General features: G+C 42.3%; 9 protein-coding genes and 2 non-coding genes across 23 annotated transcripts; 7 read left to right on the top strand and 4 right to left on the bottom strand.

The window, feature by feature from the left end:
• Positions 1-16,399: 16,399 nt before the first annotated feature.
• On the bottom strand, positions 16,400-18,743 carry snai1b (snail family zinc finger 1b). The gene is made up of 3 exons (XM_033628335.2): positions 18,482-18,743; positions 17,643-18,182; positions 16,400-17,298 (listed from the first exon to the last, which is right to left on the bottom strand). The coding sequence occupies exons 1-3, from the start codon at positions 18,561-18,563 to the stop codon at positions 17,117-17,119; spliced, it is 804 nt and encodes a 267-aa protein (XP_033484226.1). The 5' UTR covers positions 18,564-18,743; the 3' UTR covers positions 16,400-17,116.
• A 15,508-nt stretch (positions 18,744-34,251) lies between these two features.
• Positions 34,252-34,323, bottom strand: trnaa-ugc (transfer RNA alanine (anticodon UGC)). Its single transcript has one exon. It is a non-coding gene; the product is annotated as a tRNA-Ala (tRNA).
• An 8,253-nt stretch (positions 34,324-42,576) lies between these two features.
• On the top strand, positions 42,577-52,469 carry tp53inp2b (tumor protein p53 inducible nuclear protein 2b). Of its 5 annotated transcripts, none has more exons than XM_033628687.2 (4): positions 42,577-42,871; positions 48,892-49,271; positions 50,025-50,595; positions 50,700-52,469. In XM_033628687.2, exons 2-4 carry the CDS (start codon positions 49,148-49,150, stop codon positions 50,965-50,967), a joined length of 963 nt encoding a protein of 320 aa, XP_033484578.2. In that variant the 5' UTR covers positions 42,577-42,871; positions 48,892-49,147; the 3' UTR covers positions 50,968-52,469. The 5 variants fall into 5 exon arrangements, with proteins under 5 accessions (XP_033484578.2, XP_033484576.2, XP_078026096.1 ...); XM_033628685.2 differs by having other exon boundaries at positions 50,022-50,595; XM_078169970.1 differs by having other exon boundaries at positions 42,579-42,867; positions 50,439-50,595.
• An 8,042-nt stretch (positions 52,470-60,511) lies between these two features.
• Positions 60,512-74,419, top strand: ggt7 (gamma-glutamyltransferase 7). The gene is made up of 16 exons (XM_033629887.2): positions 60,512-60,648; positions 61,051-61,632; positions 62,180-62,406; positions 62,597-62,748; positions 62,847-62,964; positions 63,064-63,131; positions 64,991-65,064; positions 65,220-65,413; positions 68,652-68,739; positions 69,924-70,051; positions 70,149-70,237; positions 70,376-70,528; positions 70,642-70,756; positions 70,871-71,008; positions 71,134-71,233; positions 72,643-74,419. Exons 2-16 carry the CDS (start codon positions 61,413-61,415, stop codon positions 72,813-72,815), a joined length of 2,037 nt encoding a protein of 678 aa, XP_033485778.1. The 5' UTR covers positions 60,512-60,648; positions 61,051-61,412; the 3' UTR covers positions 72,816-74,419.
• Positions 74,420-74,986: 567 nt separating this feature from the next.
• ncoa6 (nuclear receptor coactivator 6) lies at positions 74,987-89,489 on the top strand. Of its 7 annotated transcripts, none has more exons than XM_078169966.1 (18): positions 74,987-75,111; positions 75,965-76,302; positions 76,710-76,865; positions 77,035-77,142; positions 77,384-77,506; positions 77,616-78,443; positions 78,583-78,714; positions 79,631-80,975; positions 81,088-81,206; positions 81,325-81,428; positions 82,026-82,379; positions 82,477-82,713; positions 82,840-85,900; positions 86,748-86,804; positions 86,921-86,951; positions 87,420-87,461; positions 87,707-87,840; positions 89,102-89,489. In XM_078169966.1, exons 2-18 carry the CDS (start codon positions 76,005-76,007, stop codon positions 89,146-89,148), a joined length of 7,176 nt encoding a protein of 2,391 aa, XP_078026092.1. In that variant the 5' UTR covers positions 74,987-75,111; positions 75,965-76,004; the 3' UTR covers positions 89,149-89,489. The 7 variants fall into 7 exon arrangements, with proteins under 7 accessions (XP_078026092.1, XP_078026091.1, XP_078026090.1 ...); XM_078169965.1 differs by having other exon boundaries at positions 77,384-77,512; XM_078169964.1 differs by having other exon boundaries at positions 77,035-77,157.
• A 1,133-nt stretch (positions 89,490-90,622) lies between these two features.
• On the top strand, positions 90,623-115,716 carry top1b (DNA topoisomerase Ib). The gene is made up of 21 exons (XM_033627933.2): positions 90,623-90,863; positions 91,172-91,196; positions 95,978-96,074; positions 96,705-96,843; positions 98,024-98,079; positions 98,196-98,300; positions 98,420-98,510; positions 98,617-98,702; positions 98,852-98,967; positions 99,045-99,166; positions 99,273-99,395; positions 99,484-99,671; positions 101,965-102,109; positions 102,237-102,380; positions 104,463-104,648; positions 106,375-106,443; positions 106,591-106,705; positions 110,013-110,140; positions 110,308-110,402; positions 110,658-110,807; positions 114,526-115,716. Exons 1-21 carry the CDS (start codon positions 90,831-90,833, stop codon positions 114,626-114,628), a joined length of 2,316 nt encoding a protein of 771 aa, XP_033483824.1. The 5' UTR covers positions 90,623-90,830; the 3' UTR covers positions 114,629-115,716.
• A 6,187-nt stretch (positions 115,717-121,903) lies between these two features.
• On the top strand, positions 121,904-160,439 carry plcg1 (phospholipase C, gamma 1). The gene is made up of 33 exons (XM_033629993.2): positions 121,904-122,166; positions 123,466-123,753; positions 134,733-134,885; positions 136,219-136,312; positions 136,401-136,448; positions 136,986-137,070; positions 137,222-137,305; positions 137,655-137,677; positions 137,767-137,836; positions 137,930-138,028; positions 140,037-140,155; positions 140,729-140,814; positions 141,243-141,363; positions 141,621-141,789; positions 143,333-143,455; positions 143,835-143,936; positions 144,237-144,424; positions 146,186-146,386; positions 146,506-146,625; positions 147,359-147,539; positions 147,694-147,771; positions 148,216-148,319; positions 148,512-148,572; positions 148,717-148,786; positions 150,402-150,565; positions 150,916-151,012; positions 151,137-151,361; positions 152,801-152,949; positions 154,076-154,190; positions 155,602-155,763; positions 155,854-155,942; positions 156,544-156,818; positions 156,917-160,439. Exons 2-33 carry the CDS (start codon positions 123,537-123,539, stop codon positions 156,957-156,959), a joined length of 3,915 nt encoding a protein of 1,304 aa, XP_033485884.1. The 5' UTR covers positions 121,904-122,166; positions 123,466-123,536; the 3' UTR covers positions 156,960-160,439.
• Positions 160,440-162,724: 2,285 nt separating this feature from the next.
• On the bottom strand, positions 162,725-180,949 carry zhx3b (zinc fingers and homeoboxes 3b). 3 transcript variants are annotated; one of them, XM_033629187.2, is made up of 7 exons: positions 180,481-180,949; positions 173,412-174,321; positions 173,188-173,292; positions 170,901-172,418; positions 167,839-168,570; positions 165,923-166,202; positions 162,725-163,921 (listed from the first exon to the last, which is right to left on the bottom strand). In XM_033629187.2, the coding sequence occupies exons 2-7, from the start codon at positions 174,153-174,155 to the stop codon at positions 163,911-163,913; spliced, it is 3,390 nt and encodes a 1,129-aa protein (XP_033485078.1). In that variant the 5' UTR covers positions 174,156-174,321; positions 180,481-180,949; the 3' UTR covers positions 162,725-163,910. The 3 variants fall into 3 exon arrangements, with proteins under 3 accessions (XP_033485078.1, XP_078026086.1, XP_033485079.1); XM_078169960.1 differs by lacking the exon at positions 180,481-180,949 and adding an exon at positions 175,192-175,212; XM_033629188.2 differs by lacking the exon at positions 180,481-180,949 and adding an exon at positions 174,467-174,675.
• Positions 180,950-186,069: 5,120 nt separating this feature from the next.
• rab5if (RAB5 interacting factor) lies at positions 186,070-192,413 on the top strand. Its single transcript, XM_033630242.2, has 4 exons — positions 186,070-186,368; positions 188,447-188,550; positions 188,638-188,767; positions 190,705-192,413. The coding sequence occupies exons 1-4, from the start codon at positions 186,261-186,263 to the stop codon at positions 190,744-190,746; spliced, it is 384 nt and encodes a 127-aa protein (XP_033486133.1). The 5' UTR covers positions 186,070-186,260; the 3' UTR covers positions 190,747-192,413.
• Positions 192,414-194,107: 1,694 nt separating this feature from the next.
• dhx35 (DEAH-box helicase 35) lies at positions 194,108-206,657 on the top strand. The gene is made up of 21 exons (XM_033627974.2): positions 194,108-194,179; positions 194,569-194,696; positions 194,794-194,886; positions 195,263-195,340; positions 195,483-195,587; positions 195,668-195,729; positions 197,422-197,491; positions 197,617-197,676; positions 198,150-198,262; positions 198,341-198,437; positions 198,555-198,713; positions 200,387-200,597; positions 200,799-200,923; positions 201,973-202,027; positions 202,174-202,364; positions 202,463-202,540; positions 202,685-202,814; positions 202,941-203,022; positions 203,154-203,225; positions 204,697-204,808; positions 204,937-206,657. The coding sequence occupies exons 1-21, from the start codon at positions 194,140-194,142 to the stop codon at positions 204,973-204,975; spliced, it is 2,100 nt and encodes a 699-aa protein (XP_033483865.1). The 5' UTR covers positions 194,108-194,139; the 3' UTR covers positions 204,976-206,657.
• A 24,494-nt stretch (positions 206,658-231,151) lies between these two features.
• trnae-uuc (transfer RNA glutamic acid (anticodon UUC)) lies at positions 231,152-231,223 on the bottom strand. The gene has a single exon. It is a non-coding gene; the product is annotated as a tRNA-Glu (tRNA).
• Between the last annotated feature and the right edge of the window lie 13,329 nt (positions 231,224-244,552).

Below are 244,552 nucleotides of genomic sequence, written 5' to 3'. Positions count from 1 at the left end.
ACCGGAGCTAATCACAGCCATTTTAGACAACTCTACACGTGGCACAGCTGCGTTCAGTTGAAATGGACAGTTCCTTTACCGTCAAGATGGCAGATAAAATAACAAAACGGCACTTAACCCAAAGATTTTCAGTGGCCCCATCTGACCACCCCTATAAAAAAATTCTGGAGGTGCCACTGCTGAAAAAATGCAAATGTAGCAAACAAGAGTGAGTCTAGGGTTGGCTTTTATTTTCATTTTCACCGGCAATACTCTTTACAAACAGTAACCAACAATTCCTGCATAGCATACCTTAAAGTAACATCCAACCACTAGAAGTCAGTTCTTACGTAGTGTAGTGACATAAGAATAAAAAATGTGAAAACTCTTTGCCGATTAGACCCCACAGAGATGGTATGAGTCATCTATATTCACATAATATTCCATTTTTTCCGCTTATGCCAAAAAATGACAACATTCCTCCTGAGCAGATTAAATGGCTGATGAAAATGAATATTCCCCAAATCCAAATAACGCATGATAACATGTCTTTACATCAAAATATGGAAAAGCATAACGGCTGCTTGTGCTTTTTTTTCAAACAAACAAAAGTCAAAGTCTCCTCTGGTGACAGTGTTTTTAAACCGTGTGAACGCAGTCTCCCTCTTTCAATCCTTCAACCACCTCGAAAAGGTAGGATATTTCTGTATATCCAAAAACCTCTTGATTTCCAAGGCGTTCATAATGTTTAAAAGTAGGTGTTTCTTTCTCCTGTCCAGAAATGTGGGCTTTTCCTTCTGCTGTGCATCTCTCTACCTTAGTCTTGCAAACTGTTGGCGAGTTGGTTCGTGTTCAAGCCGTCCACGACAATGCGCAGAGCTGACAGGTAAGAGGCTGTGTGTGGTAAACTGCAGTGAAAATCCCAACTGAGATGCTCATCCTGAATTTGCTGTATACATGTCCAAAGAATGTTCCTAAAACCCAAATAATACCGACACACCTAACATGTCTTAGTCAGAAAAATGGTTACTTTGGAAAAAGGCCTAATTCAGCATATCATAAACAGGACATGCTGTTTTCGTGACCTGTATCTGATTGATAATGTCGTCATATTCGGAAAAATAGCAGTATATTAGCGCGCATGTGAACATAGTCGATGTGCTATAATGTGAAATACAGTGCCCTCCAAAAGTATTGGAACAGTGAGTCCAATTCGTTTACTTTTGTTGTAGACTGAAAACATTTGGGTTTGACATCAAAAGATGAATATGAGACAAGAGATCAACATTTCAGCTTTTATTTCCAGGTATTTACATTTGGATCTGATACACAACTTAGAAGATAGCATTATTTGTAATGGAACACAAAATTTTTAGGTGAGCAAAAGTATTGGAACATATAAACTTAAAATAGATTAAAGTGAATGAGACTTAATATTTAGTTGCAAATCCTTTGCTTTCAATAACTGCATCAAGCCTGTGACCCATTGACATCACCAAACTTTTGCATTCTTCTTTTGTGATGCTGTTCCAGGCTTTCACCGCAGCCTCTTTCAGTTGTTGTTTGTTTTGGGGGGTTACTCCCTTCAGTCTCCTCTTCAGCAGGTAAAATGCATGCTCTATTGGGTTTAAGTCTGGAGACTGACTTGGCCAGTCTAAAACCTTCCACTTCTTGCCCCTGATGAACTCCTTTGTTGTTTTGGCAGTGTGTTTTGGGTCGTTATCTTGCTGCATGATGAAGGATCTCCCAATCAGTTTGGTTGCATCTTTCTTTAAATTAGCAGACAAAATGTTTCTGTAGACTTCTGAGTTCATTTTGCTGCTGCCATCATGTGTTACATCATCAATGAGGATGAAAGAGCCCGTCCCAGAAGAAGCCATGCAAGCCCAAGCCATGACATTACCTCCACCGTGTTTCACAGATGAGCTTGAATGTTTGGGATCATGAGCAGATCCTTTCTTTCTCCAAACTTTTGCCTTTCCTTCACTTTGGAAAAAGTTAATCTTTGTCTCATCAGTCCATAAAACTTTTTCCCAGAATTTTTGAGGCTCATCTCTGTACCTTTTGGCAAATTCCAGCCTGGCCTTCCTATTCTTCTTGCTAATGAGTGGTTTGCATCTTCTGGTGTAGCCTCTGTACTTTTGTTCATGAAGTCTTCTGCAAACAGTAGATTGTGATACCTTCACTCCTGCCCTCTGGAGGTTGTTGCTGATGTCACTAACAGTTGTTTTAGGGTCTTTCTTTACAGCTCTCACAATGTTTCTGTCATCAACTGCTGATGTTTTCCTTGGTCTACCTGTTCGACGTCTGTTGCTTAGTACACCAGTGGTTTCTTTCTTCTTCAGGACATTCCAAATGGTTGTACTGGCTATGGCCAATGTTTGTGCAATGGCTCTGATTGATTGTCCATCTTCTCTCAGATTCACAATTGCTTCTTTTTCACCCATAGACAGCTCTCTGGTTTTCATGTTGGTTCCACCTCTAAATGCAGTCTGCACAGGCAAAACCTATCGTACCCAATCTGAAACTGAGCTCAGACATTCAGTGCTATTTATTGTTTGAATAATCAGTGTAATTGGGAGACACCTGGGCAACAAAACACACCTGTCAGTCACATGTTCCAATACTTTTGCTCTCATGAAAAATGGGTGGGTTCAAACAAAAGGTGCGATCTTCTAAGCTGTGTATCAGATCCAGATGTAAATACCTGGAAATAAAAGCTGAAATGTTGATCTCTTGTCCCATATTCATCTTTTGATGTCAAACCCAAATATTTTCAGTCTACAACAAAAATAAAGGAATTGGCCTCACTGTTCCAATACTTTTGGAGGGCACTGTAGTTTGGTATGACACTGACTGTGTGATGTGCCTCTGCATGGTCACGTTTTACACTACGGCAGCACTAGTTTGCTTATTCTCCAAATTAGAATTAGATCAGCTGCAGCAGCTTTATTTATTTTTACTGATTAAGTGTGATCACATCTAACAGTGAATCTCGTTCCAGTGAAACTGATTTGGGAACATCTGGAAAGGCTTTAAGGTAAGATTCTAGTTTCAAATGCTGTGCTGTGTGTGTGTGTGTGCGTGTGTGTGTGTTTGGGTGGCTGTCATGTGGGAATCCTCGCAGTGTCCTCCATAGGGGGTTGTTTTCTTTGGGTTTCAAAAAAAAATACAAGCACTCAGGTAATGACTTCAGTGTGTTGGTGTGTTTTTATTTCCTTAGTGTGACACACCAGGTGCTTACATGAATGCTCTGAAGCATCCACAGCATACTGCCGTGCTTTTTAAAGATAGTTGCATGTCTGTAATGTTGGTGTATGTTTGTGTTTGTGCTTGTTTGGGCACATGTGCGTGCATGCATGCCACCCTGTTCTCCTCTCATCTGGCCGGGCCCTCTAGCTGGTAATCTGAGCATAGAGATTAGAAAGAAAAACAGCAGAGAAGAATGTCTTTGGTTGAGCCAGCGAGGAATTTACAATGGCCTTCAGGCTGCTTTGACCTCTCCCTCCCTTTCTCTCTCCCACTCTTTCTCTCTTACACACACACACACACACACACACACACACAGACACACCAGTTTACCAGTTATGATAACATTTTATTCACCGACTTCAGTTCGGATCTGAGGACGCAGTGACATCACTAGAAAGGAGCCCAACAGGCCGAGCAGCACAATCAGTCATATGATCACACAGGTTATCAACAAAGCCTCAGTGAAGACATATTACCTGATGATCCAACCCACTAATAAACAGTTTTCCTAATATTTTAGAGAACTGGCAAAGTAATGATGCAGGCCTGTAGTTGCTAAAATGTTGGTTGTTCTCAAGTTTATATAATAGAATAACTTTTCATTTTTTGTGGAAATGTACCAGTTGAGAATGATAATTATTTGACACTTGATAAGGCTAATTAGGAGCCTAGGAACTTTGCAAAATTTTGGATTATGATACCAATTCTTTTTGTTACAGTTTTAACAACACCAATACTGATCATTTCTTATGTGATTTTTCCAACACATTTGTACTCCCAACATGTCAAATTCAGATGTAGTACAAATACAGATTGTACTTAAAAAGATAGGACACCAAATCCCTTGAAAAGTGTAACTAACTATTAGTCTTGAGTTATATTTACTTTATGGCATATAGTTAAGTTTACTTAAGATTTAATTGTAAAATTTAATTTAACAAAGCAGGACTTGCAGACATGCCAACTCCACCACATGCAAAGTCATCTTTGACATAATACAGAATACAACACCGTTCCGTTAAAGCCTAGTTCGCATTACACGATTTTGAGGCCTCAGAGGATCTTGAGAGCCACCTTGGGTCGGAGGTGAGTCGGCAGATAGTCTGCCTCATGTGTGAACAAGCCTACGAGCAAGTCGCCCCCTCGTCTGCGACTGGGACTGGATATCTGGCATGCTAGAAAACTGGAGAAGTGTGACATGACTGACAAAGAGCATCAACCAATGAGAGGCGAGATACGTCCCACGTCAGCACGCCGGAGGACGGAAGAAATGTGAGGACTACAAGCCGCAGGGTTGCCACTTGCCAGGTCCGCTTATTAGCCTCGACTTTGGGGTTGTTTCTAAAGTGGAGTTGCTTATTTGGGCGATTTTGGGTGAAAATCGTGTAAAGTGAACAAGGCTTAAGTAAGACTAACTTAATTTACTTAAGTTTTGAGCACTTCAAAAGAACAAGTGAACCTCACTTGTCATTTTTTTAGTTGGGACAACTTCACAAAATTAAGTAAATGTAACTAAATTTTAAGTTAATTTAACGATTAGATATAAATAAACAGAACGTCAGAATAATAGTTGTAATGACTTATCTTTTTCAGGCCGATTGGCTTCCTTGATTATTTTTCAAGTAACACCAACTTGTCCTATTTTACAGGGTAGGTATCCCTCCTGTGTCAGTTTTGGAAGCTCAGGGTAGGTGTGTCAATTTTCGCTCCTTTCATGCAGTATGTCAAAATAAACTTCCATTTTCACAGGAAATGAACAGTTTCTGTTCATTAAACGTATACAGTCCCTTTTCAGAATAAACTTGCAGCTTTGGCTAAAGAAAAAACTTAATTTTCAGCTTTACTTCCTCAGGTTTAGGTTACAAAAGCAAGTGGTCAGATTTTTAAAAAACACCTCATGGTTCCTACGTTTGTTACTTACATAATGTAATGTCACATGGCATATGTCATATATGTCATTAAACGACATTAAAAAATGCTGTAAAGGATGCCTTGGTACATCAGAATCTGATGCTGAGGGCTGATCAAGCATCAGTATTTAATGAGTTGGGTGTAACTGTATTTTTAAAAACTAATTTTTAGAAACCAAAAAAAAAAGCCATTACACTTAAAGGAAAATCACATGACACATACTGGTCATTAATAACAAATTTCTTCCAAATGTTTTATGGGCGTCTTCTTATTTTTGATGAGCCAATAAAATAAAAAACTGTTGTCGTTGTTGGACATAGAGAGAAGATATGTTCAGATACATCCCCATCTGTTGCCACAGGGATGTAACAGTCTGAAGCGGCTGTCCAACAGCTTGCAGCAATGTCACTGCGTAGGCAGAGATGACACCATGATGTAGGACAGACAGGAAGTTTGAAGCAGACACTTCGATGGAGTTCTTGTTTCAGAGAGACAGCTGTGTGGATACTCAAGACAAACTGGCCACCAGACCACCTGATCTGATCCCCCTCGCTTCGTCACAGCCCAGCAACCTGCCTTCCTCCCAGCCCAGACAAACCTTAGCCAGTGTGTGTGTGTGTGTGTGTGTGTGTGAGCGAGGGAGAGGAGGGGTATAAAGGTCTTTGCACAGACGAAAGGGACAGGTGTTAGGGACAGGAGGTGCCGTGTGGCCTGGGGGTGTGGTCAGGTGGTGACACACCTGTCCCTACTTGCACAAGAGAGTCTAGTTACACACACACACACACACACACACACGTAAGCATGCACATCAGCCTGACCATGTGTTCTGACATGCAACGTTAAACCAACTATCCTCTCATGCGATGTGAATCTGCTCTCCATGACAAACCGCGATTCTTGTTATGCCAAAGAAAACATGGCAAGCTCAGCTCTGTAGCAAAGTAATGTGATCATTATGTGAGAGATGAGGGGACATTGAGCTGCAGACATGCAATACAGGGCTCTATGTGGAGATTTGGTTACCATGAAAAAGTGTGTGTGACAGAGAGAAAAGGGCAGCGAGTCTCTGGATGTGATTAATTATTGTTTTCCATGCACGGTGGCTTAAGTGTCTCCATGCTCTGTGGATCATGTGGCTTGTTGTTTTGTAGAAAAAGGCAGCAAATAGTTCGACAGCAAGTCAACTGTGAGCTGACATTGCTGACTAAGTTAGAGACAATTTGTCAAAGGACTGTACAAAACTACAAAGGAAACAGCTGCAACTCACGGTTGTTCCTAGAAACTCCTCATTTCAGCATCACATTAAGAATACTCCACCGATTAAGCACTCCTTAGACACTGTTGGACTCACAATGGATGGTTTGAAATTAATGCAGCAAATCCAGTGATGCTGTCTTTTGTATTCCATGCACTCTTCTTCCACCACACCCCCAGATATTTTTCATTTTCAGACTTGTAGTTCTCAGCCCCAAACATTTATTAGGTATCAAGCAGCTCTCTCTGGAGCCACAAAAAGCTTTTTACAACCTTTTTTTTGAATATGCAGTAGTGCTCCTCAAGACCTGTTATCAGCCTTCCTTTAAAAGGTTCTGTGTGTAACTTTCAGGAAATGCTTGTTTTTAATGGGACTAGTGGCTGTTAAGATGCAGTCAGCATCCTGTCGCTCGCACTCACACTCCATAATCACGAGTGACATGACAAACACATTATTGGCCATCATCATGTTGATAGAATGCGAGAAAATAAATTACAAACATATTAAAAATAGCATCGTCATGATACTAACTATCCTGCTATTTGGAAATAAAATATCAGCTACCGATACAACGACACATTCTCACTCCGACCTTGTTACATATTGACGTTTTGGTCATAGACTTTCCACGTCCACGTACGACGTGCAAGGTATCCTGGGTGCTTTGGTTGTTGACGTTCTGGGACACCGAGTCAAGTTCTCTTCTTTCAAGATAAGTTTCTGTTCTCACAGAAAATGTAACGTTTACATACAGTCTCTTTCAAAATAAGTGTACTACGTCAGTACAACACCGCAAATTTAAACACACATGGTTGGGTTTCGGCAACAGAAAGCACGTGGTTAGGTTTAGGACAAAAGACCAGGATTTGGCTTTAGAATCTTCTGGGACATGAACACCGCTCTCGGGTGAAAGTCGGTGTTTGTTAGACCCATCCACCACCCCTCCCACCTGCCCCACTTCGACTTTCGCCGCCTTAACTGTAACAACAACTGGCTGCGTATCATGCTAACGTTAAAGGGCACCTTTTTTTGTTGGTGTGTGATGCTGCAAGTCACTGCCTAAGTGCCGGATTTCAACTACTTCGGAGTGAGACCATGCTCGATACAAAGCAACCGACAGCAGATCCATGCAGCGCAGCTTTACAGCTAGCTGCTTAACCTTAGGTTAATTTATGATTAGTTCATTTGCCGCCCCTGCCTCGCATCACTCTTGGCTAGTAGAAAGCAATCGTATACCTTTGCTTTGTACTGGTACATCACAGAACACCTTAGCCAGGAGCAACTTGCTATATGTCCTGTAGCAGCGGTGGGTCTGTCCTGTGTAATGGCAGCAACAGAAAGTTTTATGCACAAGTCTAATTCTGTCACATTTTGTAAAGTATAATCGGCACAGACAACTGTTTAAATCACACAAACATCCCCCTGTATATGTGTTTTATACTTCTAAATGTGAGGGGATCTTCAAACTTCCCCTCACTCGCTACGATGTGCTGGGAAATAAAATCAGAGAATCAGTAAATACAAACACTGTTGGAGCCTCTTGGGCAGAGACGCTGAATGCAGGTTGCAGTCAGTATAAATTGAAAAATACTATCTCCATGGCGACGATAGTAACACCACCAATCATAAGTCTTATACGACTTTATGAAATTCTCCCGCTGTAGCGCAACACTTCTTTGTGGTGGAAATACTACTCATTAAAGTGTCAAGTACCCAATTATTAATGAGGCTTTATATTCGTCTGTTCACTAATTGGCAAGAAGAAAACAATTAATCTATGTAAGAGGCTACATACAGAACCTTTAAGGTAAATGACACCTGTTTGAAAATTTAATCTGCTCCAAATCTGCATTTATCCGAATGACTAGAGAAGAGGAATTGTCTCAGTTGATTATAAATTCAAATTTCTGAGCTTGACGTCCCTCTCCTTTTAAAAAGAGTGTAAGTCGACACCAGTGTGTGTGGCACATGCAGTGTTTCTGTAAAACCTCAGAGATGGGGGGAGATAGGCGTCTGGCCCTGGGGTGTGGATTTCAGGCAGGTGCACTCGCCTGCCCTGCGGCTCCTCAAGGGACAGGACAGGACGGGCCAAGACGAGAGGAGGAGAAGAGGGGAGGCAATCTGTGCACTCTGCAGTCACACACACAAACTCTAGATCCCCAAATCAAATCTCCACCCGTCTTGGCCCCCTATACTCAACACCCCTCCCTCGCTCCCTACCATATCCTTCATTGACTGGAATGCGTTAGGACAATAGAACTGTCCCGGTCCTTTAGCTGGCGCCCCCCTGGGCCCACACAGGCCCTGACAGGAGGACAAAAGTGCACCTTGCACCTCTCAGCACCACCAGCAGCACCCTGGGGGCAAATACCTGAATACCTGTGGTAAATAAGAGGTGGGGGGGAGAAAGAATGACACATCATGAGACAAGAGAGAGAAGAGAGGGATGAATGAAAGAAAAGAAGAAAAACAAGTGATTTTCTGCTCTCAGCTGCCAAGTGCAACACAGACTCATCCAGAGGTCCAAGCAAAACAGCAGTCTTCCTATTCTGATACCGACTCCCCCCCATATAATTATAATTCACCGTGTCATTCATTCTTTTATATCTATTCAGACACCTGCTTTCTCAGCAACAACCCCCCTCTTCCCAGTATGTACTCTGCACATACTCTCTGCCAGTACTCTCTTACTCTCTCATGTCTTGACTTGCTGGCCACTGCCTAGCTCACTGTGTGTGTGGTTTGTGCACATTTGGCCCTGACACTTCTTTTCTTGCACCGCATTTAAGCCCAGTTGGCTCACAGTTGAAATTCATTGCAGTAGATGCCACTGATCATGGGTGGATTATGAGACAATGGGCCCCTTGGCGCAGATATACAAAAGGCCCCACCACCTCTCCTACACAGGAGTAAGAAAGCAGACTTTGCAGTGGGTTGCCTCCTTTTTTTGTTGTTGTTTTGTGTCTGTTTGTAATAATTTGGAGTCTCTTCCTGGTCAGTGTGTGGTAATTGAGCGCAGTCTCACTCCAAAGTTGTCGAAATCCAGTGCTTAGGCAGTGACTTGCGGCATCAGAAACAAATGAAAAAAGGTGTCCTTTAATGTTGGAATGGTACGCAGCCAGTTGCTGTTATAGTGTAATGGTGCACGGCGGCATCAGGGGGAAACGCAGTGGGACAAGGACGGACGTTAAGGCTGCAAAAGTCCAAGCAGGGAGGGCAGGAGGGGTGGTGGATCGGTCCAACAAACACTGATTTTCACCCGAAAGAGTGGTGCTCATGTCCCATAATGTTCTAAAGCCAAACCCTGTTCTTTTTCCTACACCTAACCATGTGCTTTTGTCACCTAAACCCAACCATGTGCGTTTGTTGTTGAAGGAAAAAAACTTAAATTTGTGGTGTTGTACCGACGTAGTGCTCTTATTTTGAAAGGGACTGTAGGTTAACGGAAAATTTCCTGTGAAAACTGAAGTGTATTTTGAAAGAAGACAATGCATGGAACAGGCAGAACTTGACACAGTGTCCCAGAATGTCAACAACCAACGCACCCAGGGTACCTTGCACGTCGTATGTGGACGTAGAAAGTCAATGACCAAACGTCAATATGTGACGAGGTTGGAGTGAGAATGCGTTGGTTATTTTCTAAGACATTTTGCAGGTGAAGGCCAAGGGGGCCCCTGACACTTCTTGGGTCCCTGGGTCTGTGCCCAGTAGGCTTGTTCAGTAATCCATCTATGCCACTGAAATTTCTGAATGTGCAGGATACCACTTACTGACTTCACTGATTCTTCAACCTTCAGTAAGTCAGAGCCCAGAGTTTGTCCTTCCAAGCAATCCCTGTATTTTCACTACCTCCCCCCCTTCTCTGTCTCTCTGGGCGAAGGTGTGCTAATCAGTGAAATGAAGTGTGTTAAGCCACGGTCACATTACCACTGATGCAACCACAATCACTTCGCTCTGCGCAACAAATGTGGATGTAGCGAGGCTGTGAGGTCACGCTGCTGAAACAAGGTCTCTGGAAAGTAGAACAACTTCTAACCTCCCACTGCTGAAACAACATAAGAAACTAGTATTGTGTGATGTGTTCCGCTGCACAGTAAACCATGCTGTCTCCTTTTTTCAGTCACATTACACGACATTAATCAGATAAAGTGTAACTGTGCCAGATGGCAGCAGCCTGCAGGATCAGACTCAGAGATGTGTGATATTCAACCCCGAGGTCACTGAGACATGGAGTCCTTCTATTTGTCATCCTCGTGTATGGTGAAGTGAACACATATTTTTCCTCTTACTTGTAGTGCTATTTTTCAGTCTAGATTGTTTTGGTGTGAGTTGCCAAGTGTTGGAGATACCAGCCGTAGAGATGTCTGCCTTCACTTGAATACGAAAGCACTTGATGGCACTCCGATTGTGGTGCTCAAAGTGCCTAAAAACACATTTCAAAAACTCAACAGCAATGTCTCTTTCCAAAAATCATGACCTGGTTACTCAAGATAATCCACAGACCTTGTTGTGAGCAGTTTCATGTAGGAACTATTTTCTTTCTACCGAGCTACACCTGCCAACTCTATCACTATGCAGAAGGAAGTGTGCATCTACACATTAACATAAAAGACAAGCTGTTTTACCTACTTTGTGCATGTATATTAAAAAAGACTATATGGATCTAACAAGACGCAGGAGGATACGTGTATGTGTCATGTTTATACATAAAAGTCCACTGACAAAGATGAGGCAAGAACGTGTTAAAACAGCTCACAACAGCGTCTGTGGATTATCTTGAGTAACCGAGTCGAGATTTCTGAAAAGAGACGTTGCTGTTGAGTGTTTTCAAATTGAGCACCACAAGCTGAGTGCCATCTAGTTCCATTATATTGGAGGGAAGGCAGACATCTCTACAGCTGATATCTTTAACACTTGGCAACTCACACTAAAACAATCTACACTGATAAATAGCACCACAGGTAAGAGGAAAAATATGTGTTTCAATTTTCGGATGATCTGTTCCATTGACTATTTGGGTGTAATGGAACTGTGTGTGTACGCAGCTCTGGATGGCACAAGCTTGGAAACCTGTTGCACACAACACGTCTCATGTGTTTACTCTCCTGTCCCTTTATGACTCATCCTCTACCCTCTGACCCTGTGGGACAGAGAGGGCCTGTGTTTAGGAGGAAACACAGCACCAGCCACATAACACACACACACACACCATTGAAGAGGGACAGCAGGAGTGCGGAGGTGGGCAGGAAATGGCGTGTACCCCCTCCTAGAGACCACATCCTGTCCTTGGTTAAAACTGGTTCATTTGGCCAGAGATTTGAGCTCTTTGTGTGCAGAAGCATCCATGTTAAGACTTTACGAAGTCCTGAAATCATCCAGAAATGTACAAAACCCTCACAAGAAAAGCATCCACAGTGAGCGTATCTCTCAGCCCTCACAGCACATGTCATTGATCAAGTCTACATTGCAACATGTGGCATTCCTCAGCAAATTCTCCTCCCTACTGATTTGATAAACGGCCCACGAACAGAAACATTCATTCTTCACCAGACCCCCCCCCCAATGTCCAATCTCTTCTCCCTCATTGCTTCGTCTTTCCTTATCCCATTATCATCCTCTTATCCCCAGTTCACCCTCTCCTTCAAGCCTCATGCTATTTGTTTCCCCATCCTGAATGCTTCTTGTTATTTCATACATTTTTAAAATATCTTTTAAAGGATAAAGGTAGATGAGAGAGTCCAGACCCAGCAGACGAGGTTGACAGTGACATTGTGTAAGAGCGTTGCAGCTTGTACGAGGGTTTGAAACTTTAACCCAGTGACTTAACCTTCTTGGCACGAATTTGGTCCTCCAGTGATTCAGCTCTGCAACCCCCGCCAGCTCTGATTTCAACAATATACTGTACCCTCTCTCCTCTGCGATGTGGAGCACCGTGAATCCCTGGAAGAGATCCACAAACACTCTCATACATCAGTGTACACACAAACAGCTGTAGCCGCGCCCAGATGCTTTATATCAGCACTTTTTGGAAGGGCTGTGTTTAAACAAGACTGACAGGCCACTTCCTGTGTCCCAAACATTACCACAAACACATACATACACTCAGAGCAGAGCAGTAGAGGGGGTAAATGCAGTTTCAGCTTTCAAAAATGTTAGTCCTACACGGCGGAAAGAGCGCTGCTTCCCATTGTTTAATTTAGGAGTGGAGAGAAATTGGTTCTGTTACACACATGTGAAGCCCCTCTTACGGCTCTTCACGGGATGACTGTTTAGAGAGAGGCGTGCATTTTCTGTTTCCAAGATGACGGCACTCTATAACCAAATAAAACTCATGCGGCTGCAAACTGTCAAACATCAGCTTTTGTGTACACAAAGCCAATTCATGAAGCAACATCCAGACTTCCAATTCACTGGGAGTATGTGCAAAAAGGAGCAATTACATTTTTATTGTTTTCATTTATTAGAGCGAAGCAAAAATGCTTAGACATTCTTTCCATGAGAATAACACATGTGAGAAATTAAAATGAATGGCAATCCCCTTTTCTGCGTAATTAGGTCAGCATAACATTATTTCCTGTTACAGGAAAATCAAATTATTACTTTGACTCAAGAGCAGAGTGCAAGGACAGCAGACAGAACAGCCCTCTTTTTCTGTTCGATGGCGGTATTGTGTGTCTGTCACTAATGGCTCAGGAATGTCACATTAGTCAGGGGCCGCATGCGTGACACTGCGAACATTAAAACACTTTGAGGAGACCAATATATGATATCACGCACACACACAAACACACACTGACAGGTCCAGTGATCTCATTGCCTCAAAGCTACGGGGTGATAGACTGCCTCCTACACACTGCAAACCAGAAAAATGTCCCCCCAGCAAGGTGTCAGAGTTGGATTTCAAAACGGCCGAAACATATCAGAAACGACAGGCTGTTTAGTGGCGTGTTTTGTGTAGATTTTCGGAGGTAGAGTTTAAATATCCTAAGGTGAAAACTGAATATCATCTAACTCGACAGCAGCTTTTGACACATTGTGTGTCTTCTCCATCTGTTCCAGTTTTTATTTTACAGTCGCTAACACCCTTTTGTATAGTCACGATGTATAGTCACATTTTCAAAACTCTCAACACAGTTAGAACATCCAATGGTTGTGGAATATACCATTAGCCAGAGGCAGGACAAAGTCTTTGTTTTCCAAGTCACAAGCCTTAAACTTTGAGTTTCAAGTCTCAAACAAGTCAAATTGCACTTGGTGCTTTTTAAAATTTGTATTTATTTGTTGAAACAAGTTTGTTAAAAAGTTACTTAGCTGTTACGCTAACGTTAGCTTAGCATTTGCTCACTAACTATGTTATATTAATTTTAATTTTATATACTTCATTAATCCCCGAGGGGAAATTCAATTTTTTCACTCTGTTGTCAATTACACACAGGTCCGAACACACACATGCACAAACAGGACCTATACATGCACTAAGTGGAGAGATGTCAGAGTGGGGCCCATGACAGGCGCTCTGAGCGGTTGGGGGGTTTGGTGCTTTGCTCAAGGGCACCTCGGCAGTGCCCAGGAGGTGAACTGGTACCTCTAGCTACCAGTCCACGCTCCATATTGACTTGAACAGGCAGACTTGAATAGGCGACCCTCCAGTTCCCAACCCAAGTCTCTATGGACTGAGCTACTAGCCTCAACTTACCGTTCTTTGTGCAGCTCAGAATGTTGTACAAAGTCGGTTGTTCCATCTCCATCTCCATTTCCAGTCTCAATTTTTGAGTAATTTTGCATACTGCAATTTCTTTTTTGTTTAAATGACATCATCTTTCATTTTTTCCAGCCGGCGCTCACTAATGTAATCTTAGTTCTTCATGGTCCTCTCCTGCAACTGTGTGATGTCAGATTGGTTCAAACAAAAATGAATCTGGAGAATGACGCATCGACTTGCTGGGATTGAACAGCGTTACCGTTAGTTGTTTTAGAAAATGGGGACAAATTATTTGATTCTTGGCACACTTTTTAAATATCATACTTTTTAATCTTTGGGTGTGGGAGGACGTAGTAAATTTAAGTCAAAAGGCTCAGGTTCAAGTGGAGTCACAAGTCATTAATGTTAAAGTCCAAGTGGATTTGCAAGTCTTCTTTGATTTTGTCTCGGCGGGTCTAAAGTCATCAAATTTTATTATTATTATTGCTATTATAATTATTATTATTATTATTATTATTATTATTATTATTATTATTTATTTATTTATTTATTTATTTATTTATTTATTTATTAATCTATTTATTTATTCATGGGGGTTTTTCTAACAATTTCAATACAGTAAGGGTATTTGTTGTCATTGCTGTAATTAATGCCATTAGTGGTTTTATTTGTTTGTTTTGAGTATTGTTGTGTAGTTTCAAGTTTTCTTGTTGTATTTTGTTACTTTTTGCCTTGGATTTTTTATTATATATTTGTTTTACACTACGGTGGATGCATTGTTGCATGTTTTACCATCATTTTGGCTAGCGTCATTTTTCAGTTCAGGTCTGCGTGTGAAATTGTTCTGAAAAGGAAACATCTGAATGGACCAATGGGTTCAAGCAAATGAGAAAAACTTTAACTGTTTTGTAAAAAAAAAAAAGTGTGAAAATGTACGAAACCAATAAAAGTGCAAACACCTTTACAAGAGACGACTTCTGCTCTGCGGAGTATGATGAAGATCAGGTGGAGCCCAGTTTCACTGAGTGTGACAAACTGTAACAAAGAAAATGTGGTATTGCGCATGAAATTAACTGTTTGGCTCACTGTGTGTTGCTCTGTTAAAAGTTTATAAAAGACTCTTAAGAAAAAATAAATGCTTGTTAGCAATTGTAAAAGAAAAACTGTAACTCAACCATCCCTGCCGCCCCCTTCTCTGTGCCCACCAAATCTGTCACTGTCTGCGGTTCAGGTGGAGGTCACTCCCCTGTGGCCTGCTTCTCTGCCTCTCTGACTCATTACCTGTGTAGGTGTGCAGCAGCTAAATGACTCTAACCTCTCGCTTCAAAACAGCCGATAGGCAGACGAACGAAAAATCCCCCTTGATCAAAGTAAAGCTTTTTATTCAATATGTCTGCGTGTGTGTGTGTGTGTGTGTGTGTGTGTGTGGCTGTCACGCAGTCTTTCGAGTGCTGTTTACATTGGGCAAGCTAAGTCATGCAATCTGATCCCAAGCTTTTTGAGAGCCTCTTCAACCCCCCCTTCACACAAACACACACGTGCATCCACCTCTCAACACTGAGAGCTATTGGAAGGAAACGCGTTGTTACCTCACCAAGACATGCTGGCGTCAGTGTGTGTATGGGTCAGGAGGGCAGGGGGGAATTGTAGACACATTGCTGCCATATGTGCACCCTGGATGTTCACCCTCAGCTGGGCTCATGAGCGCAAACTTCCTCCCAAAGTTCCTACAAGGTAACCAGAGTGTAGCCATTACTGAGCAGATGGCTGCACAGACTGGAGTGGATGTGTGTCAGTCCTGAGCTGTCCGGAGCCTGACTCTCTGGGTTGTGTATTTGTTGGTCTTGGGCCTAAGATTTCAGCTTCCATCTGTGGCCGCTCCTACAGCAGGAAGTGGGTCAGTGGGATTCCCACACTCAGCTAATTTCACACTGATTTTTATTCTGCAGAATTCGCTCCGCTCTGGCCCTCGGGAGGATCTTTTTTCTTGCTCAGCATCTTCCACATCTTCATGCCATTTTTTTTTTGTTGCTCACCTCTCCTTCTCCCACCTGTGTGCATCCCCCCTCACCTCTTTAGCATGTGTTCTCCGTGAGTGCTGACAGCCCGGCAGGTGTGTGCAGGTGTTCCCCCTATCACTCAACATCACACAAACCCGTCCCTGCACCTCCTGACACACACAGCTCTATCTTCCCATTCAGAAACTGTCATGTCTGTCCTGATGAACTCATTTGGAGCTGTGAGTTAATACAGCGACTGTTGAAATACTAATTAATGTTCACACAAACAGGTCCACAGCATTTATCATTTAAAAAACAAAGCTTTTATTTACATGTGGCAGCAAAAGGCACAGTATTCCCATGTGAAAGGCATGTTCAACAAAATAGGTCATAAAAACTGTAGGTCAAAACTTTCCCAAAAAGCTAAATAAATGTCACTTTAGACTGCTAAATGACAAGATTGGTCAAGTTTAAGTGGTCCTTTCATGTCCCATGACACACAATGAGTGTGTGGTGGAGTTTGTGGCATGAGGAGGGGCGAGCGGGGGGTCACCTGTCGTCGAGGTCACAGCTAACACGTCTCTCAGCGCCCTGCCTCCACAGTACACCATACACAGACAGCTGTCTCAACACATACACACACTTGCTCATACACACACATGCCATGTATGTATAGTATGGTGAGGAATGACATCCCCACATACACACACCCCAAGCAGCTGCAACATGGCCAGAGTCCCGGACCGGCCGGCACCGATGGAGTTTCCTGGGAATTAACTGCATGTCCAGCTGCCCTCAAATCACACTCTCATACACACGGCTGACAGGACGCAGCAGAGATGTGCTGCGGATACCGACATGACCTCAACTGACAGAGAGCACTTAAGAAGGCATTTTAGATCAGCAACTCCAGTTTTCTGTCCGGTCGTGGCTTTAGAGTCCACTGTCCTGGCTCCAATCGGTGGGAAACCCAACCAGCTTCTAATGGCTCGTGGGAACAGTTCAGGGAATGTGAGTCTATGAGGCAGGGCAGCATCCAGAGGCGGTGTGTTTGTGCAGCAGGGACATGCGACTGAAGGTCCGCGAGCAGGAGCCGCACTGGTACTTCTTCACTTCAGAGTGGGTCTGCAGGTGGGCACGCAGGTTGGATCGATCAGCAAAAGCCCGGTTGCAGTGTTGACAAGCGAAGGGGCGCTCACCTGGTTTTAAAAAGACAAAAACATTAGCATCAGGAATACACTTCTACACCAGGCCAAAGGTCTGTCCTCTGGCTATTGTTTTTCAAATGATCGACAGATAACTAACAAAAGAGCAGGAACACTGCCCTAACTTACTGAATGCAGATTTACCCTTTTTTATGCGTGGCTATTCTGAGTCTGAGATTAGATTGTGCCATGCTAAGCAATAACATTTGCTCACACGTCACAAGACATCAATGAATATCAATGAGCATGTGGTGCAACCAGCTGTTACATTTACAAGTCAACAGAGATTGGAAATCAGTGTGGCTTTTCACAGGTGAAGAGGTGCTTTTGGTGCATACCTGTGTGTGTGCGGATGTGTCCTCTGAGCAGCCATGGTCTGGAGAAGGCCTTGCCGCAGGTGGGGCACACACAGGGCAGAGTGTGTGAGCGAATGTGCATTTTCAGGGCCCCCAGGCTGGTGTACTCCTTTGGGCAGTGTTTGCAGTGGAAGGCTGGGCGTGCAGAGACCTCAGTGTGCAGAGAAGGCATCTGCTGCTGTGGCGCACAATGAGACATCTGATGGTGGGACAGTGCTGACAGGCTGGTGTAACTGTTGCTGCAGTGCAGGCAGTGGTAGATGTGCTGGATGATATCCGGGCTGGGGGGATCTGAAGTACGCCCGCCATCATCCTCTTCCTCGCTGCTGCTGCTGGAGGGAGAGCTGCTGAGGTCCAGAGGGCCAAGCGGTGAAGGGGAGAGGGACACAGGGGTGATCGGGGAGAGAGGGGCAGGCAGGGTGTCCATGCTGCTGAAGAATGGGTTGGTGGGGTAGCAGGTCAGGGCAGAGCTGTTGTTCTGCGTTGGGAGTTCAGCCCGGGGAAAGCTTTCTGGGACAAAAGCTGGCAACACAGAGAAAAGGAAGTCAGGTGGGTTGTAATGGACAGATAATCTAATCAAGCACTAAACTTGTTTTCATTCTTGGGTGTCTTGTTGCAGCCTGCTTTCAATATAATCCTCATCCATCTAGCTTTAGCACATTTTCCAGGTCACCAGAAACACTTGTTTTGCACCCACAAACAAACTTATTTTTTGTGCCACATGGGTCTGTGTTTTCCTTACTGACGGTGACTCACTCAGCATGTCAGATTTGACCACAGATGCATCAGATTCAGTCAATCAGTGAGACAAAAACACTTACCAGTTTGGCTCTCAAGTTGGCTCTCCCTGTAGCACGGCTTCTTGTTGGAAAAATACTTCTTGACAAGGAATGACCGAGGCATCTTGAGGTCTGGCTGCACCGATAGTTCAAAATAATAATAATTCCCACGGCGGAGTGCGCTCAGATCCAATGATCGCTCCCTCAGACAGCTGCAGACTTCAGTCGAGCGGAGGGATCAACAGGACAACAACCAGGGTTATCTGTATCTTGTTCAGGGATCGCAAAGTTGCCTCCTCATATAGTAACCAGAGGGGAGAAGCAGCGGGGTGGGTGGGCAGATCTCCGCCCAAAGACACACCCCGTGCGCCACCAGCTCCACTCAACACAGGTGCCTAATGTGCCCAAAACTGTTGCAAAGCGCAACTCCAACTGTGCATTTCACGGCTCTTATGTCCCACTCCTCATACATTTTGTCATTTCATGTGAATAGAAATTAATTTAAAGTAAAGTTAGGCCAAAATTTTCTTTTCAATGCATTTGAACGATGTTACATGTGCACAAGTATGCTTTTAAATGCGGGGAAAACAATAAATCAACAGATCATGTCTGATTCAATGAGGATTTTAGGGAAAAAATGGCTTTCTTGTACCTTAAAACATTTCTCCACTGTGTCCATTCCTTCACAACGTGCGTGATGGCAAACTGAAGCTGGAGCGTCCTCTGTCGGCTCATTAATGGTCTGTCTGTCTGTATGAGGCGGCAGGCTATATTGTACTGTATATTTCCACATACACACACATCTAGTATAATGGTGACATTTTAAAATAGTTTGAGAACACTCAGACCCATTCACTGTCATACACGATCCATTTGCCAGCGTGTTGCCTTTTTGTGGCGCTTTTTGTGTGCCTCTGCGACGAGGGTTTTAGGCAGCCCGGAGAGGTGGAGAGATTTCTTTTGAGAGGGTGCACAGGAGACAAACGCTCTGTTCTCTTTGCTCCCACAACATAAGGCACTCCTCAGCTGATCCTGGCCGCATCCCCCCTCTCTCTTTGCCTCTCTGCGGGGAATAAGTCCGTCCAGATAAAAGAGGCGCTGTTCTCCGACTTGCTCACAGCACGATCCGAAGTAAAAAATTAACCGAGCTGACAGGAACAATATGATGACGTGATTAAAACCCAGACAAGGCCTTGTTATATGTTGTGCCTTCGGGTGGCGTGACATGCAGCGACCCATGGGATATAACCCCGAGAGGAAACGGGGTTCACAGTGCGTAATTGTGCGTAAAGTGTGTGCGTAATTGAAAGCAGCTCCACGCTCGAAAATCAAACTTGTGCCCTTCTTATCTGTATAACTGACATGTGCAAGAATTACCAGAATTCATTATAAAGTAATAAAAGGGAAACAGTGAGAAAGAGTGATGCTGCTCCTCGTCATCACATCTTCTAAACATTGGTTCTCGTCCCCAATTATTTTATCGTTTAAGGCAGTGTCATTTCCGTATTTTATTTATATATTACACTACACATATCCTATTTTACCGTAAATGTCGCGATTATTTGCTTGTTTTATGATTCACTTTTACTTTGTTTTGCATATGTGCTTGAACTGTGCTTAAAAAAGAAGATTCTCATCATGGAAACCTGGTAATTCTTTTTATTTTCTTGTGTATCATATTTGTCACGTTGTTAAGATACGAGTCCTTCTCCTTAATTTTGGGGTTTATTGTTGTTGCACACATCCTGTGAGTCTGAATATCAGGTGCCAGCCATTAGACAGGAATGTCACAGCCTTCAGAGGTCCTCTTTAGCATTGCAAAGAGCCTGAAAGCTCCTCGGTGGCAGGGTGAGCGGTGGGTGGGTGGGTGGGTGGGTGGTTGGTGATGGGGGTGTATATGCACCTGTCTAAAAGGCGCCATTGTCACTGCATGCCCAAAAGTTCACACGTCGTTAGAGCGCTTGTTGACGCCGACGCCACGTAGACTGGAGGTCAGGAGGGCAGGGCAGCAGTAAAAACAAAAAGCAAATAGCAGAGACACACGTGAAAGTAATCTGAGGCGTGAGTCTGCTGCTGAGGATGAAAGTAAAAATGTGTTTAAGAGCTTAATAAAAAAAAAACATCTCTAACATGTACAAAAGTGGTACTTATTGTGTTAATATGATGATCTGTGTGTTTATCTCAGTCACAAAAAAACAGAAACATCATGACGAAATGAAACATCCACCTGACCTGACCCACACACACACTCACACAGTGTATGTTGAAAACAGCTGATCACACACTGTTGAATTTGCTCTTCTGAGGAGAGCAGTTGGTCTGTATGGCTGACAATTTGTGTTACAACAGGGTCGAGGTGACCTCATGACACTGAAAGGACGTGAAGACATGAGAAGTTTTGCAGAACAGATGTTCTCTCCTCTCCCGCCTCAGGGATGAACCAGCCGGCGGAGACGGCTGAAACTGTTCACTGAAATCTCTTAAAACTAAAATAAAATACTGTGGAAGACAAATCTTCATTCAGTCTTATCTTAGGGAGGTTTTACAAACTAATGCCGGAAGATATTCCAACAAGGTGGAAGCCTGCTAATCCCCCACCAAGAGAAATGTGGCTCTCTGAAATTAATAGTGAATGAAAATAGAAGGAAACTGTCTAAAAATATGATTAAAGCTTTTTGTACACAAATGTTGGCAACAGTTTATTGATTAAATGGACATGTATGAGCCTACCTCTGGCTTATCGTAATCTTGTTGAGTTTAGTTTTATCAAATGAAGTAAATGGAAACACTTTTAAAAAGACAAACACAAGGTTGGTCAGGAAGTTATGATACCCTCAGCTTGTGATAAGTTTTAACAAAAAAATTTATTATGTTAATTTGGGGTCATCCAGAACAGGTTACCCAGTCCTTCAAGCGTCTTCTAAATAAATGTCCATACTGTTAGGTTTAGAAAAAGATTTGGCCATGTCATGTTACATTACGTTAAGTATGTGACACGGTCTCACTTCGTTGAATCCAACACTTGGGTAGTGACTTGTGGCATCAGAAACAAACAAAAAAGGCATCATTTATCATCAGCCAACAAACACAGACTTTCTAAAAGATTCTAAAGCCAAACCCTGTTCTATTTTCTTAAACCTAACCACTTCCTGTTGTTGCCGAATGTGCCGTAATGTGTTTATTTTGAAAGACATAGTATGTAGACGTTAAATTTCCTGTAAAAACCGAAGTGTATTTTGAAAGCAGACAATGCATGTAACAGGCAGAACTTGACACAGTGTCCCAGACCGTCAACAACCAACGCACCCAGGGCACCTTGCACGTCGTATGTGGACGTGGAAAGTCCATGACCAAGCACATCAATATGTGACGAGGTTGGGGTGAGAATGTATTGAACGTCACGTAACCTGAAAAATGTCTTAGGAAATAACCAACACATTTTCATTCCAACCTTGTCCCATTTGGAAGCCCATGGTCAGGTTTAGGCAACAGACACGCATGGTTAGGTTTAGGCAATGAGACCTTCCCTGGTGGCCTAGTGGTTAGGATTCGGCGCTCTCACCGCCGCAGCCTGGGTTTGATTCCTGGTCAGGGAACTCTCTCTGGAATTTCTCAATTATGGGATCAGTAAAGGTGTATCTTATCTTATCTTATGAAAGCACATGGCTAGGTTTGAAAGCCCTTGGTCAGGTTTAGGCAACAGACACGCATGCCTAGGTTTAGGCAACACCGAAATGCAGCCTTCCAGGTAAATGTTCAGGGTTTGTTGGACCCATTGCACACAGATTCTGCATGTGCAGGTATCTGTTTATGGAGACTACATGATCACAGTCTCCTGGCTCACAATGACAGATTATATACCAATAATAGTGCATCAGTTTTCATAAGTGTAAGTATGAACAGTTAATGAGAATAGCCTGACCTATGGCCAGAAATGTGAGCGGAGTTTGTTTTATTTTACTGCTAAGTGTGAGCCTGAATCTCCAGTGACCCCTGAACCACCCCTGAAGCTGACAAAAGTCAGATTTAATCAATGTAAAAAAAAAGAATTTCAGAGAATCATCCTCATTTTCTGTCTTTTTCTTCCAGCTGACAAGAATCCAACATCATAATTTATCTGCCGTTTCTTTGTGCAAACTATTCTTATCCAAGATTAATTTCTTGTTTTTATTTCTCTGAGAGGATGAGGACGTGAGTGTAGATAACTTGAAGACGTATAATGTCACACATCTGCAAAGATAGTCTCCCTCTTTAGTGGCATTGATGATGAAGCTGTGATTAAAGGTGTTGGAGGGGTGGTGGCCACATTGTCCTCCAGTGTCCTTTCATGTGTTTGAAAAGAAGTGAGCTCCCAAACACCTATTGTGATTGTACAAATGTTTTTTTTGCTCCAGTGGCAAGTACACAAGTGCACCTGAAAGCCCTGTTTTACATTTTAAGAACCCTTGCTGATGGCCTTAGAACAATCTTGTGCATTGTCACCATTCAGTCCATTCAGACAACAGGTAGTGGTCACTTGAGTGCATTTACATTTGATGTTTATGCAGACTGACCCTGAAGCACAACAACAGATAAATCAGTTTTCTTTGTCTATGTGATTATACAAAGGATATGGCAGATCTCCCAACATGTTAGTCAATGGAGGGATGTAACAATACACTGATGTAGTTGAATCTGAAAGACAACGGATGAGTGTGTGATTATTGTCTGTGTCAGATGATTTCCAATGTGTCTGAGTTGCTTCACTCTCTTTTACCACCGCACCTCTGCTTGTTTGTTTATGCATGTGAACTGGAGTGTGTATGTGTGTGTGTGAGTGTTGCCCTACAGTTCGGAGGTCCATAAGCTCAGCAGGAGAGAGATAAGGTTATCCCCCTGGAATGCAGAGCTGCTCGTATGGACACACACTCCCACACACATGCTCTGTAGCCTGTGCTCACTCAGATGAACTTTCTGCGTTAGATGCAAATTACAACAGGGGTGGGCAGATGGAGACACTGAAGATATTGATTTGGCACACCAAAAGTCATAACTGAATTTCAGGGACTTGCTAGAGTGCCCCAGGAATGAGTCCTTAAACCCAAGGTTCCCCTGTCTCGAAGTCAGTGGGTTATTTTGAATGGGTTTTTGGTGAAATGTCTGACATAAGGTCTGTGGTTAGATATAGATGTAAGTAAAGAGAGCTCCCTCTGCACAGCCAGTCTCAAGGATCAGGTGCTGGTCGGCCGCAGGAACATCACAGATAAAATAAGAAACAGAAACCACCGCACACTGAACTGAATTACTGTAATTTTATTGAGAGCGAACAACGTGTTTCACCCGTCACCGTGGCTTCTTCAGGTTTGCTCAACAGAATCACATGAGCACTCATAGGTGCCCAGGGGTCACATGACTAATAATCACTTTTCTTTTTCAATATTTTTTCTTCCACATCCTTCAAAAGTGTCTTCCAAGCACATTTTTTTAAATATATAAATCCAATTTTATTATAAATTATGAATGTGGAAAATGTGCACACTGTTCAAATATATATGACACCAAAACATTCAATCCCCCCCATTCAGGAAAGAAATATGGCATCAAAGAATGAATTAATTGTCTTTCTACACGTCATTTACATTTTGAAATGTCCTTGTGGTTTAATGTGTGTGGGCCAAACAAAACATCATCTCAAACCAAGAACTGCTGAGTATAAGGCTGCCATTAGAAATGGGACCCTTAAATTTGTTAGTACAAAAAAAGTACAACCCAATCCAAGAGGGAGTCAACTAACTTTTAAGAAGGGAAGCATTTTGGATCCATGAATTGAGCACACTTGAGCCACAAGGACTTAATGAAATGCAGGATTTGAGTCCTTTCTGGGATAAATGTATTAACTTATATCTCCCTCCATGGTAACATTTCAGTCTTCGGGCTGTCTTTTAGATCAACAGTCACACTGACACACAGGCACACGGATCCGTTATATATGCCACATGATTAGATGATCATGATACACCATTTTCTATAAATAAGGACTGTGGTTCACAACAGCTTAAGAGACTGTCACATTTTGTTTCACTACATGAAATACATCAGTAAATACCCCAATTGTGACCTTTGAAGCTTCTATGTGTCTTAAAAAGGCAGTTGCAAACAAGTGGCCAAAATGAGACCACAGAATGTCATCATGCCAGGCTGTCCCAAACCGAACACGGCTTTGCAGTCTTGTTATGGTGGTAACGTTAGGTCATGCGACTGTAGTGTGGTTTGTTTATAGCTTAACGTTAGCTTTTTAGTGTTAGCAATTGCATATGGGCTTCAATGACTGTTAAAATGGTGTAAATTCTCAAAGATTATCTTGCAAAACAAAACCTTTAAGTATCATAAATGTTTGTTTGCCACACAATTTATTTTCAACAATGATCCAGTGGAAAAATCCCAGAGGCTTTTTGACGAGGGAACGAGTGCGATGCTAACTTCCATGTCAGCCTACAGAGAAACATCATCCCTGGAACAACATGGGACACAGACACTGCGTGGCACATCCACCGTAGCATGGCTGCAGTAGAGCTCATCCATTGTAAGTAACTGAACCTGCTACACTGACCACAAAAGTTACACAAAAGCACCGTGCTCCTTTTGTCTATTTTTTCCAATTAACTATTACTAGTCCATACCCATTGAGTACAGCATACCATACCATGACTTAGTCATACCAAAAATTAGGAAAACATAAAAATAAAAATTCGGCCACAGGGGGAGCCACAGCGATCGGTCGCATTTTAGTCATTTTTAAGCATTTTTCTGTTGTTATAGCGCCACCCAGTTGCCAATTAGAGTTAAATTTCTCCAGTCACCTTGAGCCATCCTGTTCTACATATCTACCAAGTTTAGTAAAAATCCATATGGGGGTTAGGCCTAGATAAGATATTAGCTCTCTAGCGCCCCCATTTTGTTTGATGGGGTCAATAATGGAGGGGTCCCCTCAGATTATGTGTGGTCATATGCCTACAAAGTTGTGTGGTGATGGGTGAAACCCTTGAGATGTTATACACCTTTATGTGATGAGCCACGCTCTCCACAATATTCATTGCCTTATAGAAGCTCAGTTTTAGTTTTCCAACTTTTGCCAAGAGGGAACTTTAGATATTGGTCCCTAGATTATGTTCACCGAGTTTCATGCAGATCGGTCAAACTTCCTAGGAAGACATCGATTTTAAGTGTTTTTCAAAAAATTCAAAATGGCGGAAAATCTATATAACCGGAAGTTATGGGTTCTTGAATTTGTTCCTCATGAGGAGAGGCATCTCTGTGCAAAGTTTCATGTCTCTACGACATACGGGGCATGAGATATGCCCATTCAAAGTTTGCAATTTCAATCGGTTGCTATAGCGCCCCCCTTTGGCCAATTGATGTAATATTGCTTCATTCGCATCCTCCCATGAGCCTCTACCACTGTGCCAAATTTCACATGGATTGACCAAGTCAGTGAGGAGAAAAACGTGGAACAGACACACACACACACCCACACCCACACACACACAGAGTATTCGTCATTATATAGTAAGATTGGATTATTCGCATCAGTTGATTATCCCTACTGTCTTTTTGTAACTCACCTCTCAAAAACACTGTTTCCAATATGTAGATTTTTTTTTATCAAGGCAGTTAGAAATAATCTGTCATCAAAAGTGAAAGAGTGACACAAACATGTATGGTAAATGGAGTTTGAGGAAAGATCCATTAGTTGGCTCCCCAGAGCTGCTGAAAGGGAAACCAGTGGCTCTGGATGAAGAGAAAGAACTCTGACCGGGCCCCTAAGTGAGCAGATGGCATCTAGGCAGTGTGCCGGGAACACCAAGGAAGGAGGACACCCACTTGATAACCCAAAGTTGCTCATTTGACAAGCAGTTGTGGCTTTGGCAGGGACCAGATTAGATCCTGATGGGCAGATTGGCACATTGTGGCAGCCTCTACCATCAGTGTGTAGGTGTTGGTGTGAATCATGTGTGGATTATAAGACAGTTGGCCCCTGGGCACAGATATGCAACAGGTCCCACCACCTCAAGTGCAAAGGACAAGAACATGCAGATTGTGTGGTGGTTTTCCATCATATTTGTCATTGTTTTGTGCTTTTGTGTGGTTATTTGTGTCTCTTTGCAGTGTCTGTTTGTCTCTTTGTGGTGTGAATGTGGTCATTAAGAGTCTCTTTCTGGCTACCATCTACTGAACGTCTGTCTGATGTCCTCTGGAAGGGTGTTCCAGAGATGAGGGCCTGAGACACTGAACGCAGCATCAAAATACTTTTTAGTTCTGCTCTGGGGGACATTTAGGGAAGATCTTAGGGATCTAGAGGGAATGCATTTGCCCAACATGTCAGATAGATAGTCAGGAGCCAGTCCAGTAAGAGATTTAAAAACTAAAAGCAGAATTTTAAAATGAACAGGAAGCCGATAAGAGACTGTAAAACCGGAGTAATGTGTTCTGGATGTTGGTGAGCAGACGTGCTGCTGCATTTTGGATCATCTGCAGTTTGTTTAAAGATTTCTTTGAGAGGTCTGAGAACAAGGTGTTCCAGTAGTCAAGCCTGCTGGAGATAAAAACATGAACAAGTTTTTCGGTGTCTCGCACACGGGCAATGTTTCTCACTTGGGGTTCAAAACACAGGTCACAATCAAAGCCTCTTTACTTCACGCTTTTTGTTCACAGCCAGCTTTTGTAAATGAGTACTAAATTGAAATTGCTTTTCTTTTGAACCAATGATTAGAACCTCAGTTTTGTCCCTGTTGAGGTGCAAAAAACCACTTTGGGATATCCACGTATTAATTTGGTCAATGCAGCATGACAGTTTTTCAATTGGACTTGTAGAAGAGAATGAGATATACAGCAGAGTATCATCAGCATAGGACTGGAAATCAATTTCATGCTCTCTGATGATATCTCCCAGAGGCAACATGTGCAGATTAAAATGAGTGGATCCAAGATGTTTGGATGTTAGCACTGATTTCTTTGAAAGAAGCCACTGAGGCCGTGATATTTATCATCCATTCTGTACTTGGGGACAAGACACGATCTGTTGTTCTTATTTAAACTCTTTGAGGAAAATGCAGTTTATATTTTCACCTCCTCTTCCTGCTTCTCTCCCATTCGGTGCTGTACTCCATATGAATTCGGTGCATGTGTACATAAGTGTGATAAACTGATGACCAAATGCACCTGTAGTCTCAATTCATCTGTCACCACCAGATAATCAATACCACATGATTATATTTAGTCGGAGCACCGCTGTTGCATGACGGCCTAAACAAACATTTGATGAGACAAACGACACAGTTGGTTACGAGCAAACACACTCTCATATTTCTCTCAGATGGAAACATTTTCTATTTTTAGATGAGGTAGTGAATGCTATTCAACTTGCACCCAAAACTTTCTACAGATGTTAACAGAGGTGGATGTGTGTGTGTGTGTGTGTCTGCTCTAACCTTATCTGGACAGCATTCAGACACCGCAGTGCAACCACAAACTACCCTTTGATGTAATATATGGCACCATTTAAGGTCATCTAATGGTCAGATGTTTACGTTCTGGGGAAAAGTGACCACACAAGTCAGAAAACTTTTAAAGATGTAGAGGAGGATGCTGTCTATCACTCAGTTCTTACATTTATTACTGATGACCCATATGGCACCGGTCATTGTGTCAGAAGGTGGGCTGGCCCTCTCTCTGAACTACTACTTTACTATGAAGGACTACTTCAAAAAATGACTTTTTGTCACACCTGTGTCAAAAACTCAGGTGTGGCTTACATTATATGTTCCTGCAGTGAATACTAACCTTGGAAAATCAGGCTTCAGATATTTTAGCTCATTTGCCAAGGATGTTTTAGAATACATTTATTTATCATTAGTAATGCTGTTGTCCACATGTATGCATACTATTTATTTATTTATTTATTTATTTATTATATTTTTATGTCATAACCATTGTCATTATTATCATTTATGAAATGGTTTAATTTTCACTCTGTACTTAGGTCTCATTTAATGTGACTGTCTATAAAATAAAATAAAATAAAATAAAATATTTTGTATAGCAGCAGTTAAAATTAGATACAAAATTAAAGTTAGGGACCTTTTTTGGACTTTAATTTAGACTGATGAGTGCCTGCTGTTTATATTTTAAGCACAGCCAACAATTTCCTTGATTTTTTTTTTTTTTTCATTATGGACTGGGCCCCTCATTTCTTTATGGTCATACCTTTTTTTTCCCTTTTTTCTTTTAAATCTAATTAACTTATTTTTTATTTCTTACACCATGTGTAGTCTTGTAATCTTGTATTAATATGAAAGTTTTCTTGCACCCATGTAGCAACTCTTTCTTTAAGAACGTAATAAAATCCTCAAAAAAATGGCAAGTTCTTAATGTGATCCTTTATTTACAAAATTAAGACAATAGAAAAGAAACAGCAAAATAGCAGAAAATCCCAGCAAATATCTTCCCAAATATAAGACAAGTTAAACCTTTATTGATCCCAAGAGGGGAAATTTGGTTGTTACAGCAGCACAAAGACGGCAATAGATATTGAAAATATAAGAATAAATAGAAATTAAAATACATATATACATACATACATACATACATATACATATACATATATATACACCTGTTCTTGTGTATATATATATATATATATATATATATATATATATATATATATGTATATATATACACAAGAACAGGTGGAGACAAAAGCTGTAAGGTGGTAAGGTAAAGTGAGAGATGTGGTAAATGGCAACAAAGTCAGTAAGTCTCTGTTAATGGTGTCATGGGCTGTGAGAAAGTGGGCCCCTGGGCACAGACGTGCAAAAGGCCCCACCACCTCTCCTACACAGGAGTCCTGGTGACTGATTTGTGTTTCTTTGTGACTGTTTCGTGTCTCTTTGAGGCCATTTTGTGTCTCTCTTGGGGAACATTTCTGTCTTTTTTGTTTCTTTTTGTGGTCGTTTTGTGTCTTTGTAGTTTCTTTGCATCACTTTGTAGTCATTTTGTGTCTCCTGGGGGTATATTAGTTGTGTCTCTTTTTGGTCATGTTGTGGTGCACAGTAAATGTGCTTTGGTCTTTCAACACTGGATTGTGTTGTTAATATACTAAATGGCTAACTAGCGTCAAGACGGTCTTCCTGTTTCCCCTTTTTGCAGGTGTGAAGAGTTATTTCCTCTCATGGAGGCACAGAACGTACATGTTGGTTGACCATCGGCTGTAGTCTTTGAGATCTGTTCAAGTGCAACTTCTCTGGGAGACATGGCAATGTCAGGCAACACAGCAGGGAGTTTCAGCGCCGCTAGTAAGTCAGTTTGGTGTGTCTTGGTCTTCAGGGGTATAACTGTGTCCTTTGTAGTTCCTTTGAATGTCTTTGTTGTCATGATGTGTCTCTTTAAAGGTCAATTTGTGCCTTTATTTGGCTCATGTCGTGCCTCTTTGTAGTCGTTTTGTGTCTCTTTGTTGCTCCTTTGCATCTGTTTGTGGTCATTATGAGTGTCTTAAGTTTGTGGTTGATGAGTTTTAATTTGAGTGACATTTCACAAGTGATGGCAAGGCCCCTCGACCTGAGCCCGGTAGGCCTGTTCAGTGAACTGTACATGGACAGTGTACACCAGGCCGATAGCACCTAATGTTTGTCTGTATTAATATAGAGATGTAACATAAATATAACAGACAATATGATGAAACAATTAGAAAAACAGGGTAATATAACACAATATTATATGAGAATTTATGATAGTATGGGATATGAAATATACTAACAGGTGAAAGATATGACTTCTCAGTATGTGAGAACGAGATCTGTTACTTTAAGTCTCCTGATTAATTTACTGTCGTCAGATCTCTGTCAGGATCACTTTGGGTCAAGGACGGGGTTTGACAATGAAGTGGCGCCACCCATTGGTCACATGGTGAACTGATCTACAGAGAGACTGCTCTGGGACCAACCACAAGGGGGCGGTCAAAGACCAATAATGATGATGTCATTTAGGTTTTCAGGTCAGTGGTCAAAATCAAGTCAAGTCAGACATATCATCATCTTGACCACACACAGCATGTTAGTGAGGGCTGCAAAGATCACATTCACTAGAGTCACTCTGCAGTTACACACCACAGATTGTTTAATCCTAAAACACAAACACAAACACAGACAGGTGTGAACTCTCAGACTGCCATGGGCTAAATTAAAGAGACTAGACACTGAGGAATGTGTGCGTGTGTGTGTGTGTGTATTCTGCCGAGCCCTGAAGCTGGAAAAGGTCAACAATGTTTTCTGTAATCCAGCACCATGTGACAGATCCACATCGACCTGTTGTGTTTGATGACTCAGCAATAAACCCTCAGGTTGGACAATACAATATTTACACTAACAATGGCGATGCACAGGGAAGAACCCCATTTGTCTCAGGACAAATACGCCGGACCTGTTTTCTTTCATTTGTTTGTCCTCTTTATACTTTTATGGCCTTTTTGGTAAACCTTACATGCAAATTAGGGAACCTTTTAATGCACATGAAACAGCTTTGACCTTTGACCTGTACAATGTGCATGTTTCTAATCCTCTGGTTAAACATCTTCACTGCTGAATTTGTGCTCTTTATGTGTCGTAAAAAGCAAACTGGGACACATTTTGCACAGACATGCATTGCGTGCTTTCTGCAACGTGACCTGCAGCTAAAGTGCAGCAGGCTGTTGGAGCGTCAGACAGGAGTGACTGATGGTTTCGCCTCCTATTCCGCCTCAGCTTGACACCTGAGGAACGAATATGTGACAATTATGTAAAGGTGGATCATTTAGGTCATAATGTGCAGACTTACAGTATCTGGGTTAAGCAATTACTTGCACCTGAAAGGTACAAGTGAGGGTTTTACCCTGAGAGCGCTCTTGCTTCATGGCAGATAGTGTGTTTTTTCTGTTAGGGGTCAATGTGAGTGTATGAGTGTGTGTGTGTGTGTGTGTGTGTGTGTGTGTGTGTGTGTGTGTGTGTGTGTGCTGCTCTTAATAACTTTCTACCCAACTCAAAAATGAGCATTGCCTCTGACAGTTTCTGACAGTCTTTTCATTTCTTCATCCAATAGCAGGCTGAGAAAGCGGAGTTTTACTCACATGTAGGCTGGGAAAATATATTTTACAAGATCAAAGTCTTGAGTGTTAAACCTTGTAATGGGCCAACCTCCCAGTGATTAAATTTTTTCTTGAATAGCATACATAATGGATATCAAAGGTAAGATCTGACAGACTTGATGTCTTACGGAGTTGACAAAACGTTACACATTTATTAATTTCAGTTGTAGCAGTTGTAGTGAGTAGCCATTTTGTTTGTCAAAGTTGACAGGAGTTCTGCTAATCAAAGTACTGATTTGTAATCCATTATTGATTTAGAAGGGCTACAGAGTTGACACGCTATGGTTGGGACACACCTGATAGCAATATTATTTAGCAAATTTATCAAAAAGTAGAAAGCTTACCAGTGCTTGAGCAGCAGTCCCGCCTTTTTGGAAATCAGGAAGTGAGACAGGAGTCCTCGTGATATAACTAACTCCTGATTAAATGATGTTTTTGCAGAAATCATTCAATTCATCATCAATCATTCATTCAATCAACATTTTCTCAAAAAATATTTCAAAACAAAGGTGATTATATATAAGTACATTAACAATATGATCAGTATGTACTGTTATTTTCAGATTTTGAAGGCTTTTAACAGATTTTTCTGTTTAAGTTGAGAGTTCTTGTCCGGGACAAGACTGTTTTCTGGCACGGGGCAAGATTAGGAGTTAAAAAAAATGAAAGCAGATTTAAATCATATTTATTTTTATATATGAATCCCTGTAAAATAATGTTTCACCCCAGAAACTGAATTATTTTGTTGATATGTTATAATTTTGAGGGTTTTTTGTTTGGTTTGGTTTTGTTTTTGTTTTTTTGCTTGTATTTATTTTTTCGGTTTTGTGTTTTTGTTTGTTGTTTTGATTGTTTTGGGGTTTTTTTTGGTTGGTTGTGTTTTGTTTGTTTGTTTGTTTTTTTGTTGTTTGGGGTTTTTCATTTGTTTGTTTTTTTTGTTTTTTGAGGGTTGTTGTTTGGTTTTGGTTGTTTTTTTGTTGTTTGGGGTTTTTTTGTTTGTGTGTTTGTTTGGGTTTTTTGTATGTTTTTGTTGTTGTTGTTTGGGGTTTTTTTGTTTTGTTTTGGGGTCATTTTTTGTTGTGTTTTTTTTGTTGGTTTTGTTTTTATTTTGTTTTTTTGTTGTTTTGAGGGGGGCTGTTTGGGTGTTGGGTGTTGTTTGTTTTGTTTTGGGGTTGTTTTTTGTTGTTTGGGGGGGGGGGTTTGGTTGTTTTTTTGTTTTGTTTTTTGTTGTTTTGATGGGGGATTGTTTGGGTTTTTCTGTAAGTTTGTGTGTTTTGTTTTGTTTTTTTGTTGTTGTTGTTTAGGGTTTTTGTTTGTTTGGGTTTTCCTTGTTTTGTTTTTTGTTTGTTCTTTGTTGTTTTGGGTTTTATGTTTGTGTGATTTGTTTTTGTTTTGAGTTTTTTTGTTTGTTTGTTTTGGGAAGGGGGTTGTTTTGTTTTGTTTTGTTTTGTTTTTTGGTGTTTTGATGGGGGGTTGTTTGGGTTTTTCTGTAAGTTTGTGTGTTTTGTTTTTGTCGTTTTTTGTTTGTTTGGGTTTTTCTTGTTTTGTTTTGTTTTTGTTTGTTCTTTGTTGTTTTGGGGTTTTTTTTTGTTTGTGTGATTGTTTTTTTTTTTGTTTTGTTTTGGGGTTTTTCATTTGTTTTTTGTTTTTTTGTTTTTTGAGGGTTGTTGTTTGGTTTTGGTTGTTTTTTTGTTGTTTGGGTTTTTTTTGTTTGTGTGTTTGTTTGGGTTTTTGTATGTTTTTGTTGTTGTTGTTTGGGTTTTTTTTGTTTTGTTTTGGGGTCATTTTTTGTTGTGTTTTTTTTGTTGGTTTTGTTTTTATTTTGTTTGTTTTTTGTTGTTTTGAGGGGGGCTGTTTGGGTGTTGTTTGTTTTGTTTTGGGGTTGTTTTTTGTTGTTTGGGGGGGGTTTGGTTGTTTTTTTGTTTTGTTTTTTGTTGTTTTGATGGGGGATTGTTTGGGTTTTTCTGTAAGTTTGTGTGTTTTGTTTTGTTTTTTTGTTGTTGTTGTTTAGGGTTTTTGTTTGTTTGGGTTTTCCTTGTTTTGTTTTTTGTTTGTTCTTTGTTGTTTTGGGTTTTATGTTTGTGTGATTTGTTTTTGTTTTGAGTTTTTTTGTTTGTTTGTTTTGGGAAGGGGGTTGTTTTGTTTTGTTTTGTTTTGTTTTTTTGGTGTTTTGATGGGGGGTTGTTTGGGTTTTTCTGTAAGTTTGTGTGTTTTGTTTTTGTCGTTTTTTGTTTGTTTGGGTTTTTCTTGTTTTGTTTTGTTTTTGTTTGTTCTTTGTTGTTTTGGGGTTTTTTTTTTGTTTGTGTGATTGTTTTTTTTTTTTTTGTTTTGGGTTTTTTTGTTTGTTTGTTTTGGGGCGGGGGGTTGTTTTGTTTTGTAGGACATGATTTGTCCCAATTACCAAGACTGGGTGAAATGTGAAATGTGAAAGACTGTTTTGTGCGTGACACATTCACATATTTCACATGCAGTATTGTATTTTGCAATAAATTAACCGACAATAGCGCAAAAAGATGTTTCCCTCTCTGAATTGGCAGTCTGCCCAGCCGTATTACCGGAAATGGAAAATGCGCAGCTAATTTATATAGTGTGATCGGATTTATCGCCACCATTCATTCCAATGTTCATAACTGAGACTATACTGAAAAGTTAAAAGGAGTGGAGATGCCGGGGATTGAACCCGGGGCCTCATACATGCAAAGCATGCGCTCTACCACTGAGCTACATCCCCTACTGGTTGCAGGGAGAATATATAGTGTATACAAAGGTGCAGTTGGCAGTGTCGCACATTTTAAACATGTAACAGGAGATGAAAGTTGAGAAGGATATTTTTATTCTGACTCAGGCCGACTTATGTAACTTCAGGTCGCAATGTATGTTAGCCTGGTTTCAACCCTTGACCCAGTTCTACGTAACTTTACTGTATTTCCCCTGCGTGTGTGTGTGTGTGTGTGTGTGTGTGTGTATGTGTGTGTGTACAGCACAGGACTCTTGGCTGTTTATAGTAGTAGTTGGTAAACACAAGAACTGAACTGATGTCTGGGATATTGAATGGAAAAGTTGTATAATTTGTAGCACAGTTTTCTCTGGTTTTATCATCGCTCTAGAGTCCATGCTATCTTTAGCCTGCAGGTCATGTTTTGGTTTCAGTTAGGAGACACATCTGAGCAAGTGGCTCCTCTTCTTCCCACGCTAACGTGGAAGCACAGGACAAACTGTTGGGGATGAGGATAAACGTCATGCAAGAGTGAACCTACAGCGAAGTGTTTCTGAGATGAACTCATTCAGACACAAGTGGCCAAAATTCAGTGCTTCCTCATCACCCAAGGTAGCTTAATCCTTCAGGGAATTTAAAGTAGCTCCCCTCGTTATGTTTCATAATATCCTCCAGGGGAGCATGAATGAGGGGCTGTCGTCCCCCTCTGGAGAGCACAGCCTGTCCTCACTCATGCTGTGTTTATCAGCAAACCTTTGCCAAGGACACCACTTCCAGGCCCTGTTTGCTTAAGCCTTGTAGGGACAGACCCATGGGATGCACGCATGGCAAACGGGCTATAGGAGGGCTGAGGAAGGGAATAAGAAGGAAGGGGAGGCAGGGTGATGGACTAACACCTTCCCAGCTTCTTTTCTTCTCAACCAGGGAGAAACACTGGTTGATATCAGATCTGTTGTTGTTGATTTGGGCTGGTGAAACCCACCTTGTTGAGCCTGTGCTGAGTAAGGAATAGTGGACAAGTGTTAAGTATTAGAAGGGGGGTTATCTTGGGACTATGGAGTGCTGGTGAGGTCAGGATGTACAGACAAGCTGTATGCAATATGAGATGCAGAAAGAAATTCTTTATAGGGGCAACAGACCTCCAGACGTTACAGTGGTCAGTGCCAAATGGGAATGGCAAGGGTAAAAATAAGCTAGTGAACTAAAGCATATGAGGCGTTTTATAATGCAGACACGAATATCATCAGCAAACGTACTCAAAGTATTCACCTAAAAGTACTCTTCATGCAGAAAAATACTCTCTGTGAGTGATAATTAGACATTCCATTATTAAATTGTTGACAAATTCTCAATCTAAAAGGTATGTAGTAACTGTACCGATCTAACTAGGAAAGTGCACTTAGTAGAGTGCAGGTCATGCCCACTTTTGGCAACTCTTGTAATTCCAGCAGACGCAGTGCCATGAACTGGGTTGCAGCCATGGTAGACGAGCGCCAAGGGAAAATGCCCCTCCCAGCTCCCTTACAATCAAGAAAGGGTGGGGAGCTCGGACATCTGGAGGGAGTTCAGAATAGAGCCGCTGCTCCATTGCATTGGAAGGGGTCAGTTGAAGTGGTTCAGGCATCTGATCAGGATGCCTCTGGGGTGCCTCCCACTGGAGGTGTTTCAGGCACGTCCCACTGGTAGGAAGCCCCGGGGCCTGGAGGGATTACAATTCTCATCTGGCCTGGGTACACCTTGGGGTCTCCCAGGAGGAGTTGGAAAGCGTTGCTGGGGAGAGGGACGTCTGGGGTGCTTTGCTCGGCCTGCTGCCCCCACGACCTGACTTTGGATAATTGTATGAAAATGGATGGGTGGATTACTGTTACTGCTAAAACGTGATATATTACATGTTACTTTTGTAACGTGTTAACCCCAACGCTGCTCTCACACACATTGCCTGCAGCATTAAAGGCTCGTCTTTGGCAACAGCTGCAAAATTTGACTATTGAACTTTTACAGATGGTATATTTTCCATATTCCCAGAGTCACCCACACAACAGTTATCAAAGTGCAGATTTGGGAGACGTTGACGTAAATGCAGATAGAGATCTCTTTACCATTGTTTTAAAGAAATAGTTTGAAATTTAAGAAAATTCTCTTATTCACTGTCTTGCTTAGAGTTAGATGATAGCATTGATAGCTTGCATTAACTGCATATTGAGCAAGAACCACAACTCTGTTAGCTTAGCTTAGCATAAAGACTAGAAACAGTAAGAAACAGCTATCTTGGCTCTCTGTAAAGTTCAAAAGTACACCTACCAATTTTTCTAAAACTTATTAGCATGTTATATCCTGCTTGTTTAACCAGCACACAGGCCAAAATATATGTATGTGTACATGTATGGAACTATTTTTTGGCAGGTCTGACCTATGCTATCTGCTGGGGCTGCTGTCTTATCATCTGCCAGCAGCCAGTGGAGCAGGGGCTCAGACAGGCCTGAGGAGAGAGGCACCAAAAATAAAGACTGCAGAGCACATGAAAAGGAGGTCAGAGAGGTCATTTAGAAAGTTATGTAAAAAAAAAATTAGTTTGGACACAATTTTGAAGTTTGATTTTACAGGATTTGTATATGATTCATTATACTTCTGCTCACCTGCTGCCTCCTCGCTGACATGAACAGGACACAGAACCCAGTCACCAGAATAAATATTAGCATTGCATGTTTCTGCAAACCACAATGTGTAACAGTTGCACGTTATAATGTAGCTGATATGTTGACACTTTACATTTCAGTATTGCTGTGGTAAACGTTTGGTTATGTACAAAATGATAATGGTTGGTCATGGTTAGGAAAAGAAGTATTTTACTGATGGAAATGTGATCTTTTCATAAATCTAGGCTGTCTGCGCTATAAAAAAAAGACTGGTAATTTATAAACAGAGAAAAGAGAGGAAAACGAAAGTGGCAAAATTTTGGCTCAAGAGGTATAAAACCTAGCACTACCAGAATGCACTGTGTCATACCGGACCAAAAAACGCTCCTGCTGGTGTGTGATGTGATGCGAGCTTGGCTGTTTTTCCTTTTGGTGGCTGTCTGGTAACCAACAATCTCAAATTACAGTTAAACAATAAGCTAAAATATGTTCCAGAAAACATTTTAGGTGAGAAATAGGCAATACAGGAACAGAATCTGAGTTTATATTTGATCGGCACTGTTTAGTTTCATATGTATGTGGTATAGGTATGTGGTATAAAAATGCCAAGAGACATAAAAAAATTGAGAAAATTTGAGTTAGGAGATGAGCAGGGAGCTCTGTCTAATGGTATGGAGGGAAGTTCACAGTTCACATACACAAACATCATTCTGATACTAAGCCGGTTGAAACTCATCAAAGTGTCCCTATCCCTTGGCTGTCAATTTTGGTGCCACAATCACCACTAGAAATGCAGCAATGTGTCACAGAAAAAGTCTTGATAGTCTTGAACTGTGGTCTGTAGCTTGACAGCACTCAACTGACAGCAGTCAGCTCATGAAGGCTACATATAATCAGAACTACCTGACTTTAGACACGTTGATGTGATACGTATGAAAGGTACGAATGTGACATAGCCGTGGTGTGCAGAAACATACAATGCCAACATTTTATTCTGCCGACTGGGCTGAGACACACCTTTACTATTTACTTTTCCATGTTTTCCCAGTTTCCCTTAATAAAATGCATTCCTTCAGAAAGTTATTCTTGTCTGACTTACATGTTGACACAGAAACTTCAGTCGGCATAATACTGAAAAAAAAAAAAACAAACTTAAGGAGCCTCTGTGAACTTTCAGTGTTTCGTACTGCCTTCACACACACAGTGTCCCCAGGGGCCACTGTGTGTGTGAAGGCAGTACACACACACAGTGTCCCCTGGGGATCTGTTTGTCCCAACTTGAAGAAGGGATGAGTTCCCAAATAAAATGAGTCCTCACAAACAAGTTACTCTACTGTCTGTTTCAAGCATCAACACACACACACACACGCACACCAAGCCGAACTTCTGAGTCAACTCGTCCATCGCCACACCCCGGTCTTTAACCACAAACAAAACAGCAGTGTTTACAACGCAAGGTTAAAATATGTTTGAAGCCCTCTGCACTTACGCACATGCCCTAGTCAGCTGTGCCAGCAGGGGCAAGGACAGGCATGCTGTTAAACAAGAGCTGCATGTCACATTCATGAACATCAACACACAGGGATAGAGAGGGAGAGGCATTGTTGTGACCTTTCACCTATTTCTCCAAGCAGCTTGGGAACCAGTGGGAATCCTGTGAAGCCAGGCAACTTCAGTGAAAGCTCTGGCAAGGATAAAGACAAAAAATAAAAAGGAAGACAATGGAAAATGATAACCTCCTCTCTTCTCTCTCTGTGTCCTTTAGCAGCGTATTCAAGCCTGGAGTATTTGTGAATGACGTGGTTGTGATCACATCCATTAAAGGCTAATTACTACACATATCTTGATTCACAGCTACTGACACGAACACAATACATGCTACAAGAACATGCCCAAACAAGTTCCCCCAGGCTTGTGACTTCTTCAGATTAGTTTGAGCGCACAAACATTAACACGGGCACAGATGCACAAACTGTTCTTGCTAAATGTTTGTGTTCACTGTGTTACTGGGGTTTGGATATCATCATCACTGCTGGGCGATTGTGTGTGCTTGTGTGTGTGTAGGTGTGTATGTCTGTGAGAGAGTTGCCTAGCACCTGGTAACTGTATAGGCTGAAACCTTATCATCCTGCCTCTGGAGAGCTCATGATGTGCTGGACTCTTGCTATCGTCTCTCACCGCTGTGATAGTAATGTGACAAAGTCCACAGCAGAAAAAGTTGCTTACTAAGGAGTCTGTGTGAGAAACATCTGGAGCTACAACCCTGTTAGGTGTGGTTCATTTGTTTTTAATTTGCGCTGATAACATGTAGTGACACAACCAGGCCTGATCACCCCCATGCACATTCATGTATTATAAAATATGACATACTGTAAACTCAGTACAATGCATAGTCCTGAAACAAAAGTAAAGTATGCTGCACAGCCAGAGTCTTTGTTGTCCCACTTACCCTTCTTTAAGGTTAGTGTACAGTAGACTTGTATTCTAAAATCGGCATACAGTAACAACCATGGATGGATTACTGAACGGACCTACCACAAAAATTGGCAAAAGAACCACAAAGAGATAGAAAATGACTACAAAGAGATACAGAAGAACCAAAAAATACACAACATAACCCCAAAGAAACACAAAGAGACACAAAATGACCTCAAAGAGAGAAAAAATGACCTCAAAAAGAGACAAAATGATTACAAGGAAACACAAAACCTCAAGGAGACACAAAATGACAATAAAGAGAAACAACATGACTAGAAAAGACACAAAATGACCCCAAAGAAACACAAAACAACCCAACAAAGACACAAAATGACTAAAAAAGGCACAAAATGACTTCAGAGAGGCACAGAATGACCATTAAATACACAAACTGACCCCAAAGACACACAAAATGACTTTGAAGAGACACAAATTGTTGACAAAGGGACACAAAACAGCCGAAAGAAGACACAAAATTACCTCAAGGAGACACAAAATGACTTTAAAGAGACATAAACTGTTGACAAAGAAACACAAAACAGCCACAAGGAGACACAAAATGACTACAAAAAAGGCACAAATTGACTTTTAAGAGATACAAACTGTTGACGGGCACAAACTGGAGTAGGACAAAAAAAATACACAACATACCTCCAAAGAGACACAAAATGACCACAGAGAGGCACAAAACAACCAAAAGAAGACACAAAATTACCTCAAGGAGACACAAAATGACTAAAAAAAGGCACAAAATGATTTTAGAGAGACACAGAACGACCAAAAAATACACAAACTGACCCCAAAGACACACAAAACAACCACAAGGAGATATAAAATGGCTACAATAGGCACAAAATGACCAAAAAAGACACAGAATGACTACAAAGAGAAACAAAATGACTACAAAATGACTTTAGAGAGACACAGAACGACCAAAAGAGACACAAACTGACCCCAAAGAGACACAAAATGATTACAAAGAGGCACAAACTGACTTCAAAGAGACACAAAATGTTTACAAAGAAACACAAAACAAGCACAAGGATATATAAAATGACTACAAAGAGGCACACAATTACTATAAAGAGACAAACTGTTGACAAAGAGACACAAAACAGCAAAGAAGACACAAAATAAGCCCAAGCATATGAAGAAAGACCAAAAAAGTCACAAAATGACCCCAAAGAGACACAAACTGATTACAAAAAAATACACAACAACCATGAGGGGATACAAAATGACTATAAAGAGGCACAAAACAACCAAAAGACAACACAAAATTACCTCAAAGAGACACAAAATATTACAGAGAAACAAAATGATGAAAAAAAAGGACACAAACTGATCCCAAAGAGACACAAAATATTACAAAGAGTCACAAAATGACTGTAAAGAGGCACAAAACAACCAAAAGACGACACAAAATTACCTCAGAGATACACAAAATGTTTACAAAGAGACACAAAATGATTACAGACAAACGCACAACAAGCTCAAGGAGACACAAAATGACTTTAGAGAGGCACAAAATGACTAAAAAAAGACACAAAATGACTTTAAAGAGACACAAACTGTTGACAAAGAGACACAAAACAGCCAAAAAATACACAAAATGACTTTAAAGAGACACAAAACAACCATGAGGGGATAAAAAATGTTTACAAAGAGTCACAAAATGACCTCAAAGAGACGCGAAACAATCAAAAAAAGACACATTTCTTCAAAGAGACACAAAATGACATCCAAAGTCTGTGTGTCTTGCTCCTGTTTTACTGTAAGAAGAGATGGTGGAGCCTTTTCCATATCTGTGCCCAGGGTTGCACTGTCTCATAATCCGCCCGTGGGCATGACAGTATCTTCTTAACAAGTATCTAACTGTTCCTTTGGGCAGGAGGAACAAACAGATTTTTCAGACTACAGTCATAAAGAGACACACATACAAATTCTGTCATTAACCAGGTCAAAGTATAGGATTACTCTCACACTTCACAGGGATCCAGTTGTAAAAATCAAATGAGATCAGATAAGTTTCAGCTGGCAGGGAGGACATCCAAAACCCTCGTACAGTAGCCTACAGAGCCTGCGTGACCTGTCCAGGTTTGTACAGACTTGTGTCGAGCCTCGGAGACCTTGAGTGTGCATAATACTCAATAAACTTTATAGGAAGACAACACAGGACGATCTCTCACCTGGAGACACACATACTTGCATAAACACACACACATAAAGTAATGTCAGCAGTCACCAGTTTGCACAATCTGCAATAATAAAAGCTAGTGGGTATTCTCAAAGACTTCACAGACTGCAGAGTGTAAAACTGACCACCAGGGGTTTCCTAAACCTCTCCACACCTCATTGGTTACTCAAATGCTGCATTCAGAAAAGGCACGTCTGATTGGCTGGTGTAGTTTGAGTGGCACGTGGAGGCCCTCCCCACCGAGGCGGAGTGGAAAGATGGATGTTGAGGGGGAGGGGAAAGGGCTCTATTTACAAATGAAAATTTAAAGTCACATCACCAGTGTCACTGGATAAGGAGAGCTGACATTGCTTGTGAAGTGGGACTATTTAATAATGTGGAAAATTAAAGGGCTGCATGAGCATTTTCTCTAAGTTAGAGATCAGCTTTATAACTCTGTCACAAGAGGAGAACATGCAAAGGAGGATTAGGTTAGTGTGATGCAGCTTAACATTTTTAAATATAAGCACACAGAGTAATATATTGAACACAAAGATAAATCTCCAGAGGTGATTAGTAGCAACAGTTTTATCACTAAATGTATTTAATTAAACACCAAGTTGACACTTTAACCACTTTTCCTGTCAACAGATCTTCATCTTTCCCTGTTTTAGAAGACTTGTATTTGCAGCTATGTGAGCACAGACCCAGGATCAGTTTACCATCCCCCAGCCCTCCATTGAAAGCAGCAGGGATTGGTGAGAGAAGCTGATCCGTGATCAGGTTTTAAGTGAAGTCACGGTTTCCATCTGGGTGCAGGTTGACAGCCCCTCTCGCCCAGCCCCCACCCTGTTACCTAGAGGCCCGGCTTGTGGCTTGTGTAATATTCTGATTGGCTGGTTTGGTCGGGGTGGGCGGGCTGAGGGGGCGTGGCCGAGTGTATTGTGATCTCACAATCAGCTGTTTTGTACGCTCTACATTCTGATCCGAGGATCAGCTGGAGGCAGCAATAAACAGAGGGAAAATCTGCAGCGGAAAAAAACAACACACACACAGAGGAGAGGCGGAAAAAGCTGCAGATGTTATGATCTGACAACATCAGTGTAACATTTTTACACGAAGCCCTTCTTCTGAGAAGAAAGCCTTTTATTTTTCTACAATGGTGTTTTAACTACCTCACTTAAAGACTATCTAAAGCTATGCTTTAAGAATTGTTGTCGTTTCTACTGTGTGTGAGATCTCGTTTACAACTTGAATAACATTGCAAAGGCAGGTAAGCCATTCTTCACTTTGCTTTGCATCTGAGACTTTTGTGTGTTTTGTGTCAGGCTCTGTGTGATCTCAGGAGGTATCAAACTACATTTGTCTCTGCCAGTGAGGCGGCTGCATTCTTTCCTGTGTTTATCTACAGAAAATATCCATCATGAAATCATAGAAGAGGTGGAATTACATAGCTGTGACTCATTAGGAGGCTATCTTTGACTGCTGTGCGTTATAATAGGTATGACCTATTATTAGGTCACGAATAGGTTTGAAAGCAGCATAGCGTAGCCAGCCCAAACTGAACCGCCTAATCAGGTCGATTCGACGACCTATATCTCAAAAAATGGCTGCATATGTGTGGCATATATATCACAGGACACCAGCGAGCCGTTGTCTGGTAAATTGCACCAAATGCTGATGTGGAGTCAAGTCGATGGCGGATGTTGATGTTTTTCTGGGAGGCGGACCTTGTAGGCTCAGGTTTTCTGCAAATATAACCACTCATTTTACGTGATGTGAAATGACAGTTAGATTGTGTTGTCGCCAGCCTGTGCAGTCGATGTCTTTCGTGCAGTGTCGCTGAGCCACAACTGTCATTGCTTTGACCCTTCAGCTGTAGAGCTTACACGGATAATTCATGTTTAACCTGGATACTCTGCAGAAAGACTTCTCTCGGCCCACCGGCAACCTGCTGCAATCTGGGGTCGATGTTTTATGTCGCCCCATTAATCTGAGGGTATTGTTGTGTATTTGAAATGTAAACATTGTTGCAGTAGGCAGCGTCTTTTTTTTTTTTTTCCTCATAACGTCAATGGGATGACCGTCGACAAAAGCAGCCATTCACACATCGGTCGTTTTTTTATCCCAGTGTGGCAGAATGCACATTAGGCATATAGGTCGCATAAATCATAGGAGCTTATGATTTCGCTATGTTTGCTATTCGGATGTCTTTTTTTTTCTTCTCTCCCTCCGGTCGTCAAAGAGGCTGGAGCCTCTCTGTCAGCGTCAGTGACGTCTGCATGACGTCACAGGCTTCTTGTTTTTATTTCACCAGTCCCCGCCCATCCTGCTCCGCTCCTCCTACCGTTAAAAAAAGATCAATGTCAAAAGGAAGATCCATAATTTAATATCCTTTTTAGGTGTCAGGATGTGCAGTCCTGCAGCTAAATTATAATTTATTGTGTTACATTTGAAAAAATAGGAATAAACAAGGCCTGTCAGTGCTTCTAATGACCACACCAGAATATGACAATAGCTCTGCTGTGCTGTGTATGCCATATCTTGCTGCCTAGGTGTAATCTGGTTGAGGTAATAGATTGCCAAGCTTTTACCTGTCACATTTTAATTTAGTTTTTAATTTAACAGTGAATGCTCGCATATCAACAGGGGAAAACAAGAACTGTAAACAAGAATTAGTCCAGAGGGCTCATTTTCACCTGTTGTGCCTGGACAGATGTTAAGAAAGGCAACCTAAAAATAGCATTATCAATTTATCTTCACAAAATAGTAAATATGCACAAGATAGCGTAGCACACACCCAACATTAATGAACACCACAGTGTAGATACTGCACTGTAGCTGCAACACATTATATAAGGACAACAAAAGAGGACTGTTCATTAATTTTCCGTAACCAATTATCCTGTTGGGGGTCATGTGGGGGGGCTGGAGCCTATCCCAGCTGACATTGGGCGAGAGGCGGGGTACACCCTGGACAAGTCACCAGACTGTCACAGGGCTGACACATAGAGACAGACAACCATTCACACTCACATTCACACCTACGAGTAATTTAGAGTCACCAATTAACCTGCATGTCTTTGGACTGTGGGAGGAAGCTGGAGTACCGTAGAAAAACCCACACTGACACGGGAGAACATGCAAACTCCACACAGATGGGTGTGTTCAAAGCAGGAACCCTCTTGCTGTGAGGCAACAATGCTGACCACTGCACCACCCTGCCACGTTAAAGGAACAGTGTGTAAGATTTAGGGGGATTTAATGGCATGTAGCGGTGATGAATGCAGATTGCGACTATCTGAAACTTCTCCTGGTTAGAATTCCTCTAGTGGTCATTGTTAAGGAGGTTTTTACCATGAGCCAAATTATCCACAGAGGTCTCCACTTCTCCAAAAAACAAACACACCAGGTGATTAAAACCAGTAAAAACTCAGAATAGCTCAGTTTCAAGTTACAAATCAGTGTTTCTCTGTCGTTGTTCGGCTCATCTGGTCACTAGACCTGCACCTGCGAATGTGTGCTCATCTTTTTTCTCTAAAAACAAGATCCAGACGTTCAGAAGGTTTTTACCAGGAGTAGAATTATCCGCAGAGGTCTCCTCCTCTCCAAAACAAAAGGACTCGGATGTTTAAACCAGTAAAAAATACTGAATGAAGCAGTTTTGTGTTGAAAGAGAATCAGTGTTTTTCCACTGTTGTTTGTCAGGGAGGGGCTGCCATCTATGGTGGCCGATGTGAGAACGAGAAAGACCCTTTCTAGAGCCAGTGTTCGGTTTGTCCATTCTGGGCTACTGTAGAAACATGGTGGTGCAAACATAGACTGTATCAAATAATGGAAATCGCTACCATGATGTCAACCATTGGTTTGTTAACTAGCATTTTGGAACCTCGAATTTGGCATTTCAGTCATCGCCATCTTGGTTTTCCAGAACAAGAAGTGACCATATCTGGATGAGACAGCCTGCCACTCAGGCGGCCCCACCCTTAAATATGCAAAACTTTAAGCCATGATAAGATGTAAACAGGGAAGCCTAAATAAAAATTCACCCCCATACAGTTGTCATGAATGTTGAAATTAGCAAAGACCAAAACCTTTTATGTACCAAGTTGTAAACATGTTAATTTCAGCTGTCCAGTAGCGACTGACTCGCTTCTGGAGTCAGCCTCAAGTGGCCATTCAAAGAACTGTAGTATACAGCACTTCCACATTAGCTTCATTTTTCAGCCTCAGAGGCTGCTGCTTGGATGCAACATGGTGGACTCCATGGACGAGGAATAAATAGCTAATTTTAAGGTAATTAAAACACAAGGATTCTAATCGTCAGCTGGTTACTCACCAAAGAAAACATATTAATTATATTCTATTCAATTTCTGCCATTATATCCCTCTAAATCCTACACACACACACACACACACACACAGACACACACACACACACACACAGATGCTTTGAAAGAAAAAACAGGACTGACAAAGACTTGAAGACAAAAAAAGGAAGCCAGACTTACATATGACTACACATAAAATGTGATATTACATATACACCTCACCTCCCCTGTCATAGATTTTATTTCAGAGGACATTTATCAGTGTCTACACAACCTATGACATATATCCAGTAACTGTCTGCTCCAGGATACAAGCATATCAGTGGTGGTTATTTATTCTCATTGGTGGTATCAATAGCTATATTTACACTAGTTAGATTAGCTGCTACAGCCACCAAACTGATAAAATTAATTTATCAGGATAATGCTGCAGGAAGTCAGCGTTGAGTGTGTGTGTGTGTGTGTGTGTGTGTTGTGGATGCCTACTGCGCCCTATGCAAAGCAACCCTCAGGCCTTGTCACCAAAATTTTGTTTATCTGGATTTGTCATGGTCTCATGACTTAAGTTTCTATTTGCTCGGGAATGCATTAAAGCAATCTCAGGGCAAAGGAGGGACTGCAGCGCCTCACTTCAGACTCAGTTCGTGGTATCTTTTTGGTTTTCCTTTGCAACAGGCCCAAAATATAACAACCACGGGCCGTTTTGTTTAATTGACTGGGTACGATTTTCAACACATGACCTAGAAAGTGAGTCAGAATGAACCCATACAACCCCGAGAATTTAAAAAAAAAAAAAAATACAGCTGAGAGCTTAGTTTTTTTGGTGGCAACAGGCTTCTCCCACTTTTGTCTCTCACTTGCTCTTGTTATTTCAAGCATACACCCATACACGCCGTCTCCTTGACAGTGTCTATATTTCCTGAAATAACTCTTGTGCATCTGACATAAGAAATCTCAGGAGCATGTACTTCATGGTTGCAAAGATGTGTCTTCCCTTGGTGTTTCTGGTGGTGTCCATGGTGATTCTCCAAATAAGGACAAAAAGTGTCAGCTTCCCAACAAGCATCCATGCATGTCTCCTTCTGTGTCTCTTTGCTCTGCATATTAATCTCTATCACACGCACTTTGTTTCACCTTATAATCTGCGTATTAATACCAACCTCTGCCGTGTCTTTATCCATTCATGTAGTAGGTGAAAGAGTTGAAAGCGAGGAACTCATATTTCCATAAGAAGTTAAAGACAGACAAACAGATTTAAACCTCTTTAACATTCAAATCAGTACAAGTAAAGCCTTATAAATAAAAGCATACGGGGAGGAAAGCAGTTTGATCTAAAATTCAGAGTGTGCGCAAGTATTGACAGAGGTTTGCTCTCTGTGATCTCCTTAGTCATTCTTTCCTCTGCGCTCACTCAGTTAAAGTAAATAAAACTCAGCCTTTGAGCATGTAGGGGTTTGTCTTAAGCTATGGTTGTTCAAACATCTGCTCAGCATTACATCATGGTGTTCACATTTAGGTCCTTTGCTTCCACACCTTCTGTCATAACATCTCTGTCTATCTTTGCATTTTAACATTGTGCACACTCACTTTGTTTGACTTTTGTGAGAGGGCCGAGTCTTTGTATCACCTCCTCCTCCCCCTCTTCTCCTCTGGCCTGTCCATCTGTCCTGAGACTGTGCTGATTGGTTATCTAAACTTCACGGGGGAGGGGAGTGTAGCCGTCGATCACCAGCTTCCTGCTTGCTGACTTTACTGATGTCATTCTGCCAAAGCAAGTCAGTGAAAGTGTCACAATCATTTTCTCATGGGTTAAAAAAACAGTCTTGAAGCCTTGAAGCTGCTATAATCAATACTTTAATATTAACAGCGGATCAAATGATTTAAGCCTGTGTGAAATGTGTCACTGGCAGTGACAAACCCACATATGATTATCACCAGACACTGTGGTTTCCCTCAGCTCTACAGAGTGCCTTTTAGGTCATTGCTTTGCTGTTTTGGTTCATTCTCACAGCTCTCATCGACATTGTTTGTGGGCAAAGCAGGCAGCTGTGTTCACAAGAGTATGAACCATCTTTTACGGTACCTGCTTAGCACAAAGGAGGTTAAAAAGAAGAGAAGTTACATGCCTGGTAATATGTGATCGGCACTTGCTGAAAGGCTCAATAGCTGGCGCACTGTCATAGAACATGGGGATGATTGATTTGCTTCACTGAGGTGTCCGCAGTCAGTCCTGGGTTGGAGTATATTTTAACAAAAAATAAAGATATGGGTGCTTTCAATATGTATGAAAACATTTTACTGTACACCAGCTGCCATCGCCACAACTTCTGTCAGGCAGAGTGCACCCAAAGAGCACCTGAGCTATTTTCCAACACTGTCTGCTGTAACCATGTGCCTGTGTCATACCCCATAGTTCCCATGTGGTCACAGAGCATGTCCTAGCCTTCCTTTAAAAGCCTTGCTCAGCACTAAACCGCAGACAGACAAAGTTATTGACCAGCTGGTGGACATAGTGGAGCATTTCACAGCTAGAGAGTCAGGTATTTCCCTGAGGAGCAGGTGGAGAACAGAAACTTGATCTTAAGATTCCCGCCTATTCAAATGTGCAATCTATCAGTGTTAGAGTGGAAACTTAACAGCTTCAGTGTTTTATAGCACATTGTTTGTATCAGCCTGTCATTACAATACAGGTCAAAGTGCTTTAAAGTTTGAGGGTTCCTGAGGAAGCATAAGTCCAGCTTCTTGTAATGTGTCTTTAAACAGCCCTGAGAATGCTCATACCATACATAGTGCTCATTGTGCTTATCTATTGTACCCACACTAAGCAGTGGGAAATGAACCAAATAAGTGACTTCTGTTTTTTAAGATGTCTTTTTATAGAACGTGTGTTAAGAAGCACCCATCTCCTGATTACCACTAACCACCCTTTACTTTCTATCTCTCTTGTTCTCTCTCTCTACAGGCCTTTGCTCCAAACCAAGTGAAACCTTACATTTGCACTACAGAAGCCTGTCCACTCCTGTTTGTCCAAACCGAGATCCAGCAAAGGGCTTCAAGTGAAAAAAAAAAAGAGAGTCAAAAATATCGGACAAAGAATTGCTTAAAACGGCAAAAAAGCGATAAACACAAATAAGAAATTCAATAAGGCAGCTACAGCTTTTTCTTTGTGGACGACAAAAAGCACCTGAGTCATCAACACTTGACAACACAAGCAAGTCATGTTTCAACGTCTGAGCAACCTGTTGTTTGGGGAGGTAGAGGAGGTGGAAGCTGAGCTGAAGGGACCCAACCCCTGCGTGACGGAGGCCGACGAGGAGGGATGGATGCTCGTCAACCTGCCTGGTGAGTCTCAGCAGAGGGAGTGCAGTGGAGGCTTGAATAGGTTGGCGTGGCATTTAAGAGCCACATAAAACTGGGGAAAATTCAATTTGTGTTTTATGTTCAAAGATTGAGATGGCTGAGAAACACTGCTGTTCCCTCTTGCATGTCTGTAATACTGACTAACATCTGAAGTGTAGAAGTAAACATGGGGATGAAGGGGTGAGGTGAAGAATCAGTCGGGGCGTGGCGCAGCTACACCGGTGCTCACCCATATGGCTGCCATACCAAAAGTGTTGTCCGTCAGTTGATGGAAACACATAATTCTCTGTGAACATACATCTCCTTCGTCTTTGTTTATGATCTCAATCATGACAAAGGAAATTACTTAGTATGAGAATTTGCTTTGGTGCCTGTTCAGAAGCCAACCAAACATCAAAAGCAACATAAAAGTTCCTCTCAGGAGAGTCAAGACAAACATTATGTCACTGACATAATCACAACCTTAGAGGGTCAACACAACTAATGATGTGACTCTTTTATGTTTTGTGTTTCCTTACCCCCTCTTCTCCCCCTCCTCTAATTTTTTTAAACACCCTTACATTCCCCACACTGGTATGTGTGCGCGTGCGTATGTGATCCCCTAAAAATGGCCCCCTTCAACCCGCATGGCTTTTTGAAAATCCATCATTTTTGCAACATCCCCCCTCCCACCTTAAACATCTGTCTTTATTGGCCGTCTCATCCCCGATCTCATCGCTGCCATGTGCTCAGAAGAATCTGACTGCATGATGCAGGCCGAGGATGAGACGGGAGCCCAGCTGATTGCACAATCATTCCCAGATAGTACCCAATCAAATCATCAAGTCACACATACAAGGACTGAATGCCCGGCCCCCATTCCCCACCCGCCTCACAAGCGCCGTAGGACACATAAAGGTCGGGCTCGAGGTGCAGTAGCACCATCAGTTCCCCTGTCTTGTCCAAGCGCTAGCCCGTCAGACTTGGGTGCCATTACACCCGTGACCCTTCCGAGACGGGCCAGACTGTCCACGCCCTCCTCCACATCGTCGTTGTCCCCCGGCTCTGGAAGTGAGTGTGGGAGCAGTGGGGGTAGCAGTAGGGCAGGCCCAGAGAGAGGCTGCATGGATGAGAGCTGGTTTGTCACCCCTCCCCCCTGTTTCACTGCAGAGGGAGCCACGGCGGAGGCCAGCCCGATGGAGGACCTGCTCATCGAGCACCCCAGCATGTCTGTGTACGTCTCCCCGAGCAACTTCTCTATGGTCTCCAACGCCAACCTGTCTATAGTGGGAGAGGAGAGCATTGTCAGCCTGGCGAGCAGCGTGAGGTGAGAAATAGCACTCTTTTATGCCGGCTACACTTGACCTCCACCTGCTTTTTAAGCATCAACAGCAATCACACCTTTGATTTATTTTTTCTCTCCCTTTGCAGCAGAATGGCAGAACCAGCTGCTGCCCCCGCCACCCGCAGCACTATGCCCACCAGGGTGAGCCGTGGAGCAGCTGCCCAGGCTGGAGCTCTGGCCAAGGTCACCCAGGTGGCCAGGGTCCAGCGTAGCAAAGCACGCATCGAGCGACGCCATCTGGGCCGCAACCGCATCCAACGCCAAAACCGCACTAGGGAGCAGGTCCCTCGCCACGCAGCCCACTCCAGAAACACCTTCCTTCACCAGCCCAGCAAGCGCAACTTCTGCCACTAACTCCCCGGCAACCTGGGGGCATCGTTTACTCTGAGGGCATTAGTAGTGCATAGTCACCTCCAAGACACACGAGATTAAATGTATTCCCCCCACTGCATATGTGCTTTCATTTCTGCACATTATATCATATTACACTCAGATACCAGTAGACCAGTAGCTCTTTTGTTGTGGTTTAGTCGCAAACTGACTCCACCTGGTAGTTTTATGCCCCATTGAACCAAGCCCTCTGAGTAGATCTGTGTAGACCTTTATTATACTTGTTGTCCATTGCAGTATCCAAACAACTAAAAAAAAAAAGTCTTCAAAAATATTTAAACAGGTTATACTTAGTAACAATAATGTCTGAAAAACAACAAAAAATCTATTTTTTTCTCCTATCTTAGTAAAATATTCTCTTTGCTTTCACTCTTCCTCAAGGCATGTTTTGTTTTTGATTAATTCAGCCATTAAATCCTTAAAATACTTTAAATGTGGAGATAACAACTTGAAATTTGAAAAAAACAAGTGTACTTTGAGGCTTCTCTGGTGGAAACCATGCAAGACAGAGACAAGTTCAGTCTTTGTATCTTTGCAGAGAAAACAACTCATCATGTCTTCGAAGCTTTAAATTATAGGTGATTATTTTTATTCAGGAAAAGTGGAAGGATATACCGCGGGTGACGGGTGTGAGAGGGAAATCACTTGACATTTGTTTCTCTCCAGTCTGGTCTTTCGACAAAGTAAAAAGACCAAGGCAAGGAGACACGGGGCAACCCATTTCATCATGGGAAACAAATGCCATGATGTTTCTCTCTTCTCACTTTGTGGAGGGTGAGAGCAAGTAGAAGATGGTGAGAGTGTGAGCAAAACAGACTAAAGAGTACAAGGAATGACGTGATGAATTAGAATTATTATTAAAAGGGATGTGGTAAATATGAAACAGTCAAAGGAAAGTGTTATGTAACCCTCTGAGCAGCCTGTGAGCGTTTAGAAAATGACCCTTGTTTTGAATATTTAATCAGTGTTGCTCTGGATATTGGATGAGGCACCTTCTTTCTGCGAGCATGAACATTAGTATGGGCGCCCATAATAAATATATAAATAGATTTACTGATAAGGAATAAGAGTTGTTTAGATGCCAATACTGGTATCGGAAATGCCCCTGATACTGCCTAAAATGCTGGATCGGGTTCCAGTGAGTACAGGAGTCTATGCACCTGTCTGATACCAGTTTATTTATATATAAACTATAAAGCAGTTTCACATAAATAAATATAATATAGTAAAACAAAGTTCTATGGCATGTGTGTATACTTAGCAGCGAAAACATTACAACCAATGACAGGTGAAGTGAGTAACACTGATCATCTTGGTGCCATGTTGTGAAACCTGGTGTTCATGTGGATGCCACTTGACACACCACCCACCCAAACACCATTGTGGACCAAGTACCCCCCCTCATGGCAATGGCACTCCCCGATAGCGGTGGCCGCCAAGTAGGACAATGCACCATGCCACACCCCCCCCCAAAAAAGCTCAGGAATGACCCGAGGAACATGACAAACAGCTCAAGGTGTCAACCTGATCTCCCAATTTCCCCAGATCCCAATCAGATTGAGTATTCGTGAGATGTGCCTCTACCCCAGAGGTACCCCCCATCCAAAAGGGGGGACCTTCTTGCATCAGTCTCTGACCTGTCGAGGCATGGACACGGGACCTCTGCGAGTGTCCTGTGGTGTCTGGCACCACGGTGTTGGCAGCGGATCTTTTGAGTCTTATGGGTTGCATAGATGCTCAGTCAGATTGGGATCCAGGGAATTTGGAGGCCAAGTTGACACCTTGAGCTGTTTGGCACATTCTTTGGGCCACTCTTGACACATTTTTGAGGTGTGGCATGGTGGCGATATGCAATGTCAGGTAGGAATTGGTATCATTAAGGAAAAATGTTATCAGAACATGAGGTGAAATGACACAGGGCTTGCCTCTGGGTTACAGGGTATGGCAGGTGATAGTAAGTGCAGAGCGGTATCGATGGCAGCTCTTTATTTTGTTTTGTGACATTGTTTTCTGCTCATTTTGTCTCGTGAATCGTAACATTTATTTTACAGTCTCTCTCTTCATAGTTCCACCAAAGAAAGAAATCCAAGTTTGTTCCTGTTAGACAAAGGAGAAAGTACACTGTTAATCGCTCCCTGTCAATCACACACAGCATGATGATCATTAAATGTGTGGTTCGCATACTTAAGTAATGTGCCCGGCACACATCGGCCATTTCCATCCACAATGTGTGCTGTGTTCTTTTGTTACTCATGTGAACACCAAAAAGAAAAGTACAACCTATTTATTTCAGTCCTTTTCAATGAGAAGTCACTGACTGCCCAGGAGGCACTTGTTAGGAGGAATGGGAAGAAACGTCTCTTTAAAGCCTAACAACATTGATCTATCTTCCCTCTTCAACACATTCAAAACTATCATCTCGCATATGGTCGTGCAACCCATCGCTCGCTAAGATCTACTCCATGACTGTCCTGTCCTTGTTAGCACATCCAGCTCTAGCAATTTCCACTTAAAGATCTAGCTTACTGATATGTATTCAACAACAATAGTAAACAATGGTGCTGAAGTGTATACTAATGTTTGTAAATTATTTGAGACATGGATGTAAGTTTGCACTGTCATACATTTTGTGAGTCAAAGTTTTAGCAGTGTGCTGTGTGCTTGTTGTTTTTTTTTCTTTTGTGATTTTTTTTTTCTTTTTGTTCTGATTCAAATTGTGTGTGAGAAGGTGTACTGACACGTTAAATGCTAGAAACTCTTAAAAAAAAACATGAATAATTGTCATTTATTTCTCTTGTAAATATTACAAAACAATTTATAACGCTCTGTTAGATGTCAAAGCCTCTCAGGACTTGAGTCCACAATGTTATGTCCGATGGGACTAATGAGAATCCTCTCTCTGCCTCACCTCTGTGCTCATTATCAAACCAAGAGGGCATTTCAGTGGCCAAAAGTGGTGTCTTTGCCCCAACTTCTGTCTCATCTCTTTGAGATGCACCATAGAAAAACAGTACGAGACTCAGAGTTGATGTGCCATAGGCAGACACTGCCCTCCAGAGGGTCCACTTAGCATAGCATTAGCTGTATGGATGCTGGTGAGGATACATTACGATGACATGTCAGATTGTTTGAAAAAAATGGAAATGTCTTGCCTGGTTTAGATCGCAAGTAAAAAAACATGATTTCCCTTGAACCACAAACCACAACTTTTTCATTTCTGCCAATAATCCTATAAATGATTGTTTTATTTAGACTCTGTTAATATCTGCTAATTTATGATAATTTAATTCTGTTTAAAGATAACTATTATGTTTCCTGTTGATTCCTCTGAATTGTGGAGTCCAACACACACACACACACACACACACACACACACACACACACACACACACACACACAGTGATCTCTATTTAAGGCTTCCTCACTCCCTAGAGGCTTACTCTTCTAACTGACTGTGTGTCCCCAAGGTTGAGGTGTGTTTGCCTGTTATAAAATAGGAGAGAAAATAGGGTAATAATGACAGATCATGGGTGAATGTGTGTGTGTGTGTTTGTGCGTACTAAATGTAAAGACCACCACAGACACCCCCTTTGTCACCACAAACCTGTCCTGTTTGCCTCAGTTTTACTTCTTTCTTTCTCACCTGTGTCACGTACAAAGGAAATGTGTTTTCAGTATGTCGTGTGTGATTATTGAAATGTGTGATTTTAGAGTGAAAGTCATCCAATAATGGGGAGAGGAAGTGGTCAACAGGTGTGTTAAGCCTATATGATGTGGACAGGGAAAGGATGAGGCAGGAGATAGTTTATATATTATAAAAAAAATTATAATAATTAAATGTATCATAAAACTACAATAGAATCTGCTTGTATTTTCCCATGTAGTTATTATAACAGCTGTTCACCAATAGGACATTTTAAATAAGAGGTGTTGAATGTCTGGGGAGTTTCATATGTTTTATGTTGTGCCCTGAAATGATGGCAGCTTAAAAACACTTGGGGCTCTCGCCCATGTTACATCTCAACTAGTACATCCATCCCCTCATAAAAATGAAATATATAGACATATAAAATTTGGTGTATCTGATATCTACAGTATGGTGATTGTGCCTTTCACTATTTCTGCATGGTTTTTGTGATATACTGATTTTTTCCATCCCCAAAGTGGACGGTCGTCCACTGACAGGCAAGACCTATGCAAAAATCCAAAATCAACGGATGGGTTTTCCAGCATCCATTCAGAAAACACAGGTACCCGCCAAAAAGAAAAAAAAAGAAAAAAAACCTACAACAACAATAAATACTCAGGTTAACACCTGAATCTTGTGTCTTTATTTTCATATGGGAGAGCAGGAGGGACTGGGATTTAAAGAAGTATTCAGATCATTGCCATGCCATGTTGTACTTAAGTAAAAGTATTATCAGGAAAATATGATTATGAAAATATTATTAAAATATTGATGATTGAAGTATTGACAGTTATGCAGCAAAATGGCCCCTGTCAGTGTTGTGTTTAAATGTATTATATTATTTGATAATTATTACTGCTAAAGTAAAGGGCCAGTGTGTAGGATTTAGGGGCATCTTTTGGCAGAAATGGTATATAACATTCATAATTATGTTTTTTATTAGTTTATAATCACCTGAAAATAAGAATCACTGTATTTTCATTACCCGGTATATTTACAGTGGCATGCATAAGTTTGGGCACCCCTGGTCAAGTAAGTAGAAGATGAACTGATCTCCAAAGGGCATGAAGTTAAAGATTAAACATGCTTTTCAGCATTTTAAGCAAGATCAGTGTTTTACTTTTGTATTGTACAATTTTGAAAAAAAAAAATGAAAGGAGCACCATACAAAAATTTGGGCACCCCAAAATTTGAGCTCTCAGACAGCTTTTAACAGGGTCTCAGACCTTATTTAACTTGTTAGGGCCTTGGCTTGTTCACAGTCATCGTTAGGAAAGGCCAGGAAATGCAAATTTCAAAGCTTTATATGTATTCTGACTCCTGAAACATTGTCCCAACAATCAGCAGCCATGGGCCTAGCACTCTGAAAAATAACTGATGCCCACAAAGCAGGAGAAGACTATAAGAAGATAGCAAACTGTTTTCAGGTAGCTGTTTCCTCAGTTTGTAATGTAATTGAGAAATGGTAGTTAACAGAAACTGTGGAGGTCAAGTTGAGGTCTGGAAGACCGAGAAAACTTTCTAAGAGAGCTGCTTGTAGGATTGCTAGAGAGGCAAATCAAAACCCCTGTTTGACTGCAAAACACCTGGTGGTGCACTGTTCTACTGTGCAGCAACACCTGTATGACCTTCATGAGTCTTAATGAGAGTCATCAGAGGGAAACCTTTCCTCCGTCCTCAACCCACAATTCAGCATCAGAGGTTTCCAAAGGAACATCTAAACAAGCCAAGTCCTGTGGACTGATGAAGCTGAAATCGAACTTTTTTTTTTTAAACTTTATTTTTTTAAAGTCACCATGTGTCTGTGTATTCATATGTACACTTGAGAAGAGAAACAAAAAAAAACAAACAAAAACAAAACACACAACAACATCAACAACAACCTAAACGTACACATGAAGCAACATGCACATGAAAGGGAAAAAAAAAAAAAAAAAAAATCACATACCAACAACAACATAAATAGCATAACAGCAACAACAGCAATAAATAAGTAAATAAATAAATGAAATAAAAAAAAGAAAGAAAGAAAATAAACAAAGGAAAACAAAACAATTACATATACACAAAGACTATAGAATATAAATATATTTCATACCCCTAAGGGACACACAAGCGAATGGCCAAACGAGAAAAAAACAGAACAAAAAATAAATAAAATAAAATAAATAAATAGATAAATAAAATAAAACCAAACAGACAAAAAGGTAATCACAGCTATAGCATTATGATTAAGTTAGTTGTAGTAGGTTGACCACTTGGCCCATCTTAACTCATGTAATTTGGGGTTCCCCCTCATTTTATATGTTATATACTCCATTTGGTGTACCTGCCGAATGGTGTGAAATCGAACTTTTTGGATGCAATGAGCAAAGGTATGTTTGGAGGGAAAAGGGTGCTGAATTTCACGAAAAGAACACCTGTCCAACTGTTAAACACGGTGTTGGGTTGATGTTTTGGGATTGTGTTGGAGCCAGTGGCTCGGGGAACATTTAACAGGTAGAGGGAAGACTGGATTCAATTCAATTCCAGCAAATTCTGGAAGCAAACATCACACCCTTTGTAAAAAAGCTGAAGATGAAGAGAGGGCGGCTTCTTGGCCAGGGCAAAGATCACACCTCAGAATCCACAATGGACTACCTCAAGAGGCGCAGGCTGAAGGTTTTGCCACGGCCCTCACAGTCCCCCTACCTAAACATCATTAAGAATCTGTGGATAGACCTCAAAGGAGCAGCACATGTAAGATGGCCCCATGTAAGGGGCTGCTTTGCACACTGGAGAAGTTTCAGTTCTGCAAACTCACCACTAGATGTCACTACAGGGCAATTTTGATCCTACACACTAGTTTACATACCATAAAACCCCTAGTCCCAATTAGACGCCCAGTCCCTTTTACTAGCCTGGTGTGGCTACATATTTTGACAAATAAAGGCCTGTCTCAATGAGACTCCTGGTCTGGTTGCCAAGCTGTTCATTTTTATAGAAGTTCTTTGGATGTATAAAACCTGGTTGCTGACTGCTCACTTGACCTTATGTTAGTCAGCTACTTAGATTAGATATAAATAAAAGTGTTTAAACTTTTGTCAGTATAGAGATGCTACATATTGTTAGCTCTGTTCATTTTAATAATTATTAATTATTAATTAATTTTTATACACAAGTAATATTCATACTGATTCAAATTAACAATTTGATCGTATTTCCCATCTTTGCTGAGGAACAGTTTTGTGTGAAAGGAATTAAATGCCTGTCCTATATCCCTCTGAGACCCTGTGTCCTCAGATGAGGGCATTACATTTTGGGTTTACTTGACATTATACTTCATTCTTATTACCTAAGGCCTGTCCTCATTCGTGGACTTTTTTTTGTGCCATCTAATGGTAGCAAGAGCACAATACACTAATCCAGGTAAAAACAAGATGGCAGCCATCTCTGCCAAGTCAGTCTACAGTCTACTATATTTTGACTTTATTATTGTCTCATTTCAGGACACTGGGACTTTATTATTGTCTCATTTGAGGACATTTTGACTTTATTATCGTCTCATTTCAGGACACGGGGACTTTATCATCATCTCATCTCATTTGAGGACACTGGGACTTTATTAGCGTTTCATTTGAGGACACTGGGACTTTATTATCGTCTCATTTGAGGACACTGGGACTTTATTATCGTCTCATTTGAGGACACTGGGACTTTATTATCGTCTCATTTGAGGACACTGGGACTTTATTATCGTCTCATTTGAGGACACTGGGACTTTATTATCATCTCATTTCAAGACATTGTGACTTTATTATTGTCTCATTTGAGGACACTGGGACTTTATTATCGTCTCATTTCAGGACACTGGGACTTTATCATCATCTCATCTCATTTGAGGACACTGGGACTTTATTATCGTCTCATTTGAGGACATTGTGACTTTATTATCGTCTCATTTGAAGACATTGTGACTTTATTATCGTCTCATTTCAGGACACTGGGACTTTATTATCGTCTCATTTGAAGACACTGTGACTTTATTATCGTCTCATTTGAGGACAATGGGACTTTATTATCGTCTCATTTGAGGACACTGGGACTTTATTATCGTCTCATTTCAAGACATTGTGACTTTATTATCGTCTCATTTCAGGACACTGGGACTTTATTATCGTCTCATTTGAGGACACTGGGACTTTATCATCAGCTCATCTCATTTGAGGACACTGTGACTTTATTATTGTCTCATTTGAGGACACTGGGAATTTATTATCGTCTCATTTCAGGACACTGGGACTTTATCATCATCTCATCTCATTTGAGGACACTGGGACTTTATTATCGTCTCATTTGAGGACATTGTGACTTTATTATCGTCTCATTTGAAGACATTGTGACTTTATTATCGTCTCATTTCAGGACACTGGGACTTTATTATCGTCTCATTTGAAGACACTGTGACTTTATTATCGTCTCATTTGAGGACAATGGGACTTTATTATCGTCTCATTTGAGGACACTGGGACTTTATTATCGTCTCATTTCAAGACATTGTGACTTTATTATCGTCTCATTTGAGGACACTGGGACTTTATTATCGTCTCATTTGAGGACACTGGGACTTTATCATCAGCTCATCTCATTTGAGGACACTGTGACTTTATTATTGTCTCATTTGAGGACACTGGGACTTTATTATCGTCTCATTTGAAGACATTGGGACTTTATCATCATTTCATTTGAGAATATTAGGACTTTATTATTGTCTCGTTGAGGACCTTGTGACTTTATTGTCGTCTCATTTGAGGACACTGGGTCTTTATTATTACTGACAATGTTTATTTTGATATACTTACTGGGTCCTGTTGATCCCAAATAGCCAGAAGAAATTAAAAATGCATACCAAACTAAAGTTCAAGTCTCGGGAGGATATAGACGCCTGTCCCAAATATAAGCCTGTTGAGTTCATCGATTGAGATTTTACGGTACATTTAGTTAAATTTTAAACAGGAAATGATAGTTTATAAACTGGCCAAAGTGCCTAAAGCTGTCAAATAGTGGGGTCAAAAATACAATATTAGGTCAAGTAAAATACAAAGTAAGCTGGAGTAAAGTAGAAGTTTCAGAAAATGGTAGCACTTAAGTAAAGTGCATGTATTGTGCTGTCCACCTTGCATATGAAGGTGTAAAAACAGCATTTGTTTACAGTAGGCCCATGCAAAAAAGAGAAGAGGTGTACAGAGGGGTGTGGTGATGGAAAGTAAACAGCAGCCCGTGTAGACTAAGCAAGGGCGGGGTGCTATCACACGCATATGTCAGTTGAGACTGTTAATAATATGCAGGTGAAATGAGGAGGAAAGAAAATACTTTGTGGGGGGGACAGGACGTTTATAACTGCAGCAGGTGTTCTACAGACTCGCTTTAAGCTGTCTATCCGTTTCTACAGTAATAAAAGACTCAGCAGAGAGCGCTGGAAGGCTTCTGGGATGGTGTTCTCATCATGTACTGTCATAATACTGTAAATGGGTTGAAGCACCTGTGCAGCAGAAGTCAGGTCATCAGCTGGGATGACATGCAGTGTGTGCACAACGCCTTCTATTGTGAAGTTAGTCTGATATTGGTGCAGCCAACAGCCAACATCTTCTTTGTAAATACGTGCAATTTAAGAATATTTCCAAGTGAGTTATGGATTTAAATTAACCCCAGCTGCTATTGTCCTCGGGCCACAGCAAAACTATGTGCTTAAACACCAGTTGGACAATCCCCCTGACGAGTCGTACCGGTTTTTCCAAGACCTGGTAACGTGAAACCAACTTCCATGCCGATTGGTGTCGTGATTCAGAAGCTCCAGTAGTCTTGGTGACGGGGAGCCGTACTCATCTCGCCCTCACCTGCCATCTTCAAATTAATAAGAAAGAAAATAACACCGCTAAGGATGCTTTTTATGTGACTACACCTATTTCCCGACAACGGTAAGTACCGCTGACGTCACTTTTAGCCGTTTGTAGCCGAGGCGGAATTAACGGGTACATGTTAGCTTGTGTCAGCGCGTGCTCGTGAGCAAACGGCAAACGCAGGTTAGCGCTTCGGGGTTGGTTGGCTTTGTGTTTGTGTTGTAAACCGTATCAATTCTGTCATTTTTAAAACGTAAAATGTGTTAACTGTATGCATTTTATGCGCCAAAGACAGACAGACAGACGTAGACATTCCGTCTCACGTTTGTGTTTGCGGTTGGCTGTGTTGACACGGTGCAGTGACCGTGCAAGTTTAACACCTGAAGGACGCAACCTCTCACACGGCTCAGACAAATATGCTTCTCGAAGGAAATTACCTGGCAAGAATTTGTTGACCTACATGTTTATTATCTTCTGCAGGTGGCAGCCTGCATGACTGGAAAAATGCATCATCATCGGAGCAACACACCCGTGTCTTGGCCTATCAGAAACATTTCCTAAGAAGTGGAAGTGTGTCTGTGTGTTCATATCATACCCTTCCTACAAATCCCCGTGCTGAGATTGTGATATACTGGGATATTAAAGATCCTATCAAGAAGATGAAGTAATTCTTCAGCACCACAGCAACACTAGTGGTCCATAAAGGCGTATTACAGGGATTTTTTCATCTAGATGACAGTAGCAGGTGTGCAAGGAACAAATGTGAAATATGAATATCCTGCCCTGACTCCTTCACACACCCTAGAGATAAAGGTAGGTTAACTGTAGGATCAACAGCAGCCATGCACAGCCCTGCTCCGGAAATTGTGGCAGGGTACCCAAGTGGGTGTGTGGTGGATAAAGATGTCAACCCGGAGACAACCCTGGGGAGTGCCTACTCTCCAGTGGACTACATGAGCATCACCAGCTTCCCCAGGCTGCCAGAGGACGACGCGCTGTCAGGGGAAAACACCCTGAAATCTCGCAAAGATGAGGACAACGTCCTGAGTGAGCAAGACACAGGTAAGTCAGCCAGGTCAGACACAGTTTTACTGCAAGATCTACCTTCCAGAGAGTTGAGTGTGTTTAGGTTTCCAGATGTGGATTCAGGAAGCGGCGTTGTCTTTTTAGTCACTGCTCATCATTCCTAAAGGTTTAATCTGAACAAGGACTTCAACTATTAATTATTTTTGATCAATTACTTGCCAGATTATTCCCTCGATAAATCGTTTAGTCTGTTAAATGTCAAGAAATAGCGAAAAATGTCAGCTTCCCAAGGCCCAAGGTCATATCCCTGAATGTCGTGTTTTGTTTAATATTAAATTTAAATTTAATATCGTATATGAAACATGAAGCTATTCCATCCTTTTTGTATACAAATTACTGAAATGTTTATATGTTTAAATAGTAGTTGCATGCATACAGAATCCAGACATGTTTTCTTATGTTTCCCAGTAAGCACGGCCACTTTAAACTGACTCAATTTACAATAGCGTTTGGTGTGAGGGAACAGAACATATTACTCCCTCCTGTTCAATCCAAGCCTTTTGGTTTGTGTTTTTTGTCCCAGACCCAGATCTGTTTTTGAAGTCGGCTCGCCTCCAGCGTCTCCCCTCCTCAGCTTCCGACCTGGCCAGCCACGATATGGCGTCCCTGCGGGAGACGACCAGAGACCCCTTTACCGAAGAATGTGCCTGTCAGCGAGACGGACTGACGGTCATCATCACAGCTTGTCTCACCTTCGCCACAGGAGTCACTGTAGCTCTCATCATGCAGATCTACTTTGGAGACCCACAGGTATGTGTGTGACCTGCAGTTGTACTTTTGTAGCCATGTTGGATTAGTGTTGCTTTGGTCATATAATTACAGGTGATTATGGGATCATGAGTTCATACTCCACCAGGTATCCTTCCACACAGACTCAAGTCAGTTCAAAGGCATATTGATGGATCGTATCTTCCCGCTTTGTTCTCGTGTTTCTTACAAGGTCTTTAACCAAGGGGCAGTGGTGACAGATGTGGCACAGTGTACATCTCTTGGCTTCGACGTTTTGGGGAAGCACGGGTCCAGTGTTGACGCTGCCATCACCGCTGCCCTCTGTTTGGGGATTGTTCACCCTCACACGTCTGGTATTGGAGGGTGAGTGGTAGAAACATATTAATCTCACTAACCTCTGACATCCTTGGACTCAGTTGAATGCAGAACCTTAAGATACTTTATGCTCTGTTGGTGTTCAGCGGTGGAGTTATGTTGGTGCACGACATTCGTAAAAACGAGACGAGGGTCATTGACTTCAGAGAGACGGCACCATCTGCCATCCATGAGGATATGCTGCAGCCGAATCTTGATCTAAATGTAAGCGAGATGTTGAGTATAAGAGCAGAACACAATCGTATTGCTATTGTTTTATAATGTGGTTAATGTGTGCACCCTGTTCTTGCTTTCGCACGTCAGCCCGGCCTGCTGGTGGCAGTACCAGGCATGCTCAGTGGCCTGCATCAGGCACACCAGCTCTACGGCAGGTACGGTACTCATCATGTATTGCTATTTATATTTCTTTAATTGTTCCACATGCCATGCCATGTAGTCACTGTCCTCATGCTGTTTTCTGGATTTTCTATATTCCTTCCTTTGATATTGTTTCATTTTATGGCACTCCCATGTTTCAAACGCCTACTATAAATTTAACCTCATCTATTATTTTCCTCCGTTTTGACAAGTTATTTCAAGACACGAATCGCAAAGGCTTATATTTACGTCAGCTCTGAGAGCTAAAGATGTAGGCTCTCCATAGTGAAAGCATCACCAGCTGTGTTAAAAGAAAAGACATTGTTTGGGGGTTGTGTTGGGCTGCTATTACTGTGATGCTGTGTAATTATCATGATACCGCAGCTGGTAGGAGGATGTTACAGAGCTGACTAACATGCCCTATCGTGTCAAGCGAAAATTCTGTGGATTATTACTATGGCACAATAATCTCCTTGAAAATGAGGTGTAATGAGTGTATACAGTTGTGTTCATAAATTTACATACCCCAGGGGCTCACTTACAATATGCCAAACAGCACCTAAACAAGCCTCAAAACTTCTGGAACAAAATCATTTGGAGGGATGAGACCAAAAATGAACCTTTTGTTCACGACCACAGATCCTGTGTAAGAGGAGACAACAAGGTCAATGAAGAAAAGTGCACCAACCCCACTGGGGGGTGGTAGTCAAACTTAATTCCAGAGTGAATGAAGCAGAAAAAAATGGGGAAGAATAGGCATTTATAAGTCTGGAAGCTGCACATGGGACGCACTTGGACCTTCCAAAATGACAATGATCACAACACAAGGCGAGGTATATCATATCGTATCGTATCGTAAGTCGACCTTTCAGTGGCTACAGCAGCAAAAAGTGAAGGTCTCCTGACCTCAGTCCCATTGAGCCACTTTGGGAAGATCTCAAACTTACAGTTCATTCAAGAATTCCCAATAGTTTATGAGACCTAGAGGCTTTTTGGCCAGAAGAATGGGCAGCTTTACCACCTGAGAAAAATACAGGGCCTTTTCTACAACTGTTACAAAAGACCGCGGGTAGGGATGTCCCGATCACAATTTTTTTGCATCCGTTCCGATACTGGGTCCTTTATTTTGACACCAAGTCCGATCCGATACTTTGCAAAGCATTAAGAAAGAAAAGAAAAGAATGCATCCAAGTTGTCCCATAAGGTTTGTTTTTTATTTAAATAGTATCCAAAAAGCTTATCGGTGGTTCAGCAGCACAAAATGTAAACAAATTCTGAATTGTAAAAAAGTTGTCCCTCCAGAGTTGCCGTAGGGCTGTGGTAGGCAAGGTTCTGCCGTAAGGTGTGGCTGTGTTGCTCGGAATAGAGAGAGAAGCGGTGGCCGCTGAACCTGTTGTCTTGACTCCTGTCCATTTATTGCTCATTAGCCGCACTCAGTTAGGCAAACCCAGGACACTCGGTTACAATACATCGGAAAGCGGAGGCAACAATGAACAACATAGATGACAAACCTGGCCATTTTTGTTGTTTTGATTCCTCCGATCTTTTATTACCGATTCTGATTTTGTAAAAATAACGTGAACGGTGCCGATACATCCCTAACCGCAAGCTGTCGTTGATGCTAAACCCGCAATACATACTATTAAGAACTAAGAATATGTAAACATTTGAACAGGGACCATCTCAGTATTTTCTTTAATGCTGTGTTTTGTTACTGTGCCATTTTGTGATGTCTTATACTTTAATTTGAATCCCATTAAGTGTAAAAGAAATTTGTTTCCCCTGATCACTCATCCTTTATGAGCAGAACTGTATATGAGTTTTAAACATCTCCAAACTAAGCCAATCTGTCATGACCATTAAATTCCCCCAGAATGCCATGGAAGGATGTGGTTACCATGGCAGCCGACGTGGCCAGAAACGGATTCAATGTGACTCATGACCTAGGTGCGTATAGCGTCACGTTGCGAAGTCACCGTCACTAGTGATGCTGCGATTAAAAGACGGCAGAATTCTCTCACAACATGAGGTGAAGTAATATGAACAGTGGTTGTGATTTCATCCACCGCCTTTCCTCTCTCTCTTCATATCTCTCTCCATAGCCGAAGCTCTGGCTAAAGTTAAGGACCAAAATGTGTCGGATGCATTTCGGGATTTGTTCCTCCCCAACGGCCAGGCTCCCCTCTCCGGGCTGTTCACCAGGCGTCTTGATTTAGCAGCCATCTTAGATGCTGTCGCAGTAAAGGGGATATCAGAGTTCTACAGTGGAAACCTGACGCAGGAAATGGCAGCAGCAGTAAGGAAGAATGTTTTTTTTTCCTCACCCTGTCTCTGATTATATAAGTAGTCATGAATTCTGCATAGATCCACGGGGAGCCTCTTTTAGTCCCTGTTATACAAAAATCGTTAAAATGAAGCCAGATTTGGTTTTATTTAATCATTAGTTCTTCGCATTGCTCTTATTATTTTAATGATTGTTCAAATATTTCAGATGTTCAGGTTTCAGATGGCAGAACTGTCTTTGTGTCTTTGTGTCTGTGATTCCAAAATATAGATTAAAAACATAGATTCCAAATATTTATCAGTCAGAATTAATGACTGCATTTTACTGTGTCATGTATTACATACTTAGTGGCCGCTTTATTAGGTACACCTGTACAGACGATTATATTGAGAGGTGTGTCTAATATTCTGCCCCCCTCATATATGTAAATAGGAAGGACCAAAGCTTCGAAACAACTCACAGTGTAATGTACTCCAGTACAACACCACCTTTAAACTTAGAATATGGATTTGTTTGCTGCTATGGGGTCTCTGAATCGAAAAGACAACAAAGATGGTGCAATGCCAGTCATTACCCCCCCATTAGGAGCGCTTCAGTGCTCAGGAGGTTTTTACCGGCAGCTGCATTATCTGCACAGGTGTCTTCCTCTCTGTAACAAACAAACCAGGTGACTTTAACTGGTAAAAACACATAATGAAACAGTTTGACGTAACAAATCAGTGTTTCTCCAGGTTGGCTGCTAGCCCAGATCCTGCCAATGTATGCCACCTCTTTTCTCTTACAACTAAACATCCAGATGCTCAGGATATTTTTACATGGAGCTGAATTATCTGCAGAGGTCCCCTCCTCTCCACAGCAAATGGACTCAGTGATTTGCTGGTAAAAGCCCTGAATAAAGCAGTTTCACATTAAAAATCAGTGTTTCTCCGACACTGTTCGACACGGCAGGAGCTGGAGCTGCATTGCTGCTAACATTTGCTCAGCTTGTTTCTCTAATAACTTCAGATTCAGACGTCTAATAACTAAAATACTTCATACAGTTAAAACGACCAAGATCTAAAAAGTGTATTGTAAAACATCTGGCTTATGACTGGATAAAAAGTCAATTTATGGCAGCTTCTGGTAAACAACGTTAAGGGGATATGACTCCACTGATAGGCAACGGTGACCACATGACAGGGACTGTGTCCTCGATTAAAAGTACACATTTCAGGGCGACCTCTAGCTCACCTTCTAGAGTGTGCGCCCCATTTAGACTTAAACTTTTGCAGCAGCCCAGATTTGATTTGGACTTGCTGCCCTTTGCTGCATGTCATCCCCTCTCTCTCTCTGTTTATCTACGCCTGTCCTGTCATTAAAGGCAAAATTCGCCTGAAAATAATCTTTAAAAAAGAAATATAGATTTCTCTGGGTATTGTCAAAAATGTACCCAACTCAACAAAACATATGAAATTAGTCTTTTTAGACATTTTAATGCAGAAAAGTAACATATTATATCTTTAAGTATGACCTCAGTAGTAAACATAAAAAATGAATTTCCACATTTCTGACCATGTCAACAAAATTGGAACATCAGAAACTTTATAAATGTAGAATTTATGGCAGAGCTGCTGTATTGAATTTCACTATATTGTACTGGTGTACCTAATGCAGAAGGTCACTGTGTGTATGTCGTTGTGTCTCCTCTTAGAGTGTTAATATTCTTACTACTGCTGAATATTAGTGCTTAGTAAAACAAGAATACGGTATAAAAATACAGCGAGTGTAATGTGTAAGAAAAGAGAGAAAGACATTACAACAGGTCACCTTGTGATGTCACGCAAATGGATTGTAATCTTCTTAATCTCTTAATATTCTGAGACATACTGTGGAGGATCTTTGTCTTTTATTTTGAGACTCAACAACCAAATGAATCATCCATACTTTCAGGACATACGGGGGCAGTATAATATACTGGCAAATTAATTTTTCTTCTATTTGCAGATCCCATGTACCTCATGTGCTTATGGAATCCCCTGGGGGCAAGAATAACCGTTGCATCAATTACATTGTTAGTACTGGAGTGTGGACACACAAGGTGTGGTCTTTGGCCTTTTTCCAATTTATGGGGAAAAAAATGTATCATTTAATTACATAGGTATTAGTTTGGTCAGAGTCTGGTCCAAATCATCAGATGATCCATTCTAATTTTGTTTTGAGAACTTACTGCACAGTTCACAAATTATTTCTGATGAAAACCCAGACAATCCCCAAATTGCATGCTCTGCCCTCAGGGAGTTTCTGGCACAGTTTTGCTTATTGTATGGGAATATCCAAAAGTTTTTAGATTTTGGGACGGTAGCTGTGTCTCAATTCAGGGGCTGCAGCCTTCGCAGTCTATGTCACCCTCGTCCTTTGAAGACCGCATCAGCCAACCCGAATGGTCTCCAAAAAAGGACGGTCTGGTCTGTGGAGGATTACCTGCTTGCATCACCAGTTGTTCTCGCCCTAACCCGTTGGCATTCCTATTACCTAGCAGGCAGTTGCGCTTGACAGAAGGAGTAAGCTAATAAGATAGTTAGCCCTAAATCGTGGACCCAGGAATTGTTATTATATATATATCTTTTTTTTTATTCAGTATTTGAGGAGATGATTCACCGCTGGAGACGCCGCCGTTTGATATATTTCAGGCTCATGGAGGATTCTTTTCAGGTAAACTTATTAAATTAAGGTTGTTTAAGCTGTGTGCTTTAGCTAATAGTAATGTTAACAACATTAACTTAATATATAATCGTCACCTGCACGCAAAGTATCTTGGGATAGGCTGGGCCACGAAGGATTCATCTGTTGCATCTGCCAAATTCTTGGAAAGACGGCTGCATTTCTTGGCCGCATTTGAAGGAAACTTCGGAATGGGACAGCCTCGGTCACACCGATGTGACGCAGTCGGTCTTCAGATGCAGCCTTAGAAGACTGCAGCCCCTGAATTGAGACACAGCTAGTGTCTCCTCATGCTTGTCAGAGATTATGGAATGCTCTGTACCATGCTCGCCATCGGACTTAGTGTTTAATGATTACAATTTACACCTCAGCATTGTTTGAATATGAATAAATTTGTGACCTAGAAGGTAAAGTCATAGAATATAATCAGGTATCCATCGAAGGTCAGATGACTGAAATATTTTTGACAATGAAATTACCCTGTGAGTGATGACAGAACACAGGACAAAAATTACCCACCACCTTTACACTAAAGATGCATTTTCAATAGGTGCAAGCAAGAGGCGGAGTGCTCACAGAGGACGACTTTGCAAACTACAGCACAGTCTTACAGCAACCAGCAGAGGTCACCTATCAAGGTCAGTCTTTGTTGTACTATTTACATCAGCGAAAAACGGACTAGGCTGAATTGTTGATAAAAAAGAAAATATTTTCAGGGGTATTTCCCTCATTCAAATGAATGGACTGCCTGTTCAGAGGTAGAGTGGATGAGGTCGCACTTGACTCTGCAGCTGCTCCTGAGTGTTCTAACAGCCAACAAGCGTCCTACTATCATGTCACATTGCATACGACGGAGCTGTATGTCCATGTGTTAAATATGCACTTCTCTTCATATAAACATATAAACAACCCTTGTGAGGCAGGCCTAAATATTAGCTGTGCGCTGGAGATCAGTCTGGGAGCTTAACCACTTAAAAGATAGGTGAGCAGCTTCCTGGCTATCTTCCTACATTGGTAAATTTACTTTTTAGACAGAAAACACATTATATATTGTTATACTTACTGGAAATGACACAAAGTATTGTCAGGAGCAAGTAGGATGTTTTTAGCAATGGTCATTTACCTCATAATAGAAGATTTTAGTTCCTTGACGATCTTCCTCCAGCCACCTGTCACCTTATATTGGTTTTTGTATTATTGGTTATTCCTCAGTTCAGCTTCACGAATCAGCCGTTCCTTACCCATTGTGGCGTTAAAAGCATGTGACAAATATAAATAGAAACACAATGTCCAACAAAGTTAAGCTCAAAACGCCAGCGCTGCATCTCTAGCAGTTATTTAGGACACTTCTGTCATCCACTTCAAATCCAAGTTGTTGTCATATTAGTTTTTGTGAGGGACCCACCCAACTCCTCATTTAAACCTTAACACCGTAACTCACTTCACCACCTTTTATTGCTTACACTTAATTTTGCCCTGTTTATCCCCTTTATCCAACACATTGCACCACTTCATCTGCTCCCTACAAAGATAAGTCAGCGATACAGGTCAGCTCCCAGCTCATATATGATACATGAATATGTCAGATATGTCCACTGTCACAGGCTGAAATGAGGGAATGGTATACACCTTCACATCTGAATACTTTGTATTTTACATAAGCATGGGCTGTTGTTGACCCAGGAGTACAAACATAGCAGACGTGACCCCCATCCTGTTTATGTGTATAATTGAATTTCCTTATTCCTCACATTGTTCCATTTATATAATGGATATACTATACCCATATTTTTAACCGTCTGATTTGTTGATGTTCCTGAAGGACACCAAGTGATGGCAGCCCCAGCGCCACATGCAGGTGTTGCCTTGATCACTGCTCTTAACATCCTGGAAGGCTACAACATTACCAGCCAGGTGCCCAGGAACAGCACCTACCACTGGATCGCAGAGGTAGTACATGCTAACTGCTTCACCGCCATACAGCGTAACAGTGTGCAAAGTGCAGTAGGAGTTTTACTTAAGTGTTAATTTTGCATTTCTCTCTCAGGCTGTAAAGATAGCTCTTGGCCTGGCTAGTGGGCTGGGAGACCCCATGTATGACACTTCTGTCACAGAGATTGTCGACAAGATGCAGAGGTAGACATCCCTGTATCGTCTTTAAACACTTAATGTATATATATATTAAAATGAATATATACACTTAATGTATATATTCATTTTAATACAATAAGGCATTTTTCCTTAACTCTGCCTTTTGTTGTTCCCATCTCCAAGTAAGCCACAGGCTTCTCTACTCCGCCAGATGATCAACGACTCTCAGGCCTTCCCTATCAGCCATTACACTCCATCATATACCCTGGAGAAGGGTACAGCAGCCGCCCAAGTCATGGTCATGGGCCCAGACGACCACATCGTGTCAGTCATGAGGCATGTCATGCTTTAATTGAGCTGCTATTGCACATTGTTTGAGCATATCGTGACAATTAAGAGTTGATTTACAACACTGGAAAACTAAAATTTTTTTTTTACTGCTGTTTTAGCTCTCTAAACAAACCATTTGGCAGTGGGATAGTGACTCCTTCAGGAATCCTCTTGAACAGCCAGATCCTGGACTTCTCCTGGCCTAATAAAACACAGGGTTCATCACATAACCTGGTAACTGTGCATACTTTCTTGTGTATAATTGATTGCGGTATTAATTGATGCCTTATTGAAAGAGTTCTTCTAGCTGCTCTCAGCCCTCATGGTTTTTGTTTTCTGTTGCTGTAGCATAACAGCCTCCAGCCTGGGAAGAGGCCCATGTCCTTCCTGATGCCTACAGCCGTCAGGCCTGCTGTGGGGTTATGTGGCACATATGTAGCTGTTGGATCTTCCAATGGAGAGAAAGCTCTCAGTGGCATCACACAGGTTATTTCATCATTGGAGGAATTTATTAAAAACAATGTTGATAATTCGATTTTATTCCAGCAATGTCAATTTTTTTTTCTTTCTGTATTATTCTATGTATCTTATTGTTTTCCAATCCTTCACAGGTGCTGATGAATGTTCTGTCTTCACGTAAAAACATGAGTGACAGCCTAGCCTACGGAAGACTCCACCCGCAGCTGCAGCCCAACACCCTCCTGGTTGACTGTGAGTTTTTCCTCCCTGGTCCATCTACTGTGTAGTTTGCTCCCAGATTGGTTTTTCACTTCATTTTCAATATGCAACAGGATTTGCATTGTTATCAAATCACATTTTTGTGTACACAGTGCAAAGTAGATGAGAAGCTGAGAGGGTAGCAAGTGCCTCTATTGTGGTCAGAGACAAAGGTGGCTGGTGTTGGGTTTCCATGGCACAGTGAAATACTCTCTTGACTTCCTGTGCAGTGGAAGGAACACTCTTCTGCAATATTAGTGGGAAGTAGCAAAAATCATGAGGATATGTTTGTAAATGCTGTGAACCCCATACTGCATAGGTCACAGTTCTTACTTGATTTTAAGTTTATTACTCAAAAACCTATTTGACTGTTAAGTTACTTATGTAGGTAACTTAAACCTGTTATACTTTCTTAACATTCATCAGTTGTTTTTACAAGCAATTTTAGAGTCATAATATTGATTGAAACACTAAATGTCAAATGTTTCGCTTGCCCCCACGTGCAGGAGTATTTGAAGAAGCATAAAGGAAGCATTTTATTAAACATAATTAGGCATCTACACCTGTGTACAAATCATAGACTGTGCAAATAATGGGCATAGCTACCATGACGTCACCCATCGGTTTGTGGACTCCCATTGTGAAGCCTGAAGTTTGACATTTTGGCCATCGCCATCTCATTTTTTTTTTGGACCCAAAAGTGACCATATTTGGGCAAGAGGCTGGCGCTGGGGAGGAGCGAGGGAACAGACAGCCTGTCACTCAATGCGACCTGCCCTTAATTATGCGTAATTTTAAGCTTCAATAAAATGTAAATGGTTGAGTTATATAGAAATTCACCCCCACACAGTTGTCATGAAGGAGGAAATTAGCTGTAGCGACCGAAACTGTTTTTTGTACCAGGCTAGGAACATGTTTATTTCTGCCGTCAAGTTGGGCATTTTAACGTGGGATTGACTCACTTCTGGAGCCAGCCTCAAGTGGCCATTAGAGGAACTGCAGTTTTTTGCACTTACCGTGATGGCTTTATTTTTCAGCCCCAGAGGTTGTCGCTTGGTATAAATATGCGTTCAAAGCCTTTCTCTTGTCAGCGGGTGCGTTAAATATCTCGTGGTGCAAATAAAACTCATGGACTTCAGCAGCGCTGCTGGAAAAAAATCCTTTGGGAAACACTGTACATATAATCTGATGTTCTTCTCTCTGATGTGGATGTGGGCTTGGTTTTAAACACAATATACTGTGAACTGCATGAATGAGAATCTCATAGACAGACTAGAGGAACACAACGTGATTGCTACACCGGCTGCGTGAACTCAATTTGAGTGTTATTTTCTTTTCCTGGATAAACATAACAACCACTCTTCTGGCTAACCTCAGATCATCCCCCTCTTTCTCTCCTACAGCTGAGTTTCTGGATGAAGATGTGGAGCTGCTGCAGGCTAAAGGTCACAAGGTAGAGAGAAGAGACGTTCTCTCGTTGGTGGAGGGCACCCGAAGAACCAATGACCTCATCATAGGGGTGAAAGACCCCCGTAGTGCTGATGCCTCCGCCCTCACTATGTCCAACATGCCGTAGTGCACCCCCTTGCCCCATACTAACACTGTATGATTGATGGATAGTGAGGAAGTAAGGAGGCTGCCTATCACCTAACACACTAAGCATAAGTTAATGGCAAAGTACAGGTGTTTGACAGAAAAAAACAGTCAACATAAAGACATGCAGCTTTGTCTGAGATGATTTTGTAGGAATCTGCTATAGATCCTTAGATAGATTTTCTTAGCTGACGTACAGAACCTACAAAGGATCACCATCTCACATACCAATGTTGGTATGCTCTCTCACAGAGCCTCTTGTTACGCTCAGTTGCGGTATAGATAGTGTTTGAAATGCATTTCCATCCCTTGATGGCATCAGTTAAAGTCTGTAGCCGCTATTACACAGAGCAGGACATAAAGATGTGAGGAGTATTCATAAATGCAGATCTGATGCATCCCAGGTAAAGAAAGCAATACAGTCAAGATATTTAGAGTGGATTTACTTAGTGGATGTTAGAAATAAATAGAAAAGTGTAATGGCTTTAAAGCTATTTTCACAATGTTGAATGAGAACCAGGTTTTGGCCTGTGAGGTACTGAGCGGGACATCAATGATGAACAATTTTACTCTTTGCAAGAATGGGCAGAACTGAAAAAGTAATGATGCCACACCATTAAGCTACCATTTGCACCACGTGCATGTTCCTCAGTGCACCAGACCCACCTTTCTGCTTTTGAACTCCTCCACTGCATTTGACACGGAATGGTGAAAGTCATAATATTTAAACCGGTGACTAAGCCTTGCATTGTCACACCTGAATTAGACTGTCCTGATCTGAACACTGAGGCTAAACTACTCACTACCCTGCTGTTTATATTGTGTTAAACTGTGATTAGATGTTGTTTCGTACAGCTGCTGAAGTTTTAACTGTCGCGAACAATCAATGGCTCCTTGGGACCATGTTAAGACTTCATTATTATTAACACAGAATACACCATTCCAAATTATTCATTGATTTCCTTAAATAAAGACTTACTTCAGTTTCAAAGGTGTTAAATATTGCTAATGATAGAATATGCATTTTTAAAGATATAATTTATGAAATTTCAGTTGTTGCATGATTTGTTCTTATTTAAGTTTGTGGCCAACATTTTTAATATAGAGCGGGATATTAGTTTGTAGAATGGGAATAATCTGATTCTTGATAGATGGATTGAATGTATCTGTCTAATTTTATAGGAACATTTGTTGGGCTGCACGCATTATTTCTGCTGCATTCATTCGTCTGTTTTTAGGAAAGGTTATGTTTACTTTTTGTGAACTTGTGTAATTATTTTAGGTAGTATATTTGAAGTAAGAACCAACAGGTTTTGTAAAGCATTGCGTTCTAAAAGTGGTTGAATTTAATTCCAGAATGGTCAATGCTGGCTAATCAAACTTGTCCTTAACCTTACTGTTTCTGTTGTCGGGCATTAGTGCAGTATGGCTGTTGATGCTTGTTTCCTGTACTGTAGAGTACCATGCCTTAAGGCACGCATTTGCACAACACCTGATGTTTGATTCCATGTGCATTTTTATCTGATTTTAATAAAAATCAGCACTGTCCAAACCCAAGAAATAAAATACGCACATCCTGATGCTGAAGAATGTTTGTCCTTTTGTTCCTCCGTACATGTACATTTGGTGCATCTGACCTACTGTAGAATAATTGTGATAATACTACTAATACAAGGCTGAGTTTTTAAGCCGAGCTGCTATATTTTACAAACTTCACACAGCCTATTTATTTTCTGTTATTAATAACAAATGTCAATGTCCAATGAATGTGTACACCAATTAAGATTTTGACGCATACATTTATATAGAGACTTTGCAGCAATACGCCTGTGTGTGTATTTTAGTTGCATCCATGGCTCCAAATAACAGGAAACTATAAACTTTGAATTCATCTCAGAAAAATGAAAACAAGTCTCTGGGTAGAACAAAAATGCTCATGATATGATTTAAGGACCCAAAAAAATTTGGATCTAAATGGAAATATTAATAACAGCTTTGATTTTGCAAAGGCGGCATTTTGATGACTGGATTTGTTTGTTAACTACTAAATGTTAATTTTTAATTTTTCAATTTTATAATTTTTACCACAGTATTTCGTTTTACGCCAAAGGAAGTGACGTAACGTTGCGTCTTCCAAGGATTTTATTTGACAGGCAAAACCGGAAACAGTATTTTGTCCTTCCGCTAGCTTGACGTCTTTTTTTGTGGTTCATGTTTTGTTAGCTAATCTGGCTAGCAGATGTCGACTGGTCAAACTTATTTTCAGATGAATATATGCGGTAAGGTTTTTGCTTTTCTCACGCGGAATTTATTGCCGGTGATATTCAACACGTTAAAGCTAACGAACCGGAAAGCTAATAAGTTGTGTTTCGATTAATTTATGAGGAATTAACCGCAATGCTACCCAGCTAACCTAGCTAACGTTTGCTAACTGGAACTGTCGGAGAAGCCAGCAGGAGCCGCCTTGACATTAACATTTATCCTCTTTTATGCTGTTGTGACTGCTTGAAACGTATAAATTTGAATGGTATGTGATGTTCATATCGGCACTAAAATGCACAAAGACGTGGGATAAGGGGAATTTGTTTTCACCCTACTGAGTGTGATACATCGTTACGTTAGCTTACATTTGCGCTAAGGCCCGTGCTCCTGCTGCTGGGCCGATCATGTTAGCCAAGCTGCCCTCCGATTATGGCAATGGATTAATACAGTATAACATGATTTGGCATTAATGTAAATCGCACAGCGTTTCAGATATCCCAACTACTTGTAGTCCACTTTGTAGGTGTTTGACATGTGCGCTGATGTGAGTTTAGCATCACCGGTTGCAGTGATGTCGCTAACGTAGTGGTGTGTTAGCTTTAACGTTACTGTGATAACGTCATCTATTTACTTGACGTGTATTGACAAAAAAAAAAAAAACAACATGTTTTGTTTGACCTTTTCTTACCTGAAGCTATAACTGAAACCTTGCTACCCATCCACCCCAGCATCTAATACACTGTCCAAGTGTTAGTCGCTGCTCCACTGCTGTTTGTATACATTTTATTGTCATCTCTCGCGTGTCTTGTCTGTTACACTTGTGGTGTGGGATGGGTGAGTGATCCGTGTCTCTCTCGTGTGCAATTTCAGCATAAAACGGTTCAAACGCCACTCCTAGTAAGAGGAGAGGATGGCGCATCGACGTACCCCACCTCAGCTGTCCCAGAGGACAGAGTACCTGGAGCATGATAATGATTCCGACAGGGACTCTGGTGTTGGGGAGGATGCAGGGGAGGATGCTGACAGTTGCCATGGAGGCACCGTAACAGAAGAGGAGACAGTCAACAAGCAAGATGGCAGGGGAGAAAACAGCGGGGAGGGGGAAGATTTTACGGTTTTTGTTGCATTTCAAGGGAATATGGAAGATGAGGACTTCACTCACAAACTTGACACTATCCTCAGTGGGATACCAAACATGCTTGATATGGGTTAGTTTAATTTTTAACTTTTATTTATATTGGGGGAAAACAGTACAGGTGTTTTTTTAACTTCACTGTTTGTATGTCAGCATATAATCACAAACCGCCTGTATGTTTGGGAATATGTTAAAAGACTCCAGTCCCCTCTGCTTCATCTCTTGGGTGTAATTAGGTCAATGAGAAATTACACTGTAAAGTCAAAATGTGCACGTGTAGTCAAGAGCTGGATGCTTATTTTAGTTATTTAGTGTTTCATATTTGAAACATGCCACAATTTCTGTGTACTATTGTATATTACAACAGTAGTTTTATTTTTCCATCCTTTCCTTTTCTGTCTCTAACCAGTAGTCTCTAAAAAATTCCATTTTGTATACACTGTAGTTGCAACTTGTATCCATCCATTGTCCAACTTTTAGGCTCTGAGAGGCTACAGCCACAACATGTGGAGCCGTGGAACAGTGTGCGGGTTACCTTCAACATTCCTCGGGATGCTGCAGAGCGACTCAGACTGTTGGCCCAGAACAACCAGCAGCAGCTCAGAGACCTGGGGATCCTCTCTGTGCAGATCGAAGGTAACAGCCTATTCTTTTTACTCCTTCCCACTTCAAAACAGGATGCAAAAGACAGTGTTTTTTTCTTCTTCTTTTTCTTTTAACGTCTGTGGCACTTAAGAATAAATCATACAAACCAGACCACTTGTTGTAAATATTTGTTATAGATGTTCCCTCTCTTGATTTTTAGGGGAAGGGGCCATCAATGTGGCTGTGGGACCAAATAGAGGACAAGAAGTCCGAGTGAATGGACCAATTGGAGCACCTGGCCAGATGAGAATGGAGGTTGGCTTTCCAGGTCAGCCTGGTCCAGGTATTAGTCTAATGACGTGATTACACATGGTTTTTATATATCAACTAGACTGAAGCTTCGCTTGAATATTGGGCGGTAGGTGTTTAGTAGTAGTAGTAGTAGCAGCAGTATTTGTATTTTGTTTGCATTAGTTTGTGATTATTGATCTGTTATTTTTTTATTCGGTGTTTACTCACTTGATAAATATGTCATTAGTCTGTTATTTAATATGCACATATTTGATAAGGAGGAGTAAGGATGCCTAATCCGGCAATGGTTCCCCCGGGGCCTGGCATGGCAGGTCAGGCTATGGTACCAGGCAGCAGTGGACAGATGCACCCTCGTGTTCCAAGACCATCTTCACAGACAGGTTCAGGTCTTTACTTCTTGTACGTCAAATGATGCATGTTGTAATTTTGAGTATCTTTCAACTTGGACAATACAAAAATAAAAAAAACTGCAACATCCATTTCCCACAGATGTGATGGATCCAATGATGCCAGGTATGTCAGTTCAGCAGCAACAGCAACTTCAGCACCAACAGGCTGGTCCCCATGCCTCAGGCCCAATGCCTCCTCAGGCTGCCCATCACATGCAGGCTCTGCAGGGTGGGAGACCACTCAACCCTGCTGCTCTGCAGCAGCTACAACAACAACATCACCAACAGCAACAAGCCCAGCAGCAAGCTCAGCTCTCCCAGCTTGGACCTAGACCTCCATTCAACCCAACGAGCCAGATGGCTGTGCCTCCTGGCTGGAACCAGTTGCCCTCTGGGGTCCTCCAGCCACCAGCGGCACAAGGAGGCCCTGCCTGGAGAAAGCCCCCACCCCAAGCCCAAATGGTTCAACGTCCACCCTCCCTTGCAACAGTTCAGACTCCCAGCCACCCTCCGCCCCCTTACCCATTTGGCAGCCAGCAGGCTGGGCAGGTATTCAGTGCCATGGGTCAGGGACAATTACAGCAACAGCAGCAGACAGGAGTGGGTCAGTTTGCTGCCCCCCAGCCTAAAGGCCCTCAGGCTGGCCCTGGTGGTGTCGCAGGACCGCCCAGACCCCCTCCGCCCCTTCCACCAACTTCTGGTCCGCAGGGCAACCTCACTGCCAAGTCCCCTGGTTCGTCTTCGTCTCCTTTTCAGCAGGGTTCACCAGGGACTCCTCCCATGATGGCTCAGAGACCTACAACACCACAGGGTTTCCCCCAGGGCGTTGGATCACCAGGAAGAGCAGCCCTCAGCCAACAGGGTAACATGCAACAAGGATTCATGGGAATGCCCCAGCATGGACAGCCTGGGGCCCAAGTTCACCCTGGTGGGTTTCTGTCGCTAACCGTGTCTTGTTAGACTTAAAAGTGCACGTCAAAAAAATAGTTTTGCCCCTTGTAATACAGTATGTTATGTTTAAGTACTCTGATGTCGAAAATAACAAAATCAATGAATACTGATTACAGGCATGCCAAAGCGTCCCATGGGCTTTCCGAACCCAAACTTTGTCCAAGGTCAGGTGAGTGCCAGCGCTCCAGGAACCCCTGGTGGAGGAGCCGGTCAGCAGCTACAGAGCAGCCAAGCGATGACTCACACAGGTAAAAGATTAGCTGTTCACGCAATCATAAACATTTTTGGCAAAGATCCCCTTTTACATGTACCGGTGCAAGATATTTACATTTGAAAAATAAACTCTCTTGTTTCATGATATGCTCTTTAACTGATATATACATATATATATATATATATATGTATATACTACTGCATGTCCTCTATGATGTTAACAAACTACAAACTAGGAACTAGTAAAATACATAATTACTGTATTTAGGTTTTTCAAACAGAAAACAGTGTTAAATAACCATGCTTACAACTAATTTAAAAGTTATGGTGATACAGTAATGGCAAAATGAATAGTTGTAGGCCTGAAGTTTGAGATCAGCAAATATTGTCGTCAACAGCACAGAGGATTGGTGATGCTACAGCCAGTAGTTTATAATGGCTGGTCTAGTTAACATTAATGACCTTCATTGAGTTGTCTGTTTACTGGCCATATGAACGACCAAATTTCGGGCCCTTTATCGCAGCTTAATCTAGTATTTTAAAGATGAGCAATGTTTCATTTCACCATAGACTTGTTGAGATTAAGTATCTTAAGACAAACTTCACAGTGATCCTATCATATTGTAAATTATGTTGTCTTCATTTAGAATGTCACTATAATGTTTTAAAACACTACTCATGCTCTTGAGTATTAAAGGAAGTAATTGCACTGGGTAAGCCACCAAGTGCATCAGTTTATTACATATATAAAACTAGTAATATTTAATACTCATCTCATTAAGTTCCAGCTGTGCAGTCGGTTGGTTGTTGACATTTGGGCTTGATGAACTGCTTTGATGTGCCTAATTTGACAGGTCATGTCTCAACATAGTTAGCAGAAGGCATAAGAGCTTAGTGCATGTTGTGATTTCCCTTTTAGTGATTTTTTTTTTCCTCTCTGTTTTACATCAGGAGCTCCACCATCAGCCTCCACACCTAACTCAATGCAGGGTCCACCCCATGCCCAATCCAATGTTATGGGTGTACAAAGTAGCATGGCTGGTCTGCCACCTGGTACAACTGCTGGGCCTAGTATGGGCCAGCAACAACCTGGCCTCCAGACCCAGATGATGGGCCTCCAGCATCAGGCCCAGCCCGTGTCCTCCTCCCCCAGCCAGAAGGTTCAAGGCCAAGGTGGAGGTCAGACTGTCCTCTCAAGGCCCCTCAGTCAAGGGCAGAGAGGAGGGATGACCCCACCCAAGCAAATGATGCCTCAGCAAGGCCAGGGGGTGATGCATGGGCAGGGTCAGATGGTTGGAGGCCAAGGGCATCAGGCCATGCTCCTACAACAACAACAGCAACAGCAGCAACAACAGCAACAACAGAACTCCATGATGGAGCAAATGGTTGCCAACCAGATGCAAGGCAACAAGCAGGCATTTGGAGGCAAGATTCCAGCTGGGGTCATGCCTGGCCAGATGATGCGTGGCCCTGCTCCAAATGTTCAAGGTAACATGGCTCAATTCCAGGGCCAAGTTGGCCCTCAGCAGCTGACTCCACAACAGCAGCAGCAAATGGCTCAACTTCAACAACAGCAGTTACAACAGCAGCAACAGCACCAGCTGCAACAACAGCAGTTACAGCAGCAACAACAACAGCAACACCAGCAGATGAACCAGCAACAGCCCCAGCAGGTTCCAATCGCTGGCAATCCTAATCAAGCCATCGGCATGCATGGGCAACAAATGAGGCTCCCCGCTGGTCATCCTCTTATCCAACAACAGTTGCAACAGCAGCAGTTACAGCAGCAGAAACAACAGCAACAGGCCATGTTGCAGCAGCAGCAGCAACAACAACAACAACAACAACAACAGGCAGCTCAACAACAACAGGCAGCTCAACAACACCCACATCCTTTGGGGGATCCTAATAGTGGCACAGGGGACCTGGGGGTCCAACAGATGGTCCCTGATATGCAGGCACAGCAGCAAGGCATGATGGGAGGCCCTCAGCACATGCAGATGGGAAATGGCCACTTTGCAGGTCATGGCATGAACTTTAACTCACAGTTCCCAGGTCAGATGCAGATGGGGGGACCCTGTGTACAGCCAGGGGGCTTTCCCGTCAGCAAGGATGTAACACTGACTAGCCCACTGCTGGTCAACCTGCTGCAGAGTGATATCTCAGCCAGCCAGTTTGGGCCTGGAGGAAAACAGGGAGCAGGCGGGGCCAATCAAGCCAAACCCAAAAAGAAGAAACCTGCACGAAAGAAGAAGCCCAAAGAGGGAGATGGACAACAGCAAGTAGAGGGACTTGGGTAATAATTTGTCTTTCTTACAGGTTTGTTTTTGCCATGGTGGACAGTTGAATTAAGTTATATCACTGTTACAAAAATATATTGATACAGCCTCATCTATTTTTTTTCACAGTGGTCTTGATGTGACTGCTGGCATGGAGGATTCTGAACTGCCAAATCTGGGTGGTGAACAGAGTTTGGGCTTAGACAACTCAAGCCAGAAACTCCCAGATTTTGCCAACAGGCCTGCAGGTAAATTATTTAGAAAGAGCTAGTTCTTAAGTTCTGGCAACATTACAGTATGCTTAATTTTTCAACATTTATACTGTGCACTAATTTGTGCACGTATGCTTTTCTGCATTTTACCTAGGCTTTCCTGGCCAACCTGGAGACCAGAGAGTGTTGCAGCAGGTACCCATGCAGTTTATGCAGCAACAACAACAACAACAACAACAGCAGCAGCAGCAACAACAGGTGAGAATGAATAAGGGGGCGCTGCTCATCTGGTGACATGTCACTTGACATGCTGTTGTTTCGTGCTATGATCTATTTAAGTGCTGGAAGTTGTTATTTACATGATAATGCCTGAACGCAACACAGGCTCCGCTCCAACTGAGTGTGTGTACAGTGCCGTGCTGTGCGAGCAGCGTGTTTGTCTGTGCATAACAGCAGTCTTTTGATGGTCATTTACATACTGTCCATAACAGTAACTGTCAGGTAACAAACTCCGCTGGGCTTGGGTTGGGTTTGGTCAGGTGTGTGTGTGTGTGTGTGTGTGTGGGTGTGGGTGTGGGTGTAAAGAAGAAAAGCGACTAGAAGCAGTGCGTCTGATGATTGACAATCGAGCCCACTGTCTTGCTCTACTAGCACAAGGTTAATCTCTTTTGAGTATAGGATGAATGTTATGTAGGCGTCCATTGGCAGGTCTGTTGCATAATGTATCTTTTTGATGATTGCTGGAGGGTGGTCTTGTAGATGTGTTTAATGTTCTTCTGCCGATTGTTCAAAGCATGTTGATGCAAGACAAATTACCATGTGAGCAGACAATAACATTTTATCTCATCTCAACAGCAGCAGCAACAACAGCAACAACAAATGCAGCACATGCAACAGCAGCAGATACAACAACAACAACAACAACAACAACAACAAATGCAGCAGCAGCAGCAGATACAACAACAAATGCAACAGCAACAAATGCAACAGCAACAGCAGCAACAATTACAACAACAACAACAGCAGCAGCAGCAGCAACAGCAGATGCAGCAACAGCAGCAGATGCAACAGATGCAGATGCAGGGTCTCCAGAATGCTCCAGGGCAGCAGGGGATGACAGGGCCGCAAACACCAGGTCAAGGCCAGCCTCAGATGCACCCGCATCAGCTGCAGCAGCAGCAAACTCAACAGCCACACCTGCAACAGCAGGTATTGTTTTTATCAAGTACCTCAGTGTTTGGTATCAACACAGTGGTTAATGGTTTATGTATGCATAATTAATGGTGATGTCCACTTTGCATTTTAGCAACAACAGCAGATGATGATGATGCTGAAGATACAGCAGGAGCAGGCAAAGAATCGCATGTCCATACCTCCAGGAGGGCAGCTTCCTCCTCGGGGCATGGGCAATCCGCCCGAGGTGCAGAGGCTTCCAGTGTCACAACAAGGCAACGTGCCTGTAATGATCAGCCTTCAGGGGCATGGAGGGGTACCGCCGTCACCTGACAAAGCCAGAGGGATGCCCCTGATGGTGAACCCACAGGTAAGGGGCCATGTGCTGCAGCATGTGTAAACATGAAATTGACAGTTGTATCTCTTGATTTGAATTTTATTTGTGAGTGCACTTCTTTTTTTTCTGGGGAGTAAACTCTTCATGTTTATATTCTAGCTTGCAGGTGCTGCACGAAGAATGTCCCATCCTGATGTAGGGCAGGGCCCTCAAGGCACTGGATCTGAGGAGGCCTCTGCCGGGGCCCACTTGAAGCAGGACAGACCTGGTGGCCCAGAAACTGGGGTGCAGCCTGGTAATGGGACCCAACAGATGATGGCTAACCAGGGCACCAACACTCATATGATGAAGCAAGGTCCTGGTCCATCACCAATGCCCCAACACACCGGAGCCAGCCCCCAGCAACAGTTACCTAGTCAGCCTCAGCAAGGAGGCCCCATGTCTGGCCTTCATTTCCCCAATGTCCCCACAACCTCACAGAGCTCCAGGCCCAAAACCCCCAACAGAGCTAGCCCCAGGCCGTACCACCATCCCCTCACCCCAACTAATCGTCCACCCAGTACTGAGCCCTCCGAAATCAACCTCTCACCCGAGAGGCTAAATGCCTCCATTGCAGGGCTGTTTCCTCCTAAAATCAACATTCCTTTACCTCCCAGGCAGCCTAACCTAAACAGGGGATTTGATCAGCAAGGTCTTAACCCAACAACTCTGAAAGCCATTGGGCAGGCCCCTCCTAGCTTAACTTTACCAGGCAACAACAACAATGGCAGTGTGGGTGGAAGTAACACTAACAACAGTCAACAGCCTTTCCCTACAGGAGCAGGAGGAGCAGGCGCTAAACAAGACAAGCAGCCTGGAGGGCAGGGTAAGAGGGCAAGTCCTAGCAATAGTCGGAGGTCAAGTCCAGCCTCTAGCCGCAAGTCAGCCACCCCAAGTCCAGGGAGACAAAAAGGGACAAAGATGGCCATCAGCTGCCCTCCCCCCCAGCAGCAATTGGTCAACCCTCAAGGGCAAACCATGATGCTAAGCCCCACATCAGTACCGCCAAGTCCAGTATCTATTCCTTCACAAGTAAATGTGGGCATGGAGACACAGCAGACCCAGTGCCCCTTCCACGGGATGCAAGGTAACCCTGCTGAGGGAGTCAGGGAAAGTCAGGGAATAATGACAGCAGAGCAGCGACAGATGCCTCAGCCTCAACCCCAACCACAGCCATTGAGGGAGTTATCAGCTCCCAGAATGGCAAGTCCTCGTTTCCCTGTGCCTCAGCAGCCCAAACCTGAATTGGAATTGCAGGCCGGCACAGTTGATAGGCACCCAGCACACACAACAGCTATGCAGGACTCCGAGGCCTCGCCTTCTCTCAGGGCAGCTCCAACCTCCCTCAACCAGTTACTGGATAACTCGGGTATCCCTAACATGCCTCATCGGCCCATACAGAGTAATACTGGTAGGGATGTCATGGGAAAGGACAGCCCCAAGTCTGCTTTGGAGCCAGAGAGAGCACTCCACAGTAATCCCCAGAGTACAGACATGTCTGCTGCTGTTGCTACCACTGCCACTGTAAATGAATCGGAAGCTAAACCCAAACCTGCTGTCCTAATCCCTACCAGCAGTTCTAATTTGCAGCCTGTGTCAATTTCCAGCTCGCACCCTAGCACTAACTTGACCTCCAATATTATCCCCAACCTTAGCCAGAATCCTGTCGTCAGTCCTGACAAATCCCGTGTCAGTCCCAGTCCGAATGTAAACCCAACACCTTCCCTCTGCCCCACTCTCAGTACTAACACTAATGCCACCACAAGTGTAAGCCCCAACCAAGTCACTTCCAGTCAAAGCAGTCCTGTTTCAGTTGTTAGTACCAGTTCTAACTCCAGCTCTGCTCTAAACCCTGCCACCTCTTCCCTAAAACCAAGCCCCAGTCCTAAACCTGTGACAAGTGTTCACTCAGTTATACAGATCCCTGCCTCTTCTAGCACAATTTCCCCCAACCAGATCACTGTATTTGTCACCTCTAACCCCATCACCTCTGCCCCTACTCCTCAGGCACCCACATCTATGGTATCCACCATGGTGGCTGTCCCTAACAAGAACATTAGACCTCAGGACATCCGGCAGCAGGCCCCAGTCCCCCGACCTCCTCAGTTTCTCACCACCCCTGTATTTATCAACCCAATTTTCCAGGTCCCAGGTGCATCTGTGACTCCCAATACCACTATGGTATCACAGTCAGTCACCATGGTTGGGCCTATACAAGTGTCCACTACAAACATCCAACTTTCTCCTGCCCCAAGCTCCACCCAGTCCTCAGGGACTAACATGACCAGTGCTCAGCCTGTCAGAAGTGCTGTTGGACAGATCCAGCTTGCCACTAGCGTGTCCTCATCAGTCCCAGTTGGAACTCCCCCAGCTCCTCAGCAAATTAACCCAGGGGCTCCCAAAACAGAAAATCTAGGTGAGACCAGTTCTGCTCAGAAACCTAGTCCCCCAGTCCAGCAGCCATCTCCCCATCCAAGCCCTGCAACATCATCTCCCTTTCAGCCACCCCTAGCTTCACCTCCTCTCTGCTCTAGCCCTGGAGCCGCTAACACCATTCGAAAGAGTCCCATGTCTCCATCTCCCACTGCCCAAGTGAAAAGTAAATCCGCACAGCCTGCTGCAGTTGTTTCTGGTCCAACTGATTCCCAGCAGAGTCCTGCAGAAAGGCCTACGCAGGGGCCCACTGGGGCTGTGCCTCAACAGGTCTTTCATCCTCCTGCTAATCCTGCCATTCAGATTGACGCACTAGCTCCCCATACTACTACTGCTACTGCTGCTTCAAACAACATCACTTCACCTGCTGCCTCCTCTCCAATCCCAGTCCCTGGCCAAGTGGCTGTTCCTACTCAGATTGTTACTCAGGCTCCAGTGCCTGCACCAGTTGCAGTCTCTAGCCAGGCCCAGGCTGTAACCTCTCAATCTCCTGTTGTCACTGTAGTTGGTGCTACCACTGGTGTCTCCTCTGCTACTTTGCCCTCTACGGTTGCTCCTATACAAAGTCCTGTACCGTCCATTGTTTCAATTGTTGCTGGATCTGGATCTGCTCTGGAGGTTACCCCAACCACATCCTCTCCTGTTGCTAACCCCAACGGAGTTCCACAAGTTCAGTCGGACCCCCCGGCTACAGAGAACCCCATGCCACCAACTGCTGCATCTGCTGAAACCACTCAGACCACCCCAGGTAAACGCCTATCAAGCCTTATTGATTAACCTATCAAGTAAACAGAATAATGACCATATTAAAGCCATGATCCTTGGTCTGTTCAAGCAAGTATCAGGCAACGTGAAGTTTAAATCTTTCCTTGGTTTATATATTTACATAGAACATTTGGTATTCCTGATATTTCTTGTTTAAAAAGGAAAAAAAACATTGCTAACTGGTGGTGATAATAGAGGACTGACAGTTGCACAAGCCTTCTGCATCACACCTTATATACAATAATATAACCACCATCTGTGTGGTTTTAGTTTAGCAATCAGTGACTACGTTTACATGCACAAAATATTACATTCTTGTCCTTACTCCAAAAAAAGTCAATATTACTACTAAGCTGTTTACCATGGGAACACCACCTTCCTCTTTCATTCCTTCAACCACCACGTCTTGAAAAGGTCGGTTTTGCGGTAGTTGCGCACATCCAAAAACTTGTTGGGGTCCAAAAAAGTAGGCATGTCTCTCCTTCTGACCAGAAATGTGAGCTTTTCTTTTGAGAATGCATCTTTACCAGAGCCTTGCAAACTTATGGTTAGTTTGTTTTTGTACAAAACACAAGAGGCCGTGTGTCACAAACTGCAGTAAAAACCCCAGTTGAGATGCACCGTTCCAGTGCACTCTTCACATGTCCAAAGAACGCTCTTAAATCCACGTCTTTATCAGAAAATGCTTCATTCCAAAAAAAAAAAAAAGGCCTTATTCGGACTGTGCTGTGCATTTAAACGTAGTCAGTGATACATATTCCTAACTATAACTAAAATTTGTTGCACATATTCAAATGCGAGTGTTGAACTATATAATCCTTTGTCCCTAGCACCTATTCAACAAGAAGTCCCACAGTCCCAGGAACCTGCTGCCAGTGAGAAGACAGGTAAGTGTGGTCATTTTTGTTTTAAGAAGTTAAAAATACTTGTGTTTCAAAGAACAATTCCATATGCCACTTGGAACTAGGTGGCACAGAAATAACTTATTTCCTGTCCCGTTCAGGTGAAGAGGTCTCGACAGGTTCCGAGCAAGGGTAAGACTCCTTATAACATTTGTGTTCTTTCGACAGCTGTATTGTTGATTAGCTGGGTGATGCTTTGTGTGCTGGGGTCTCTTAAGGTGTCCCTTACTATTGATCTCTGAAAAGTTGGCCTAGTCTTAAGACCTGCACTCTGGAAGGAGAAATGCTTAGATATTTCTAACTCTACTGAAACTCAGGGAATTCATTTGGTTGGCCAAGGAGGTATATGGCGAAAACAATGAGCCACGTGGCCTCAGCACTTGGTATGTATGATTGGCATGCAACAATATAAATATACTAATGCATGTCAGAAGTTTAAACAAAGAAGAGCCTATCACCAAGCAAATTTGCACCACTCCACTGACCCTTATAGCCACATTTTTTTCTCTCCTGGGGTTTGTAATTATATGATGGGGAAGTGAAGCCATGTTTGTTCAGCACAGTTTATAGTTTACCGCTGTTTTTCCACTTCTATCACAGATGGGCAAAGAAAAGAAAGACGCCCATCAACTTAGTCCCAAGGTATGTATTTTAATGTTTGCACTGCAAAGACACAAGCAGTGATCATGTCGACGTAGTGGATGCTGTCGGGATGAAGACGGACAGTATCTGTGGTAGACGAGGAAAAACAGCAAGAGTCCAGCGTGGTATTATATCCTTCTCTGAGTAGAGCAGAGTTAACTCATGCCCTTGCGTCTTTAGTAACACATCTTTTGTGTCGTCCTTCCCTCCTTGCTGTTTGTTGTTTTTCTATCTGGTCCTCTCAGGGCGGCTGTGGAGAAGCCCAAGGGACCGAGCAGACGCAGCTCCCGGGCAGAGAAGGAGGTGGAGGAGGAGCCAGTAGCAGACAGCGGCATTAGGAAGAGATCAGCAAGGCCTGGAACCAGTGCTGCTGTGAAAGGTAACTTAAAAACATACGCAGCTTTAAAGGTCCAGTGTGTAAGATTTAATAGGATATCTTGGCAGAAATTGAACACAATATAATGTTTTTTAGTGTTAAATCAACTTACAATAAGATTTGAGCCATTTAAATCTACTTAGGGAGCAGGTCCTTTTCCACTGAGTCCACCGTATTATTCTGCCATGTTTCTACAGTAGCCCAGATCGGACAAACGGTACATTGACTGTAGATAGGGCCACTCACGTTTTCGTGTCAGCCACCGTATTTGGCAGCACCTCTGTGACAAAAGTGTTGTTGAAACATTAATTAGTGTTACACTGGTTTATATCACCAGTCCATTTGTTTTGGAGAGGTAGAGACCGCTACAGATAACTTGGCTCCCGATAAAAACCTACACGCCAAGTGCTGGAGACAGTGTGGGTTTCAGGAGGCCAGTCACTGGCATGTGTTCTGGGAGTGTCCAGTGATCAGACCTTTCTGGACAGAACTTCATAAAGCAATTACAAAGATACTCAACGCTGATCTTCCTTTGCAATTTTCTACATTATATTTAGGATGTATGGATTTTAAGGCAAAGCGTTCTGACATATGTTTGGTATTTAGATATCTGCTTGCAAAAAAGCCCTCACAAAGCGCTGGTTGCTTCCTGAACCCCCCACATTAGAGGAGTGGATAGATATATTTTAAATTATTTTTATGATATGGAAAAGATTACTTTTTCTTGTACGTAAGACCCTTACGACCTGATTTCGTGGAGGTACAAAAGACTATTGTAGTTTATTTTATGTTTTGCTTTGTAAACTACTGTCAAAAAACAACAACATCAGAACATCTGGATCTTAAGTTGTCAGAGCACAACAAAAGGTGAGCAAACATTAGTAGGCGCTGGGCTAATGGCCTGTCAGCAGCGTGCCAAACAGCATCGGAGAAACACTGATTTGTAATATGAAACTGCTTTATTCAGTGATTTTGCTGCCAAGTCCCCAGCTCTGTTTGTTTTTGAGAGAAAGAGACCAGTGCAGATAATTTGGCCCACTGTAAAAAACCTCAACAATTGACACTTAAGGAATCTTGAGCGGGAGTTTTCTTTATGCACACTGGAGAAGTTTCAGCTGGTTGCAGTCTGCAGTCTTCCTCACTAGATGCGACTTACTCCTATGAATCTTACACACTGCTTCTTTATAAGACAGAACATCAATCACTGTGCCTATCATGTCAATACTACCTTATTCCTCATACACTTCTACACTCCTTTTAACAGAAACTGGAGCCAGCCCCACCCAGGCCAAACGAAGGAAGTCTAAATAGGCACAGCTGCAGTTGTGGCAACCTGTGAACTGTACTGTAAATGTTTTTGTTTCCCGCTGTGAATCAATTGATACCGGTTTCTCTGTCCCAGACTATGACTTTTCAGTGGAGGAAGAAACCATGTACAGATTGTTTTAAAAAGAATCATGCTATTGTTTTGTCCATGCTATTATGTGAGATTGTAGTTAGAATGTGTGCAATACAGTATGTGTTTGTGTGAATGTGCTTTTTATATTAAATGCTGGATTAATCATGTGAAGACTGATAATGGAGCTTGTCACGATTGTATAATTATGTTGTAAAACTGAATTAAATTTTCTACTGCTTTTTGTTCTGTGAAACAGTGTAACATGATTCCAGTTTTGTCCCAAGGTTGTTGATCAGTCTCAGCTTGCTAGTTCAGATCTTTTGAAGTGGGGTTGTATGAGTAACTTATCCATCGTAAAACAGAAGTTAAATCGGTCAGCAACATAGCGTTTGTTAAGCCACCTAAAAAGAGTCACACTTAAAACAATCAAGTTTAAAGTGTACACTATATTGAGGGTATTTTCACTGCTTTACATTGCTATCGGAAAGTGATTTCCACAAGGTACTGAAGCTATTACATCACTCTCTTTATAACCACTTGAGGAAAAACTGATTTTACATCTCTGAACACAGGAGCTGTTGGTCTACCGCTGCCTCCATCTGTTATTTTGTTCTTGTCATTGTGCGACATTGGCTTTTAAAGGGGTTAGTTTGTATTTTCCAAAGTCACACAATAAAACTGACCCACCAGCTGATTGAGGCAGCAGTAGACCAGCAGCCCCCCGGTGTTCAGCGAGACAAAATTACTGTTGTTGTCAGTGGAGTCTGGTAGCTTCGATGAGAGCATAGATAGGGAACTGAAGCTGGCGTCCCCTGTTGGAACGGGTTGTCTGACGGAAAGCTAAAGCTAAAGACACCGATCAACCAAAACATTAAAACCACGAACATTTGTAACATTGATTATTTTGTTACAGTGCAATGTTCTTTCGAGGAATCTTGGCTCCTGCCGTTCATGCCGGTGCCACTTGACATGCTACACCCACCCAAACGACATGACAGACCAATACACCCCCCCCATGGCAGTGTGTAAAGGGGCTACCACATGAATGCCAGGACTAAAGGGTTCCCAGCAGAACATTGCGTTGTAATGAAATGATCAATGTTACTCACTTCACCTGTCAGTGGTTTTAATGTTTTGGCTGATTGGTGTATGTACTGTATGTAATTCAATGACTATAAGTACCCCATGCAACCCCACTTCAAAAAAATCTGAACTGTCCCTTTAAAGCACTGTATTATTGATAAGCACTTGTAGGAGGTGGAGTGTGATGTAAACAGTCAGGACTCCATTTAGGAGCAGAGGAGTCAAACACTGACAGAATATGATGCTCCAGGTCATGTCATAAAATAATAATGAGTGTAATTTGAAAGGTTAAAGCGTCCGCGTTGACGTAACCGACTTGACATTTTGATAGTGGCTCAGGTAGGGACCACGCAGAGTATTTTCTCGGCTCTCAGGTCGGTGTGCGCATGCGCAGTCGGCAAACACTGGGACTCCATTCCAGTGTGTCAGTGAGGGTTCCCTGAGCCTTGCATCCTGAACAGCTGCCTGCTGTGGCAACTTCACCTGCTTTATAAACACAAACAACTTGACCATGAGCGGAGATCATGGACATGGAGACTCACAGGTACCTCTTGGACAACATTCATGTTTTTTTTCGGGGGTCAGCTCGTGCAAATTATTAATAACTGACATAACTGACGAGTATTAATCATCATGATATGAAATAACGGTTAAGAAACCTAATAAGTTGCGCTGTTGTCTGCTTTCCCATTTTAGCGAGAACTTTGAAATCATGTGCAGTGTTTGCGTGTTATTGTAGCAACATACTTGTATTTCTAGGATGCATTTGTATGCAAATTGAAACTTGAATAACCGAGCTACCGGCATTTGCAAAATTGAAATATTGAAATCATATTTTTTCACATTTTCTAGGTCAACTCCGGATCTAAAGGAAGCGGTAGGTCCTCTGATGGGGATTTTTATTCATACTGACTCTGATTAACAGTCGGAATCGTGATCTGTCTACTGTTAGTTTTTAAAGGACAGAAATGGCGTCCCAGAGACTAAGTCCCTTCTCCTCCACTCTCTTGCGGCTATTGTTCAAAAAGAGGGTCTCTAATGAACACTTGCCACCCTTGTTTTTCTAGTCTGCTGGGGTATTCCGAGAGGGCCTGGCATCGTGTCTATTTTGCATGCTTCAGGTTGATAATACGGACGTGCAATTGCAGCGAATTTTGGAGCCGAAAGTGGCAGAATTGGGGCTGAGGACTTAGTCTCTGCGCCATTTTCTTTTTCTGTATGTAGCAGCCAGGGCGCCGATGATAGAGCCGACTGTCTGCCGTGATATGGAGGCGAGAGCTGGGAGCTTATCGCCTCCCCCCGCCCGTATCTCTCCACCAGCTGCACTCAGCCTCCATCTCTGTGCTGGAGACATTTATCTGCACTGCCAACAGGGAATGCTTGCACATGAAGTTTAAAACTTTAAGTCACAGAGAAGAAAGTTGTAATACATTATTAAAAGCATGTATGCCTTAAGCAATCTTTTTTTTTTTTTGCACAAATTATTAGTCTCCACACGCATCTTACTGCAAAGTTGCAAGCACTTTTCTTTTTTCTTGGAGGCTTTAATTTGCTGCCTGATGTGATGGAGAGCAAAGCAGTCTGTGGGAATTGCTACGGTTTATAATTGGGATGTGTGTTATTGTTTCATATGGCAGATAATACTCGTTATTAAACTGCCATGACAACAGGGCGCCACGAGGTGATGATCAAGCCAAACCAGGTCTACCTCGGGAGGGATTTCACTCGGCAGGAAACATTTTAATATGAAGACTCATGTAAAAATAATTGTTACAGCCTAATCATTAGACTAGCTGCACTGAGAGTATGAAAATCATCCTTCCTCTGAAGTCCAATTTCATATTTTCTATTTAAAGAACAATGTCAAAAGTTGCATAAAAGCCTGCTGATAAAACTGGAGGCCCTGAATGTGAAAATGATCTTATAGCAAATACTAACCTCCTGAGACCCCACCGATTAGTAGGACCTGACAAGTATAAAAAAAAAATCATTATCTTTGAACAGGAAGTAGTTTTTGAAAAAAAAAAGAACAATGGGTTTATTTTTAATAGCAAATGAGCGAACCCTGGTCCGTTGAAAACTGGGGTTCTCAGATCACTTGCAAGGGAACCCTGGTGCGGTATGCTTATAGTGGGAAATGCAAACGGACTATCCAGCGAACCAAAGAGAGGATGTGATGTAGAGCACAGTGCATTTTGGTGTTTTTGTGGTGACAAAGCCAGCTGAAGGGGATGGCTTTCCGTTTTCGGTCCTGGCCAATTGATGAGCTGGGTTTTCTTCTTCCTCGTGCTTTTCTTTCTTCCTGGTCAGTGGTCGTTTCTGGCAATACCTCCCCCAGACGAGCAGCTGTTGTAACTGCATGACTTTGTCCAGGCGGTTTGGTCCGCTCTAAAAAGTGCAGTGTGAAAGTGAACCGAACCAAATGAAGGTGCGAAATTTTCTGACATTCCCCGCCCAATCGAACCGAGTCCCCCAGACTATCCTGGTGTGAATGCGCCCTGTAACTGTTCATTTAATTGCCTGAACACAGGTGTGCAAAACAAATTGTTTTTTTTTTATAAAGTTTTTTTGGGGTATTTTGCCTTTAATGGACAGGACAGGTAAGTGTGAAAGGGGGAGAGAGAGAAGGGGGGATGACATGCAGCAAAGGGCCACAGGCCGGACTCGAACCCGGGCCGCTGCGGCAACAGCCCTGCACATGGGGCGCCCGTTCCACCATCAAGCCACTGACGCCCCTGGTGTGCAAAACAAAATTGCAAATAATTTTGTAGCTCTGAATGAATTTTTTCTTGCTCCACACTCCAAGCTCGGGATGGGGTTTTTTTTTTTTGACTGTAGGAACAGTCTGTCACACCAGATTGGCCGATATAAAATGCTGCGATAATACAGTAATAAATTCCAAATATCCTCAAACGAGTACATTTTAATTAACAGCGTCCTGGCTTTTTAGTATTGCTAAAATTGGTCAAATTTGTATGCACTATAAAACTAGAAATGTTATTAAGCACAACTAAACAAGATTTCAACCAGAAAATTTCATTGATTTTGTACCTTGTCCACTTTTGTGTCAGGATCGGCTGCAGACTGAGCATAAAAGTGTCCACAGACGAGGACAACAGGTCCAAGTTAAGCATATTAAAGTATAAGGTGCAGCAAACCCAAAATGTAATGTTCTCATACAGTCAGGTCCATAATTATTTGGACAATGATACAGTTGTTATCATTTTGGCTCTGTACACCACCACAATGGGTTTTAAATGAAACAATGAATACCTGCTTAAAGTGCAGACTCTCAGCTTTCATTTAAGGCTTTTTTCAAAAATGTAGCATGAACCGTGTAGGAATTACAACCATTTCTTCACACAGTCCCCCGACTTTAAGGGCTCATAAGTATTTGGACAAACTAACATAATCATCAATTAAACAGTCAGTTTTAATACTTGGTTGCAAATCCTTTACAGTCAATGACTGCCTGAAGTGTTGGACACATAGGCATCATCAGATGCTGGGTTTCTTCCCTGGTGATGCTCTGCCAGCCCTTTACTGTAGCCGTCTGCACTTCCTGCTTGTGTTTTGGGTGTTTTGCCCTCAGTTTTGGCTTCAGCAAGAGAAACGCATGCTCAATTGGATTCAGGTCAGATGATATGACTTAGCCATTGCAGAACATTCCACTTCTTTGCCTTAAAAATGTCTTTGGTTGCTTTTGCAATATGCTTCAGGTCAATGTCCATCTGCACTGTGAAGCATCGTCCAATGAGTTTTGAAGCATTTAATTGAATCTGAGCAGATAATGGTGCCCCAAACACTTCAGCTTTCATCCTGCTGCTCTTGTAAGCAAGACAAGACTTCACTAGAATAAATACAGAGGGTTTATCACAAGATGCAAACCATTGGTTAGCCTTAAAAATGGAAGGCCAGATTAGAGTTTGTCAAAAACCATCTAAAAAGCATGTACAGTTGTGGAACAGCATACTATGGCCAGATAAAACAAAGATCAACTACCAGAATGATGGGAAGACAAGAGAAGGAAGAAGGGAAGGAACTGCTCATGATCCAAAGCACATCACCTCATCAGTGAAGCATGGTGGAGGTACTGTTATGTCATGGCCATGTATGGCTGCCAGTGGAACTGGTTCTCTTGTATTTATTGATGATGTGACTGCTGACAAAAGCAGCAGGATGAAAGCTGAAGTGTTTGGGGCACCATTATCTGCTCAGATTCAACCAAATGCTTCAAAACTCATTGGACGATGCTTCACAGTGCAGATGGACATTGACCTGAAGCATACTGCAAAAGCAACCAAAGACATTTTTAAGGCAAAGAAGTGGAATGTTCTGCAATGGCCAAGTCATATCATCTGACCTGAATCCAATTGAGCATGCGTTTCTCTTGCTGAAGCCAAAACTGAGGGCAAAACACCCAAAACACAAGCAGGAAGTGCAGACGGCTACAGTAAAGGGCTGGCAGAGCATCACCAGGGAAGAAACCCAGCATCTGATGATGCCTATGTGTCCAACACTTCAGGCAGTCATTGACTGTAAAGGATTTGCAACCAAGTATTAAAACTGACTGTTTAATTGATGATTATGTTAGTTTGTCCAAATACTTATGAGCCCTTAAAGTCGGGGGACTGTGTGAAGAAATGGTTGTCATTCCTACATGGTTCATACTACATTTTTGAAAAAAGCCTTAAATGAAAGCTGAGAGTCTGCACTTTAAGCAGGTATTCATTGTTTCATTTAAAACCCATTGTGGTGGTGTACAGAGCCAAAATGATGACAACTGTATCATTGTCCAAATAATTATGGACCTGACTGTATGAGGACGTAGGGTCTCAGGAGGCTAAAATATGACAAGATCACATCCCTGTCAAGCCCCTTGTCTTTTGTGGGGGGGATAATATCTCCAACATCGCCATACAGGTGTAGCCTGGAGGATGAGCCTCAGGGGGATTATGGGTCAGCTACAGCAAGTGTGCGTTGGGTGTGATGCAGGTCACTGAGGGCTAATTCCATTGTGGATTTCAACAGGGTGCCTGCAGGTCCTTAAAATGTCTTTAATGTCATAAATTCAATTTTATAAATGGTGGTTCTTTAAAGTCTTTTTAGTCTTAAGTTAGAATTTGTGAGCTCTGAATTGCCACACATATTTTTATCTAATTGTATTCATTTTTGTCAAAATTAGTTAGCTCTTCTGTGTGACAGTCAAAATTCTTTAAACCTACCGTTGAACCTAATGCTTTCCTTTTACTTTATACTTGCAGTTACCTACTGCAATCTCCATGGCAAAATGTCAATTAACCTAACTCACTCTCACATATTAATACGTAAAACCTGCCTCTGCTTGAGACTACAGATATAACACTTACCTTTATACTTTTCTGCAAAGCCTGAATAAGAAAAAGAGGATTTGTCCAAAAACATGTCTTAAATTTGGTTTTAAAATATATCGAAAGGGTCTTTAAAAAGTTTTAAATTTAAGTGTCTGATGCCTGTAGACATAGAAATAGAAGAAGTAGAAATATTTTTTAAAAATAAACACAAAGGACATCTGAATTGATTCTCAGATACAGATATTCACATTTGGCAAAAATATTGTTTTATCCTGATTTAATTTTTAATGCTTCTAAACAAGTTGACCTCTGGTTTGTATCACAGACACCCACAAACATAAAGACAAGCACAAAGACAAGGAACACAGACACAAAGACCACAAGAAGGACAAGGAGCGAGAGAAATTCAAGCACGGCAACAGGTAGTATATCTGCGTATTCATCTCATTTCTTTGGTGAAATATGTTTTTGCTTATGAATTGTAGCTCTCTTCACCCCATCTTCCAGTGTTACCTTCACCTCCCAACATCATCCAGTATAAATTTGTGTTATAAATTGGTGGTTTTAGCTGTCACATCTTTAATGAGGGGGATGATGACAAAGTCCTTGCATTTAAATAAAGATTCTTTCAGTATGAAACATAAAAAAAGGCAGCTTTTATATAAGGACATGAAAGAATCGCCTGGGGTTCGGCTGATTTGATTGAAACTAATAGAACCCTGCCTTGTTAAATCAGCAAGCATACGTCACAAGGGCTCAATGAAATCCATTTTTATGAATGACATCTGCGGAGCATTTGTAATCTGAACCCTTGTGGGATAGCGGTTGTGTGTTCTCTTTGTCTGGTTGAAATACTAGAGGGCTGCAGGATGTTAGGGGAGTCACGACTTTGGCTGCTGTCACTGGCAGTTGTCCACGACACTGTCATTGTTGGTTAAAAACGGTGAAGTTTTTATTGCTTGTGGTCGGTGCTTTGTCGGTGACAACTTTTGTGTCTGCGCATCTGACCCTTTTGCACTTGAGCTCTGACCTCTGTGGCTTCTACGTTCCAGCGAACATAAGGACCACTCTGAGAAGAAACACAGAGACAAAGACAAAGAGAAGCCGAAGCACAGCGACGGCAGCTCAGACAAGCACAGGGAAAAACACAAAGACAAGGACAAAGACAAAGAGAGGAGGAGAGAAGAGAAGGTTTGTTAATGGGCAGTTGGTCTGTATGGGCCTTTAGTGTGAATACTACGCTCATCATTGACATTTTGTGGCATTAACCTTAAAAGCTTTGTTTTCTCACCACCACAAAACAACTAAATATTAAACTAATGTCAACACAGATGTCCCCTTTAACCTTCCATGAGCTCTGACTGTAAGTAAAGGTTTAGATGGAACATTGTTTAAAGGTCCAATGTGTAGGATCAAGAGGCATTTATTGGCAGAATTTTACATAATAATCATAGGGCTGCCTCCGACTAAGAATTTTCCTAGTCTACCAATAGTCGTCATTTAGGGCCATTAGTTGACTAGTCACTCGCATGTTTAAGATATTAGTTTAATTATTAAATGATATATTTTGGGCGGGGCAACACAATGGTTTGAGTTGAAGGTGTGAGAAAGAATAGTATCAGTAACATTGTTAACACTGTGCTACATTACAGAGAAATACAAAACCGTACTAATGGGCCTTCATTAATATAGGCCTATATTTTATCTACAAGTGCACGTCACACACTGAGCGAGCCGCCTGTTAATGACGCTGTGGGCAAAGCAGTAATGATTGTGCTAAGTGGCTAATGGGCATGTAGCTACTGACATGTTTCAGATGATACGTCATGTATATAGTCGACCAATGAAGATGAGTTTACATATCACCTTGGGTTCGTCCTTCACCTTCTCAAAATGATCCCACACTTTGGATTTCCTGCCTGACAGAGAGACTCTCACTGCAGGCTGTTTCATTTTGTTCTGAAAATGTTGGCGTGTAAGTCCGTTCTTTGGACGATAAACAAGGTGCAGACTTCCCTCTGTGTCACCAGTAATAAAGAAATACAGTGAGTGCTGGACGGAGCAGTGAGTGACAATAACTCCACCCACATTTAAGAGTACTCTTTGCAATAGAAACACTAGGGTCTAGGTACCATGTCTGAAGGATTACTTTTGGCTCCAAAGGCACCATACTGAAAGTGTTTGGTAGAAACGGGGCTTTAGATCCCCTACATGCTTGGCACACGGGAGAAGTTGAAGTTCTGCAACCTCACCACTAGATGCCCCTAAATCCTGCACACTGGACCTTTAAAACGGTGAAAGTGTTTAAAGTCCATTTTACTTATCAAATGACAGAAAGAGATAGGCTCATATATTTGTCTCTTTCTCACAGATCAAATCATCCCATGTAGACAAGCCTAAAAAGGAGAAAGAAAATGGATATGTAAGGTAAACATGTCAAATCTAATGTGAAGCAGCTCTGGCCATAAATCATTTTTAGCCATTGATACGTTGTGATGAATGGGATATTGCTTTACTAATATGCAGTTCAATATGTGACTTAGAGATACAAGTCCTGCTGCCATTAAGAGCGAGCCTGAGGAAGACAACGGCTTCTACCCCTCTCCCCAACACAACAAGACCTCCAAACGAGAGTATAATGATGAAGAGTAGGTATCATACAAATTAAGCCAGGTCTTTACTTTATGCTTCATGATCTGTCACCGTCTGTTCTGTAATCTGAGATACAATTAGATTATCAATACATTTATTTCTGTCTGTTTGCTAGATTTGAATACAAGCCCAAAAAAGTCAAGACAGAGCATGACAAAAAGGCCAAGAAGAGGAAACACGAGTATGAAGAGGACGAGGAGGATGAGGTTCATTACAGTTTGTTTTTTAATTCATTATTTTGTAGAATGTATTTCCATGTCTGTCTGTTGTTTGTGTTCACTGGAGTTGCTCTGCTGTCTTTGTTTGTTGTAGGATGTCAAGCCCAAAAAGAAGACAAAAGACAAAAAGGTAACGGAGGGAAAGAAATCCAAAAAAGAAGAAGAGGAGAGGTGGAAATGGTAAGATCATTTTGGGGACAAATTGTTCTTTTCGTCAGGAAGTTGCACAACCAGAGCAGTCAGCTGATGTAAACGGCTGCTGGGGAGCAGATACCATATTTGTCTTTTCTCCCATGGGCTGTGTTTTGTTGTTGTTTTGTGGTGATTAGGTGGGAGGAGGAAAGATCTACTGATGGCTCCAAATGGCGCTTCCTTGAGCACAAGGGTCCAGTGTTTGCACCTCCGTATGAACCCATGCCTGACAAAGTCAAATTTTACTATGATGGTTAGTTTGCAAAAGAGTTACATTTATTATTACGTATTTTTAGGCAAGACTACAATGTGGTATTCCTGTAATTGTAGGTAAGCCTATGAAACTTAATGCTGCTGCTGAGGAGGTCGCTACATTTTTTGCCAAGATGTTGGATCATGAGTACACCACTAAGGACATCTTCAGGAAGAACTTCTATAAGGACTGGAGGAAGGTGAGGACATCAGACGTATTCAAGTGTCTTCAGCCAGAGTCTGCAGATGGTGTGAAGTTCAAGTATTTAAGTCGGCATGCTTCAGATGTCCTCCCTTTTATTTTAGGAAATGACATCAGAGGAAAAGTCTAAGATCACCGACCTGAACAAGTGTGACTTCAGTGAGATGAGTGACTACTTCAAGGCCCAATCAGAGGCTAGGAAACAGATGTCAAAAGAGGAGAAACAGGTACGCCTGCATTCACGCAGACTCCCCGAATTTTGAAAACCTCACAAAACATCTCTGATGTATTTTCATGTTGTCGTACACACAACAGAAAATCAAAGAGGAGAATGAAAGACTCCTCCAGGAGTACGGCTTCTGCATCATGGACAACCACAAGGAGAGGATTGGAAACTTCCGCATCGAGCCGCCAGGTCTGTTCCGTGGACGAGGCGATCATCCGAAGATGGGCATGTTGAAACGACGCATCAGACCTGAAGACATCATTATTAACTGTAGCAAGTGGGTAATCTCGCCGCCACTGTTAATCACTGTCCTCACTGTCATGCATCTTTATGCCTCTGTGCCTGTAATAGCCGTGGACGTATTATGTTTTCAGATTGTCCGTCCATCCCATTCTCGTGAACATGATATCTGAAGAACGCCTTGAGTGAGGGCATTTTGTCAAATTTGGCACAGACGTCCATTTGGACTCAAAGGTGAACTGATTAGAAATTGCTGGTCAAAGATCAAGGTAACTGTGACCTCATCTGCCTTATTCTTGTGAATGCATACCTCAAGAAAGTCTTAAGGGAATTCCCTCAAATTTGGCACAAACATCCACTTGGACTCTGGGGTGAACTGATTAGAATTTGGTGAACTCATTCTTGTGAATGCAATACCTCAAGGAAGCCTTGAGGAAATTCCCTCAAATTTGGCACAAACGTTCACTTACTCTCAAGGATGAACTCATTAGAATTTGGTGGTCAAAGGTCAAGGCAACTGCGACCTCATCTGTCTCATTCTTGTGAATTCAATAACTCAAGAAAGCCTTGAAGAAATTCCCTCAAATTTGGCACAAAGGTCCTCTTGGACTCAAGGGTGAACTCATTAGAATTTGGTGGTCAAAGGTCAAGGTAACTGTGACCTCATCTGTCTTATTCTTTTGAATGCAATACCTTAAGAAAGCCTTGTGTGAGGGAATTCCCTCAAATTTGGCACAAAGGTCCTCTTGGACTCAAGGGTGAACTGATAAGAATTTGGTGGTCAAAGGTCAGGGTAACTGTGACCTCATCTGTCTTATTCTTGTGAATGCAATACATCACGAAAGCCTTAAAGAAGTTCAGTCACATTTGGCACAAACATCCACTTGGACTCAAGAGTGAACTGATTAGAATTTGGTGGTCAAGGTAACTGTGACCTCACTCGTCTCATCCCTGTGAATGCAATACCTCAAGAAAGCCTTGAGGAAATTCCCTCAAAATTGGCACAAACGTCCACTTTTACTCAAGGTTGAACTGATTAGAATTTGGTGGTCAAAAGTCAAAGGTAACTTTAACCTCACAAAGGGCCATAATTAAGAATTCATACAGCAATTCACACAAATATCTAAAAGAATAAACTGATGAAGTGATGACATTTTCTATCCAAAAGGTCAAAGGTCAACTTTACAGTGACATCATAACATTCTGCAAAAACACTTTTCTGGCCATTATTCAACGTCATAACTCAGCAACAGAAGGGGAGATATTTGATCGGCATTATGATAGATCTTTGGGTTGAAGATGTGTTTGAAGCATCCAGGTTTTAGAACATGTAGTGTCTTCGCAGCAGCGTCCATATTTGAAGCACTGTAAACTGTCATGGCTACATGTGATTCTGGACTGACATGGATGTAAACTGTAACTGCAACTTGACTTGTTAGCAGAGGCATATGACTGCAAGGCAGTAATTCTTGGATGCATAGGAAGAACACACTACACTGATGTTAATAGTGTGTCTAGTTCTGAATTTTTACCACAAGATGGCCCTGTCAAACCATAGTAGACGAGGTTATATGAAGGCACTTTGTGGGACTAATGCTTAAACTGTAAGAGAAAGGTGTGAGCATGTGTGCTTTGAAAACAGAATGTATTAAGTGGGTGCTTGCGGAAGCTACTGGTCTGTCAAAAAGACACATACAGGCACATACAGACATAAACCTCATCTTCTTTGTCCTGCTCTGAACTCTTCACTCCCGGTATCTATCTTCCTCCTCCTCCTCCTCCTCCTCCTCCTTCTCCTTCTAACTGCCATGTTGTGATTGCTGGATTTATTTATAGACAGTAGAAATCATTTTCTTTTTATGTCTGTCACCCCGTGCCTCAGGGGGAGTGTGTGCGTGTGTGTGGGAAGTGATAATTTGTAGCGTTTAGTTGCCATCAAAGAGACACAAGCAAAACAACGTACAAGCAGCATGCAGTATGTATGGCGTGGCAGATGTATCGCTGGCACTCCCTCGCACACATGCCGGCACTGTGTCAAAGGTAGTCTTCCTGTCAGAGTATGCTGTGAGTGTGCAAACAATAACACAACCCGGGGAGGACATGTTGACCCCCACATACTGGTCATACTGGGGTTTGTTTTATAGTCACATCTGTCTGTACGCTATTGTCTCAAAGCTGTAGTGTTCACAGTTTAAAGTTAATGTTATGATAAAAACAGTAAGCCCAAGCAGGTTAATTTCATGTGTGTAGTAAGTGCTGTTTATTGTTCCTATGAGGAAACACCTTAAACACACATGCCTGTTTATAGTAAACTTGCTTCTTTTCTGAAGGGACTCCAAGCACCCCAAACCTCCCGCAGGGTCAAAATGGAAGGAGGTTCGCCATGACAACAAAGTGACCTGGTTAGCATCTTGGACAGAGAACATCCAGGGCTCCATCAAGTACATCATGTTGAATCCTAGCTCTCGGATCAAGGTACCTGTGCTCTCACACTGTCAGCTTCAAGCCTAAAATTCGGACATAATTCTAAATGTAAATATTCCACCACTGATCCCTGATGACAAAAAATGATCCATCTGTTTCTGTGCTTGTGTGTGTCTAGGGGGAGAAAGACTGGCAGAAATATGAGACTGCTCGACGGTTGAAGAAGTGTGTGGATCGCATCCGTACCCAGTATAGAGACGATTGGAAGTCGAAAGAGATGAGGATTAGGCAGAGGGCCGTGGCACTGTATTTCATAGACAAGGTAAAGAAATGCAGTAAAACTGTAATGATAAAACACAACAAAAACAAATTTATTCCAAACACCATCATATCTTTGATTTTAATTAGTGATGCATATATAAAAAAAAAGCTTCCCCAAGAGTAAAGTTTCCTTCAGTGTTACTCTCACAATGAAACGCTGGAATTTACAGTTTTAATTTTACTCCAGACCCCATGGTATTATTTCTTTTTTTTTTTTTTTTTTTTTAATTTTTTATTTAGAAAGAGCACTTACAAGTGGCAATGTCATAATCAGGTAAAATAATCAGCATAAAACATATGTATACAATGACATTATCAAATAAGTAGTCACAGATCATCTGAGTATATCTCCATATAGCTCTTTCAGATGTTTTTGAGCCTTTATGTAAACATTAAGTGTGAATTATTTACAAGAACACGGGAGGCCTTCACATTGGAGAGGTATAGAAACAGAATATCAGTACATCCATATAACAAAATAAAAAGTTCAGGTTAAAGGTCACAAAAAATTACCTGGGTCAATACAACACTGTTTGCCTGACCTTTTCCAATAATTTAAGAAAAGTCTGGTCTTATAGGTTTAACATACTCAGTCCATTTGCTCCAAATTTTGTAAAATCTATCTTTCTGGACTTGAAGGGAATATGACAGCCGCTCCATTATGTAAATTTCATAAATAATGTCTATCCATTCATCTATAGTGGGTAAGTGGGGTTTGAGCCAATTTCTCGTAATAACTTTTTTGCTTCCAGCCAGGAGAATTAGAACCAACTTTTTATCGTTATTTCTCCATCCGTCAAATTGAATATCTCCCATATAAACTGTATCCATAATAAAAGGAATATTGACTCCAAATATATTGTTAATGTGTTTGTGGATTTCCTGCCAATAAGGAACAATGACTGGGCAGTTCCAGAAAACATGATAATGATTGGCGTCGTCCATCCCACATTGTCTCCAGCAGCTGGAACCCCCTCCCCCATGTCTCTTTTGTAAAGGTGTAATAAAAAACCTAGCAACGTTTTTCCAACAGAATTCACGCCAATTAGTGGAGCAAGTTGAAGTCCATTGTATGAGACATATTCTTTTCCAAGCATCCTCTGTTATAATCAAAATGCCTTCTTTTTCCCACTTTTCTTTTATATACCACGTATTTCCTGATTTGGGATGGAGTACATCTTTATATAGTTTAGAGATAATCTTAGTACACGGAGATTCTGATACTGACAAAAGAATTTTCAGAATTCCTGTTTCTACTTTACCTACATTTGGTCTCAGATTCTGGTTGAAATAGTTTCTAACTTGGAGATATCTATAGAAATCCTTTTGCTCAAGATTGTATCTCTTCTTTAAGAATTCAAAACTATGGAATGTCCCCTCCTTAGTAAATGAGTAATAGTTTGTTAGGCCTTTAGCAGCCCATTTTTTAAATCTGCCATCAGATCTGTTTGGAATAAAGTCAGTGTCATAAGCACACCATCGCAGTAGTTTAATTGAGTCATTTAAATTACAAGTTTTTACAATTTCCTGCCAGGTTTTCAATAATATATTTAACCAAGGGTTGCTTATGTTCAATTGTTTATTTAAAAGTTCATTATCTGCAATAGTAGCTTCAATAGGTATCCCTTCTAGTAAGGCATTTTCAACTTCTTTCCAACGTGCAGAATAATCTGGGGTACATAAGCAGATCAATGGCCTCAGCTGTGCTGCCAAGTAATATTCTCTTAAGGAGGGGAAACCCATACCCCCCCTCTCTTTACTCAGTTGTAAGGTCTCAAACCTGATCCTGGGTTTTTTCCCCTGCCATAAATACCTGGATATCATCATATCCCATTCTATGAATTGTTTGGTTGGTATTGGCACTGGAAGATTTTGGAAAAGATAGAGCAATCTTGGCAGAATGTTCATTTTAATGGACTCCACCCTGGAGCTTAAGCTCACCCATGGTATTATTTCTATTAACCACAAGGGCTCCCTTCGTCCCACTCAGAGAAATGCTGGTACACTGAAAGTAAACTAGGTTAAGAGAACGATCCTGAGAAAATGTTACCCTCTCAAGTCTTGATCATATTCTACTCTGTAGCTTGCACTGAGGGCGGGTAACGAAAAGGAGGAAGGCGAGACAGCAGACACGGTCGGCTGCTGCTCACTGCGGGTGGAGCACATCAAACTTTACCCCAAGTTGGACGAACAGGAATACGTGGTGGAGTTTGACTTCTTGGGAAAGGACTCCATCCGCTACTACAACAAGATCCCCGTGGAGAAGAGGGTAAGAATGGGATAAGGAATGTAGAGATGGAGATGGAGGGATTGAGGAGAAATGAAGGAAATCTTGTGGCAGATACACCGATCAGGCATAACGTTATGACCACTGACAGGTGAAGTTAGTAACACTGATTATCTCCTCATCATGGCACCTGTTAGTGGGTGGGATATATTAGGCAGCAAGTAAACATTTTGTCCTCAAAGTTGATGTGTTAGAAGCGGGAAAAATGAGCAAGCGTGATGGCCAAATTGTGATGGCTAGATGACTGGGTCAGAGCATCTCCAAACTGCAGTTCTTGTGTAGTGTTTCCGGTCTGCATTGGTCAGTATCTATCAAAAGTGGTCCAAGGAAGGAGCAGTGGTGAACCGTGACAGGGTCATGGGCGGCCAAGGCTCATTGATGTAAGTGGGGAGCGAAGGCTGGCCCATGTGGTCCGATCCAGCAGACCAGCTACGGTAGGTGAAATTGCTGAAGAAGTTAATGCTGGCTCTGATAGAAAGGTGTCAGAATACACAGTGCATTGCAGTTTTTTGCGTATGGGGCTGCATAGCCGCAGACCAGTCAGCGTGCCCGTGATGATCCCTGTCCACTGCCGAAAGCGCCAACAGTGGGCACGTGAGCATTAGAACTGGACCACAGAGCAATGGAAGATGGTGGCCTGGTCTGATGAATCACGTTTTCTTTTACATCACGTGGGGAACTTATGGCACCAGAATGCACTATGGGAAAAAGGCAAGCTTTGGGCAATGTTGGATGGATGCAAAAATGGATGTTACTTTGACAAGTACCACCTATCTAAGCATTATCGCAGACCGTGTAAACCCTTTCATGGAAACAGTATTCCCTGATGGCAGTGGCCTCTTTCAGCAGGATAATGCACCCTGCCACAAAGCAAAAATGGTTCAGGAACACAACGTGTTTGAGGTGTTGCCTTGGCGTCCAAATTCCCCAGATATCAATCCAATCGAGCATCTGTCGGACGTGCTGGACAAAAAAGTCCAATCCATGGAGGCCCCACCTCACAACTTATGGGACTTAAAGGATCTGCTGTTGACGTCTTGGTGCCAGATACCACAGCACACCTTCAGAGGTCTAGTGGAGTCCATGCCTCGACGGGACAGGGCTGTTTTGGGAGCAAAAAGGGGGTACCTACACAATATTAGGCCGGTGGTCATAATGTTATGCCTGATCAGTGTACATTAAAGCACCAAACTTTATGTGGCTTTATGAGGGTGGAGTTGGGTGTGTGTTGAATTAATAGAATAGAATAGAATAGAATAGAATATACTTTATTGTCCCCTATGAGATCAGAAGTTGCAATGCTGAGGAGGATGTTTGCACAGACAGGTGACCAGGCACTAAAAGCTTCCTGTTAGCTCTGCCTCAGAGGGTGGTCTGTTTCCTGCTATTGCCGGAGTGTACACATACACACACACACACACACACACACACACACATGTGCACACAGACACACGCTACACATGTTCTGTTTTCTGTCGCAAATTCTTCAACACGCCTGGGCACTGTCTACACTTCCTCTCTGCATCCCCACTTCCACATAAAAGGTACAAAGAGACGACAAATGAACCTGTAATAAACCACCTGCACTTGTCATCATAAACATGGAATAATATAGCACCCTCATGTGGCAGAAGTGGGATTGTGCATGCCTGAACACAGTCTGAAAGTGATTTTTTGGCTAAATAAATCTTTGCTGGTTTCTTATCAGGTCTTCAAAAACCTGCAGCTGTTCCTGGAGAACAAGCAGCCTGAGGATGACCTTTTTGACAGACTGAATGTAAGTGACACATGAATTTCTGCCTGCAGGGCTTCAGTCTAAGTGCACTGTTTAAATTTCCAGTTGTGACGCTTGTATCACTCTAATACCTCTTCCTCTCCTCACTGTACCCTCTGTCCCTTTTTTCACTCCTGGTGTCTCCTGCAGACTTCTATTCTAAATAAGCACTTACAGGAGCTGATGGACGGCCTGACAGCCAAGGTCTTTCGCACCTACAACGCCTCCATCACCCTGCAACAGCAGCTCAAGGAACTCGCCTGCCGTGAGTAACATCAGCTTCAGTCACACACAGCTCACTTGAATGACACCCACACAGCGAATACTCTTAATCGCTCCTTACAGTTTACCACCATGTTCCTGTAGTTCAACAAAAACTCAGCTAGACAGTTTGAAATTCTGCAGTGTCAAGTCAAGCAGGATTTATACTCATGCGGCAGACTCTAAGCCGCTGTGAGCATTTATACTTGTGCTGTGGTGTGTCAGTGTCACTCTGTGTTACACCTCCAAAACCACAAATACAACGGGAACTGCCCATTGGTTCGACATCCCATTGTTCTGACCATATTAAACTCATTGTTCCGCAGTCCGTTCTGAAATCATCATGATGCCCTGTGGTTAAGGTCTGGTTAGGTTTAGGCACAAAAACCACTTGGTTAGGGTCAGGAAAAGATCATGGTGTGGGTTAAAATGAAAAAGAAAGTGACAAACTCATAAGCCGTGAGCCTGCTCCGCCTCAAGCCGGTCGCGGCGCACCATACGCCCGCCGTGAGCCGTTCAGCGCCGCGGACAGTCGGACTAATGGGATGTCGAACCAATGGGCTGTCGAACCAATGACATGGACCCAAATACAACATGCTAATGTTATTAGCACAAGCCTATGGCATTTTACATTATATAAATTAGCCTAGCAGCTAGCATTCCTTTCCTCTTCTCATATAAAGCCAGGGAAAACAGCAACATTTAACAAAGGTAACATTACACAATTTGGCTCCATTACAACTCACAAGGTTCACCAACAAAACAACTGTCTCATTCTAAACATGTTTTTCAAACAAATACAACATGCTAACTTTATTAGCACAATCCTGTGGCATTTTACATTGGCCTCGCAGTGAGCGGAGATTTCCTCTGCTCATATGAAGCCAGGATAAATTACACACAAGACTTAAAATGCTATTTTTGTGGAGGCTTTATTGGCTTCATAATTTATCGTTTCTTATCTGTGAGATTAAAGTAAATAAAAGCTTTGTTTCCACTGAGGGAAATGGTGTCAGCTTACAAAAATGGACAGGAGGGCTGCATCGTCGCAACATGTAGTTACATTTCTGGGGAGGTGCACGTCAGGTTATGACGTAGGTTACGGCATAGGCTCCATGTTGACACAGAGCCTATGTAGCTACAGCGTCGATTCAACGCAGAAGTAGAAATTCTGCCTCAATCAAGTGAAAAATAATTGTTTTTGCACTTTTTAATGAAGTAAAAATGGTGATAAGATTTGACACAATTATTTTCCGTAAGCGCTTATTCTGTTGGGGGTCGCGGGTGTGCTAGAGCCTATCCCAGCTGACATAGGGCGAGAGGCAGGGTACACCCTGGACAGGTCGCCTATCACAGGGCTGACACATAGAGACAGACAACCATTCACACTCATGTTCACACCTACGGACAATTTAGAGTCACCATTTAACCTGCATGTTTTTGGACTGTCAGACTGCATGGTGTTTAAGTGTTTTATCATCGGTCTATAGAAGGCTGAAAGACAAATAAACAATCTGTAAATGCTTGAGAATTGCACAAAAAGGTCTGGAAAAATATAACAGGAAAAACCTATTTGGACCAGTCAGTACACATTGCTGTAAATTCAGGTCCTCAGAGTCCTCCTAATGGAACTTTGAGTAACATACACTGCCTGGCCAAAAAAAAAGTCGCCACCTGGATTTAACTAAGCAAATAGGTACGAGCCTCCTATTGGATAATTACTGCATGGGCGATTATCTTTCAGCTGGCAACAAGTTATTTAACCCCAACTGTGCAATGAGTTGCTTCTCATTTCCTAAACAACCATGTCGAAAGACACATCCCGTGGTCGTGGAAAAGATGTTAGTCTGTTTGAGAAGGGTCAAATCATTGGCATGCATAAAGCAGAGAAAACATCTAAGGAGATTGCAGAAACTACTAAAATTGGGTTAATAACTGTCCAACGCATTATTAAAAACTGGAAGGATAGTGGGGACCCATCGTCTTCGAGGAAGAAATGTGGCCGGAAAAAAATCCTCAATGATCGTGATCGGCGATCACTTAAACGTTTGGTGAGATCAAATCGAAGAAAAACAACAGTAGAACTCAGGGCTATGTTTAATAGTGAAAGTAAGAGCATTTCCACACGCACAATGCGAAGGGAACTCAAGGGATTGGGACTGAACAGCTGTGTAGCCTTAAGAAAACCACTAATCAGTGAGGCTAACTGGAAAAAAAGGCTTCAATTTGCTAGGGAGCATAAAGATTGGACTCTGGAGCAATGGAAGAAGGTCATGTGGTCTGGTCCAGATTTACCCTGTTCCAGAGTGATGGGCGCATCAGGGTAAGAAGAGAGGCAGATGAAGTGATGCACCCATCATGCCTAGTGCCTACTGTACAAGCCTGTGGGGGCAGTGTTATGATCTGGGGTTGCTGCAGTTGGTCAGGTCTAGGTTCAGCAACAGTATGTGCTCAAAGAATGAGGTCAGCTGACTACCTGAATATACTAAATGACCAGGTTATTCCATCAATGGATTTTTTCTTCCCTGATGGCACGGGCATATTCCAAGATGACAATGCCAGGATTCATCAGGCTCAAATTGTGAAAGACTGGTTCAGGGAGCATGAGACATCATTTTCACACATGGATTGGCCACCACAGAGTCCAGACCTTAACCCCATTGAGAATCTTTGGGATGTGCTGGAGAAGGCTTTGCACAGCGGTCAGACTCTACCATCATCAATGCAAGATCTTGGTGAAAAATTAATGCACCAAAAAAAATAATGAAATCCATTGTATTAGTAAATGTCTGTAAGGAATTTGAAAGTGAAAAGTTGAACAGACTCTGGTTCTTTCAATAATGAGTCTCTTCAACAATGCAGTATGAATGTGATCTCTTTGGAGTTTAGATAAACCACCACGTAAATAAAACCGCCTGCTCTAGCTTCTCTCCCACAGGGGAATAGTACACAGGGCTTTGTAATAAAATATTCAACATGGAACATAAACTCATGTGCTATAAAACATAACTGACAGGGACAAATAATAAATTAGAACCTACATGTAAATAAAACAGCCCAATCGTCTCCACAAATGAAATAGATAAATGTGAGCTTCAGGCTTTAATCTTGTAGCGATGAGCTTTTGCACACATACCAGCTTTGGAAGCCTTCTCAGTCAGGTAGATTATGTGTAATGACATTAACAACAGATACTGTACCTGGAATTTACTTTACAATATCTATTGTGCATTTAAATGAATTGGGTCAGGGATTCCAAATTGTCAGTCATTTAAACCTCCTAACTTGTTGTGTCGTTATTGTGTCTCCAGCTGATGACAGCCTCCCAGCTAAAATCCTGTCGTACAACCGAGCCAACCGGGCAGTGGCCATCCTCTGTAACCACCAGAGAGCTCCACCCAAAACATTTGAGAAATCCATGCAAAACCTTCAGACCAAGGTAAATCAGCGTTCCCCCTCTCTTCTGCTTTGTCGTCCCCAAACACGCAATGATGTCTGGGTTGCCTTGAAGAAAATTTACAATTTTTTTATCATAGTGAAAGATATTCCCCTCTCTATGTGGCGTAGGTAAATGCTTCACTCGCCATGTGTTTGTTGTGATTGCAGATCGACGAGAAACAAAACCAGCTGTCAGCAGCCAGGAAGCAGCTGAAGGCTGCCAAGGCTGATCACAAGGCTTCCCATGATGACAAGAGCAAAAAGTAAGAAAGCCTGGCCGCTGGTAACCAGTAAGACAGGCTGTTACAGCTTTATCTGTTACTTACTGACCCCTGTTGGGATGACAGTGAGTTTTATCTGTACAGACACCTAAACATCAAGTTCATGATGTTAAGGTGTCTGTTTTTCAGTCCATCCCTGTAATTCTTCCTCTCTCTGTGTCTCTGTCTCCCTCCCTCTGTCTTCCTCTGTATCTCTCTTTCTTCCTCCCTCTGTCTGCATGTTTGTGTCTCTCTCAGGGCTGTGGAGGTGAAGCGTAAAGCTGTCCAGAGGATAGAGGAGCAGCTGATGAAGCTTCAGGTTCAGGCCACAGACAGAGAGGAGAACAAGCAGATTGCTCTGGGCACCTCCAAGCTTAACTACCTGGATCCACGCATCTCTGTCGCATGGTATTTACGTGGCACAGCAGAAGCTGTTTACCCCTGTTTATGAGCCAATAACTTTTATTTGATTACAGGTGTTACTATAGTTTAAAAAAACACAGTGACATTAAATGAGTAAGCCGCCTACTGTTTAATAGGCCAGCTTTCTCTGGGCGGGTGGGTGGGTGTGCGGGGTGCATATCTACCTTGGTGACAGAAAGGCAGGAAATGCTTCTTGCATTGTAGGAAAAGGAGCAGCACGAGTAAAAAGCTAACGGCTGCAGAAGGAAAATAAGAGGAAGAAAAGCGTGTGAGCGTGAGGAACAATGGGGTTTGTTTCTGAAAGCCAGGGAGCGTCCCCAAACAGCACTCCTTCCTCCATGTGGGAAGTCAATGAGGAGCTGTCTGTGGCTGAATGGAGGGCCAGGCCACAGAGAAAGGGGAACAGTGGTCGGCCCTCCCTAACCCGTGCCCCACAGCTATTTATGGAGAGCCTCCTCCTCAAGCACAATGGATACAGGAATGCTCCGTGTTTTGCCTGATTGTAAGGCGTAAGGGATGGGGTCCCCCCTTGTAGGGTGGTGCATGGGAACCTACATCTACGCTGTAGTGTTATGTGTGAATATGTGTAGCAGAGATAACAACATTGAGTTGAATCGGGTTGATCATTCTGTCGTGCAGAGAGTGTGATGGGTTCAAACTGTTAAGAGATTCGCCAAAACAATCTGTTCTTGCTAGCTCAACTGTTGAGAAACCTCATGAAATTAGTTATGTAAATACTTCTGAATAACAGCTAATTAAACGGGGAATTGTTTTTCTGTTGAGTTCATGGATGTATAAAGAGACCTGGATACAGCACTGTAGGCAGGACCCATTCATCCCTATGAAAGTTGCTCAGTGGCGAAAAAAAAGTTCAACTGGCATGTTTAAAATTACTCAGAAGACTGACGCTCCCTCCACATTGTGTGGTCCATAGAGCAGGTGCACTAGAAACTCCCACTGGTCAAGCCAGCTACGTCCCTTTTAGTCCTCCGCTAACTTGAAAGGGGATAAAAGGATTCAGTCCTGCGGCTCTTCCAGACTTTACGATGTTATTGTACCAACAGGATCAAATTTTTAAAATGAAACGAGTCATTTTGCGGGAGTTTGTGACACTCCAAAAAAATTATCCACTGATTTACAGACAAAGAGTATTTTTGGGCTCCAGGGCATCGCGTTAAGGATGTAATTCCGCTGTCTGGCAACTGCAAAAATTCCGTCAGCTGCTAGCTAGCGACTTAAATTTGATATGTGTATCCTAAATATATTGAGTGTTACTTATTTCCATCATATGGCACTAATTCTGTGTCATCATGATGTGATGACGGTGCAGTAAAGGGAGATCTGTGGCAGATCCTTGCTTGGTCCTAATGAGATCCCCCTAACAATGTAACGAATGCGGGGCCAACTCAAAATGCCTCTAAGCAAAACCAGTTGCAACACTAGGCAGACACGTGATTAACGGCAGGCACGTGATTAACGAAGCTGAAGCTGTCTGTTGCGCCTGAAATCAGCTAAGAAATCAGCTGTTCTTGTCATATTTGTTGCGTACGAAGGAGGGTGCCTCTCACACAGAGCACACTCTTAATGATTATATCACATTGTTATCATATCCTGGTGATCAGGTCATGAAAATATTAGTGTGATAGTGTGAAAACAAATTCTACCAGATCTGGCAACCCTTTATAGGCCACTTTGAGAAAGATGCACTAAGTTCTTCCCAAAACTAGCCTAGTTAAAAAAGACACAAAATGTGGTCAATCTGATATCCTTCTGAATCCTCCCCTATTTTTGTTAAATTATTTTTAATTGTTTTAAATAGAACTACAAATAGAACGATGCATTTTATCCATAAATATCATATTTTGCTCACCCATTTTTGAGTTTTGACTTGTTGAATATTTTTTATATTTTTGTATCAGAATTCTGTTTTCACTTTGACACTACTGCCACTGTTTGTTTTAACTTTGAAAACCCCAATAAAAAGAGTTGGAAAAAAAGGTCTATCCCAAGACCCTTAAGTAAACCAGTGACCATTAGATTTCTGTTGACAACTGACTCACTGTCACTTCTCTGAGGAATTCCCTACATCAGGGGTGTCAGGGGCTACATACAGCTCGATTTGATCTCAAGTGGGCAGGACCAGTAAAACTACTTCAAAATAACCTAGAAATTACAACCCCATTAAATTTTCCTTTTGTTAATGTAAATAAAATCACTCTGAACACAGTCATCCATTCACAAAACAAATGATGAATGGCCTGTGATATCCTGAGAAAAATCATGTGCATATTTAACAGTGTGTCTCTGTTTTTCTACATTGAGTCAGTCTAATACTCACTTTCATTTTATGTACATTTTTTTTTATAATTGTCCACCAAAATGGAGGCTATTGAAGAAGCAGGTGAAGTCATCCCCTGCCTTATAAACCATTTACAATCTGAAGTTTGGTCAGAGCCTCAGCAGCAGGGGTCCACTAATATTGTTTTAAGACAGATGTCTGATCCAGATTCTTCTATACTGAAGCTGCTGGTTGACAATATTTTACACAGTGTTTAATGTCTTTAAATCTGACCACAGAAAGTATTCTGTGTTATTTCAGAGAGATGTAATCTGGTCAGGGTGGAAAAGCCTCTGCCATGCAACATTTATAGGTACCACCTTGTTCTTTATGGAGGGGTTCCTGTAGCGAATCAAAAAAGTCCAAAAAGGGACTCCATATCTTAAAAAAGGTTTGAGAGGACCCTTTGAGTTTGTATTTGATTTTTATTCACCCTTTGAAACGTGAGTGAATTGGCTTGATTTCTTACAAAAACATGAAAAGAAGGCAATGAGCAATGAAAGAAGAAATGACTGCAAAAATTTGCAAGAAATTAATAAATGAAATAACAAGAAAATTATTATTAAAAAAAAGAAAGAAAGAAAGAAAAAGAAAGTTAAAAACAAACAACAAGGAAGTGACCTTGAAGAAGAGTGCTTAAAAATGTGAATAATTCTGTACCATAATTTTAAGTACAATTATAAATATATATTTAATAAATAGCTTTTTTCTTTTTTCCCCCAATTTTTGAAGATAATTTTCTAAATCTATTATTTTTTGCAATTTGTGGGACATTTCTTACCAAGTTGCTCATTGCCTTTTTTTCTGATGTTTTTGAAAGAAATCGCACCAACCTTCTCAGGGCTCAAAGAATACTTGCGAAAGGCATTTGAAAGCAGCACAGGAGAAGTGATGTCACTCCAGGTTTCAAAGGGTTAACTTAAAAGAAATACATAACATCCCTGACCCAGTGAGAAAAGGATGGGGGGTATGTTGCTTCCAATTTAGAAGGATCAAACGTCTTGCCAGGAAAGAAGTGAAAGCTGAAACCGTGTGGGTTTTATTTGGTAAGGTAACACGGGATTGTTTCAAAGTTAGACTGAAAAGTGCACAGGCTGGGTTGGGGTCCAGTTGGGTTTCAAACATCTCGCTAAAGCCTTTTGGACATAACCAAAACATATGCATTATTACAAAAGGTTGGAGTATCCTGAAACCTGTCAGCCTTCACACGAGAATCAATATTAGGCGCGCAAAGTCATCCAGTGGGCCGGCGGTTCTGGCCCCCAGGCCGTGTGTTTGACACCCCTGCCCTACATAGTGAATACTAGTAAGCAGTGTTGCAGCCAGTGAGTTGAGTTCAGTCGTTCTATCTCACCTTCTCTCTAGGTGCAAGAAATGGTCGGTTCCCATCGAGAAGATCTACAACAAAACCCAGCGGGAGAAGTTCGCCTGGGCGATTGACATGGCCGAAGAGGACTACGAGTTTTAAACGCACTTAATGTTTCACCTTTTCTAAACATTGCCTTTGATTGTAGAGATGATTTGTAGTTGATGTCAAACGATTCCACTGTGTGGTTACGACAGGACTGTGAAGGAGGGAGCTTTGTGGGAGCTGTGACCACAGTTTAATAAATGTGCTGTATTTATACATATATATATATATATATATATATATATATATATATATATATATATATATGGATTGGTTGTGAATATAGGGAAATAATTCCTGAACCATTTGACCAAGCTGTCAAACGGCACGTCTCCTTAAATACTGACAGTAGTGTGTATGTAGCTGCAGCTATCTGCCCATGATCAAACACCTATGAACACATTAGTATTATCTTTTGTCAGACACGACTGTACTGAGATTTGTAAGCCATTGGACTTATCGAGACATTCTATATTCTCATAGAATAATGAATTAATAAATGTTTGTATGGGAGACTGTAAGGAGAGTTAATAGGATGAATTTGTGGCACTGTGTGAAAGATCAGTATAATAAAATGATGACAGTGTGATGAACAGAAACCCTAGCACTATGCTCATATAATTATTAGCACACAGAATGTCATCTTTTATTTCCTTTTAGTTTGATTTTGCTGTTTATTTCAGGGATGTATATATGTTTGTCATTTTTCAGTAACTATGATTCAGTGTTTTATAAAATCGTGTGCTGTATGCATTGTCAGCAAGAAGCTCTTTATCGCTCATATGCAACGTGTGTGTGTCTGTTCCCACAGTCTTACAATGACAACATTCCTCCTGGTTACAGCTGAAGCGCAGCATCATGTTTTGTGTGCCAGAGCTAAAAAGAGACTGTTCCTTCAGACGGAGACGTTTTCTAAGAGGGATGTGGATTTTGCCAAAAAAGATCACAGAAGTCTATCATCGTAGTGTGCTGTTTGTATTGCTGTGATAAAGCAGAAAGTGTCCTCCTTAATTTACAAATGTGAATGGATATTTTAACTTTTGTCACTAATATTTCTCGCTATTTGATCATTTATCACACAACTAGACTGGTTGAATGCTTATTGTTTTGAGCTTTGTAGTTTTCAGAATAAAACATCAACCTTGTCTTTTTTGTCCACACTTTGTCTGTCTGTGTTTGAAATAGTACTCAATCCTCCTGAGACCCTCACATGAGGACATCACATTCTGGGCTTGCTGCACCTTATGCTTCATTCTGCTTATCTTTGACCTGTTGTCCTTGTTCGTGGACACTTATGGCCTGTCCCAATACCCACACTTCCCCTAGAAATACCCACTTGCACTTGGTTGTGCGCGTTCACGTTTATGCTAGGTGCACAACCTAACGCATTGATGGACTGACGCTGACCGGAAGTCATTCATTTCAATGGAGGTGAAAATGACGGATAGTAACGGACTAGCGCGCAGCACGACAGCGGTTCTGTTGACCAATGGACCGTGGAGGCGTTGGATTTTTGCTACTCAGGCATTGACAACATGGGAGAAACAGAGCGTTACAGTGCCGGATGTAGGAAATAAATTGCAATCACAGTTGTAAACAAGCAATATCTCATTTATTTATGCAAAAGAAAAATAAGCATAAGCTTTTTTTCCCACTATTAAACATGATTGTTGACCATAGGTTGATTTCTATGCAGATGATAATTAATCTATATTTTCAAATTTTGCGCTCATTTCCATAGCCCATTTCGCACCTATATATCGTCTCTTTCAATAGTACACTACTCAACTCATCTCAGTTCAGTTGGTACAGTGACAGTCAGCATGAGAGATCTTCGCAGGAAGATATTGCTAGCTCTTCTGCTAGATGACTTTGCAATAACTTTGAAATGAGGTCAGCACGCTAGCTAGCCACCCACATCTAGCCAGGTCCCTCAATGATGGAACCTCGCAGCGTTGTTCTGGGGGTGGGGAATGCGTTAGGGAAACTTTCCGTTAAAACAGGAAAAATAGGTTGTGCACCAGGCGTTAGGCTAGTGGTGTCCCAAAACAGAACTGAGGTAGTGAAAGTCATTGCCAACACTTAAAACCCGCCCTAGATTCCAAGGAAGCCCTGACCCACACTTACAACGAAGTGGAAGATGAAACACCTTGCGAAGTCAGCAACGTCTGCAAGTTTTGGAAAACGATTTGTTACTGTACGATCGGAATGTAGGCTATACAAACAACAGATGGTTGGACTAGCGTAAACTCATCAGCAACTCGGTTGAACACAGCGTCAAAATATTTAAACAAATTGACTTACCCGAACAAAATCGATCAGAACTAGAAGACATCGTAGGCGCCTCCTGTTTCCAGCGTTTCTTCTCCGTTGATTCATCAGACAGAGAAGAATAAAGATAGCACATGCCACAACACAAGCACTGGAGCCGGCATTTTCATTGCATCGCTACTAGGTGTGATGTATGCCTGCACGTCGACCACACCGATTTGCATGACATGGTGTCTCATTTCTTAGGGAAAGATCTCTACCCTAATATTCCTCACTTCCCTCATCAAGGGTTATCTAGCAAACGAGGGCACTCAATACCAAGTGGAAGATTTAAGGGGCAGAAATGGCATTGAGCCTTATTGTCCCATCTAGTGGCAGCAATACGCTAATCCATGTAAAAACAAGATGGCAGCCACCTCTGCCAAGTCAGTCTGCAGCCGATCCTGACACAAAAGGAACAAGGTCCAGAATCTGATGATTAATAATGTTTGTGATTTGATATGTCATACACGTGTGACCAATTTCAGCAACAGTAACAAGATAAGGAAGTACCCATTTGGGGGCATTGGGTCTTTATTGCTGTCTCATTTGAGGACATTAGACCACAGACAAAGGGACATTCCTTGCTTGGAGTATGGAGCAACACGCAACAACGTTTATACATTAAAATAAACAGGTTCATACTTTATTACACACTGTGATTATTATAAATAAACCCAATGTCCTCATATGAGGACATCATTTTTTCTGAAAACTTCTTCCTGTTCAGAGACAATGTTTAGTTTTTATACTCATGAGGTCCCAAACAGCTCGGAGACACTGAAAACAGACAGAAGTTGAGGTCTCAGGATACAAAGAGACACATGATCCTTTTTAAGATGTAATCAGCATTGTCCAAGTCAGGGGTCATAGTCCAATTCCCAGTGATGTGTCTCAAAAACCTTCTTTTTTTCCAATATTATTCCCTATGTTCACTTTTATTTTGTCCTAATTATGATGAATTCTCAAAGACACATTACACAGAAGGATCAAAAAGTTACCTGGACACTTCACAAATGTTATATTGAGACAGCTAATTATGAGGTACGGTGTCAGAAGAAGGTCTGCTTCTTTAAGAGGCCGATAACAGGCGCTCCTACTGGAGGCATGAGCTGCGTCAAGCTTACGCGAGACACACGACGTTACCGGAAGTACCGTAATTGTGTCCAAATAAAGGCAGAAAGTTTTTGGATGTGGGATATCAGGGCACACACAGCAAAAGGAGTTAAACTTTGAAGTAGCGAAAATTAAAGGTGAAGATTAAATAAGTACCAAAACCTTTCTTTTTTTTGTTTTGAGAAGAACAAAATGCATAAATAATGTCGGCCTATTCATGGCAGGGTTTTTATTCATAAATGAGAATGCAAAAATTCCATAACTTCATGTGAGGAGCAAATTATCTCTCACCCTTTTACTGTGTAGATCAGTGCCTGTTATCTCATTAAGTCTAATGGTGGTGTTGACAAATTAATATCAAGGGATTTTTTTTTTTTTTTTTCAGTGAAATGATAGTCTAGTCCAGGTCTCAGCAACCTTCACTATCAAAAGAGCCATTCTTGGCCAAAAAAAATAAAAAATAATGCAACACAGCCTATTTAATCTAAATTAGCCTATAAACATTCTTAACAGGTCTAAATGAGCTTTCATTAATATGTTTCACAACAAAGTAGCTACTCTGCAGTAGGGGTGTAAATCACCAGCTTCATCAGGATACGATGTTATATCGATTTGTTTGGATGACGATACGATGTTTGCCGATATCACAAAGTCTGTCACGATACGATTTTGATTCGATTCGATTCAGGAGTCTGCGATCGATATGACGCAATATCATATGCCCACAATCACACAATCATTTACATCAACTCACAAAAACAACTAGAATATGATTTGACCATTTTATTTCTGAGCTCTGTTTGTTGTTTGAGTGGAGGCGCGCTTGCCCAGAAATGATGACACACAATTTCAAAATAAATGTGTATCCTTAAGATGACGATATGGATCGATGTTTCATTTTGCATCGATATAATCGGATCGTTAATCAATGAATTGATGTATCGATGTGGATCGATGTATCGTTACACCCCTACTCTGCAGTGGGCAAGTTCTGATTATTTGATACTTAAACTTTGCAGCGTTAGTAGTGACAGCAAACAAATCTGTCCACTCAGTACGAAATTCTCTATTTTCCTCCAAGACTTTTTCTTCTTTGGATTTGGAAGCAATAACTATCCTCACTAAGGAGATTCAAGAATAGCCAACTAGCCATCACTGTTGAGATTCAGCAAATTTTGTGCAAAGTCTGGTGCAGTGATCAAATGAGAGAGAATTACAAAATGAAAATGTTAACATAAAACTGCCCAAGAAAAAAGCAAAATTTCTAGTGACAGGTAAAATGTAATTAAAGTACAATTACTAAACAAAAGGCCCAAACAAAGGGATTACATCCAAGTCTATTTGTTTCTGTAAACAGTTTATATGTAGAAGTTACTGGACATTCTGCTGCTTTACATCTTTTCACTGTGCAGAAATGTCTCCTTATGGCATAGCCTATTTCCGAAAAAGCTTCAGCTTTATTGCCCAGTTGTTAGAAAAGTAATGATAAGGCATCAAACAAAATAACTTAGATTACTGTGATGAAGTAATTAAAATAGGTGCATTATTTATTTAATTTTGAACAGATTTACTATCTGTAACCTTTTACATTTCAAAAACTTCCATCATTTACGAGGATTTACCATTCCTTATAATTTATTATGAAAGTATTCTAAATAAAGGCTAATCACTTGTAGTGAAACAGTAAAGTCCAAACTGGTATAAACATCCACAGTGCGCTGTCATGCATCCATTTTCATCCGCTTATCCGGGGTCGTGGGGCCAACAGGCCGAGCAAAGCACCCTAGACTTCCCTCTTGTCAGAAACGCTTTCCAGCTCCTCCTGGGGGACCCCAAGGCATTCCCAGGCCAGATGACATATGTAATCCCTCCAGTGTCTTCTGGGTCTGCCCCCGGGCCTCCTACCAGTGGCACGTGCCCAAAACACCTTCAGTGGGAGGTGATCAGGAGGCATCCTGATCAGATGCCCGAACCACCTCAATTGACCCCTTTCAAGGCAAAGGAGCATGGCTCTACTCCGAGCTCCCTCAGGATGTCTGAGCTCCTCATCCTATCTCTAAGGCTGAGCCCAGCCACCCCACAGAGGGAACTCTGCCAAGTTTGCAAGTTTTCAGGTTTGCAAGTCTGCAGCCAATCCCGACACAAAAGGAACAAGGTCCAAGACCTGATCAGATGTTATGGCTGAAACTAGTGTGTCTATGATTAATAATATTTGTAATTTGATATGTCATACACGTGTGACCAGTTTTAGCAGCAGTAACAAGATAAGACGCTGTTAATTAGGAAGTACTAATTTGAGGACATTGGGGCTTCATTATGCTCAGACTGTCTCTACAGACAAAAGGATACTCCTTGCTTGGTGTATGGAGCAAAGAAAATTGATGTGGAGTTTCTAAATGAACAAATCACAGACTTTCAGATTAGTTTCATTATTTGTAATTTTTATTTTACAAGACATTCAGATATTGAAATAAACAGTTTCGTACTTTATTACACATTGTGACTATTAAAAATAAGCCCAACGTCCTCATATGAGGACATCATTTTTTTCGGAAAACTACTTCCTGTTCAAGGACAATGTTTCCTTATTACACTCATCAGGTCCGACTGATCCCAAACAGCTCGGAGACATTAACAACAGACAGAAGCTGAGGTCTCAGGAGAATATTGAGAACAACAAGCTGAGGCCGTCTGAAATCAGGCGGCAGGCCACAGTTGGTTCCCGGGCCACACTTTGGATATAGTACCAGCCATGTCAGCCCAGTCTCCAGACCACTGCCTCTCCTCCAAAACACAGTTCCACAAGTTCCTTGAAACAACTTTTATTGTGAATTTTATGAATGGAATTTTGCTCATGCCTTTTGGGATGATTTTCATTATTGATTGTATTTTCTCTAATCTAACAAAGGAAAAAGTTTTGTTTGGTTTACCTGTGAAAGATCTGTTACACAACCTGGCAAACAACTCAACTGTCATTCTTGGAAAGCTTTTTTTTTATACATCAAAACAGATTCATGAAACCTAAACCAAATTTCTCATAAACAAATGTGTCATTACTTTTCATCACTGAAACATATGGAGAAAAAGAATGCGATGAAACTTTACATGCTAGCAGAGGATCTTAACTCTTTGAAACCGGAGCAAATTGGCTTGGTTTCTTTAAAAAAAACCATATGAATAAGGCAATGAACAACAAAAGAAGAACCCTTTAACAGCAACATCTGATGTAATGCAGCACTGTCATGTCTGCTGCATAACACTGTTTAAATCATCACTGCTAAGATCCTGTGCAATATCCCATATTTATATTATACTGTGAATATATTGTAAATAGTTGTGTGTACAGCCATTCAATTTAGTGCCTTACTTTTTTTAGATATATTTTTTTTTATCTATATGTATGTTTATATATATACACCCAGGAGGGCACTTTGGCTGCCAAGAGGGCACTTTAGTGCGTGTTTTGGCTCCCAGGAGGGCATTTTGGCTGCCAAGAGGGCACTTTAGCACGCGTTTTGGCTCCCAGGAGGGCACTTTAGTGCGCATTTTGGCTCTCAAGAGGGCACTTTAGCGTGCGTTTTGGCTCCCAGGAGGGCACTTTAGTGCGCATTTTGGCTCTCAAGAGGGCACTTTAGCGCGCGTTTTGGCTCCCAAGAGGGCACTTTAGTGTGCGTTTTGGCTCCCAGGAGGGCACTTTAGTGTGCATTTTGGCTCTCAAGAGGGCACTTTAGCGCACGTTTTGGCTCCCAAGAGGACACTTTAGTGTGTTGTAAAATTGCTAATAAAGTCAAAAAAGACTTTTATTGTGAAAATCCGCAGCGGAAGTGTGGTTTTTGACGCCGGCCCGGTTGATAGGGCTGGTGGTCGGCTGGGGGGGAAGGGCCTGCACTAGCTGGATCTGAGAGCAGACAAACTTGCGTAGTCTTGCCACGGTCCTCGCTGTCTGCCTACCTCTCTCTATGGACGGCCGGAGGGTAGAAGAGGAAACGGGGATTGTTGTCGTCGGGACCGCAGCGCTTTTCCAGGGCCCAGCCATGATTTAATCACGGAAAACCGGGGTGTGGGGGGAAAAGGAGAAGGAGAAAACCGACGGGAGCGCCAGAGGAGAGGAGCAGAGACAGGAGCAGCCTCAGCCGTTGGAGATGTGCGGTCGGGCCGAGATTGCGGCGGTAGGTACAAGCACAGCACGGCAGTCCCTGCGACGTGTTGTTTTCCACTTGAATTTTCTCCGCACGGTGAGACGACAAGAAAGGGGAGAAAAGGGGGCATTGTATCTGCTGCTACCTGAGCTGTCCTCAGGAGTGAAACTAGCCGTGATTCTCCCTCTTGGCCCAGCCAAATGTTAGCACACACACCGGCCCCGTTTCCACGCTGTGAAAATAGCCAGACGTTTCTTGTTATCCCACTCTGCTGCCATTCGCCACCACTTGTATTCCTAATAATGTAATGCCTCCTGTTTCCAAAGGAAACTTTGTTTTCCTGTGGGACTGACTGCAGCAGGTTACAGGCCTGTTGGTGGTTTAAAGAGTCTCAATCAGGCTGAACCTCCCCGCTGCCACATTGGAGGTAAAGAGAAAGTTATTTTGCCTGATTAGCTTCATCAACACGTATTCTGCCTCCTTGCCAGGCTGCAGTTGTCATTTATTTACAACACTGTTAATTATAAATCATAATTCTGTGCCTGTTGGGATTTAACAGTGTCCTGTGTCACCTAATACAGAGAGTAACCTTACCCATACAGAAAAATCAATACTATCATGCATGATATAACATGTTGAAATTATATATTTTCTATACCAACATAAAATATGTCTGTTTTTTTTTTTTCATTTAAAAATAATTCAGGAGATCAATGCTACTTTATATATTATGTAAATGCTGTTTTACAACCACATTATTTACGTACTTAGTAGGTACCATCATGTAGAAAACGTGAAATCAGTTAAAATTTGTGTAAAAAAATTGCAAAACACACGTATTTTAGTTTCTGCATTGTATAGTTTTTTAATTGTGTCACAGATTACAGTATTTTATCCCTGGTAGGAAATGTGAAATGTGTCAAAAATATTGTTGTTGCTCACTTTTTTGTTGGAATTGAATCTGTAAGATGCCCAAACACAATGGGTTTTAGTTAAATATGATTTAATAAATGGGTATATTTCAGGCTTTTTGAAAATACTCCTACTACTTAAGTGTACAAATGTTTTTTAATGTAAAAAAATGTGTATTTAATCCAGAAAATGAGATTAATCAAAAGAGATTGTGGATGCTGAAAAAAAAATTGTTTTCTTCTGTGTATTTAAACATGTGCTGCGTATGTAAGGTAAACTTTCCAGCATGATTTAAAACGTGTGCTACCTGACAGCACCGACTCTTCACTGCTGCAAAATGTGCGTACAGTACAGACACACTAAAAGTCCTCTGTGAGTTGTTGTTTCATGGGCCCCCCCCCTCTTCTCCTGCCGTAGGTATCCCTGTCTAAGTCTGGACTGAGCAGATTGTTCTGAGAGGAAACGGACAACAAACGGGGGAAGTGAACATGGCTGGGACCTCGGGCTTCTTTTCCAATGGACCTGTTCCGTGGATGGACAACGACACGGAGATGAATAACCTGTACCGAGACCTGGAGCTGGGGACAGTACTGACACTGTTTTATTCCAAGAAGTCCCAGCGGCCGGAGAGACGGACATTTCAAGTCAAGCTGGAGACCAGGACTATTATCTGGACTCGTGGCACGGACAAAATAGAGGGAGAGAGTGAGTAGCTTGCAGACACAAACATACACACAAACAGGTAGTGATGCTCCTAAGTGCTGGTTGTAAATGTAAAGGTGTCATGTCAGAACTGGTTGGTTTGCATACACGCAGAAATATGAACACTGCAAAGTGTTGTGAGCTGCTTGAATGGCTCTTAAAAGACTCAGTAGGCACTAATGGCATGATGGTATTGTGGGTAACATCAGTTAGGACTGAAGACGTCACTTCCAGACTCCTAAAAAATGTAAGTCGTAGGGCTTGGTGAAACTAATTATCAAGATGTCATTGACCAAATGCATCAATATTGGATTTACATGCAAGGAAATCAGTAGAAAATAAAGTGAAACAGGTTGATTGTTCATTTTACACAGATAAACATAACAACATTTTTATTATCTGTGCCTCCAAGACCACAAGAGAAAACATGCAAGCTTTATTATAATGTTACGAAAAAGAAAATCCAAGTCGCATCTCTCAATATCAATATAACATTCATTAATTTCATCTCTGATCAGTTCCTGAAAGCTTGAGTTCTGTCTCTCCAGAATGGGTAGGATTTGGTTTGTTCTTATGTTTTTTGTTGTTCATAATTCGGAGACTTGATTTACCGAAAAGCCCTTTTTTTAAAATTTTGTAGCATCATGAAAAATTTTGACAAAGCAGTTGCGAGTCTCGGTGGATATTAAAGTAACAACTATTGTTGTCCGGCAATATATAAATCACATCTCAGGTACAAATCCATGGGTCAAGAACAAGAAGAAAGTTCCCCTTCCTGGAACATTTTTGTTGCCTTAATACGAATATACTGTAATTTAGCAGGAAGCTGACATTCAGGTTAATCTTCAACAAAACAGCATGTCTAACTGAGGACACGCAGGCCTTCAGTGAGTCGTAAAGTCGTCTGTCTCTCGGGTAGCAGGATGCCTTGTGCACAGCTGCACTCTGCTCCGGATGCAGCAAAAAAGAGCACAAAAAAAAGATGGTAGGCTTAGTTTTTTTTTTTTTTTAAACACAACAGTATCATCTTCTCTGCTCACACATGAGCTCATAGCTGCCACTTGATACTCCTAGAGAGGTGAAATTGGCCTAAGCGGCTCATTAATGTACAGGAATAGAATATGAGGGGTTTTACTGGAAGCGTGTGATCATTTGGGAACATTTTGACCCGCTGTATTTACCCCTTATCAATGGCAGTGAAAGAATGATGTCCATTAACAGTGGAAACAGCACTCTGGTTTGTTGCTAAATATAAAATGCTGAGAAGTGTACCTTTTTTGTCCGCTAATCGAAGTGTATTTGGCACGTTGTCTCTCCCAGATAGATTTTTGTTTTTGTGATCTTTTCTATGAAGGTGCTTGTTTTGTGCACGTGAACCAGATGTATATTATAATGTGATGCAATACGATATAGGTCTGCCTTGACAGAGCAGGATGTGGTCTTGCAAAAGAAATGGCGGTAACCTACTGCTTAGAAGTGTAAGCAGGGCACGTTATAAAAATAAGGTTTTGGAAACCTGAAGGCAATCACAGCCTTTTCAAGCAAAGAAACAACTCTATTTTAGGCTCACGAGTGTTTTGTAGTGTTGTCAAACATATCAATTTATCGATACATATCAGTTCTGAATATTTGAAATGGTTTCAGTACTCGTTTTCCGCAGTATTGATATGGCCATACGAGCCTCGCTTTCTTGCTCCTTTCTGACTGTTAATGTTAACTGCAGTCATTTAGCTGTTCTCTGCTACTAAGAAAAGACCAGTCATGTTTTAACCATGTTATATTTATCTTTTAATACACTTTTAATTGTATGCCCTTAATGTTGGTTCCCCCATGGCATTGAACACTGATATTATTCCAGTTATCGTGACAACACTGGTACAGAGTTTATTTTGATGCTGGAGACGCTATTGCGAAACATCACATATAGTTCACTCAGTAAACCTCTAGAGTATCACAAATGATCTTGCCAACTTTAGTATGTTACTGATAACAAGGCGACACTTGCATCATGTTTGACTGTGTCACATCAGTTTGCGACATTCAGTACGTTTACATGACACTTGAAAAAAACGAATTATTGCCTTAATCCGACTATAACTGGACACCTGAAGTGCATGTAAATGCGTTACTCCGACTAATATCGGAGTTCTCCAACTCCGATTAAGACACCCCGATAATACGATTGGAATTCGATTTTCTCCGGCAGGTATACCCCGTAATCGGAGTTAAACTAGACAATGCATGTGCGCATGCTCCACACCCCCGCGCTGGCATATGACCCCGGAACAGACAAGACATGCTATTGTTGTAGCCCTCCAACAGCATACACCATTCTTGTCTGCCTCTCGAAATCACCATGACCACGAGGGATAGCGTGCACCTTAGCTGAACAATCAGTAACGCGTACATTACGTACGAGATGAACAAAGCTGTACGATTATCCATCTTGCTGTTGTTCGAAAATGCCGGTCTGCCGCCTGACTCCAGTTGTTTATTATTAAGTGACGTAATAGGTCAACCGGAAAGGGGGCCGTATTAACCCGCTGAAACGACGCATATCGCCACCTAGTGTTGGGGAGGAGGAGGACACGTTCCCGTCAGTAATTTGATTTTCTCAGTTGCTTGTAAACTGGGACAAAGACAGAAGTCCGATTAGACGCCAAAATCGAATTTTGAGCATAGCTCGATTAAGCTGTGCATGTAAACCTACTGATTATTGTCATGTCAGAGGAAACAGAGTAACTGATGGGCTTTGATGCAAACTGTACTTAAAGAGCCTGTTCTAGGTTATTTTTTTTTAATGAATGAGCTTTCATTAAGGCCCAGACACACCAAACTGACATGAAAGTGCTAGTGGCAACAAAGGCGAACGAGTCGCACTTGAACACCTGACGACTACAGCCAACGGCCAACTAGCTGTACGTTTTGCTCCTGTGTTAAGAGGAAATAACTCTCAATAACAGCAGGCAGCAGTAGTCTTTATTTTCCATTCAAAATTGGAAACCAGAGGATGGACAGGATGGATTAGAGATGCTAGGTAGCTAGTTAGCGCATCAACAACACAACCCGATGTTGAAAGAACAAATGATATTTACTGTGCGCTAATGAACAATAACACAATTACGAACTGTTTCTGCTGAAGAGCTCACAATTTTTGTCGTTTGTTCGTGTTCCTCACGATTGTTTCCCGGGGCTCTGCCATCTCTGACGTCGATTCAACATGCATGGTGGAAAAAAGCCGACAAGGACAAGTGCAGGACATGCTGCAAAAGCTAGGGTGATCAAAAAGCTCACTGACAGCTCGATATTGACCGACAGCCGACATTCGGCTTGGTTTGTCAGGGCCCTTACACTTTCAAGCTATGATTTAACTTTGGTTAGTGAACCCTCCCATCTTGGTCCTTGGAGCCCAACCCAATGACAGATCCTCTCGTGTTTACAGTCTTAGCCTAGACTATAGCAGCTGATTTCACTGATGGACCTGACAGCACCGAGGTAGCTATCCCTTTATTATGGCTTGGTGTATTAGGCAATGATGCCAACCAATGAGCAGGACTTCTTCATGGTGGTTTGCACGAGAGTTGTACATCAGTTTCATTTCATTATTTGTTAATGCAGGAAAGGAATTGAAAGTAGCATGAGGTGTGTTACAGGTGAAACTGGCCTGACTTAGTGTAAGGATCATGTTAGTGCTGTTGCTAAATTGAATTTCCAGAAAACATACAATCACTAGAGCTAGACTGATAAATCAGCCAGGTCAGTATATCGACAAATAATAGATTCCTTCACCTATATATTGGTATTGGTACGGGTTGGGGGGTGGGGATCGATGCAGCATAGTATCGCGACATTTTTATGTGGCAGTATTGTATCGTCAAACGGTGCTAAGTATTGTTTTACATTATATAATATGACAAATACAAATACAACACTTTATCTTATTTGATAAAACAGATGTTGACAATGTTTTCCTTTGGGGGACATAATTTACAGTTTAAAAAAAGGTAATAAATCACAGTGTATTTTATCACAATATTAAGCATATCGCATCATATTTAAAATCGCAATACTATTGTTTCGTGACTTTAGTGTCGTGATAATTTTGTGTTGTAGATCCTCTGGGGATCCCCATCCCTAGTATTGGTGTATATATCGGTCGATTGAAAGACATTGCAGTCCAGAAATGCCAAATTAAGTTTGAGGTCATTTATAAACAATGTTGCCGTGACAGTTAGTCCATCCAAGAGCACTGACAAGTTAATTTTTCTTCTGTAAAATGCCCCACGCAGTAGGGCTGGTACCCAACACCTTAACGTATCAAGTGAAATAACAGAATGCCAAGTAGTATCCAAACTTTTCTCTAGTCAAAAAATACCTGTATTAAATCCTTTTTATATCCAAATCTAGAAAGATCTTGCACCCAATCATTGCAAGCATTTTTAAATTTAATCTGTGATTGGCCCATTACAGCAGCAGCTACAACCAATACAGTGTGTGGTGTGGTGATGTCGAGCGTGGAGTTAGTTCAGCGTGCCAGGATGCCACCAAAAAGTTCGAAAGTATGACTATAGTACACGTCTGTGGTGTCTGGTGGCATTTTTTGCAACTGAACGGTTCCATTCACATGACGGGCATCGAATGAAGTAGAAAAAGTTATCAAATGAAGTACTCTATTGGTACTGGTATCACTTTAAGATACCAGTACTACTCACTAATACTCACTTTCTGTATCCTCCCCAAATACCAATATCAGCCAAAAATTGGTCTGGCTACATACATCTATTGATAAATGACATTCACTGTGACCGAAAAGTTTATACAGCACGTCTTAAACCAGACATGGGAAACGTTTGGTGAGATCCGCAGAGCCTTAGATCATGTAGCACTGCACAAAATATTGCAGAAACATGGAACATCACTACTCTTGTTTTTATTTTATATAATAAGTCGTTGTTGTGTACTTTCACAGTGGTGTGACAAGCATGTGTAATGTGTTGAGCACCTAATGTAGCACACCTCTCTGCACACAGTACAATACACACGTCCGTGGTAAATAATGATTCACACATCATGAGTCTGAATGTGGCTCTGTGTTCATGTGTCCACAAGACCTCTCTGATAACCACTGAATCAGAGCTCAGTCCACATTTTCGGGTCACACTTGGCGCTCTGTCGGTCACGCTCACACTGAGCTTCCCCTGCAGGACCAAGTTAACCATTTAGTTAACAAACAACTGTGACACCTAACACTTGATTTCAGACAAAAGATTTTTTTCACACGGCTTTGATTGATGACGGCGTGCTGCGACTTCTGCAGAATAGATCTGCTCAAGTTGCAGTAGGACAGTGCACATACGTATCCTAACTCTTATTGGTGATAGCTCTGATGATTTATGGCATCATTGTTATTATTATAATCAGACAAGTAGTTGATTAATTGATTTGTTGATTGATGGCTCAGTCTTTGGGCTTTGGACTGTTCATTGCCCAAAACAAAACATGTGAAGCTGTCACCTTGAACTCTGGGAAGCTGGGGTTGAAATATTACCCCACTAGCTAACATTTTATAGACTTAATGATTCATTTAGACAAAAGTCGGCAGATTATTATATTAATTATATGTATCATAAATTATATTAATTTGAGCATAGTGCAAAGAACGGGGAATGAATATTCAAACTATTGTTTTTTTCTATGTATGCACTCATTTTGAGTGTGATGCCTGCAAAACGTTCCACAAAATTTGGGACAGGGGCACGTCTACCACTGTGTAACATCAGCGTTTATTTTAACGACACTCAGTATGCGTTGAGGAACTGAGGACACTAATCTTTGAAGAATTAAAAGTGAAATTTCTTTATCAAGATTCACAAGTGGGCCCCCCAAAATCTTCAGGATCTAAAGACTGTCTGTGTGGAAGAATGGGCCGAACATTTGAACGCTGCGAGACATTAGTTTCTTCATACGGGAAGCGTCTTGAAGCTGGTATTGCAAACAGAGGCTTCTACAAGTGTTGGATAGATTTCAGCTGGCGTTTTACTTTTTTCCTGTGGAATTCCACTTTATCTCCTGTCAATTTTACGTATTTAAATGTTACAGTTTCGATATTGGCTTAGTTTTTTTGTGTTAGTACCAATGTGTAGTTTAAATTTCACGTTAATAGCTGCATTGGAAATATGTTAAATTTTTAAAAAATGGCACGTTGAATACTTATTCAACCCATTGCATTCTGTTTTAAGGTATGTTTTACACAGCGTCCCAGCTTTTTTGGAATCAGGGTTGCATAAAATTTCAAAAAATGGACATAAATGTCGATCAGTGTTTCCTGAAGCACAAGATGGCATTCTTAATTGTCTTTTTTTGTCCGTAACCCAAAGATATTCAGTTAACTGTCATAGAGGAGTTAAGAAATGTAAAAATATTCACATTTAAGAAGCAGGATACAGGAGAAATCTTCAGGTCGTTTTTGCAGTCTTTTCAGTAACGTATATGTGGATGGAATTGTCACATCGGAGGTTGTCATCTCTCTGACCTGCTTTTTCCATACCTTCCACAAAAGACACGCACATGATTTTTCACCTCAAACGTCTGATGTCATTTCTAGCTCACACACTTGGCTGTCAGCCCAGTTTGTTCATGAGAAATACATCAACAAATTAGCGGGACTGTAGCCCGCAGGCAGCGACACGTCGCACAGTCAGAATCTGCTTTTTAGATTGTTGATGTCTGTGTGAAAACACTGTTGCAAAGATCAGGTTGTCACTGGAAAACAAGCGCAGCTCCACAGTTAACTTGCTCCATTGGCAGTGCGTCGGAAAGGGGAACAATGTCCATGTGTGACACTTATTTGTCAGGGGGAAAGTCCTCTGCTTAACTTTATCCGACATAATATCAGAGGAGCTGATATGGATCAGCTGACATGTGAGTGCACACTGAAACATTGTCACGCTCAGTCACAGTCACAGCATAGCGTCTTATATATTCTGTGGTCAAACATGAAATGTCATTACGGCTGCAGCTGTCTATTATTATCATTATTTATTAATCAGTTAATCTGTTTCCTTGAGTGCTGTGTTTTTAAAATGTCAAAAAGTAGTGACAGGTGCTAGGTATTTTTTTTTCAAAGACCAAGTATTCACAGTGCTTGTTTTGTCCAAATGAAGTAAATATTCAGTTTGCAAACAGATATGACAAAGAAAAGCAGCAAATTATCACATCTGAAATGCTTTAACCAGCAATTTTCTTGGACTTTTTGGCTTAAAAAGAATAAACATTTGATCGATTATCAAAATTTAGCAGCCATGTTTTTTAATTAAAGGCTTTTTAACTTAATTCAAATGCATTTGTTCCGAGTTACGAGTGCCTGAAGTTTATTTTTCCCATCACAATAGTTGATAAATTTTCTGTCTGTCGACTTGTCAGTTAATCGACTCACTGTTGCAGCGTTGAATGAAATTCATATCACAGTTGCAGTATCCAGCAAAATCATTGCCACTTTATTATTCGTCAACATTGTGCAGTCCTAGTTTTCCTTCCTCTACAACACACCACTAATGCACTTTGTTGTAGTGCATCTAACAACTGAAGAGGAAGAGGGCTTTTAGACTGGACTGAGTGACTTTCGAGTTGGGTTTTGATCAAACCTCTTTCTTGTCTGTATGTTGTACAAACTATAGGTGACTAAGTAAGTGCGTGCTAATCTTATTAACTTATTCTGTGATCAGACAGTTGCTACGTCAGTCAAAATTTGGCAAATTTTAGACTGTATTGGGCTATTATTTTTGATTATTCTGTGATTAATCAACCTATTTAGTCTATAGAATGACAGAAAATCATCATCATCACAGCACAAGGTGACATCAGTTGTTTTGTCTGACCAATAGTCTAAAGCCCAAAAGGTATCGGGGCTCAATGATAAGGATTGTCCAAATGCCTGGGGCGTAAATCTAGCAGCACACTTGCCCAATGTCATTTTTTCTGCAGCTGATGATGGAAGTAACTAGGGAGTGTGGCATTTCGTTCCTCTTTCATCTCAGTTGCACATGAACTGTCCCCTGGTGAGAATATAGTGACAGGTAAAGACAGAGTTTATGAGCTGAAGCGCAAGCGAGCTTTTCAAGTCATCCTTGAAACAGGAGTTTAGATAGGTGGCGTCAGAGGATGTTTACTGAGGCCTAAATAAAGATTCAACTTGACAATTAACTTTAGACAGCATTTTGTTGGGCAGAGTGCTTGTGTGGTGCTTGTGATTAGATGTTTAGTAACTGAAAAAAATAAAACAGTTTTGTAGAAAGAGTAAGGTGTAAAAAAGTATTGTCTTTGTTAATGAGAACTCAGGTATTGTACAGCCAGTAGTACTGAGATATTGTGAAGTGAAACCCAGCTCTGCTGAGCAGCGGTGGAAACAGTGTGGCAGGCAGGACGGGGCACTGGAGGAAGCGTGGGAGTGTGTTGCAGGATACCTCCTCTCATCTCCTTCGGTAAGGTTACACCTCTGGCTATCTCTTTATTTCCTGCATCTTTCTGAGGCAGGCTCCAAATATTTTGACTCAAATGACTAAAAGTGTCAACCAGATCGGCCTGTCAGAGCCGCCTCACTCTCAGCAGAAGACTTCTGGCCCGGGGTGAAGTAAACTGAAATATGATGTATGATTAGAGCACTCAGCTCTGCGAAATTCTGCGTGAGAAGACTCTTTCTTTTTTTAATGCTCGAGAAAGAAAATGCACATGCTCACCTATACGCAAGCACAGATGTGGTGTGTAGGCGACAAAAGCACAGGATGTGTGGTTCGGGGGCAGGAAGAGGAGCGGGAGCTGAAAGAAGTGTGTGTGTTTAGTAGGAGAGTCCCTGCTGTAGGTCTTAAACTGCTACTGATACAACGCTGATAGGAACCCGTTGAGCTGCTTTACAGCCTACACTCTCGTAAAGTTTCTGAGTGCCTATTAGCGGAGTCAAGACGGAATTGTACCTGGTCTTTTTCCAATAGCATCATTCCTAAAGATAAATGATGAAGCAGTTTTGTGTACAAACCCATGCAGCACTTTTTTTAATCAGTCCATTGCAGGGAAATTAGAAGATATTCAGTGTATAAAGGTTAGATGTGAGCTCAGTGTGCAGGGTTGTTTAGTGGCATGTCACTTGTATATTTTGTACTGTGAATGATTAAAACCATTACAAGCAGTCTGAGAGTCACACAAATTCAACTATTTCTGCGATGTGTTCAAAATCTCTATTGCACAGACCCAAGCAGTCCCACCACAAACTAGTTTGTGCGACTGGCTCGCTATCTCCCATTTTGACATTAGTAATTGGTGGTTTTGGTTGATTTCAGTGGTTAAATTCAAACGGGTTAATTTTGGGCAGTAACTTTGTCATCGTCTTCATTTGAAATTCATCTCTAAGTAGATCTGTCCACAGTGTGTCTTCACTTGAAGTGCTATACCTGTATGTGGTTTAGGTCGTGGCCTCAGTTTCACTGTTTTATGTGGTCGGGGGGACTTAAAATATCAATACGTGCTGTGTGTTGGTCTCTATGCTGCAAGGTTAGTGTTAGAGGCAATTAAATCTCATAAGATATGTGTAGAGGAAATTATTAAGCAATGGAATTTGATCCAAGTCATTTCCATGTCTGGGTAAGAACGAAAAAAAGAAAAGAGCGTATGTAAAACTATTTGTGTTTTCAGATTGTCGCCCCTGGTCTGTTTTCCAAAATATAAAATTCAGAATTTCTAGAGAAAGAAAAGCAGAGTGTTTTTCTTGGTGTTTAGAGACAGGCAGCCGGTGTAGCCAAAATGTTTACCATTGTGTGAGAGCCACAGCGAGCTTGACGCAATCGAAAGCAAGGCAAGAAGCACGGCGTGCAGCTGAACTCACACTCGTCTTAAGAGCTGCTTCTACACCTGTATGTCACACTCTGCCTCAAGTGCCTTAGCTGTAACAAATCTGAATATTGCAGCTATATTGGTTTGAAAGAAATGTGTTAATAACTTTGAATTGCATATGCACATAACATCACAAAGTTATCAGAAAAGTTAAAAAACCTTCACGGCTGCATTCATCGTCATTTCCATGAACACAGCGAAGAAACAATGAAATTATTTATCTTTTTTCAACTCATTTTCAGCTCTTATTTATATGAGACTAAAACATAAGGGGAACAATACAATAATATGATTTATTTAGTATGTTAAGGGAAAATAATACGAGTATAGGCAGCTCCAGTTAGCTCCTCTTTGGGCAGAGGTGATCATGTCTGGGTTTGGTGTTAGAGGCACAGGATATGTGGTCCAGGGGCAGGAAGAGGAGTGGGTGTTAGTAGATTGTTGGTAAATGGTAAATGGACCTGGACTAAATGGACTTGTATAGCGCCTTTCTAGTCAGCTGACCACTCAAAGCGCTTTTTACACTACGAGTCACATTTACACACACTGGTGCCACCTTTTTTAACACACAATTTGGGGTTCTTGCTCAAGGATACTTCGACATGCGGACTGGAGGAGCCAGGGATCGAACGTCTGATTAATGGACGAACCGCTTTACCTCTGAGCTGCACCATATAAGCTACAGTACTTTTGCCACAATCTCCTGGCAGTTATATGGTAATAAAATCAGGACATTCATATCAACAATTGGACTTTAAAACCCTTTATTTATAAAAGAGACATCTAGCTTTTCATACGCACATAACAGATGTGGCCTGAAAAATCAACAGAGACGTTTTGAGTCTGTAAAAGTTGTGAATTTGATATGGAAAATGTTTGTAAAGTGTTCTTGTTTAGCAAAAATGATGTTTAGTGAGCATCGTTTTAATCATTTTACACTGGATTTTGCTTATTGTGACATATAGAGGTGCCAGAAATGATTCCTGCTATGATTACTTTGAATTCAGCCATGCTGCCCATCTCCTCTCTGAACATCTTTGTATGTGCAGGAAACTGTGGCTCTGTTTTGCTAACTATTGTGTGTGTGTGTGTCTCTCCAGTTGACGTTCGAGAGATCAAGGAGATCCGTCCGGGACAGAAGTCACGGGACTTTGAGCGTTATGTGGAGGACTCGGCAACGAGGCTGGACCAGGCTTACTGCTTCGTCATCCTGTATGGCACCGAGTTTCGCCTTAAATCACTCAGTCTGGCAGGTACGCACGCACAGACACCAACACAGGCTTTTACCCCTTCAGGAAGTTATACCAGTATTTCACATTACCATCCTGTTCTGCTACCGTCCTTCAGTTTAAACTTTGTACGACTGATGTTTTGTTTGAACTCTTTTTGTGGTTATTACTTGTTGCTTTTTGTATTGGTGGGACTTGTGTTCATGAGTTAATACATCCGGTTTGGTTGAGAGTTCAGAAGTTGATGAAGGAGCTACACATTCTGACAAATATACGCCTGTCTCAGTTAGACGCCTGGTCTGGTTGCCAAGTGGTTCATTTTTTTATTTATAGAAGGTCTTCAGATGTATAAAACTGGGTTGTTGGCTACCTCAAATTATGTGCCCATTCCTCGGTTACTCTGCAAGTTATTCATATTTCTTTAGTCCATAAGTGTCCTCAGATCAAAAGAAGCAAAAGTGTTTTTTAATAAAAATGAATCCAAGTTGTGAGTATTGTTTTAACAGGATAAAGTAGGGTTGTGTCGGTATGCCGCGTGCCCTAACTCCGTCTCTCTAATGCACTGTCTGTTGGAGCTAGATCAAATGAATGATTCATAATTGATATATTATGTGAAGCCTCATTTTTACACAAGTAATATTCACACTGGTTCAAATAAACAATTTGATTATATTTCTTGATCTTTGCTGAGCAACAGTTTTGTGTGAAAGGAATTAAAGGCCTGTCTCATATAGACGCCTGTCCCAAATATAGGCCCCAATTTAACTTTTACGGTAATTGAAGGCATCACCCTGGCCATTTTTTATTATTTGGTGTGACCAGCAGCTGTGTTGCTCGCTCTTGTCGGTTGGTTGGTAGTTCAAAAGTTTCTCCAACCTTTGGTGGTCACAGTTTTTGCCCTAGGAGGCTGGAATTTGGCATTGAAACCAAGTGTGTGTGTATGTAAAGGTGCCATTTGGAATGAACACAAAGTGGGGGAAGTAGGAGAAGGCTAGGACAAAAAAGGAGCACAGCTTCTAAAGGATTCAGACAACATGACCAAACTTTATGGAGAGACGCACGCACAGATGTAGGCATATATACATATCATCTTGCCACGTCCCCTGTCATAACTCATGAACAAACTGTCATAGGGAGGTATCCATTAAATAGTGACAAGTGTTTTTGAGGTTGTGTGTGTGTGTGTGTGTGTGTGTGTGTGCGCGCGCGATCTGTAGTTGCAGCCCTATGCAACACTACATATCCTTCGGCCCTATCCTCATAGAGAAAAACAAAATCTTTTCATGAGAATAAAGAGAAAAGAAAATCTGAAAATATTTGTCAAGAGTCAGTCACGTGTTCATTTTTTTTTTCACAGCAACGTCGGACGAGGAGATGACCATGTGGGTGAAGGGGTTAAACTGGCTTGTGGCCGACACACTGAAGTCTCCGACACCGCTCCAGATAGAGAGGTAGACATGTAGCTCCATGTCACATCCACAGCTGAAGCTCTCATAGGTCATTTTTTTGTGTGAAACGCTTTTTATTTTTATTTTTCAGATGGTTACGTAAGCAGTTCTACGCCGTTGATCGCAACAGAGAAGACAGGTAAGTCTGCTCCGTTAAAAGATTTAAACTCCACAGTTAATCAGATCAGCCTCACAGGAAATAGGTGCAATTGGAGATAACTCAATTGTCTGGTGCACCAGTTGTGTGTGTGTCCTTTCTCCAGTGTAACATCTTGAACAAGTAGACTAGCTACAAGGTGTCTGTGAGAGAGCTTTGTTGAGGTGCAGCGAAGGAACTAACCTCTCAGCCGCACACCAGCACCTCTTCCTGCAGCAGGAAACAGACTGCAGAGGATGGAGGAGATGTACGGCGATGTTTGTCTGTTACATCCCTGGCGAAAGAGCAAGCCTTTGTTACGCTGCAGGGTTATTGTCTCCTCTGGCCCAAAAAATTCCAGGCTGCGTAGTAAAAACGAAGCCGAGAAAGACTCAGCAGAGCACGAGGGGCGTGTGTTTGCAAGGTTTCAGTTTTGTCTGCAGATATTACTGCACCTTATTAGAAGTGTTGCTGTACGTGCGTGCTCGTGTTTGTGTTGGATTTCTCAGCAAACCCTGTTGATTTGTGTAATGTGTTTAGGATATCCTGTAAAGATCTGAAGAGCATGCTGAGCCAGGTCAACTACAGGGTGCCCAACATGAGGTTCCTCCGAGAGAAACTTCCGGTAACCTCCTTCTACTTACCACAAGCCCCCTTCCCACTCCATCTCCCTGCCCACTTCCCTTTCGATATGGTGTTATTAGAGGCAAGATTTATGAGTTTCACTGTTAACGGTCCTTTTAGTCCTCCCTCTCATTTCTCCGCTTGTTTTGCAGGACTCAGAGCTGAGGAATGGAGACGTGTCCTTCAGCCAGTTTGCGCAGCTCTATCGCAGCCTCATGTTTGATGCCCAGAAAAACGTAAGTGCAGTCATTCCATGTATCCGCAGATAGTTCTGTCCCGGCACTTTCATCCCCCATCTGATGCCCTGCCAAGGCACCCTTCCTCCCCCATCTGTCTGTTCTCAAATGGCTGCGAGATCAATACAGACCAGTTAAAAACCCACCAAACCCCTCTGGTGGAGGCCATTAGGACACACTCACACGAATGAGGAGGCAGGCAGGCTGGCTGGGGTTGGATTAAATGGATGACCTCAGTGCTCACCACAACTAACCACCCAGCCCCCCTACATGACTAGTACTATACACACTGAAAGCACAGCACTTTGATTAATTAACCGAAATTTCTGTTTTTTGTTCATTCTTTCAGATGGAGATCCCATTTTTACAGAGGTGGGTCAAAACGCACACATGCATAGTGAGTCTCTCCGCAGCGTCACACATGTATGTTTACTGAAGCGAACCATTGCTTTTTCTGCCAGGTTCATTGACAGACCAGAACAGAGGATCTCCCTTGACGAATTCAAGGGCTTCCTCCTTGAGTCTCAAAAGGTAATATCTCCGCTGTGTCGTTTGATATGCAGTTTATTGCAGATTTGTTTCGTTTGAATGCTCCGGTACATCTGTGTTTATATCTGAATCCAGGAAATGTGGGCCACAGACAACAAAGTTCAGGAGTTCATGTTCAGCTACCTGAAAGACCCCCTGAGAGAAGTGGAGCAGCCTTATTTCCACCAAGACGAGGTACACACACTCACCGCCTCTCCCGCTTCCCCCCTTTTTTCTCAATTCTCTTCACGTATTTTTCTGGGGTTTTGCTCACTAATGGAAAAAAAAATGTAAACGTATTTTTTGCAAGTTATGTTTTCCGATGCCCCCCCCCCACACACACACACTGTGTTGTAGGCGTGGGTGGGAGATGCTCAGAAATTGACATGGATAGCCATGATCTCGGCCTAAAGCACCTCCTCCCACACAGATAGAAAAAGGTTATTGACTGTGGCGCTGCATGAGCGTTCTGCAGAAAGCGAGGGATGCTTTCTGTGGTCACCATAAAGCTATGATCGACTAAAGAGAAGAGGAAGCTGGTGCGAGCCACCCTGCAGGAGTTGGTACTGTCTTTCTGTGCTGTAGGTAATGTTGCGTAAGTTAGCAGGCGTACATTGGTCATACTAAGAATAACACCTTAAGGTATTAAAAGAGGAATAATTATTGTTGTTGACCCACTCTGGGAAGTCTATTAAAGGTCAGAGTACAGGGTGAGGTGCGTAACAGAACTGCTGGCTGCCTTAGTGTATTTATCTGCAGTTACCCTGCCCTCGGCCTGTATTTTCTTCATATTTTACTATGTAGGAGATGTTCCTGGGCGCAGAGCAGTTCCTGGGACTAGTCATCATTTTAGGGCCATTAGTCGACTAGTTGCCCACATGTTTACAATATTGATTTAATTAATTGATATAATTATTAAATGATATATTTTGGGCGGGGCAACACAATAGTTTGAGTTGAAGGTGTGAGAGAGAATAGTATCAGTAACATTGTTAACACTGTGCTACATTACAGAGAAATACAAAACCGTACTAATGAGTCTTCATTAATATAGGCCTATATTTTATCTACAAGTGCACGTCACACACTGAGCGAGCCACCTGTTAATGACGCTGTGGGCAAAGCAGTAATGATTGTGCTAAGTGGCTAATGGGCATGTAGCTACTGACATGTTTCAGATGATACGTTATGTTTGTAGTCGACCAATGAAGATGAGTTTACATATCACCTTGGGTCCGTCCTTCACCTTCTCAAAATGATCCCACACTTTGGATTTCCTGCCCGACATGTTATTAACTAGCCTGTGGAATAACTGCAGGTACCAGCCCTGGAAATTAGGGGCCGTACACATGCCACGTCTTTAACCGCCTGCAAAATGTGAGGTCGGGTGCGGGGCGCTGCTCTTGTGCCGGCTTTCAAGAGTGCGGGGGCAGGTTTCATCTGAGGCATCGTGTAGGCTATTTACCTGGCTGATCTTTGTCCAGGCGCTGTTTATAAGTGTGTAGGCCTATCGTCCGTGGGACAGATGTAAATCGCGGGCACAGCCCCGAAAAAGCACAAATATAACAAGGTGAAACGCCAAGTGGAGTGAATTTTGGGTTGGCTTTTACTTCAATAGCGATACCATTTACAAACTGTAGACAACGATTCCTGCATAGTGTAACTTAAAAGTGTGCCCACAAGTTGGCTTCTTTTCCAAGCGTTAAAAAATGGTATATGTTTCTGGTGTTGTTTTGCACAAGCAGGTGTAAAACTCTGTTTACAAACTATATTTAAATTGTGGACTGTTGTGTGTTTTCTTACTTTTAGACTAGTCTAAGTTTAAACTGCTGTTTAAATTGCAGGGAAATTAGTCGTTAGGAACATCCCTAAACAGGAGACACCTTGTCAATCGTAAATATGGCACAAAATTGTTAATTTAAAATTTGTTTGGTGCAGACTTGATGATCTGTATGGTCCTAGGCTTGATCAGATCTTGGCACAGGAACACACATCTACATTTTTGAATAGGGGAAGTCGTCAGAGTGAAGTCTGTACTCTAATTCTCTGGAAGTCTGAAGAAAGTTTGCCTGAGGCCTTTACAGATTGATGAGTTGTGGCATTGGACAGCCCTAGTCACTTGCGAACTTCTAGTAAACACATTAATAAAGTCCACACATTTGAATTCAGCCTCATTCTCACTGCTCTCCTCTCTCCTGTATAGTATCTTACATACCTGTTCTCCAAAGAGAACACCATCTGGGATTCCTCCCTGGACCAGGTGTGTCCTGACAACATGAACAACCCCCTGTCCCACTACTGGATCTCTTCTTCGCACAACACGTAAGGACAGAGCCCCAGAGCTTTCATGCACACATTTCATTATGTCATGCTTCGGTCAAGTTCAGCCACTTGTAATTAGGCCTTGGGAACACTGGAGTCTGGCGCCCTCTCCTAAAACCTCTTAACCAAAGAGGGCTTTTGAACTGACTTCATACATCAGATAAAAGTGTATTATTCAACAATCACGTTCCAGAATGAGACCCAAGCGTGTATTTTGCAGGAAAATGTATTTTTCCTCCCATTGAAAAGTGTGTGAAAGGCAGTTCAAATGATAACCTTCTGTGCTAGATGTGAAACAATACTCATTGGAGCAGCGGAATGAAAACTTCCCATGTTGCTTTGATTAGGTTTGAATTGACCGACTGAATGAGTAAGAAGTGTTTACTCCAGTCAACAAAAGAAAGAGAGCCCTTTTGATATAGCAGTATCAATGTGTGTGTGCTACCACCATAGAAAGTGTGTTTGTGTCTGTGTGTGTGGTGCAGTCCCTGGCGTGTGAATCCTTTTTGTAAGACTGGTTAGATGTCAGTGTGTTTTTGTGTGCGTACGTTGACGTTACGTGCTTATTTTTAGCTACCTGACGGGAGACCAGTTTTCCAGTGAGTCGTCCCTGGAGGCGTACGCTCGCTGTCTGAGGATGGGCTGCCGCTGTATTGAACGTGGGTAAACACACTCATAATACATGCTACAGCTTCACCCATGTACAGTAAATCATCACCACGTACAGTAAACCATCACCACTTGACATCCAACCTCGTAATTAACTGTCTTCCCCTTGCTTCTTATCCCTTACAGTTCTACTTTAAATGCAGCTGCCACACCCTTGCCCACACACACACACACACACACACACACTTGTTGTTACATAACAGCCCTGTATATGGCCTTTACACAAAACCCTTGTCAAGCAGGTTTCTATGAATAGGACTGGCTTATTGTAGGGTAAAGGGTCGCTTTGCCTCAAAAAAGTAAACAAATATGATGTAATCTTGTCTGCAAGTTTACAGGGCCTAAAACTCCTCTGTAGTAATTTCCATTCTTCTGTTGTATGTAGCATAGTAGATGACAAAGTGTTTTTTATTTTCAGTGGACTGCTGGGATGGTCCAGATGGAATGCCAGTCATCTACCACGGACACACCCTCACGACAAAAATCAAGTTTTGCGATGTCTTGACCACCATCAAAGAGCATGCCTTTGTCACATCCGAGTGAGTCTCCATGAGTGCAACCCACTCCATTTCTTTTAACAGCCGTCAGTGGCGGTGAGATGATGACATAGTAAGAGATGACAAAGAGCATGCTCATTGAGAAATATCAGAAGAAGGAATGTGGACAGGCTGCAGGGACATCATTACAGTGTCTGTTGTTGTGTGTGTGAGGAAATCACATGTAAACACAAAAAAAGAATGGATCCCTGTGAAGTTGCAGCTCAACCTCTAAATTCTAACCTGTGGTCCTCCTACAGCTATCCCATCATCTTGTCCATCGAGGACCACTGTAGTATTGTGCAGCAGAGGAACATGGCCACTTACTTTAAGAAGGTGTTTGGAGACATGCTGCTGACCAAGGCGGTGGATATCGCTGCAGATGGCCTGCCCTCACCCAACCAGCTCAAAAGGAAGATCCTCATCAAGGTCAGGGGCCACCTAGAGTCACGAGAAATCATTTCATCCTTTTGAGCCATTTTTTTCCTGCAGGCAAAGTATGAATGGGTGCTCTGTATTAAGCGTGTGGCAGACCCTACGCAGTAGCATACACACGTCATTTACGCCGTTGTGAGCATTTATACTTGTGTGGTGTTGTGTCAGTGTCACTGTGCAGTTACGGGGTTTCTGTGAAGTGTTGTAAAGTTTAGTTGATTCAAAACACAATCACACATTAAACGCACATTAAACATGGCTTAATAGAGACAATTTCAAACACAAGTACAAAAATCCGCTTCTCTATAACTCGCAGCATTCACAGACAAAGCACTTGTCTTTATCTGGACACAGTTTCCCCCCAAATACAACATGCTAATGTTATTAGCACAAGCCTATGGCATTTTACATTGTATAAATTAGCCTGGCAGCTAGCAATCTTTTCTTCTTCTCATATAAATCCAGGAACAACAGCAACATTTAACAAAGGTAACGGTACGTAATTTGGCTCCATTACATCTCACAAGGTTCACTGACAAAACAACTGTCATACTAAACGCGTTTTCCAAACAAATACAACATGCTAACGTTATTAATACAAGCCTGAGGCATTTTACATTGTATATATTAGCCTAGCAACGAGCGGAGATTTCTTCTGCTTGTATGAAACCAGGATAAATACCGAGGTATAAAAAAATTACACACAAGACTTAACATGCTATTTTTGTGGAGGCTTCATTGTCTTCACAATTTATTGTTTCTTATCTCTGAAATAAATGTAAATAAAAGCTTTGTTTCCACTGAGGGAAATGGTTTCAGCTTTCAAAAATAGACAGGAGCTCTGCTTCGCTACAACATGTAGTTACATTTCTGGGGAGGTGCACGACAGGCTATGGCGTAGGCTCTAGGCCGTCATCGAGCTACGGCGTCGATTCATCGTAGAAGTATAAATTCTGCCTTAGCAATGGGCGATATATCTTAACTAAATGTATCGTGGCTAGTTCCATGTGGGATTATAAAATGACTATATTGTGAAAATTGAGTATGAAATATCAAGTAATTTTTTAAAGCCAGCAGCACAAAAGTGATATATCACACACACTTCACCCTCCATCCACACCACTCTGTGTGAGCAGACCTGTGTGTTTGTATCTGTGGGGTTACAGACAGTGACCATTAAGTTGCATTTTGCTACCATGGAGCACCAGTGCAAGTTGCAAATATTATTGATGTATGAACTGGATAGTTGTTGGTTTGGTTGTTACTCACAGTGAATAAATGCTCACGTTTTAAGATAAGATAAAACTTAATTGATCCCACACCGGGGAAATTACGACACCCTTGTAATAGTTTAACTTTCCTCTAACTGCTAACGTCTAACTGTTGATCAGAAGCTTCATGATATTAAGAATATCAAATATATATTGTGTTGTGATACAGCCTAAAAACACAGCAGTATCATTTACAGGCCATAATTATTCTGACTGTATGTCCCTCTCTTTTTCTGTCTGTCCTATTGTCCCTTCATCTGTTGCAGCATAAGAAGCTTGCAGAAGGCAGTGCCTATGAGGAGGTGTCCACCTCCACTCCCTACTCAGAGAATGATATCAGCAACTCCATCAAAAATGGCATCCTGTACCTGGAAGACCCCATTAATCATGTAAGCATGTGTATCATGTGTAAATGGATTCTCTGTGCTGCATCAGCGCTGACAGTAAGCTGGAAATATGATGCACTGAAGTAGCTTCTATAACAAGCCTGTTTTGTGTTGTCTCTACTCTAAAGTGTTTGGATTTTAGCTATAATAAAGCACAGATACATCATCATCTTATGGCTTGATGCTTCTGTCTGTTTAACATTAATTTCATATTTGGGTCCCATTTGTTTTTAGAACCAGGTTTTGACTTCACAAGCTCTTTGAGACCATTACACTCTGTGTAAGAGGGCAGCTTCTTGCCTGCTTGGGCCACTTTTCAATGTGACACATGGATCCTCTAAACATTTAATCTAACCATTCACCCTCTCCCCCCCCCCCCCAGGAGTGGTACCCTCATTTCTTTGTCCTGACCAGCAGTAAGATCTACTACTCAGAGGAGACCTCCAGTAACCAGGGCAATGATGATGAGGAGGAGCACAGAGAGGTTAGTAGGCCTGATCTGCTATTGATATACATGAAGATGAGAATCACTTGTCCTGGTTTATGAACTTGTCCTTGTAACAGGATCTGCTCAGCACCAGAGATTGCACTTTACACACAGTATGAGAAATACAGTATTTTCTGTAGAGGTTGTGGTTCCTAATATTCAAAAACTGTGTCTCTTTTCTTGTGCACATGAAAAGAGGGAACAATATTGGGCTGGTGCAGCTAAATGAAGGTGTACACACGCTTGTGAAATATGTGTCAGTTGACTAACAGCTCCCTCTCTTCTCTAATCGTACAGGTGTCCAACGATATGGACCAGCACGTGACGGAGAAATGGTTCCACGGGAAGCTGGGCGCAGGGCGGGACGGTCGGCAGATAGCTGAGAGGTTACTGTCGGAGTACTGCCTGGAGACTGGAGCTCCAGATGGCTCCTTCCTGGTCCGAGAGAGCGAGACTTTTGTGGGAGACTACACGCTGTCTTTCTGGTATGGTGTACATGATTTAACAGACAGAGTATCTGCAAACTTCCAAAAGTAATGAGACTATATAGATAAAGGACAATGATTTAACTGACCTTTTGCTAAGCCCTGCCCCTTTGTGATGGTCCAACAAGCTGTCAGAGTAAGCATGGAGCCCACACTGTAACTAACTGCACTCCCTGAAGACATATTATCACATTTTTGGAAAAATGAAGCAGTGATTCCAGAGAGAAGCAGACAGAGGGGTCTACAGTCTGTGTTTGAAGGATACATCCAGGATGTCAAACTGACTCAGCAGCAACAACAGGTTAAAAAGACAAAGATGGTTAGAAGCTAAAGCCGAACTATAGGCTACAGATCACAGTGTAAAAGTGAACCACCATATCACTGCTGATCGCCACACAAGACAATGAATATAAAGGGAAACTTTGCTGATATTGAACCAGCTGTGTTGCATCACAGTGTGTGCAGATGAACAGTGTTTGGCTTCGCCCCTCATGCCGCTGCCAGCACCTGGGAAGTCAAACAACATTCATCAGCACACACTGCGATGACACACAGCTGGTTGAATATCAGCAAAGTTTCCCTGCTTCCCTTCACTGGTTCCTGTACAGCAGGGTCAGTCTTTGTTTCACTGTTATAATCATTAAAAAGCAAAAGCAGCATGTGTATACATTCAGTAGGCTATATCTTCAGTAGCTAGCTAGCTAACCCTACACTTTTCAGGGTTTGATTTTGGTTTTGGAACAGGGAAGAAACGTATATCTTTTTCCAACCTCTCCAGGTAACGAGTATCATTAATACACGACGTGCCCCAGGCACAACATTTAGCTCCAAATCCACAAAACCAGCCTGAAAATGAAGGAAATCTGAAGCGACTGCATTAGAGTCAATGGAGCACAGCTGGGTTGTTGTCAGACCCTGGTCTGAGCCGGCCTGATGCTATGTTATGAATGGCCTTGTGGGTGTGCACTGTAAAATGTATCCATAACATCCTCTGTACTCATATCATATAGCATTTTTTCGATTTTGGAAACATGGCTAGTTTGCAATACAAGTGAAGATAAAAGAAAGTGCTGTTTGTAGAGCACACGCCATGTCTACGAGGAGGCAAAATCCAACTTGTAGTTTGTCCTTGTCTCCATCTACCTCACTGTCACGTCAAATGGTGGCATTGGATGCAGGGATAAAACTGATTTTGAAGCTGCACACTCAGGTTTCTAGTTCAATGTAACATGCACTGAGGAACTTATTGCTTCAGTCGACTACAGTCACCATCAATGCTGATTGGACATCCACATTCTCTTTGACAACAGAAAAGTGTTAACAGTAACATTTCATCATGATAATTAAAATATTTAAATTGTTGTCAGTATGCAGCCTTATCTATTGCACACTGATGTGTTGGTGGAAAACTCTCCCGTGTGTTCTGTAGGCTTACCTCGTGCAAATAACCATGACACACTGACAGATCAATCAGTGTCAATTTCTCCATTATTGATTGAATGGGGTTGTTGTCACGGTCTGAAGTGTAATTATTCATTTTCTGGCTGCTAATGAAATGGCTCCAGTGAGTGGAGCTAAAGCTAATCAATCAGCATGTATGTGATTTAAACACAACGTATGGAAACAATGCTCAGAGGGCAGTATGTTGGAGGTTAACAAAGAGAGTTTGTTTTTTAGTAGGAAAGCTTATGAAATATCTTAACATAAAGGTTTTTAAGATTTTTGATTGCTCAATTTTTTTGTTTCCCATTTCTGCACCAGGCGTTCAGGGCGGGTGCAGCACTGTCGTATCCACTCGCGTCAGGAAGCAGGCAGCCCCAAGTTCTACCTGACTGACAACCTGGTGTTTGACACGCTCTTTGCCCTGATCAACCACTACCAGCAGGTGGCGCTGCGCTGCAACGAGTTTGAGATGAAGCTGACTGAGCCGGTGCCGCAGACCAATGCTCACGAGAGCAAAGAGTGAGTCTCCAGCAGCTTTTACACAGATGAGGAAGAATTTGAAATTATGGAGTGAAGTGAAACTGTGAGCTCAAGCTGTAATTATCCACTGTCTATCTGTGTTTTGTTGTTCATCACAGATGGTACCATGCCAACCTGTCCAGGAGCCAAGCAGAAAACATGCTGATGAGGGTACCTCGTGACGGGGCTTTCCTCGTGAGGAAGAGGGCGGAACCCAACTCGTTTGCCATTTCCTTCAGGTAACTTCTTCCTGTCCTATTCCCCTCATTAAGTGATACTTGTTTATATCCTAAGCCATTTATGTCTAACTTCCTTTTCACGTGCAAGGATGTCTGAAGGCAAAGGAAAATGGTTATGAACTGTATAAAATTCTACATTTACAGTTAAGTTTCAGTTCAACTTCCGACCGTGACAGAGATGATAGCTTTCAGAGATTGTTTACTGGTGTCATATTTTGACACCAGTTTAAATGCTGAACAGGTTTTACTATAATCAAAGTGTGTATTACTTTGATTAAATATAGGTAAATATACTGTACGTTGCCGTTCAGTCGATGGGTTACCATTTAAAATTTGCGTTTCAATGGATACTGCCATTGTTGGGTGATGTCAGACTACTGCTTCTTTAAGTTGGATTGATTTGCTGCTGAGTTTACAAGTAGGAATTCCAACTGTGGATTACAGAATTAGCATAACCAATACACACCACAACTGCTGCACATCTATCCGTGCTGGAAGAGGGATCCCTCCTCAGTTGCTCTTCCTGAGGATTAATTTTTTCCCCTGTTAAGGGTTTTTTTGGGGAGTTTTTCCTTATCCGCAGTGAGGGTCCAAAGGACAGAGGGATGTATGCTGTAAAGCCCTCTGAGGCAAATTGTTATTTGTGACATTGGGCTTTATAAATAAAATTGAATTGAATTAATATTCATGTGAAGGCAAAGTTATTGATATCTCGTCTGTGGTTTCTCCTCAGGGCCGAGGGAAAGATAAAGCACTGTCGTGTGCAGCAGGAGGGTCAGACCGTGGTGCTGGGCACCTCAGAGTTTGACAGCCTGGTAGATCTCATCAGCTATTATGAGAAGCACCCTCTGTACCGCAAAATGAAACTGCGGTATCCCATCAATGAGGACACACTGGAGAAGATAGGCACTGATGTGAGTACGGCTTTACAGACAATGGCACACTTAACAGAAATTAATGTAATGTTGTTTGTGTGGGGAAAAAAAAGTCTGTAGTTTGCATTCTGTGGTAAAAGTCCCCTGCAGCCTTGCGAAAGAGCTGATTAACACACACACTGCTGTCCAATAGGAGCCAGACTACGGATCACTGTACGAGGGAAGGAATCCGGGCTTTTACGTGGAGGCCAACCAAATGCCAACATTTAAGGTGAGTGTCCAGTATTGATTCTTAGATGCATCGCGATGTGTACATGGATGATTTGGCATCAATTCACAAATGTCAATAATTATGTAAATGTTTGTTTATAACATCATGTTGACGGAACAAAAGAGGCTGAACTCAGCTGTGAAGTCAGCGTAGCACCCGCACAGGCTAAAGTTAACTTGTACTTATTCATCTTCATAAGTATATTTTAAATACTTAGTTACGCCATCACCCAGAGACTAATATTAATGAGAGGAGCAGCGATCAGCATGTAAACCGGCTGACCAACACATGCATCGATAATCATTTTATTATCAAATTGTTACCCTCTGAATCATCATCGAATCGAACCGCGAGGTGCCTGGAGATTCCCACCCCTAGTGTCCAGTATGCATAAAGTGAAGACGATGAACGTGTGTGTCACAGCCTTCTGTCTTGTCTTCTCAGTACACGGTGAAAGCCATGTACGAGTATAAAGCCCAGAGAGACGACGAGCTCTCCTTCGTTAAGAACGCCATTATCACTAATGTGGACAAACAGGAAGGAGGATGGTGAGTGACTTGCATAGCGTTTATTCACAAAGTAGCTCTTAATTATCCATTTAGACGAATCATATTTGTTTAGGTAGAGAGAGTGAAGACTAATGACAGGGTGAATTACACAGGATGTTGGCATCAATTTATGGCCATCGTGTGATGTATCACCTTTACCGTGTTTTTTTTTTTTTTTTTGTCATCTCTCAGGTGGAAGGGTGACTGTGGAGGGAAGAAGCAGTTGTGGTTTCCTGCTAACTACGTAGAGGAGGTCAGTCCGAGAGTGTATTAATGAAGTTAGTGCACCTTCACCCTCCGCAAGAAGTTTGGGTCCCATCACTCACCTGTCAGTTTGGTTTATGGCTTCAAAACAGGTGGCATTTCTTACCTAATCCTCCTTTTCTCTGTCAAGCAGGAGATTACAGAAAACAGCCCTCTGGGAGATCTGCTGAGAGGAAGTGTGGACGTGTCTTCCTGTCAGATTGGTGAGTGGCCCCTCCACTTCCTGTTCGACTCTGTGCTGCGGGGCTGCAGAGCAGGCAGCCACCTTGCTGCAGGGCAACCTCCTTTTCTGGCTGTTGCATGCACATAATCTCTCCCCTCTTTGATTTTAATTGACACTGTCACCACTTTCTTTATCGTCATTTTTTCCCGCTATCAGCCTCTTCTATTATTAATTCTTCTCCATTTGGTTTTATTATCACTGTTGCTTTTCTTACAGCTCTGTATCTGGTATTTTATTGACATCCTCCAGCTCAGTCAATATGCACCCATTAGTGTTGGCACATGCTGTCATGCATTGTTGTGGCCTCTGCTAACCACCCTTAATACCTGAGCCTGTGGTCCTCACAGCTTTTGGCTGGCTTTTGGCTCCATCTAGTGGTTGTATGGGGAAAGATCTTCTTGAACACTTTGTTCCGAAGCTTCCTTCACATGACCACTGGCAGAATCAGAGCAGCTGAAGCCCATTGTTTTTCTGTGAAGAAAGTGATGACGCTGAACTTTGAGACAGGGCTGCTGTTTATGTTGCACATTAGTCGTCGCCGGGCTCAAAGTTCACATCATTTGAACTTAAATCCTGTTTGCATATGACCCTTTTTTAAAACCCGTCTAATCAGATAACAGCTGACTAAGATGTTTAAAACACAAGCGGGGGGGGTTCAGCGTTACACATGAAAGAAAATAGGAAGCAGAGTTAAAGATTCAAATAGCAGAGTAGGTTGTGTACATCCACAAACTCACTACTCACTGCTGGAACACCCAAAAAAGCAGGCACCTTGCTACAAACACTATCAGAGGCAGACCACTCACACACACACGCATATTTTCTGGAACTGTACAAACTACAAACAAAACAAACAAAAAATATTTTAGGATGTGTAATCCCAATACCTGCCCTGTGATGTATCTCAGGGACTTGATGGCAGAAAAAATACCTATTTGAGTAAAGTTTTACTTGCAGCAAGTAAGAAAGCCGTCACCAGACATTGGCTGAATATAAATGCTCCATAACAGGAAACACTGGCTGGAAACTATCCAAGGCATTTTAGTTATGGAAAAGTTGACATATGTTTTGAGAGTCAAAGAGAATACGTTTAAAAAGAAGTGGAAAAAACTGAACATTTATGTGAGACATGATACCAAAGAAATGAATGCCTAACTAGACAACCATTCATTGTTGAGTTATATTTTTATTTGGCTTGTGTGTGTTATTGTATTTTTTTTGTGCTGCTCTGTTTATACCTCTGCGAAAACTTGATAACATCTTAAGTGAGAGAAGATTAAAGTAAAAAAAAAAAGAGACTGTCTCAGACTTTCCAAATAATTTCTTATAAACAACAATTTAACAGTTGTTTATAAATTAAACTGACGGCAGTGAGTGAAGTCCATACAGGTCACAGTGTGCACAATGTTTTTCTATTTTACTAGATGCTTGTCTTTCTTACCGTTTGACTGAAACTTGACCTCATTTTGACAGATGAAACTGAATTAAAATTATGTGACATTTTGGGTTGTGGCACAGTCTGGAAACCTGTGTTTGTGCTCCTCATTACTCATTTTCTGCCCTTTTTTTAACACTTCCCCTTGTTTTCCTTTCAGTTGTGCGTCCTGACGGGAAGGGCAGCAGGCCTCATGTCTTCTCCCTGGTGCCCAACGCCTCCATGCGGACAGGCCCGGTGCTGGACGTTGCTGCCAGCAGCCAAGAGGAACTCAAGGAATGGGTGTTCAAGATCCGCGAGGTCACAATGACCTCAGAGGCCAAGGTAAATAAATGTAAATCACATGCAGGCCAGGACTCGTATCATGCTCATGCCACATTGTGGGTTCGTAGAGCCAGTCATGACTTGGGTTTGCCCTATAATACCCACAACCTGTATTTAGGAAGCACTGACTGAGCAGTGAACACATATGGTGTATTTCAGGAATGCCATTCTGCAGATTCACCACACAGTTTCACACCTGGAAGCCGTCTTGTTTTGCTTTGTACAACAACCTGAACGGTAGTTGTTGAGGGGAGGAACAAGCTTCAGGCTAGTGTTAGCGTCAGCGATGTGAAGTGATGTGTGTTACTGTCGGAGCAGCTGTGTTTTAAAGTTTGTGTCCCTGTGCCCAGCTGGAGGAGGGGAAGATGATGGAGAGGAGGAAGAAGATTGCACTGGAATTATCCGACCTGGTCATCTACTGTAGGCCTGTGCCGTTTGATGAAGACAGTAAGGGTTATAGTTTATCACAAACAGAAGCAAAGATTTCATACCTATGACATGCTACAAATAGGCACATGTCCAGTATCAGTACAGGTAGGTCAGGTCTGTCTTCTCTTTCTGCCTCCTGTAGAGATTGGCACAGAGCGGGCCTGTTTCAGGGACATGTCATCCTTCCCTGAAACCAAGGCAGAGAAGTACGTCAACAAGATCAAGGGGAAGAAGTTCCTGCAGTACAATCGACTGCAGCTGTCCAGGATCTACCCCAGAGGCCAGAGACTAGACTCGTCGAACTACGACCCTCTGCCCATGTGGCTCTGTGGGTCCCAGCTGGTGGCACTCAACTTCCAGACAGCAGGTATCTCCCTTCTTGTTGGAGCAGATAAAATAATAGAGAATATATTTGTTTTCTACGGAAGACAAGAACGGCCATGTATTTTTTATTTTTTTTGTGCACTGTTATGTCGTGATAACGACTTATTATTTCGTTATCTCGATATAACAAAGATTGTTTTCCCGTGATAATTGTCAAGTGTGATGATTGTGCACTGGTTAATGTGATTGTCTTGACTTCAGCCTACAAGAGCTGCCGTGGTCCTGCCAGATGCCTCCTGCTGCTGCTGTTATCATTAGTCACACTTCTACTGTTAATATACACATATGATTATTGTCACATACCATATATTTCCAAATAGTCGCCCGGTGGCAAATAGCCGCTGGGCACCTAATAGCCACCGGGGGTTTGACCCCATTTTGCGTATTAAACGCTGGTCCGATTAAACGCGGGGGCGATTATTTTCTCATTCAGGGAGAGAGCAGCCCTCGCGAGCTGCTCTCTCCCTGCTTGCAGGGCTGTCCCTCCTTGAGAGAGTGTTTGCGCTTACGCACGGGTCGGTGGTGAAGTGGCACACATGACTCGTGCTACGGACGGACGGACGGACGGATGGACGGACGGACAGCCACATATCTAAAACAGTAATACATCTGGCTACATCTTTCCCAGATCAAATATCCGTGATCGCGTACACCCGTGTGCGTTAAAGCGTATACAATTCCGTGTCCTCTGACCGCGGATGCTGTGATTTGATGGCCCGGTACTCATTGTAGCCCACTCTTATAAGACCCAATAATAATAATAATAATAATAAGCTACTGTGGACCTATATGCCATGCCTTTTAATAAAATTACCAGAGGAGTTCGCTGAAAAGCAGGTCCACATTATTATTATTATTATTATAATAGTCCATAGCACGAGTCATGTGCGCCACTTCACTATCGTAAAAGCGTAAACAGTCCCTCAAGGAGGGACAGCCCTGCAGGCAGGGAGAGAGCAGCCCTCGCGAGCTGCAATGAATGAGAAAATAATCGCCCCCACGTTTAATCGGACCGGCGTTTAATACGCAAAATGGGGTCAAACCCCCGGTGGCTATTAGGTGCCCAGCGGCTATTTGCCACCGGGCGACTATTTGAAAATATACGGTATGTGACAATAATCATAGGCTATGTGTATAATAACAGTAGAAGTGTGACTAATGATAACAGCAGCAGTAGGAGGCATCTAGCAGGACCACGGCAGCTCTTGTAGGCTGAAATCAAGACGATCACATTAACCAGTGCGCAGTCATCACACTTGACAATTATCACGGGAAAACGATCTTTGTTATATCGAGTTAACGAGATAATAAGTCGTTATCACGAGATAACAGTGCACAAAAAAAAAAAAAAATACATGGCCGTTCTCGTCTTCCGTAGTTTTCTTACTCTTCCTGACATTTTTTCCCTTCCCCAACGTGCAGACAAGCCCATGCAGATGAACCAGGCTCTGTTCATGCTGAACGGAAGGAGTGGCTACGTCCTTCAGCCGCCCATCATGAGGGACGACACCTTTGATCCCTTCGACAGACATACGCTGCGAGGCCTCGAACAAGTCACTCTAGAGATCGAGGTGCAGTAAAGAGAGGATTAGACTGTGTGTATGCATGTGTGATGCTGTAGTGCAGAGGGGAGGTGCTCCCCCTCCGTCGTCCAGCGGGCGTGGTAGAGGTGAAGCGAGGGGGCACAAAGAGATGTGAGGCAAAGATACTGCATGAGGTGAAAGGCACATGTGTATGAGGGCGTGCTAAAAACAATGGAAGGTGGTTGTTGTAGTTTGGCTGGTGATTTGGCCCGTTAATCAAAAGGGTTAGCTATTTATGGCTGATATCACACAGTATCGGTTGGTTTGACACGTCAAAAATGTCTCGTCCACACATACTTCTTCACCAAAGTTCACCAAAGTTGAATTTCATATAATGCAAAGATGCAAGTTTGCTTTGTAGATTGAAGCAAACGTTGTATTCGCACCTTTGCTTGCATTGAATATAAGTGGTAATGAGTCAAGTTTTGCGCATGTGTGACCGTGCCCTGATGACGCTGCATCCCTAGGCCCCTCATGTACTTCCTTGTAACTGAGCCAAGCCTTCTTTGAGGACTGTGTTATCGTTCTTCCAAATTAGCTGTACTTTTCTGACACACTAATCGGCATGGAAGCTATGCAGTGTACTGCTGTGGATGGCACGTTAGTTCAGATCTGAAATTCACACAGTAACACAAACAAACAAACCAATCGAGGCTGCAGCTTCCTCATTCTGCCAGGTAAAATGACTGTTTGTGGAAGGAGTCGGGTGGCTTTGAAGAGCGATACAACGGCTTCAGTGGGCGTTTCCATTCAAAAAGCCCTTGAAAGAATGCAAATGAACCTGTCCTTTAAAAATCATAGAAAAGACTCTCCTCATAACTCCAGAAACAAGTGTTCTTTAGGATCAAAGTAATCCAGGAACTGCTAATAGCATCTTCAGCATGCTTTTTATGGTGCCAATTTGTCGAGATGTAACAAATCTAAGGAAACAGCTGAGTATATGACTCTGTAACAGCGTAGTTGTGGGGTGCAGCTGTCTCAGATTTGTCTGAGGGTTGAGGCCCACAGTGTAAGACTTTGACAACCACACAGTCTACGTGTCTGTATTCATGTGCTTGAACCAGTGATAAGATCTAAAAGTAGTAACCTGTTTTCCTCTTCCTCCCCTCTGAAGGTTTTGGGCGCCCGGCACCTGCCCAAGCACGGGCGTGGCATAGTTTGTCCTTTGATCGAGATCGAGGTGTGCGGGGCAGAATACGACAGTGCCAAGCAAAAAACTGACTCAGAAGGTGAGCGCTGCTCTAATTTTAACCATGGGTGTGTCCTCCAGCGAAGTGACACTCTGCCAGAACTGAATGAGTAGCTGCCGTTGGATACTGCATACATAACCCTCATGTAATTTCCTGCCTGGTCCTAGAAAAACAGGAAGTTGTACAAACAACAAAGCCATGCGTGGGAATACAAAGAGAAAATGCTGGAGGAAGCTCTGACACAGCTCTCATCAGGGTTTAGCCCAAGAAGAAACACAACTATGATGTACTTGCACTTATACTCTCTTAAAATTATAATATTGCTGTATTCAATAATAAGTAATGTGTGATGGTGATTGTATCGACAATGGCAGCATTTCTTCAACTATAGAGTCTCTTTGTGTCTTAACTGCATGCCAAGTAGATCATTGAGTTTCAGTGAAGAAAATTTAGCCTGTTAAGCAGAAGTTGAGGCATTCTCACCATTGTCCATAATGCGATGAGGGTGTGCTGCTATGGACAGCTGATTCTGAGCTTTTTACAGTGATATGTTTAGAGTTTTTTTTTAGGTATAAGTTTTGAAATAATGAGTGTGAGTTTTTCTCTGCTGTTTTACTTACGGTTATCTCTCCTGCATTGTGGTTTTTCCAACATTAAGACAAGGCAAAATCAGCTATATTGAGCTGTATGGACCCCAGTTTGATCCTTTGTTTTACAACAGCTGCTGTTTTCACTGAGGCTTTCATGCACAGCAACACGATGAGTGCAGCTGTCATCAATTTGCCAACTCTCCGTCTCTCCTCCAGTCTAAGCCCCGCCTGCTGCGAAACATCACAAACCATAACCAACAGCAAAATGCAATATGACAGTGTTTTTTCACTGCCCTGCTTCGAGGAGAGACGGACAGTGGTGCAGAACCCACAACAACCACACTCACTACAACATGACAAGTGCAACGAAAGCCCCGCAGGCAAAACGACATTTAGAAAAATGTATTATGTGCAGACAATGAAAATAAATACTCAACAAAATACAGTTTATTTAGGTAACGGACACAGGCTGCAAAAAACACCGGAGAATACGCTCTTAAAGGGAGAGAAATTACCCCAAGACAGGTAACAGGCCAAAGAGATTTAAGAGAGGGTTTGTTATTTATACTTTATTTTGTTAAAAAAAATGGCATGGTCTGAGTACTTTACAGAGCTATTGTCAAGTGTGTAAATTGGGTTAATTGTAGTGTGCACTGGCTAGCTGAATTATCTAGGACAATAGAAGTACTGGATCGGGACTCTATCGGCAAAATTAAATGACCCGGATTGGGATCTGTGGCAAAAAAAACTTGGTCGGCACATCGCTAGTAGTTTTCACACAGCTGTTACTGGTTACAAGACCAGTAGTGCACATACATATCGTACGTTTCTCATCTCCATCTTCTTCTTGTCCTCTCCAGCTGACAACGGTCTGAACCCCACGTGGCCCCGAAAGCCATTCCAGTTCACGGTCTGCAACTCTGCCTTCGCCTTCCTGCGCTTTGTGGTTTATGAGATCGACATGTTCAATGACCAAAATTTCCTGGCTCAGGCCACATTCCCCATTCACAGCCTCAAGACAGGTACACGCAGCATGAATGTGACTCTCTGACATGACCTAAAATCCTGCAGCAAATCAGCGCTGTGATAAGATTCTCTTGTTGTGACACCAGGTTACCGGTCAGTACCTCTGAAGAACAGCTTCAATGAGGATCTGGAGTTGGCTTCTTTGTTAGTCCACATGGACATCATCAGGGGCAGGGTGAGCTGCTGTTCTTTACTCTGCCTTTTTTAAGCCCCGCACTGTGGCGTCGGTGAAAATGTAAACCCAAGCTTGTGGATTACAGCTGTTGTGGTCCTCTCTTATATCCCTAACATGTAGAAATGTAATTAAATCAGGTTATGTTGTTAATGTTAACCGGATAACTAGCATCCCGAATCCGTCCCGTCAGACTTGTGGTTTCCCTTTTGGAATGACACAGACAGACTACCGCCGCAGGCACAGAACATATGTGCTTGTTGGCCACTGGCTGTAGTCTTTACAGTGTGTTCAAGTGCAACATTTTGGCAGGGACACAGGCAACGTGAGGTGACGCAACAGTCTTTGTCTGTGGACAGAGCCAGACTAGCTGTTTCCCTCTGTTTCCAGTCTTAATGCTAAGCTAAGCTAACCAGCTTTACGGAATTGATCTTCCCATCTAACTCTGCAAAATAGCGAAGCATATTTTCTGAAAATGCTAAACTAATCCTTTAAAATGAGGCTGTATGTTAGAGTTTATCTATGAGAGCATGAACACTCAGAACAATAGAGGCCCGTGGAGCTGACACTTTGGTACGTTTCTCTGCCCTCATCGTTCTCTCAGGATGAAAACGGAGAGGTCCTGAGCCCGTTCCTTCCAGTCGGGGCAACCTCAGTGTCAGCATCTGCCCAAGCAGGGCGAGAACGTTTGGGGGAACTGGGCTCGGTGTCGTCGACTTCCTCCAACATGTCTCCTGTGCCCCAGTCGCCAGCCCAGGCCATGGCCTACAGGGGGAGGGAGGGCTCCTTCGAGTCCCGCTACCAGTCCCCTCTGGAGGAATTCAGGGTGTCCCAGGAGGCACTGTTGGACCACATGGACCCACAGAACAGACAGACAAGGTAAATGTGCGGCGTCTTGGGTTTTTTTCATGCCTGTGCGGTGACTTTAGTAGCAGTAGCAGATTCCAGACATCCTCCTGTCTTTGTCTTTACCTCAGGATGTTGCGGAGGACCAGAGTGGGCGGAGAGAACCGTGTCTAAGTCCAAGCCAATCAGGACGCATTTCTGTTGCACCCCTCCCCCCCCGTACCCAGTCGCCTCTCCCCGTACTGATGATGTCACTGTCTGCTGTGAACACTGTTTCCATGGAAACGCCCACCACCGCTTTGGCCTACATTTCAGGCAGCTCTCCCTCCCTCCATTCTCCAACACCCCCCCCCCCCCCCCCAACCAACCCTCCACTCTCTCTCTCTGCCTCTCTCCCTCTCTGTCCCCTCCCGCCCAGCCGCCCAGCCTCTTCACCACTCGCCTGACGAGAATGAGGGACTCGGACACAAGAGGAGAGGGAGGGCCGCTGAGAGGAAGCTGACCGCCGCGGACAGGAAGAAGAAACGGGACATTCACAGGAGGACAAGGCTGAAAAAGTTCCAGCTCTGGACTGGCTGTTTTGCAGGGCGGGTTGTCCTCTCTTGTGTTTAAGGTGTGCACAACAGCTGCTTAATGTGGAGGCTGAGAGGAGGGAAAGAGAGAGAGTTATAAAAAGGTATCAGTTTGAAACTGTTTCCCGGTTAAGTTTCTTCGCACTTCTCTATTAGGCGTATATGAATATATGTATTTATTCCTGCTGTGCTGTTGGCCGGAGAACAGCAGCTGACCTGCTCTCAAAGAGCTCCTGTCTCCATGTTTTTAATTATTATTATTATTTAAACCTTTAAACATTCATAATGTGACTTTTCTTTTTTTTTTTCTTTTTTTTTTTTTAAATGTATATGTGTAAAACACGAGGGCTCTCTACGGCTATTTTAATGTCTCTCTCTTCTTCTGCTTTGTGGAGGAAATTAAGCGCCTCCAGTCAAACGCCCCGAGTCTGGAGGAATATTTCATTCTTTTTATTCTGATTATTATTATTTTTTTTTTTTTGAAGGCATCAGGAAGAAGTCATAGCCAGTTTGTGTCGGAAGCAGCGAGAGAGCTGCCAGCATCATATGTTACGTCTGCAGACACGAACACACACACACACACACACACACACACAGAGGCTTCTTTTTATTATTTCTAACTTACATTCCAAATAACTGCACATCATTCCATTTTCCTGCATCGCAGGCGCCTTTACAAGCCAGTCTAACACATTCAAAACTTCTGTCTCCCTCGATCGTCTTACTCCACATCCATCATGTCTGTAGAAGGTCTAACACCACACTGTGTGATAACGCAGGACCAGGGATACATGTCGACCCCAGATGAGGTTGTAGCCTCGAGTGTGAGTGATAACTGTGTTCAGTTTTATCCCCTTTCTTGCTTGTTTTACCTACGAACATGTTGACGGGCCGTTTCCACAGCAACACAGCTCTGTCAAATAAGGGATAGTTCATACGGCTGCAAGGTCACAGCTAAAAATTCTAATACTCATTACTGTGCTGGATAATTTGATCAGTTTTGGGATTAACAAAGTGGTTTGAGGAGCACGATACTGTACTCACATTTGAAACCATTTTCATTTACAGTGTACGTATTAGGCGTGGCAATCACCAGGCTCTGAAATTGCAATTTTAAATGTTTTGCGATATGCTGAGTATCGTGATAACATATTTTGCAATATATTTTAACAGCAAAGAATGTCCCCAACTTTTGTCAACGTCTCTTTCATCAAATAAGACAGTTTTCGGTCTGTTCATCTCAATTTATTTATTATTGATTTAATTCTTCTAGTAGGCTATCAAAAGTTTAATTTGTATTTGCACTATCAATAATTAATATAGGAGAAGAAAGTAACAGTATTGCCACACAAAATACTGCGACACTATGCTGTATTGATTCCCCCACCCCCGCCTATAGTAATGGGAATTAAGCTTGTAATACAATTATGCGATTAACTTTGCAGCCTTGTGTTTCCATGATTTTTTTTACTGACATTTCGAGTCTTACTAGAACTTATTAATTGAGGTTAACTGACACAGCTCTGTGGCTGCAGTGAGTATAAAAAGTGTTGCTGTTTCCATTCAAGAACGTTTTCAAAAGATGTCTCTGAGAAGTGGTTTCGGTCAGAAGCAAAGGTGTTTTGCTGCAGCCAGCTTGTTTTTATTTGTCAGCGTGGCTACAGCGGGAGTTCCCCGTGTTTGGAAGGAAATTGTTGACCAAGTGAGAAGGTTTGCATCGCCGGTGTTGAGTAAAACATGCCATACACTCCTGACCGGTGCATTCTGCTGCACCACAAAGACATAAGGGACCTTTTGTGTTTGTGCTGCCGCGGTTTTCTGGGGGAGTTTTGTCACAGCACCAAGCTGCTTCCCAGAAACCTGTGCGGATTTTAAGTTACACTGCCACGATCAAATTGCCACTGCCCGTGATGTTTTTGTGCTGAAATGTGCAAGTTGCAGACGCTGCGTTAACAACTGGCTGACGGCTCCGAGTGCCGCCACATGTTGTCATTCCCAATGTCAGACTCTCATTCTGGCTTCTGTTCACAAATGTTTGTCTGACTCTCTAATTAAGACTCCTCTTGAGGTGAATGTCAGTGCACTTAGATGTGCGGGGCGGGGGGTTCTCATTTCCTGCGTTTGTGGTGTGAGAGCGTGTTTGAGAGGAGCAGGCCAGGTCTACGCTGCAGACTTAGTTGTAGCTGTGTTTCTGTGGTGGATGGATGACAAAGGTGCCTGTGGGGGGGCAGAGGCCTGTGCTCTGGGCCTTCAGTGAGCCCAGACTGAGCTTGTTTATATAATGGTGTTATCTTTCCAGGTTCGTATCGGAAACAGTGTTTTCTCTGCTTGTATGTGATGACTATATGATGTAAACTCAGTATTCTCACTCAGTGTTTGACCACTGAGACACACCTAAGCCATATGGTATGATTTTAAGTAAAGGTAAAAGCAGGGACAGGAGTGAATACTTGAGGTCTCAAAGTTTTTTTTAGCATCTTGTGTTCGCACCCCATTATTAATCCCAAAGCCTGCCCGTATTACACTTTTTTTTTTTCTCCCCCCTCCTGTGGTCGATGAATAGTCTTTGTGGAGAGCTCTCCCTCCAATGCTGCATTGCTCTTATTGCTGACCTGTCTGTGTGCCTCCGTCTATGTACACTTCACATTAACGCCACATCCTTCACCTCCCCTGCTGGGCTTCAAGCACCTGCACAGCCACGGTGCACCCACACAGGTGCTGTGACTTATTTCGACTGATGGGACCTCCTCTCAGCACTGTGTGAGCATGTAAAGACCATGTGACTCTACTGTTCTTCAGTTTGTTGTACCGGTTATGGCGGGACAACGTAAACTCCCAGCAAACCTGTAAAGCGGTCCGTATCAACCAGGATAACGAAGAGCATCTGTGTGGGTGTGCAGGGCCCATTAGTGTCTTTTTTCTTTTCTTCAATCTTGTCTGTTTTGTTACCGACAGTCTCATTTACAAACGCCTTTCTGTAATGTGCCTAAACTATGGAGAGGAAAAGTATTCATTTTAATTTTGCCTTTCATATGAAACATATTCAAGCCTGAAAAGTAAATAAAATACTTACTACTTTATACTACTTTGTCTTATCTTATTTGTGCATTAAAATGTCATCTGATGCATTTATTGTCAGTTCAATGTTCACTGCAACAGAGGGAATCGGTGTTGTCAGCGTCAGTGCTGCAGCACAGGAAGGGAGTGCTAAAGTTTCAGTCTTAAATGTGTTAACAGCTGCCTGAGAGCACGCTGACTAAACTGTTGCAGCGCTGACACGATTAGGAGAATATTAATCAGCAGCCATTTTGATAAGCGACTATCAAGTCCTTTTAGGAGCTTCTTACTGTGAGGATTTGCTGTTTTGTGTCGTCTTACATGGTTTTTATCCGTTTGATGGACAAAGCAAGCATTTTTAAAGATGTCACCTCGGCTTTTAAGAGGGTGTTACTATTTTCTGACATTTTGTGAAGGTGATTTGTGCCATTGTTGGTGTATAGAGAGGACAGGAAATGAGGAGAGACAGAGATGGGAATGATGTGCAACAACGCCTCTAAATCCCCCAGGCCCATCACTTATCTCATATTTCATTGGTTAAATTATTCACTGAGAAAAAACAGCAAATTAATTAAAGCCCTAAATAAAAGGCTTTTTGTTGGCATCGATATGACCAAATCATTTTTCCATTTACAGTCAAGGTTAGGCAGAAGTGATAATATTTGTTGTGCCACTAATGCCTACTGCTGGACATTACAAGGAAGCCCCCCACAGTCAAGGGCCTCCTTAAGTTTCGTGTTTGGATTCGGGGCTCCTTTGGTAGAGAATTTCAAGTGTCAAACTCTTAAATTCCTGCTTTCTAGTGATTTTTTTCTGCATCAATTTATGGTGGAAATGTTCATTTTGTCAAAATTAAAGTCCTTCGCTACCTGCAGGTTTTTACTGGGGAGGACACATGCAAGTGCTAAATATTGAGGGTTGACGTGTCCCTGCGTCCCCTGTGAAATCTACGCCTATGCCCCCGATGTAGGGAAGGCAGGATATATGATTTTATTGTGGAATGTGGATTGCGACAAAAAATAAATTGACTGTAGTTATTTTCCATTATCAGAAAGGCCGCAAAAACCAGCTGCAAACACAACAACCCTTAAACAATTAATCAAGCATGGACATATTTCATATAGAAAGATGTGACACTGTTTCAAATAGTTTATAAGCCATTGCTTTTCAATGAAAAGGGATGTCCTATCTGTGATGTAATAAAAGTATTTGCTTCTTAAAGGTGCTGTATGCAACATTTAGAGCATTAATGCAGCAGCAAACCACTATTAGCTATGTAAATATATGGTGGAGTAATGGCATCCTGAGCAGTGAATGAAGTCATGCTACATCCGTGCATGTTGTAATCTGAGCTTCTTTGTGGTTTGTTGTTGTAAACCAGTCTGGCCTCGCGTGTTGGTGCATGTGTGCACTCATTTTTCTGCATCACTTTATTATATATGTATATTTTTTTCAAGATAAAAGTCCTCAGCTACTTTCATGCTTCTGTTGGAGGGAACAAATGCCCATATTTAAAATACTTTGGAGGACGTGTTCCCCTGCGACACCCCCCGTGTCCCTTCCCGGAATCTACATCTATACATGTGTATTCTGCTGGCTAGCTCATATCGGTTGCTCTGCACTGCACTCATACAGCAGTTACTGCTGACATTGTGGAACCTCTGTCAGCACTGTTGCAATTGTTTAGCGCTGTTTATGGAGTTAGCACCGCTAGCTGCTAGCCACCGCCATTAGAGTTGTTTTAATGCCGATAGCAGTATAAGGAATGCCTCCGATACTGTCTCAAACGCTGGATCTGGTATCTGTGAGTATATGCACTTACTGATACTATAGAATGAATTAATTAAAGTAGTTTCAAGCCAATCAGGCCACTGGCAACTACTGTTATAGAGCGGAAGCAGAATATATCTCCAGTAAATAGTGGAAAGTTAGCAAAATGTGAGCAATTTGACATTTTACAGTGGATAAAAGAAAATTCTGTGGTATTCATTCTCTGTATGCGTTTGTTCGTGTTTACAAAGGGTTTACCTGAGTCATGGTGTACAACAATGACAGCAGCCATTTTACATCCATACAGGTGTTCATCATTTTTCTGGGTAAGTTCAGGCATCAGAATTGGTATTTGGAGGGCAATAAAATCATACCTGAACATCTCTAACCTCCGTGTTGAGATCCGTGTGTAGACAACTCGTACAGCACAGGAATTTCTAACCAACAATATCGAGAAAGGCAATTCTTTTGGATAATGGTGACATGAGGTCTTCATGTTGTCCCATGCCTACTCCCCCCAATGACACTCGAAGCCACAAATTTATTACATTCTGTTTATTCTGCAAATACCATCTGTAAAAATTATACATCAAGCCTAAGTATGGAACTCTGGTAAAAGTTCACAGTTCTTTTACAGTCAAATTTATGTCATAGGAAAGTTCCATAAAAACAAATGTACGTACACGTCAGTGACGTAAAGAAGCACTTGATGCTACAACACGAACCAGATTCCATAGAGTCTACTATATTGTGTCGCCTTTTTGTGTGAACACAACAGGGTGCTTGCCCTCTTTGGATGACGGAGTTCCAGATATTTTTCCTCGAACTGAACAATTTAAATGTCCCGTTTAACCAAATATGTACAGCTAAGAAATGAAAAGCGAGTACGAAGACGTGGTCGAATGAACGTCAGTGCTGTTTCACCAAAGACGCTATGAACAGCCTAGCTAGCACGTTTAAAGTCAGCTGCAAGCATGAAGTCAAAGTGTATGAGTGCAAGTAGGTGGAAAAAAATGGGAGTATGAAGGTGATACGATGGAAACAGAATTTGTCATTTGATTCACTTTAAGGCCTTTAAGGCAAGCACCCTGTAGCAAAGAGCTGTGCAGTTTTTCGTACCCCAAAACAGACTATGAACAGTCTCTCAACACTCAACACGTCGATCCTCGTCTGAGGGTTGATTTGGTCGACAACTGTCCAAAAACCCAACCCCCACCCCTGATCTACTGAGGTCTCAATCTCCACCACACCTCTCCCCTTTTTCCCCCTTCTATTCTTCCTCCAAATCTACCCTTGTTTTCCCCTTCTTCTTTTCTTCCATCACAGCAGGCAGGCGGAACAAACACGGCAGAAAAACGGCCCCTCCCTCCACCTCATCCACTCCTGCACTTCTACTGGAACTTCCTTCTGAGGGGAAAATGGCAGACGGGAGGATACAGGAGAAGGTCTGTGTTGCGGAGGCGTAGACACAACGAGAGAAGGAGGGCAGGGAGTGGGTGGATGGATAGGAGGGGGGGTGATAGTGGCTTTAGCGTCCATCTCACGTAGCGGGGGAGGTCATGCCTACCTCTAGGGGTGTGAGAGAGAGAGAGGGATGGGTGAGGATGGTTTCAAGGTCCATTTCCATCCAGTGATCCTGTTACAACCGCATCTGCCGCCTTTTCCTCAGACTACCGACACAAAAACCACCTGCGCTGAGAACTCCATCCTCACACAAAAGGCCTCTTCAATCGGTTCCTGTAGTCATAAAAAAATAAAAAAAGGAAATTAAAAATCCATCGCCTCGACAACACACTCCAGAGAACAAACGAGTATAAATTTTCTTCATGATTATACACAGCAAACACCACATGCCTGTCACAGCATGCCTCATTACTTATAATTACGATCATTGTGTGTTTCACCTGAGACACAATTACACATGTTATGGTTATGATTCATCTCTATTTAACAACCAGTGTTCCCCATCACAATCAAAAACCTAATTAAATCTGAATCATACCGAAGCTGAAATAGTTACAAGGCGCGTCGCGATTTACCGTAACTAACGATAACCATGATAATTAAAAATGAAATATTCATATTGTTTTAATGAGACTGTGTAAATAATGCAGCGCCTCTTAAAGGAGCGGTGTGTAGGATTTAGCGGCATCTAGTGGTGAGGACTGCAGACTGCAACCAGCTGAAATTTCTCCAGGTTAGGATTCCTTATGTGCTTTGTTCAGGAGGTTTTTACCACAAGTTGCAAAGATCTCCCCTCCAAAACAAATCCACCAGGTGATTTAAGTGGCGATGTGAGCTTTTCCAGCGCTGTCCAGCTCATATTGGAGGAGCTGCTAACAAGGGTGGCAGACGCAGAAATGCAAATGGCCCACTCTAGAGCCAGTGTTTGGTTTGTCTCATCTGGACTACTGTAAAAACATGGTGGTGCAACAAAGAGATCTCCATGGACGAGGCCCAGCTCCCTGTGAAGATTTAAATGGCTCATTCTCAGGTAACGAAAACACAACTATATCTCTCTGAATCCTACACACTGGACCTTTATATTATTCTACTTTCTATTCATTCTCACTTCGTCTCCACCTCCCAACGCCATCTGGTTGCCTTTCCACTATCCATGAAGTGTAACTGCTCTTTTTGTACACTTTTGTACGCTTATGACTACAGACTCTCTCCCCCTCGCTCCATTCGTATTTTGAGTATAGTTCTTTTGCCAAAAAAACAAAGGAGACAAAACTAACAATGAAAAAATTAAAGATGAATTCGACTTACAGCTCTTTTTTCTCACATATTCTACAGGTTTTGCGATAATGTCATAACTGTGAACAATAATCATGCAGTGACAATTTGATATCGAGCCAGACCAAATAGTTTTACTTTCATTTCAATCAGTGGATTGAAACAATTAGTCTGCTCTTATTCCCATTTATTTCAATCATTTTTCAAGTCGTTTGATGAGAGATAATAACACATCCAACTGTCTCAGATGCAGGTGTGTTGGAAAATATCACAGAAAATCCTGCACACTGCTCCTGCTCAGCTTCACAATTTCCTAATAACACTATTGTTTCGGTGCTGCTGGACCTTCGTCAAGCGTGTTCAACAACATTATTTACGACATTGAGCTGCTCCATCCGTTTCACAGGTGTGAAAAGGTGTGGGGGAATTATAATACATGGCGTAAGAGTATTGAACAGTGTTGAACATCTGAATATCATCTTATGAAAGCTGCCAATGCCAAAAATTTCCTGCGTTTTTCTTACTCCTTTGTTCTTTCGTTTGTGTGGTGTGGGACATGGTGTACAGGTTGGTGTCAGTTATTGAAAACCACACCCACAGCTGACTGATTCCCTCACACCTGTGCACACCTGTGAAATGGGTGGAGGAGTTTCTATTTAAATTATGGTAGTGAACACTCTTCACCAAGTTGAGCTGAGCAACAGCAGTGTGCAGGATGTTTTGTTCAAAGTCATTTTTCAAGTAAAAATGTGACGATTTGCAGATTTTCTGTCATACGAGAGGGTAAATTGAAACCTTGCGGATGGGTGGACTCGCCCAGAGCTTGTGTATGCTTATTTTCCACTTCCATTTCGTAAATTAATCAAAAAATAATTAGCAGATTAATCAATAATGAAAATAATTGTAGGTTACAGTGTGTTATGCTCTGCTGGGTCAGACTTACAGGGACCTAATTACTGTCTGTATCACACTGAAGCCTACTCCACACATGAAGACTACCTTTAGTAGGATTCACAGTCATGTCAGCATTGGCCTCCTCCTCCTCCTCCGCTTCTGCTGCGACACCACACACCGACTGCTCCATTTTCTCCTCCGTCCCTCCTCCTGGCTGTGGCTCCAGGGGGGAGGATCCTGCTGTTTGTGGCTCAGCTGCTGCGTCTGGTGCAACTGGTCCTGCTCCTGTCGCATGAGCAGCAGCAGACGGTTCCAACGCCTTGGTGGAGAACCAGTGTCGCACCAAATCCACTGATAAACCACTGGCCTGAGCCAGTTCCTGCAACTGCACATAGAGAATAAACTGCGTTAAGGCACAGCTCCATGTGGCATCGCAGAGGTTTGGCTTGTTTAGTTTTGATCATACGTTTTAAAGACCTCATCGAAGTGAGTCTTTGTTACTTTTAATTAACAGCAGCCACCTTCTTTCAGAAACATGGGAAAAAAGGCAATGACCAACTTGGTAAGAAATGTCCTACACATTGGAAAGGAAAAAATATATTTAGAATTATTATTACATTTTTAAGATATGTTACAGAATTATTATGATTTTTAAGCACTTCTAGATAATTTCCTTCTTTGCTTGTTTTTAACTTAATATATATATTTTTTAAATTATTTCTTGCTAATTGTTTGGGTCATTTCTCTCTTCGTTGCTCATTGCCTTCTTCCCATTTTTTTTTTTTTTTTTTTTAAAATCAAGCCAATTTGCTCAGGTTTCGAAGGGTTAAACTTACAGACATCACCATGAAACCTCCCCCATTGATTACTTACATTAGCATGATTCTTCTTTGTATTATGTGTTCTGGAATATCAAGTTTAAATGTGCAAATTTATCATTTCTATTAATTGTATAATTAAAAATGCACCAATTTGCATATATTTCCAGAACCGATACCCGCACGAAGGATAAAGCTGGTTTCAAAACTCTTTGCTTTCATTTTGTTTACATGTTAGAGTTAAAGGTTTTTAAAGAGGGAACTTTGAAATTCTCTTTTTGTCACTTTACAAATCAGAAAACACCGTCAACAACCATATAAAGTCCATTTCAGTTATGTTTTTAGGGAATAAAATGTTATATAATTCAGGCTATGAATGATATACGAATAAAGCCCTCCATTAAAACCTTTAGATTACAGATATGAATAAAACTGTAAAGTTTGGTGAATGTTAAATGCGACTGAAGTGGAGATTTCTTGCTTATAATATGTGATAAAAACGTATTTTGAGAAAATGGCCTTTAAGATACATAATGTAGACAAAAACAAACTAAAGGTGAATAAGGTAAACATAAAATAACCCAGTCGATTACTTACATTAAGACAATAGTGTTTTGTAATTTAAGTATGCAACTGAGGGATTATCTAATTAAATATGCACTGTTTGCACACATTTTCAGAACAGAAACCTGAATTAAAATTAACACCTTAACATGTATTTTGGATATCTTCTTTGCTCTAGTCTGAAAGGAGACATGTTGTGGAAGAAAAACAGCCCAGAATCTCAAAACTGACCAGTGCATGAACAAATATGTTTGCAAGAAACATGCTGCTGCCACACTTATATGCATTTAGGAAGTGAAAGTCAATGTCTCTGTATCACAGTCATTTGCATTGAAGTCCCCAAAATATCTTGTGTTTATGACTGTGGGTGTGTAACTAATAAAATAACTGAACTGGTTTTGAAGCAGTTAACAATGTGCATCTCTCAAAGCCTTTAAAAAGATGAGTGTCAATAAGGCACCTTCTGGAGCGACTCATTTCCGAGGATATAAGTACACTCACTCCTACAGAGCAATTAGCTGAAGTGACTCAAAAATATCCTGTCGTAACTTTTAGCAAAGCAGCACAGATTCATCATCTGCCTCACAGGTTTCAGTTGTTCATAAACTATTTAAAATAAAAATGCGTATTTGTCAACACCTGTGACTCTTCCAGGCTGCCGTGGGCGTCACGGTGGGCCTGGAGGATCTGTGCGTTCGCCTTCTTGAGGTCCTCCTCCAGAGCCATGTTCTGGTAAGACTCCAGCCACTTCAGCTGGCCGTTCTTTTGCACATAGCGGCAGTCACCAAACCAGCGCACGACCTCAGGTCTGGGCAGTCCAGTCGCTGAGATCATTTCATCATACTGAGTGGCGCTGGGCCACTGGGTACGGGCGTAGACTTGTTTGAGCGTTTGCAGCTGCTCCGCTGTCTTCTTACCTCGGATGGCTGTGGGTTTGGGGGAGTGAGTTGTTTTGGGTGTAGGGGTGGAGGATTGGGATGATTTTGGGGTGGAGGATGGAGCGGGGCCGGGGGAGGATGTGGGTGTGCTGCTGGTTTGAAGCGGGCTATCCGACCCTTCACCTTCTGCTTTGCCGTTGGCCTCCGTCACCTTCAGCATCTTCAGATTTATTTTAATAGGGTTGACTTTCAGTTCTCCCGACCCGTCCTCTTTCTGTCTCTCCTCCCCATCGGCTTCCATCTCCTCCACCTCCTCCTCTCTCATCGCCCGCTCCGCGTCCTCTTTCTTTTTCTCAGCTGCCATTCTCTTCCTCCTCTCAGCGAACCAGCCGTGGATCTCCCTCCTAGTCATCTTGGTCTCAGATCGCAGCCTGTCCACTTCCTCTCCTGTCGGGTCAGGGTCCTGGATAAAGCTGCTCTCCAGAGCCTTTAGCTGAACATAATACAGGAATGGACAAAGGTTAAAAACCCTGAGGAACCGAATACAATTGACTAATCGATTGGTTGTTAAACAAGAAAATTAATCAGCAATGTTTTTCATTTTTCATTTTAAGTGGAAATATACAAGTTGTCTGCTGTTGTTCTGTTAACGACACCATCGCCATTTAGATTGGTTGCCTAAAAGTATTGCTTTTACTCTGCAACACTGTCACAAGTTACAATCTCCTGTGAAAATCAGGTCTCGATTTTACCATGGGCGGTATCTTTTTTTTCCATACCTTCCTGAAATGTCATCGCTGTTTACAGTGTATGACGTTATTAGTGTGCAGCTAAAAAAAAACGTGCTGCTAGGGGCTGGGTGTTTACAGTCCTGTAACATTATCCTCATCCCTCGCAGCCAGCTCGCCTGCCTGTTGCATCACACTGACCTCTGGTGGCGCGTGATGTGCACTACATACAATACATCTTCATTACAGCCGCTCATGTATAGGCCCGTTTCCACCGCAGGAACTTCGGGGTAATTTTACGGGGCCGGGGCCGTTGGTGCGTGTCTCCATCGCAGGAACCACCCCCGAAGGATAGAGTTCTGGAACTTTTACAGGGGCTAAACAAGTCCCTGCCTCAGGGTAGGTACTCAGAACGGCCCCGAAAGACTCCTGGCGGGGGCTTGGGGATTACTTGGTGCTGACTGGATATACTCAAGGAGGGATGTGACGACAACAGAAAGCAACAAAATATCCGGCATTTTTAAAACTCAGCAGACGAGAGTTAGCTCATTCATATAGCTTCCGCCATGTAAAAAAAAACCTCACTAAATGGCCCGTAAATTTTTTTTTTTCTCCAGCAGATATCTTAGTTACAACATGATTGAGCTAGCAAAGCAGTTTTGTGTTGATATGTGTGGTATTTATTCAGTTTTGGGAAATCACGATGTCTAGAAAGCATCAGCTGACAGGGACAGCTAACAGCAGCAGCAAAGCTAACATCAGGATGTCATCTGTTAAAAGCCTCCCGTTGTCGGATACGACATGAAACTACTCCAGTTAGCTCAATCATGTTGTAACTAAGACATCCGCTGGAAAAATCTTTTTTTCACGGACCAGTTAGTGAGTTATTACAGACACCGCTATCGGCTAACAGCGTCCCTACATCGGCCCGGTCAAAATGGTTGCGCAACAATTAAGTCACATCCAGAGCCTGTAACTTTACAGGAACCTTCCTCCGACTCTGCTCTCAGTGGAGACACGGCGGTTGAGAGGGCCGTGTGAGAGGACATTCCTGTAGTAGTTCCTGCCCCCCAAATAGTACCAGGAAAACGGGCCTGATGAGGTTAATGGACTGATGCGTCAGGATTTTTTAATACACTGGTATACCGTGATACCATGAGGACACCCAAGCCTACTCAATTTACGGCACAAAGGAAGTGCGTCAACAACTGCGCAACCAAAAGGGGAACAGAGCTTTTTTTTCCTGGTAGCTAAGGAAAGCTTTCCCCAGTTACCAAAGAGTATCAGTGCAAGTTCTTTTGATTTCTATCCCCGGTAGCACAAATAGCGACAGGTAGAACACCCGTTATAACGGAAGAAACTGTGGTAGGAAAAATGGAAGCGATCTGATTGCCTTTGTGACAGCGGCACCAACAATAATACCACTTGGAAATGAGGTAGGGAGAGTTGAAATGGAAGTCTTGGAAGTCAGTTATCAATCAAAAAAGACATTTAACAATGATAATGGAATTTTTTCATTGTTTTTAGATCTTTAATGGACCAAAAGGTTCACTGACTAATAGAGAACATTACTAATTTGGCACTGCACTCCTGTTTTACTGTTTAAGTCACGAAGGACTTTTATTTATTCATTTTTTAAGGATTAAAAAATAAATATATACAAGAGCACTCTATTTTTTTATTCCAATCCAACTGGACTCTGATGCTGGACTGTGTGCAACGCTAGTAGCGGCTAATTTAGCCTTATGCTTCTAGTCTCAAACAGACATGAGGAGTGGTCTGATAACCATATGTCACTCTAACTCCACCCCCTTTTTAAAATTTAAAACCCTTTTTTTTTTTCCAGCCACACAAGCACTGAAATGATCAGATTTCGCACAGCTCCCTTTCAAGCTTAAATTACTGTATAAAACTTATTAACCTCTCCAGTAGAATTCCCCTTTAATTGAAAAAATAATCAATTAATTGATAATGACAACAATCGTCAGTTTCTGCCCTAAAACTAAGTGATCACATGGTCAAATTTTGTCATCCTGAACAGCAGATTCAGCATTTTATTTCCCTAGCATATCACACACCGAGGGCACAGTCTCACCTGATGAGGTTCTCTCTCCTTGTAGCGGATAGCTGTGAAATCAGGTGACGGCGGTCTGGGGAGTCGACGGGAAGGCGTCGTGGGAGAGGTGGGAGTCAGTGATGCAGTTGGGCTCAGGGGTGCAGAGCTGTGCTGGGGTGTTTTTGCACCGGAGTTGCTGCTACTTTCCGACAGATCAACAGGGTTGGCACTGCCAGCGGCACTGCTCCCTGGCGTACTGCTCCCTGCTCCCGCTGCAGTGCCAGACTTACTCTGTCCACTTGTGCTGGATCGCGAGCCTTTGAGGTTGCGAAAGTGGTAGCGGCGGTCGCTGAACCACTTGCGGACTTCCCGGACCGTGAGCCCAGTAATAGCAATGAGGCGGTCCACCTCCTCCTGGTCGGGAAACTGGCTGACCTGAAAACTGTCTTTCAGAGCGTTGAGCTGCTCCTGAGACTTCTTGCCCTTGTAAAAACTGGGGTCCAGTGTGGCCGCCTCCTCCATTTTGATGGGCGGAGAGTCACTGGTGGGGGGCTCGACATCATCTGTGCTTATGCTAGTTGTGTGATTTTTGTTGCTGCTACTGTTGGTATCTTTGCTCTTCTGTCTATCACTGCCTGTTTTGCCATCTTTAGATTTGCTGTCTGTGGCGTTTCTGCTTTCTGCGGTGACTTTGTTGTCACTCTGCACAATGCTGGTGTTGCTGGCTTTGCTGATATCAGTGTTCTTAGCATTCACATGGCTGGTGACATTAATATTGCTCTTGTTATTGCAGTCTGCATTAGCACTGCTGTGTTTACCGTTGACACCGCTAACCTTAGCATTACTAAGATTACTGCTTCCAAGACTAAGGTTGATGACACTTGCGTGACTGCTCGTACTAATACTGCTAGTCCCCGCTCTCCCACTCCTACTACTACTGCTGCTGCTGCTGCTGCTGCTGCTGCTGCTGCTAATGATGTTGCTCCCAGTGCTGCTGCTCCCCACCGTCCCCACCACCATGCTGATGCCTTTGTCTGCCACCAGCGCTGCAGCAGGTCGGGCCTGCATCATGGGCCGGGCTGCAGCCTGGGGCTTAGGTGTGACAGCCAGGGCCACAGGAGCACTGCTAACCTGGATACCGTTTGCCATTACAGGCTGCGTGACGATTACCCCTCCTTGGCTGACGAGAGAGCCCTGCAGGATGTGGGGGATCCCAGTAGCCCCCAGTGAGGCAGGCAGGACTGTGATTGTGTGTTGGGCCGGGCTGTGGTGACTCTGGGTCTGGTTCTGTGAGCTGGAGGGTGCAGTCTGGATGATGGTGTTGAACATCTTCCTCCTGGCCTCCTCGATCTCCTCAGGAGACCAGCTGATGCCTTGTTTGAGTCTCTGAGCTGTGAACCAGATCTTGATCTGCTCTTCTGGGAATTTTGTGACCACCGTCAGGTAGCAGAGCTCCGCCTTTGTGGGGTACGGGAACTTACTGAAAGAGGTTTTCAAGAAGGAAGAGGAGTCCATGGAGGCACTGTAGGTGGGGATGCTGCTCAAAGGAATCATCACCTGGGAGGGAAAAATATGGAAATATAAACATGAGACTGTTAAGTTACTTGATCTCTACTAAAAGGTGACTTTGGTATTTTCAACTTGAACCCTAATTTCCTTTGTTGTTGTGTCTCAGTGACTCAAGGGAACATCAGCTTTTAAAGTGGTCCAGCACTGAGTGAGACCGCTGCAGCCGGCAGCTGCGTAACAGGCTGCTATGTCGCCACTCGGGGCATATGTGCAATTTTAATTTACATCCACTCAATGTGCTTGCTGACAGGCTCGGGTTCTTATTGCAAGTGTCTGAAACATTATGGAAAGGTTTCCTAGAGAGAAAAAATGTTTTGTTAAACAGTAAGACCCTTTTAGTTTAATCCCTAAAATCACTATTGCCACTTCCACCAGTCTCCATTTAAATAAACATTAATTTTAGCATACATAAAGACAGCATATTTTCACACCTAAATGGATGAATTAAGGATTTATTTCAACCAAATCAGAGCTGGTGATTGCTGGAACAGTTAAAAGACAAACTAAGATGGTTTTTGTGAGTTTTATTTTGTTTCTGTTGACTTTTAATTAAGTGTGTTTTACAATGATAAAATTACTCTTTATTTAAATAGAGTCTGGTGGGTTTGGTTAAAGAGATTTGGGAAGTGTTCTAGATTAAACAAATATGAATCTTGGACACAAAAACATGGGAAAATTGGATCAGGGTTAAAAAATACCAAATTTACATTTTACATTCATAACACTGGGACACAAATAAATGAATCAAAACACTTACCTTGGGGAGATTTTTGGAGGTCGAATACGAAGCAGAAGAAATATTTGAGGAGGCTGTGATTGGTGCGGATTGTTGAAGGCTTCTGTTTTGAACCACTGAGACCACCTATGAGAAACAGATTTGCAAGAATCTGATTTAACTAATCTTAATTTACTGATGTAAACCAATATGGAAAGACTTTTCCAAAACAGCCAAACTAAGAGACACAATGAACTACCACCCACCTGTGTGATGGGTGTCTTGAGCATTGGTAATGCTCCAGAGCCGTTGACTATTTGGATTGCTGAGGGCAGAGTGACCTTTGTCGTTCCATTGTGGACAATTGTGGGAACATGTGTGACTGTAACTGCAGCAGGCTCTTTTCTTTCAGTCTCTCTGGGTGTAGATATAGAGTGCGAGTCTGAGGATGGCTCTTCAGACACTGGGTGAGACACCACTATACGTTTAGACTCCGATTTGCCCTTCAGCATCCTCATAATCGGGGTTTTGGTGATGGAGATCTCGCTGTCCTTCCCTGTCTCTGCCCCAGTCACCAGATTCTGCTCCACCACTACTCTCCTGTCCCTCTTCCTCAGCTGCAGTGTCGTGTTCAATGTGCTAGGGTGGACCCTGGCGTTATGCAGGGCCAAGCCCTCAAACTTGGGCGCCGAAACTCCACAGCTCACACAGAAGAAGCTGGGGTCCGCACGGAAGTCCTGGTGCCCGGAGTACACATGATCCAAGAACAAGTTAAGGTCATGGGTTTTAAAGTTACAAGGCCTACAGGTGTAAGTGCCAGCACCATCTTTGACAGCATCCCCCACCTCTGGTTTGGAAGACTCTCCTGGGTCGAGCGGGCTTTGTCTGCCCCCTCCAGAAATCCGTGATTGACGGAGAAGAACCGGAGAGTCCTCTTCAACCTCATCTGCTGGGCGTATGACTTTGCTGGGGATCATACATGGAGTAGTGGACTTCCTCTTGCTGGCCATGATGTGACCACAGGGTGGGGAGGGTTGGTCAAATGGCTGAGAATGGGGTGTGAGTGAGACTATGAGTCGTTTCTGGTTGACTATAGACCAGGCGTGGGGGAAGGAGGACAGCGGGACATGTCCACAGGTCCACTTGTAGTTCTCACTGCAATCTTAAAGGGAAAACCTGGAAAAAAAGAGAGGGTAACACATTTTAGTTCAAGTCACGGTTTGGTTTGTGGCATAAAATGTTAAATTTCAAGTACAAATGAGGCACGAGATGGGAGAGGGAGAACAGATTGCGAGGAGGAGAAATAAGAGGGGTATCTTACACTACTCGCTTTCCTCTCAGCTGGAAGAAAATCATGCACGGCTGGATGTTTCCAGGTAAAATACCAGCAGCACAGGTCATAATGAGACCTTGTGAAAAGATTCAGCTGAAGCCTTTAAATTTTGGTGCTGCTCCTAAATCTTAGAATTTGAAAAAGTCTTCTCCTCAACTCCCCTGTCCCATGAAACGCAAGGCTATCTCTTTTATGAGGGCATTCAAACAGTCTGCTTCTACACTAAAGGCTTTTTGGGAGAGCTCCTGTCCTACCCCCTTCTTTCCCCTCCCCCACACAACTCTGTCTCACTTCCCCTCGTTCAGACACACCCCCACAGAGAGAGCACATTCTGTATTTCTTTTTAATCCAGAGCCTCTGTAGCTTCACTGAAGACCTTTATGAAAGATTGCCACAGAAATACTCACTTGTGAATGTGTTACTTAAGATAGGGTCTACTTGATAATTGCGCAAGTGGGTGTTTCAATAGTTCCTTGGATAAAAAAAATAATAATAATAATAAAAAAAAAAGATGGCGTTCTCGCCCAGCACTAGCACAGACAGCACAGCAAGAAACACAGACCTGCATAAGAATGTGAATCTTTAAACTGTTCACCCCTTGATCCCTTGTCTCCATACAAAATGGCGAAGCTTCCTGTGGAGGAGTTTTCCCCTCCCTCAGACAGAGAGGTAGTGATGCAGCAGTAGAGGACAGCTCTAGGGCAATTACTCACCCAATCACTCTGCACCAACATGACACCTCACGCACAGAGCAGCAAACACTCACTAAAGTTCATCAGCTCAAAGAAGTTCAACAGGAAAACCCTAAAAGCTTTCAAAGTCCAGCCCCTCCCTATGCAAAGATACTTCACAGACAAATCCAAACCAAATGCAGCTTTTCTGGTAGGCAGCCCAAATCTAAAATAATCTTGCTCTTCTGATGCATAAACAGTCCCATGCAAACTTGCCTGGGACTAGTGTAAGACTAACCTCTTTGTGCATAATGCTGCTGCAGCACCACCATCTCTGTCAGGTGAGCCGCATACGCCAAGTCAGTGTCATCACACAATCGACTAACCGCCAATCAGATATAACTTGTTCAATGGCGAAATGCTCTCTGTCTCTTGTACCAACAAACACACAGCCTTGTTTTGCAACATAAAGGTCATGGTACATTAGCTCAAATCTCAGTTAACCCTCACAGGATCGGGGTGTGACAGATGCCCTTTCACACACTAACTGGACGCATGCATGCAGGGTTCACTTTCCAGTATTCAAAAAGCTGACATCACTTCCAGTCAATGTAAGACTTTAAGTGATGTAGTGCACAGTTTATCTGCAGTCTACACTAACTTTTCTGAATATCGTGAAATCAAAACTACAAATAAACAAACAACAATGACATACTGCATCAAGCCTGTGATGGAAACTTTAATTGGACTCAGATCAAATTGGTTATCTTTGCCTGTTTCGTCCCCACTGAGCGAAGGCTACCCCACTCTATGGATCTGAGTGTGAGGGGTTAACAGGCAAATGAAGTTTGCTACTGTGGAGGGAACGTGATGCCCCCTTGTTCCCCCGTGCACCCCCCAGACAGAGTAACTGCCCTTAGCTTGGAGCTGTTGTGCACCCCTCCTACTCCCCTGCCATTCAGTTCTGCATCAGGGGGCACCGCTCTGCCAAGGCTGGCTGGTCACATGACCAACACAAAGGCTTATGGGTGGGCAGTCTCAACCATCCATCACGTGGTTGTGCTGGGTGTGGGTGGGCAAGCGAGAGGAGAGGAGAGGAGAGGGAGAGCGAACGGGAGAGGATGGTGGGGGATGGGCAGCCAGTTTGGGGTGAGGAGGCAAGGGAAGGAGGGGTGTTAACTGTCGTGGAGGAAGCACTGAGGTGTTTCAGTGAGGAATTTTCCTCCCTGATACCCCCCTCTCAAACCAGCCACCCCACCCTGCTAACCCCCGCTCTTCAACGCACTCTTCTTGCTCCAAACTACAATCACACAGTCCTTCCCTCCTCCCTCCCTCCCTCCCTCCTTCCCTCCTCGCTGCACTGCAAAGCCTGGAATGTTCCAACCCGAGCTCTTCAGCCAGTGGACGTAACCTGAAGTTCAGCTTCAGTGTCTGTATGTGCACACACATGCATTGCAGTGTCTCATGCCAAATAATAACTAAGCACATCGGGTGAAACATTTGCACATATCGACAGCCGCTAAGACTGCTGCAATGGCGGCAAAGTTCACATCACACTCTGATGGCGTGTGAGATAAAAAACAGAAAGTGTATGATCATGTCTGAAGTCAAAAGTTGGGCCTCAGAAAGGCGAGTAAGCAGCGGACACCCACAGGCCTCACACAGGTGAGGACTGAAACAATGCACAATACGAGCTGAGCTATTATCAGCGAGTCGGGCAGCTCATGTCTCAGCAATGCCAGGCTCAGACGAGTTTTGTTGACTCACTGGTGTGAGCGTACTGCAAGCTAGTAACTTTAATTTTTAAATTGCTGCACATAGGTTGGATTGACCGTGCAATGATGTTGGGTTTGTGTCTGTTATATGTGTCAGCATTTGCATGTGTGGGTTTCCTGTGAGAGTGGAGAGAGGGGAGGTGAGGTGGGGTGGGCGGGGGGGTGCATGTGTGCTCGTATTTATGTGTGTATGTGTGTATGTGGCGTGCGGGGGTGGCTGCCTGCATGCCTGTGTGCGAGGCTTGTTTACTGAGGTAGTGAGGCTGCCATTTTTCCTGTGTGTGAGAGTCAGAGATCTTCCAGTGACACACAAAGACAATGTTTTCGTCCTCCTGGATCATAACCTATATTATCTACGGCTCAGCACAGCATGACCTCCTTTTATCCCCTGGCCTGACTCTTGTCTAGGCCTGGGCTATATCCTGTGAGTGCAGGCCAATAATAGCACCCACACATGCTAGAAATCCTACAGCCTGGCCGCATAGCGTGGCTGCATGCTAACTAAAGTGCTCCTCTCCTCACCTAGCTGAGAATACAGGTGTAATGTTGATATCTGCATGAGTAACAAATGCCGGTGAACAACATGGGCAGCCCTCTCCTTGTTTGCTCCATTTCTTGCCTCCACACTCGTCTTTTTTCCTTCCTCTTCCTCTGTCTCTTCACCCTCACTCCCCCTCCCTCTCAAACGTCTCTGCACCCTCTGCTTCCCTCCCTCCCACCGTTCCTTCTTCTCCTCCCTCTCCGAGCAAGTTTGGCCCAGGGAGACAGGTCGGCAGCGCCACTGGTGTGTTACTGTCCCCATGGCAACCACCTCCTACCCCCTCTCTCTCTCTCTCACTCTCCCACCAGCTCATTTCTCTAAAGCACATGCGTGTGGGTAAACACGCACACACATGGTTACTCAGACCTACACACATCTCCTATGCCATCCAGTCCCTGGCTCTACGGGGCTTGTTTGTTCCACACACCCCTGTGAGTGGTATTTGGAGAGTCCCTGCCCTGCTCCTATTTCAGTGCCTCCCTCACGCGGTGTTGATGTCTCCCAGCTAGGTGTGGTCGCCATCGCCAAGGCACGCTATTGGCTGGGGCTGATGGCGTCTCTTCCTGTTAACTCAGCGCCCCAGTCCCTGTCCAGACATCTGCCTGGGCTACTGCCTTAGCTCTCTGTGGCTCTTGTGTTTGGCCTGCAGCGGCCTGAGGCAGGCAGGGCTCCTGTATTCACTGTAGGCGAAGCAGCCATGGACATAGAAACAGGGCTCCAAATCTGGCAGATGCTATCTCTTTCAGAGAGGACTGAGGAACCACCTCTATCCCCAAGTGTATCCAAGCTAATTATCAAGTCTGCACCAAAGCGCAAACCCTTCGCCATCTGAGTCTCTGTTCCAAAACACAAACCCTTTGCTTTTGCCTCCTCTGTGCCAAAACAGAAATCCTTCGCCATGTTTTCCTCTGTCCCAAAACACAACACCTCTTGCCAGTTACTGAATTCACTCCCACCTTAAACAGACATGGCTCCAGCTAACCTCCTCCTGTCAATCAACTGCGGGGTTTCACTCACTCATGCATCTGCTGACAAACACGGCTCACCACTCTCACCGCTTACATGTTTTGTGTGTCTGAACTTCTTTCCACTACCATTTCAGTCTTAATTCAGCATACTGGCAGCAGCAAGGAAACCTCAATGACCGTGTTCCTACAGTGTCATTCCATCTGCTCCTGAGTCCCACTTGGGCTGCTCTCAGGTCAGTGAGTGGATGGCTGCGTGGGTTGCAAACGGCTGCATTGCTGTGGCCACTGCCAGTGCATGCGTTAAAACTGGGTTGCTGAGAGGGGAGGGAGAGAAAAATGGCGGAGCACCATGCTCTGTGCTGTCCAACCTAAAATGGCTGACATCACAAGCTGTTAACCAGCCAAGCAGAGCAAGAGGCTGCTACTGCTGCTGACCCAAACCTGCTCGCTCTGGACGTGTGTGAGTGGATCACACTGTCTCAAACCCCCCCCCCCCCCCCCCCCCCAGATTGTGAAAAGGCTCTCGAGCAGCAGCTGACTCTGTGGGCTTTTTTTGTGGTCATACTTGGTAGAGATCTGGAAGGAAATTGTCATTACATGGGTCAACAACACAGAGAGGAGAAGAAACACACTGATGAAAAGTCATGACTGAAGGACTGAAGCGCACAAAGAAATGCTCATTAGGTGTTTGAAAGGCAAAATAGGAAAGAAAAAGATTCTCAATGTGCGAAAAGTGCATGGCCAAAATACAATTTCAGTAAGTGATTCATCCGTTCATAGAAAGCAGCTCAACCTGTGTCAGCTGCAAACCTAAAAACTGAGGGAGGGAGGGGGGGGGGGGGGGGGGGGGGGTTAGACTATTCAATGAGATGTAGGAGCTCAAGCATCACCACAGCAACACTAGGAAATACAGCCAAATTGAGCATAATGATAATAATAATAACCAACTTTTGTGCTGCTGTTAGGAACATTCAATATTGACAATTCCTAATATTCTAGAAAAACTCCCGCACAGCCAAATTGGGTGCCGTTTATCATTAAATTTTCCTCCTCAACAATAGCAATGAACCCGGCCTATTCTAACGGTACAGGTGTACCGCCGTGGGTGATAAATAGGTAGGTGGATTAAGCTGCTTGTCTATGCTTGGGACTCACGTGGACATCAGACACAAACTAGCTGTCTGGGAAAGCTTTGCTCTAATCCCTGGAGTCACACTCTCATGACAACACTGACATGATAAATAGTCTACCAAGGCAACAGCCCGCAGACTCACTGACTGTTCGGCAACATGGAATATAACATGAAAGCATGAGTGTTCACAGTTTGTATGTTTAAAAAAAAGTGTGTCAAGCTTGATGTTAACAATAAAGTCTGAGAACATACTATCTGACAGACAAAAATAGGCCTAGTTGCATGAGCTCGTGATAAACCATAGTAAATTACTTATGCAATTTTCATAGAGCAACTCTGAAAAACAATATTAGTCATAAGTGATGGGACTGAAAGTGATTTCTAACTTCTTCATTCATAGCACAGACTACAGAAATAAGGAAATTCTGATCAAAATCTCACACGTCTGAGTTTCATATAAGGTGACGACATGTTATTGCTTCTTATAATAACAGATAATATTTATTTAAACGTGTGCGAATAGCGGTATTTAGTAAAACAGCTCCAGCACAAAGTGGCTGGACGGTAACGTTAGTCCCTGAGCGCAGCGGCGTCAAACATTTCCGAAAATGATGCGTGTTCATCTTCCGCTCAAGTTAGGCGGAGTGAGCCCCAACTTAATGGGCTTGGCGGCGTTATAGGTTTTTAAACATAGTGCCCAATTCAGAGTGGAGGAAAAAGGCAAGCCCCCAGCCCAAAAAACTCCTCTCTCTCTCCCCCCGTTGGCTGTCGCCATTTTAAGCAGGCGACATGCAGCTGGCCAACACTGCTGAGCCAAAGCGCAGCCCGCAAAGGTAAGCCTTCACAATAGCTCGCACAAGTTTTTGAGAAAGGTGAAACACTTGTGTAAATGTGTACCATAAAAACCACACTCACCTCGCTTTGTCGGAGCTCAGTGTATGCAGCGCAGGATTAAAAAAAAAAGTTTACAATGATATGGGCTCAGTGGAGCCAGAAACTGACGGGAGGGTTTGGGCTTCACTGATGGCAACTTATAGGTGTAAGCCCCCTCTGTCCACAGGCTGGTGATACGCGTGACACCGGAGCCACACCGGTCCTCACAACGGCCCCCTGTTTTGCGCTTGTTTATTTCGAGTAGCTCTCAGCGTTAAAGCAGGCAGTGGAGGGGAGGAAAATACGACGGACGTACCGAGGGAAGAGACGGACACGTGACGCAGACGTCACTGACGGTGGAGTTGGCGTGAGAGCTTGAGCTCCGCCGTGCAGAGAGCAGAAGTGAGTCAGTCATCCCGTCCTGACTGTGACCCACCGATACGTGGGGGTCGTGGTCAAGTTTTAGTCAGAGGCAAACGCTGTCCTGAGTGTCTACATTAGACATGATGTTCGAGCTGCTCACACCTGTCCCTCTCCCAGGTGACACCTCTTAAAGAGATAGTACAGGCAGTGTGTCCAAAGTTGTCACCTCTCAACCTCACCAAATAACTACTGTACAAAGAGAAAGCTCATCAACACATTTATACAAAACTATATAAATATGACTGATCATTCATATGTTCAGTTTTCCTATATCCTCCTGTGAGCTCACAAAGTTAAGATTATACCTGTAATAATTTGACTTTAGATAATGAAAGGTGCTGTCCAAATGATGTAAAATGATTACAGTGACATTAATACGGACAGGCCCCAAAGGTCAAGACTAGAAACAGATGTGTACGTGTGTGAGATTACCGGCTCCAGGAGCGTACAGGTCAACATCTCTCTCTGAGTATTAAAACTAAACATTGTCTTTGAACAGGAAGTACTTTTCAGAAAAAAATGACGTCCAGCGGTTATTCCTTTTTTTTTTTTTTTTAAATACAACCTGCTAGTAGTATTTGTGATAAATATCTGTCCTGCTTTGTTATTATATTTATAAAGATGTTTGTATCAGTTAATAAGCACCGGAAACAAAGACCTGTTGTGTTCTCGTTACCTTAGAATGAGCCGTTTATATCTATATATGGAGAGGGTCCTCTTCTGGCGGAGTCTTCCATGTTGTTTCTACAGTAGCCCAGGGCGTACAAATCAAACGCTGGCTCTACATAGGGCAGTTTGCATTCTCACATCAGCCACCACAGTTCTCTAACACACTTGACACATGGGAGCAGTTTCAGTTCTGCAACCTTACCGTTAGATTGCATTAAATCCTGCACACTGGACCTTTTTAAGTTTTGAAATCTTTAAACAAAAATTGATGACAGTATAAACTAAAGAAATAAATGTGCTGGGACCTGACACATGGCCACTCTAAAAGATAGGGCCACAAGATTGTGTAATAGTGCAGTATCTGGTTGATATTTTACTTAAGTAGTGCAAAGCCTCTCACAAATTTGCACATAGTGACACTGGGGCTCTTTTTTGCATCCCAGAGCAGTTGCCTGCTTTGCTTGGTGGGTAATACGGCGTTACACAGACACATTTACTTCGCTCATATATGGCAGTACAAAATATTTATTACTGTTACTTGACTAACAGATCCAATGTGTAGGATTTAGTAACATCTATTAGCAGAGGTTTATAATCATCTGAAAAATAAGAATTACTGTGTTTAATGTTTAACTTATGTATCCAGCAGGGTCTCATCTACACCAAATTAAACACTGGCTCTAGATAGGGCTATTTGCATTTTCCTGTGGGCCACCATAGTTCTCCTTCAGGCTCAGCACACGGGAGAGGTTATAGTTATGCAACTTCGCTGCTAGATGCCACGAAATACTACACACTGGATCTGTTAGTGCAAGTACTGTTGTTTTGTTAAACCTGCTGAAGTAGTCCCTGAGTTTATCACAAAGTACAGCTCTTACATTAAAGTTACTACAAGTGTTGCTGGAGTTTTGACCTCTTCAGAATATTTTCCGTCTGCACTGGAAGTAGGTTTTGCCAGAAATTGCGTCTCTGCCTCTCATTTCAGTCGGCGATGACATCAGAATGGACCATGATGAAATAAGGGCTCTTGCTTTTCCACAAAAATCTACTTAAATTAAAGTAACATCTTAGAATCAACCGTGGGCCTTTCACAAAAAGGATATGATGAAAAGAGATGGGTTGGTTTCAGTAGCAAGATCACATGTGGTAACTTTCCACCATTTAACATAGGAATTTTAATATCACAGCAGATAAAGTTTTCCACATATTAGTTACAGCAGTGTCCCTGTAGCTGTAAACTTACCACTAAGTGTTGCAAACACATCATGTAAGACTTATTGATTTAGCATTAAGCTGTGTTTATTATGCACGCATGCAATTAGAGTCAAATTAAAGATGATGACACATCCCCCACATCTTCCTGAATGAGTCATTCAGGAAGATGTTCAGTGGGTCAATTTTAAGACTCAAAAGAGATGAAATGCACTTAATGTAGGCTATCTCATACCCTGGGGGGGATGAATTCATAACTGCATTGATTCCAGGATATTGCACCTGACATTACAAAATACTTACAGATACTAATGTCCTGAGAAATATAATAAAATATCATCAGAATCCATCTAAGTGAGAGAACACTCCAGCTGGTTTTATGACAGGGGTAAGTTAAAATCCCAGAGTGAACCATTATTGGTTCATTGTTTGCCAAATCACTACATTTACACCAGTGTATCAGGTAATCCAGCTATTGTGGTCATCTCAAATCAGTGTTAATCAGGGGAGGATGGAGCTAGGTAAGACTGACCAGCTGGAGTGAGGCCCACCTGCATAAAGGACGCCCCCTGCTGGACAGCAGCAAGAATAACAGAAAGTAAGGTAAACTAGTATTCACAAGGGGTCAGTAATAAAAACATATTTTTGTTGGTTTTCAAACAACATATAAACTGCTGTACAGCATTATACAAGAAGAAGAAAAGACGAGTATATACACATGTATATGCACAAGTACACACCGATTAGCCAAAACATTAAAACCACTGGCAGGTGAAGTGGATAACATTGATCATTTCATCACAATGCAATGGTCTGGTAGGACACCTTGGGTCCTGGCATTCATGTGGTAGCCCCTTTACACACTCCAACCACCTAAACATTGTTATAGACCAATTACACCTGCTCATTGCAATAGTATCCTGATGATAGTAGCCCACCAGCAAGGCAATGCACCATGCCCAACTGCAAACACTGCTCAGGATTGGTCCAAGGAACGTGACACAGAGCTCAGGGTGTTGACCTAGCTTTCACATTCCCCAGATCCCAATCTGATCGAGCATCTGTGGGACAAGCCGGAACCCCAGAGGTCCTTTGTCCAGGCCTTGACAGGTCAGAGCCAATCCGACCTACGGTGGAGCCTCTGACCTGTCGAGGCATGGAGACTCTGGGGGTGTCCTGTGTTGTCTGGCACCAAGGTGTTGTTGATGGATCCTTTGAGTCCCGTGGGCTAAAAATAAAAAAAATGAAATATGACTTAATTCATGTGGAGTTATCAAAAAAAGTGGGGGTTTAGAGCCTGGCTTTTATATATTCCAAGAATGGATTCCAAATTCTCATAGATTTTTATCAGAATAGCCGTTTAATGTGAGTCTTATTTTCTCAGGTTTGAGATGTTGCATCACTTCCCTCAACCACTGAGTCCAGCTCGGTGGACAGTGGACAGATTAAGACACAGCCAGAGTGATTGGGCTGAGGGTGCAGGAGAAAGTCTGCACCTGTCACAAGTAGAATCAACATCAGGGTACATTTTAGAGAGTTTGACTTTTGAGAAATGAGAAATGTTTTGTGCCTGATGGATATGTATGACTGTATCAATGTTTCTTACTGTAATGATAATTGTTGTAATGTACCATGTTATACTATATTATATTTATATGTTACATTGACTCTTGCCAATTGACATTATTTCACACAACATTCATTATCTTTAAATACGACCAGAGTTATGTTATCCTCCTGAGACCTCAGCTTCTGTCTGTTGTTAATGTCTCCCAGCTGTTTGGGACCAGTCGGACCTGATGAGTGTAAAAATGAAACATTGTCTCTGAACAGGAACTAGTTTTCAGAAAAAAATGATGTTCTCATACGAGGACGTTGGGCTTATTTTTAATAGTCACAGTGTGTAATTAAGTATGATCCTGTGTATTTCAATATCTGAATGTTGTGGAAATAAAAACTAAATTACAAATAATAAAACCAATCGAGAAGTCTGTGATTTGTTCATTTAGAAACTCCACATCAATTTTCTTTGCTCCATACTCAAAGCAAGGAGTGTCCTTTTGTCTGTAATGACAGTCTGAGCATAATAAAGTCTCAGTGTCCTCAAACGAGTACTTCCTAATTAACAGCGTCTTATCTTGTTACTGTTGCTAAAACTGGTCACATGTGTATGACATATCAAATTGCAAATATTATTAATCATAGACACACTAGTTTCAACCATGACATCTGATCAGGTTTTGTACCTTGTTCCTTTTGTTTCGGGATTGGCTGCAGACTGACTTGGCAGAGATGGCTACCATCTTGTTTTTACATGGATCAGTGTATGTGTTCTTGCAACCACCAGATGGGACAAAAGGTGTCCATGAACGAGGACAACAGGTCAAAGATAAGCAGAATGAAGTGTAAGGTGCAGCAAACCCAGAACATGATGTCCTCATATGAGGATGCAGGGTCTCAGGAGGACATACACCGATCAGCCCAAACATTAAAACCGCTGACAGGTGAAGTGAGTAACTCTGATTATTTTGTTCCAATGCATTGTTCTGCTGGGAAACCTTTGGTTCTAGCATTCATGTGGATACCACCTGACATGTTCCACCCACTCAAACACCTTTGCAGACCAAGTACTCCCCAATGGCAGTGCCCCCCCAGCAGACAAAAGCAGCATGCCACACTACAAAAACTGTTTGGAAATGGCCTGTGGAGCGTGACAAAAAGCTCAAAGTGTCGACCTGGTTTCTAAATTTCCCAGGTGCCAATCTGCTCAAGGATTCTTGTGATGTGCAGGTACCCCAGATGTACCCCTAATCCAAGGTGGAGCCTCCTTGGGTTGGAGGCTCTGACCTATCGAAGCATGGACACAGGATCTCTAGGAGTGTCCTGCGGTGTCTGGCACCAGTGTGTTGGTGGCAGATCCATTTAGTCAGCCAGTGGGTTGGATTAATGGCCACTTTGAGGTCTTTGTCACATTCCTTGGGCCATTCCTGAGCGATGATTGCAGTGTGGCATGGTGCAATATCCTGCTGGGGGGCCACTGCCATTGGGGGATACTGTTGCCATGAGGGGGGTACTTGGTTTGCAATGGTGTTTGAGTGGGTGGAACTCAAAGTTATTCACTTCACCTGTCAGTGGTTTTAATGTCTCGACTGATGTACAACCTGTTTTGACAGCACTGAGCTTGATCATGGTTGAAATTCAAAGTCTTTACATATCTTGGCCACTGGGGGCCGCTGTAGCCGTTAACCACTGTCTGGCACGAGCGGCGCAGAAACGTCGCACTCTCTCATTGGCTGTTGGCGTCTGGGGTCAAACAGCGTTGCGCATGCTCAGATAGCCTTTTTCGGTTAGAGACTGAAATCTGTCAGATCAGCGGAGCGTACATTCCCTTAATACCTTCTAATATTTCACAATACTTTCTTCCCCTAGTCTGCGATAGAGACTTTAATCTAGCTCGAAGGGTCGCCAGGTTTGGATTTTGACTTTTCGACGTCTGCAGGCGAAGGAAACGGCAAAGAATGACGAGCAATTTAAAGCGGAAAGAAGAAAGTCATCTGGTGAATGGGGGTGTAAAACAGCCCACATGGAGCAAAGCCTTCAACAGTAGTGCTGTTTGGGAAGAGAAGGTCAGTCACTTGTCCTTTTAAAACGCAGCCCGGCCGCCATGTAGTCGCTGTTAGTTGCCCCAAGGTGCTTCATGCACCTAATTTGGTGTCGGGTGCTCTTAAAGACGGCTACGTGGAGCTAGCTGCCATGCTAAGGATTAATGTGGTTTGGCTAGGTTAGCTGTCAAACCTAAAGGAGAACCGTTATTCTCTGTGTGGTTTGGGCTTTCCTCTAAATATAGCTGTGAAGTCGACGACATGTTTACAGTGCAGGGTGTCATGACTGCCTACACATTTGAATTCAAGGGATAAAGTCAATAAAATACCAATTAAATGTTGCATTATATTCTCCCACACTAAATTAGTTTGCCTCTAAGTAGCCTAGGGTTGCAACTAAGGATTAATTTAATAGTCTTTTATTGCTTTTGATTGATCGATTAACTGTTAAATATGTAAAATATTAAGAATTATTTTTAAAAAATTGCCTGGAACAAAATAAACTGGAAGTCAACTTTATTTATGTAGCACCTTTCATACAAACGTGCAGCACAAAGTGCTTCACGTGGCAATTTTGGATTACACACACTAAAATATTAAATAAAATATTAAAAAAGCAAAAAAGAAAACAAAAAAAAAACGATTAAAACTCCACAGAATACAAAGAGAGTATACAAATCAATAAAATAGAATAAAAATAAACAGGAGCGATTAAAAAAAGAAGAAGTAAAAAACAGTGGTTAAAACCTAAAATCAAGACTGTAATGTGACTCCATTTTAAAAGCCAGATTAAAAACTTAGGTCTTTAATTTGAAAATACTGACAGAGCTTGCCGTTTTAATATCCAGAGGTAGGGATTTCCATAAATTAGAGGCGTAAAAACAGAAAGCACTTTTATGAGACACATGAGGAACATTTAAAAGTAAAGCAGTGGAGGACCTTAGTGATCTGGCTGGAACATAAAATGATAGAAAATCTCTGTGTGGAGGGGCAAGGTCATTTAAAGCTTTCGAAACAGTTAAAACAACTTTAAAATTCTTTAAGACACAGGTAGCCAGTGTAGTGACTTCAGCACTGGGGTAATGTGAGCCATTTTCCTTGTTTTAGTCAACACTCTGGCTGCAGCATTGTCGACTAGCTGTCATTTACCTATTGACTTTTTGGGTAGTCCAGTGAAAAGGGAATTGCAAGTCTAAAGGGCTGGTAAGAAAAGCATGAGTGAGTATTTCTGCATCTTTCTGGGTTACAAAAAGGTCTGACCTTAGCAAGGTTATGAAGATGAAAAAAGGAGATTGCTTGTGCTAGAAAAACTGAAACGGTTAATCGATTATCAAAATAGTTTTCAGTTGATTTTCTGTTGATCAGCTATGTGATTAATTGCAATTTTAACGTTTATTTTGGACATAAACGTGCATAGATAAGACAGAAAAAAAATTAAAAGTTTAAACATTGTGCAGGAGAGGTAAGAAGCCAAAAATGGCTCATGAAGATACCTTCCCAGTTAAAAACCAATAGTCATACAAAAAAAGAAAAGATAGAAACAACTGAACAAAGGTTTCCAGACTGAGCAGTAATACAAAATTGCTAGAAAAATTGAATTTGCAAGCTAAAATGCATTACAAATGAATCAATGAAATGTCACGAGTCTTCGCAAATTAGAGTCCTTTTCAGATGTTTTTTGAATAATGATAATGTAAATGTTGATTTTAGAGATGGAGGTAGGTTGTTCTTCTGTCTTCCAAGCTTGTTTTGTCAAAGTGTATTTCCCCTTACCCTAACATGAACCCAACCTCAACTTGAGGTCATTTTAACAACACCTAAACACAACCTAAATGAAGCCCTAACCCACACCACAGAGGTCAGCACTATGGGAGACACTTTTTGAAGGAGAAACAGACTTTGACACAAGACTTTAAACAAAGCATTTTATTATGTATTCCTGTTTTGAACATTTTTTTTCTGTGGAATGAATTAGAGCTTGAAATTTGAGTTGATTATAATGTCCTGTACAGCTCATGATGTTCTTCTTAAGTCAGTATTGGTGTTACATCTGTGCAAGTTATGGTTTTCTTTAAATTAAGTTTCTGTATTTCTCTTTACAGGATGAATTTTTAGATGTGATTTACTGGCTTCGGCAAATTATTGCAGTAATCCTCGGTGTGATATGGGGTGTGGCACCGTTGAAAGGATTCCTGGGAATAGCCATGTAAGTATTCTGTGCAGCCTGCCTCTGTCATATAACCTTTACAGGAAAGGCAGAAAAGTTAACATGTTCACGTGTTTGCCTCGTCAGATTCTGCATCATCAATGCTGGCGTCCTGTATGTATACTTCAGCAGCTTTCAGCAGATCGATGAGGAAGAGTATGGTGGCACGTGGGAACTCACCAAAGAAGGCTTCATGACATCTTTTGCTCTGTTTCTGGTGGGGATGCTAATATTTATTTCAGTTGTTTATGAATAGAGGTTCAAAATAGGACGGGGACAATGCAAAGACGGATATACCATACGAACAGTGATTCATGTTAGAGGTTAGATTCAGTTGAGCTGGCTCCAGACCCTCTGTGACCCTAGGCAGCCTAAGTAGTTTTAGAGGTTAAATGAATGAGTGTTTTGGGTGGAGATGATTTAAAAACTGCTTTTAAATCTTATACTTATTTCAGTTTTAAATTAAACAAGCCTTGAGCATAGTCTGTACAACTTATTCTTGATCAGGATTTAGACAGTTTCCATCTGAGTTAGATTTAAGAGAGACTGCTAAAAACTTAAGAGTTAAACTTAAACTTTAAAGATCAGTATGTTGTTGTGTTTTTGAAACAGGGGACCTTATCAAATTCAGGTTTCAAGTTCCTATACACTATTAACTTTAACATTTTACCTGTGTGCACCAATTTATTTTATTTTATTAAACCTTTATTTAACCAGGAAGTCCCATTGAGATTGAAAATCTCTTTTACAAGAGAGACCTGGCCAAGGCAGCAGCCAATCACAACACATTTAAAATGCAACAAATACAACATATAATACAAAAATCCACAATAAAACAACAAGTATTCAAACATAGTGGCACATGCCTGAATGGAATGTTTTGGATCTTAAATTTTATTCTTATATTTTATGATTTAAAAAAAAAAATCAAAGTGTAATGTGATGCTTAAAGCTTGGTGGAACACTGCATCTGTAACATGCGGAGAAGTCTGTCACATGTGAGCACCAACTGAGAATAGATGTGAGAATTAAACCAGACTGCTACAGGCCCCCTTAAGTGGTATGATTTTTGGGCTGCCCCAGATGAACGATGACAGTCACGAGTGAAACACGGTGAAGTATTCGGTCGTTTAGACAAGTCCACTTGCACCGTGTGACATGCAGTAAACTTGATTTGTGTTTTTGCAAATTATTGTACAGGCGACCTAAAGGGATACTTCTCAGATTTTCAACTAGCTCTGTATCATAACAAAGTGGGCAGTATGTGCAAATGAACTGTAGTAAACCCCTCCAGATCTCCCTGCTCATCTCCCAGCCCAAATCTGCACTGTTTTCACTGGCTTTATGACTGTTGCTCGAACTAAAGATTAGAACTAAAGATTGTACTTCCGCATTTTCGTATGCCCGCCACCACAGACACAAAGAGTATAGAAGTGGATTGATTGTAAGACCCACCCTTCTCAAACTCCAATCACACTATAAAACCAGGCAGAGCTGATCAAATGTAAACCAAGATCCTGTTACTGCGTTGCCTGTTTCTCACCTCAGATATCTTCAGAAACATATTTTAGTTCACTCATTGGCTATAATCTAAGAATTTGTATTGTAACAGAGGCCGGAAATACTGAGATCAAATGGTAAAACTAGGCAAAGCTGATCAAATGTAAATGTTACTGCGTTACCTGTTTCTCGACAATTTTTTTTAAACTTTCTGTTAAGCTGTAATTCAAGATAATTTGTCACCAGCCAGTGGCCATATTGTTTCCTGTGAAAACGGCCGAGCTGGCATTAAATCACCCACCAGCTTGGAGCGTTTATCGGTCCGGTACGGCGCAGTGTATTCTGGTAGTTGTAGGTTTTTTACTTTTTGAGCAAAAGCAAACACCACAGCCATTTTTCTCTGCTTTCTCTGGTAGTGTAGCACCATAATGAAAAGTATTTTTGTCTTTTTGCTGCACAGACAGCCTAGTTTTAGGAAAATACCATCTTTTTAGCAGTGAAATACTTTAAGTCAGTGTTTGTTTATTAAGCCCATCATTAGTCAGTCTGTATTTAGTTCACTGTGCTTACTGCTATGACATGACTCACTCTGTTGCTTGTGAAGCATATGATTTGATCATTGGTGCCTAATGTGCCATATTTTTTCTTTGCCAGGTGGTGTGGATAATCTTTTACACAGCTCTACATTTTGACTGAGAGGAATCCATTGGACACTAAATACGAACATTTCTGTTGAAGTAAATTGTCAAGACAGAGGAACTCCACGGCTTGAGGGGTGTCAACGCTCCCACATACAGTATGACTTTTCAGTGTGCAGCGAATCATGGGAATCCCAGTTTGATTAAAGAGATCCTGCAAGACCACCGTGATGTACAAGTTCAAATAATGTACACCTCTCTAATTCCTTTTTAAGGCAACCCTCCATTACACTTCTCGTATGTTTATATTTCCTTCCTTACGTCATCGTCATCGTCATCGTCTCTTACAAAACACTAATGGATAGTTCAGCTGAGATTGGTTGCAGCTCTATTAGCGATGGAGGATTTACCTTGCTGTAAATCAGAAGTGGGATTCTTAATATTTATTGGTTTAACATAGGGCCTTTCTTCTGTTTTGGAAAAGTGACATGAACGCAGATTTTAGACTGTTAAAATAACAACTAGTATGTATATTCACCCCAGTGTACTGCTCATAAGCCGGTCACTTAAGTAACAGGAAGTGGTTAATAAAAACAAAGTGTTGTCATAGTTATTAGCGATCAATCAGTCCATGAGTGTGAAGTGTTACCTTTTAATTTAGGGACAAAATGCACCATATTGGATGTATAAAACCACCAGTAAAGGATGTGGCTTCACTGTTAATCATCCCTCTCTCTAAAATTATGTTTGCCTTTTTAAAAAGATAATCTTTGCCTCACAATTGATTATAATGAGTAAAAATTAAATAGTTAAAAATTGGCATGGCATTAAAGCACATTATAGGCAAACATCACGGTTGCAGCTACAGTAGGTGTCTGTGCTTTTAAGGGTGGAGTCATCTGATTTCATGAAATATTGAGAGGTGACTTTGAGCTTCCATGTTTTTGTTTGTTTGTTTTTCTCAGTGGATATAAATATAGCATTTTTCAATAAAATCTGTCAATTGTTATTTCTTCTAAACAGTCTGGTGTCCAAGAAATGTGAAAGCTTGTCGCCAACCAAAGCTGAACACTCACTGATTTTATCATATAAAAAACAAAACAAATGCTGGTTGGTAAGATACATGTATCAGCTGATATCCAATCCGATGACAGTATCTATCAGTTGTATCACAGCGCTGTTACTTCAGTCAGGAACTAATAACCATTTAAGTTTTCTGTCCATCCAAGTGATTTCCTCAAAGCAACGAGGGAGGAAACGTGCATGCCGTTTTCAGATGCAAACGTCCACAGATCTAAGCTAAAAACTGGTCTGTGCACTGCCATGACTTGCTGTTCGTATATCTAGATGTCATTTACTAATGGCACGAGTTAGGAGGGTAGAAATAATTTAAATTTATTACTTTATTCTCACATGTAGCTTCCAGATCAAAGTCTTACCTGTTGTTTTGAAATTAACTTAAACGTGTCTGTAAATTCTGTACAATGTCCCTTTTGTCAAATCCACCTTGTATTACACAGATTTATTTGTACTTATGTTATATCTTGTTTGATGTAACATATTTCTCAGTATTTTATAGTGAAGAACTTTTAAAAACAGTTCTTGCAAAATTATTGTAACGATACTGTTATATTAGATACGCAGCTGGTGTTTGAGAGGATTGTATTTTCTGATCAAATCTTTTGGGAATCATTAAACATGGGCTTTGTTTGGCCTCCATTTTCAAAGAGATGGTATCTGTTTTTTATTGATGCGAAGATATTTTAGTGTGTTAGTTTCTGTCAGGTGACTAATTCATCATGCTAGTGTTACCGTTTGCTTTTTGCTTTCTCCGTATTAAAAAAAAATTCAAAATAACAGACAAATATACAATATTTATGTCTTTAGCATTAGCATACAGTTGCCATTAAGCTATAGAGACCAAAATTGTTTCTTTTACCAGGCTGTGAACGTGTATTTCTGCTGTAACTGCCATTTTAACATGGGTGTCTGAGGGGATTGACTGGCCTCTGGAGCCAGCATCTAGTGGCCGTTCACGGAACTGCAGTTTTTGGCCCTTGAGTGTTGGCTTCACTTTCAGCCCCAGAGGTTGCAGCTTGATTTTTATGCCTTTTCTGCGTCAGTTAACAGCACAAATGTCTTTAATTTCATCTAAACAAAAGTCCTCTGCTACTTTAATGTTTTTATTTGGGTGGGTGTACATGTTATAAATATTGAGGGGGATCTGTCCCCTACGTCCCCCTCGAAATCTACACCCATGGCAATATCCTAACATGCTTTCTGGATGGCGGGTGTCTAAATGGTGGACATTGTAATTCTACTTAATTTGGGCAGTTAAAAAAAAACTAAAATTTTAAGAAAAAACAATTAAGTGGCATTTTTTTTGGTTTGCAGCCAAGTGTGAAGCGTTCTGGATAAGAATCAGAATCTGAAGCCATGGTTCTCTGCCAGAAACCGGTGGATTACCCTCTCCAGGTTGGGAGGGAGTGACTGCCTCAAGCGAGGGAATTCAAGTATCTTGGGGTCTTGTTCACGAGTGAGGGTTGAATGGAGCATGAGATGGATCAGCGGTTTGGTGTGGCTTCTGCAGTGATGCAGGCGCTGCGCTAGTTCATTGTGGTGAAGAGGGAGCTGAGCTGGAAGGTGAAGTTTTCGAATTACTGGTCCATCTACGTCCCAACCCTCACCTATGGTCATGAGCTCTGGGTAGTGACCGAAAGAATGAGGTTGCGGATACAAGCAGCTGAAATGAGTTTCCTCCGTGGGGTGGCTGGGCTCAGCCTTAGAGATAGGGTGAGGAGCTTGGACATTCGGAGGGAGCTCGGAGTAGAGCCACTGCTCCTTCATGTCTAAAGGGATAAGTTGAGGTGGTTCAGGCATCTGATCAGGATGCCATCTGGGCGCCTTCCACTGGAGGTGTTTCAGGCACGTCCCACTGGTAGAACATGGCAGAACATGTTGGAGGGATTACATATCTCATCTGGCCTGGGAACACCTTGAGGTCCCCCAGGAGGAGCTGGAAAGCGTTGCTGGGGAGAGGGACGTCTGGGTTGCTTTGCTTGGCCTGCTGCCCCTGCAACCCGGTCCTGGATAAGCGGATGAAAATGGATGGATGGATTATGTTTCTTCTTCTTTTTTTTTCTTACAAAGTAGTGTAAAAAAAAGTAGTAGTTTCATTTTATACGTAGCTGTGAGTTAACCAACCTAGATCCCTCCCTAAGGCAGCTTTGCTATAGTTCAACTTCTTCCAGCTCCAGTGTTCAGTGTATTAATCAGAGAATTGCTGGTGTATGTGGCCCTTGTTGGCCCCTGCTGAAAAACAATGACTATCATCTAACCTAAACTTGCAGCTGCAGCTGTTTTCAAACGCATTGACATCATTCATAAAATGTGAGCTCATGACGCCATCTACGCGGAAGGAAAAAAAATAACATGTGACGTAAAAGCCAAGATGGCGGCTCCCCTCTCCACGATGAAATTCTGGAAGCCGGGTAAGTACGGAAGAAAAAAATGAATAAATTAGGCATTTTGTGTTTGTCTGTCGGGTTCGTATTTATCACCGTACAGTTGCCGGTACAGTTGAGTCGGTCTCGGTTTGGTTTTATCCGCGTTCACGGCAGCTGCGTGATGTCTGCAGGTTCACTTCAGCTCAGCCCGGGTGTCGTTAGCTCTGCGGACTCAATCCGTTCAACCTGCCAAAATAAAACAAGCAGGCTGTGGGGGCACAAAGTGCGACAACTACGTGAATGCACGCGAGCAAAATGGCCATACGTCCTTCATTTTCAGTCAGGGCATTGCACTAAACCCTCTCAAATCCTCAGCCTGCTTACATGTTAAATAAAACATCTCATCTTCACCTTCACCATCTGCTCTGCTCCAGGGTCTGAGGCTCCGGGGATCTCAGAGGAGCGGGAGCTCAACACAGAAACCACCGGCTCCCCCATCATCTTCAACCCGCACACAGCCCTCTCCATAGAGAAACAGCGACAGAAACTCCCCGTTTTCAAGGTTTCCCTTCACCTCTCAGCATGGATGTATTAATGCCATAAAGTGAGTTGGATGTGATCTGTAGTGATGATCTTTTTGTGAATTGTGTCCCATTCAGCACAGAAACAACATCTTATACTTGGTGGAGAGCTTCCAGACTGTCATCATAGTTGGTGAGACGGGATGTGGGAAGACAACGCAGATACCTCAGGTTAGTGTGACTAAATTCATGCAATATTTACCTTAAAACAAATCGTGTAAAATGACTGAGAGCTGGTGTAAAAAGGGCAAAATCCAACACTGCTGCAGTGGACTGATACCCTTCATGTGGTCCACAGTGGTTTTCCATGACCTTGCATAACACACAGCAACACACAGCGACCCCCCCCCCCCCCCCCCCCCCCACCTCCCTTCCAAAAAAATAAAAAAAGACAACATGACCTTGTCTTGATGCTTAGTAGCCTCTTTTTTAGCCTCTTTGGACCAGCTAATTTATGCAAAATATGCTGTTCTGCAACATCACTGTCTCTACCTCATGCTCTGTGTTGTTTTTGATCTACCTCCTCCTTTCATCTGACTCCTTTCAGTACCTTCTGGAGGCTGGCTGGGCAACGGAGGGGAAGGTGATTGGAGTGACACAGCCTCGGCGCGTGGCTGCTATCTCTGTAAGACCTCTACTGATGTCCTCCGTCGCGCTTTGTCATTTCCCTGCAAAAAAAAAAAAAAAATGTAGTTCACACTGAAGGACACATGCCATGGACTTCAAAGTCGTTATTTTTGTCTCTCGCTTTTCTTTCCTGCTGATAGGTAGCTAACCGTGTAGCAGAGGAGCGGGGGGCCCTGGTGGGACACGAGGTGGGCTACACCATCCGATTTGATGACTGCTCTGATCCCCACGCCACAAGGATCAAGGTATTCCCCGCCAGGTTTTTGAAGTGTTCATCACCAGCTGGTTCCTTGACAGTTTTTTTAATTGTGCCTGTGTGCTTCAGTTCCTTACAGATGGCATGCTGGTGCGGGAGATGATGGCTGATCCTCTTTTGAAAAAATACAGGTATGTCATTGTATTTGCAATAATAGGCCATTTTTACAGCAAATATCTGACGTCAATGGCTGTTTTCTTCAAGTGTCCCTGTAGGCTGTGACACTTGAGCCAGATGCTGAAATTGAAGCAGATAAATGGAATTCTGCCATCATTCATTTCATTATTTAATATGAGTATTACACCCTGGACAGGTTGCCAGACTATCACAGGGCTGACACATAGAGACAGACAACCATTCACGCTCACATTTACATTCACACCTACGGCCAATTTAGAGTCACCAGTTAACCTGCATGTCTTTGGACTGTGGGAGGAAGCTGGAGTACCCAGAGAAAAACCATGCTGACACGGGTAGAACATGCAAACTCCGCACAGAAAGGCTCCTCCCACTCTGACAATGCTAACCACTGCACCACCATACTATCTCGTATATGCTGTAATGGTACCATTTCGTCTTTTGTGCTCCTTCGCACGGTTGCTTGTAAAGTTTTTAGTCAGTCAGTGGTCACTTTGGCAGAAACCACCCAGCATGGACCCCTGAAATCACAGCCTCCAAGATATCCTGATCGGCCACTTTCATTTTCAGTGTTGGAGGTTTAAGCTCAGAGCCATATTGGGGCTACGAAATGCCTAAAATGTGATATCAGATTGTGTATCATGTATTTTCAAACTACAGATAACTTGTATTTAATTAGTACTTTCATAAATTTGATGAGCAAGTATTTGTAATTAGTAACAAGGTACTTTTTGTATATTTGTGCTGGTGGCTTTGCTGCTGTGACATGTCAAAATGTCCCCTTTGAAAAAGACAAGTTGTTATTGGACATGTAAATTAGGGGTGGGCGATATGGCCTTAAAAATTATATCACAATATTTCAGGGTATTTTTTCCATAACGATATTCTTGACGATATGACAAATTAGTTTTAAAGAATTATTATTGATTTAAAAACATAGAATTGCAACAAAGTAAGTGATGTAGTTTTAAAGTTTGCCTTCAAATATTCAGTAAAAACTAAACAAAAATGATCTCTCATTTCTTTAGTTTGTGAACAACAACAGTAACTCACAGTGAGATTCAGATTCTGTTTACAATATTAATAGTTCAACAAAATAAAATTTACCCTGGGATCTATATACATATAAATCAACAGGTGATTTCCTTCTTTTAGTAAAACCCTAACTGACTGAGTTGTTTTGTTTCCACCTGGACCTTTATGCTCTGCCATTTCTCCTCTAATCATCACGCTGTAACCTGTGACAGGCTGTCATGCTACGATAACTATTGCCAATCACATGTGTGTAGTTTTTTGTTGAGCCATGTGCGTCACGTAGCTTTATATTACTAAAGGTTTACGACAAAATCACTTGACGACACCGTCTCACTTGTGTGCACGGCAACTCGCTAAAAGAGTCTGAGAAGTCCGGGGCTGTTCATGAAACATTCAGAATGCTACTGAAGCTGCTCCTTGCTATGCTCATTGTTGCCGTGGGTAACAGTATGATGTCAAAATGTCAACAAGTTGAAATATTTCAATTAACACTATGAATTTTCACATCATTTTAAGAATTATACCGGTATTATTGTGAACAGTATAATATGACAAACCCCTAATGTAAATGTGTTTTTTGTGATCAGTACCAGGCTGGATTCACTCTTTGTAACTCCAGTGTTTTTTCATTGTGCTTCTATTATCCTCAGTGTGTTGATGCTAGATGAAGCACATGAGAGAACCCTGTACACAGACATAGCCATTGGCCTGCTAAAGAAGGTAATTTTGGCAGTGAAACAAATCGAAATTCACTATTAAACTTCATACAAAGTTGTGACTTCTTTTCCATTTGAACCCTGACTTCTGCTTCTCTGCTCCCTCGTGTCCTCCTGATTCCTCTGTAGATTCAGAAGAAGCGGCGAGACCTGAGGCTGATTGTGGCCTCTGCCACTCTGGATGCCAAGGTGACTGCATCATTAAGATGAACAGATAGGCTTGATTAGCGAGGAAAGAGAAACAAAGACAGACAGAGGGAAGAGTTGATGTCAGGTCAGATCACATTGTACTGACATCTGCGATACACTGATGAAAGAGAGACACAATCAGGCCACGACTGCGCTCAGCATTAAGCGAGTCAGCTGAAATGCCATATCAGACATCTACTGTACTTTCTGTTCTTTTATCTACACATGCAAATTATTTAGTCATACTGCAGTAGTAAGTTGCATACTTTTTTAAAAATGTCAGATTGAGGGCAGCAAAAGTACGTCATTGCTTTGCTGCAAAGCATTGGGAAAATAACAGCTCTTAAATATAATATTAACTTCCATTATAAATATAAAGTTTACTGTTTTAACTGGCAAATATCACTTCTAGTGATGTATAAATACCTCATTAATGTTCCCTTTACTGACTGCAATGTCACCTTCATCTGAAGAAATTCCATGACTTCTTCAACCTGAACGAGACCAGTGATCCCAACAAGGACACCTGTGGAATTCTGACAGTGGAGGGACGCACCTTTCCAGTGGACGTCTTCTACACTGTCAGGTAGTCAACACACATAATCCAGCTTGAGGTAGAATAAGTTTTGCTTTAGCTCTGATAGTGTTTTTTGTTTGTTCTCAGTCCTGTCCCAGACTACGTGAAGGCCACAGTGGAGACAGTGCTGAAGATCCATGAGACCGAGGATGACGGAGATGTCCTGGCTTTTCTCACCGGGCAGGTTAGCAGCCATATCTTTAATATTACACAACCTTTATTTGAGTAGTAGTATCCTATTTGGTGTAGCGTCGTCAGTCTTTCTTCTTTGTCTTAGTTGTCCTGTGTATTTTTTCCTCAGGAAGAGGTGGAGAAGGTGGTGTCTCTTCTGCAGGATCAAGCCAGGACTCTGTCGCGATACGGCATGAAGAAACACCTGAGAATTTTGCCCATGTACTCCGGTCTTCCTTACGCCGAGCAGATGAAGGTTTTTGAGAGGGTGCCCACCTCTGTTCGCAAAGTAAATACACTGCCTTTGTTTTCATACATTTACAGTAAGAAGAAATCACATGTAATTTTAGAGTCTGTGAAGTTTGCATTTCCACTACTTGGTACATGTTACAAAATCCAAGCAAAAAACATCCTGGTAATCAGATTGAATTATCATTTCATTTTACTACTTTGTTGTTGGTGGTGGTGGTGGTGGTGATTCAAAGGTCTGGAACTGACGAACCCAAGAAATACTAAACATTTAAATTCCCAATAAATGGACAGTTAACCCAAAAATTTTACCTCTCATCTGTAGTGATATTTATCAGTCTAGATTGTTTTGGTGTGAGCTGCCGAGGGTTGGAGATATCAGTTGTAGAGATGTCTTCCTTGTGTCGAATATAATGGGACTCGATGGCACTTGGCTTGTGGTGCTCGTAGCGCCGAACAAATACATTTGAAAAAGCCAACAGCTAGGGCCGTATCCAACTCAAAATTACGTCAGCCGAATCAGATTTGGCTGTTTAATATTTTTAATTATTTGTGACAGCGGCTTTCTTGTAATATAGTAATCAAGCCATGTTAGCCATCCCAGCTAATGCATGCTAACTATGCTGACAACTGCTCAGAAATGTGCAACAACATTTTTTGCAGACACTAAATGCCAAACAAAAACCAGAGGCTATATTGTATTACGTTGTCACAATGCAGAAGACAATATTTTTGTGGAGCCCGAGCACGCAAAGCCTCTCTTCCTCTGGGCATTGTCTACATCTTAGTCAGACTAACCCTGGGTCTGTGTCCACAGCTGCCTGTATCAGACAGCAGCGTGAAAGCTAACCTGTCAACAGCAATATCTCCTTCTAGAAATCATGACCAGATTACTCAGTTTGTGAGCAGTTTCATGAAGGAACTATTTTCTTTACACGGAACTACAACAGGCAACTGTATCATAGCGCAGAAGGAAGTGTATATCTACTGCTAGCTCATCTAGCACCACTGAGCTAGCTAACATTACAGCTCAGCCGGAAAAGGACGCCATTAATGTTTACATCTCATGCTGTTACGATAACAAGCCTCTTGTCCTTGAGTGAATGCACACTTAGTCTGCGCGGTGATACGGTTTATAGTTGTAGTTCAGTAGAAAGAAGATAGTTCCTAAACAAAACTGCTCACAACAAGGTGTGTGGGTTGTCTTGAGTAACTGGGTCATGATTTCTGGAAAGAGACTTCGCTTTTTTTGCGCTTTGAGCACCACAAGCTGAGTGCCATCTAGTTTCATTATATTTGAGAGAAGGCAGACATCTATATGGCTGATATGTCCAACACTCTGCAACTCACACCAAAACAATCTAGATGGATAAACAGCACAGCAGGGAAGAGGAAACATATGTATTTTTCTTTTTGGGGTGAACTGTCCCTTTAACACTGATTATAGTTAAGCTCATGGAACAAGACAGTTAGTGGTCATGGATATGCATTTATCACAGCCCTTATTTGTTGCACCTTTCAAAAAGCCCTTTTATATTTTACATAGGTGTTTCGGGCAATATAGTAAATGGCAGAAATACTAATTAATATTACACAAAATTATATACAGTCATGACTAATAGTTGGCCTCTATTGCAGGTAAATCGATGACGATGTAAGAGACCGGTGAAATAGTGTAGTTTTTGGCTCATCCCTGACTTTTGTTTCTTCCAGGTTGTGGTGGCCACTAACATAGCTGAGACCTCCATCACTATAAATGGAGTTGTATTCGTCATTGACTGTGCATTTGTGAAGCTGCGGGCGTATAACCCTCGCACTGCCATTGAATCGCTGGTGGTTACTCCCATCTCCAAGGCGTCAGCCAGCCAGAGGGCTGGGAGAGCTGGACGAAACCGACCTGGAAAATGCTTTAGACTTTACACAGGTATGTGTGAGTTCACAGGAATAGAAGGATGATACGTGTTGTAGAGTATCGTCTGTGAGAGGAATTGTGCATTGTTAAAATCTGTGGCAAAGTGCTGTCTCTGTATCCACGTCCTCCTCCCTCTGCCCCCTCTGTGCCTGTTTCTCTGTCACTTTATCTTCCCCTCCCTGTGTTTCTTATTGCCTCTGTTCCTTTTATCAGAGGAGGACTTTGAGAAACTGCCTGCCTCCACTGTGCCAGAGATGCAGCGCACCAATTTGGCCCCTGTCATCCTGCAGCTCAAAGCATTAGGCATTGACAACGTGCTGCGGTTCAACTTCCTGTCTGTGAGTTGCCTCTTTGCATCCACAGGGTGGCTGTGATGTGTTCGCCCACTGTGAAAGGAATTGTACTTTACATTTTAATTAGTGAGAAGGGCCTCTGGGAAAAAATGCATGGAAACCATAAAATGAATGCAGTCATTGTGTGTTTGTGTAATGACAAGACTTCCCAAGTACACCAGATTCTCATCTACATCTGATTTTCAGAGTAAATATTGGACTTAGAGGATGGTTTGGACCTTTTAGGGGGGGGGGGGGGGGGGGGGGGGGTGTTGTATGAGGTACATAATCAGTGTGATACCTACAGTAGATGTCAGGTGGCACACCCAGTTTGGAGAAGCAGGCTGGAGTTCGACACAGAAGCAAAGCAATGTACTGCTGTGGATGGGGTCAACAGCAAAATGTAGTTTAGCCACCAAAGAAATCTCAAGTATACGCTATATTTAGAGTAGTTTCACTGCTTTACCTTCACCGTCAGACAGTCGGGGAACTGAAGCCGTCATATAGCTCTCTTTAAAGCCAGACTCCATTGAGAAAAACAGTGATTTAACATTGATGAACACAGGGGGTACTGGTCTACTGCTGCCTCAAACAATTAGTTTGTTTTTGTTATTGTGTGACATTGGCATTTAAAAGGGTAAGGTTGGATTCTCCAAAGTCACACAATAGCACCAACAAACGAATTAATCGAGGCAGCGGTACACCGGCAGCTCTCATGTTCATTTGGCCAAAATGACTGCTTTTGTCAATGGGGTTTGGTGGCTTTGAGACGAGCATAGATGGGGAACTGAAGCTGTTAATGGCTTCTGTGTTGAAATGGAACTTTTTAGGTGGCTAAAAAACATTTTGCTGTGGCCCCCATCCACAGCAGTACATTGCTCTGCTCCTGTGGTGGTACTCCTGCTGCTTCTCTAAACTGGGGGCGCACTGACAAACATCTACTGTCTGTAATACACTGACTATAGAGGAGAACTCCATTCAACCACACCTGAAAAAATCCCAACTATCCCTTTAACATGCATTTAATTTTCATTTTTTGTGAAATACTTTTGCAGCCTCCTCCAGCTCAGACCATGGTTCAGGCCCTGGAGCTGCTCTACGCTCTGGGAGGTAAGAAACAAGGCTGTCAGCAGGGCGGTATTGTAAAAAGGGAACCTGTCCTTCACCTGCAAGACCAGTGTCCAAAATTCTGTCGGCAAGCTAAGGTGTCCTTGCACATGATACAGAATCTTAACCAGCTGTGTGTCTTTTGGCAGGTCTGGACCATTACGGACGTTTGACTGATCCCATGGGTGTGCGGATGGCAGAGTTTCCTCTCAGCCCCATGTTTGCCAAGATGCTCCTGGAGTCAGGAAACTTTGGCTGCTCCAAAGAGATTGTTACCATTGCGGCAATGATGCAGATTCAGAACATATTCGCCGTGCCGCCCAATCAGAAGAAAGCTGCCGTACGTGAAAACCGGCTTTCAAAAAGAGCATGTTGTATATTTGGCAGAAGTGCTTCGTCAGCGCAACAATTATCCCATTTTGCTATCTCACCCTGCAGGCCCGAGAGCACAGGAAATTCGCAGTTGCTGAGGGAGACCACCTCACCATGCTGAATGTGTATGAGGCATTCATTAAGGTATAGCGTGTGTGAATGCATGTACAGTGTAAAGCTCAGTCTGTGACAGTGATCACAACACTTGGGGCTTGCGAGCTCAGCAAAAAGTCAGGGAAAAAGCTGACCCTGATGGAGACTATAAAAACCGTTTTGTCTTTCATGCAGCACCAGAAGAGCTCTCAGTGGTGTCAGGAACACTTCCTCAACTACAAGGGTCTGCTGCGGGCTGTGACTGTACGAGAGCAGCTCCGGCGTCTCATGAACAAGTTTAAGGTGCCGCGCACTTCGAGTGAAGGTTTGTATGTGTCGTGTTAATTTGGGGGAGTTGTAGCAGCTGAGGAGACTGAGTGACATGTTCTGTCGAGGTGGCGACTGTAGCTGCTGTAATGTGACACTTTCATTGCTTCTTTCTTTTGTGCAGGTGACCCTGATGTGATCTTGAAGTGCATTGTATATGGGTTTTTCGCGAATGCAGCCCGCATTCACCATTCTGGTTCTTACCGGTGAGAGTGCTCTCAGCTGTTTATCACTTTTCTATGAGATGTCTAACTTTTACCAGCAATGGATTTTTTTTTTCAATTTTAGTCCTTTGTTGAATCACACCACTCACTCTCTTATTTATTTGCTCTGCCAGGACTTTACGAGACGATCGTGAGCTTCACATTCACCCCAACTCTGTGCTGTTTGGAGAGAAACCTCCTAAATGGTCAGTGAATTTTCCTCTGCAGCAACATAACTGTTCTGGTGTGTTGTCGGGTTGCAACTAAGGATCCCGTTTGTTACCAGTCAATCTGTAGATTATTTTCTTGATTGATGGTTTGGTCTAGGCGGCACGGTGATGCAGTGGTTAGCATTGTCGCCTCATAGCAAGAGGTTTCCGGGTTTGAAGCCAGGGTGGGGGAGCCCTTCTGTGTGGAGTTTGCATGTTTTCTCTGGGTACTCCAGCTTCCTCCCACAGTCCAAAGACATGCAGGTTAATTGGTGACTCTAAATTGCCCCTAGGTGTGAAAGTGAGTGTGAATGGTTGTCTGTCTTTATGTGTCAGCCCTGTGATAGTCAGTGTATGCCGCCTCTCGCCCAATGTTAGCTGGGGTAGGCTCCAGCCTATAAGCGGTAAGGGAAATTGAATGAATGAATGAATTGTTTGGTCTACAATACATTAGAAAACAGTGAGAAAAGCCTGTTACAATATTCTAGAGTCTTAAGTGACTTCATCAAGTGCCTTGTTTTGTCCAACCAACATTTCCATATCCAAAAAATATTAACTTTACTTTAATAAGACCAAGGAAAGCATCAAATCCTCACGTATGAGAACCTGGAAATCTAATTTCTTTGGGGTTTTAGTTTGAAAAATGTTAATTGATTATCAAAATAGTTGTCGAATAATTTTCTGTTGACTGAAGAAATTGATCGATTGATCTTTTCATCTGTTCCTGCACATTTATGGTGTGCAGAAAATTTGTATACATTAGTAACGTTTATGTTTCATGCTCCATTTGTTGTATGTCAATTACTCACCTGGTGTCACCTTGAATTTGCAAAGAAAGCTACTTTGTTCCTCGCATGCGTTCGGTAAAGGAAGAATGCAAAAATTGAGAAACAGCAGCAAAACTATATCAGAACACCCATTGATAAACTCTCACACTACTCGTGCAGTATAATCCAACTCTTATTTATTCAGTTGTGTGTGTGCACTACTTCCGGCGGGGAACTGAACTCAAAGTGAAACTTGTCTATGCTGTCTTTAAAGCCAGACTTCATTGACATAAACTATAATTTAACCTCGCTGTGAACACATTAGCTGCTTGGTGCACTTCTGCCTCGATCTTTTAGTTTGTTTTTGCTGTTGTGAGTCTTTGGTGCTTTCCATGGCATCTGGCTTTGAAGGGAGCACGGCTAAGTTTTGCTCTCAGTTTAGTTCCCCGTTGGAAAGGGCTGCCTGTTTGGGCAATACTGAGCATACAACTGGAGAAATGAGGCTTTGTGATTCTAGTTTTGCTGCTCTTAAATGCGGTCGACTTCAGTTCTTCAGTCACTGGAAGCTTGCGAGATTAAAAAGTTCTCTTCAAAAATTCAACATGACACGTGGAGAGTATTTAATGTACAAATGGTCATTTTGGGTGGTGAAGTATTCCTTTAAAAGTGTTTCCAAAGAGTCTTTCGTGTCTCATTCCCAGGGTTGTTTTCAATGAAGTGGTTCAGACATCAAAATACTACATGCGCGATGTGACTGCTGTTGAGTCGTCCTGGTTGGTCGAGTTGGCCCCTCACTTTTACAAGCAGGCCAAGGTAGGTCAAACGCTTGTTACGTTTGTGAATGTAACTCGTGAACGTTCTGAAAAGATCTCCGTGGCTGGAGACTCAGTAATATTGTCGTGATTTAACATGATCTGTTTCCCGTCTCTTTTCTCTTTCAGCATGGTTCACTGGCCAGCAAGAGGTCCCGGGTCCTTTAAATCTTACCATCCTTTCATCACGTTAGGACAGGAAGACTCCTCGAACTAAAGGGAGAAGCCCCGTCTCAGATACCTCTGTGCTCCTCTCCATTTCATTGTATATAAAGATGTAATATATATTTATTGTCCATGTCCACCTGCACAACCCCTCACCACTATGTGGCCAAGCTGGAATAGGATTGAGTGGATACATTTTTTAATGTTGACTTCATATGAAAGGTTATGCCTGGCCTTTGCGCAGTGATGTTTATATGTGATCAGCGAGAGTAAACGCTGATGAATGAGAAAATGAGACCAGGATGTGTCTGACTGGTTTCCATTCAAGTGTGTTCACGTAGTTCACTTCATTCATACTTGTACATAGTCAGAGCAGGCTCAGGTCCAGGGAACGTGTACCACCGGCTGTCCACACCTGGTTCTTGGCTTCATTATTTTTTTAATTGCTGTATTTTCCTGCTGCATGATAAATAGTGGAAGACAATGGTATGTGAGGATGATTCCCTTTGAGAGACTCACGGGTTAGTTTTTTGGGTTAGTGCCTTTATGTTTTTAACTGGTTTATTTTAACTCCAATTTATTTTTGATTTCGTAACTTTCCGTACCTTCATACAGAATGTATTGGTATATATATATTTATTCAGATATTTGCCGCAGGAGGAAACACATTTATCTTTTCCATTTAATAACGATACTGTGAAAAGGCCGCTTTACTTTTTTGATCCTCGTTTTCCACTCCGTATCGCCACTTAACTCCAGTCTAGTGCCGACACAGTGGCCTTGTCACCACTCTGTGCCAATTCTTTCTTTATCAGCCTATTTTTTAGCATTTCATTTATTTTCTTTCAGATGGAATGTGTAAATACACCCAAGCATTGTAAATGAAAAGCTGTGAAATCAAAACTAAAAATGAAGTGCCATTTGGTCCTGTGATGACATTAAGTGCATTGAGACACGCGTCCAGAGCCTCAAAGACACAGTAGCATTTATCCGATTTCAGCCGTCTCTTTGGTGATCATGATTGCCTTCCTTCCTACGGTTCATCTCAGTTTTGACAAACCTTATTGTACTTTTTGTCCCATTACTGTCACCATCATGGACCAGGTGTTCAGTAAAAGGGACGATTATTTGTGATTTCCATTCCACGTTGACTGCACGTGTTCTACATTTCCCGCTTTTGTTCTTGTTCTTATATTTCTGTTTTTCTTCAGAGGTATTTGGCCCTGAAAGCCTCAGTGAGCAGTATATTAAAGGTCTGTCATTTGCTTTCAAACCACCAAGGTCACTGTCACCAAATTTTCACTTCTGCCTGCATGGTTTTTTCGTAGATCTTGTTCTTGAGGTTACTACTGTAGGTAGATTCAGTGAAGCTGTAATCAAACCACAGAACAACACGCCATACCGTAGTTAGGTAAGCCAACTCAAATTAAATGGATATACAAATGAAGTACCTCTGCATGTTAAACGGTACTCTGATGTAGACTATACACTTAAGGTCACCTCGTAGATTTTATTGCAAATGAAACCATTTGCCTATTGACTTGTTTATCCTCGTTTGTGCTGATACGGAGTATGTACGCAGCCAAAGCAGTAATCTGTAGACGTGTAATTGCTCACCTCTGAGATAAAAACTGTCACCTGCCATTTCTTCCTCACATCCTCAAATAAAGCCTTATTGTCATGCACTGAGTGTTGATTTATTCCCCCCACTGGAAAACTGTTGTACTTTTTATGCAATGTACAACTTTGCCAGGAGGTGTCACTGTTGCACTACAAACTGTGCTTACTGTGACTGATTCAGAGGATCATCACTATGTGAGAGGGCATCTATAAGCGTCTGTATGCGTTAGTTCTCCTTGTGGGGAGTGTGTAATTTCAAAATAGTTGTTTTGACTCATGGTTATTAGCCAGTAATCAATTTAGAGATGCATTATTGTGAATATATAGACTCACAGCGAATATTAAAGAATGTGAGAACATGTAGACAGCAGAGTTGGTCAGCTGGTCAAAATCCACTTTTTTTCCCCTTCGTATTTGTAATGTGTGATGTGCTGTTGCATGCATCTTTTGTTTGGGACCATGCAACACAGTGAAAAAATACTCTGTAACTGGTAAAAGTCCTGCACTGAAAATGTTACTTAAGTTAAAATGTGTAAGTACAATCAGAAAAATGTATTTAAGTATGAAGAGTAAAATTACTTAATGCAGAAAATTGAATATTCAATTTAATTAATCAAAAATAATTACAATAATTAAAAAGAAAAGCAGCAACTTCTCATTAAAAATCGGAAAAAATTACTTAAACGATTATGTTATTTTTCTAATCAACTGACTTTATATCTTCATGTGGTTTATGTGCAAAAATCACAATTACAAGTTATCAAATAACTGTAGTGGCGTAAAAAGTACAATATTTCTCTTTGAGGCGTAGTAAAGTAAAAGTAGGAAGTGGTGTGCGATTAAAATGCTTAAGTTGAGTAAAAGTGCATCAAATTTGTACTTAAGTACAGTACAGTACTCGAGTACTTAGTTATATTCTACCATTGCTAATGCACAATATTAAGTGACATAATATGGGTCCTGCTTTTTTTTCTTTGTGAAAAACAAATTTTAAAACAATTAAAATTGCTAATAAGTTGCATATTTCTAAATTAAATGTATTTAATTAAATTACCACAGAGTGAAAAATAAAAAAGACTGTTGCAATTACTTTGTGGCAATTTTGATAATTAAAAAAATTAAAATAATCAAGTACAGGTTAAAAACTATAAAGATTAAGGTGGCCCGTGGTTAATGTCCAGCAGAGGGCAGGCGAAGCTCTCTGCAGACCTGCTGCAGTACACCTTTCAACCACCAGTGGCAGCACTGAGCGCATCGTTGCTAAGCAGCAGAGTACTGAGGAAGAAAAAACGCGCCCGCTTTACCTGCATAACGTGTCTCCTCGGCTGCTGTGATGGACGCCACCTGCTTATGTGTGTCATAACTATAAATGTCAGCCAGTAAGTAGCTACTGGACGTGTGTGAGGTGTGTGTTTCGCCAACACAAATGTGCTATTGGAAGTGGAAGGTGTGTTTACTAACAGTTAATTTAACTGAAGTGTACCTAGCTAGCTAGCTAGCTGTTAGCCTTGTAGTTTGACAACTAGCTCAACTTTATGATTAGCCAAAGTGGAAATGTTGCTGTCATTTGTTTGGTGTTATTTGTTAAATTAACCTTGCTAATGTCTAATTTCATAAAATAAGCTGTTTCATCCAACTTTTTTGCTTTGTAAAAAGACAGACAACAATGAGGCAACTCTCCAGAACAAATTAGCTAAAGCAGGGGTGTCAAATTCATTTTAGTTCATGGGCCACATACAGACCTACTGATATTGACCCATTAAAAGTGGCCTGGTCAGACAGAACTCTAATATAACCATTGCATAATAACCTATAAATAGCAACAATATTTTCCCTTTCTTTTAGTGTAAAGAAGTACAACAATATGTCTAGGTTTTTTTCCACATTTAGTCAGTCTGCTTACTTTTTTGCATTTTCCTACTCATTTCCAGTATTGTGTAGTAATGCTGGCGTCACCTCACCACACCAAGTAAAGTGAAAGCTACTGACGAAGCAGGTTAAGATATCCCCTGCCTTAATACTCATTTACAAATCAATTGTTTCAACAGTGCCTTAGCAATAGTGTTCCACCAACATTATTTATTTATTTTTTTCTAATGATAGACAGTGTTTTGCACAATGTCCAATATATTTAAATATGGCCGCAATAAGTATGTTTTTTTCAGAAAACTGTATTATGGTTAGGGTGGGAAACAAGCCTCTAAAGCTGCATTTTACATGAAGTAGGTACCTGTTTAATTTGCTTTTAAAACCTGGCACATCTGAACCTTCACAAGTGCATCAGTATTAGGTGTTCAAAGTCATCCAGTGGGCTGGATTGGACCCTTTGATGGGCCAGCTCTGGCCTGCAGGCCATATGTTTGTAGTATGAAGACATTTTGCTGTTGCCTGTTAAATATATAGGACTGGATCAGCATTCATGATTAATAAAAACGTTAAGTGCTTTATTTCCTTTATGGCTCAAAACAAGAAGAAGGCTGCTGTTCTTCAGACATAAAACGAACATACACTTTTTAAACTGCCCACAGTTAAATAAGGTGTAATGAGTGAAAGGTCAATGCAAAAATAACTTCCGTCATGTTTATTCTCTCCATAACCAGTGGAGGGTTGCATGTAAAAAAGTTTATTTCTTGCTTTATGGAGTTATGCTTTAGATCCAGAGTTGACTCTCAAAACTGAGCAACCCCCTCCAGGCATGATTACACTGTGCCAACCAAATTTGTTTTGGTCTGTTTGAATATATAGCTTCATTTTACAAAGCAGTTGTGGCCTTGCTATCAGTCAGAGCACAAAGGTTGTATAAGCATGTGTTTCAACTTACTGCACTTAGGGCTATTTGTCCATGCCAGCTGATTTTTTTTTTGGGCTTGCCATTTCCGCAGACTCCCGTGTGGCGCATACTCAATTTTTTGGACATGGCTTCTCATCCCTCCTCTGTTCTTTACACTGTTTAGGTTTAGCATTGCACTTCAGCTGTTGTTAAATGCAGCTGCTTGTTGTTAAACTGGATTAGTGAGTTTATGAAGAAAGATATGGAGCTTTCATAGTTAAATGAACTAGTGAAGGAGATAAAGGCCGGGGCAAGTCTTTAACAACATGCCAACACCACTGTCACTCTCAGGAGCTGGATAATGCAAACACATCACATGCATCTTAATATTCACACTTATCTCACAGAGAGGACATAAAACTGTTAACATTATGAAAGACATCAGAAGCAACACAATATAATGACTATGTTGTTGGCTAGTAGCTGACTGCCACTGGTGTATGTGCATGGGTGAATGAGAGGTAAATAGTAAAATGCTTTGGATAAAAGCGTTCTATAAATGCAGCCATTTACCATTTGAGATAAGTGGGCATTTCAGGAGATGTGTATCTCTGCTCTGCAGTTACTCCCTTTTACCCCTTTTCTTCAGTGCCAGTGGTACAGTTTCTTCTTACCCCAGTGACCTACACATTTAACATAAACAGAACTTAAAAAGAAGGTGTGGTGATGACTGCCCCCGCAGAGATGGCTGGAGGCATTCTGAGAAAAAGAGGAAAATTACAGAGCCGCATTTTTTCTGTCTGCCCAGTGGCACCGGCAGATACTTGTAAACACTGACAAATAACAAGTATGGCTGCACTAATGAATCAGTTTGGAGTTTCTGCAGTTGTTTTTCTTCACAAAGAATGAATGCATTCCCACAGTCTATAAGTAGAAATCTCAATTATATGTTTTTGATGCTCAGGGCAAGGCTGGTTCTCTGACTTTGTGTTGTTGGTGAAAGGAAGATCCAGGGTTCTCCAGGGAAATAAGAGACAATCACACAGTAAAAGAAAAGTGGTACTTATCATCAGTGCAGTGAATGTTGGTGTCTCTGTAGGTGACATGAGGTGAATATGGACTGGTGTGTAGTCTTTGGGCCAGTTATCTCAGACCTGGAGCAGGATGAAGGAGTCACCACTCAGTTGGAAGGAAGTTATGGCTTCTTAACAGTTACTGGGTCCCATCAGTTTGGTGATTAAGCAGTTAACCCTCCATTATCAACAGAGGGTGTCAGTCTGTAGTGGACAAGCTGGAAGTAATGCTTTGCCTCTAGTTACTTAATTAGTCAGTAATTGTTATTAGTAACTACCCAATTAAACACAGTAATTATCTATTAGGCTAACAGTGTCAGTTAGAAACAATGTAAAGTGCAGCCCACACATTTGTCAGTTATGACATAAATATGGCATGCAAAATATGGATCTTCCAATACACATCTTTGCTCCCAGGACAGTTTCCTGGCTAGATAACCAGCCCTGGGTTGCTGGCAACTAGGGATGGGCATGAGTACTCAAATACTGGATTCGGTCGTTATTTGTTCAACATGTAGAGTAATTGCATTATTATTTTTTTGCTTTGTAAAATAAACTACTGAGTATTGGAGTTTTTAACTTCAATACAATATCTTGAAAAATATTGATATTATATACCATTTCGGAAAAATTAACTTTGAGGGCATACAATTTTAAATTTATTATAAAAAAATAAATTTAGCAAGGATATTTCATGACACCAGTGTCTTTTGTTTTCTTGGTTAGTTGCAAAGAACATCAAAATGACATAGAACTTATATAAATGCAGCTGGTGTAATGACACTGTGGAAAATTGGTATTGGAGCCATTTCATTCTCATTAAGATTTACATTTTTTGGACAGGAGGCAGTGATATATCTTTGCACAAATCCATATAGCAAAACTGATAAATCCGCATGGCCACAGACAACGTTCATTGTTCTCAGTCAGACATCAGTTGATCTAACGTTAAAGGCCGAATAGCGACCAGGCGTAAGATGATGTTTGGAAGTATTTTGACAGAATAAACTAAGTGAATGTGCAGTGCAAGCTACGCAGCATTAATCTTGTGTATCACAGCTAATCTCCACAGTCTGTGCAGCGCAGAGAGGGACAGACCAAACCTAACCCTGACCTGCATGTCCGCTTGGGTGTTCACGTCAGACCCTAGTATATTAGATTTTTATTTTTTGCAAGTAGTGGATAATAATTCAATGCATACGAGTACTTGAATATGGAAATTACCACAAATGCACATCCCTACCATCAACCAGTTTATATGGTGAGGTCATATTGCCTACATGGGGGCAAAAAAAGTAGAGCTAAAACCAAGAAACCTTACTGTACAACCTATAAGACTATGGTTCCCTTTCTGAGGCAGCAAATGAGAAATCCAAACTTCAGCAAAACATGAATGGATAAAAATATTTATAGCAAAGCCTGAGTAAGACACACCTTCATCAATGAGATGATAGCACAATTTCTGGCTCAAAGAAGCACATCGTGTAGTGCCACTGAACTGAATAAACAGGAGAGGGTGGCTAAAAAAAATCTGAATGTCGCTTAGTACACAACCTTTAAAACATTTACAGTATCATTTATTTATTTTGCGTTATTTGCGAAGCTGAGCCATCCATTGTGTTCCTGTGTGTATGTGACAGTGAGAGAAAGTATGGAAATCTCTCATGGAACAGTAACACAGTTTGTGGATCCACAGTGTCTCAATATGGGATTGTGTTATGTCTCATGTGTCCTGTATGTCTTGTATTTCAGGTAACATCAGAAGCACAGTGACAGGAAGGAGGCTTTTCCCCACCTGATGTCTTTCAGGAGGACGAAAACAAGTAAGAGCAGAAAGGCAGAATTTCTCCATGTGTTTTCCAGTTCCACTCAGTTGCCCATTAGTGTTGTGTAACCACATACATGCGAGGTGACAGCCGGAGGTATCAGTGATTAATCGCGTGCATGTGACTCGGACGAGGCAGCGGTTTGAACAGGTTGCGTGTACGTGGTTGAGTGTTCCTCACAATATTTCAGTGCTGTCAAAAAATCATTGACATGTTCCATCCAATTCAAAGAATGTTTAACTGTTTTAAAGGGTTTGATGGGAAAGCAAGTCATGTGTGACTTGTAATTACCCCCTGTTCAAAGTTTGTGCATGTTTTGAGAGAAAACAGTGTGGTTAATCTTTCTCCCCTAAATGAACAACCAGTAATAAGTGCCTTCTCCCCAGTTTCTTGATGGTCTTGTTTGTTGAAGGGGGATCACAGTGTACCTTAGACGTATACTTCGTTCATACCCTGTGATGTTAGTGTAGATTTGTGCAGCATATACCCTGACATAATACATTTGCTGCCCCTTTACAGCTATGGTTGCGTTAGGCCATCTTTGTCAATGTTGCTATCCACTGAGCGGGACTCAGCGTTACTGAAGGTCCTTAAAAACGTATTGAATTTAACAATCTAAAATAAGGCCATAAATGGTATTAAAATGTTACTTAGAATATTACTTCAGTGTTATTGTAATCCTGATGAGTATGCAGACGAGAGTTGAGGTTAATAAAGTGCTGCAGAGCAGTTTAAGCCAGCCTGGACGTTAATATCACTCTGGTTCACTCGACAAAAAGCCTATGTTTTTTTTTGTTTTTTTTTTAAATTATATTTTGGATTATTGCAGAAAATAAGCTTGCGGTAAACAAACGTTTACGATACTTAAATGAACGCCACTGTTGTGATGTTTAAAGGTGTAAATGCAATCGCAGGAAGTAAAGGCTATAAATAAGCTACACCACTGTTGCTTCTCTATCACCACCACGAGGTGTTTGTGTTTGGTGTGATAATGTTTAATGTACAACCTCTGCAGTCTCATTTAGCCACATGTTAGCAACCTCCTTTTATTATAACACGTATACACTTCAAAATACACGAGCGGGGTGTTAACTAACAACATGTTTAAGTCTCTTAAGCTTGCATTAAGAGATCTTATTTCAGGCATCTAACCAACTGACTTTGAGATGAGGGAACTGGAAGTGTACAGATGCTAACTTAGTTCTAGGGTTAAGGACTAATTCTGGCACCACTCTATGCTCAGCAGTGTCATCAGAAGTGACAGATAAGAATATCTTTCCTGGCTTGTAACCTAGCAAAGCGACACTAATAAGAAAATATTTAAAAAGTTGAAATGCAATATATTCACTTGCACTTTTATTTGTATACTCTAAAACTCTACAAAAGAACCCAAAATGTGTGTGCTTGTTTAGCGGGAGGAAAAAGGAAATTTTGTTTTGCATTCAAAATCATGAGTAATTAATTATTTTATTATTTTACTTTATTTTCCAAATCATATTTTGCCTGACATTATTAATTAGCACCATGTTCTGTGCATGGTGTTTACATGTGATTATCTTTCGCAACATTTTTTTTTTTTACAGCATGAACGGGAGTCTCTATCTCCAAGTAGCTGCATGCATGAAAAAAAAATCTATGAGATTTCAAGCATGGGAGGAATTTTTACATTTGGGAGGGAGGATGCAATCAGTAGCATGGGACTCGCAGAGGCCTCCTCGGGTGACAAATTGAAAGTGTCTCGGTCTAGTTTATAGCCCTGATCAGGTCAAACGAAAAATATTGGAGGTCTGGGTGAGGAGACAGGCCCGCCTGGTGCAGATAAATGGACTGATCATTTCTTATTGAGAAACAATTCCTAAAAGGTAGTTTACTGTGTGACTGGGGAAGCGGCGAGCGGAGAGCAGAACACGCACCCACTGCTCCCTCCCTGACCCTTCCTCCACTGCCGGAATTAAATGGATAGAGAGAACGCGTGTTTCTGATGGCACTCCTCCGCCAGAGAGACACTCCATTTGTTATGAAGTAGGGGTTCTGATGAAGTGTAGGGAGCTCCTCTTTCTTTTTTCCCCCTTTTTTCATCCTTCCTTTCTCAGGCACTACAAGGCCGGCCTTCAGTCTGCTTCACATGAAATGGATGGAAGGAGCCGATTGAATTTTACACTCCCCTGGTCATGATTAATGTGTTTGGTGAGGGGCGTCTTGGCAGTGGAACTCCGCTACCGCTAGCTGGTGCTCAAGCTCTCCCATGGCTGCAGCCTGATAGCTTCGCAGAGGGGCGGGGGGGTGGCTGTTAAAGCAGGGCAGCTTTGCTCAAGAAACCAGTCCTTTCATAGCCCACAACCCCTTCAACTCCTCTCCCCCTGTGTTAATAGAAAATCTCTGCTCTTGCCCACTCGCTCGTTATTACTTCACGGTCAGTTTCTCAGTGTGCTCTGTACCCAGTGCTGCTTGGCAGGCTGTGCTGTAAATGTCAATTTATCACTTAACCCATTGTTAAAGGGTGAGAGGCCTAATAAAAGATGCCAGGTCATGTTATCGGATTCCTTAACAGATGCTCATAGTGTCGGTTTACTTATTCAGACTTCATGCTTGGACCTGAAATTACACCAGATTTCCAATTTGTCTTTGAAAACTGTTTTTTGTTCATTTCATACAGGAGGTTAAAAATGTTTAAAGCTGTAACAGGGTCCATACGCAGTATGAAAATATATGGAATTTGATTTTAGTAATTTCCGTAGGTCTGGATAGGTATGGAAAATATTGCCCTATGCTGTTTTCTAAAATATAAAACTCAGAATAGTAAGAGCTGTTCATGGCATTTGGAGCATGCCGCCAGCGCAGCCAAAATGTTTACCACTTTGTGAGACAGTACGGGCCCAAACGAGCTTGATGTTGTCGAAGTATAGCTCTGACTGAACATGCACTCCTACGCAGAGCTGCCTCTACACCTTTATGTCAAAACTCTGGCCCAATTAGTTTGAAAGACAATATCTTTGAATTGCATATATACATAACAGTTAGAGTTATGTAGTGTTGTGGCCCTCAGAAACCTTCGTTGCTGCGCTTGTCTTTGTTTCCTTAGATACAGTGAATACAGGCTGCACAGATGCAATGGAAATGTAGTTATGTAATGCTTTTCAACTAATTTTCGGTTCTTATGTATAAAACACACTTAACAATACGAGGGGAACAATAATATAAAATACTTTTCTCAACTTGTTAAGGACAAATAATACACGTACATGTAGCATCGATTAATTTGCTTCCTCTTTGTCAGATGTTTGACAGTAGAACGTCGTCCAACTTTCCGCATAAGAGTGTGGAATGAACAGCCAAAATGGGTATATGCAGTTTTTCTGAGGGCTGGCTATTTGCACGCAGAATCCACAGAGAAGTCTTAAAATTTCAGCCTGTAAAAGTTGGACAAAGTTCAACACAGTGAATCACAATACCTTCTGTTTCTGTAAGAGATAAACTTAAGATAAACACAGGCATTTCACAGCAAGAAGATAATTGTATTAGCCTGTGAATTAGAAAATGAAGTCGCTATCGTGACCTGGTCCCGTCCGGCCACAGCTGATCCAGACATCTTCAGAGTATCTGGTGATAAGGGAGCCATATTTAATGACATTAATGGCAGTAAGGCTGAGAGGAATGGAGTGGATTTACAGAAGTGCCTTAGATGAGAGATCAATTAAGAGGTAACTGAGTGGATGAGCCAGACTAAGCAGGAATAGGAGCAGGTTTAATTTTGCATAAATAATGTGCCGTCTAAGGAGAGAGGGAGATAGAGGTAGTGCAGCCAGATACCACTTCGATCCTTCTTTTTTGTAATTTGTTTTCTCCAATATTCACACGCAGTTTATTTCATTTTATCTCACATCCCCCCCCACCCCCCCACCCCCCAATTTTGTTTCTGCTCTAATCTTGTTTCCTCATCACTGCTGTTCATCAGTTTCCACATTAATTTTGCCATCTATTGTACACATATCAAATGTGTTTATACAGTTATAGCCCAATAGAAGCCCGTTAAATGGATTGTATGTTGCCCTACTGGAACTCCCAGTGCATCCTCCTCTGTAGTCCAAACCCTGCTTTGATCATCAGGACTTCAGCGGATGATGGATGGAGCTGTCTCCCTCCAGGTTGTCATAGCATCTGTTGCATAGTGCTCACTGTATCTTCCTCCGTTGATGCTTGCATGCACACAGATAGGTCTCCACCACTGTTTGTGTGCGGGCCGTTTGGTGGGTAATGATGGAAAATGAGAAACACAAACCTATCATCAGCACAAACCTCCTGAGGTTTGAATTTCTGTGTGTCTTACATGCTAAGGGGATTTTTTTTAATGTTATTTCTGTAGCTCTCATTGAAAGAGGTGATCCAGGCTCCCTTTGGCCTGACCTAAGCTGACTCTTAACAGAACGGGTGTCTGTGGTTGAAATGGGTTAAAGGTTGTTGGCAGGTCCATCCTCTACTTAAGTTGGTGGGGATGAAGGTTTAGAGGGAGGAGAGGGGAGATAACTGGAGATAAAAACAATGGGAGAGTGACGAAGGGAGGGATGGCTGAATGAGGGAAAAATCAATAGGAAATCAGTGTTTGGGGAGGGCCTGTCGTTTATCAGGTGACACGGTTAAACAGCGTTAAGGCACTAAAAGTGAGAAAAATATGGGCCATCCCCATGCTGGTATTGATCACAGCGGAATGGGGCGGCAGAAGGCCGAAGCCACTAATAAAATAAGACGTATCTGAGTGGGAATCAGCCAGGGATCGATGGGCATGGTGATCAAGGCCAAAAACATCTTCACTGGGATTTAAGCTCGTTCTGCTGTCCTGTGCCCCCCTTACACACCTCAGTATGAGCAAGGGTGTGTGTGATGGAGGTAGTGGGGTCACTTAGAGGCCCCTTGGGCTGGACTCACCTGTACTATAAAGATTTGTGTCAGACAGTGTCGGGTAAAAGCATGAATTGGATGAGAGAACTTGAGCGATGGGATGAGATAGAGAAACTTTGCTCTTTATCTCCCACATGCTTTGATTTATATAAAATGTAAGTACTTTTTTCCAGTCTATACTGTAAGTTTTATCTGTCTGGCACAGTGACGAAATGTCTCGTTTACACCAGCGTTTAGATCCTTTATTCTCTACTTTGTAGAAGCTACAGCTTCAGGTCTTTGCCAGTTCCACCATTGCAAACCTGGATTTACATAGCTTGTCTGCTTTTTTCTCCCTTGCAGATTCTCTTAATCTGCGTCAGATTGAGTGGGTAGTTTACTGAATGTCATTCTTCAAGGTGTCCTACATTTTCAGTGGGGTTAAAGTCAAGTTTTGGCTTGATGGACATGTCACAAAGTCGTGTGTATTGGATAGTTGGTGTGTTGAGATGTCAGCACCACAGTCTTAAGCTAGGTGTGCTCTTAAGCACTTTTCTTTCCCCTTTTGCCTCCACAGACACAGTCAGGTAACAACTTGTAATGGGCCTTTTTCCACAGCAGACATTTTGACTTGCCATTGTGGGAAAAGTTCAGGTGTTACTGTTAATATTAACAATGCTTCTCCTCTATCCCAGTGAGCCATGACAGTGTGATAGTGAGGCCTATTCTACACGTACACAGATATTTCTTAAAATGTAGCTTTTCTAAGCATTTAGGCCTTTTGATCAGATTTGTGGTTTGCCAACATCTTCTACTTTTTCTTCGTGTGATTGGCCAACATGCCTTTAGGGTTAGGGTTATATTGCTGCCTGATTGGCATGCTCTTGACATGCCTTTGGGTTAGGGTTAGGGTTATTGTGTTATGGTTTTTCATTTGGACAAAGATTTTTTTTTAAATGTAGCCGATATTGATAAAAGCACTCAATAAATGCAGCCATTTCTCAATACAGGCGTTGTGGTTTAACTGTGTTGGTGTTTGTGATTTGATCAGTGGGTGCAGGGATAGTTGTTTAATGAGTGAATCAGTTAATGAATGAATTAAAATAAAGAGCTTCACATCTGAGCTTCATATTGGTCTACTCTTAATACAGCTGTTAGTGTAGATTATTGGATGACTTAGCCCTTCTCGGGGGGCCTCTTCCACACAACTGCACGGTCCAACAACAATGTTCATTCTCAAGACATACTTTTTTTCCTAAACAATGCAACACGAAAAAATAAAGTATATTATTTACAATTTAGATGGGTTACTTAGGTAACACATTTTATGCTTCCTTTGGATATAATCCAATTTATCTTATTTCCATATACTGTATGTATTTACACTGTGTTAACTACTTGCTTTGAAAAGTGAATGCAGTCACATGTGTATCCTGGGCTGCTTCAATGGATTTAGGGGTCACAGTATAAATGCCCTCCAACCTAAGCAGCAGCTGATTTGACCATGGACATGCGAGTGATGTCTAGCTTGATGCAGAAACATCAGACGCTGCTTCTGGATCACCAAGAAGGACAGAGGACAAGATTTGATCCAGCTTGGCTGGCTGAGACAAACACGGTGTTCAAGCTTGCAGTCACTCACATCCTGGTGGTCAAACCAGCTGCTGTTAATGCCGGAAAAAGACACAAGCAGAGAAGAGCAGAGCCAAGTGGCAACCTCTGGGGCTGAAAATTAAGTCAACATGGAAGTGCCAAAAACTGCAGTTCCTCAAATGACCACATGAGGCTGGCTCCAGAAGCCAGTAAATCCCCAAAAGACCCCCATGTTAACATGACCAACTTTACAGCAGAAATAAACATGTTTACAGCCTTGTACAAAAACATTTATGGTCTCTATATCTAATTCCCCCCCTCATGACAACTGTATGGTGGGTGAATTTTTATGTAACTCACCCTATTACATTTTATTAAGGCTCAAAGTTACACTTAATTAAGGGTGGGCTGGTTTGAATGACTGTCTGTGCTCGGCTTCTCAGTCAGATCCACTCCCTGCACCTCCACAGCTCCAGTCTCTCGCCTCGATATGGTCACTTCTGGCTCCAAAAAATTCAAGATGGGGATGGCAGAAATGCTGAACTTGAGGCTTCCAAACCGCAGTCCACAACCCAATGGGTGATGTCATGGTAGCAACATCCATGACTTCTACAGTCTGTAAGTAGAGTAAAGCCTCTGGAACAACTGAACTGGTGTTTCCCGTGTCGACGGCCCTGTCCGTATGTGTGAAGGAGCTGAGCCTCGCCCTCACTGAAACACCAATTCAGACAACACAAGACTAAAGAAGCGCACCTGCAAATGACACCAAAACATAGCAGCATAGCTTTTTTTCTGTTCATTCGGCTGAGGCATTGTGAGAAAACACCTACAATGGTCGGGAAAAGCCTGATTTTACAGTTTGCTCCATGTTAATGATCAAATTCTGCGATTCTGGCTGTGTTTTCTGCATTGTGGAAATCATAGCTTGATTTGTGTTCTGGCATCCCTGTTAACTCTGCAACTTTATATAGCCAGATGTGTGAATTTAGAAATTATGCCGTCTTTGTTTAGTTTACCACAGGTGTACTCCAATCAAACAGGACGCCCCTCCTCTCCGTCTGTGACGTGTATGTGTATGAATTCATATGCACAATGTAGAACTATGTGTAAAGAATTTTTTTCTGTTTTGATTTGTTGAATTTGAGTAAGTTTAGGAAGCAAACTGTCAGCAGTTGTCAAAATATATTTTCAGTCTGTTGTTATGGCGTATTGTGTTAATAGCAAAATAGTTGGAATCAAATATGAAACAGCAAAAACGAAAGCGTCTGAAGTTTTGAAAGTTTTAAGGTTTGCCTCATCAGCTGTTAATGGAGCTCTGCTGTCAATAACAATAAGAATCCTGCGACATCTCTCACTTTCCTTCCCTCTTAATCTTCATCCGCCCTCATTTAAAAGCTGCTGTGTTGGTGTCATCATGCCAGAGGTTTCGTCTCAAAATGGGCCATAACCAAGAGAAAAAAACAGAGAAATCAGTCGTTGTGGCTGATTAACATCTGGCAGTCGGCATTAAACGAGTGCATCAAGGCATAGAAAAGGAGGGTTTTAGTATTATTCCAGCGTCTTACTTGTGTTCTAGCATCAGAGCAGTGGTGTAAATAAACAGGATATCTCTATACAGACTGTAGTTTTCTAACTCTTTTTCCAATTCCTCTATCGTTTCTTCCACATTTATTGCACACCAGATGGTGCAAGAAGGATTCCCTGGAATAGATATGATAGCGGAGGTGCTAACAGAGAAGTTGAGGCCTGTGGTCCAAAGGGACGTTTATTCCAGTAATTTGAAAAACTCCATTGTTTTCGTATGCATTTACTTCTTCATAAACAGCTGTCAGCGGGCTAACTGTCCCTAAGTGAGAATGAGGACATTGGATGTTCTTTGTCTTTGAGCCCCCTCTAGACCGCGTCTGCTTTCTGTGCACGGTATATCTTTCAACATCGCATACAAAAACACTCAAATGTGTACTAACCACTGGCCAGCTGCTGTAGTTCTTGGAAAGTTATGATCACTGCTGGACGTTCAATCTTTCAACATGTTGGTGTGTTAGCAGTTCACAGGATTTAGAGGGTTGTTCCTGTGTTGAGCAAAAAAGCCAACCAGCTACAGAGGCAGTGTTACTGTATAGAAGAGGGCATGACGAAACAAAGCCCAGATAGTTCATAGTTTTGTCCAGGACAGGGAGGTTACAGGAAAGACTAAGGAAAGTGAGTGGAAAAACTAAACACCCAATGACCAAAATCAGTGTCAGAGCAGGACAAGTGTTTTTTCTTTTATCTCCACATTTTTTTGTGCCTCGTGCTGCAGTATGTTTAACAAATGCTACAAGTGAGAGGCGACTGAGGAGAGAGCAGAAGTGTGACAAATAGCAGCAGATCATGCAGAAAATGTGCAATGCTAAACATCAGTTACTGCACATGGGAGAAATGGTGTGTTTGTGCAGTGTTTGCTGTCCAAGGAGTTCTGGTGGGGAAGTTAAAAAAAAAAAAAAAAAAAGGGTCGCTCTCACAGCTGGGGACTTGGAATTGAATACATGGCTTCCTTTTTACAGTTTAAAAAATTATGTTGAGGAGGGCAGAAAATCTTGCTGGGGTTTTGAGTTTCTTTTGATGTGTCGTGATGACGATTATGAAATCCAATAAAAACTAATTAGGAAATTAGGAGGCAGATCAATAAGGTTTGCTCTGGTGGAGCATGCTGTTTGTGCGTGTGTGTGTGTGTGTGTGCGTGCGTGCGTGTGTGTGGCGGTCAGTTTCTTGTCGACTCCCTTCTGCCCAGGGAGTGTGTTGCAGCTCTGACCCGGCCAAAGCAATTGTTACTGATACTCCTCTGTGGATTCAGTCTGCTCTACCCTCATACGGCTGTAATTTATATTTTGTTGACTGCCGGTTTCTTCGTCCATGTGTAATCTGATTCTACGGCTTCTCATTTTTGCTAATTCCATCCTTCTAACGTTACACCTAATGTACCCTGAAACCTCTTTATTGCTCTTTATTGCTCCAGCTTTGCTTTACTTACTTAATTTATTTATTTAGAGTTGGGTTGACCACCACAAAAACAAGTGACGTAGTGGTGTTGCACTGACAGGAATGTGATGGAGAGTTGTATGAGGTTTCTGTCTCGCCCTTGTCTTGAAAGATGAATAGCCGTGTTCAGATTCTGTATCGAAAACCATACTATCTTGAATTCTACACTTTCAGCACTTTGACAAAAGTGAGTGAGAAAAGTTTCATATTCATGAAATTAATATCTGTGTTTATGATAGCGTTCCGAACTTAGCTACGCAGTGTTTTATAGGCCTTTTCATTTTACACAATAGTGTGAAATAGAGGACCAGTGTGGACGTGAATACAGCCAGGTTCCTACTGGGAATGGGGTTGAGGAGTATGGTGGTGTTGGAGTAGGGTTTTAGTTTGGGGTGAGAGGTGGCTTCAAGCTATAGGCCGGTAGGATAATAAATGAGTTGCCAGGCCAGGCCAGGCCAAGAGGATCGTAGGGTGTATTGGACAGTACCGACCCCTCCCCGCCTCTCTCTCCCACACCCCAGTCCTCTCCTTGGCCCTACATGCCGCCCACCAGTCGGTATGGAAACGGGGCCTTATTTAGCGGCCGGACTCGTCCGTGTCCGTGGCTGGCGATTTGTCCTTGTCTAATTACGGCTGCTGGCTGCTGCCCGCGTGCACATGACTAATGGAGGGGCCGGGGATGGGGAGGGGCGAGGTTGGGTGCAGGGGGGAGGCAGCGGGGGAGGAGGAAGCAGTGGACGAGCAGACCGGCCGCTGGTGATTTGTGGACCAGGCACTCTGTCATTGCCCTGGACCCATTTGTCTTCAAGAGGAGTCGGGAAGAAGAGGGGTGGAGATGGAGGGGATGGTGGTGGTGGCGGAGGGGGCTCCAGGGCAGAAAATGGTTTACAATGACTCCCATTTTCCAGCACTTTCATCCTTGGCCACAACAGCGTGCGTGGTTTGCCAGCGATGGGATGGAATGGGCGGCTGACGTGATGTAGGATATGACAGAAACCTTGACAGCTCGCCGCTGCTATTTCTTTTTAGGGGGTTGGCTTGATGGCCACCCTCCCTCTCCCCTGAGAGCAAGCTTTATCTGTTTTCTCCCTGTCATGTGGCGAGAGCAGAGGCTCTGTAGATTCAATGTTCTGCTGTCTGGACTCTAACTTGGAGACCAATTATATCTCAGATGTCTCCGACTATGCACATACATCACCAACAGCTTAGAGTTTGGCTGTTGTGTTTTCTTTTTTATGTCACCATTCAACGCTGTGTAGTTCATACAGAGACAGTAGTAAATAAAGACGGTCAGTAGATTTAGGTTGAACTAATACAGTCCTAGTTGGTAGTCAATGGTTAGATGTGTAGCAAAGCACATTTTAGGTGCATTTAGTACCAGCTCCTTATTCTTGACTGACCTTTTTCCTGCCTCTCCCTCCTGTTATGTGCAGCTCTCTGAAGCCACCTGCGTCCCTTTTCCACCTGGAGTCCTTATTAGACCTGAGCTTAGGTTTCTTCAGCCGCACAGACAGGAAAGAGCAGCAGCAGGGCAGGAACTACTAACTCAGTATTGATTTTACACAGTTTTTATCTGCCCCCCTTTGCTCTTTCTCTAGGTCTTTTTAAGTAAATAAACACCAGATTTGTCATGTTTGTCCAGGGAGAGGAGGGGGTCGATGGAGGGGATGGGGGTGGTAGAGAGAGGCCAGGCTCAGGCCTCGCGCTGGGTCAGCCATGATTCATTCTGCCATCTCATGGATGGAGGGATTCGGGTAGGATTGTTGAAGGGTGCCTGTGGAGCCTCTTGCTGACCTCCCTCGCTCCTGTCCCTCCCCTAACGCTCCTGGGCAGCCCCGGTCCTAAATCACCGGCTGTCAGCGTGTTGGCAGAACAATGGTGCAGGGTCTTCTGCGCCGTCTCAGGCTCCAGCCGACTGGACACGGTTTCCTCCATCGTTAGTGTGAGCTCGTACCCTCTCTGGTCCTTCCTGGCCCCTGAGCCCCACAGGGCCCAAAGGAGGTTTGGGGTTAGGCCTAGCCCGATGGTCTGATGAGTTGCGGGGCCTGAGGACTATTGGTATGGGGGCAGGGAGTAAAGGAATGTTGCCTCATGGATGTTATAGTTTGTCTCTTTGCTTGTTCTAGATGCAGATCATTTCTGGGCATGAGATGTGACTGAGGTTGTGATGGCTGTTTTTATAAAGAGCAAATAACTTGAGAGGTGATAAAGAATGGTCACACTTGGTCATACTTACTAAAAGAAGATGGAAAAAAATAGTTTACCAATTTTGGTTAAGTGATAAGTTGATGTTTACAGCTTTTTAAGATGGGAGTATTTGCTGCTTTTCTCTATTTTATAGAATTGTAAATTGAGTATCTTTGGGTGTTGGACTGTTGGTTGGACAAAACAAGTTATTTGAAGATGTCATCTTGGGTTCTGGGACTCTGTGATTCTTTAAGACTTAAGGTTTATGCAATTAATTGTAGAAATAATGGCCAGAACAATCAACGATGAGAATTATCTTTAGCTGCAGCCCTTTAATGAAGCATAATTCACTCCATACCCAGTTGTTTTCTCAGACTTCCCGATTTGCCCTCCTCCTTTTACTGTTTAAAGTCAAGAGTCCGAGGTCAATCTATCAAATCTCCTAACTGAGGGTCGATCAATATGTCAGCAGCCCAACACTCCCTCAGCAGTTATGATGATGTTCGTGGTCCTGCGCCTGCCTCGGCTGCTGTTACTGCCGCTACAGTGCGCTGAGCAGGGGATCGAACCCAGCCTGTCAGGGGGCCTGACGGAAAGCATGAATCACTATTACTGGAGCTGCTGTTGGCTCCCCGGTGCTCGGCAGACGTGCAAACTCTGATGCACCGTAAGTAGTGTATTGGCCTGGACCACACACACACTCACACACACACAGGTTATTTATGATGAAAAAAATCTTCATATACTGGAATGTAAAGGTGAATTAACTACACACACACACAGACACACACCTAAATGTGCACACTTTATCACTCAATTAAGTGTCAGTTGGTGTTTGACCCATTAGCTCCTGGAACCTGATCCAGCCTGCCCACCACCTCTGGACTTGTTAGGCCGCTGTGAGCTCAGTTCAGTGGGCCTGGAAGGGCTCCGGTTACCCCTCTAATCTCATTGAAACGCTTTAGCCACGGCTAGCGGATGCCTGCATGTCCGACAAACAGCCCACACACTAATAGCAACGTGCTTTGTGTTTATGGTTTGTGTGTGCGTGTGTGTTCATGCACAAACAATACTCGTATGGATCTGTTACCGAATAGTGAGCACAGGGCTGGGGAATATGATGTTGAAAAATGGTTTGTGTGCGTGTGTGTGCAAGCAGTGTGTTTGTGTGTAGAAATAATATTCTAGTTTACAGGATGCAATTTCCCCTTAATATGCCCATCCTAATGTAATTTGGCGTCTATGGAGTGTCTGTGCGCTGGGCCGGGCTGGTGTGTGTTTCTGCTGACTGCTCCTGTTTTGTGTTTATATGGATGAGTGGCTCTCTGGAAGAGCATTATGCATCCTTTTCAGCATTTAAAGATTATGTGCACGGTGGCGGCAGAAGCATTAGACAAACAAGGAAATATGTCTTTGATTAAAATATCTTTTATCTCTTTATTGATTAAAAGGCTCAGTTTGGTAATAGAATGTCTCTGCCCCTCCCCACAGGGCCTTTCTCTGCTTTTTGTTTTTTCAGTTCCCCCTCTAAGGATGAAAGAAAGTGGATGTTTTACTGTAAGTATTTAAACTGGGGCTGCTATTAACGATCATTTTATTATTGATTAATCTGCCCATTATTTTCTCAATTGATTGTTCAGTTCATAAATTGGCAGAAAATCCTGAAAAATGCCATCTGTAATTTCCCAGAGCCCAAGATGAAGTCTTTGAATTGTATGTTTTTATGTGACAAACAGTCCAAAAATCCAAAGCTGTTGAGTTTATTATTGTGTATGACAAAGAATAGTATTGCAGTAATATATATTGCGATGCATTTCCTTTATTTGACTGCAAATTACATTTGTTAACATCTGTCTTTCCTTTAGAATAATGTAAAGTTTTCTGTCTTCATCTCACTTCAAGCATTTTTATTGCAGTGAAATTTACCTAGTGGACTGAAAAGCACTTGATTTTATAAAGGCTACCAAAAGTTTAATTTGTATTTGTAGTATTGATAATTTCTTCAATTAAAAAATAACATTACTTGGCATCTGTGTATCAATACGATATTGCCACACAAAATATCCCAGTACAAAGCTGTATCAATTTTTCCCCTCTCTCAGACATGAGAACAGAAAATGTTTGGCTTTGTTGCTTAAAAAAATGACTAAAATGATAATTTGAATATCAAAATAAATGCCCACTAATTTTATGTTGATCGATTCAACTGTACAGCCAGACTAAAAAGATGGTTTAACCAGTGTGTGTACGCAGCTGTCTCAGTGTGAAAAAAAATCACAAGCAGTGATGCCATTCAGTAATTGCATATTAATTTTTATTCTTGAAGTTTAATGACAGCAACTTACACCACATCCATTCTGTTTCACACGTTCACAATGGGGCCAACACTGTTTGGTTTTTCACTGTTTGCTGTCGAGCAGTCACTGCAGGATAAATCAGAGGTGGCTGTTGAAGGAATGTAGAGTGGGTCTCCAAATTTTCTCACGTTCCAGTTATTCAAACATAAAGTTGTCAGCGCGTCAAATTCCAAGGTCAGCTTTCCACCCAGCTGGAGGATATTTATGACTTTTAAGATTAATTGCTTTGGATATTGCTTCACTACATTTTTTAAATAAAAATGAAAGACACAAAGAACAATGAGAACAGTGCTTACTGTTGTAATTTCACTTTTATCAACAACAGTAAAAGTGTTCTCAATGATTAGCCCTATGAATAGTGAAATGATCACTTGATCAAGCAATCAGTTGAGCAACAAAAAAATAATCATTTCTACTTTTGAGACTCACATTATTGCTTATCACTTTTCTTGTAATTGTTTCCTATGCTTTTTTTTTATGTCAAAAAAAAATTATGCGCTCTGGTAATGTTTGAGGGGCATTTATGGTTATTTTTTGACATTTTGTAGCCTATTTAAGCAAAAGTTACAGTTGCAGTTCTGAGAACATTAATTTATTAATAATTCACTCATGAATTGAGTTGCTTTCCTTTTTCCACTGGCATGTGCACCTTGTAAGTGGAAAAAGTTGGCCCAGAGTACTTTCTGAACCTTGACTTTTCAGCAGGGTCACATGTGACAGCGGGCTGACACACGCACTTACACAAACACATTGAACATCTCGCCTACAATGGCTTGATATTCTCTGGTGGCTTCTAGACGTCAGGGTCAAGCCCCGTCTGTACCTCATTAATCAGGTCACGAGACAAGCTGGGTGAGAGGCCGGATCACGTCCTTAAGTCAGAGCATGTTTATCTGTGTCCCTGTGAACACCTTACTGTCAAGTTCTTTCGCCTCTCTGCTGATGACAAAGAGCGACAGAGGAAGAAGAGCAAGTGTGATTCAGTGCGTGCGTGTGTGTGTGTGTGTGTGTGTGTGTGTGTGTCTTGTGTGCTTGATGGGGAGACACTGAGCTGAGGCTGAATGAGAACAGATGGAGATGTGCTCTTTAATTAACCCTGCAGAATCACAGGGCTGAAAACAGGCCTCGGTCCGTGAATAACATCCAGCACATCCAGGGTGTGTGTAAGGTGCAGCTTTAGTGTGTATGACTTGTGTGTGTGTATGTGTGTATGGAGTCTACCGTGGAGTAGCCGGAGCATCGACCCGTTCCCCCATCCCCCTTCCCTAGAGCGGGGCGTTTTATTTCTCATTAGCGGGCAGCAAACTGCTGGGGGATGAAATTTGCTAACAGGAATTAAAAGTGCATTAACACATCTGAGAGATTCATTTCTGCTAATAGTTTTATTAGTGCTCTGACCTTTCAGTTCATTAGAGGACTGTGGGAGAAGGGAGGGGCAGAGAGAGGGAGAAAAGGGTGGATGAGAGGGTCTTAGGGCTCACTGTACTTGGGTAGACCTTTGGAAGTGGATGCATTCACGAAACGGACATAATGGCGGCGAATGACTGCACTTGTAAAGCATTTTTGATTTGCTGACTGTTACTGTCCGATCAAAGACTTAAATACAGGTGTCTACATCCTTCTTTAAAAGGTGTGCCATTGCTCATGAGACGCAAATGTGCCAACCACCTGATCTTCCAGTAACTGCTTAAAGACATCGCCTACTCTGTTTCAGTGGCCTGATGCTTACCTCCCTCCACTCAATTACCAGAATTTATAACACAATGTTTTTCAGGTCTGTTAGCGCTTGAGTGTATCACTTATCCAGCCGGTTAATTGTTTATGAACTGTGCCCTCCCCCTCTCTCAAATGAAGTGAGAGAACCGGGAAAAGAGCAGCAAGTGTGACAAGAATGGCATTTGGTGGAGGGAATGGGTCAGAACAGTCAACGGTGTTTTAAATATAAAGTTGACCAATCAAGTCTGGCAGTCGCTAACAGCATCCCTCCTAGATGCCACAGATAGACAGTGAGATAGTGCTTGAGTTTACCTCACCAAGGAGGGCAGCTAAAAGGGAATTAATGTTGTTTTTGTTCTGTTTTATTGGAAAGCAAGTGAGACAAGTTACAGTGCAATTTGCTTTCCCCTGTTCCCTATAATTAGCACCTTACAGAAATGAAATAACATTGACGAGAAGGTCAATAATCCTGATCTATAGTGAAATTAATCCTGCTATCGACACAACAAGCAAACAATACAATTAAGAGCAGAGGGAGGAGAGAGCGGAAAAAAAGGAAAAAGAAAGAAAGGAGCAGGTCTGAGGAATAGGATGTGTTTTATCTCCTGGGTTCACTGTGCAGAAATCCTATGAAGGTTTCTAATTAATTCATCCATTGTTAATGAAGGCAAAGCGAGGAACCAGGGATTATACACGGGGAGAGGAAGCAACACAATTAGAGATACCAGCCCAATGATTGCTTTTTTAACTTGCTGTTGTTTCTCTGTTGTACTTAGTTGACTTGCTGGGGTACATTTATTGGCCATTTTAAGATGAGCTTAACCTCTTCTGCATGCCACCACACTAAAGACATCTAGACGGGTGGTTAAATCAAAGTTTAGTCTTAAGTAACATTCATCATAAAAGCATCAGCCTTTATCACTTGTGTGTTGAAATATATATTGCAGTTGCAAACAATACAGTATGTTTTCATAGTATGTAACATGATAACCCAAACGTCATCTAAGTTTTAAAACTGCACAGAAGTGCAAGAAGAGGTACCTGTGAATCCTGTCAGCTCCTCATGTGGGGTCTGAATAGCCTGGTAAGACCATCCTGATGACGTGAGCTCAACATTCTGTATCAGTCTGGCCCCGCAGCTGCCCCCAAACACCTTCCAAAAAATTAAAATTCAATCGGGGTCAATCAGGGATCCGCATCATAGTTGACAACATAAGCAGACAATCAGGGACTACGTTGTAGTTGATGATGTAAAATGTGGGCCGCAGCTGGTAGCTCCTGCTCCCTCGTAAAGTAAACACAGCAATTGAAGTATTGCAGTCAATAACAACAATTAAACAAGGACATGAGTATGCACTCGTGGAATTCTTTAGAGGAAAAGACGTTCGTCATCATCCGTCTGACTGGATTTGGCAAAAGCTTGATTCATCAGCTGGCTCCATTGGTGATGAAGACGTTTCCCAGTGTTTAATTGTACTTATTGGCTGAAGGAGTTTTTCTGTCAAGGTGAGTACTCCCGCCCACTGAAAGTGTTTGGGGCAGCAGTGGGGTGAGACTTATACAGAGAGTGAAACAGAATGTTGAGCTCACATCATCAGGATGGTCTTACCCAGGGTCTAAAGGCATTACCAGGCATTCTGACTTTCAAGTTTGTCCTGGATCTAGTCCTCTCTTCTAAAGGTGTTTTCACATATAGTCCTTTTTAAACAAACCAAACTCAGTCCTCTTAAAGTGCACCAAAAAGTGGACCAACAGAAAAAGGACTCAGATCTGTTTGTGTTCACATTGTCAGTTAATTTGAAAGAGGACTCAGTTCTCTTTCTGGTCAACTTCAGCGCTGATGGGGCCTCAGTCCTCTTTCTGTTCACACTATAGCCTATATATAATATATATATTGACGTAGTTTATTTTTTTACTTTGACGTGGCACTGTAGTGCGGTTATGAAGCCCCTCCCTTTCAGATGAACTTAGAATTAGAGGAAAACCTTAGCGTTTCTGTGCTGTAGACTCTTTCTGTTGATGTATTCTTCATTCCACATCTGGATGCATGCAGTATCTTACGTAGACCAAAGTACTCCGCATCCTGTGTCTTTGCAAGTGTAACAGGCTGACGTGGTTTTGTCTGAGTTCCAGTGCAACAGCATGTGATCTAGAGAGCTAAACACAATGGCAAAGAGCGAAGCGAACCTGGAGCACTTTGTGTTCACAAGGCACAGTTTAAGTGAACCGGACTGCAGACTTGAAGCGAACCGTACTCAGACCACCTCTTGCAGTGGTCAAGTGTGAAAAGACTTTAAGTTAGTATGTGCCTGTTCTATGATAGGAGACATCAGAATGGTGGTCCAGGTATCTGCACCACCCATTGATGTATAATAATAACTAGATACCAGACCCCAAGATGGCGCTTGTCCAGTCCAATAGAGTTGCTTGCCTGGTGCATATGCCTATAAAAGTTTCTAGCTTCTGGGTTTGCTTCCGGTGGTCTGTAGCCCTTGTATATGTGTTGCAGTGTTTCTCCCACTGGCCTTGCCCATGAGTTACATATATAAAACCTCCATTCATCCAAAATTCATAATAGAGACAGTCATAATTGACCTTCTTTACTGGTCAAGGTGTCCTGTCAGCAGCTTTAGACATCTCTTATATGATGGTGATCTGTGTCAAAAGTGCTCTTTTGGCTTCAAGGGATTTTTTCGCTGCAATACTGCGAGTGGCCACTTGAAATAAATGTTAGCAAAGCTGAGCAGTCTTCCCCGGGGACTTAGAAACGCCTCCAATAGCCAGTTGCAAAGAAAACGTAATGCTGATCTCCTATGCCCAACTACCCTGCAGAGAAATCTCATATTTGCTCAAATACAGTTCAAATACTGAGACAAGGATAGGACAATCTAGCATTTGACCAGAGGTGCAAAAAGCAGTACAAGTGCAAAATAATGCACAGAGTAATAAAGATAGAATGTAGAATAAGCACTTTGGTGTAGCTATAAATACAGTATGATATATACAGTTTAAACAGTGTGAAATGGATACACAATGATATACCTATGTTAGGTTTTCTTGCATTGTATGTCAGTACAATTATGGTAGTTTGGGATGGTACAGAATAAGCAGTTAAAAGTATGATGTGAATATAATTAGTCATTCCCATACCGGGAGTTGAACCCGGGCCGCCTGGGTGAAAACCAGGAATCCTAACCGCTAGACCATATGGGAGTCATATACACAGGTTATTGTTGCTATGCACTTTACCTATAGGTCAACCTTTCAACCCTGGACTGACACGTCGGCTTCAAGGCTGCAGCTGCTGCATCTAACTACATCTGATGGTCAGCCTCATTAGCTGAAGTCCAATTTTTAGCTTCTGCATACACATAGCGGTCTGTGCTAGTCCGCATGAGGTGCCTCTGTATAGTCATCACATTGGTCAGTCTCTATGTAGACTGTTGATTTATATTCTTTTTATCAGTACCACAAGCAGAATATCCTCAGAACATGCCATACATATTTAAACAACAACTTCCTGTTTCTGATCTGGAACAGCCCGAAGAGCAAACGCGGGTCTCTGTAGCATTACATACACATCCACAAAAAAACTGTAACAGGATGCTCTGTCCTGTCAGCCCATAGCAGATAATCCAATGCCAGTGACAGAAAGGGGCATGATGCCGTTTCCAGCTGAGTAGTTTTAACTGGCGTTTGGACTGGCCTGGGGATCCAGAGGGGAGCAGAGGCCGAGCGTGGTGGGCTGCCAGAAGGATGGTGCATCTGAGCGTCGGAGGGTGAAGAAGGATTGCCTTTCAAGAATTACGAGCCATTAAATCAGAGCCTGGAAATCTCAAGGTTCCCCAAGACTGCTGCACAAGGAATCTGGGCTGGAGAAATATTGTTTATGGTTTAAAAAGCCTGGCGATGGATTTATAAAAGAAACATTCATCATTGCAGGAAAACGGAACAAAACATTCCGGAAATAAATACTCACTCTATAGGTATACTTGTCACCCAGACAGCACAATAACAAGTGAATTGGGAGGGAGATCCTTCATTTGCTGGCAGCTGGCCCCCAAACATGCTCTGTGTGAGTCTGTGTGTGTGTGTGTGGGCGCACAGTGGTTTGTGAGAGTGTCTGTGAAAATGTCTTATTGCGTAATGAAGCAGATTAGAATTTTATGCAATTGTTCCGATGTGTTCAATTTGCATGTGAAACAATATTATGAAAGTATAATTTAAAAAAAACCAAATGATTTATATCACAAAGTCGTCGCTTTAATGGTTGGAAACATCCTTTTTTTTTCATTATTTCCCATTTGACGTGCCAATACAAGTGAGTCCTCCAGTAAACATAATTAACAGTATTGATTATCTCTGGCTGACCCATCCCTGGAAAAGGAAAAATATGGCTTTAGTGAAGTAGCATTTTACAGGAAGGTGATGGGTTTTGGTCAGTGATGCGACCTTGACACTCTGAAAAATCTATGCTGTGGTCGTAGTGCTGTCTGGTGCAAGAGGTGCACTAAACTGTGTTAATAAACTGGTGTTATCTCCAGTAGTCCAGCAGTGACTTTTCTAACAGGCTGTATGATCTTGCTGCACACAGTATTTTGATAATCCACTCTGCCCACTCCTTATTTTTGTAGAACCTTCCACATAAGTGCTATAACAAATTATTTCCATGATTTTCTTAATGAGTCTTCGCTCTGTGAAGTGTCAGAAAATAGAGACTAAAGGCCTCTGCACCAGGGACGCACCAATTTATTGCCTGAACACTGGTATCGGCCGATATTCGCTTTGTTGACTGCTGTCGGCATGAAAGGAAAATAAGATGACTTTTACAGATGGCAGTGGCCAATGTTTTTCTGTTGTGTCACATCAGTTTTGCACAGGCTTAAAAGCAGGGCTCGAGACTAACGGCCACAAACTTAAATTAATGTGCAGGGACAAGAAGAATGCAGTGACTGTTCAGCAAATGGGCTCTGTGATCTCACTGTTGTGTGATGAGAGGACTGGTAGGGATGACCAGAGATGTTCCCCAGGATGCCTTCAGGACGCAGGACTACCCCTGCATCAGAGGACGCATCTGATTGTTTCCCTGAATTTGTACACATTCAAAGGTATGAAGGACTGAACGACTAGTTAAAACAGTTCAGTTATTTGTTTGTAGTGAAGATTACTTTGTTTCCTTGGCAAAAGGGGGGATAAATAAAAACCACAGGTGTCAGGTACCAGCCAAATAGTTGTTTTAAACATTGGTATTGATATCAGCCCTGAATTTTAAAATCGATACATCTCTACTTTGCACACCAAGTCTGTATTTTTCGTATGCGTATTTTTTTTTTTTCTTACACACAGAAACCTTGTGCACTGAGTTTGATGCGTTTTATTGTTCTATTAGTTATAAAAATTTGCAATAAGAGATAAAGACACGTTTCGCTTCCTTGCTCCTCTCCACTTGAGGTACCTCCCTGGCTGTCGCCACTCTCTTCCGTTGTCTGGCATTTGGCACCACGGCTACCTGGATGGGCTGAGCCGTCCTCCCTCTCTGTCTCCACGCTGGTGTGCTCTCTCTCTTTCTGTCAGTGTGTGTGGTCCTCTTGTTGTACCACATCCTCCTCCTCGTCATCATCATGCACCTGAATATTACTATCTGACCTGTTGAAGCAGGCTATCTGAGTTATGAAATGATGCTGTGGGTCCGTTGGTCTCTCTCATTGCGGATGTGTTTCACATGTTACACCACGTTTCCTTCACTGCTTCTTGGTCAGAGAGAGTGTGTATGCATGATTAGCGCAAAAATATTTTTAACTGTACGACAATCTTGGGCGAAAAATACAGACTTGGAGCAAAAAGGCCTGAAGAGTGTACAGCATGCTAGCAGCTTTGTGAGACTTAAACACAGCGGTGGTTTGAGCTAAATGCTAATGTGAGCAGGCTAATATGCACACTGACAATGCTTACATACTGGTGTTTAGCAGTTATGATGTTTACCATGTTCACTACCTAAGTAGATGAAACCTCATGGTGGTCACCAGAGTCATGACAGTTCATCCTGATGGGGACATGAATTTCTCCAACAAATTTCATGATGGGGCATTTAAAACATTCCATTCAAAAAACCACAAATGCGAACCCGATGGTGGCATGAGAGGTAAAGTAAGGGGATAGTCACAAGTCTCCTGTTTACATTTTATTGAGTCGTAAAGTTACGTATAAAAAGGGCGTGGCCACTTTGAATGTAAGGCTGTAATTGTATAATAAATGGACTGCACTTTTTTAGCGCCCTTCGAGTCTTCCAACCAATCAAAGCTCTTTAACACTACATGTCTCAGGCACCCATTCACACAGACATTCACACAGTGGTAGCCGAGGCTACCATACAAGGTGCCACCTGCTACTCAGTCAACACTCACACGCACTCACACACGATGTAACAGCCATTGGGAGCAATTTGGGGTTCAGTATCTTGCCCAAGGATACTTCAACTTGCAGACCGGAGGAGCCGGAGATCGAACTTCAATCTTCCAATTAGTGGATGACCCACTCTACTTCTGAGCCACAGCCACCACGAGGTGTCACTACAGTCTATAGCCCTTTTTAGATAGGAATTGTGCAAATTTGCAGGAAAGCCCAATCAGTCTTTTTTCAGCATTGGCAGTATAAAAGCAAAATTGGGGAGTGCGATTCTCTCGTAAATCGGCCCGTTCCTCACCGTTCCCGCCATCTGACGGTTAATGGCCTCTTTGTTTGCCAGGACAAGGAGGGCGAGCAATTCCTTGTTTCCCCAGTTGCTCATCTTCACAGTGTTTGTCAGGTTTGTGTTTCCCTCTTGCTATTAGCTGTTCGCTAATTCCTGCTATCAGCTGTTTCCTGTTTATCCACCGCCAGTGGGTCGCACGTGCGGCAGCATCAACAGCTCCTCCCACAAGTCATCAACAGCCTCCGCCGTTGCGGAAGGCCACCTCGGTCTGTTTAAACTAAAAGGGTTCTGCCAATATGACTACCCTACGAGGCGGGAAATTGGGCGCCTCGGATCAACTCGCCATTCCGCCTCTGTGTGTATAAATGCTCGCAGCTGGCTGGCAAAACGGCGCAACATTCACGGAAAATCTGGCAGTGTAAAAGGGGCTTATGAGTCAGTTCCCCCCCTTGCTCCTCCACAGCTCCACCCTCTTGTCCAAATATGGTCACTTCTGGCTCCAAAAAGTCAAGATGGCGACAGCTAAAATGCCAAACTCAAGGCTTCAAAATGAGAGTCCGCAAACCAGTGGGTGATTTCACAGTGGCTACGTCCATTATTTTCATAGAGTCTTTAATTTTTGCTTAAAAAATAACTTATCAATCATCAACGGTGTTGATTGATTCGGTCAATCCCACTAATCGCTCCATCAATTAGTGGTTTTAGCTCTATTACACATTAAGTGACTTGAAAATATAGTACCTAAACCCTGTGATACTATATGTGCTCGATATTCTCTGCTTATTTGCACTGATTAACATCTCTCCCAGAACTGCTATCAGTTTAAGATTAAAAAGTGCTTTTTATTTTAAAGCTTTCACTTTGTTTAAATGTGATATTTGCATATTTGAAAAGTAATGCTTAACTGTCACTCTCTTTGCATGTGATGGAAGATGGCCAATGCACCTCTCCTGGTCATGTTTGAAACAAAGATGTTTCCTCTTTGAGCTGCTGGTTATACACACAGTTTTCTTTTCCTCTGTACTGTCGCGGTGTGTTCACAGACCCCCTGAGGAATAGCGTGAGCTGTGGGCAGGCATTCATGAAAGTATTGACTGATGAATCTATAAGATTATGCATATTGACTGATATTGATGAGTGAGGATTTGATCAATGCCATGCTCTTATACACACTTGTCCTCATGGGAATTTGTGACTGGGAGGCAGGGGGGTGTCTGTAGAATGAAAATGAGAGTACAGGAACAAATAGAGCTAAAGAACAGATGACAATGACAGAGTGGTGTGACAGGAAAAAAAAGCGTGGGAGAATTCACCATTTGAACTACACATGTAAGTGTGTGTTGTTAGGGCAGCGTATGTGGGCGTAGAGATAAGTGTGCGAGGGCTCATGCAAACGCAAAACACTATGTAAGTATGCATGTGTCTCAATGTCCAGGAAGGTGAGGTGCTGACTGTCAGCGGGCAGACGCGTGTGTATATGTGAGCCCGTGTGTGTCTGTGTGTGTTTGATGGATAGGCTGGCAGGGCAAGGCCGCGGATAAGAGTGCAAACAAACTGGGTAATAAATGAGAGCGACGGAGGAGCAGTGATGGGGCCCACTCCCAAGCTTCTGATGCATGCCGACCAGCACCGGCAGCCATTTGTATTAGAGAAATGAGGAAGCTGTCACTGGGATGAAGAGACAATGTTCATCCTAAAGAGGAGAAAGGTCTCCCTCTCTTTCTTTTTCCACTCTCTCCGTCTCTCCTCCCGGCTCTCTCGGCCTCACACACACACTCTAAAACACACTTGCACTGTGGATTTCAGCTCAGCGGGGGACTAATCAGGGCGAGGTAGGGTGCTAATGTAGGCCATAATGAGTGGAGCTCTCAGTGACACATCACACACCACTAACTCTGTTAGGGGAAAACACAGTGGTGGAGCGGCTGCTGGTACCACACACACACACACACACGCACACACACACACAAGTGCAGATACAAACACAGGTGTAACTCCCAGCCTGGTGTCACCTGGGGACAGTAACTTCACAATAATACTGACGAGGAGGAGAGTAAGAGGCAGAGGAGGAGTTGGAAGATGAGTTTTGGTGAAGTGAGCAAAACTGGGAAGAAACAACGTACAATTATTTAAGTGCCGTATAATTTTACGCCAGTGGATTTGATAGACACATACCATCTTTTTACTCAGTTAGATTAAAGGTAATCGAGCTTGGCCCCTCCTCCGTACGCTGTTTGTACATACTTTACAAGCTACTGTAGTTTTGTAGGAATGTTACATTTGTTGTAATGGAAAAGCCGATGCTGTTGTGTGTAATGAAATTTATTGTTACCGAAATTGTTCTGTCTCTGCCTCTGTGTATGCCAGGTAGCAGAAAATATGTTTGAATAGAATTTGAGGCTTATACGTTTGAATAAATAAAAACAATGTTGTGATTTTAGTGTGTGACAGGATCATGAATCCCAAAGTTTCCATTCCTATGCTATGCCCCACTATTACTATTAAATTGTACAGCATTTTTTGAGATGGAGCAGTGGTTGTGTTATACGTGTGTGAATGGTCATGGAGATTTTTTTAAGGGTCTTTCATGGAAAAATGAAAATGGGAGAATGTGGGAACCCTGCATAAGATCCCAACCTCACCTTTAATTAAAATGCTGCTTAGGCAATAGAAAGTCTCTCATTTTACTCTTAGGTAGAAACTTCTGAAGCTCCAGAATGGTTCTTAAATGTTTTTGGTCCCTAAAGCGAAGCTTAATGTTCTTAAACGTATTTGCTTCAACTTAACTAAATGTTTAAATGCAGCGTTTTTGTTTCAAATAGAGTATTCTTCCATTATGGTATGGTTATTAAAGTAAAGGATTCGCTGGTGGGGTGCAGGAAGAGAAGGAGAAGTGAAAGCAGGAAAACCGGTGCTGCATGAGAGGACACTCCAGGACACACTGTTTGCGTCGCTGTATTTGTGTTTGCTATTGGTTTGTTATTTGCGTTTGTGCTAAATCTGGGTGCGCAATCCTTCACCGCTGTGACGGCCAGTGTTCTCTGTGCCACCCAGACGCTATAAGTACAGCCTGGCAAGGCATTGGGGGCAGGCTGCATGTGCTTGGCTTTATTTATTTATTTATGTGTGTGCACGTGTGTGTGTATGTGCGTGTATCACAGCATAGGTACAGCTGGGGGAAGAGGAATTTGGGCTTGCACCTGCGCGGGGATAATTAATGTGGACGGAGTGGTACCTAAATAAATCAGTGCCTCTCGCAGCCTCAACAGGACTTTTCTGTTTAGGGTCAAAATCTTCCCACTCTGCACTGGATTAATCATGCCTGCAAGCAGAGACGAGGTACAGGCGGCAGGGACACAAGCTGTATTTGTGTGTGTGTTTGTGGGTTTGTTTGTGTGTGTGTCCGCGCCTTCGTGTGCCCCCTCACAGAGAAGCTGTGAGGCTATTTTTTCCCGCCTCTACACTTCCATCCTCAGCATGGTAATCTCTTAGAGGACAAACAAAACAACAGAATGTCATAATTTTCACAGTTGTATAATTAGCCCCACCCTCTTCGCTACAGTGATGAATAGGTGAACCTTTTGTTTGCATTTGTCATGCTGCGGTGGCATTGTCACAGATGTGAGAACGTGTGATGCAGAGGTGCGGGGGGTCAATGCATGCAGGGATGGGTGTGGATGATGAGATGTTTCTGTATGTGCTTTTAGGCCTCTAGCAGTTTCCTATCCTCATTTTTCTCTGTTCATATATTTGCACTAAGGTCTCTCTGGTCGAGCGGTCCCCGGTCTATAGAGTGCTTATCTCCACCTCTCGCTGCAATCTCTGACAGCTGGTCGGCTGTTCTAGTCCAGTGCAGATCTACGTCCTACTCTGTCCACTCCTATCTCCCAGACAGATAGCCTCTGATTGATCTCATCACCTCCCTCATCTATTATTCATGCTACCTTTCATGTCCTGGTGGAGGAAGGGCAAAAAGTGGAAAGGAGACACTACCTGTTTGCTGGGACCTCTGTTTGGCTTGTAGACAGAGAAACAAGCCTACTCACAATTAGGAAGTAGGTTTTTTTGCCCTCAGACTCATCCAGCCCCAAACATGTGTTCATAGATCTCCCCAACCTGATTGATCTGTATAATGGAATGGAATAGCTTTGGAATTGCCGCCCCATGGGGGTACACAGAGATGGGCACAGGGACAGAGAGACATGTACTTACGGCTGTTTGGGGAGGAAATTAATGGTGCATTTTTTGTTTTTATAATGTGATTTAATGATGCAATTCGTCTAATAAAAAGAACATTTTTTAACATTTACACGTTCATTTACACATTCCCTCCTTCAAAGAGGGAAACCCAGTGGGCCAATACAAACATCTCACTCCTCTCACCCACTCAGAGTGCTGCAGGCCTTTTTATTGCATTGTGATGGATGATTTCAGTTTGGCATTTTTCACCACCGCGCAACATCCAAATACACCCCCCCTCCTCATTTGGGTGCACGAGGAGGCCATCCTATATTCACAAAGCCGACATCTAATGCATATTGAGTGTGTTTTGTAAAGGATCATTTGATTGTCTTGTAAATGAAGCTTTGCCTCTCAGCTGCTAATTTAGCCACATTCCATCTCATTAGAGAGGAGAAGGAGAACAAACGACAAAGGCATTCTCTGAGAAATGAACCCGCCTTTGATTTCAAACAGCCATCACTGACGCCCAAGTACAAAACAGTTTGAATAATCTCAGATTACAGGAATGCTACGGTAATACAACAAAGTTGGAGGGGTGAAAACAAAATGCAGACAACCCTCAGAGTGTCTGGCTCTTTCTCTACCTTTCTTTTTTTCCTCCTGCCCCTCGTGTTTCCCCACCTTCCCACCCTGTCCCTCTATCTCTTTAGAGGATGTGCAAGTGTATCTGGTTTCCTGAAGCGTTTAGCACCTTGGCCACAAAACCCGGACAGGAAGCCCACTCTATTTGCAATGTATCAATTGCTCCGAACAACACTCCCCTTACCTCCACCTCCCTTCAATCTGCAGCTGGCTCAGCACACACTTCTCACATACCTTCACATGCAAACACTCAATCAATTTCGCAAATGTGCAGAAGGATTTTTTTCCTCTAACATTTAGTACCGTGCATATACTGTAACCAAGCATGCAGTCCCCATCAGCACTAACACCTCCAACTAAATGGACAATTGTACACACACACGCACGCACACACTTGGAGAATCTGACCTTGGCTCCAGTTAGTCCGGGGGTTCATCCTCCGGCCAAGCTGGCAAGTCAAATGGGTCCGGCAGCCAAGACAGCAGCCCCAGCCACTGCAAGGCTGCTGTCATCTGTTACACAGAAAGACACACAGAGGGACAAAAGCAGACACAGTGTAGAGAACAAGAGAAATAAAGCTTTAGAATAAAACAGCACAGAGAGGTTACGAAGATAGGAGAGTGCAAGCGTTGTGTTTGACTTTATTTGTTGTGAGGCCACACACCTGCACGTTTCTCGCACGTTAGCACAAATGCTTGCATCTGTGTGCGTGCAAGTGTGTATACGACTGCACGCACATATGTATGTGTATGCATATGTGTGTGTGTGAGTGTGTGAGTGAGAGAGCGGGAATAAGCGCCTGAGGTGATGCCTTTTGAAAGGCACTTTAGAAATTAAAGCAGTGCCACTGTTCTGTAATGGGGCTTAAATGATCCAGAAAACACAAGATATATTGAGCATTTAATGAAACACACAGCACACTCCTTAATTCTGCTCTCAGCTTCACCAAAGTGTCTGCCAAACCTGCTTTACGCCTCACACACATACAGACGCCTACACACATTTTTCATCCATTGGCTTTATTTTTTTTTTACTTTTATCTTGTTTTTGGTTTTAATTGATAAATACATTAGATAGGTATTTCCATAACTACATTCTGACATTTTTACACATTTTTACACATTTTTTCTGCAAATGTGTGATCCGAACAATGATTATCATTTCTTTCGTAACATTCTGTAGTAGTGCCGATATGATGCTGGCATAAAAACCAAAACAATTCCCCAAGTGACTTTCTTTAAAAAATATAAACATATTTTTCCCGCAAAATTGTGATTGAAATCAGGAACTTTCCTATCAAAGAATAAGTTTACGAATCAAACCAAACATTAGCTGTCAGCTTTTGGTACTTGACAGTATTTATTGACACATTTTGGTCCCAAAAAAAGTATTAATTTTTGCGCTGACTGCTCAGTTCAGTTCAGTTGGGGGCACACCACATAGTTCAATTCAGAAATCCACCTCTCCTTTATGTTTCACTGTGGAGAGCAGAGAAGCAGTCACTCTCTTCCTCATTGTCTGTGAATGTCCTTTGTGGTTTGGCCATACATTAATAATGTAAAGGTAACGATCTCTAGACTAAAGGCCCTGTCCTGTCTTGTCTCCCCCTCCTTCTCTCTTTCTCTGTCCCCCCCCCCCCCACACACACCCCACACCCCCCGCCCCCCACCCCCTTGTCTGTCTGCAGCCCGGATCGTGCAGCAAGGAGGATGATTGTCGGCCAAAGCGGGTGAGTCAAAGAAACAGAGGAATTCCTGGCTGTGCTGTAGAAACAACGCCGGCACCGTTTTGCCTCATTGATTACTTGAGGAAAAGGGGAAGGAAGCAAAGAATCATTCTGAGAAAACATCTCTCCTCTCTGCCTTTCCCCTCTTCCTTTCCTTTGCTTCTGAAGTTTGGGCCTGCAGAATGATGGATGAGGAACTTGCACTGTGGCCTCCGATGTCCTCTCCCTCTTCCTCTCTCCTTATCCTCCTCCTCTTCCTCCTCCAGACACACACACACACACTCAGACGCACAGTGTTAGCGAGTGATGGATGGGGAGCTGGCGGTGTGGCAGTAATAGCAGACACCCAGAACTACACTGCCACTTATTCATTTGTCTCCGTATTCACATCTTTATTTATATGTCTGTCCCCATACCAACATCTAAATATAGATATACATAATGGAAAAACTGAGCTTTTCTCACAAAAAAGTGTGAAACTCCAAGCTTTTTTGGCTGAACTGAAAGTATGTATGGGCCTTGTCATGCACAATATACACTCATATAACAGTATGTATTGTTTACTTCTTCAGAGATTTGGTATATATCTGTTAGAAGTTGACATTTTACTGGATGATTATGTGTTTTAAATGTAACCTGATTCAACTTTGATCAGGTTTGTGTCCTCAGTTTGACGGGCTACCTGAAACTCAGTGGTCACATCTCTGTCCTCCGAGTTCAGGTTTTGAAGAATGTCAGATACACAGGAATGATGGACAGCAGGCCGCTCACACAACATTACACATTATTAATCATGTTCACATTGTCTGAGGGGTGGGGGGGACAACAGCACAAAGATGAGACGGAGCAGAGGACGAAGAAAGAGGAGGAAGAGGGGGAGGCAAAAGAGGAGGGTTAGAAAGCCACAAATAACTACCATCAATCATCAAGCAGTCAACGTTTTCACATGTTCGGATGGCCCGTTATTGGCAGCAGCCTGGGATCTGTGCGTTTGTATTTCGCATGTGTGCATGTATGCTCGCTCCGTCTTGCCCAGCCCAGATTTCTTCTCCCTTTCTCGCTGTCTTCGCCTCTCCTTAAACTGACGGCACAAACAACAACAGTTGAGAAATCACCCTCGTCAGCAGGAAGCTGGCAGGTGTGTTAACTCCCCCAGTACCAAATTAGGATGTGCAAGATTGCAGAAACGCCTCGGCTCGCGTATCTCCCTTTTTAATCACAAACATTTACACGAGCCGGGATGGAAACACACATTAGGCTGTAGCCAAGGGTTTGCTTTGGATGCGGGGCAAGGCTTCGGATCGCGCTCACCCCTCCAAAAACCTAACTGGGATCTTTGCCTTTTAGCCTGAGAGAAAAACCTCAGGTCAGCTGTCGTCTGGGGTGCTGTAACCGACTCGTGTAGGACAACTGCCCAAAAAATAAGTAAATGTGTTGAAGTGCGTATTAGATCATCCAAATCTGATCTCCTAGGATGGAACAGGGTCTATACGACGTTGAATAAAAAGCAGGTTATAATAATTTGTTGCTTGTCTAAATGTGTTAAAAGTGTTTGAGAAAGTCGTGCCCGGCTGCTCCTTTGAGACAACATGACATGATCCAGGTTTCTCCTCTGAAGAAGTTCTTGTGGTGTTATTCATGCAGGAATAAAACATTCCTTATGTATGATCTGCAGCCTTTTGATGTGTGAGAGGGAGAGTGTCATTGTCAAATACACTTCTCCTCGCTGATCACTGTGGCCCTGTGGATTATGTTAAAACAACACTAGGGGGTGCTCTAGGTTTGTCCAGCCAACTGTTGAGGTTCCATGCAGCTCACAGCTCCAGATGTGTGTGTGTGTATAAGTGTGTTTCTGTGCATGCAGATGTGAAAGTGTTGTGCACTTGCTGTCCAGAGAGCGATCCATTTCGAGGCCAAGAGTCAGTCTTCCTTTTCTGCCATAATCACACCACATCCTGCCACAAGACCTCTTTATCATTAACTCGGTGTCTCCGGTTATGTCACCGAACGGTCAGAGGTTAAGTTTCTTAGTTACAAAGTGTCGCGTGATAGTGGAGTTAATAGATGAGGGGTTTTAGGAGTTGGGTCCATCACTTCATATTTAGTTACTTAATGCCATTGAATATGAACAAACATGCTGAGTGGACATAAGTGAACGCACTAATTGGATGTTTGAGAGATATCGTTTTAGTCTTGCTTAGGCAGTTTCAGAATTAGCAAGATGCACTAATTCTGTCTTTATTGATGCACTTTTTGTCCCTTGTACATACACACACACACACACAGACACACACATACACACACAAACTCAGGTGGTTTCAGATGCGTCTTCTCAGTTTCAACACAGTAAAAGCAGCGTGTAAAAAAAAATCCCAGTTCCAGACCCTTTAACTCTCTGTGTCGGCCGTGTTGGTTTCATTACTAAGATTAGGTTACAGACAGTCATTCAATCACGCAGCCTTTAGCAGAAATGGACTGTGATTTAGCCATCCTTGTAGACGCACAACATTCATGTGGAAGTTCATGTGCACATTCCTCCGCTGTGTTCGGCGGCACCGTTTCTTGTTGTGGAATTTTTCCATATTTGTGGCATCTGATGCTTTCGCTTTTATTTATACTGACATAGTACAAACCCTCTCATTGACCTCCAGCTCCATTGTTGTGGGATTCACTCGCCTGCGGCCGAAAAAAAATATCACATTAGGATGATCGTAAATTAGATACATGCTTTTCAAAGAAACATCTACAAAAAAAGGCAACATATTGAGATCCGCGTCTGCTGTGTTGTGAGGTCTTGGTGAACTGCAGTTGCATGTTTGTCTGTGTTTGTGGCCAGACTGTGTGGCTGGAAGAAACAGCGCCCAGGGCACTGTGGGGGGAAAAGGACAGTGGCATGGTATGGTGATGCATTTCCACTCCTTCACCACTCCGAATATTTGTGTCACACTCTCAAGTTTGTGGAGAAGAAAATGGCCACAATATCTTTAGCTTGTTTTATGCCATGGAATATCTGCCCTATATTAATGAAGACAAATTCCTCCATACATTTAATTCCACTATAAACCATGTCTTATATTCACATGTTTTAGTTCTGAGAGGAAACACTGGAAATAATCCCATAAACTGTGGAAAACAGAACATTTTATGTGCGTTTCTCATTTAGATTTGTCATGGAAATTAATTGATTTATTTGTTTTTCTACAAATTATGAACAATAGAAAAACAGAGAAAGGAGATTTGGTATTTTATTTATAATATTTCATGACAGAAATAGCATTTTTCTTTCACATTTCCCTTGCAC

Source organism: Epinephelus lanceolatus, chromosome 8, assembly GCF_041903045.1.
Source record: "Epinephelus lanceolatus isolate andai-2023 chromosome 8, ASM4190304v1, whole genome shotgun sequence".
Classification (NCBI taxonomy): Eukaryota; Metazoa; Chordata; class Actinopteri; order Perciformes; family Serranidae; genus Epinephelus; species Epinephelus lanceolatus.
This window is presented reverse-complemented; position numbering and strand designations above follow the sequence as displayed.

Excerpts from the sequence above, each read along its gene's own strand:
- snai1b (XM_033628335.2), bottom strand. The coding sequence starts at position 18,563 with ATGCCTCGGTCATTCCTTGTCAAGAAGTATTTTTCCAACAAGAAGCCG. Across the intron at positions 18,183-18,481 it reads CCAACTTGAGAGCCAAACTG|CTTTTGTCCCAGAAAGCTTT; the intron begins GTAAGTGTTTTT and ends CTGTGTTGCCAG. Across the intron at positions 17,299-17,642 it reads ACACATCCGCACACACACAG|GTGAGCGCCCCTTCGCTTGT; the intron begins GTATGCACCAAA and ends TTTTAAAACCAG.
- tp53inp2b (XM_033628685.2), top strand. The coding sequence starts at position 49,148 with ATGTTTCAACGTCTGAGCAACCTGTTGTTTGGGGAGGTAGAGGAGGTG. Across the intron at positions 49,272-50,021 it reads GATGCTCGTCAACCTGCCTG|AAGAATCTGACTGCATGATG; the intron begins GTGAGTCTCAGC and ends CCATGTGCTCAG. Across the intron at positions 50,596-50,699 it reads AGCCTGGCGAGCAGCGTGAG|CAGAATGGCAGAACCAGCTG; the intron begins GTGAGAAATAGC and ends CTCCCTTTGCAG.
- ggt7 (XM_033629887.2), top strand. The coding sequence starts at position 61,413 with ATGCACAGCCCTGCTCCGGAAATTGTGGCAGGGTACCCAAGTGGGTGT. Across the intron at positions 62,749-62,846 it reads CACACGTCTGGTATTGGAGG|CGGTGGAGTTATGTTGGTGC; the intron begins GTGAGTGGTAGA and ends GTTGGTGTTCAG. Across the intron at positions 65,414-68,651 it reads CGCAGGAAATGGCAGCAGCA|GTGCAAGCAAGAGGCGGAGT; the intron begins GTAAGGAAGAAT and ends CATTTTCAATAG.
- ncoa6 (XM_078169961.1), top strand. The coding sequence starts at position 76,005 with ATGGCGCATCGACGTACCCCACCTCAGCTGTCCCAGAGGACAGAGTAC. Across the intron at positions 77,513-77,615 it reads ATCTTCACAGACAGGTTCAG|ATGTGATGGATCCAATGATG; the intron begins GTCTTTACTTCT and ends CATTTCCCACAG. Across the intron at positions 81,207-81,324 it reads TTTTGCCAACAGGCCTGCAG|GCTTTCCTGGCCAACCTGGA; the intron begins GTAAATTATTTA and ends CATTTTACCTAG.
- top1b (XM_033627933.2), top strand. The coding sequence starts at position 90,831 with ATGAGCGGAGATCATGGACATGGAGACTCACAG. Across the intron at positions 98,968-99,044 it reads AGTCAAATTTTACTATGATG|GTAAGCCTATGAAACTTAAT; the intron begins GTTAGTTTGCAA and ends CTGTAATTGTAG. Across the intron at positions 110,403-110,657 it reads CATGATGACAAGAGCAAAAA|GGCTGTGGAGGTGAAGCGTA; the intron begins GTAAGAAAGCCT and ends TGTCTCTCTCAG.
- plcg1 (XM_033629993.2), top strand. The coding sequence starts at position 123,537 with ATGGCTGGGACCTCGGGCTTCTTTTCCAATGGACCTGTTCCGTGGATG. Across the intron at positions 137,071-137,221 it reads TCCTCCGAGAGAAACTTCCG|GACTCAGAGCTGAGGAATGG; the intron begins GTAACCTCCTTC and ends CTTGTTTTGCAG. Across the intron at positions 137,678-137,766 it reads GAGATCCCATTTTTACAGAG|GTTCATTGACAGACCAGAAC; the intron begins GTGGGTCAAAAC and ends TTTTTCTGCCAG.
- zhx3b (XM_033629187.2), bottom strand. The coding sequence starts at position 174,155 with ATGGCCAGCAAGAGGAAGTCCACTACTCCATGTATGATCCCCAGCAAA. Across the intron at positions 172,419-173,187 it reads CCTCCAAAAATCTCCCCAAG|GTGATGATTCCTTTGAGCAG; the intron begins GTAAGTGTTTTG and ends TTTCCCTCCCAG. Across the intron at positions 168,571-170,900 it reads AGGAGAGAGAACCTCATCAG|CTAAAGGCTCTGGAGAGCAG; the intron begins GTGAGACTGTGC and ends TATTATGTTCAG.
- rab5if (XM_033630242.2), top strand. The coding sequence starts at position 186,261 with ATGACGAGCAATTTAAAGCGGAAAGAAGAAAGTCATCTGGTGAATGGG. Across the intron at positions 186,369-188,446 it reads GTGCTGTTTGGGAAGAGAAG|GATGAATTTTTAGATGTGAT; the intron begins GTCAGTCACTTG and ends TTCTCTTTACAG. Across the intron at positions 188,551-188,637 it reads GGATTCCTGGGAATAGCCAT|ATTCTGCATCATCAATGCTG; the intron begins GTAAGTATTCTG and ends TTGCCTCGTCAG.
- dhx35 (XM_033627974.2), top strand. The coding sequence starts at position 194,140 with ATGGCGGCTCCCCTCTCCACGATGAAATTCTGGAAGCCGG. Across the intron at positions 202,541-202,684 it reads TGTATGAGGCATTCATTAAG|CACCAGAAGAGCTCTCAGTG; the intron begins GTATAGCGTGTG and ends TCTTTCATGCAG. Across the intron at positions 203,226-204,696 it reads GGAGAGAAACCTCCTAAATG|GGTTGTTTTCAATGAAGTGG; the intron begins GTCAGTGAATTT and ends TCTCATTCCCAG.